This window comes from Mobula birostris, chromosome 9 (genome assembly GCF_030028105.1).
Source record: "Mobula birostris isolate sMobBir1 chromosome 9, sMobBir1.hap1, whole genome shotgun sequence".
NCBI classification, from domain to species: Eukaryota; Metazoa; Chordata; class Chondrichthyes; order Myliobatiformes; family Myliobatidae; genus Mobula; species Mobula birostris.
In genome coordinates, this window is record NC_092378.1 from 48,006,618 (window position 1) to 48,231,632 (window position 225,015).

General features: G+C 42.9%; 2 protein-coding genes across 8 annotated transcripts; one reads left to right on the top strand and one right to left on the bottom strand.

Annotated features, from left to right (window-relative positions):
• Nucleotides 1–12,877: 12,877 nt before the first annotated feature.
• On the top strand, nucleotides 12,878–85,124 carry LOC140202741 (NACHT, LRR and PYD domains-containing protein 3-like). 2 transcript variants are annotated; one of them, XM_072268006.1, is made up of 12 exons: nucleotides 46,312–46,421; nucleotides 51,464–51,557; nucleotides 59,590–59,714; nucleotides 64,543–64,709; nucleotides 66,416–66,587; nucleotides 66,687–66,752; nucleotides 70,950–72,663; nucleotides 74,181–74,267; nucleotides 74,413–74,583; nucleotides 81,259–81,429; nucleotides 82,384–82,551; nucleotides 82,686–85,124. In XM_072268006.1, the coding sequence occupies exons 3-12, from the start codon at nucleotides 59,705–59,707 to the stop codon at nucleotides 82,771–82,773; spliced, it is 2,814 nt and encodes a 937-aa protein (XP_072124107.1). In that variant the 5' UTR covers nucleotides 46,312–46,421; nucleotides 51,464–51,557; nucleotides 59,590–59,704; the 3' UTR covers nucleotides 82,774–85,124. The 2 variants fall into 2 exon arrangements, with proteins under 2 accessions (XP_072124106.1, XP_072124107.1); XM_072268005.1 differs by lacking the exons at nucleotides 46,312–46,421; nucleotides 59,590–59,714 and adding an exon at nucleotides 12,878–12,983.
• svopl (SVOP-like) lies at nucleotides 52,294–207,985 on the bottom strand. 6 transcript variants are annotated; one of them, XR_011887180.1, is made up of 20 exons: nucleotides 207,852–207,985; nucleotides 180,275–180,450; nucleotides 144,485–144,579; nucleotides 141,628–141,726; nucleotides 136,650–136,721; nucleotides 127,763–127,887; nucleotides 126,075–126,138; nucleotides 124,972–125,097; nucleotides 113,630–113,758; nucleotides 110,513–110,586; nucleotides 109,137–109,321; nucleotides 103,458–103,569; nucleotides 99,385–99,466; nucleotides 90,577–90,666; nucleotides 89,901–90,014; nucleotides 88,615–88,729; nucleotides 70,821–70,975; nucleotides 60,942–61,114; nucleotides 54,245–54,378; nucleotides 52,294–52,858 (listed from the first exon to the last, which is right to left on the bottom strand). XR_011887180.1 is itself a non-coding variant. In XM_072268007.1 (16 exons), exons 2-16 carry the CDS (start codon nucleotides 180,369–180,371, stop codon nucleotides 88,700–88,702), a joined length of 1,494 nt encoding a protein of 497 aa, XP_072124108.1. In that variant the 5' UTR covers nucleotides 180,372–180,450; nucleotides 207,852–207,985; the 3' UTR covers nucleotides 85,928–88,699. The 6 variants fall into 6 exon arrangements, 3 of the variants coding, with proteins under 3 accessions (XP_072124108.1, XP_072124110.1, XP_072124109.1); XR_011887179.1 differs by lacking the exon at nucleotides 60,942–61,114; XR_011887181.1 differs by lacking the exons at nucleotides 52,294–52,858; nucleotides 54,245–54,378 and adding an exon at nucleotides 60,298–60,310.
• Nucleotides 207,986–225,015: the final 17,030 nt, after the last annotated feature.

The following is a 225,015-nucleotide window of genomic DNA, read 5'->3' on the forward strand; positions in this document are numbered from 1 at the left end:
AAGTGAGGAAAAATGGGACAAACTCAGGTAAACAACCTGATCAGACGAGGTGGACTGAAGTGTCTGCTCTTGTGTTGTGAAACTCCCTGACACCCAGAGGACAGCTGGAATATGCAATGCAGCGCCTGAGAGTGTGATGGGGGCAGAGACTCTCACAACATCTCAGAAGTATCTAAATGAACAACTTGAATCAGCAAGCCATAGAGAGCTATAGGCTCTGTATTGGTAAATGGGAGCAGTATAAATGTGTAGCATGAACAGTGCGGGGTGAAATGCCTACAGCTGTGCTGTATGACTCTTGACTCTATGATTGCATCGAATGGCACAGCAGGCAGCTTACTGCTGTGCTCTCCTGTGAAAAGAAGTGGCATTGGCAGTATCTGAAGGAGGAATCTAATTCGAGACAAAAAGTAGGCAGGCCTGGGCCAGTAGAAATATCTCAGTGTGCAAGACCAGAGGCAGTGCACACATTGACTTATTCCCTTCTCCCTCTCTCGCCTCCACATTGCTTGCGTCTGTTGCTTAATGTTCCCCTGTAACTTGATTCCGGATGGTACCTCAGCCTCTGACGTACAGGGTCCATTACTCTCAGTCTGTGAGCTTGCTACAGAAGAAAACCGAATGAGATTTAGAGGAAGATGTTGTTTCCTGCTTGCCATTGCTGCCTGCTGTGTCTCCAACAGTGCCCTCAGGTCAACTACAGGGTCATCAGCTGGGGACCACTGTTCATTGATGTTCCGCTCCCTTGGTCCTGGTACATCTTCTCCCGCCCCCGACAGCTTCCAATGGGATTAGTCGGTCTCCTAATTTCTGTCCTTTCTCCTCAGTCTCTGACATAGAGGGTCCACCATTCTCAGTCTGTGAGCTTCCTACAAAATAAAATAGAACAATATTAAGAGTCACCATTGAGCTGTGGGCTCTGCCTAGGGGATATGCTGGATACACTGTCCCTACACATCTGGAGAAGAAGGATGCTTACGTCAGAATGCTGTTCTTGGACTACAGTTCAGCATTCAACACCATAATTCCCTCCAGGCTCGACAAGAAGCTCAGAGACCTCGACCTTCACCCCGTCGTGTGTAGCTGGATCCTGGACTTCTTCCGGTCAGATCACAGGCAGGTGGTAAGAGTGGGCTCCCTCACCTCTGACCCTCAACATGCCCCGGGGGGGGGGGTCACGTGATGACGTGGGATTGAGACGTGTAAATCCAGCTCTCCCGTAAAAAATCAGCAAAGTACCGGTTAAAAACAAAGTTAATAAATACTTTCCGAAAATTATTTATAAACTTTGCAAGACTACTTTACGATTTGCCTTGTAAACCGCATCAGAAGAAGTCTGTTGTTGTGAAGCCGCCGCGAGATGGGAAGAAAAAAAAGGGCCTACTGCAACGATGGAGCCTCGAACTCAGGTTGGATCTCCTTCGGAGGAGATGCATTCTATCTCCGGCATAGAACAGGGAGCAATGGCGGCGGTAGCGGTCTCTCGGAAGAAGATGCCGGAAATGCGCATGCGCAAATCGACACAACTCAAACTTCAAGAACCGACAGCCACTGCAACTGAAAGTGACTCAGAGTCAGAATTGGATTCTGTAGAGAACACAGATGAAGAGGAGGAGGAGGAAGAACTGGAAGAGATTGGAAGTAAAGGAGATGATGGAGACATAAAAGAGGCTTTATTGCAGTTAGCGGCTGAACTAAGAAAAGTAAGAGCAGAGATTAGAGATATGAGGATGTGCTATAATAAAGCTATGAAAAGACAGGATAAAATGGATAAGAAGCTTCAGAAGATGGGAAGAGCAATGGGGTAAATGGATCCCGGAAGTTTTGCAAATGAAAGAGGAGGTTCAGTCAATTGAAATTGAGCGGGCACATAGAGCTCTAAGACCAAAACCACAAGATGACCAATATCCACGATCGATTTTAATAAAATTCTTAAGATCTCAAGACAAGGAAAGGATTCTACAGGCAGCTACCCAAGCTGCCAAGAATAGAAAAGGGCCATTGATGATTCAAAGGAATAAGGTTTTTTTCTACCCTGACATAAGTTATGAACTTTTGAAGAGAAGGAAGAAATTTAATTCAGTGAAAAAAATCCTATGGGATCATGGTTATCAACTTATATTGCGTTATCCTGCAACCTTGAAGATTTTTTTGGCTGGTGGAGAAAAAAGATTTTTTGATGACTACCAGAAAGCGGAGCAGTTTGTGCGAGATTCTCTGAATATTCATCAGATACAAGAACAAATCCAGGGGAGCGAGATAGATTGAAGATGAAGACTGGGTCAAAGAATGAACTTGTTGGATTTTTGGGCGGATGAATATATAAATATATTATTAATTATACGAGGGGGGGAAGAAAGATTAAAATTTGAAGAATATTAGTTGGGAATAGTAATATTAATTTTGTTTATATATATATATATATATAGTTTTTTTTGTTGCGGGGAGCTGGAAGAAGCACTGACCAATTGCTACGCTAATTATGTGTGCAAGCGTGACTTTAGCCACGACCCGCAAAATGGAGGGGGGTAGTGTTGTGTATCTTTTCATTCACAACGTTAGTGGGGGGGTATTTTGTTTTTTCTTTTTTTGTATCTTTTCTATCTTTTTTCTTTTTGCCTGGAGGGTTGGGAGGGAGACACATAGCAACATGGTGAAGTTCAAAGAGATTCCCCAAGGAACTATGAGAGTTGAGAAGATAAGTAATGTTTTAGATTGGAGTAACTTTGTTAAGAATAATGGCTAATTTATTGAATTTTTTGAGTTTTAATGTTAATGGGCTTAATGGACCAGTGAAGAGAAAAAGAATCTTAACACATATTAAGAAAATGAAGATAGATTTGGCCTTTTTACAGGAAACGCATTTAACAGAAACAGAACATCAGAAACTAAAGAGAGATTGGGTGGGTAGTGTTGTTGCGGCTTCATTTAATTCAAAAGCGAGGGGAGTAGCAATTTTGATCAATAAAATGTTACCAATTAGAATACAAAATGTAATAACCGATTCTGCGGGGAGATATGTGATTATACATTGTCAACTTTTCTCTGAATTATGGACATTTATGAATATTTATGCACCAAATGAAAATGATGCAAAATTCATACAAGAAGCTTTTTTGAATTTGGCGGATGCACATGAAAAAATATTAATTGGAGGAGACTTTAATTTTTGCTTAGACCCAATCTTAGATAGATCAACTAAGGCTGTTATAAAATCGAAGGTAGTAAATCTAACTTTATCATTGATGAAAGATTTAAATTTGATTGATATATGGAGAAGAATCAATCCTAAAGAAAGAGACTATTTGTTCTATTCTCATAGACTTAAAACTTACTCAAGGATAGATTTTTTCCTATTATCAATGCATATTCAACACAGAGTGAAAAATATGGAATATAAAGCAAGAATATTGTCAGATCATTCTCCTTTATTAATGACAATAATAATGACTGATAAGGAAGAAGTGGCTTATAGATGGAGATTTAATTCAACATTATTAAAATGTCAAGATTTTTGTGATTTTATGAAAAAGCAGATCCAATTTTTCTTGGATACAAATTTTCATTCAGTGAATGATAAATTTATATTATGGGATGCGATGAAAGCATATTTGAGGGGCCAGATAATAAGTTATATGTCTAAAATTAAGAAAGAATATATGGCAGAATTAGATCAATTGGAAAAAGAGATTACAAAATTAGAAAAGGAATCTCAAAATTATATGTCGGAAGAAAAACGAAGGCAACTTGAATAAGAAGTTACAATATAATACGCTTCAGACATATAGAATGGAAAAAGCAATTATAAGAACTAAGCAAAGGTATTATGAGTTAGGTGAGAGAGCACATAAAATTCTTGCCTGGCAGTTGAAAACAGAATAAGCTTCCAAAACAATAAATGCAATTAGAACAAGCGCAAATAAAATATCTTATAAACCTCTTGAAATAAATGAAACCTTTAAAAGTTTTTATTCTGAATTATATCAATCAGAATCACAAAATGATGTTAATGAGATAGAAAGGTTTTTATCACAAGTAACTCTTCCAAAATTGAATTCGGAAGAACAGAAGGGATTAGATATGCCTTTTACATTAAAAGAAGTTGAAGAAGCTTTAGGATCACTTCAAAGTAATAAATCTCCAGGAGAAGATGGTTTTCCACCTGAATTTTATAAAAAGTTTAAAGATTTATTATTTCCTCTCTTTATGGAGTTAATACGTCAAGCAGAAAAGACACATAAACTCCCAGAATCTTTTTCAACAGCGATTGTAATAGTATTGCCAAAAATAGACAGGGACCCTATGAAACCAACATCATACAGGCCTATTTCTTTATTGAATATGGATTATAAAATAATAGCAAAAATTTTATCGAATAGATTAACTAAATACTTACCAAAATTAATACATATGGATCAAACAGGATTTATTAAAAATAGACAATTGGCAGATAATGTAACTCGGCTACTCAGTATAATTCATTTGGCACAAAAAAGGGACGAGAAGAGTATAGTAGTAGCCTTGGATGCAGAAAAAGCATTTGATAGATTAGAATGGGATTTTTTTATTTAAAGTATTAGTAAAATATGGGTTAGGAACATCTTTTATAAATTGGATTAAAATTTTAAATTCTAACCCTAAGGCTAAAGTAGTGACAAACTCTCAAATTTCAACACCATTCCAGTTAAAAAGGTCAACTAGACAAGGTTGTCCATTATCACCTGCTTTATTTGTACTGGCGATAGAGCCATTAGCAGAATTAATCAGAATTGATCCAGATATTGCGGGTTTTAGAGTCAATCAGGAGGAATATAAAATTAACCTTTTTGCCGATGATGTTTTGATTTATTTAACAAACCCACAACATAAATTATCTTCTAGATTGGATGAATATGGGAAGATATCAGGTTATAAAATAAATTGGGATAAAAGTGAAATTTTACCTCTTACTAAAGGAGACTATAGTCAATGTCGGTTAGCAACCCAATTTAGATGGCCGGTAAATGGTATAAAGTATTTAGGTATAAGACTTGATAATGATGTAAAGAATTTATATAAATTTAATTATTTACCACTATTGAAAAAAATTCAAGAAGATCTTGACAAATGGAAGATAACTACCAATAACATTAGTAGGTAGAGTCAATGTTGTAAAAATGAACATATTTCCTAGATTACAGTATTTGTTTTAAACATTACCAATACAATTGCCACAGAAATTTTTTCAAGAGTTAAATAAATGTGTGAGAAAATTTCTTTGGGAAGGTAAAATGTCAAGAATATCATTGGAAAAATTGACATGTAAATTTGAGTTAGGAGGGTTACAACTTCCAAACTTTAAGAATTATTATAAAGCAAATCAACTTAGATTTATTGCATCTTTTTTCGATGATCGAAAACCAGCATGGATTAAAATAGAATTAGACAAGATAGGAGAAAATAGACCTGAAGATTTTATATATAAATGGGAATCTAAATGGATACGGGAGGGAAAAGAAAGAATCTCCTATATTAATACATTTGATTGATCTATGGAATAAGATAAATGTTGATAATGAAATACAAAAATCTTTATTAGCAAGGAGACCTTTGTTCCAAAACAGACTTATTCCTTTTACAATGGACAACCAACTTTTATATAATTGGTACCAAAAAGGGATTAAATTTATAGGAGATTGTTATGAACGAGGTATATTGATGTCATTTGAACAATTAAAGGATAAATATAAAATATCAAATAATACTTTCTTTTGTTACCTTCAATTAAGTGCTTACTTAAAAGGTAAGCTGGGTCAAACAATGTTTTTGCCAAAACCTAATGAAATTGAAACTTTAATTCAAAAAGGGAAAATTAAAAAATTTATTTCTTGTATGTATAATTTGATTCAAGAACAGACAATTAAACAAGGAATCCATAAGTCAAAACAAAAATGGGAAACAGATCTGAATATTAATATTGATGAAACAAATTGGTCAAGACTCTGTCTTGACAGTATGACAAATACAATAAATGTTCGACAGATTAGTACAATATAATTTTTTTACACCAATTATATATTACACCACAAAAAATAAATAGATTAAATTCAAATCTATCCGATAAATGCTTTTGGTGTAATCAAGAAATTGGTACTTTTTTACATTCTACTTGGTCTTGTTTTAAAATTCAACCCTTTTGGATAAATTTAAGAGTCTTATTGGAACAAATTACTGGAACTCAACTTCCACATAACCCTGTATTATTTCTATTAGGTGATATTGAAGGGATAAAGCCGAAACTTGAATAAATATCAGAAAGAATTTATAAAAATTGCATTGGCAGTAGCTAAGAAGACTATAGCAGTTACTTGGAAATCTGATTCGTGTTTAAGTATGAATCGTTGGAATAATGAAATGGCTAGTTCTGTTCCACTTGAAAAAATTACTTATAATTTAAAAGATAAATATGTAACATTTCTGAATATTTGGCGCCCTTATTTACAAAAGATAGGATGGCATATTTAAGTGCTCCGATAAAGATCTTGGTCCCTTGGGGAAAGTAACTAATAAGTATACCAAATTTATTTTGAACTCCATGGAGCATGTGGAAACCTTCCAACACCCAGGCGGTTCTTCTTTTTTTTTCTTCTTTTTTAGGTAGGACTATATATGGGGGGGGGAGGGTTAAGGGGAGGGGGGAGGGTAGACACTTTCTTTTCATGTATTCATTTTGAAAATTCAATAAAAATTATATTTAAAAAAACAGCTGCCCCTTAGGGCTGTGTACTAAGCCCTCTCCTTTACTCTCTGTATACCCATGACTGTGTTGCCACCCACAGCTCCAATCTACTAATTAAATTTGCTACATTGATTGGCCTAACCTCAAATAATAATGAGGCAGCCTACAGAGAAGAGGTCATCACCCTGACACAGTGGTGTCAAGAAAACAACCTCTCCCTCAATGTCACAAAAACAAGGAAGCTGGTTATGGGTTACAGGAAGAATGGATCTGGGGTTGAGAAGGTGAACAGCTTTAAGTTCTTTGGCATACACATCACCAAAGATCTCACGTGGTCTGTACGTACCGGCTGTGTGGTGAAAAAAGCACAACAGCACCTCTTTCACCTCAGACAGTTGAAGAAGTTTGGTATGGGTCCCCAAGTCGTCAGAACTTTCTATAGGGGCACAATTGAGAGCATCCTGACTGGCTGCATCACTTCCTGGTATGGGAACTGTGCCTCCCTCAATCGCAGGACTCTGCAGAGAGTGGTGCTGACAGCCCAGCGCATCTGTAGATGAGAACTTCCCACTATTCAGGACATCTATAGAGAACGGTGTGTAAAAAGATCCCGAAGGATCATTGGGGACCAGAGTCACCCCAACCACAAAAATGATACTGCAGCACAAAAGCCAGGACCAACAGGCTCCAGGACAGTTTCTTCCACCAGGCCATCAGACTGATTAATTCACGCTGATGTAATTGTATTTCTATGCTTTATTGACGATCCTATTACTATTACTATTTATTATAAATTACACATTGCACATTTAGACGGAGACGTAACGTGAAGATTTTTACTCCTTATGCATGTGAATGATGTAAGAAATAAAGTCAATTCAATACTGGATGAATGCTAAATCACACCCCGAACAAGACAAGAAAACAGACACCTTCAGCAGTGTAGTGCATCTTTTAGAATTTTAATCGGCAAACGAATGTAATTAATTAAACATAAGGAGCCACCCAGGAACTGGTTCCAAAATGAGTGAGTGAGAGAGAGAGTGAGTGAAAGTGAGAGAGAGAGAGAGTGAGTGAGAGTGTGAGAGAGAGAGCCAGAATGAGTGAGAGAGAGAGAGAGAGAGAGAGAGTGGAGGTGGGCTGGGGGAGAAATTACTTCTCTGGATTACTGAGGCAAATGTGGTCATAAATGTCCGAAAGGATTTACTGTTTTCTGAAATATTCGACTGGGAGAAATCATATCAGACCTGGGATTTGAAACAGTTTGTTTCCCAACCGTCTGCTGCCTCTCTGGGTCGCATAATCATACAGCACAGTAGCAGGCTTTTCCCTTCAACGTCCGACTATGCCGACTCAGATTCCCATCGAAGCTAGTCCCAATTGCTCACGTTTGACTCACATCCGTCTAAACCAGGGGTTCCCAACCATTGTTATGCAATGGAGCCATACCATTAACAGAGGAGTCTGAAGAGCCCAGGTTGCGAATCCCTGTTCTAAATATTTCTTATCTATGTATCTGTCCAAGTGCTTTATACGTCCAAATGTCCTTCACCTCCACTCCCTGATCGCCAGTCTGGACAACGCTGGCTTCACAAGTCTGGCGCCAAGCTCTCGCCTCCGCTCACTGCTGGATCTGAGCTTGAGTGAAAATAAACTGGGAGATCCAGGAGCGAAACTAGTGCCAGCAGCTCCGATGAGCGCGGACTATAAAATGCAGAGGCTGGTGTCTAGCCCTGAGCATTAATATGATCTGTAATTGTGTTGCAGATAAACACTGGGGATTTTGCCCGTTTCCTCTCTCTCTGCCTCCTTCTACCATGCTCTCTTAGACTCCAGACTAAAACGTGTGGGTCTCGTAGACTTTTGTAACCGAGGATCTTCCGTGTGCCCTCAATACAAACTGTTCATTGATGGAGCTGGATCCGAAATCAAACTCCTTCACAGGCCAACCTGTCCCCGCTCTCCGTTGCCTCTCTACTGGCCCTCGAGAGCCTGCAATGGATTAGGTGAGAATTTGTGTTAATGTTTAATGCCAAAGAATATCAGTGAATTCATGGAGTTTTATGGTGATACTTGTGCGTTGTTCAAGTATTAAAACGTCGATGCATTATATTGTCAATGTTAGGGGACGTATTTAACGTTAATAAGTTAAAACGTTAGGTTACTGATTATTGAAGTATTAATCTGTTTTCCCCCTTTATTCTTCAATGTGTTTCAGCCTGTGGGATAACTAGTTCAATTTCATCAGGCCCAAAGAGTTCGGGTTGCTGTAGGAAAGTAGAGATAGGTTGAGTGAGGAACTGTGAACATATCAATATATAAATAGATATTAGACGCGACTAAACTGGGGGACCTCTTAGTCTAACACCTTTCGCTATGTCCGCCACAACAGGTGGGATTTCCCGGCGGCCACCTATTTTAATTCCACTTCTTATTCCCATTCCAACATGTCGGCCCTCCTCTACTGCCACGATGAGGCCACTCTCAAATTCCGTCTGGGTAGCCTCCAACCTGACGGCATGAACATCGATTTCGCTATCTTCCGGTAAATTTTCCCCCTCCCCCTTCTTTCGCTCTGTTTCTTCTCCCCTCGTATACCTTCCCCTTTTCCTCACCTGCCCATTACCCCCTTCTGGTGCCTGTCCTTCCCTTTCTCCCGTGGTCCACCCGCCTCTCCTCTCAGATTCCACCTTCTTCGGCCCTTTACCTTTTCCACCTGTCACTCACCCTCCCGCACACACCCACCTTCCCCTTCACCTGATCTTACCTGTCACCTGCCAGCTTGAGCCCCTTCACCTCCCCCACCTTCTTATCCTGGCTTCTGGCCCCTTCCTTTCCAGATGTGTTGAAGGTCCGGAATGGGAATATTTTTGTCAGATTTCCCACGCTGCCTGTTTGCAACATGCGATGAGAATAGTTTTCAGCTGCAGCTGAGCACGAGTCAACTGCCCGTCCACACAATGTTGTTTCTGACTGATATTGTCAGCGGGACTCTCACGAATTGCACAATCAGGAAGAGCCCAGGATGGGGTTCATAGTCTGGATCGACAAGAATCGCACTGGTGCGATTACCCGCAATGAGAATCCTTTTAGCCCTGTTGCCTGGACAGTGCACCTGGAATTTCTACTCCAGTTCATGCAGCAAGTTGTTAAGATTCAAAATTATTTATCACGCGTACAGCAAAACTTGCAGTGAAACGCGTCGTTTGTGTTCACAACCAACACACCCGAGGGCAGCCCGCAAATGTCCCCACGTATCCCGGCGCATAATGATATCAATTTATCAAATACCTCAATGATTAATCTTAGATCTCCTGTGGTGTAATCTGTAACCAGCGGCCACCCGATTTTAAGTGACGATGATAGATGGGACTGATTATTCAGCCTTGTCACACGTTGTAGCATGTTTGTGAACTGTGCGTGATTACAATAAAACTGAGTACAGTTCATTTTTTTCCTACAGATTAAAAAGTTATTCAGTCTTTAAATTACAATGATGACGGCGATACCAACGAATTACTGTCAGCTCTTGACGTCATGTTTGACCTCTGGTGATTTGAGAAGGAAACGGGACCTACTTCACTCAGCCCGACTGAAGTTCCCATACCCAATGTTCAAATTCTATCCCTAAGAGACAGAAGGACCACATGAGTAGTTTCTGTCCATCTCCTCTACTTGACACTCATATTCCGAAACCTTAGGCCACTTGTCAGATTTTCACTTGCTAGAAGATACTGCCCATGTCTTAATCTGTGCACCTAAAGCAACTCCAGAATCCCGGCGTCAGTCTCAGAAATCCACCCTTGTGGGACAAGGGATAGATCCGGGCTCTGTATCAATGAGACAGCTGTATCCCATTCAGCTTCCCCGAGATATTAAGAAACTTACAACACAGCGGCCAGATAATCAGGATCAGCTTTATTACTGAACGTGAACAGGAGGGGTATGAAGGGCTATGGTTGAGAAGCAGGAAGCAGGTAGATGGCACGAGGCAATATAACAGTTCAGCGCCGACTACATAGACCGAATAGCCTGCTTCTGTGCAATACTGTCTCCCATGTCATAGCGGGTTGATTTATGCAACTGCCGGAGAGGATCTTTTGCCTCTTCTGGCTGGTCATGACTTGGGAAGCGAGATCAAGTTTTGGTATGGGGAAGTCGAAATTCGAACAGCTGCCGAGCCATTTAGCTGCCGATGGCGTAGTGGCATTCGGAACGGACTTGGAAGCGAGTGGTCCTGGGCTCGAATCCGGCCGAGCTCCTCCCCATGCTAAATTGTTAGCAATTCGGCTTCGCAAAAAAATAAAGACGAGAAAACAGCTCTCCCGTTAACAACAAAGGAGCCATTTGACAGAGGTTTGGGAGGAGAGATTATATTCAGTCACTCCAGAACAGTATGGACTCAATGGGCTGATCGGCCGCCTTTCTGCGCATTACCTTGCCCAATTTCGGTGGATAATATAATATATTGTTCAAGTGGATAATATATTGTCGCATGGTGGTGGGGAAACTACCAGAATCCGGTCCAAAAGAACTGTGTACAGTATACCTGAGTTTAAAAAGAGACCGATTCCACGGGGAGACACATCAGGGTCTGATCCGAAATGGATGATATCGAGAGGCTATTCATATTCTTAACAGTATTCCATAGAAAACTCCAAATATCCTCTCTCTCTCTCACTCTTTCTCTCTCCCCTCCCTCCCCTCTCTCTCCCCTCCCTCCCCTCTCTCTCCCCCTCTCTCCCTCTACCTCCCCCTCTCTCCCCCTCTACCTCACCCTCTCTCTCCTCCTCCCCTCCTCTCTCCCCCCTCTCTCCAACCCCCTCTCCCCCTCTCCTTTGAAGTATTACATGGCTTCTCTCGGCCATTGGATATGTGTGTTGCAAATAACAATACATTACAAATTTAAATGCCGGAGCAGACTCGATTAGCTGAATTCTGCTCCTGTGTATTACGGTTTTATGGATTTGTTCATGAAAATAATGTCCGAAATTTGGAGCAAATAATGAGGAATGGGTAGGTCCTGGTGCTAGAGCAGGGTTCCCCAACCTTTTTCGTACTGCGGACCGGTTTCATATTGACAATATTCTTGCGGACCGGCCGACCGGGGGTTGGGGGGGTTAGGGTTGCCAACGTACAAGAGTAGCAGTCAAATACGTTGGATTTACTCCTAGAAAGACTACAATGACCATGAAGCCTTGCGCGGGTACCAGTGCGCGTGCGTTTACGTGCTGATTCCTTGAAAATTCTTTTCGCCGATTCTGTTGGCGGCGGCGGTGTTAATCACGACCGGAATATAGGTGCTAAGTGGCTAATACACTCAATTTCGTTTCTAAAAGGGTTTATCTAACGAATTTAATATTAAACACAGCGCATATTTTCCTCGCATGAATATAGTGATAAATCAATTATCAGGGGAGCTTGAAGTGTTGAACGAACTTCCAGTAGAAGTGGTAGAGGCAGGTTCGATATTATCATTTAAAGAAAAATTGGATTGGTATATGGACAGGAAAGGAATAGAGGGTCAGTGGGACTAGGTGAGAGTAGCGTTCAGCATGGACTAGAAGGGCCGAGATGGCCTGTTTCCGTGCTGTAATTGTTATATGATTATATAAGTCACTTATAATAGCATCATAACATTTTAAGTAACGTTTGGATATCAAACACACAGCGCATATTTTTCTTGTATGAACATATAAAATCATTGCAACGCACCAATATCGCTGAATGAGTGGGAGCCCTGGGCTTGTTTTCCTGCAGCAAGACGGTCCTATCAAGAGGTGATGGGAGACAGCGATACTCGAAGGGGGTTCCTTTTGTCCAGTCTATTCCGCAATTTAGATTTCGTTGCATTCATTGCAGAGATATGTTGGAAGCAACGTTTTCAGTGCTTTCGTGGCTATCTCAGGATTTTTAGCCTTGACTTTTATCCAGAGTGCCGGCAGAGATGTTATGTCAAACAAACTTTTCAGCCCGCTGTCATTTGCAAACTGGAGGAGTTGATCTCCTTCCCGCGCTGACATGGATGATGTGCGGGTAATGACTTCGCGTGCGTTCAAGTTCAACAGTGGGCGTGACAGGGAATGAGGAACGGTGTAGCTGACTCACATCGCCAAATCATATCGTTTCCTCGCAACCCGGTAGCGCTTGCCTTGTTGGGGACCGCTGTGCTAGAGCCAAGGAAGCCTCCGAAAGACTGAGGGATATTTTGAAATAGCCCAATGAACAGAAGGTGGTATAGCATATGTTGACATCTACAAAACAGGTAAGAAAAGGGTGTGATCCACCAGGGTGAGTTTAAACTTCAAATATTTCAATCTCCGGATTGCTTCTAGTTCCGCCAGGTAGTGAGTATGGGAATAGAGGATAAATCAGAGGAACGTGTAGCTGAAAGGGTGGCGCAGTTGTGAGTTTAACTTCCTGGGTCATTGGGATCGTTTCAAGGAAAGATCTGATGTGTTAAGGAGGGACAGGTTGTACCCTGATCGGAAGGGGACCAGGGAAGCAATACCTTTGCAGCGCAGATTTATGGTGCTACTGGGAAAGTTTTAAATTGATTTGGCTGATGAGCGGGTCGAGAGTAGATATTCCCAGTGGGTGGTACAAGAGAGGCACATGTCAGTCGGTGTGATAGGCAGAGCAGGCGTTGAAATGTCCGAGAGAAGAATAGAAACCCGAATTGCATCTATTTTAATGTATGGAATATAACCTGTAAGGTAAATTGATTCAAAGCTTTGCTTAAAACACGAGAGCCAAGAGATTCTGCAGGTGCTGGTCATCCAGAGCAACACAAATGCTGGAGGAACTTCTATGGAAATGAATAAACAGTCGACATTTCGGGCCAACCCCCTTCATCAGGGCTGGTGAGAGACCATAGGAATAAAAGAAATAGGAGCGGAATCAGGCCACTTGGCACATCGAGTCTGCGCCACCTTTTCGTCATGGTTGATCCAATCTTCCTCTCAGCACCAATCTCCTGCCTTCTTCCCATGTCCCGTTATGCCTTGACCAATCATGGATCTGCCAACCTCACCCCAAATTTCCCAGGGCGAAAATGGGTAATGCAAGGGGGCATAATATTGGAGGAAAGGACCATGATCTTGTTGCCTTCACTGAGACATAGCTGAGGGGCGGGCAGCTCCGAGTTCCGAAATATAAAATACTCCGAGGAAGCTTCAAATGGGTCCATTAGGAACAATAATGGGTGTCGTTACTTATTCTGTATTACAAATCTCCTGACCATCAACAGGAAATAGCGGTTTCACTTCGATGTTTATCAGAAAAGGTATGATTTAGATTAGTGAATTAACTGGTCATCTTTGAGCAGTCTGCCAAACTGTATATGACTTGAGGGCAAATTAAAGAGAGATAATTATTAAAACAGGGTTATAGTGAAATAAATTTCAATTTCCCAGCACCTTACTAGAAAAGAGCTATATTTTGAAAAGCTTTTGACACAGTTTGAAGAAAAACCACTGACGAAAGCAGAATTACTGGAGTCTGTATTGGAAAATGCAGGTGGTCAGTGGAGTGTGTTGCAGATGGAGAGCATTTTGTTTGGAAGTCCGTAAATTTTGAAAAAAAAGAGATAGGCCAGGAATAAAGGTCTTGAGTTGGGCGGACACCGACTAAATTCAGAAAGGTCTGGAAAATGTAATCTGGTAACAAATGTAATCTAATTGCATATATCTACATTCGTATTGTGCCGGGGGTGGAGTAGATGGTGAATCATGTGAAGGTCAGAAAACTATAAATAGAACATATGAAACATAGAAACATAGAAAATAGGTGCAGGAGTAGGCCATTCGGCCCTTCGAGCCTGCACCGCCATTTATTATGATCATGGCTGATCATCCAACTCAGAACCCCGCCCCAGCCTTCCCTCCAGAGCCCCTGATCCCCGTAGCCACAAGGGCCATATCTAACTCCCTCTTAAATATAGCCAATGAACTGGCCTCAACTGTTTCCTGTGGCAGAGAATTCCACAGATTCACCACTCTCTGTGTGAAGAAGTTTTTCCTAATCTCGGTCCTAAAAGGCTTCTCCTTTACCCTCAAACTGTGACCCCTCGTTCTAGACTTCCCCAACATCGGGAACAATCTTCCTGCATCTAGCCTGTCCAATCCCTTTAGGATTTTATACGTTTCAATCAGATCCCCCCTCAATCTTCTAAATTCCAACGAGTACAAGCCCAGTTCATCCAGTCTTTCTTCATATGAAAGTCCTGCCATCCCAGGAATCAATCTGGTGAACCTTCTTTGTACTCCCTCTATGGCAAGGATGTCTTTCCTCAGATTAGGGGACCAAAACTGCACACAATACTCCAGGTGTGGTCTCACCAAGGCCTTGTACAACTGCAGTAGTACCTTCCTGCTCCTGTACTCGAATCCTCTCGCTATAAATGCCAGCATACCATTCGCCTTTTTCACCGCCTGCTGTACCTGCATGCCCACCTTCAATGACTGGTGTATAATGACACCCAGGTCTCGTTGTACCTCCCCTTTTCCTAATTGGCCACCATTCAGATAATAATGTTTTCCTATTTTTGCCACCAAAGTGGATAACTTCACATTTATCCACATTAAATTGCATCTGCCATGAATTTGCCCACTCACCCAACCTATCCAAGCCACTCTGCACCCTCTTAGCATCCTCCTCACAGCTAACACTGCCACCCAGCTTCATGTCATCCGCAAACCTTGAGATGCTGCATTTAATTCCCTCATCCAAGTCATTAATATATATTGTAAACAACTGGGGTCCCAGCACTGAGCCTTGTGGTACCCCACTAGTCACCGCCTGCCATTCTGAAAAGGTCCCATTTATTCCCACTCTTTGCTTCCTGTCTGCTAACCAATTCTCCATCCACATCAATACCTTACCCCCAATACCGTGTGCTTTAAGTTTGCACACTAATCTCCTGTGTGGGACCTTGTCAAAAGCCTTTTGAAAATCCAAATATACCACATCCACTGGTTCTCCCCTATCCACTCTTCTAGTTACATCCTCAAAAAATTCTATGAGATTCGTCAGACATGATTTTCCTTTCACAAATCCATGCTGACTTTGTCCGATGATTTCACCGCTTTCCAAATGTGCTGTTATCACATCTTTGATAACTGACTCCAGCAGTTTCCCCACCACCGACGTTAGGCTAACCGGTCTATAATTCCCTGGTTTCTCTCTCCCTCCTTTTTTAAAAAGTGGGGTTACATTAGCCACCCTCCAATCCTCAGGAACTAGTCCAGAATCTAACGAGTTTTGAAAAATTATCACTAATGCATCCACTATTTCTTGGGCTACTTCCTTAAGCACTCTAGGATGCAGACCAGCTGGCCCTGGGGATTTATCTGCCTTCAATCCCTTCAATTTACCTAACACCACTTCCCTACTAACAAGTATTTCGCTCAGTTCCTCCATCTCACTGGACCCTCTATCCCCTACTATTTCTGGAAGATTATTTATGTCCTCCTTAGTGAAGACAGAACCAAAGTAATTATTCAATTGGTCTGCCATGTCCTTGCTCCCCATAATCAATTCACCTGTTTCTGTCTGTAGGGGACCTACATTTGTCTTTACCAGTCTTTTCCTTTTTACATATCTATAAAAGCTTTTACAGTCAGTTTTTATGTTCCCTGCCAGTTTTCTCTCATAATCTTTTTTCCGCTTCCTAATTAAGCCCTTTGTCCTCCTCTGCTGAAATCTGAATTTTTCCCAGTCCTCAGGTGAGCCACTTTCTCTGGCTAATTTGTATGCTTCTTCTTTGGAATTGATACTATCCCTAATTTCTCTTGTCAGCCATGGGTGCACTACCTTCCTTGATTTATTCTTTTGCCAAACTGGGATGAACAATTGTTGTAGTTCATCCATGCAACCTTTAAATGCTTGCCATTGCATATCCACCGTCAATCCTTTAAGTGTCATTTGCCAGTCTATCTTAGCTAATTCCCATCTCATACCTTCAAAGTTACCCCCTTTAAGTTCAGAACCTTTGTTTCTGAATTAACTATGTCACTCTCCATCTTAATGAAGAATTCCACCATATTATGGTCACTCTTACCCAAGGGGCCTCTCATGACAAGATTGCTAATTAACCCTTCCTCATTGCTCAAAACTCAGTCCAGAATAGCCTGCTCTCTAGTTGGTTCCTCGACATGTTGGTTCAAAAAACCATCCCGCATACATTCCAAGAAATCCTCTTCCTCAGCACCTTTACCAATTTGGTTCACCCAACCTACATGTAGGTTGAAGTCACCCATTATAACTGCTGTTCCTTTATTGCACACATTTCTAATTTCCTGTTTAATACCATCTCCGACCTCACTACTACTGTTAGGTGGCCTGTACACAACTCCCACCAGCGTCTTCTGCCCCTTAGTGTTACGCAGCTCTACCCATATGGATTCCACATCTTCCCGGCTTATGTCCTTCCTTTCTATTGCATTAATCTCTTCTTTAACCAGCAACGCCACCCCACCTCCCCTTCCTTCATGTCTATCCCTCCTGAATATTGAATATCCCTGAACGTTGAGCTCCCATCCTTGGTCACCCTGGAGCCATGTCTCTGTGACCCAACTATATCATAATCATTAATAACAATCTGCACTTTCAATTCATCCACCTTATTACGAATGCTCCTTGCATTGACACACAAAGCCTTCAGGCGCTCTTTTACAACTCTCTTAGCCCTTATACAATTATGTTGAAAAGTGGCCCTTTTTAATGCTTGCCCTGGATTTGTCGGCCTTCCACTTTTACTCTTCTCCTTAGTACTTTTTGCTTCTACCCTCACTTTACACCCCTCTGTCTCTCTGCACTGGTTCCCATCCCCCTGTTGTGAACTAACCTCCTCACGCCTAGCCTCTTTAATTTGATTCCCACCCCCCAACATAGAACACTACATCACAGTTTAGGCTCTTCGGCCCACGATATTGTACCAACCTTTTAACGGACTCCGAGATCAATCTAATCCTTCCATCCAATATAGCCCTCCATTTCATTCATCACCGTGCCTGTCTAAGATTTTCTTAAATATCGCCAATAAACCTGCTTCTACCACTAATCCTGGCCACGCATCCCCACCCGCTGAGAATCCCCTTATACTTTCCTCCAATCATCTTAAAAATTATGCCCCCTTGATTGGCCATTTTCGCCTGGCTGCCATTCTGTCACTGTCATTCCTATAATGAGACACCCTGAGCTGAACACAGACTCTAAGTGTGGTCTAACCAGGGTTATATAGAACTACAAAATTACCTCCTGGCTCTTGAACTCAATCCCCCGATTAATGAGTGCTAACACACCACACACCTTCTAATCCACTCTGTCAGCTTTGATGAATCTATCTATGGAGGTGATCCACAAGATACTCTGTTCCTTCACATAGCCAAGAGTCTTGCAATTAAGCTTGTACCTTGCTTTCAATTTCAAACTTCCAGAGTGGATCTCTTCACACTTTACTGGATTGACCTCCATCTGTCACTTCTTGATCCAGCTCTGCATCCTATCAATGGCCCGTTGTAGCCTACGACATCCTTTTACACCATCCATATCACCAGCAACTTTTGTGTCATCTGCAACCGTACCAACTCACCCTTCCACTTGCTCATCCAAGTCATTTATATAAATAATAAAGAGCAGGGGTCCCAGAACAGATCCCTGAGGTATACTACTGGCCGCTGACTTCCAGGAGGAATATGCTCCATCTACTACTACCCTCTGCCTTCCGTAGGGAAGCTATTTTTGAATCCCCGTAGACAAATTTCCCTGGATTCCATGCCTCCTGACTTAGTGAATGAGCATACTCTTCTCCCTCAAACAGTATGCAAAGAAGTATACTTTCATCGTGGGGAATGGCCACAAGTGTATTCTGCACTTTCTGCCTATTTCCTTTCCCTCCCCTTACAGGTAGACAGCTCTTGCCTTCCTCAACTTTGGTTCTGACTACCTCCCTGTAGCTCCTATCAATGAACTCCTCATTCCCCTGAGTGATCAGTAAGTCATCCAGCTCCTGTTCCAGTTCCTTAACATGGTCCGTTAGGGGTTACACCCAGATGCACTTCTCACAGATGTACAAATCAGGGAGATTCTACGTTCTTGATCTCAATATCTTGCAAGAAGACCAGAGTACTGCCCTGGGATCCATTAGCGCTACTCTACCTAGAAACTAATGAAGAAAGAGAAATTTGACAGAAACCTCAACCTAGCCTCTGCTTCTCTTACCAAAGCTGCAGGACGTTCATGGTGAATATTTCCAGACACATATTCCGAACGTTAATTCTCGCTGCAGCACAAGAGACTGATTGTCTCTGTACCCTGGCTCGGTACAGTAACCAACACAGTGAAAGACCCGATCCACCTAGTCATACACTCTTCTCCCTTCCCACCCCATGGGGCAGAAAATACAAAAGCCTGAACATCATGCTCAAGGACAGCTTCTATCCTCCAGTGTAAGGCTACAGAAGGATCCCTTAGCACGATACGATAGACTCTTGATCTCACAGTCTATCTCATCATGGACCTTGTTCTTTATTGTCTACCTGTGCTGCATTTTATCTGTAATTGTAACACTTTGTTCTACAACTCATGATCTTAATATTATTTATTTATTTATTATTTTTGTGTTTGCATAGTCTGTCTTCTTTTGCACATTGGTTGCTTGCCAGTCGCTGTTTTGTATAGTGCTTCATTTACATATTGTAATTTTGTTCTACTGTAAATGCCCGCAAGAAAATAAATCTGAAGGGCGTTTTGATAATAAAATTACTCTGAACTCCTTTATTCTGCACTCTGTCGTCGTTTTCCCTTGTTACCTTCAATGCTGTGCTGAAATTATCTATACGGGTGGCATTACAAGTTTCTTTTCGCTGTCTCTGATTATGTGTCCAATTTTCCAATTTATCTACTGTCTATTTTAATTTACCAGGCACTGTAGAGTGATGCAGGACAAAGTTAGGGCGACAGTCACAATCTTCATTCCATGGAATGGAGTTGTAGAGTTAGAGAATATAGGGTTAATGTGAAAGGGGGGACTTATCAGAAGATATGAGGGATACCTTTTTCACTCAGAAGATAGTGAATATCTGGAATGACCTACATGAGGAGGTTGCAAAGGCAGATACAATTACACTTGGGAAGTCCGGATAGTAACGGATCGGAGAACTGTAGCAGGATACAAGCCTAATGTAGGCAGACAGGGGCAGTGCAGTGCAGAGAGCACAGATGAGATGGGCCGTAAAACGCTGTACGGCTCCGTGTTTTCATGATATTCTCCCCATTGTGGCAATGCCGGCTCACAGAGCAATCCCCTTTCGTTGATAAAGGGGTTTCAGGCGGCTGGGTAACGTAAATCCTCGGACATTTAATAGTTTTCCTCCTCAGCTCTGAGGGTGTCCATCTGGTCCAGAACCTGTGCCGGATGTGATCGCAGAGTCATAGCGCTGTGTGGCCCAGGAACAGTTCATCGGCCTACTACGTACTACGGGTCCACCTACAGTAATCTTATTTGGCGGAATTGGAGCCGTGTCTACTTTAAGCTTCTGTCTAAATTCCTTAGGTGTAATGACTGCCTATGATTCTACTACCTCCTGTGGCAGTGGGGTCGAGAAATCTATAGTTCTCTGAATATCGTGCCCTTAGATTCACTTTTAAGCTCCTCCCCCTTTATCCTAATCCTCTGACCTCTGGTTTATTTTGATACAAATATTATGGAAGATTATTTTGACTGTTGGTTTTACTATACCCCTTACAATCTCACACACTTCTATCAAATCACCCCGAAAACCTGTTTTCTAAGGAAACGAGCCCCATGAATTCAATATCTCATTACTCTTGTCCTCTGAGCCAGTAAACAAACGGGTGAATTTACAGAGCAACTGTACTTTCCTGTTGTGTGGCAAGCAAAATTAGACCCGAAGGTTTTTGATGCATTCGATCCAATGCGTTCTTGCCACCTTCTCGCAACCCCTCAGTATCATCCTGCTTCCATAGCCTCTCAGGGGAGATGGATTACAGAAGGAAGGGTCTGGAGGTGGGGGTGGTAGGGACAGCAGAGGAATAGGGCAGTGGTAGAGATGGCATTACGAGGAAATAACGCAATGCTGTTTAGGGCAAGTAGAGAAGGCGAGATGGTGAATGAAGGACGATAGATGACTAGAGAGAAAAGGGTGGGCAGACATGGGAAGGAGGAATGCAGTAGAAACATAAAGTGGAGGAGAAGAGACAGAAGGAGGATAGTAACGATAGCGCAGGAAGGGGTTGGGCAGGAAGGAACGCAAAGCCGACCGACGTGGTGATGCGCGAAGTGCCATAGAAACAGATTGTGTTAAGGCAGAATACCGGGAACATAGTGAAGAGAGTTGCTTTTGGAGGATCATGGGGTGAGTCGGGGAGGCAAAGAAAGAAATGGAAGGGAGTCAACATAGAAGGGCTGGGACGGCAGAACGGGAGGAAGGAAGATTGGAGAGCTTCATTGGCACGAAGAAGCGAGGAGTGAAAGAGTGTCAGGGAGTAACAGAGAAAGTTTGAGATCAGGAGAGACAGGGAATGTTCAGGGAAAATTAAGGGAAGGGGCGAGCCCAGAAGCCGAGCCAGTGCGACGGGAATGTAAGGGGCAAGGGAGCAGATGGGTTGTGGGAAGAGGAAAGGGGAGGTCGGACTGAGGTTAGGGTGCAGAGTTTGGATGGGGTTGCTTTGGTGTCGGGCAATGGAACGGCTGTGAGGGAAGGATATGTAGGAAAAGAAAGCCAGTGAACTGAGAGAGGGTAGAGGGGGACTGAAGGAGAATGGCAGTAAGGTGGCGAGAGTGGAGTGTGGATGCGGAATGGAATGAAGGTCTGAAGTAGCTCTTACCTTCTTTCCCAACGGGCGGCAGATTTCCATCACCTCTTCCATCTCTCTCTCTCCCTCCCTCCCTCCCCCCTCCTATATCTCCTCCGGACGCCACCCTTCCTTCTCTCCCCCCGTCCCCGACCACCGCTTCTTCCTTTCCCTCTCTGGCGTCTCCTCCGGTCTCCTCCATTCTCTCGCTTTCAGTCCTGACTTCTCTCTAGTCGGAGCGCTTCTAATGCGGCACCAGCTCTTCACAGGAGATCGCCATCAATTGAAACATCTCACACATCGCCCTATTGGGGAGGGGTGGGGGGAGACGCCATTCAACAAACTCCATGTTACTGGGAGAGGCTACTTGGCGGGACCAGCTCCCAGATGATTTACTGTGAGAGGGAATGGACGGGTGAGAAAGAGACTCTTGCCAAATAATCATATAACCAACAAATGAATTCACTCTAAATCCAGTTCGTGTCCGTCTGCATGTCGCAGTAGGGTACCAGTTACCTTCTATATAATCTCGCTTCATCACATCAAATCCGCTAGCCCTTGCTGTAGCTTACAGCCTGCAGATCTACCGGGTGTCTTGTGAACTTGTGCAAGCAATAGGCGCAGCGGTTAGTGTGACGCTATTACGGCTCGGGGCATCGTGGTCTCTTACAGAATGTTTGTACGTTTTCCCGCGTGCGCGTGGGTTTTCTCCAGGTGCTCCCGTTTCCTTCCAAAGTCCAAAGACGTAATAATTAACAGATTAATTGGTCGATTCAAAGAAATGATTAGGCTAGGTTTAAATCGGCGGGTTGCTGGGCTGCGTGGCTCAGAGGGCGGGAAGGACCTATTCCGAGCCGTTTCTCTAAATAAATAAGTAAAACTTCCGTAAACACTCAATTAGTTACCAAAGAGTAACCACTCCAGGTCATCTGTATTTCCATATAAAACTTACGCTTCCATTGAATAGATTCCAACCCGTAACTCGTTCCCTGATCGATATTCGATATATAAATTCCGCGAACCCCTCAATTAGATGCGCAAACACGAAGAAATCTGCAGATGCTGGAAATTCAAGCAACACACACAAAATGCTGGTGGAACACAGCAGGCCAGGCAGCATCTATAGGAAGAGGTACAGTCAACGTTTCGGTCCGAGACCTTTCGTCAGGACTAACTGAAAGAAGAGATAGTAAGAGATTTGAAAGTGGGAAGGGGAGGGGGAGATCCGAAATGATAGGAGAAGACAGGAGGGGGAGGGATGGAGCTAAGAGCTGGAAAGTTGATTGGCAAAAGGGATACAAGGCTGGAGAAAGGAGAGAATCATGGGCTGGTAGGCCGAGGGAGAAGGAAAGGGGATGGGACAGTGGCGGCGCCAGAGATTTTTTCTTGCTGGTGCTACAGTGGGGCTGAATTATTCAGTGATGGTGCTGAGGGATGTATTGTATGGTAATATGTATTCGCAAGGCCAGACGTGTGGCGTTCAAAAGTCAGTTTCAAGCATTATGTGCCTAGTGTAAATGCCTCCATTGATTCACATGCAACAGCAATTGATAAGTATAGTATAGAAGTGAACTGTGACAGTGTCAACAGCATCGGAGACAACCCGGGCTACACAGAGCATAAACAAACAAACCAACAGAGCATCCGACCCACAGCGCACAACGTGAATCATGCACCAATCCCGCAATCAGCGTCAAATGCGTGCCTTTCAATGAAAAACACAATGTCCACTGCCATTCGCATTACATAGACAGACAATGCCAAAAGATACACCATTATTAAAGTCAAATAAGGCAAATAACAGATGCAAGGCTTTACCAGGAGTTGAACAAATCGTACTCTGACCATGCAATACCTCAATTATTTCAGCTACTGAGTTTAAAAAAATCAACAGAATCACCGCTTGGAAGTATACGCAAAACCAGTAGGCTTAATAGCAGTAAATGTAATATTTTGGGATTTGCAGGAAACATAAGGACTATGGAGTATCCACCGCAAAATAATAGTTATAATCAGCATTAGTCTTGGATCGATTTTTTTTAAAGAATCAACTGCACTCACCATTGGTGTTTTCGGAGAAGCACAATCCGTCTGTTGTTGTGCTTGGTGGCGAAAGCATCAATGATTTTCTGGATGACAAGTGCTTTGGTCCTCCGGCTGTTTATGGCCAACTGGGGCAAGTTGCTGTTCCGAGCATCGCCACTGCTATTCCTTAGCAATTTTGAGGCGTCTGAGGCAAGAGAAACTCCATTTGCATGAGGCAGATGTCACAGGTAGAGTTAGTGGTATGCAGATTAGTTGGTATAAATCTATAAATGCATCGTGGTAGGGTCTCATTACAGCTGGAAATTCCACTGTGTCATTCACTGTCTGTCCTTGCTAGAGACTCAACCACTGCTCTCATAAACTCACGATTTTCTTGGACAATCTTTGCATGTCCTTTGTCAAGCATATTTCCCAATCTTGACCCGTCTTATTCTCTCAATCTGAATTCAGCCCATGCCTCCGTAGCAAACTTATGAGCTGCACTTACATGGTGGGATTTGAAAGTTGTTGTAGCTTTCCGCCAGTTGCGGTAACCGGTGACGGTGAAGGTAAACTCAGAATGGAACACAGGAAATTCCTGCATGTGAAGCAGAACGTAGTATCTTTTGTGATCGAACATTCCAGTCAGTCAAACAAGCCATGAATAAAACTCCTTTGCTGATTGCCAAACTGTTGCGAGCAGCGAAGGATACCAATGCTGGCCGATGGGGTCCTTCCTCAGGCTGCTGGCTAACATCGCTAACAGTATTCCCACTAGCAGTAAGAGCAGCTTCATCCTCGTTCTCTTCCGAATCCCGCTCCATTTCTTGTTCCTCTACTTCACCCTCACACTCCTTCGATGAACTGCTGTCGTCCTCATCCCCACTTACTTCTTTCTGCATGTCACTTTCAATTAAGACAGGCTCAGACTGAGACACCACTGATTCCTCTGGATCAGGTCGTTTTCTCACAAAAAATTGATCCATTTTTCACGCCGGCCAAAATAATACAGGTGCCAGGCGCACGCTAGTTTGTAAAAGCACAATGTGTGTGTGGGGGGGGGGGGGGCGGGGGGGGGATCCGTTAGTCTCGTGAGACCACGGATATGCGCCTGGATGTATACTATCAATCTCTCGCTTGAGTGACACCACCACCTTAAGTGATCTTAGATCAGCTTAACTAATCTAAGCAATGGACAGCAACGGCAAGACATTAACAAGGAACGAATAAGCAGAAGTGTAGAGTGGATCTGACAGAGTTTATAACTTTATTGCTGCGTGGGTGCTATGGTAATTGGGGGCGCTGTTTCACTAGATCAAGTGGAGAAACAAACTATTCAAAACTATACAGAGAAAGCAAAGCAGCTGCAATTTGTATGTGAAATTTCAGTTAATTTCTTGGTGGTGCTACGGTGGTGCTATTGCAATTTCTGCTGGGGCTATAGCACCAGCTAGCACCACCTTAGCGCCGCCCCTGGGATGGGAGCACCAGAGGAAGATGGAGAGAAGGCAAGGAGTAATTGTGAGAGGGGCAGAGAAAGAAAAAAAAAAGAGAGAGAAATAAATAAATAAATAAATGATGGGGTAAGAAGCAGAGGAGCGGCATTAACAGGTTAGAGAAGTCAATGTTCACGCCATCAGGTTGGAGGCTACCCAGACGGAATATAAGGTGTTGTTCCTCCAACCTGAGTGTGGCTTCATCTTTACAGTAGAGGAGGCCGTGGATAGACATATCAGAATGGGAATAGGACATGGAATTAAAATGTGTGGTCACTGGGAGATCCTGCTTTCTCTGGCGGACAGAGCGTAGGTGTTCAACGAAACGGTCTCCCAGCCTGCGTCCGGTCTCGCCAATACTGTATATAGAAGGCCACATCGGGAGCACCGGACACAGTATATCACCCCAGCCGACTCACAGGTGAAGTGTCGCCTCACCTGGAAGGACTGTCTGGGGCCCTGAATGGTGGTAAGGGAGGAAGTGTAAGGGCATATGTAGCACTTGTTCCGCTTACAAGGATAAGTGCCGAGAGGGAGATCGGTGGGAAGGGATGGGGGGGATGAATGGACAAGGGAGCAACTCCCAGTACTGCAGTATGGAATTCAATTTACAGCGTTAAACTTACAGTATATATTGTCAGTGAGTCAACTGAAGGGAACATCTTACTGCCACAAGTCATTGCCGGGGGAGCGCCGCGCCACCGGAGAGTCAGTGCCCAAGTAATGCCGCACTAGGAAGAGGAGCACATTGTTGTTGGAAGGGTGATAATGAGGGAGCGCTGATGAAGCGTCGCACTGAGAGAACATCATTGCTAGAGGAGTGGCCCCACTAACAGGAAATGAAGTTAGGGGGTGTTGCAAAGCGATAGAGGAGCAGCTTACCTGTACTATTCTTATCGGCAAGATAATTGCGCCCAGTCTAAGCTTGCTGAGCACAGGAAACAGGAGCTTTGCAGGCGTAAGACAAAGAGGCAGAATTAGGCCATTTGGTCCATCTAGTTTGCTCCACAATTTCCGTCAAGGCTGGCTTATTAGCCCTCTCAACCTCATTCTGCTGTTTTCTCCCCGTAAATTTTGACGACCTTACTAATGAAGAAACTATCAAACTCCGCTTTAAATATCCCCAATAACGTGACCACTTCCTACTATTGACGTTCTATTGTCAGTATTACGTCTCACTCGTTCTTCCTTGCACTTTGTCCTCTTATTTCTTCTTTCAATTCTCTTTCTGTTTCCGACCCCTTTCCACTCAGAGCCATCACGGCCGCAACTTCCACACCTCCACACACCATCCCAATCAAGGGGATACGTTCTCGGCACCTAAATGACACTTGGGCCGCGCCGCACCACACCACTTCCACTTCGTTTATAGCTCTCCCCGTTGACCTGACCACTGCATCCTGGTCTCTCCACCCAAACACATTCCCCAGCTCCCTAAAGAGACTTACATGGCCACGAAGCGAGTAGCCATGCTGCCACAGTAACGAACGGGAAGCCAATGGGCATCATCACCATGTTCATGGCGAAAAGGGACATGATGCTCCTAACGTTTTCAATACCATGGACCAAAACCATTAAGCAAGGGGTATATGGACCTCAGACTGGGAACCCCGTAGATGATAATGAATCTCTCATCCAGGAGAATGCAGTCTACTGTGTGATTGGGATGGGTAGGTGAGTGGGTGATATCTGGGGAGAGAGAGGAGAGAATGATTGATAGAGAGACAGAGGGCATGGAATAGAGAGAGGGAAAGAGACTAGATAGGGACACTTCATATTGTCGTCCGCTGACAAGTTTCAGCCCAACCTGAGGCATTTCAAATTATAGTCAGAGACTTCAACCAGGCCTGTTTGAAGAAAACACTGCCCAATTATCACCAGCATATACCCTGTAGCGCCAGAGGTCCCAACACAAAAGACCACTGCTACACTAAGATAAGAAATGCTTACCGTTCCTTGCCCAGACACCATTTTGGTAAATCTGAGCACTTGGCTGCCCTCTTCCTTCCTGCATATAGGCAGAACCTAAAAAGCAAAAGTAAGGCTCCAGAGATTAGGACAACTAAGAGCTGGTGCAGGGGGCAGAGGAATGATTACAAGATTGTTTTGAGTCAGTGGACTGAGCCGTGTTCAAGCTCTCATATGGAGATCTGAATGAGTACACCAGGGTTGTAACAGACTTTATTCAAACAGCTGTAGACGAATGTGTCCCCATTGAATCATTCAGCATCTTCCCCAATCAGAAGCCCTGGATGAACCATGAAATCCGAAGTTTGCTGAGGGCCAGATTGAAAATTTGGCTGAGTGGTGCCATAACAACTACCTCTCACTCAATGTCAGCAAGACCAAGGGACTGATTGTAGAGAGGGGGTTAGCAACTTTAAGTTCCCGGGTGTTACAATTACAGAGGACCTGTGCTGGACCCAGCATGTTGATGCAATTATGAGGAAAGCACAGCAGTGCCTCTACTGAGCCAAAAGGGTGAGGATCACTACACTAGATATGCAAAATCAAAAAGGGTAGCAAATACGGTACTCAAGGTGTTGTATCTCAATGTACGGAGTATAAGAAATAAGGTGGATGATCTTGTTGCACTATTACGGATTGCCATCACTGAATCATGGCTGAAGGTTGGTTGTGGTTGGGAGCTGAATGTCCAAGGTTGCACGTTGTATCAGAGGGATAGGAAGGTAGGCATGGCTCTACTGGTAAAGAATGGCATCAAATCAGTAGAAAGATCTGGCATAGGATCGGAAGATGTTGAATCCTTGTGGTTTGAGTTAAGAAATTGCAAGGGTAAAAGGACCCTGATGACAGTTACATACAGGCCTTCCAATAGTGGCTGGGAGGTGGACCATAGATTAGAATGGGAAAAACGACACAAAGGTTGGTGGTATTGTAGATAGGATTGTTGAAGATTGCAGAGAGACATTGATAGGATGCCGAAGTGGGCTGAGAAGTGGCAGATGGAGTTCAACCCGGAGAAGTGTGAGGTGGTACACTTTGGAAGGACAAACTCCAAGGCAGAGTACAAAATAAATGGCAGGATACTTGGTAGTGTGGAGGAGCAGAGGGATCTGGGGTACATGTCCACAGATCCCTGAAAGTTGCCTCACAGGTGGATAGGGTAGTTAAGAAAGCTTATGGGGTGTTAGCTTTCATAAATCGAGGGATAGAGTTTAAGAGTCGCGATGTAATGACGCAGCTCTATAAAACTCTGGTTAGGCCACACTTGGAGTACTGTGTCCAGTTCTGGTCGCCTCACTATAGGAAGGATGTGGAAGCATTGGAAAGGGTACAGAGGAGATTTACCAGGATGCTGCCTGGTTTAGAAAGTATGCATTATGATCAGAGATTAAGGGAGCTAGGGCTTTACCCTTTGGAGAGAAGGAGGATGAGAGGAGACATGATAGAGGTGTACAAGATAATAAGAGGAATAGATAGAGTGATAGCCAGTGCCTCTTCCCCAGGGCACCACTGCTCAATACAAGAGGAAATGGCTTTAAGGTAAGGGGTGGGAAGTTCAAGGGGGATATTAGAGGAAGGTTTTTTACTCAGAGAGTGGTTGGTGCATGGAATGCACTGCCTGAGTCAGTGGTGGAGGCACATACACTAGTGAAGTTTAAGAGATTACTAGACAGGTATATGGAGGAATTTAAGGCAGGGGGTTATATGGGAGGCAGGGTCTGAGGGTCAGCACAACATTGTGGGCCAAAGGGGCTGTACTGTGCTGTACTATTCTATGTTCTATGTTAAATAGAAAAGGCGTGTCAAAAGGGCAATGTTGTGATAGTCATGGGAGATGTTAACATGCAGGTCGATTGGGAAAATCAGGTTGGTAATGGATCTCAAGAGAGTGAGTTTGTTGAATGCCGAAGAGATGGCTTCTTAGACAGCTTGTCACTGAGCCTACTAGGGGATCAGCTATACTGGATTGGGTGTTATGTAATGAACCGGAGGCGAAAACAGAGCTTAAGGTAAAAGAACCCTTAGGAACCAGTGATCAGAATATGATTGAGTTCAACTTGAAATTTGATAGGGAGAAAGTAAACTCTGACGTAGCAGTATTTCAGTGGAGTAAGGGAAATTACAGCGGTATGAGAGAGGAGCTGGCCAAAGTAAATTGGAAGGAGCTGCCGGCAGGGATGTCAGCAAAGCAGCAATGGCATGTGTTTCTGGGAAAAATGAGGAAGGTTCAGGACATGTGTATTCCAAAAATGAAGAAATACTCAAATGGCAAAATAGCACAACTGTGGCTGACAAGGGAAGTCAAAGCTACTGTAAAAACAAAAGAGAGTGCATACAGCAAAGCAAATTTTCGTGGGAAGACAGAGGATTGGGAAGTTTTTAAAAACCTACAGAGAGCAACTAAAAGAATCATTAGAAGGGAAAAGATGAAATATGAAAGCAAGCTAGCAAATAATATCAAAGTGGATAATAAAAGCTTTTTCAAGTATGTAACAAATAAAAGAGAGATCAGACTGAATATAGGACTGCTAGAAAATGAGGCAGGAGAAAAAATATCTTCCTTCAGTTAGTCCTGACGAAGGGTCTCGGCCTGAAACTTCGACTGTACCTCTTCCTAGAGATGCTGCCTGGCCTGCTGCGTTCACCAGCAACTTTGATGTGTGTTACCACAAAAGCTGACATTTTTGAAAAGCATTTTTTGTTACTTCATCATTCTGAATTTCAATAATTTCTTCTTGTAAAATCTCTTCATTTTCTTCCACCTTGCAAAGAAATGGGTTAATTACCCAGTCCAGAATTTCCAGATTGTTCAAGACCTTGAATCAATTCTGAAAAGCCTTCTTCGGTGTTTGGATCTTGTCCCTGTGTAGTTGTTTCACTGCCTTGGTGACTTTGCACAGATCGCAGCTGCACTTCTTGAGTTCCTGTTGGTTACCAGCAACGTAAGCTCTGTCTCACATGGAGTACTGCTCACATGGAACTGTTGATCCAGGGTTTCCGATTTGGGTAGACCTTGACTGATTTTTGAGGGACAATCTTTGATGCACTTCCGGATGAAGCTTGTGATCCATTCCGTGAACGCAGAGACATCCTCATCATGAAAGACATTCCAGTGATGTCATCAAAGCAGTCCCGTAGCATGGAGACTGTTTGGGCGGACTAACAGTGGACGATTTTAACAATGACCACCTCTTGTTTCAGCTTCTACTTGTACACGAGCAGAAGCAGGATGGAGGAGTGATCAGACTTCCCAAGCGGTGGATGGAGAAGTGTGTTGTAAGCATTGTGGAAGGGAGAGTAGCAGTGGTCGAGTATGCAATCTCCCCATGTGCTCACCTGGATGTGCTGACAAAACTTCGGAGAGACCTGAATCAGCATTGCTTGATTAAAGTCACCGGCGACGATGAAAGCAGCCTCCAGGTATACAGCCCCCAGGGCGCTGATGGTCTCGTACAGTTCCTTGAGAGCCAGGTCAGTCTCCACGAAGCACAAAACATTACATTCCTTTGTTTCCCGCTGATAGGAGATTCTGGCTCTCAGTTCACACCGTTTCTTGTCCAGGGATTGAACGTTGGCAAGGAGTATGCTAGGGATTACACAATGGATAGCAAACAGACTTGGAATTTCTTTTTTTCACAAATGCCACTAAATCAGCATGGCGATCTGTCATATATGGTGCTCCATCTGATGCACAAGAAATCATGTTACCAATCAAAAAACTTCTTTCCTCAAAAATACACATTTGGAGCTTGTTGTAGATTGATTCTCCAATAATATTTGTTTTTAACTTGTTACATAGGTAGCTGAAGTTGTTTTGGACAACTCAGAGGAATCCTTGGGATTGGCAGGTTCACTGTTTGGCTGTATTTCACTGTTTGGTTCCAGGCAGTGCTGTATCGTTGCATGAACTTTTTTCTATAGAACTGTAGAGAAAGTGGAGGGGGCGTATTTGACTTACTGACTGTTAAATTGCATGAACTCGTTCCACATCGCAAGTCAAATGGAATTGTTGGGCGCCTTGGTTGCTAATATATTCACCCCCAATAATGTCTGATTGATTGGTAAGGTCAGATGAGATTGCTAAGTTTCAGACACGTTATGACGATGAGTGCTCACCGCTTGCAAAGCTATGGCTCTTCCTGTGTTCCAATGCATCATCCTTTTCTTTGGAAGTGCCTGCTCTACTAACAATCGGTCAAGTCTCGTGCCTCAAGTTAGGATGCCACTTACCCCTATTTCCCCTAATGCCTCCTTAGGACATGTAACTGCCCCTGTTGGGAATCACTGGGTTAGGATTATATCAGAGGTAGTTGGGCAGTGCAGCTCATAGGGCCTATTCCACTCTGTATGTCTAAATAGGCATCCATTAGTCTCGTGAGACCATGGATTTGCACCTTGGAAGGTTTCTAGGTCGCAGGCCTGGGCAAGGTTGTATGGAAGACCGGCAGTTGCCCATGCTGCAAGTCTCCCCTCTCCACGAAACTGATGTTGTCCAAGTTAAGGGCGCTAGGGCCGATACAGCTTGCACCGGTGTCATGGCAGAGCAATGTGTGGTTAAGTGCCTTGCTCAAAAGGACACAACACGCTGCCTCAGCTGAGGCTCGAACAAACGACCTTCAGATCACTAGACCGACACCTTAACCACTTGGCCACGTGCCAACACATATGTCTAAATAAAATAAAATAGATACCAGAGGTGAATATGGAGTTGAACGAAGAATCTTTACTTGAGAATTGATTTGTAAAGAACACTGGCTAGGGCTTGAGAATCATGACACACAGTGTAGGTAAACTCAAGATTGAGCAGAGACGAACACCAAGCAGGACACTTAAATGGAGAAACCAAACAATGTATGGGGTCACTGTTAACTAAAACAAGACACGGGTGAAAATAACCAACTAATAATCAGGGGCGGAGGAGCATTGGAGCCTGGAGGACTCTGGTGCCCCCGGGTGATCAGGCCAAAGCATGACAGGATCCCCCATGCCCTCTCCCCCCACCCCACTCCCCACGGTTCAGGGCGATCCAGGTGGTGACAATGGAAGTCACTGAACATGACCGGGTCCAGAATGTCACAGGAGGGAACCCACGATCTTTCTTCTGGGCCATAACACTCCCAATCCACCATATACTGGGTTCAGCCACGAACCAGACAGGAGTCCAGAATCCGACAGACGGTATAAGCTGGCTGACTGTCAATGATGTGAGGGGCTGGGGGGCAGTTTGCAAATTGGAGCCAGCACACTGCACAGAAAGGGTTTGGATGGGAGAAATGGAAGGTGGGGCTGTTATGCAGGGCGTGTGGCAAGTGGAAACATTAAATGACTGGGTTCATCTGAAGTAGAAACTTGAATGGTCCACTGTAGCATGATGCTGCTTTAAGAGACTCAACCTGCAGTGGAGGGTCCTTGTTGGAGATTCAGACCCTTTCACCAGGACAGAACGAAGGCTACAGCCACCTTCGATGGTTAGCATGCTGCTCCTGGTGCAGAGAGGCCTTCAGCAGGGCTGTCTGATCTTTCTTCTAGCCTGCCAGCAATGACAGACAAACTGTGCAGCAAACAGGACTCCCGCCTCAAACTCCTGATAAGGAAACAGAGGTATTTTTTAAACAAACAGACGCTCAAAGGGAGACCTACCCATAGAAGAGTGGCTGAGAGTGTTGTGAGCAAGCTCTGCACAGAGCAGGTATACACTCCAAGTTGATAGGTTGCCGGACACAAGGAATGCCAGGGTTTTCACCAGGTCCAGGTTGATCCTTTCCGTCTGCCCACTGGACTGGAGGTGAAATTCCAATGACAGGCTGACCGTAGCTCCAATGAGCCTGCAGAAGGCCACCCACAACTGGAAGGGCTCTGTAAGAAACAATATCCAGGGGAAAACTGTACACTCTAAACACTAGACAGTATAAGGTTGGCCATCTCCTGAACTGAGAGAAGCTTGAGAAGGGCACAAAGTGGCAGGCCTTGGAGAACTGGTCCATCAACACCATAATCAAAGTGTTACCTCACAATGGTGGCAGACCGCTAATGAAGTCCATGAAAATATGGGACCAGGGATGGGAAGAAATGGGCAGTGGATGCAGCAGCCACTGTGAATGTGATCAGGGTTTCTTGTTCTGGGCACAGACATGACAGACATGACGTATGATTTTACACCTCCATAGATGCCTGACCACCAGAAACGCTTTTGATGAACTCCACCAATCGAGTAGTCCCTGGATGTACATGATGTGTGCCTGCACTGTAACACATCTGAAAGGACAGAGTTAGCTATGAAAAGCTGGCCTGGTGGGCTGTTTTGTAACTTCAAGACCTAAAATTAATTGAAAGAAAAACTTGGAAGCAGGGGATAACTTCTGTACGTTTAGTTTTACTTTTGTAAGGTGCATAAATATGAGGTGGTGGCATAATGACATAAGCCACTTGTGTATTTCTTACATATAACCCATAATGAATTATGTAAACAAACAAATAATACCTAATTGAACAATATGTAAGGGAGTTTCATCTCTTATGTTACTGCCTAGGCTAATTAAAATGGTTTCTTTATTATGTTATACTTGGGAATGCTTCTTTGTTATGTTAAACGCTGAGAAAGTCCTTCCCGCTAGCAGTTTGTTTTGTATTATATATTGATAGGAGGACGAATGAACCAATTGCGATAGTTGTTATGCTTTTGGTGTGTCTGAAGATATTGTATGTGCAGGGTTTTGGGGGAGAAGGCAGGAGAGAGAGACAGAGAATGGACCAGGTGCTGTGAGTCCGCTAACGGGGTCGGACCCCGAGCGGGGCATTCGGTGAGAAGGGGAGACAGAGATAGACTCGTGTGGAGCGTCTGGTCGACCATCGTTGTTGGTCCCAGGTGGCCGGTCGAGGTGATCCGACGGGTCGCAGGGTGAAGAAGAAGGGTCCTGAGCTCCAACTGTTTGTGCACGAAGAGATTGAACTTTGATAAGTGTGGTGCCTTTTACTTTCCTTTTATATTTTATTCTCTATTAATTATATAGTTCCAGTAATATATATAAACTGTAAATCATTTAATCGTATCTGGTGTATTGTCTGTTATTTGGGCGGGGTGGGGTACATCACACAGCTTCCACACAAACTAATTACCCAGTTTGGCAGGGCCGAGGGCTGTTTCCCTAGACGACAGCGAGCCGAGCGACCCTGAGGTTGGCCAGGGGGCTACGTTGTGGGGGCTTGTCCGGGATCTGTCCTCCATTTCTTTATCTCCTCGGGAGTGTAGTCAAACTCACCTCCCTGGGCTCTTGGTTTTCTGTTGGCCTTAGTCAGAACACTTCCTTGCTCTTCCCCAACTTGGAAGTCTTCCAATCTTTTCTGAATCGACGTCTTGAGTTTCTGCTGATCCCTTCGAAGGTGGGTCATTGTTTCTTCTCGCTGGATTAATTCATGAGTACATGACCGCAGTGTCAGCTCGGAATTCCGTTGCTCCTTCTCCACGTTGACAAACATGAATTCCAAGTCTGCAATGGTTGTCCCACAAGCGCAGCACTCAGTCTCCGGCTGGCATTTCTGAGCACTCAGTTCAGCAGTACAGATCCCCTCTCTCCCCTGTGTCTCATTCAGATTAACGACCTGGGTTTCCATCCCCAGGTCCACCCCCATCTGTTCCAACACCAGGAAGTTCAACTGGTATGTCGGGTCTTTTTTCTCACATTGCACCAAACTCCTCCGGCCTAAAACTCCTCCACATTTGACACTTCGCTTCGGTCGCCCGGGCTCAGCCACTCGCCTCGCCTCATAGTCCCCCCAGGCGAATCCAAGCTCTAGGTGATCATCCACATATGCCAAAACTCCACACACCTTCACTTCCCCCATGGTCTTCCTCATACCCCGCGGGAAGGATGCAGGGGCTCCGGATATGCCCTTGGGCATCTTTTCGGATCAGAAGAATCCTAGGGAACTAATAACGGCCGTCTCCGGCTCAACAGCCGCACTCCTTGGGATCTGGCAACATCCACTCCTCAGATCCAGCACATTAAACCACGTTGCATAATCCACACACCCACTGCCTACATCTTCCACGGCGCCAGGGTCCAGTTGCCGCGACCTCTCTCTCACTGAGGTCTTCAGCGGCCAACTCCCCCCCCCCCCCCCCCGTGGTAGTTCGGAGCATCTATTAAGAGGGTCTCACCCTCAGCTACTTTCCCCGGGCCATACCACCGCTGGGTTTCACTTAAATTCGGTACCAGCTCAAGGCTGCTACACACGTCCTCAGAAGCAACTGGACACGCTGGGTGCCCAGACAATGCCCCCATGAACTCCATGGTCATTAACCAATCATCGTCTTCTGGATAATTACTGGCACTGGTACCCAAAATCTCCGGTGCCCTTGCGGTTGTCAAGGGTAAATGCTTTAGACACTGGTTGTAAAACGAACTGTACAACAACTTGACCTGTGCCCCGGGGTGAAGGATGGCTTTAGAATTGCTTCCCTCTATCCATAACGTCACCCTGGGACATGGCCCCTCTAAGCCTTCAGGAATAGGGTCTTCTCCTTTCAGAAGTTCATTGGTACATTGCTGGGAACGTGCTTCCCCAGAGACCCCAAGCCGTTCCCCCACTGGGCCTCCACTAAGTTTCCCAACACCTCTCTGATCAGCTGAACAACAGAAGGGGGGGCTGATCCCCTGAAATGATCCCCCTGGCACTGCAAGCAATTTAGCCGCCCTCCTAGCCAGAGAAGACACACTGAAAACTTTCCCCCCTCTTTCAAATAACTGACAGCTGTCACTACGGTGTAAGTGAACCTGACAGCTCTATCACCGTCACCAGCCCGCCTACTTAAACTTCCAACCAATCCCTGTCGCTCTCCCTCAACCGAGCACTGCCACTCATCTAACAACTGAGAGATCCACTCCGCCCACGCCTCGCACGCCTCCGCCCCTCTTGGGGTGGACACTATCCCAAATGCCAGGCGGAGCCTGCCAGAGCTAGAACATTTATTCACACACACTACCTCCAAATCAGACCATTCTTTCCTCTCTCTCCCAACAGCATGGACAGCCCTGAGTTCCACCTTCAACTCGTCAATGCTAGTCTGAACTCGAGCAAAGACCTCACCCGCCACACATACAGCAATAACCAGTAAATAACCCACAGAGACACATATTACTGATTTAAACAGGCACACCATACAGCATACCAGTTGCTCCAATTTCGGATGAAAGCCCACAATATAGCCCCCTGGCCAACCTCAGGGTCGCTGGGCTCACTGTCTTCTACGGAAACAGCCCTCAGCGCTGCCAAACTGGGTAATTAGTTTGTGTGGATGCTGTGCGATGTACCCTACCCCGCCCAAATAACAGACAATACACCAGATACGATTAAATGATTTACAGTTTATAGATATTACTGGAACTATATAATTAATAGAGAATAAAATATAAAAGGAAAATAAAAGGCACCACACTTATCAAAGTTCAATCTCTTCGTGCACAAACAGTTGGAGCTCAGGACCCTTCTTCTTCACCCTGTGACCCGTCGGACCACCTCGACCGGCCGCCTGGGACCAACAACAGTGGTCGACCAGACGCTCCACACGAGTCCGTCTCTGTCTCCGCTCCTCACCGAACGCCCCGCTCGGGGTCCGACTCCGTTAGCAGACTCACAGCACCTGGTCCATTCTCTGTCTCTCTCTCCTGCCTTCTCCCCCAAAACCCCGCGCATACAATATCTTCAGACACACCAAAAGCATAACAACTATCGCAATTGGTTCATTCGTCCTCATATCAATAGATAATACAAAACAAACTGCTAGCGGGAAGGATTTTCTCAGCGTTTAACATAACAAAGAAGCATTCCCAAGTACAGCATAACAAAGAAACCATTTTAATTAGCCTAGGCAGTAACATAAGAGACGAAACCCCCTTACAAATATATTTACCATATTACTCAAATTTTAGTGAAATATTAAGTACACTGCATCTCCCAGGTCTGCCTCCTGCTGTTGTGCTCTCCTGACGATGGTTTCGAACCCCCATTGGACCAGTGGCATCAGCCTGGACCTCAGGGATATGGGTTCTGGGGTGGTGACAAGGCCATTTTGTTCACTCTGGCTGGAGAGGGCATCTGGCTTCTGATTCTTCAAACCTGGGTGGATGATAATAAAATCCAAATGGTTAAATAAGAGAGACCACCAGGCCTGGTGTAAATTTAACCTCTTCACCTCTTGAATATAGGCCAGGTTTTTGTGGTTGGTCCAGACCACAAACAGATGCTTGGCCCCCTCCAGCTAATGTCTTTATTCTTCCACCAACAGCTCTCTTTTCCCTATGTCATAATTCCTTTGTACAGGAGAGAGCCACCAGGAGAAGAAAGCACAGAGATGGAGTCCTTGGTCAGAGAGGTTCAATGCGAGTGAACAGCTCCAACCCCAAAGTTCGAGGCATCCACCTCAATATTGAATGGGAGCTCTAGGTCCGGGAGAACAGGGCTGGGAACCGTAGTGAAGTGATGCTTCCATTCCTGAAAAGCTTCCTCAGCTTCTTGGTTCCAATGAAATGGTCCGGATGTTCCATTAGTCAGAGCAGGAAAGGGTGCTGCAATGGAACCGAGGTTACAGTACATCCTCCGGTAAGAATGAGAGAACCCCAAAAACCTCTGGAACTGCTTGAATGTGGTGGGTTGCGGCCAATCTCTGATGGCCTGGATCTTGCTAGGTTCCATCTGCAGATTCCACTTAGAGAAAGTGAACCCAAGGAAGGAGACTGTGGAGATGTAAGCTCACTCTTCACCAGTTTATTGAATAGTTGGTTCTGGATTAAACATTGAAGGATCCATTGAATGTGTATGTTGGACATATTCATGGTAGGTCTTAGAGAAGATGTACATGTCATCCAGTTATATGAAGACAAAATGATTTAGCATCTCTCAGAGAACATAGCTGGAAGACTGCCAGGACGTTGACTATACTGAATGCCATCGCAAGATATTCGTAGTGGCTAGTGGGGTGTTAAAAGCAATCTTCCATTCGTCACCCTCCCAAATAAGGGCCAGGTTGTATGCATTTTGCATGTCCAGTTCAGTAAAGGTGGTTGCCCTTTGCAGCAAGTTGAAAGCCGTAGTTATCAGTGGCAAGGGGTATTGGTTCTTCACTGTGACCTTATTGATCCATCAATAATCTATAACTGGTCAAAGTCCACCATCCTTTTACAGCACTAAGAAGAAACCCAGACTGGCAGTGGATGTAGAGGGTGAATGAAACTAGACACTAGGGCATCGTGGATCTACTCCACCATGGTTATCCTTTCTGGAGCTAACGGGAAATAGAGTATTCTTTAGGGCATACAGGTTCCAGCCAGCGATTCAATTGTATAGGTTCAGTGAGGTGCGAGTGCTGTGGCCCTTTGCTTACTAAAAACCTTTGGCAGACCTGCTTACTTTTGAGGAACCTGGGACAGTCTGGGAGAGGCAGGAGGCATCCCAGGAGAAGCAGGAGGCATCCCAGGAGAGGCAGGTGGGCTCAGCAGCAAGAACATCTGTGGAGTGCACTGGTGGACCAGTCAATTTGAAGGTTGTGGAGGGTTAACCAGGGGTGTCCTAAGATCAATGGGATTCTCAAGGGAGTGAATAGGGTGAAACTGGACAGTCACAGTATGCTTTTCCGTATGTAAACAGATGAGAGCGGTTAGGTGGGAGATCCTCCCAGGGCCCAAGGTCTTCCATTGAGAACCAAGGCTATCACCAGCTGATTGAGATGGACCAGGGGAACTCGAAGATGTCTTTTTAGCCAAGGTGCATGAAATTGCCTGCTGTGCCAGAATCCACAACGGCTCCAAGGGCATGCTATTTTTCCTCCAGGAGATGGACGCAGACCTCTCAACCCAGGATGTAACAGACCTGAGAGAAATGGAGGAAAAGGTCACAGACCTCCTGTCTCTGGACTGGACTAGTCTGAACAGGCTGAACTCTGAACAGGCAGAACAGAAATGGCCCATCTAACCACAGCAGAAGCAGCACTTTCCCTCATTCTCCATTCCCGCTTAGTTGGAGCCAGTTGGATTCTGTCCAGCTGCATTGGCTCCTCTGGATGAAGTTGGGGGAAGTCGGGGGTTTGCGTGTACAATTGCATGAAGGGTGATGAGGATGGAGGAGCTCAGAGACTTGCAATCCTAGAGGATTCATTATAGTACTCTGAGCAAGAAACCCTCTATACATTTCTGTATAATCATCAAATTGCACGGGCACCAGCAGGTCTGGAGACTCGGGAGTTGGGGTGGCGGCAGAGATTTGCTGCCTCAGCCAAGTGATCTTAGTGAGTGTCTACAAGGTGGTCAAGATCTGATGGAGCACATGCTCATGTCCATTCGTCATATCCCTTCCTGGCTGGCCAGCATTGACTGGAGATGCTCTATTCTGTTGGGTCCATGTAGATTGCCTCATTCTTGCTGTAACAAAGGTCATGGTTTCAGTCCAATGCTTTTCTTTTCTTCAATTAGGTGCCCAAAAATGCTCACAATATTCCAAGTGCAGTCTGACCAATGCCTTATAGACCTTCAACATTATATCCTTGCTTTATATACTAGTCCTCCTGAAATACATGCTGACATACATTTGCTTTACTTACCACCAACTCAACCTGTAGGTTGACCTTCAGAACACAACCCTTTGCACCTCTGATTTCTAAATTTTCTCCCCATTTAGAAAACAGGCTACACGTTTATTCCTTCTACCAAAATGTATGACCTTACACTCCCCTATATTGTTTCCATCTGCCACTTCTTTGTTGATTCTCCTAATCCATCCAGGTCCTTCCGCAGATTCCCTGCTTCCTCAACACTACCTACCCCTCCACCTATCTTTGTTTAGTCTGCAAATTTGGCCACAAAGGCATCAATTTCATCATTCAAATTATTGACATGTAACGTGAAAAGAATCGGTCCCAGCATCAAACCCTGTGGAACAGCACTTGTCACCAGCAGCTAACCAGGAAGGGGACACTTTCCCCCCACTCATTTGGATGATGCCACAGCAGTGTTTAAGAATGGTATTGGAAAACTCAAACATATCAAGGGCAAAATAGTGTCAAATTTAAATGCCACACCCTAGTTTTACAAAGCCTATCTGGTTCCTTATGCAAACACAAGGAATTCTGCAGATGCTGGAAATTCAAGCAACACACATCAAAGTTGCTGGTGAAGTCCTGATGAAGGGCCTCGGCCCGAAACGTCGACTGTACCTCTTCCTAGAGATGCTGCCTGGCCTGCTGCGTTCACCAGCAACTTTGATGTGTGTTGCTGGTTCCTTATACCATCTGTGATAAAGTAGCCAGCGATCTTGATTGCATGCTGGCGGAGCAGACTCGATGGGCCGAATGGCCTACTTCTGCTCCTTTGTCTTGTGAAAAATAATTCTTGCCAATATTGAGTGGGGCCCATGGACCCAGGCGGCAAAGAAGAATAGGCCTGTCAGGATCTGTGGTGATCTTAAGGTCAACATCAGCCCACTGCTGAAAGTAGTTCGATACTCTGTACCCAGGTTATCAGAATCAGAATCAGGATTAATATTACTTGCATATGTCATGAAATTTTTGGTCTTTGTGGCAGCAGTACAATGCAATACATAATAATAGGAAAAATGTGAATTACAATAATTATATGTACATATTAAATAAATAGTGCAAAAATAAAAAAGTAGTGAAGTAGTGTTTCTGGTTTTGATACCAGTTCAGAATTCAATGGTGGAGGGGAAGAAACTGTTGCTGAATCATTGAGTGTGTGCTTTCAGGCTTCTGTACCCCCTTCCTGATGGTAGCAATGAGAACAAGGCACGGCCTGGGTATGGGGGTTCTTAATGATGGACACCACCTTTTTGAGGCATCGATTCTTGAAGATGTCCTGGATACTATGGAGGTTAGTGCTCATGAAGGAGCCAACTAAGGTTTCAACTCTCCGCAGCTTATTTCAATCCTATGCAGTAGCCTGCACTCATACCAGACAGAGATGCAGCCAGTTAGAATGCTCTCCACAGTACATCTGTTGAAATTTGTGAGTGTTTTTTGTGGCAAAGCAACTCTTCTCAAACTCCTAATGAAATATAGCCACTGTCATGCCTTCTTTCTAACTGATAAGTTGGGTCTAGGTTAGATCCTCAGAGATATTGACACCCAGGAATTTGAAATTGCTCACTCTTTCCACTTCTGAATCCTGTTCTCTAACATTTCTGATAGAGGATATCTTTGGAAATCTTTCTGGAGAGAAACATTTCAGTAAGGTGGACTTAGCAGAGGTCTAGCTACAAATGGAAGAAGAGTCCAAAGTGTTTCTCACCATAAACACTCTCAAAGGGATTCATCTCTATAACAGTGCAGACACGAGGAAATCTGCAGATGCTGGAAATTCAAGCAACACACACAAAAAATGCTGGTGGAACACGGCAGGCCAGGCAGCATCTATAGGAAGAGGTACAGTCGACGTTTCGGGCCGGGTCCTGACAAAGGGTCCCGGCCTGAAATGTCGACTGTACCTCTTCCTATTGATGCTGCTTGGCCTGCGGCGTTCCACCAGCATTTTTTGTATCTCTTTAATAGGCTTATTTTTAGACAATAGGCTTATTTTTGGAGTAGCATCTACGTCTACACTCTGGAAGAAAGCTATGGACCAGGTGTTGCTAAACTGTTTGGCTACTCAGTGCTACCTCAATGACATTATTGTTACTGGTAAGGAGAAGGAACGTCTCCAAAATTTCAAGAGAGTGTTATAAAGGTTGGAAGATTATAGATTCAGACCACAATGCAACCAGTGTAAGTTCTTTCAACCAAGCATCACTTACTATGAACTCACCACTGACACACAAGCGTGCTGAGAATATTCGAGCAGTGGCGGATTCCCCAAGGCCAAAGGACATGTCACAGTTGTGGTCCTTTTTAGGATTTGTCAGTCACTATAACAGGTTCCTGCCAAAGTTGGTTACTGTGTTCCACCCCTTGAACTCATTGCTACAGATCAGGAAGAAATGACAATGGACAAAGCAGTGTGAGGTGGCTTTCCAAAAGGTAAAGGAAATGATGACATCAGACACTGTATTCACACATTATCATCCACATTGTCCACTGAAGTTTGCCTGTGACACCTCGCCTTATGGTATAGGTGCAGTCAGGTCAGATGTTATAAGTGATGGAAGTGAACATCTCATAGTCTTCGCATCACATTCCCTTACTGCAGTAGAGAAAATTACACACTGATTGACAGAGAAGCCTTGAGTCTGGTTTGGGGTGTAAAACACTTCACCCGGTATTGTATGGGAGAGAATTTATCCTCATTACTGATCAACTACTGGTGTCAATTTTCAATCCACACAGGGTGTTCTGCTAACAGCAGCAGCATGAATGCAGAGATGGGCTCTGTCGTGTGCTCAGAGAGAGAGATGGGCTCTGTCGTGTGCTCAGAGAGAGAGATGGGCTCTATCGTGTGCTCAGAGAGAGAAATGGGCTCTGTCGTGTGCTCAGAGAGAGAGATGGGCTCTGTCGTGTGCTCAGAGAGAGAGATGGGCTCTGTCGTGTGCTCAGACAGAGAGGGATGGGCTCTGTCGTGTGCTCAGAGAGAGAGATGGGCTCTGTCGTGTGCTCAGAGAGAGAGAGATGGGCTCTGTCGTGTGCTCAGACAGAGAGAGATGGGCTCTGTCGTGTGCTCAGAGAGAGAGATGGGCTCTGTCGTGTGCTCAGAGAGAGAGATGGGCTCTGTTGTGTGCTCAGACAGAGAGAGATGGGCTCTGTTGTGTGCTCAGACAGAGAGAGATGGGCTCTATCGTATGCTCAGAGAAAGGATACAACACACTGTGTCCTCAATTACAAAATCGAGTTGATGAAGATGACTAATCATAAAAATGATGAAGGATTGTCCTAGCTCTCCCAAATGCAAATGAAATTCTCTCTATTACAACAGAGATGATCCAAAGGGAAACCTGAAAAAACCCCTCGGGACTACATGGCCAAGCAAAATGGAATATGCCACAGAAACTCTAGTTTCCCCATTTTTACCAGCACTAGGATGAACTTGACCTTGATGGGAGTTGTCATATGTGGGGATTGGGACTTGTTCGTACCACTTAAGCTGAGAGCTAAAGTACTGGAGGAGCTGCATACTGGTCATCTGGCTATGGTCAAAGTGAAAGCATTGGCTCGAAGTTCTGCCGGGTGATCTGGGATAGGCCAGCAGATCGAGCAGCTTGCCATGCAGTGTTCAGGATGCTAATGCATTCAGAAGATGCCAAAAGCAGTAGCTCTCTATCCTTAGGAGTACCCTACATCACCCTGGCAGAGGATCCATGTGGATTTTGCTGGACTGTTCTCGAGCATATATTTCTTGGTAGTAGTGGATGCAGCTACAAGGTGGCCAGAAGTGTTCCCAATAGCCTCCACTACAGCTTCGCACACTGTCGACACGTAGAGAAGCCCTTTCTCAAGGACTGGTGTTCCAGAACACTTGGACAGTGACATGAACCACAGTTTGTTGCAGAATACTTTCAGATTACATCTGCACTGTACCAACCAGCTGCAAATGGCTTGGCAGAAGCGCTTGTCCAGAGTCTAAAGAACGCACTGCAAGCAATGTCAGTGGAACACACTACACTGACACTGAGACAGAAGTTCCCTGGTTTCCTCCTTGCATGTCGCAATGCAGTACACTCCACAACCTACAAGTCACCAGCTGTGCTGTTCCTGTGTCGGGCCTTGCACTCATGCTTGGGTCTGCTCAAACCCAATCTCAGAAGGAGTATGCAGGACAAACAGCTGAGACGAATTGAGAGCTCCTCAAACAAGGAGACTCGACGTTTCACTCCTGGACAAGCAGTCCTGGTGAGGGACTACAGAGATGATCAAAAGATTAAGGACAGAAATGGACCATTCTCCTACACAGTAAAGATTGCATCTGATGGCATCTGGAGATGACACAACTATCAGCTGAGGAGAGCACAGCCAATTGTTGGAGAAGAAAGATGTCCAGATCTGTCAGAACTGCTTCCTGCAGACCCAGAATCAAGTCCTACAATCACCATGGAGGAGGCCCCAGAATCTGAGGCTGTTTCACAGTCACAGGTCTCACCTGCCAAGCAGTGGCCCACCTTGTCAGGAAAAATGTTATCCCACAGGAATAAGAAATCCTTCATTCTATATTGAGTTGGAGTTTATAAATAAGCAGGGAGGAATGCTGTGTATTTAATATTTCAGTAATATTGTAAACATATTGTTTGATTAAGCATACTTTGTTCATTAAAATAACTTATTTTGGGTTGCATGAATGGCCAGCATGACATAAGTGCACACCACACTAAAAGTAAAAGTGAAGCGCACGTTTATCCTGGTCTCTCCATGTTTTTCTTTCAATTAATTTCTGGAGTTACAAAACCGAACATCTCCGCTAAGTGTTCCCTTCCAATCAACTTCGGCCAGCTCCTCTCTCATATAACCATATAACAATTACAGCACGGAAACAGGCCATCTCGGCGCTTCTTGTCCGTGCTGAACTCTTACCCTATCCTAGTCCCAACGACCTGCACTCATCCCATAACCCTCCATTCCTTTCCTGTCCATATATCTAACCAATTTAACTTTAAATGCCAACATAGAACCTGTCTCAACCACTTCTGCTGGAAGCTCATTCCACACAGCTACCACTCTCTGAGTAAAGAAGTTCCTCCTCATGTTACCCCTAAACTTTTGTCCTCTAACTCTCAACCCATGTACTCTTGTTTGAATCTTCCCCACTCTCAATGGAAAAAGTCTAACGTCAACTCTATCAATCCCCCTCATAATTTTAAACACCTCTATCAAGTCTCCCCTCAACCTTCTACGCTCCAAAGAATAAAGACCTAACTTGTTCAACCTTTCTCTGTAACTTAGGAGATGAAACCCAGGCAACATTTTAGTAAACCTCCTCTGTACTCCCTCAATTTTATTGACATCCTTCCTATAATTCGGTGACCAGAACTGTACACAATACTCCAGATTTGGCCTTACCAATGCCTTACACAAATTCAACATTACATCCCAACTCCTATACTCAATGCTCTGATTAATAATGGCCAGCAAACCAAAAGCTTTCTTCACTACCCTTTCCACATGAGATTCCATCTTCAGGGAACTATGCACCATTATTCCTAGACCCCTCTGTTCTACAGCATTCTGCAATGCCCTACCATTTACCATGTATGTCCTATTTTGATTAGTTCTACCAAAATGTAGCACCTCACATTTTTCAGCATTAAACTCCATCTGCCATCTTTCAGCCCACTCTTCTAACTGTCCTAAACCTCTCTGCAAGTTTTGAAAACCTACCTCATCATCCACATGTCTCGGTAGTTTTCTTTACTCCAAGATTAATTTTGTTGCAGGCATTCACAGTAGAACATTTAAATAAAATTGTAAAAAGGCATCCGTTAGTCTTGCGAGACCATGGATCTGTGCCTGGAAAGTCTTCACTCTCCAGGGCACGGGCCTGGGCAAGGTTGTATGGAAGACCAGCAGCTGCCTATGCTGCAAGTCTCCCCTGTCCACGACACCAATGTTGTTCAAGGGAGGGGCATTAGGACCCATACAGCTTGGCACCAGTATCGTCGCAGAGTAATGTGTACTTAAGTGCCTTGCTCAAGGACACAAATCTACAAAGAGTGACAAAAACAACATGCAAAAGAAGAGAAACTGTGCAAATGCATAAAATAATAAACAGAGGACATGAATTGTAGATTCCTTGAAAGTGAGTCCATAGATTGTGAAATCAGATCTGTGTTGAGGTGAGTGACGTTATCCACACTGGTTCAGGTGCTTTATAGTTGTAGGGTAATAATTTCCTGAACTGGTGGGGTGGGACCTACGGCTCCCGCACCTCCTTCCCTATGGCAGCAGCGAGAGGGGAGCATGGCCAGGGTGGTTGAGGTCCTTGATGACAGATGCTGCTTTCCTGTGGTATCGCTTCTTCTAGGTGTGCTCAGTGGTCGGTGGGCTGTATTCACCGCTTCAAGATTCAAGATTGTTTAATGTAATTTCCAGTATACAGGTGTAAAGGAGAATGAAATAATTGTTACTCTGGATCTCTTTGTAGCTTTTTCCGTTCTATTTCCATACACATATATATTAACAGTTGTAAATTTTAACTAAACCAGAAAATGTAACAGTGTGGACATTATCTTGGAAGTAAAGAATCGCAGGTTCGGATCGGAGTGCCGAGAGATCACGTGACATTAACCGCTGGCTGTAGGTTTGCGCATGCTCACTCGGTTGACAGTCCTTGGTAGTTTCGCTTTTGATTTTAGGTGAAGCGGGGTGTTGATGGGGCTGGGACTGGGACTGGGTTGGGGAGAGGGAGAAGACTCTCAAACCCTAGGGCGAGAAGCGGGAGGAAGGCAAACGGCCTGGAGGCAACAATTTCTTATCGGTGAGCATTTTCCTCCGGTTGGGAGGTGACTCCAGTTAAATTTCGAGACATACACTCCTGTTCCGCCTCCCGCACAGTGCCGGCCGAGGTTGCCCCGGTTAACGAGGCTTTACAACAGGCTGCCTGACTCTGAGCTGCCTCGAATGCCCAGGTGTTTCTGTCCTGGGGACGGAGGGTCGGTGAGGGTGGTGACTGATCGCCAGGATTGGACCCATCCTTTCAATTGTGTTTGCTGGGTGGCTCTGTCTCCACCAGCAGTGTCCAGCAATGGGATCTGAATCATAACGGTAACTGTCCTGGGGCGAGGAAGCGGCCATTCGGCCCACTGCAGAAGAGGAAAGTTAAATAGCGTAACCGTGCTTTCGAGTATCGGTAGTACAGTATGCGCATACTGTACATGTGTGTTTACTTGCTACAGAGGCTTTTCGAGCATTCTAGTTGGAGTGGTTAGCTGATAACCACCAACCCTGCTAATTGGCAAAATCCAACTTGTGATTCCTGATATTTGAACCTGTTATCGGAAATAGGACGTATCCAGTTACTCAATCCGAGCACGGCAAAAATTTGTACATAATTTTATTCCCCCCCCCACCCCCGTTCCAAAGCAAGTAATCCAGGCTCTCTAATAGGTCTGCATAATTAAAATGATTTTTTTCTAGCCTTGCTCTCTGGCATTTTATTAGTCATTAATGCTTCCACGTGTGTATATTGTTTGAACACAGCTATTCATTGACATTGGGCAAGATTTGTGAGTTGCTAGCCCCATCATGTACAGCACATACGGTAAATGGCTGTTTGGAGAGAGAGACACACATCCTAGGATGCGCTGGCACACATCATCAGGGATGTAACCTGGGGTAATCGGGTGTTTCGGGTCTTTCAATGTCAGCCACCCCACCCTCGCCCAGGCAATCCTGGCTTGTGTCCCAGCAGCATTGGTCCTCCGTGACGGTCCAATGGCTCATTTGTTTGCAGCACCTGTAATGCCAAGGAGAGGTTCTGTATCAGTCTCCACTACGGTCGCCGCCAGCCCATTCAACGCACTCACCACTCTGCGTAAAAAACACCCCTGACATCGCCTCTGTACCAACTTGAAAAGCACCTTAAAACTGTGTCTTCTCGGTGTCAACTCGGTGATGACGATGAGAACAAGTCGGGGAACTTTAATTGCTTGCTATGATCGACTTACAGTTTCTAGTCAGACACCAGAGTAACCAAGCCTGCTGGTGATCTGGGCTGAGGCCCTGGATTAGTTTCCAGCTTTGACAAAAGCTATGGGCTTTCTGGGTTGGTGAGTTCAACATTTCGAACCACAAATACAGAAGAAGTGGCACGTTTGCAAGTCTGAAGGTGTGCAACCAGTGCAAGCCTGCTGTCCCTGGCACCCCTATAAAATGTTGTACCTTAACTTTCCCACTTTGATACTTCACAGCCTTGCCAACATTCCATCTGAATTCCTAATTATTTGCTATATTTTTGTTTCAAGCAGAATAATTCTGGGCATCTCTGTACCACAACATTGCTGTCACACTAGTTTATAGATCCTGACTTTTGTTGTTGCTTCCTGAGTGGATAAACTCTCATTTTCCCAGATTGCACTCAGTTTGATGACTTCTTGTGTGCCCTCATGGTCTATCCATTTCCTTCGGCAGGGTCTTTCTGTCCTTGGTTTTCCAACCCACCAATGTTTGCATCATTGGCAATTTTGGTTACAATGCGCACAGTCATCAGACATAAAATGAAGGAAGGGAATTCCAGACACATTATACTCTGTGTATTAGACATTTTGCCACTTAGACAAAGGTACCTCAACTCTCGATTGTATTCAGCCTCTCAAAAGTTATAAACTACTATTGGATCTCCCCTCAGTTGCTGCAGAGAAAACCATCCAAGTTTGTCCAATCTCTCCTTATAGCACATCCCTCTAATCCAGGCAGCATCCTGGTAAATCTCTTCTGTACCCTCTCCAAAACCTCAACATGAGGCGACCAGGCAATGGTCATTAATAGTTCACAAATAGTTGAGAGAATACTGATTACTTTGCACTCCAAAAGTTGAAAATCACCTATTTATCCCAGTGATTGGTGGTCTGCCTGTCTTGGAAGGTGTCAAACTTCTTGAAGAACGCCTAGTGTTCATATGTTCACCACTCATTTTACTACTTTTGTTCTTTCAACAATTTGTTACAGAACAACAATGCTCAAGCTAACTTAATCAATTTAGTTTAATTTAATCAACTTCGTCTGACGAAGGGTCTCGGCCTGAAACATCAACTGTACCTCTTCCTAGAGATGCTGCCTGGCCTGCTGCATTCACCAGCAACTTTGATGTGCGTTGCTTGAATTTCCAGCATCTGCAGAATTCCTCGTGTTTGCGTTAATCAATCTAGTGCTTTGTTTTAAAAGTAGATAGTTTTTTTGTAAAGCTGGATAAAGATGGAAGTTTCATGGATTTCACAACTGAATTTATTATGTGATTTCTGGAGCAGACACATCGTTTCCAGTATTGTCTTATTTTTGCATCTGCATCTCTAGACGCAGCACTGCTGAATGTTCTGTAAAGCTGGAAATAACAGTGAATTTATTGAATGAAATCAGAAGGAGCTTAAAGGAGAACAGTGAAGCTATGAAAATGCAAATCAGCTGAATGTTCTGGTGTTTTCTCAATATGAAGCTCATAGCATGTGTGGTTAAGCTTGTTATTTCCATTTTCAATAGTTCATAGTTAGCAATTTCCTCCACTGCCAGAGCAACTGCCCATTAGCACTGCAAGGAGTATCCTGCATATTATTTCCCTTCCAGCAGAAAATTGGAAAACTTGTAGAACAGGTGTGACAGACTTGTAGCAGAAGGAAAGGGTACTTGGAGAATTTGCAGTGTGTGAGTCATTTTGTGTGTATGTAAATAAAGAACGCAGAACTTTCTAATCATTGGGGACTAGAAGGATGATATCTACAAATTCTGATGGGCATCCTGAAAAGGTCAATGTAGTTTCCAACTGGTTAATATTTTGTGTATCAAAGTAAAACTTTGACAAGGTGCCACACATGAAGCTGCTAAACAAGTCCCTATGATATTACAGGAAAGATATTTGCATAGATAGAAGATTGGCTGACTGGTGGGCGGTAAAAACTAGGAATAAAGAGGGTCTTTTCTGGTTGGCTCTCAGTGACTAGTAAAGTTCCGCAGGGGTTGTTGGTGCGACCATTTTTTTTGCAAGTTATAGGTCAATGATATGGATGTGGGAGTTAATGGCTTTGTGGCCAAGTTTGCAGATGATACAGAGATAGATGGAGGGGCAGATAGTGTTCAGGAAGCAGGGAGTTTGCAGAATGACTTAGACTGGGAGAATGGGAAAAGAAGTGGCAGATAGAAAATAATATAGGGAAATGTATGGTCATGCAATTTGGTAGGGGAATAAAGGCATTGACTATTTTCTAAACGAGGAGTAAATTTAGAAATCAGAGTTGCAAAGGTACTTGGGAGTGCAGCATTCCTTAAAGGTTAGCCTGCAGGTTGAGTTGGTAGTGTTACGTACCCCGTAACTGGGTTGCCAAACCAGCAGAAATGGAACGCTCGTTGGAGACTGGATTACTAGGAACTAATAAAGTTTTATTAAAGAAGTAAGTAATACAGTACACTAATGGTAAGAATATAAATGTAACAGGTTAGCAATGATAATGCACACATATACACAGAACTAGGGTAATAGGAATCAACCAAGCTCTATCACAGTCTAGGGGTAAAATGATCAGTCTTAAGTGAAGCAGAGTTCAGTTCAGTTTAGTGCAGTTTGCAGTAATCGCTGTTGTCGTACTGTTGGGGGGAGAGAGAGAGAGAGATGCAATTTGGTTTCAGGCAGACCTTCTGGATGTCTTCGCAGTTGGTTTCGGGCAGACCCTTTGATGTCTTCTATCCCGCTGTGGTCACCGACTGTGACCTCTCCGTTCCGGATACGATCGTTCTTCCGCGATGAACCCGGTACCCAGGCAAGGGCGGACACACACCCCAGGTTCCCACCGATCGTACCTTTACACCCTGTGAGCCTCTGGTCGGTTCCCGCGAACCGGACCTCCAAACTTTCACCAACTTGTGGGGGCACACTGCTCTTCCCAGGGTCTCGTGCCTTAGCAAATCTGCTCCTTTTATCCCCCTGCTGGGGTATCACCTGTCCATCAAACTTCAAACAGTTCAGGTTCAAACTAACCAATCTGTCAATAGCTGAATTGTGTTTCTTTCCCGTTAATCCCTCTCTTCTCCCTTATTAGCATTTTGAATGTTTCTCCATTGTCTTTCTTATCTATCTCATTAGCATCATCAGTCCGGTACCTCTGCTGGGTGTCACATATGACAGTAGTAAGGAAGTCAAATGTAATATTAGCATTCATTTTGAGAGGACTGGAATATCAAAGCAAAGATGAGGCTTTGAGGCATTAGTCAGACTGCACTTGAAATACAATGAGCAGTTTTGTGCCCCTTATCTAAGAAATGATGTACTAGTTTCGGAGAGGGTATAGAGGATGTTCATGGAATGATTCCAGGAATGAAAGGGTTAACAATCAAGCATATTTGATGGCCCTCTGCCTGTACTCACTGGAGTTTGGAAGAATTATTGGGGGATCTCATTGAAACCTATCGAATATTGAAAGGCCTAGATGGAGTGGATGTAAGAGAATGTTTCCAATAGTGGGGGAGCCTACGAGCAGAGGGCACTGCCCCAATGAACAAAGATGTTCCTTCAGAACAGAGATGAAGAGGGATTTCTTAATCAGAGAGGGTGGTGAATTTGTGGAATTTATTGCCGCAGACGGCTGTGGAGGTCAAATCATTGGGTATTTTTTATGAAGAGCTTGATAGGTTCTTAATTAGTAAGAGCATCAACAATTATGGGGCAGAGATGGATAATAAATCAGCCATGATGGAAGGGCAGTGCAGACTCAGTTAGGTGAATGACCTAATTCTGCTCCTAGGTTTATAGTTTAAATGCCTTCTTACTCATCTCAGTTATTCCTTAAACCTCCTGGTGATTTTTTTTTATTACAGAGCATTGGAATTTGTGAACACCTGTCGTCATCATGGTTAAAGATACCGACAAGGGAGGGCTTGCAGCAAACCTCCACGCCAAAACAACACACAGGTCTGTGCAGCCTTTTGTAAAGTATGAAGGAGCTCATGATTTTTCGATCCACAGATCCTTTTAGGACTCCAAGAATGAGTGAAAACTTGTTGCTTCACGATCATTTATTTAAAGCTTAAACAAAGAAACGAATACAGAGCATATGAAATTAAAGGTAGAAACCTCAGAAAAAGACAAATGCAGGATACTAAAGCCAAAGACAAGGTGATGATTTTTGCAGAGACTGACACTTTTGTACTGAGCTAAGGCCACATTCCTGAGGTAAACAAAGGATTAATGAAAGACACAGACATAGCATGTTTAACACTTAGCCAGTGAAAAATGAAAAGGTGATAAACCGTTATGTAACTGATGATGGGTCTCAGCCCAAAATATCAACTGTTCACTCTTTTCCATAGATGCTGCCTGCCCTGCTGAGCTCCTCCAGCATTTTGTTGCTTCGATTTCCAGCATCTGTAGATTTTCTCATCTTTACATAACTAGTCTATTGTTTTGCCACCAGAAGGTGGAGTCTAACAGAACATATTGTGGAAATGACAAGTTAAAAATACCAGTTAAAATACAATGTTAAAATTTTCAAAGGTTTCAAAGGTACAGGTAATGTCAGAGAAATGTATATCATATACATTCTGAAATACTTTTTCTTTGCAACCGTCCATGAAAACAGAGGAGTGCCCCAAAGAATGAATGACAGATAAATGTTAGAACCCCACAGCTCCCCAGCTCCCCCCTCCCATGTGTAAGCGGCAGCAAAGCAACAATCCCCCCTCCCCCACCAGCAAAAAAGAGCATCGGCACCCACCACTGAGCACTCAAGCGTGCAGCAAAGCAACAGCAAAGACACAGACTTGGAGCACCTCAAAGACAACTCATTCACCTGGTATTCAACATACCACAGGCTCTCTCTCTCCCTAATAGAGGAAAAAGAGGTGTCTCCGTTTCACAGTGGGAGGGGAGACGTAACAAATAACTGGCTGATTTATGATGTTAGAAGTCCATTGTGTTGCTTTTCTGAGCTCTCTGTCCAAAGAACTCAGGTCTCTTGGCACACAGCCAGCAGCCAGCTTGCTGCTTTCGATTTTCCATCTCCCACAACACACTGAATTCCTGCAGAGGCACCAACCTCGAGTTCACCCGCCTTCAGAGCCTCAAGATCCTGAAAATCCGAAGGCGAGCTAATCTCCTAGGTCGCATCCTTGGCATATCGAACAATGGACAGTCGTGAAACCCTGAGAGCGGGTCCCATTCCTGCAAAGAACCGAAGTCTGCGTGTAACTCCGGGTCTGGGTCTTCAAAAGAACCTTGAAAGGGAAAAATAGAGATATTAAAAATAGAAATAGAGCTGTTTCCAAAGATGCAAGCCGTTAGCTGCCATTGTCTCTCCTAACCTCCTCCTCCAAATGTGTTACTGAAACTACAATTTCAGTCTTGCTATAAACTTATTAATTCAACTAATACCCTTTTAAAAGCATAAAACAACCACCAATTCCAACAAGTATAAATGTTCTCCTTATAGTGATCCTGGAGCTGTTGCAAATTCAAAGTTCGGAGTAAATTTATTATCAATGTACATACAAGTCACCAAATATTACCTTGAGATTCATTTTCTAGCAGGCATTCACTGTAGAACAAATAAATATAATATAAATGGAAAAACTACACACAAAGTCTAACAAACAACTAATGTGCAAAAGAAGACACACTGTTCAAATACACGAAAAAAAAAGCGGAACCCTCTCATCGTAGGCTTGTAATGAGTTAGCCATTACTGTAAATCCAACCGAATATTGAAGCTGTCAAGGCTTACAAAGGAAGAGGAAGTGGGATGTGGGCCAAGGAAGGAAAATTAGCAAATACAGTGAAGAACAGTCACGAGTGAAAAAAACAGGAGCCAATAAATAATTTTCATATTTGCATTTGTAAGTGAAAACCAGTGACTGAGGACAGAGGCTTCTTGAGGAACAGAGAGAACCGGGAAGCAGGAGGCAACCAAGCGGTGAAGGAAAGAAAACCAAACACTAATACCCAAAGTAGAACAGTGATAGTGAGCAAAGCAGACACAATAGTAGGCCAGCAACAGTGGTGGGGTGTCCTATGTCATGTGAGTCGACAGTGTTCTCAAGGGAAGTAAGCAGAAACCTGTCATCATTGGGTTTGATGGGCAAAATGTGCTGTAACTCTCCAATCTAAATAAAAACAAATGTGTTCAAAGGCTATTTAAAATTTTAGAAGCAGAGAAGATGTGATCTCGTTGGAGAGTAGCATATGGTGTCACTGATTCAGCCACAGATACGTTCAGTTTTGCAAGCAGAATACCACACTAATGGAAAAAAAACACAGATTTTTCACTGGTTGTCAATTGTTGAAGAGAAGTTGTCCAACACTGACCCTTACTGGACACCCATTTGCCTTGAGGATAAAAATAATGGCGAAAGGGTAAAATATGTTGATTTCAATGAGGCATGTCAAGTAGAGATTTTAAACAGTTGGTGGTATGCCTATAGTTTAATTAGAATATTTGTGTCTGAGTCGCAGATCATACAGTGCAGAATCAGGCCTTTGACCCACAGTGCACATGTCAAACATCAATCTGCACCAATCCTATTTATCAGCAGGTGATCCGTGGCGTAGTGTATGTTTGCAATTTGAATACTCATCTAGATTCTCCAAAAATATTGTGAGATCACCTGATTCACTACTTTGTTAGGCGTTTTGTCTCAGATTACAATGTCTGTCGGAGTGAAAAAAATTTCCTCAAGATCCCCTCTAAACTAGTTGATCTTCACCTTCAATTTATGTCCACTGGTCTTAGATATCTGTGCTGTGGAGACAAAAGGTTCAAAGTAAATTAATTATCAGAATGCATAGATATCACCATATACTACTGAGGCAAACACGAGGAATTCTGCAGATGCTGGAAATTCAAGCAACACTCATCAAAGTTGCTGTTGAACGCAGCAGGTCAGGCAGCATCTCTAGGAAGAGGTAGAGTCGACGTTTCAGGCCGAGACCCTTCGTCAGGACTAATTGAAGAAAGAGCTAGAAGAGCTGCCTGACCTGTGCGTTCACCAGCAACTTTGATATGTGTTGCATATACTACTGAGTTTCACTTTTGTGCAGGTATTCACAGTGGAACAGAGAAATACAATAGAACCAATGAAAAACTAGACAAGACTGACAAACAACCAGAGTGCAAAAGAAGACAATCTGTACTATTTAAAAAAAAGTAATATTGAGAGCATGAGCTGCAGAGTCCTTGAAAATGAAGTCCATAGGTTGTGGAATCAGTTCAGAGTTGAGGTGAGTAATGTTAGCCACACTGGCACAGGATGGTTGAAGGGAATAACTGTTCCTGAACCTGGTGGTGTGAGACCCAAGTCTCCCGTACCTCCTTGCCTATGGTAGCAGCAACGAGAGCGCATGAACTGGATGCTACTCTCTTGTGGCAGCGCTTGTAGATGTGCTGTGTGGCGGGGAGGGCTTTGCTTGTGATAGACTGAGCTGTGTGCACCACTTTTTGCAGGCTTTTCTGTTTTGGGGCATTGGTGTTTCCCTTCCAGGCCACATTGGAACCAGTCAGGTTACTCTCCACTCTGCATCTATAGAGGTTTGTCAAAGTTTTAGATGACATGCTGAATCTGTGCAAATTTCTAAGAATGTGGAGGCACTGCCCTGCCTTCTTTATGTTTTGTTATGAACCCAATCTGTAGCCTTCAAAATTTTATGCAGGTCTCTCATATTTCCCCTTGTCGGTCTCTGCTGCAAGGAAACAGCTAAAAGAGATGCAGTGTCTTCTGAAAGTGAAGGCAATAATCCAGATGTGCCAAATTTCATTTGTATAAACCTTCAGCATAACTTTCCGACTCTTGAACTCAGTGCCTTGACTAATAAAGACAAGCATGCTATGTACTTTCTTTACCATCCAATCAACTTGTGTGACTATTTCCATGGAGTGATGAACTTGGACCCCAAGATCAGTCTGTGCATCAGTACTGCTGAGTATCCTACCATGAACTATATACTTTCACTTTGAATTTAATCTCCCAAAGTGCAACACCTCACACTCGAATGAATTAAATGCCGTCTCCTCTTACTCTGCCCATGACTGCAACTGATCGATTCCTGCTGTGCCCTGTGGCAACATTCTAGACTATCTACTTGGCCACCAGTCTACAACCATACTAACCCACCTATCTGTTTTTTTTTTCATTCGAGTCATACAAAAAGACCATTTCACTGTGGATTCCATGTACGGTGACAAGTAAAAGTTTTGGCACCCCCGGTCAAAATATCTGTTACTGTGAATAGTTAAGTGAGTAGAAGATGAACTGATCTCCAAAAGTCATAAAGTTAGAGTGAAAAAAAGGAAAGGAGCACCATGTAAAAGTTTGGGCACCCCAAGAGATTTGATCTCTCAGATAACTTTTACCAAAGTCTCAGACCTTAATTAGCTTGTGTGACGAGAATACACATAGATTAAGATGTTAGCTGGCCTGTGCTGGCACCAGTGGGATCAGCAGTTGGTCTGCCACCTGTCTTCAGGAGAAAGAGAGATAAGGAAAACAATGGAGCAGCATTTGGAGATGTTAATGAAGGGATGGGAGAGTTTAACGGAAGGAGAGCTGTCAAAATCGGCTCCCCCTTTGAACCCTGAACTGTTTGAAGTGATGGACAGCAGGGGGATAAAAAGGGACAGGTTCGCTAAGGCAAGACACACAACACCCCGAGGTAATGAGACCCTGGAAGCGGTGCGTCTCCCACAAGTCGGTGGGAAGTTTTGGACGGCTGCTCGCGGGATCAAGCCATAGATGCACAGGGTGGAAAGGCACGATCGGCGGGAACCTGGTGTGTGTCCACCCTTGCCTGGGTGCCAGGTTCACCGCAGAGAAATGATCGTATCTGGAAACGGAGGGGTCACGGTCAGTGACCTCAGATGACATCACAAAGGGCTCGCACGAAAGCTGACTGCGAAGAATATCGAAGGTCTGTGTGGAAACCGTTTGAATATTCATTCGTTTTGCTCTCTCTCTCTCCTTCCCCCCACTGTCCATCTCCCACGGCAGCGATTACTGCGAACTGAACTGAACTAAATTGAACTGAACTTTGCGTCACTTTGAAACTGGTCATTTACCCCTAGACAACGATAGAGCTTGATTGATCCTGTTATCTTAATTCTGTGTACATGTGTGTTTATCATTGCTGAACTGTTGCATTCATTATCCTTTTGATTAGAGTACTGTGTTGCTTGTTTCTTTAATAAAACTTTCTTAGTTCTAGTAATCCAGACGCCAACTGAGCGATCCATTTCTGCTGGTTTGGCAACCCAGTTACGGGGTACGTAACACTTGTTAGGGCTATGGCTTGTTCACAGTCATCATTAGGAAAGACCAGGTGATGCAAATTTCTAAGCTTTATAAATACCCTGACTCCTCAAACCTTGTCCCAACAGTCAGTAGCCATGGGCACCTCTAAGCAGCTCCCTAACACTCTGAAAATTAAAATAGATGATACCCACAAAGCAGGAGAAGGCTATAAGAAGATAGCAAAGCGTTTTCAGGTAGCCGTTTCCTCAGTTCGTAATGTAATTAAGAAATGGCAGTTAATAGGAATGGTGGCGGTCAAGTTGAGGTCTGGAAGACCAAGAAAACTTGCTAGAAAAGCAAATATCAAAACCCCCGCTTGACTGCAAAAGAACTTCAGGAAGATTTAGCAGACTCTGGAGTGGTAGTGCACTGTTCTACTGTGCAGCAATACCTGCACAAATATGACCTTCGTGGAAAAGTCATCAGAAGAAAACTTTTCCTGCATCCTCACCACAAAATTCAGTGTCAGAAGTTTGCAAAGGAACATCTAAACAAGTCTGATGCATTTTGGAAACAAGTCCTGTGGACTGATGAAGTTAAAATAGAACTTTTTGGCCATAATGAACAAAGGTATGTTTAGAGAAAAAAGGGTGCAGAATTTCATGAAAAGAACACCTGTTAAGCACAGGGGTGGATCAATCATGCTTTGGGCTTGTGTTGCAGCCAATGGCATGGGGAACATTTCACTGGTAGAGGGAAGAATGAATTCAGTTAAATACCAGCAACTTCTGGAAGCAAACATCACACTGTCTGTAAAAAAGCTGAAGATGAAAAGAGGATGGCTTCTACAACAGGATAATGATCCTAAACACACCTCAAAATCCACAATGGACTACCTCAAGAGGCGCAAGCTGAAGGTTTTGCCATGGCCCTCACAATTCCCCGACCTAAACATCATCAAGAATCTGTGGATAGACCTCAAAGGAGCAGTGCATGCAAGACAGCCCAAGAATCTCACAGAACTAGAAGACTTTTGCAACGAAGAATGGGCGAAAATCTCCCAAACAAGAATTGAAAGACTCTTAGCTGGCTGCAGAAAGTGTTACAAGCTGTGATAGTTGCCAAAGGAGGTGTTACTAAGTACTGACCATGCAGGGTGCCCAAACGTTTGCTTCGGGCCCTTTTCCTTTTTTATTTTGTAACAGTAAAAGATGGAAATAATAAGTAATCTTAAAATATTAAAGAAATGTGTCATCTTTAACTTTTTGCCATTTGGAAATCAGGTCATCTTTTACTCGCTTAGCTATTCACAGAAATTTTGACCAGGGGTGCCCAAACTTTTGCATGCCACTGTATCTTAAACTTTTTTGGCTGAGCCTATTGGGAGAAACCTTTTTGAGTGCCTTACTAAAATCCATGCAGACAATATCCAATGCTCTACTTTCATAGACCAATTTCGTCACCTCCGCAAAATTCATTCAGGTTAGCAAGGCATGGCCTGACCTACCTGAATTTAGTCTTCTAAGTCTCTCCAGCTGGCATGTTGGTTCGCCGTATAGAATAACTGAAGTGACTATCAGGCACAATCATATTAAAGGGCTGGGTAGGGAAAATGGTTGTTTGTTCATTTCCATGGATGCTGCCTGATTACCTGACTTCTGAGTTCCTCCCAGCATATGTGTGTATTTCAAGCAGCTGAAGAATTTCTTGTGTGGCCTATTCCAAATTTATTTACTCTGATAAAGAGTTTACAACATTTGCTCCACAAGTATGTATCTGTGATCAGATAGCAGTATTTATTTTCACAAGAGTTGCTGCAGATGCTGGAAATCCAGCTGGAAACATTGGGACTGGGGGTGTAAGCGGTAGTACAAACTGGCAGTTGATTGATGAAAGCAGGTGAGAGGGAGGGTAGGTGGATGGAAGAGGAGGGGAATGAAGTTAGAATCTTGGAGGTGATAGGTGGAAGAGGTAAAGAGCTGAAGGAGGAATCTGATAGGAGAGGATAGTGGGTTATGGGAGAAAAGGAAAGGGGTGGTAAAAGATGTAGGTGATGGGCAGATAACGAGAAAATGAGTATATTGGGAGCTACAATTGGAAGGTACTTGCCCCTCTTTATCTATTCCTCATTCTAGCTCTCCTCTTACCCTCCTTCCTCTTCTCACCTGCCCACCACCTCTGTCTGGTGCCTAATCCTTCCCTTTCTCCCATGGTCCACTCTCCTGTCCTATCAGATTACTTCAACCTATCACCTGCGAGCTTCTTACTTCTTCCCCCACCCCTTCCCCCTCACCTGTTTTCACCTATCACGCCAGTTTGTAATGCTTCCCTTACCCCTGCCCCACCTCTTATTCTGGCTTCTTCCTCTTCCTTTCCAGTCTAGACGAAGGGCCTCAACCTAAAACTTTGACTGTTTATTCCCTTTCATAGATGCTGCCTGATGTGCCATAACTTGCTGAGTGCCTCCAACATTTTGGTTGCAATAGTCATACTTGTTTACACATAATACCTGCTTCAAAAAAATCTGTGTACATGTATATGTGTTTATGTATTGTGTGTGTGTGTGTATATATATATATATATATATATATATATATATATATATATATATATAAAAAATATATAGTAACTGATGATGGATAAACAATTGCTTTGGTGATATCTTTGGTTATTCGTACTAACAAATGGTGTATCGGCAATCATGTGTTGCACATTTTATTGTTTTCTAGATCTCCCTCCAAAAGTTGTTCCTCTTCCATAGAAAGAGCTATATCTGGCATTTCTTGTCACTAGGGTAATTGGAGGTCCATATAGAGTAAAGACTCTGCAACTCCAGGAGCCAAAATGGCCGGAGGTATGGTCATACATTTGTTTGAAATGTAATTTACGTCCTGACAGAGATTAATGTTAATTAAGCGTCACGGACCCCGTGACGGGGTAAAGAACCAGCAGAGATGGAAAACACTTTGGGGTCTCGTATTGCTATAAGCTACTAATATTTATTAGTAAGTATGCAATACAGTAATATAAATGTAAATAAATCAAACAGGTTAGCAATGATTATATATAAAAGTAAATAATTCAGTAAGTGTGGAAATGTATGTATGAAAACCAAGTTTCTTTAAGTCTAGGGGTAAAAAGATATAGTCTTACGATGTTGAGTAAAATTCAGTTCAGTTCGTGGTATTTAGTTGAGCAGTGATGGAGAGAGAGAGAGAGTGAGTTGAGTCTTCAGGTGAGCTGGATGCCGTCGATCTTCTCGTCGTCCTCCGAAATCCTTTACAAGTCACCGACTGTGACTTTAACCAGGGGGACTGGTCTTCTGTGGTGGAGCTATCACCCAGGCGAGGGTGGATACATAGACAACTCCCCACCAGTCAACCCCTTCTTCACCAATGGAATAACAATTTGGATCGATCCGCCTGATCGATTCTTCAAAACCCACTTTCTCTGCGGGCACAACAATGCTCATTCAGTGTCCAGATCATGTGTCTGAGGTCTGTATCATCTGACCTCTCATTTATTTCTCTGTGCTGAGCATCACCTGTCACTCAAAGAGTCCCTCCTTCCTTTGTCTGTAAAGGAGTGCACAAGCAGGCAACCTGTCCTTGGAAGTAACATCAACAATCTGCCTTTGGTTACCATAGCAACCTTCGAGCTGCTCGATGCTGTCTCCAACTCCAAACTCAGTAAAAATCCAAAGTTACTTCCAATGCCTTAAAGTGACAGTCCAACCATTAATCTTCGTCTCTCTCCCTCTTCAATAGCAACATATGAGTGGTAAATAACTCTGTCTCTCTCTCCTTTCCAAACAAACCATCAATGATAAATGTCTCTCTCCAAACAGGGCCCCTCACATAAGATAATAACACAAGCAGTGGTAGTAAAACAATCAGATAGCATAGAGCAGGGGTGGCCAACCTTTTACATTCCATGCATCAATTTCTTCACTCACGAGTTCAGATGCACCATACAACTCTTGTACCCCCATTCAATTCTTGTAAAAATGTTAATATAGACATATTTAGCATTTTTACATGATATATTGAATTAATATAAAAACAAGATAAACATTACTTACCTTAATGAAACTTTTGAGTCTGTTTTGATTTCGCCAAGCTTTTAATGTTTGGAGTTAAATTAGTTACTGAGAGCAGCAGAGAATGCTTCAAATTTGAATCAGTCAATCATGATGTAGTTTTGTTTTTAATCAATCTCATGGCTGAAAATGCTTGTTCACATCTGTACATCGTTCTGAAACGACAGATATAGCTCTGGGCAAATTTTCTTAGTTCTGGAAACTGTTCACAGGGTAATGATTGCCAGAAATTAATCATGTCAGAAGCATTTGGGACTGAGGGAAGCTCATCAAATTTCATGTTCAATAATGAATTTGTTTTCAAGTCAATAAGTTCCATTTGTACGTTACTAGGCATCTCCATGATTTTTTTGTTAACTAATTGAAAATGGGTTTATAAATGCAAGAATGCAGTCTTCTTTAGCAAAATCACGAAAATGACTTTTAAATGACTCTTGCAATAACCTGATTTTTTCAATATATTTTGTAAAATTGCCATTATCTTCAGCACATTCACTACGCTCTTTTAAGTGCAGAAACTGGCTCAAATCCTCATTTTCTAACTGAGAAGTGAACAGTTTTAACTTCATCTTGAATTCATTGATATCATTTACTAAACTAGAAACAATTTGTTCTTGCCCTGGAGTTTCAAATTTAGATCATTGAGATGGCTGGTAACATCAACTAAAAATGCTAAATCAAATAGCCAATTATTATCACATAAAAGGGCTCTTTCCTCAGGCAGCTCATTTTTCTCTTCCAGAAAATTATGAACAGTATTTTTCAGTTTCCAAAATCTTACAGAACCTGTCCTTTAGAAAGCCAGCACCCCTCGCAATGAAGGACGAGGTCGCCATATTCCAAATCTAACCATTCACAGTATTCTCTGAATTCTCATCTGTTTAATCCTCTTGCTCTAATTTTATTCATGCATTTCACAACCAGTAACATAACATGCTGCAAATTTAAAGTTTTTCCACACAGTAACATTTGATGTATAATCCAGAGATACTTTTGTAGAGGATGACCTAAAAAGTTTTCAAGCAAAGTTGTAGTCCCATCGGCTTTACCTATCATTGATGGCGTTCCGTCAGTACAAACACCGATGAGTTTACTAGAATCTAGTTGTAGATTTACTAGGCATGATTTTACTTTGTCAAATATCTGACTCTCTGACGGTGGTGTCTGAAAAGAGGATGCTGTCCAAGTTGCATGCCATCTTGGACAATGTCTCCCATCCACTACATAATGTCCTGGTTGGGCACAGGAGTATATTCAGCCAGAGACTCATTTCACCGAGATGCAACACAGAGCGTCATAGGAAGTCATTCCTGCCTGTGGCCATCAAACTTTACAACTCCTCCCTTGGAGGGTCAGACACCCTGAGCCAATGGGCTGGTCTTGGACCTATTTCCTGGCATAATTTACATATTACTATTTAATTATTTATGGTTTTATTACTATTTAATTATTTATGGAGCAACTGTAACGAAAACCAATTTCCCCCGGAATCAATAAAATATAACTATGACTATGTCTGATCCTTTTGTTTTTCCATGAAGCGACTCAAGACTATAAGTTCTTCAACGACACTAAAATGATCAATTCCACTTATAAAAGTGCTTAACTCGGCTACATCACATATGTCAGCAGATTTGTCCAAAGCTAAAGAAGAGAAAGTACAAGCATGGACAAGGTCTTTCAGTTGCTCAGATACATCATGACAGAGTTCTTCGATACGTCTTGTAATTGGTTGCTTTGACAGAGCAATTTCATCTACTTTCCTTTTGATATTTTTATCACCAAGACATCTTGCAAATATTTGGAGACAAGGCTTAACAATTTCTTCTCCATCAGAGAAAGGCTTCCGTTTTTTGGCCAACGCTAAAGCAATTTCGTAGGACGCTTCTGTCATTGCCAAACTTTCACAACTTGTTTTAACAAATATATTTTGTCTCCTTTTGATTTCTTCCTTTTTCTTAATCACAAATTCTTTCCATAACTCAGACCCAAGCACTAGCTTCAGTTTTCCTTCTATTTCAGTCTGATGTTGTGTTTTATAGTGTCTATTAAGATTATGTCGTCTATTATGTGAGAAAGTGTTTTCACAAACAATGCACAACGATTTTCCTGACGGACCCGCTATAAATAAGAACCCATTTTCCCACTGTTCATTGAATTCACACTTACTATCACTTTCTGCTTTTCTTTTGCTCATTTTCTTTTCCACCGTGATAGGTAACTGAATGTAAAAACAAGGCTTAATTTTCGAAAAAGTTCAAAACTGCAAATGTTCACAAAGGACAAACAAAGCACAACTCTGTAGCGCACGAGTGTCAGTTGTAAACTGAGTGGCGAAAACCTGCGATGCACCGCTAGTGCAGACGCCTGCGCCTCAGGATCAAACAAGTATCAAACGTGTATTGAACAGTTATGGAACAACTACAGAACAATCTACAGTCCTTCTTTCCTAGTTTGACTCATTGAACACTTTTTTAAAATTGAAAACAGATTAATGTCAAAGAAGATAACATTCGCCAAAAGATGTGCACAAAATAATAAAATCACTAAAAATAATTGCTAAGGTTTAGATTTATTCTCAATAAAACCCATTTCTAGCTCTAAGCTACTTAAATTCCTGTTATAGATTTTTTTTTCTACAAGTTGGTTTTTGGTTAATACTTTTTGCATGAGTAGGCTTACATTTTTGTTATTATCACTGGGGTGCAATGCTTCACTTCTAATCATCCGATGTGTCACTTTTGCCGCATGCGCCATAGGTTGGCCATCCCTGGCATAGAGTGTTAGACAATATAAAGAGGTATCATTGGTAGGAGCCCTAACCTTTGGTTCCCTAGTAATAGAAACTTGGAGTGTCACTGTTCAACCAAGCAAATGTCTGGACTGCAATTCAGGAGGCCAGCTTTAGTGTTGGGTGCAATTATACAAAGAACTATTCAGTACCACCATATTGTGAGATTGCACTGTCATATAAACCTGCAGGGAAAATGTCCTCTTGGGTCCGAGAGACATAAATAGACTGGAAGAGGTGAGCCAACATCGTGTAAGAGCAGGTAATGAGTAATACTAACAGAAGAAATTATCCAGAAGGATACTTTTATGTCTGCCGTTCAAGATTGACAGTCATTACTTTGTGGCAGTAACTGTCCGAGTGAACAGCTGCAGGTACCTGCAGTTACAAAGCTGCAATGATACTGTTCATAACGTTTCAATTTGCTCAGAGAAAATAAGTGAAATATTCGCTGGGACGATTCCTGAGGAAACGTAAAATAAGTGTGTTTGATACTCATTTGTTAGAAGTAAGAGGTGATCTAATTGAAACGTGCATTTCTGTGGGGTAGCCAGTATATCAGGAATATTTGTAAAGCATTGGATATTTCCAAGTGTACATGAAAAGGGGTATCCTTAACAGACACTCCAGATGAAGGACATGAACACTGAGGTACTGTGGAGGGTAAGGGAAGGCAAAAGTGAATTAATATATATTTTACATGAAGCTTTTTTTGCGCGAAGGAAGGGTTGGAATACCCATCAGGATAGACATTAAATGAATATTCTGTTCTAACACCAGTTTTCTTCACAGATCTGATGTTCATAATTACTGAAATCCTGACAACATGGGATGATAACCAACTTATTGAGTTGACAAGCATTTGTGAGGATAGACTAAAGGAGGCAATTGAAGAGGCAGTGCACAAAGTCAGTTTCGTGTTGGCCTATGAGAAATATTTCAGTGAACGTGAACACGAGGTGAGTTTGATAGAGGGTGCTTGTTTAGATTACTGCATTTCTGATTGGATATTTAAAACGAAAGATTATGAAAAGAAATCAAGAAAATGAGGGAGAAGCAAAAGAACAGCATACACTAAAATGTAGAAATCGTTATGCAAGAATGTGAAAATCTCTAGAGGATTTGCCAATTTCTGCTCAATGGCCCAGAAAACTTATCTTTCAATATTAATGTATCAATGTCCTCATCAAATGTGGGCACTAAATTTTCATCTGTGATCTCTTTAAGTACAAGAACAAACAGGGATATCAGGTTTCAGCAGTTTTCTGGAATTCAGATATGGTTGCCAAAATATGTGATATGTTCCCTTCCACTGGAAAGAATGCTGCAGATGCTAGGAATCCCCCTTCCTCTCCAATCCTGATGAAGGGCCTTGGCCCGAGACGTTCACTCATTACTCTTTTCCGTAGACGCTGGCTGGCCTGCTGAGTTCCTCCAGCATTTTGTGTGTTACTCAAACAATATATTTGCAACCTCCCACCAGTGATTAGGTAGACACTGTTGTCTGCAAACATTGTACGCTGCTGGTTCACGGAGGGAAACCACTCAGTTACATTGACTCTAATTTGAGTTTGTTATATTTACATTTCACCCATTTTCTTTTATTCTATTGTTTATCACTTTTGCTGTCTTTATCTTATGGAGTATAATGAGTTATTGACAAATTTGAGTAAATGTAAGTTTAATATAAAGGTCCAATCGTACTTTGTCTTCATCGCCACTATGTTCTGTTGGGCAAATCTCCAGAATTACTTCCCATCACAGACCAAACCCAAGTCTTTATGTGATTTTCTGGGTAAAAAAATATCAAGGCACATCAATCACTCCCTTTAATGCTTTCTGAAATTTGTACCAGAATATCAAGCTCAGCCTTCAGTTCCACTTTACCTTGTGCAGGTGACATCTTGCTGGGGAATAAACTAATAAAATGCAAATTGAGTGCAGTTCTGCTAGCCTCATTGCAGGAAAAATATAGGGGCTTTGTAGAAGGTGCAGAAGAGGATTGTGTGAATGCTGCCCGGGTTGGAATATAAGAACGACAAGAGGCTGGACAGACTTGGGTTGATTTTCTCTGGAGCATCAGAGCTTAAGGGGTGATGTGATAGTAATTTATAAAATGATTAAAGGCATATATGGGGCAGACAGCTTCTTTTTCTAAGGACAGAAATGTCAAAAACTAGAGGACGCACATTTAAGGTGAGAGGCGGAACAGTTAAAGGAGACATACGGGGCAACCTTTTAGCCCGAAAGTGATGGGTGTCTACAAGAGTCTGCTAGTGTGAAAGTAAGTACAATAGTGTGTTCAAGAGGTTTTTAAATACATGTGAGAATATGCAGGGAATGGAAGGATATGGACAATATAAGAGTATAAGACAACTAGTTTAGTTCAACATTATGATCGTCACAGACATGGTAGGCCGAAAAGCTATTCCTGACTTGTACTGTTCAATAAACTTCAAGATTTTCACTGTCTGTAATTCACAAGCATAATGTTTCTAATTTCCACTTCGGGTAACTTGATTTTTTTTGGTCACAATTTACTGACTTGAGAAAGTTGACAAATATTCAGACCCTGCTGGTTATGGATCAGACTGCTTTTCAGTTCTGGCAGCATCTGGGAGATCCCACTGCTAAGCAGTTCCTTGTTTTCTCATTCTCTTTACAGGATGTCGTTAAGATTGCAGAGAGAGAAAATCGGGCAAATGCTTGCAAACTCTTCCTCCGTCTGGTGAGGGGAAAAGATTCCCAAGTCCAAAGATTGATATGGAAATCCTTTGTGAAAATGCACCACATTGTACCAAAACTGGGTGAATTGCTGAAGGAGATACAGGGGCTTGGTACAGTAGAACTGCATGTTAAATTCATTATTTAATCCAAATTTCATATCTTTCATCAGAAAGGAACATGCATCTGATTTTGTGTCATGATTTCAACAGGTTCTGATCCTGTTGAATGCTGGAAGGCCATGCGAGGCTTATTGGACCTACCTTCTCACCTGCGAGGTAAGCTACGATGGGAAAATGTGCATTCCATATTAGAGAACCTTGACACCTGTATGGTGTAGCAGAGAGGGTAAACAAAGGATGGGATGTTGAGATTATCAGGGAAGTTAGGTAACAGAGAATGAAGAAGATTGGATGCCGAGCATGAATGTCCTGCTTTAATATTGCATATTCTTTAAAAGTAAAGTTAAGAAATGCAAACATTCAGCCATGAGACCATTCTTCTGTTTAATAACAAAGCCTGACTTTCTACATCAACTGCACTTATCAATACTTTCCCATATTCCTTGATTCCATGGATCCCCTAATGCCCATTGGTTATATTCTTGAATGTATTGAAATTGCCCATGTATACTAAAGAGATGGAGGTTTCCAAGGTCACATTGCCTTGTCTTACCAAAATCTTGTATGATTTGTGCATTGTTTTAACTCTCCAGCAAGTCTCTCATTCCAAAAGCACAAAAAACCATTGGTTCATTGCACATGCCATTCCTGGAATCAATCTGATATGAAGAACTACGCTCTGTGGTCGCTTTATTGGGTACAGAAGTGGAGTCTGCTGTGGTCTTCTGCTATCATCCAACCATTTCAAGGTTCAACGTGTTGTGCATTCAGGGATGTTCTTCTGCACACCAGTTATAACGTTTGCTTATTTGAGTTACTGTTCTCTTCCTGTTAGCTAAACCAGTCTGGCCATTCTCCTGCCCTCTATCATTAGCAAGGCATTTTCACTCACAATAACAGTTGCTCACTGGATTTTCTTTTTATGTTTTCGCGCCATTCTTTGTAAGCTCTTGAGACTCTTGTGCATGAACACTCCAGGAGTTCGGCAGTTACTGAGATACTCAAATCATAAGACCATAAGACAAAGGAGCAGCAGTTGGCTATTCGGCCCATCGAGTCTGCTCTTCCATTTTATCATGAGCTGACCCATTTTCCCATTTAGTCCCACTCCCCTGCCTTCTCACCATAACCTTTGATGCCCTGGCTACTCAGATACCTATCAGTCTCTGCCTTAAATACACCCAATGACTTGGCCTCCACTGCTGCCCGTGGCAACAAATTCCATAGTTTTACCACCCTCTGGCTAAAAAAATTTCTTCAAATCTCTATTCTGAATGGGCACTCTTCAATCCTTAAGTCATGCCCTCTTGTACTAGACTCCCACATCATGGGAAACAACTTTGCCACATCCACTCTGTCCATGCCTTTCAACATTCAAAATGTTTCTATGAGGTCCCCCCTCAGTCTTCTAAACTCCAAGGAATGCAGTCCAAGAGCGGACAAACGTTCCTCATATGTTAACCCTCTCATTCCCAGAATCATTCTAGTGAATCTTCTCTGTACCCTCTCCAATGTCAGCACATCCTTTCTTAAATAAGGAGACCAAAACTGCCCACAGTACTCCAAGTGAGGTCTTACCAGCACCTTATAGAGCCTCAACATCACATCCCTGCTCCTATACTCTATTCCTCTAGAAATGAATGCCAACATTGCATTCGCCTTCTTCACCACCGACTCAACTGGAAGTTAACCTTAAGGATATCCTGCACGAGGACTCCCAAGTCCCGTTGCATCTCAGAACTTTGAATTCTCTCCCCATTTAAATAATAGTATGCCCATTTATTTCTTCTGCCAAAGTGCATAACCATACACTTTCCAACATTGTATTTCATTTGCCATTTCTTTGCCCATTCTTCCAATCTATCCAAGTCTCTCTGCAGACTCTCTGTTTTCTCAACACTACCGGCCCCTCCACCTATCTTTGTATCATCAGCAAACTTAGCCTCAAAGCCATCTATTCCATAATCGAAATCATTGATGTACAATGTAAAAAGAAGCAGCCCCAACACGGACCCCTGTGGAACACCACTGGTAACCGGCAGCCAACCAGAATAGGATCCCTTTATTCCCACTCTCTGTTTCTTGCCAATCAGCCAACGCTCTATCTACGGATATTAACTTTCCCGTAATTCCATGGGCTCTTATCTTGTTAAGCAGCCTCATGTGTGGCACCTCATCAAAGGCCTTCTGAAAATCCAAATATACAACATCCACTGCATCTCCCTTGTCTAGCCTACTTGTAATTTCCTCAAAAAATTGTAATAGGTTTGTCAGGCAGGATTTTCCTTTAAGGAGTCCATGCTGAGTTCTGCCTATCTTGTCATATGCCTCCAGGTACTCTGTAACCTCATCCTTGACAATCGATTCCAACAACTTCCTAACCACCAATGTCAAGCTAACAGGTCTATAATTATCTTTTTGCTTCCTTGCCCCCTTCTTAAATAGTGGAGTGACATTTGCAATCTTCCAGTCCTCCGGAACCATGCCAGAATCTGTCAACTTTTGAAAGATCATTGCTAATGCCTCCGCAATCTCCACAGCTAATTCCTTCAGAACACAAGGGTGCATTCCATCTGGTCCGGGAGATTTATCTACCCTTAGACTACTCAGCTTCCTGAGTACTTTCTCTGTCGTAATTGTGACTGTGCACACTTCTCTTCCCTGACACCCTTGAGTGTCCAGTATACTGCTGTCTTCCTCAGTGAAGACTGAAGCAAAATACTCGTTCAGTTCCTCCGCTATCTCCTTATCTCACATTACAATTTCTCCAGCATCATTTTCTATCAGTCCTATATCTACTCTCACCTGTCTTTTACTCTTTATATACTTGAAAAAGCTTTTAGTATCTTCTTTGATATTATTTGCTAGCTTCCTTTCATAATTTATCTTTTCCCTCTTAATGACCTTCTTAGTTTCCTTTTGTAAGCTTTTAAAAACTTCCTAATCCTCTGTCTTTCACTAATTTTTGCTTCCTTGTATGCCCTCTCCTTTGCTAGATGAGGGTGTCAAAGGTTATGGGAAGAAGACAGGAGAATGGGGTTGAGAGGAATAATAAACCAGTCATGATGGCTCAGATTTGATGAGCTGGAAGACCAGAATTAGGCCATATATTTTATGGACTCTTGGGAAGTTTGTGTTTGGTGTAACTGGTAAATCCGGTTATATCCAAAGATTTATTCTGGGTTAAATTGCCAAAATGAGCAAGGCTGGCAGATAGACTGGAAGACAATCTAACAGTTGATTCCCAGTTAGCAAAGATATTGATGGAAGAGTAGATGAACTGGTGTGGTAGAGGGTGAAGTATATAGATTGCTCATAGGTTGGTAATCTGATTGACCACTGGATGGGGACTTTGTCTGTATTCTGTGTTGATTATCTGAAGATGCTGAAGTTGACACAGGAAGATGTGAGGATCTAGAGGATGGATTTAGTGTCACAGAAGAGCTATACAGAGAAAATATTTAAAAAAACAAGGTTCTCCCTTTTGGAGGAGTGAGTAACTAGGTGACAAAAAGCCTGGCTATCTAGGCGTGAACATTGAATTAGGTAGATTCGTTTGCAGTATTTAATGATCAGGATGAGCATCTGAAGGGGAAGAATGTGTAGGGCTATTGGAGAGGGTGGGACTTGAAGTTTTTTGTTTCACGTTTTTGACTCAATGGGCCAGATGCTCCCTCTCCATGTGTACCATTCTGTGATTGTACAACACCCAGTTCATCCCAGCTGCAGAAACAATGAAACTTTTGGCAACTTGCAGTCAATCCACTATCAGGTCATGTCGCACCTTGTCTGCTCCCCACACTGTAAGGTAATTCAGATGGAAGACCAGCAATTTTGTAGCAGGCTCCTCTATCAAGGTTTATATCATGCAGATCTCTTCTAGGTCTTGAACATTTTCAGTAAGATTCACACAGTCACTGCATTTAACTCTCTGTGCACATCATTTAAGCAAGGATCTAATTGCAATGAACCACTTTTCCACTTCTATACTGCCCCAATTCCTACATCTACTGTAGGTCTGATTATTGCTCCAAATTAATGGCATATTGGGCATTTGAAAGACGGAGTCTTGATAATACCAATTCTCTATCACAAGGGTCATTCATTCAATTAAAAACAGCTGTCAGAGGGCACATTACCTGAAACATAAAAGCAATTAAATGCCACAGTAAATTTCAACACATTACTCAATTTAGGAAAGTTTTCATGAAAATATCAGCTTACCAGATATAATTTATTTTCAACTTTGATCACAGTTCACACTCATGAAGTTAGTGAGTAGTTGAGCAATGCTGGGTGTTTATATCAGTTAAACTAACTTTGAGCTCTGCTAATCTGTCTTTTCCATGGAAGACGTTCAACAGCTGCACAAGGAGACTCTACGGAAACAAACAGAAAAACTGAGAGTCAGCACCATCCTGATGAGGGAGAAGGCTCAGGTTTTCCAGCTGACCGATCGTTATGCTGAGCTCACAGTGATCTCTACTGTTCGAGATCGGCAACTTGTGGAACATGAACTGCTGGCAAGAGGTCGGGACCACGAGGAATGGAGGGAGAAACATCTCCAGGGAGTGCTGGAAAAAATCCGGACCGATCAGTTGTTTCAGAGCAGCTTTTCCCAGAGTAAATTCAGATCTCGGAGGTCGGCGGCAGTGGCTGGAGTAGCAGGGATTGGCAAAACAACAATGGTGCAAAAAATTGTATATGACTGGGCCACGGGGAAAATATACCAACACTTTCAATTTGTCTTCTGTTTCAAGTTCCGAGATTTAAACAACACAGGCTGCAAAACAAACCTGAAGAATTTGATTCTGGATCAGTACCCTTACTTTGGGAGTACACTAGAAGAGGTCTGGAAGAACCCAGAAGGATTGCTGTTTATATTCGATGGTTTGGATGAATTCAAGTACAGAATTGATTTTGCTGACAGTCAACCTCAACGCAAGTGCCTTGATTCTGAATGCTGGTGTGATGTGTCTGACATTGTGCGCAGTTTAATCCAGCACAAGTTGCTCCCAGGGTGTTCAGTACTAGTGACCACCCGCCCCACTGCGTTACATTTATTGGAAAAGGCAGAAATCAGTGTCAGGGCTGAAATCCTGGGGTTTGTTGGTGAGGAAAGGAAAAAATATTTCAGCATGTTTTTTGAAGATCAGGCAGTGGCATCAACTCTTATTAAGCATTTGGAGGAGAACGACATCCTGTACACCATGAGCTACAACCCTTCTTACTGCTGGATCCTTGGTTTGACACTGGGCCCCTTTTTCAAACAAGAAGACAGGAACCCACAGCAAGTTCCCAAGACAATCACCCAACTATATTCCTATCATATTTACAACATCCTGAAAAATCACAGCCTTGAGATTGAAAGACCCTGTGACATGTTACTGAAGGTTGGCAAGATGGCCTTCGCAGGAGTGACTGAGAAGAAGATCGTGTTTACAGAAGAGGATTTGATCAAGTACGATCTGAAGTCATCCCAGTTGCTGTCCGGGTTCCTGGTGGAACTTTTGGAGAGAGACAATTGTGCCAGGAGCGTGGTGTACACTTTCCCACACCTCACCATCCAAGAGTTTGTAGCTGCACTCGCACAATTCCTGATTCCAGATTGCAAGGATATCCTGAAATTTCTCTCTGAAGCCCACAGTGCAACTGATGGGCGATTTGAAGTGTTTCTCCGTTTTGTTGCTGGTCTGTCCTCTTCATTGTTAACTCAGGGCCTGAAGGAGTTTCTGGATCCAGTTCCTCATAAAAGAATTTGCCGAGTGATTGACTGGGTGGAAGAGGAGATTAAACGTCAGATTAGGAATGGAAACAAAAAGAGCCTCCTGAACGCATTGCATTACCTATTTGAGTCTCAGAATACTGGACTGGCTCGGGATGCACTAGAATCTGTGCAAACACTTTCATTCTGTGGCTTGCGACTGACCCCAATTGATTGCGCGGTCCTGTCCCGTGTCATTGGATTCTGTAACGCAATAAAGCATCTCAATCTGCGGGGCTGCTACATTCAGCATGAAGGACTCCAGCGGCTGGCACCTGGTCTGCACAAATGTCAGGAGTTACGGTAAGTTTATTTTTGTCTCTAAAATATAAAATTGTTTTATATTGTAAAATGATAGAAAAGCCAATTCTAAACAATTGTGATAAATAAATTTTCACCCAGTGTTTCTTCAACCCCTAGAGAGCCTAGAATGATTCTATGTGAAGGAGTATTGGAGTGTTTTTATCAAATATGTAAGTGGAAACCATTAACTAGACTGCTGAGCATCTCAGCCTTTTCCCGAGGAGAAAGGTCAAAGGATGGTGTCCAGCTTGTCAATGTGAATTGGAGAGGAAGCGGAAACATTGAACATTGAATCATTGAATAGAAGAGGGCAGCGTATGGACTGGGCAGCCTTATTGGTTGAGCTAAGCTATTCCTAAATTGGGGGGGGGGCAGTGTCTACACACTCTCTTATACATGTAATAGCACAGCCCTTCACACACTCCAATCCATTTACCACCAGTCAGGGTAAGATGGTTTAGGATTCGGTGCAACTGTTGTAATCTGGGCTGGTAAGAATTGAGAGTTAAGAAGTCTCCAAGCAACTGCTGGGTGTGGTGTTTACCTCTGGAGATGAAACCCTTGTATAACCTGCTGGAAAATCTCAGCAGGTCAAACAGCATCTGTACCTACTGTACCTTTTTTACCCACCTGGCTTGACCTATTTCCTTCTAGCTACCCTGCTTCCCCTCATCCTCACATTTTATCCTGGTGCTTTCCCCCTGAAGAAGGGTCTCAGTGCAAAACATCGACCGTTTATTCATTTCCATAGATGCTGCCTGACCTGCTGAGTTTCTCCAGCATTGTGTGTGTGTAGCATCTGTAGGACTAAAGAATTGTTTGGGTCAGCACCCTGCATTACGTCATTGGCAGCTCCTCTCCTCCTACAGATGCTGCTAAAGCTGCTGAGCTCCTCCTTCAGACTGTTTGTAGCTCCAGATTCCAGCATTTGAAGCACTCATGCTCTCTTCCAAAAATCCATTAACAGTTTACTAGTTAGACCTGAAATGCAGAGGATATTTAATGGGACCAAGCAGAGATGCCTTTACCCAATATTAGAGAGACATTAACAGAATATTCCCACAATTGCACTGATAAAAGTTCCCTTCTCATAAAACCATAGAGAGGATTTTTCAGCAGGAGTAGCAGAGTCTCACAATTTATTTCATGGAAATATAATGCATATTAATATTTTTCAGTGTAAAGAGTATCGTCTAACTGTACAATCGTGTGACTAGAAAATTGCTGTATTCTTAAAAAAACATCTAGCATATTAAAAAGCAGCAGAATTTATATTTTCCTTCAAAGGTAAAGGTTGGTCATTCTTCAGGATGAGAGTGAATAAAAGTTTAAAGGCTTCACACTTAAAGCATTTTGTGAATAATCAGGAGATGGACAACGAGTTTCATGTTCAGTGATGTGAAAATCTGTTTACTAATTTCCTGTTTATGAATCTCCTTAAGTGATTCTTAAAATACTCAAGTGAGTGAAAATATGGCAGTCCCAGGATTTGAATAATTTTATTTGTTTGTCTCTAGGCTGGGAGATAATGAACTGGGAGATTCGGGAATAGAATTGGTATCTGCTGCTCTGAAGAATGCAGAATGTAAAATACAGAAGCTAGAGTAAGTACCAGAATCAGAGATTGTGTTTACAATCAGTCTGATGGTGAACATTAATACGAACAGTAATTCTGTTACTGATAAACACAGGATTTGCCCTGTCTCCTGAATTTCTGCATCCTTCATCCTCAATCCCTCTAAACTCCAGGTTGGACAAGACTGGTCTCACAGCCGCTTGTGCTGCTGGCTTGGCTTCTGCTCTCAATACAACGCGCACACTGACAGAGCTTGACCTGGGTATTAATAAACTGGAAGATTTAGGAGTTCAACTTCTGTCTGCAATTCTGAGTAACCCGGAATGTAACATACGGAAACTGCGGTAAGTCGTAGACTTTTGGAGATTGGGCAGATATTACTCTGTTGCATTCTCCAATACCTGCTGTCACTACATCACCGAAATAATATGTCCTGGCTCTTCTGGAACCTCTCCAGTGCCAGCCTTTCTTAGATATGGGGCCGAAATCTGCTTGAAACACCCCAAATGCAGTCTGACCAATGCGTTACAATGCCTCGGCATTACATCTGAGATTACTTGCAAACTGGCACAGGACACCTTTCAGACTGAATGAAACAGCAGGCCATTCCAAATGGTTATCTGTGATTAAAACCAAGGTACACTTGTGTTCTGCCAATGTTTTATGGCAGGTTAGGACAAAAGCAGAAAACCAGACTGCTGAAGGTTTTGCTGCCTCATACTGAATCAGTGGCTGCACGAGGCCCAGAACTGCACGTTGGTTGTCTGCAGTGTGTAGACAAGTGTTCAACTTTCCCTGGCTTATACCTATCGCTTACATCTGAGTGAAAGGTTTATTCATGTTTCCGGTCATTGCACACTGAGTGTTAGTATTATCAGTGTTTGTGATATGGCAACTCTGCAATAGGTTATGGATTGGTTGAGCGACTGGGCAAACGTTTGATAAATGGACATTAAAATGAGAAAAAAGTGAGGTCATGGACCTCAGTAAGAGCACTCAAAAGGCAGACTCTCGTCTAGGTGGAAAGAGACTGAAAATGAATGATGTTTGGAGGGATCTAGGTAATCTCGTGCACGAATCACAGATAAACAAGTGCATGCAGCAAGTGGTTATCGCGAAGAGTTTGGAGTTTCAGAAACAGGAAGCTTTGCTACTAACAGCACAGGGTGGTGTTGTGGTCACACGTGAAATACTATGTACATTCTTGTTCCCCTTAGCTAAAAAGGAATTTAGTAGCATTGCAGTGGTACAAAAGAGATTTACCAGGCTAATTTTTAGGATCAGTGGATCTTCCTTTTGAGTGGCTGGATCTGCATTGTTCGGAGTTGAAGAGAATAAATCTTAATAGTGAAACGTATACCGGGGAGGGGGGGTGGCAGGGAGCATGGCAGGGCAGATCTGAAGGTGCTTTTACTAGTGGGAGAATCTTGGAATGAGATGACAGACCATTCATTTAGAGTCATAAAGCATACAAACAGGCCGTTCAGCCTAACTGGTTTTTGCTGATCAAGATTCCGACCTAAGCTCATCGCCTTTGCCTTTGCTTGGCCCACATCTCTCTTGAGCATTTCACATACCTAGCTAAGAATCTTTCTAAATTTAGTTAATGTACCTGCCTCATCCACTTCGTCTGGTAGCTCACCACTCTTTTGGTGGAAAAAGTTGCTCCTCAACTGTTATCATAGTCTTAAACAGCATGGAAACAGGCCATTTGGCCCAACATATCCTTGCCAGTGAGCTAGTCCCACCTGCCTTCCAACTCTGTCTTATTCATGTACAGATATAGATGTTTTTTTAAAATACTGCTAATGTTACTCAGATGTCCCTTTTTAAATCTTTCACCCTGATCTTAAATCTATTCCATTTTGTTTTTAGTACTACCTCCCTCAGGAAAAGTCTGTGCCTGCACCGTCTATGCCTCTCATGATCATATATGCATATCTTGTCAGGTCACCCTGAGAATCTCCCGCATTCCAGGGAATAAAGTTCTCGTTTATAGAACCTCTCCTTGTAACTCAGGCCCTTGTTAGATCAGTATTCTCAACTTAGACCTTTGCCCTCCAGTTCTTCATTCGCCCTGGAAACAAAAGACTGATTTTCCCTGTCTGTACACCTCACGGTCTTGTACCTCAGTAAGATCAGCCGTCATTCTCCTACGCTCCAATGAAAATACTACCATTACTATTAACATCAGACAAGAGGTACACGAGCCTTATGTTTAACCGTTTAGAAACAGTTATTAACCAACAGCATCAGGCTCCTGAACTGGCATGGATAATTTCAGTCACAATCAACTGATCCCACAAACTGCACTCACATTCAAAAACTCTTCACTACTCGTGTTCTCGGTGTTCTCTTATTTGCACAGTTTGCCTTTTGCACGTTGGTTGTTTGTCAATCCCTTGTTTACATTTTTTTTCATAGATTCTATTGTATTTCTTTCTTTCTTCTAAATGCCTACAAGAAAATGAATGTTAAGATAGCATATGATATATATTGTACGTACTCTGATAATGAATTTACTTTGAACTTCGAAATACTCACAACCTGCTGGACATCTCTACATAACTCAATCCCTTGTGAATCTCCTCTGCACACTTTCCAGTGTAATTGCATTTTTCTACACCAAGGTGATCAAAACTGAAGACAATATTCCAAATGTGATCTCACCAATGCCTTGTACAACTGCAGCATAACATCCGAGTTCTATACTCAGTGCCCTGACTGCTGAAAACTAGCATGCCAAAGTACTCATCGCCATTAGTGGGACACAAGTTAAAGGGATCTTGCATTTGTATTCTTCTACTCTACAACAGTCCATTCACAGTGAAAGGTGCATTCACTTTCCAAAATGTAAAATGGCACTCTTACTGCAATGAAACTGCATTTCCTATTCCTTGATGTACTTACCCAGCTGATTAAGATCTCTCTTTGAATCCTGACAAGCATCTTCATGGTCAGTGACAGCCCCTATTGTAATGTCATCTGCAAACTTACTGTGCATTGTACTGTACATTCCCATCCAAATCATTGATAAAGCAAATAAATAACAATGAACCTAGATCCGAGTTGTGGAGAACACCACTACTCCTCGGTCTCCGGTCCGAGAAACACACTCCCACCATCATCTTTTGCTTCCTTGCCATCAAGCCAATTCTATATCCATAGCACTAACTCTCCCTGGATCCCAAGCAAGCCAACTTTCTATAGCAGCGTACCATGCATAACTCTCCCTGGATCCCAAGCAAGCCAACTTTCTATAGCAGCGTACCATGCAGAAGCTATCAAAGGTATTATTGAAATCTAGATAGATAATGTCTACCATCCCGCCCTTGTCGGCCCTTCTGATCACTTCTCCAAAAAAAAATCAAATTATTGAGACATGATCTTCTACAAGCAAAGCTGTATTCAATATCCCTAATTAGCCCCTGTGGTCCTAAGTGCTGAGAAACATAGAAAACCTACAGCACAATACAGGCCCTTCAGCTGCGCCGAACATGTCCTTACCTTAGAAATTACCATGGGTTACCCTCTATTTTTCTGAGCTCCATGTATCCGTCCAGGAGTCTCGTAAAAGACCCTATCGTTTCTACCTCCACCACTGTCGCTGGCAGCCCATTCCATGCACTCACCACTCTCTGCGTAAAAAAAAAACAAAACTTACCCCTGACATCTCCTCTGTACCTACTTCCAAGCACCTTAAAACTGTGCCCTCTCGTGCTAACCATTTCAGCCATGGGAAAAAGCCTCTGAGTATCCACACGATCAATGCCTCTCATCATCTTATACACCTCTATCAGGTCACCTCTCATTCTCTGTCACTCCAAGGAAAAAAGGTTGTGTTCACTCAGCCTATTCTCATATGGCATGCTCCCCAATCCAGGCAACGTCCTTGTAAATCTCCTCTGCATCCTTTCTATGGTTTCCACATTCTTCTTGTAGTGAGGTGACCAGAACTGAGCACAGTACTCCAAGTGGGGTCTGACCAGGGTTCTATATAGCTCTAACATTACCTATCGGCTCCTAAACTCAATGCCATTATTGATGAAGGCCAATGCACCATATGCTTTCTTAACCACAGAGTCAGCCTGTACAGCAGCTTCAAGTGCCCTATGGACTCAGACTCCAAGATCCCTCTGATCCTCCACACTGCCAAGAGTCTTACCATTAATACTATACTCTGCCATCATTTTTGACCTACAAAAATGAATCACCTCACACTTATCTGGGTTGAACTCCACCTGCCACTTCTCAGCCCAGTTTTGTGTCCTATCAATGTCCCGCTGTAACCTCTGACAGCCCTCCACACTATCCACAAGACCTTCAACCTTTGTGTCATCAACATATTTACTAACCTATTCCTCCACTCCTTCATCCAGGTCATTTATAAAAATCACAAAGAGTAGGGGTCCCAGAACAGATCCCTGAGGCACACCACTGGTGACCGACTTCCATGCAGAATATGACCCGTCTACAACCATTCTTTGCCTTCTGTGGGCAATCCAGTTCTGGATCCACAAAGCAATTTCCCCTTGGATCCCATGCCTCCTTACTTTCTCAATAAGCCTTGCATGGGGTACCTTATCAAATGCCTTGCTGAAATCCATATACACTACATCTACTGCTCTACTTTCATCAATGTGTTTAGTCACATCCTCAAATAATTCAATCAGGCTCGAAAGGCATGACCTGCCTTTCACAAAGCTGACTATTCCTAATCATATTATGCCTCTGCAAATGTTTATAAATCCTGCCTCTCAGGATCTTCTCCATCAACTTACCAACCACTGAAGTAAGACTCACTGGTCTAAAATTTCCTGGGCTATCTCTACTCCCTTTCTTGAATAATGGAACAACATCTGCAACCCTCCAATCCTCTGACACCTCTCTGCCCCCATTAATGATGCAACAACAATCGCCAGAGGCTCAGCAATCTCTTCCCTCACCTCCCAGAGTAGCCCGGGGTACATCTCATCTGGTCCCAGTGACCTATCCAACTTGATGCTTTCCAAAAGTTCCAGCACATCTGCTTTCTTCATTTCTACATGCTCAAGCTTTTTAGTCCGCTGTAAGTCAAACCTACAATCGCCGAGATCCTTTTCCGTAGTGAATACTGAAGCAAAGTACTCATTAAGTACCTCTGCTATCTCCTCCTGTTCCATACACACTTTTCCACTGTCACACTTGATTAGTCCTATTCTCTCACATCTTATCCTCTTTCTCTTCGCATATTTGTAGAATGCCTTGGGGTTTTCCTTAATTCTGACCACCAAGGCCTTCTCATGGCCCCCTCTGGCTCTCCTAATTTCTTTCTTTGGCTCATTCCTGCTAGCCTTATAATTTTCTAGATTTCTATCATTACCTAGTTTTTTGAACCTTTCATAAGCTCTTCTTTTCTTCTTGACTCGATTTACAGCAGCTTTTGTACACCGTGGTTCCTCTACCCTACCATCCTTTCCGTCTCATTGGAATGTACCTGTGCAGAACTCCACGCAAATATCCCCTGAACATTTGCCACATTTCTTCCATACATTTCCCTGAGAACATCTGTTCCCAATTTATGCTTCCAAGTTGTTGCCCGATAGCCTCATATTTCACATTACTCCAATTAAACGCTTTCCTAACTTGTCTGTTCCTATCCCTCTCCAATGCTATGGTAAAGGAGGTAGCATTGTGATCATTATCTCCAAAATGCTCTCCCACTGAGAGTTCTGACACATGACCAGGTTAATTTCCCAATACCAGATCAAGTAAAGCCTCTCCTCTTGTAGGCTTATCTACATATTGTGTCATGAAACCTTCCTGAACACACCTAACAAACTCCACCCTATCTAAACCCCTCACTCTAGGGACATTCCAATTGATATTTGGGAAATTAAAATCTCCCACCACAACAACCCTGTTATTATTACATCTTTCCAGAATCTGTCTCCCTATCTGCTCCTCGATGTCCTTGTTACTATTGGGTGGTCTATAAAAAACACCCAGAAGAGTTAATAACTCCTTTCTGTTCCTAACTTCCACCCACAGAGACTCCGTAGACAATCCCTCCATGTCTTTCTCCTTTTCTGCAGCTGTGACACTATCTCTGATCAACAGTGCCATGCCCCCGCCTCTTTTGCCTCCCTCCCTGTCCTTTCTGAAACATCTAAAGACTGGCACTCGAAGTAACCATTCCTGTCCCTGTGCCATCCAAGTCTCTGTAATGGCCACAACATCATAACTCCAAGCACTGATCCACACTCTAAGCTCATCCGCTTTGCTCATAATACTCCTTGCGTTAAAATAGACACATCTCAAACAATCGGTCTGAGCGCACCCCTTTTCTATCACCTGTCTGTCCTCCCTCTCGCACTGCTTGTGTATCTTATTCCTCAAAATCCTCTATAGTAACTTACCAACCACAGATGTTAGGCTTAACTATAACTTTCTAGTCTATAGTTCCCACATTTTCCCTTTCAGCTTTTAAATAAAGATATAATATTATGCCATTCTCCAGTCTTCATGCACTTCACCTGTCGTTCATGATGGTACATATATCTCAGCTAGGGAACCTGTAATTTCTTCTCTGGCTCGCACAGTGTTCTTGGATATACCTGATCTGTCCCTGGAGATTTATCTACTTTTCTTACTTCATATGTTTAAAACCAGTTAAGTAGAAATCTTGTCCCATAGAGTAATGAAGCTCTGGAGTCTTCTGTGCACAGCATTGTAGTAGCCAGCTGATGAAAGATAGAAAAAAATTTGAAAGATCAGAGATTAAGGATTATGGACATCGGGCACAGAGAAGTTGAGGCCCAGTATTGGCTAACCATGTTTGTATTGGGTTTGTGGAGCAATCAGGCCTGCTCCAGCTATTCCCTTGTTCTAGCGATGTCGAATGTTATTTAATGCAATGTGTGTGTTTTATATGTGATTTACTGTTTTATCAAAATTATCTAATAAAGTTAAACAATGTTTACTTAAAAAAAAAATTGCTTACTATCACTCACCGGCCTTTTGGTAACTTTGATCCTCAGACTGTGGGATGTCGGTCTCACAGCTACTGGTGCCAGTGATCTCGCCTCTGCTCTATCGACAAACCACTCCCTGACAGAACTGGAACTTGGTGATAATGACCTGGGAGATTCAGGAGTGGATAAAGTATCTGAAGCTCTGAGGAACCCCAACTGTAAGATACAGATATTGAAGTAAGTTCCACACTGTGGGAGAGTCTGTGGTTATAGTCTCTAGTGTCTTGACACTAAACACTGGGGCAGGTCTGCTACTGGGATGCCAAGCCATTTATTGATAATGACCCCTGTATACTTCTCAGAAGTCCTGAAAGTCCGATGGTGAGTCTGGCTTGTGCTGGCAGCTGTAGCTTCTGTGCTACCATTGTATTGTCACAGTGCAGATTCCTCGTAGTCAAATAGAGCAGGATAATTTCCCCGGATTCCCCGGCTCTCGGGCTGGGAGTTGTGGCTGTGGAGTCAGCAGCAGGTTAAATCAGTACAAGTTCAGTAACCCCAGTGAAATCAATGGGCACGAGAAGCTGCTGAGAGAATAGTCATTAGATAAATCTCATCAGCCCATTCAGCTCAGATGTTTGTGTGGATGTGCATTAGCAGTTTGTGGGTGATGTCGAATGTGTCAATGGCAGAGGTTCACAACCAGTTAATTACCGTGACAGCATTAACCTAGGCAGAGCTGCAGCTGCCACATCCCTCTGTCAGTGGAGTTAGCTAAAGATTTGAACCCGTGAAAAACTACACCCAAGCACTCACAAGAAAGTATCAGCGTGAATATGATTCCTGTAGAAGGAAATTAGCTGGCTGGTGGTGTAATGGCATCCACACCGTATTCTGAGTGGTCCAGCTCCTTGCACGCTTTCCATCCATGCTAGGTTGTGGGTTGAGCATTGAGCTAGCAACTCTGCTTCTTTTTAAAATAAAAAGACAAAAATGCTAAAGAAATGGCAAGATTGCTGCCCGATGCACCACAGGGGATGGAAAGAAACAACAGAGAGAAAAAGGCAGGTGATTTTTGAGTCTCAACCTGCTAGCAGCTCTTGTTTATTTTTCTTTTGCTTCAGGTTCTGGTATCTGGTATTACCTTCTATCTCTGAATATGATTCCTGTTAGTTTTCATTTTCTGATCCATAGGCTGTGGAATACTGGTCTCACAGATGATTGTGCAGAGAATCTTGTCTCAGTGCTCAGTAGCATCCAATCACTGAATACTCTAGACGTGGAATCAAACTCCTTCACAGACCAATCTGTCCCTGCTTTCTGCCGCCTCATACGGACCCTCAAGAATCTGGAATGGATTGGGTGAGTAATATTTAATATCAATAGGTCCACTGGATTTTCTGTGATATTTTTGTCTAAGTTGAAACATTAGCTTCAGTCCACTTTATTGACACTAGCAATCTGTTATGTCCTTTTTAATCTTCATTCTGTTTCAGGCTTGGACGAAATAGATTTGGTTCTGACGGAGAGAAGGAGCTGAAGTCACTGCAGCAATCCAGGCACAGATTGATTGTGTCAGTATGAACATCTGAATGTAGAAGCATCACTGCCCTCTGGATGCTAATATTTTTGGCTGATCACGTATCTGCCCTCCTTACAGCAGTATTCTGAGTTTAAACAATGGCAGGCATTAAATCTCTAATTACCATCCTGTACTTTAATGCAATTTTTAAAGTTAGTTCATTCCTGGGAAGATCTGTGGTTTGATATAGCAGAGTGCGACTGAGACAGTGCTTTCATATAGTCTGCTACATCAGAGTGCTGAGCTTTGGGAAGGTGGACATGGTGTCATTGTGTAATCATCAGCTCCGCAGTTCTCGGTAAGGCACGGAACAGAGCATAAAATATAAAAAGCGCCCTCCTTTCTTGTGATGGACGAATATTTTTTCTGACAGGTTTATTACAACTATTATTTACCGTGCCATGTTTAATTCCCACTGAGTGTGCTTAATGACAAGGATGCTGATGAACAGGTTGAAAAAGGAATAAAAGTTGAAACTGCTGGAAAAGTGCAACATGTTGGTAGCATTATTCAGAAACACGAGATTCTGCAGATGCTGGAAATTAGGGCAACACACACAAAATGGTGGGGGATCTCAGCAGGCCAGGCAGCATCTATGAAAATGAACCTTCATCAGGACTCACTAACATTATTTATATGTTTAATGTTGATAGATTGTATATTAATCTGCACTTTACATCTAGCCAGCTTATTTTTAAGAGTTAGAGGCACATTTAGTATCACAATCCTGAATCACTTTAATACTAAGAGAAGTTGTATATATGCACTGCAGAATATATTGTGTTTGAGTGCATGAAGATATCTCAAACTTTCTGTGCAACTTTAATAATAAATTGCTTTGCTGCTACCCTGCAATGTTCTATTCTGCTTTAACTTCAGCTCAGATTTTGCTTCTGCCACCCCAGGTTAATCAAAAACTAAAACTGATTTCACCTTATTCTATCAGAAGTTGATGAATTGAACAAAATTTTGAAAGTGATCTGCTTTTTGGAACGACATCAGATAGTTGCCTGCCATGAGCTACCAACCACAAAGTGGTAATTGCCCTTCTGTTGAAAGTGGTATTACTTTCTAATGAAGATAATTTCAGTTCTCAGGTTGGGTTCTTGTGGTTATTTTATTGCACCAGTCACCTGACTGAGAGTAACAGCTCAATCCGACTTTTTGGCAGACCAGAGAGTTTCATTTCGAGTTTTATTTGTGTATTCAGACAAATAGTTTCTGTGTATATTTCTGGAGTTTCCTGAAAAGAAGAATTCTAGAAGGAATAGACAATGGTTCAACATCCAGTGATGCCAGTAAAGGCAGTGTGCAAAGTGGACAATTTTTGTCATGGAGGTACAAAAGACTGGAGCAACAGATAATCTGCTGAAAGAAATTTGAAGGCCCTGCAGCATTTATGAGAGGAAGAGAATTGATGGTGTCAACAATGCATTTCCTTCTACAGATGCTGTGTGACCTGCTGAGTTCCTCCAGCAGAATGAAATGGCCTATTATGCATGAGAATAATAATTTTAAAGATGATTAAAAACATCTGTAGATACAAATTAAAAAGAAAAGAGTGTCTGTGAACTGGGTTCACCCAACTGAGTGAAGCAGATTCAGGTAGGCAGAGCCAGTGAGTTGACTATTTATGAGAGGCAAAGGAGGCTGCTCAACCCATCAGCTTCATGCTGGCTCCTGGAGAAGCAGTATCTGTGGAAAGAAAGGAATCGTCGAGGTTTTGGATCGAAACTCTGCATCATGATCCTTGATGTGAGGCTTACACCACAGCATCAACATACATAGTATTCCCACTGAAATTAGTGAGCCTTCACTAATAAGCCTTCTTACTTCAGATTTCCAGCATCTGCAGTTTGTGAATTTTCTTATTCAGGTTCCTGACTGACACTTTGGTTTAAATGATCCAATCAGAATTACTTTATTGCCTTTTAGACAGAAACTTTTGATCTTGTCTCTGTGGATCAACAAATTACCCATGCATAAATGGTAAATTCACTTAAGGTTTGCTCATCTAAATCATGAGTTCCCAACCGTTTTTTATACCATGGAATCCTACCATTAACCGAGGGGTCCATGGATAGCAGGTTGGGAACCCCTGTTCTAGAAGTTTACCGTAATAATTTTTCAGGTTTTGAAATAACATTAGGAAGAACAAAAGTTTAATGCTGATATTTGGCAGTTTTTAAAAATTTCCTAAGGAATTGTGCCTTAGCTCCTGTTACCCCTCTCTCTGTGAATATCAAAGGTAATAAATATATTTTCAGGAATGAATGTAGTAATGTGTGATCACTCAAATCGAGTATTGTTTCCAAAGGGGTTATCTACTAGTGGCTCCTCAGATAGCAGTAGAAGATGCATATAACTGGGATGTTAGGGTTGATTCCTTTAATGAAGAATGTTGTGCATGACTTTGTTTAATGTGATATCCAGCGGCATGGAATGCAAGGCAATGGAGGACCCCTTCACTGCTGCAGCCTTCCTCTGCCTTTACTCCGTTGTAATGTGACATCATCTTCCACCATTTCCATCTCTGAGGTCTTGGTTGGAATGCTCTCTTTGTCTGGAACCTCCTCAGGACCTTACCTTCATGGGTGACCCAACCAGGAGCTCAGTACCAGGTGGATAAACTGAACCTTTGGGAATGCAATGATCTGATAGTGAAGCATTTATTGCTTTTCAGTTTATTCCATTGACAAGAACGTGGAGGACATTGATTTAATATAATTGGCTACAGAACCAGAGTGGATTGAGAGGATATTTTACTTTATTTAGATATATAGTGCAGAATAGTCCCTTCTGGCCCTTCGAGCTGCATCACCCAACAACCCCAATTTAACCCTAGTCTAATCACGGGACAATTTACAATGACTAAGTAACCTACCCGACACATCTTTGGACTGTGGGAGGAAACCGGAGCACCCAGAGAAAACCCACAAGTTCCAGGGAAGGACTTAAGAGACTCCTTACTGAGGATGCTGGGATTCCTGCCACTGTCCGTAAGGAGTTTGTACGTTCCTCCCATGTCCGCGTGGGCTTCTTCAGGATGCTCTGGTTTCCTCCCACAGGCCAAACATGGGCCGGTTGATAGGTTAATTGGTCATTGTAAACTGTCCATTGGTTAGACTAGGGTTAAATCAGAGGATTTCTGGGCAGCACAGCTCAAAGTGCTGGAAGGATCTATTCTACACCGTATCTCAATAAATAAAAACTCTGCCCTGAGCTGTGATAGCATTGTGTTAAAAATTACTGCATTTTCAATGCAGTAAATTATTATTATCTGGATTGCACTGTTTAAAGGGTAGTTGAATTCACTAGCTGAAGCTCTGTGAGCCAGCTGGGTCACCTCATTTTAAGAAGGATGTGGATGCCTTGGAGAGGATGCAGAGAAGATTCATTCATGAGAGGATGGGTAGAGTTGGTTTGTTTTTCTCGGAATAGAGGAGGCTGGGGGGGGGGGATCTGCAAACAATGAGGGATATAATTACAGAAGATAATGAGAAACTTCTTCTCATAACAGAAGTGTCAAGTACCAAGGGCTAGGCTTAAGGTTATGAATAGGCGGCTTGTTGGGGGTCTAAAGAAGAGTATTTTTTACCCAGAAGGTAGTTGAAATCTGGAACACTACCTGAGAGCATGATGGAGTTTGAAACTTTCACAACATTCAAGAACTATCTTTAAGTTGCCCTAGCTTAGAAAGTTACAGTGCAGGTACTGCTAAATGCAATTACTATATTAATTTGGCCTCCAGTGATTAATTTGGATATGATAAATGGCTATACTTCTTCTCTGCTGTACATTCCATGGCTCCATGCATCCCAAAATGAATAAATACTGGAGAAAGAAATATTTCAGAAGAACGGGGAAAGAACAAATGGGTGAATTGAACTGGTCACATTGCAATTTCATAGCAGGTTGAAGAAGCTCATGTATTATGCATGTGATTGCAAATTAAAATATTGGAAAATAAATGTAACAAGTAGAAACTTATAAACAAAAAAATACAACTGAAATGTTTGAAGCTATTAAAAAGCACACAATTTACCTCAAACAATTTTTTACAAGCTCAGCGGCAAGTTGGCAAACAAAACCTAGCACAGCTGAGAACTGTTTCTAATACATTTCAATTTCATATCAGGAAAATGGAATGTAACCTTACATTTAAATAGACAATTACATTTAGAATTATTAAAAGTTTATCTTCAGATCACAATAATCAATACCAAAATGCCAACAAAATGGTAAAAATGATTAAATATTTCTAAGTGCAAATAACACAGACTTTTACTTGTAGTTTGTTATTTAAAAACTGCATAAATATATTATCCTATAAACACAGTGAGTTTACTGTCTGTGGGAGAAAGGAATGACTCTGGACCTATAGTCTCTAAAACTCAATAGGGTTGATCTGTTCTTCTATCTGGGCCCACTGCATATTCATTGATAGAAGGTGCTATGCCTATTTTAAAAGATAATTTCTCTATAGGTCCCTCCCACTATGTAGAATGTGGGCCCACATATTCCAATTTTACTTGTAATTCATTTGACTGATTAGAAAATTCAGATACAGGTATGCCCTGCACCAGCAAAATTTAGCAAAGTGTGAGCAGATCTCATTCAGACTTAGAAAGTTCATACCGGTCTTGGCAAAGTGAGAGGTGTTTCCCCTGGCTGTCCAGAATAAGGGGTTACAGATTAAGGGGTAGGCCATTTAGGACTGGAATGCGGAGGAATTCCTTCACATAGTGGTATTGTTTCAGTTGGCTCAGTGAAAAACAAAAAAGAGATTGATAGATACAGGTATCTCTGTATTCTCAGGAGTCAAAAGAATGGGGCTAGTGCAAGGAAATAGAGTTGAGATGGAAGATCAGCTATGATGTTGATGAGGCCTGAGCAGGTGTGTGGGGCTGAGTGGCCTTCTCCCCCTTTCATTTCTTTTATTCTAATGTGGGTACTTGAGCTTTCCTAACAAGAACTGTAGAACTTCTCAGTGACAGATCCAAAGCATTGAATCACTTCAATTGTAATATTGCTTTTTTATAACAAGTGTTCTTGAAAAGATCTTTATGGATGGCATGCAAAACTAAGTTCTTCACTGTATCATCATACACATGATGATAATGAAAAGGTGTCAACGCATTAAATTTAGTGCAACATTGTGATGTGTAAAATCACTATCTGGGTCACGGTTTGAGTTCCATCAGGCATGAGGATAGAGCAATAATGCACCACTTTAGTAATATTGGACCAGTTTTAGTGACAACAATCCCTTATAAGATCTTTATGAATATTTCACCACAAAGAGCTCTTCTTTGTACTATTAGCTCCCCAGGACCAAATACAGCATAGGAAAGATAACCTGTTCTCTAGGTTAAGAGGAATGCAAAATTCAGGAGTAATAGAGATGGTTGTTGGACGCGTTTTACAGTTAAGACCTCAGGTTTATTGGAAGGCAAAAGCAAAGGCACAATAGAGGGAGGAGGGAAATCTTTCCTTGTTTAACTGGGCTTCAGTGTTTCACATGGCATTAATCCATATCTACCACCAATGCTGAGGTATCTGTTCCAAGAATTAGAAATATTGTTTTTGATTTTATTTTTGTTTTTATTTTATCCCATGTTTTGAGGTGCAATGTAATTTCTGACTGCAAATAGTAGAACACATTTTCCCAGATGGCAGCCTTCCTCAGTGATCCTTCTCTGCTAAAGGCCATTTATGATGATGGATATTTGAAGGACTCGAGAAAGGGAGATGAACTTCCAATCAACATTGTGTACGTTGCTCCCAGTGCAATAGTAATGAGAAATGCCACACCATACATACTGTCCAGCAAACGACTTAACCTTTTCTGGCGGAAGTGTTCCGAAAGGGCCAAGGATAAAGGTCATGCTTCTTCAGCTCCAACATACACTAAGTCCAGACCTATATTCATAATCCAGTTGGAGATGGTTTGATCTCCTGAAAAGTAAATTAAAATAGTTTCTAAAGCTGGCACCAACTTAATGGAAGAATGCAAAATCATTGCTTAACACCCTCCTAAGTATATAAACATTTAGAACAGCTTTGGTGAGGGCCTCTCCAAGTGCAGTCAGCATAATTCTCAAAGCTTATAGTCATAGTCATACATTATTGATCCCAGGGGAAATTGGTTTTCGTTAGTTGTACCATAAATAGTAATAGAACCATAAATAGTTAAATAGTAATATGTAAATTATGCCAGTAAATTATGAAATAAGTCCAGGACCAGCCTATTGGCTTAGGGTGTCTGACCCTCCAAGGGAGGAGTTGTAAAGTTTGATGGCCACAGGCAGGAATGACTTCCTATGCCACTCAGTGCTGCATCTCGATGGAATGAGTCTCTGGCTGAATGTACCCCTGTGCCCACCCAGTACATTATGTAGTGGATCGAGACATTGACCAAGATGGCATGCAACTTGGACAGCATCCTCTTTTCAGACTCTTTCAGTGAAAGAGTCCAGTTCCATCCCCACAACATCACTGACCTTACGGATGAGTTTGTTGATCCTGTTGGTGTCTGCTACCCTCAGCCTGCTGCTTATAGAGTCATATTCAAGTCCATGCCTAACAGGTCCATGCACAACCATCCTATCTCCATTCCAGACTTACGTCATTTGCAGTTGAATTCAATTTTGGGCTTTTGTGTCTTTTAGTCATAACTACTTCAATGTTGCCATCTTGCACTCTTGTAAACTTAGCTCACCCAAATCTGCTGCTGGAATCCTAACATTTATCAGTGGTCAGCATGGTGATAGAATCTAAAGGAATTAATAAGGTAAAAGGGAGAGTCAAAAATGAGCTTAATGTCAGATGGGTGTGTTAATGGGTGGTTGATAGACAGTCCAGATTTTGTTCAGTTTGTATGCCGCCTCTGTACTCACCAAACTACCTTTCAATGAAATATCTTTCTTTAATCATTCCAAGCCTTATATTTAAAATTTTCCACTGAAGGTCACCTCCACCTCTGCATATTTCTCTAACCCTGTAGCTCTCATTCATCAGTTAGTCCTCTGTTCTGGTCACTTGGGGATGCCGGGGTTTAGCTGCTTTGTCACCTCTACCTCCATTAATGACCACTCTGGACACATGAAGAAGTTGCTCAGAATCTCACCTGCATTGCTCGACCTTGGGTCTCAATTGGAAGGGTGAAAGCCAATATGGAACAGATAATACACACTGCACTGAAGAGGCACAAGGCTGCTGTGGGCCATGAGGCAAGAAGGACCTGAATGGGCAAAACATTACTTATTAGAGAGAATGCATTCACAAATCAGGCCTGAATGTCAGTAATGAGCAGACATGAAGTATGATGGCATGTCAGGCTGCAGCTACAAAAAAAAAGAAACAGTTAATATTTCAATCCTGAGACGACTTCTTAAAATTACTGCCTATTTCTCATTACTGTAATCATTCAGCTATCTCAAATACCTATAAGAAATTAAGTGCAGTCTCCCCTAGTTAATGAAAGAGTTATGTTCCTAAATACCTTTGTTAAATAGGAGTATCCTTCCATTATTTCCCATTGAAAAAGGACTGCCCGGTGTCTGGTGCTGAAGAGATGATGGTGGAGGAGAAAGAGATGGAAGGCGCTGCACAAAACTTTCTTTTTTTGGTTAGCAGTCATAGTCAATTTAAATATCTAAAATTAACAAACATTCCAAACAAAGTAGAATTCCAATTTGATCTAATCTAAAAATTGGATAATTAGTTGATAGAATGGTCATTTAAGATCCAATGGTTTACCACGGGCCTTCCCATTACCTGAGGCAGAATAAGACACAGCTCACCTGTGCTATAAAGGGTGCGATCATTGCTCCAATGCGAGCCATCGAACTACAGGACCCTAGTCCCAAGGAACGCATGACTGTAGGATAGACCTAGAATGCAGAAAAAAGCAACAACTAGTGTTTTCTTCCTGGAAAAACATATTCATGCACACCATCAAGCTTGAGATGATGGCCATAACCCTAGCATCATGACAAGAAGTCATTGTTCAAGTTGCCATTTGGGAAGGATCACTAGATGGATTAGTTTTAAAGGCAGCATTAATCCAGTTAATTGGGGGAGTGTCAAGTATATGGCAGAATGATGGTTCAGCAGTTAATATTGCTGCCTCACAGACTGAGATTCAATCCTTGTCCTCGTGTGGAGCTTGTACGTTCTGCTAGGTTACCACCAGGTGCTGTGGTTTCCACCCACATCACAAAAACATTCTGGCAGGTTTATTGTCTTATCACGTGTTAGCGTTGGTATGAAGCGAAGGAATCAAAAGAGAATGATGTGAGAATGGGTAAGTTGCATAGATACAAAGTAATAAGGGTTTTCAGGAGTGGTGTTGCTAATCAGGGATAGTATCACAACTACAGAAAGCAAGGAGGTTCTGGAGGGATCATCTACTGAGTCAGTGTGGGTGGAAGTCAGATAATAGGAAAGAAGCAATTACTCTATTGGGAGTATTCCGTAGATCCCTCACTCCCCATAGCAACAGATACACTGAGGAGCAGATTGGGAGCCAGATTTTGGAAAGGTATGAAAATCACAGGGTTGTTATCATGGGTGAGTTCAACTTCCCTGATAAGGGGCCTCCTTAGTGCAAGAGGTTTAGATCGTGCAGAAATTGTTAGGGGGTAACCGGGAAGGACTCCGGACACAATATGAGCAGAGGCCATACTGGATCGAGTATTTAGCAATGAACTTGGTCAGGTGACAGATCTCTTAATGGGTGAGCATTTTGAAGTTAGTGACTACATCTCTGAATCTTACCGTAGCCTTGGATGACAGGAGTAGACAGTATAGAAAAGTATTTAATAGGGGGGGGGGTGGTGAATTATGATGCTATCGGGCATAAACTTGGAAGTGTGAATTGGAAGAGAAGCACTCAGAGAATGCACAATGGAAATGTGGAAGTTGTTTAGGGAGCAGTTACATGGGGTTCTGAATAAGTTTGTTCCACTGAGGCAGGGAAATGATGGTACATTTAAAGTACAGATAGAACATCTAATCTAACCAAGAAGAAGAAAGAAGCATACTTAAGAATTAGGAAGCAAGAATCACACAGGGCTCTGGAGAGATATAACCTAGCCAGGAAGGACTTAAGAAGCTATATTTATTGTGTTTTATTAGTATTGTGTTCTTTAATTTAGTTTGCTTTTTAGATGCTCCATCAGATCTAGAGAAAAAATCATTTCATTCTCCTTTACACTGGTGTTCTGGAAAAGGCATTAAACAATCCTGATTACAAACAAGAGAAAATCTGCAGATGCTGGAAATCCAAGCAACACACATAAAATGCTGGAGGAACTCAGCAGGTCAGGCAGCATCTATGGAAAAAGAGTACAGTCAACATTTTGGGCTGAAATCCTTTGGCAGCACTGGAGAAAAAAGCTGAGGAGAAGATTTGAAAAGTGGGGAGAGGGGAGGGAGAAACACAAGGCAATTGGTGAAACAGAGGGGGAGAGATGAAGCAAAGAGCTAAGAAGTTGATTGGTGAAACAGACAGAAGACCATAGAAGAAAGAAAATAGGGGAGATGAGCATCAGAGGGAGGTGTTGGGTGGGCAAAGAGTTAACATGAGAGAGGGACAAGGGGATGGGAAATTGTAAAGGGGGACATTACTAGAAGTTGGAGAGATCAATGTTTACGCCATCAGGTTGGAGGCTACCCAAACAGAATATAAGGCATTGTTCCTCCAATGTAAGTGTGGTCTTATCCCGGCAGTGGAGGAAGCTATTGATTGGACATATTGGAACGGGAATGGAAAGTGGAATTAAAATGAGTGGCCACTGGGAGATCCTGTTTGTTCTGGCAGACAGAGCGTAGATGCTCGGTGAAACGGTCTCCCAATCTACATCAGGTCTCACCGATACGTGAGAAGCCGAACACAGTATTTGATCCTAACAGACTCACAGGTGAAGTATTGCCTCACCTGGAAGGATTGTTTGGGGCCCTGAATGGTAGTGAGGGAGGAGGTGTAGGGGCAGGTGTGGCACTTGTTCCATTTGCAAGGATAAGTGCCAGGAGGGAGATCAGGGGTGGGGGGGGACGAATGGACAAGGGAGTGGTGTAGGGTGCGATCCCTGCGGAAAGCAGAAAATGCCGGGGGGGGGGGGGGGAGATGTGTTTGGTGGTTGCAGAAGTTTTGGAGCATTATGTTGAATTATGAAACAATCTTGAATCTTGAAGAAGGGAATTAGGAGAGCTAGAAGGGGACATGAGAAGGCCTTGGCAAGTAAGATTAAGGAAACCGCTAAGGCATTCTGCACGTCTGTGAAGAACAAGAGGATGACTAGGGTGAGGGTAGGACTGATCAGGGATAAAACAGGAACCAAATGTTTGGAGTAAGAACAGATAGGGGGGATCTGGTAGCAGGTGGCACAGTAGTGTAATGGTTAGCACAATGCTTTACGGTACCAGTGACCCAGGGTTCAATTACCACTGCTGCCTGTAAGGAGTTTGTATGTTCTCCCCGGGTTTCCTCTGGGTGCTCCAGTTTTAGTAGATTAATTGGCCATTGATTAGGCTAGCATTAAATTGGGGGATTTCTGAGCAGTGCGGTTCGAGGGGCTGGAAGACCTGTTGCACGTTGTATCTCAATAGATCCTTGAAGAATAGTTTGCTTCACCCCTGAGAGGGACATGCTGAGGTTAAGGAGGAACCAGCGTACTGGAAATTTTGTAAAACAGTAGGATAGATAAACCCCTGTGGCCAGATGGGATAAAACCCAGGTTACTTAATAAATACTTTGGTTCTGTATTCACCAGTGAGAGGGGCCTTGATAAATGTGAGATTAGTGTAGAGCTGGCTAATATGCTGGAACATGTTGACGTTAAGAAAGAGAATGCATAGGAGCATTTGAAAGACATCAGGATAGATGTGTCCCAGGGCCAGGTGGATATACCCCAGGTTACCACAGGCAGAGACAGCTGCAACTTTGGTGATGATGTTTGAGTCATCGCTAACAATAGGAATAGCACCTGAAGACTGGCAGGTGGCAAATGTTATTCCTTTGCTCTAGAAAGGTCATACTTCATGAGCCCAATTGAATTCTTCAAGGAAGTGGCAAAACAAGTTGATGAATTCTATCAGTGGATGTGGTGTACATGGATCTAATGTCTTTGACCACATTCCTTCATTAGGCTCATTTAAATAGTCAGGAGGCATGGATCAAGGAAACTTAGCTGTGGGGATTCAGAAACACAAGAAAATCTGCAGATGCTGGAAATCCAAAGCAACACACACAAAACGCTGGAGGAACTCAGCAGGCCAGGCAGCTTCCATGGAAAGAAGCAAACAGTCACGCCTCGGGCCAAGACATCGCCTATTTGCTCTTTTCTGTGGATGTTGCCTGACCTGCTGAGCTCTTCCAGCGTTTTGTGTGTGTTGCATGGATTCAGAATTGGCTTCCCACAGAAGGATGAGGGTGGTAGTAGATGGAGCATATTCTGCCAGGACCCCTGCTCCTTGTGATATTTATAAAGGACCTGGATTTATAAAGGACTTGAGCCAGCTAGGTCTTTTCTCTTTGGAGTGAAAGAAGATGAGAGGTGGTTTGATAGGGCTGTAGAAGAAGATGCAGCCTAGGGTGACATTATCTAGGTGGTTCACGAAACTACTTCTTTCACTTCTTTATGTCTTCTTTATCTTTCAAATGTGGTTCTGCTACTGTTAGAGCTTGCGATCTACATATTGGTGGTGGGTTTCCAGGCCAATTGAGCAATCTGGTGATTTGCTGTCTCTAAGAGTGTTCCATGAGGTTTCGAGTGAAGCATGCAGCCTAGAGGCCAAGAAGCCTAGAGACAGGACGCAAGCCCGTGATTCACTCCACTTCTCACCAATCTTGCTGCTGAAAGCACCGAGGAAGAATGAAACCATCGAGGTGAGCAGGTGTCCAGCACCGTCTACCAGCCTCTCACTTGCTGCTGCCAGACAATCTGCATGTGACTGTTCTGCTCACTTGCTGCTCCTGAAGGAAAGTCCTGCCTTTGAATGAATTCTCTTTTTTTTTCTTTTCTCTCTCTCTCTCTCTCTCTCTCTCTCCCCCCCCCCCCCCCTCTTATTGTTGTTATTTTGGATGATTTTGAATCAGGGCAACCTGCAGACAATGAACACTGAGCTGAACTGAACATGCCTGGAAAATTTGTGTTTTATACTCTGTGTTTTTTGCAGTTGTGTGATTTTTTTTGCGCGTGTAGGGTGGGGTTGGGGGTTGATGTTTTTCTTTGAACGGACTCCATGGTTTTCTTTGTTTCATGACAATCTGTGGGAAAGACGAAACTCAGGGTTGCATACTGCCTACGTGCTTTGATAATAAATGTACTTTGAATCTTTGAAGATGATTAAGAGGCATAGATAAAGTGGACAGCCAGAGTCTATCTCCCTCCAGGGTGGCAATGGTTAATAGGAGAGGGTATAATTTTAAGGTGATTGGAGGAAAGTATAGGGGAGGTGTCAGAGATAAGTTTTTTTTACACGGGGAGTGGTAAGTACATGGAATGCATTGCCAGGGGTGATGGTAGAAGCATTACATTAGAGGCACTTACAAGACTTGTAGATAAGCACGACAAACAGATATATGCAGGGGTATGTGGGAGGAAGGGTTAGATTGATCTTACAGTACATTAAAGGATCGGCAAAACATTGTGAGCCAAAGAGCGAGTATTATGCTACACTGTTCTATGTTCTAAAACCAGTTAGAGTAGTATGTGTAACAGTGGGTGACACAGGCAATGGTCCTTCCAGATTACTATTTCGAGAAGAATTATCCCCAAAGCCTGTAAACTACACCCCTACAGGTAATTCTGCTATAACATCTGTTTCGTTAATGCAAGTTGGTTGCAACATGATTGATGGAAGAGGGAATACCGTTTGTATTATGAACATTGTTGAAGTATATGCTTTGCATGCAGCTGCAGCCTGTTCAGTTATTACAACGTTCTATAACAGAAGCCTTCTTCAGAATGTCACTATCACATTATTGCAGAGCCCCCTGTATGTAACAGGAACATTTTACTGCTGATTGACATTAAACCTGAACCTCATTGATAGATCCAAGTCACTTCTAGGCCTGGCCAGTCAGTGAAGAGTTCCAGTACCAAGAAATATTTTCTGATACCAGCCCATCTGGTAATGACCATAAGATAATAAGATATAAGAGCAGAATTAGGCAATTTGACCCCATCAAGTCTGCTCCACCATTTCATCATGGCTGATCCATTTTACTTCTCAGCCCAATCTCCCAACTTCTCCCGGTATCCTTTCATGCTCTGACTAATCAAGAATCTATCTGTTCCATAAATATATCCTGCGTGAGGCCTCCCTTTGCACCTCGGATTTTAGAATTTTCTCTCCATTTAGAAAATAGTGTATACTTTTATTTCTTCTACCAAAGTACATGACCATACACTTCCTGACACTGTATTTCATCTGCCACTTCTTTGCCCATTCTCCTAATCTATCCATCTCCTAAAGCCTCTCTGCTTCCTCAACACGACCTGCTCCCCCAGCTAGATTTGTATCATCTGCAAACTTGGCCACAAATTCAACAATTCCTTCATCCAAATCATTCACACATAAAGTAAAAAGAATCAGTCCTAACACAGTCCCTTGTGGAACACCTCTAGTCACCAGAAAAGGCTTCCTTTATTCCCACTCTTTGCCTTCTGCCAATCAGCCAATTCTTATCCATCCGAGTAACTTTCCTGTAATACCATGGGCTCCTAACTTGTTCAGCAGCCTCATATGTGGTACCTTGTCACAGGCCTTCTGAAAATCCAAGTACATACCATCCATCAATTCTCCTTTGTCCATCTTGCTTGTTATTTCTTCAAAGAGTTCCAACAGATTCATTGGAAAATATTTTCCTTTAAGGAAACCATGCTGACTTTGATCTATTTTATCATGTGCCTACAAGTAGCCTGAAACTAAATCCTTAACAATCAACTCTAACATCTTCCCAATCACTGAGTCAACCTAACTTGCCAATAGTTTCCTTTCTTCTGCCTCTCTCGCTTTTTGAAGAGTGGAGAGACATTTGCAATTTTCCAGTCCTCCGGAACCATGCCAAAATCAATTGGTTCTTGACAGATTATTACTAATGCCTCCATGATCTCTTCAGCTACCTTCTACAGAACCCTGAGGTGCACACCATCTGCTCCAGGTAATTTATCTACCTTCAGACCTTTCAATTTCTCAAGGACCTTCTCCCTGGTAATGGCAAATTCACTCAATTTCACCACTGGACAGGACTGAATATATGGCATACTGCTAGTGTCTTCCACAGTGAAGACTGATGCAAAATACTTATTCAGTTCATCTGCCATTTCATTGTCCCCCATTACTACCTCTCCATCATCATTTTACAGTGGTCCGATATCTACTCTTGGCTCTCTTTTACTCTTTATATATCTGAAGAAACATTTATATCCTCTTTAGTATTATTGGCTTGCTTTCCTTCATATTTTCCTTCTTTATGACTTTTGTAGTTGCCTTCTGTTGGTTTTTAAAAGCTTCCCAATCCTTTAACTTCCCACTAAGTTTTGCTCTATTATATACTCTCTCTTTATGTTGGCTTTGACTTCTCTTGTCAGCCATGGTTGCATCATCTTTGGGATATATCTATCCTGTGCCTTCCAAATTCCTCCCAGAAATTACAGCCATTGCTGCTCTGTCATCAACCCTGCCAGTGTTCTCTTCCAATCAATTTTGGCCAGCTCCTCTCCCATACCTCTTAATCCCTTTACTCCACATCTAACTTTAGCTTCTTCCTCTCAAGCTACAGGGTGAGTTCTGTCATGTGATGATCACTGCCTCCTAAGGGATTTTTTTTAACCTTAAGCCCTCTAATCAATTCTAGTTCCTTGCACAATACGCAATCCAGAATAGCTGATTGCCATAAGCTGCTCTAAAAGGTCATCTCATAGTCACTCTACAAATTCCCCTCTTGGGATCCAGCACCAACCTGCCTGCATATTGAAATCCCCCATGACTATTGTAACATTGCCCTTTTGACATGCGTTTTCTATCTCCCATTGTAATTTGTAAACCATATCTTTGCTACTGTTTGGAGGTCTGTATATAGCTCACACCAGGGCCTTTTTACCTTTGCAGTTTCATCGCTCGACCCACAATGATTCTACATTTCTGATCCTATGTCACTTCTTTCTAATGATATGATTTCATTTTTTAACCAACCTGCCTGTCCCTTCAATACAACGTACATTTCAGAACGTTAACTCCCAGCTATAATCTTCTTTCAGTAATAGTTCAGTGATTCCCACAAAATCATAAATGTCAATCTGCCACTGTGCTACAAATTCATTTACCTTATTTTGTATACAGTGTGTACTGAAATCTAACACATTCAGTCCTGCATTCATCACCTTATCAATTTTGTACGCCTTTTACATTGCAGCTCATTCCTTTGACTGCAAATTTGCCCTGTTATCAAGCTCTCCTTGCTAGCAGTCTCACTACACACTGCCTCTGTTTGTAAAGCAACTGCTCAATCCTCAGCCCTATCACTCCAGGTTCCATCCGCCTACCAACATAGTTTAAACCTTCCTGGACAGCTCTAGCAAAACGACACGCAGGATATTGGAAGTCACCTGGGTCCAGATGCAGCCCGTTCCTTTTGTACATGTACCTCGTCCAGAAGAGGTCACAATGATCCAGAAATCTGAACCTCTACCCCTTACTCTAGGTCCTCAGCAACACATTCATCTGCCAAATTATCCGATTCTTACCTTCACTGGCGCATGGCACAGGCAGCAATTCCCAAGATTACTACCTGAAGGTCCTGCTTTTCAGCTTTCTGCCTAGCTCCCTAAAATCTCTCTTCAGGACCTCCGCACCTTTCCTACCTATGTTAATGGTGCTAATATGTACCAGGACTTCTGGCTGCGCACCCTCCCCCCTTTAGAATACCGTGGACATGATCCGAGACATCCCTTACCCTGGCCACTGGGAGGCAACATACCATCCGGATGTCTCTATCACACCCACAGAATCTTGTCTCTGTTCCTCTGTCTATGGAATCTCCCATCACCACTGTACTGCTCTACGCCTGACTTCCTTTCTGAGCCACAGAACCAGACTCAGTGACTGAGACCCAGTCACTGTGGCTTCCCCCGGTCGGACATCTCCTTTAACAGTATCCAAAGTGGTATACTTATTACTGCAGGGAATGGCCACAGGGGTAATCTCTACTGGCTTCCCATTTCTCTTCCTTCTCCTGACAGTCACTCAGTTACCTGCCTCCTGCAACCACCTCCTCATTCTCCCATATGTTCAGTGTGGCTGTGTTCAGTATGAATGCTTCCAGTTTGATATGCTACAACCACACACTCAGTTCAACCTGCTCGAAGGCTGCGGCACTCTCAGCTTCCAGTGTAGCCTCTCCAGTGACACATTATCATCAAAATATCCTGGAAAGCTGGAGGGCAAACTCAAAAATTTGAATAAGATAGAATGGTCAATTATTTTGGAGGCCTTTATATTTTTTCTAATAAGTAACGAGAAAGGAGGAGGAGGAAGAGGATATTCTTCCTTCTATTAGATGAAATGATGGTAAGTACAGTGAGTTATTTGGTGCTACCTACCTCTGCAGTGTAGATATAGATGATACTGAAGTTGGCAGACACTAGGGCACGGAGAATGAAGAGCAAAGTGGTCAGTAATCCCCTAAGAGTGAAAAAAAGATCTGCATTAATGACTCCAAAGGCCCTTTCCTCCCTTTTATAGGCTTTTGACTTGATGGCTTCATTGTGACTTAGGAAAGAGAACAGTCAATATTCCCACCATAAGTTCAAAGAGCAGCAATCTGAGGAGCAGCCTTCACTAATGTTGGTTGATGGTTTAATAGAAAAGGTGGAATAGAGGAAATTTGCCTGCTTCACTCCAAAGAGTGCAATGAATCTTTTATATTCAACTGAGAGGGCAGGCAGCCCCCCAGTTTGATAACTTCATGAGATTCTCCACCAAATTTCACATTTCAATTACACACTATCACCTATCACCTCCCTGCCTCCCTTCACCCACCCCTTTATCTTTCCCCTTACTGGTTTTTCACCTGGAACCTACCAGCCTTCTCCTTCCCACCCTCCCCCCACCTTCTTTATAGGGCCTCTGCCCCTTCCCCCTACAGTCCTGACGAAGGGTTCTAGCCCGAAATGTCGACTCATCGTTTCCACAGATGCTGCCGGACCTGCTGAGTTCCTCCAGCGTGTTGTGAGTGTTTCAATTACACACTCATGTCTCAGTACTTTGGATATTCAGGGAATCAAAGGATAGAGGCTACACAGGGCTGTGTTACAAGATCTTAAAGGATGGTGTCAGAGGCATGAGTGGGCCAGCAGTCCTCTCACTTATTCAATCCTCAGGTTCTTTACACAGTCTACAAAATCAGGGAGTTAGCACACTTTGATTAGGTAGATCTTTTAAACACATCATTAATTGAAGGTTTAGAATAGATGGAAATAGGTTGTCGATAAATTCCACCATGAAGGGTCCCAAACCTTGCTGCAAACGGAGGAGGGATGGACATGGGGCTAGCAGCCGCATCTGTAAAAACACAGAGCTACTTCATATCTGGGAGGGGTAGGATACACCAAGGTGGGCTACACCTGGCAGCAACGTGAAAGACTGGCCAAGAACTGAGAACTCTGTTGAGCCACTGTCGGAGATCTACGCTCCAGTAGGGGTATTGGGCCATGTAAGTGTATGGATACTCAAGTGGTGTGATCAAATTCTAGATTGCACAGTGCATGCCTGGCCCTGATTAACGTCACAACTTGGGAAGTGAAGTTCTTTTATATATCATCCCAGACATGACCTAAAGTGGTGTTTGAACCCACCACCTTATCAGTGGGGGCCGGGGGCGGGGGGGGGGGGGGGGAGATGACATGCTGGTTCCCATATGAGCACCTACTTCAAAGTTTCAACAGCAAAACTTGCAAAATTTCAAAATTGAAAACATTTTAAAATTGACAAAGAGTTTACAACACAGTCTATGTCTCTGGATCATGTACTGTTGGAAAACTTTGTCAACCTGATTCCACTTTCCAATTCTGGTCGCTGCTCTTCAAAGACACATCAAAGTAATGTTTAAATGTGATAGCTTTTTACAGTCCACTTTTATCGATCCGCTTCTCAGTCCACCTACCCCAAGTTTGAACTTCATTCCAATTTTATCTTTCTCGATTTCTATTCCCATGCAGGCTAATTACAGAATCACTACTGCAAAAGCACCCTTCCACAGATACGACTTCAGTCTCCAAATCTATCCCACAACTCAAATTGCCACAGATGCTCCAAAAATTTCTCTGAATCCTCTATGGGAGTTCTATGCACTTCAAAGCTTTCACACTGCCTGTATCTGAATTAGCACCCACTATACTGCAGTGGTGCATTTGCACTTGTTAGATATGTGTTTACGGATTTGCTTTTCCCTCACGTTATTTGCAAGTGTATCATACACTCCCAACAATGAGAAAGCTCCTATGTTGTCATTAGTTCAATCCATGTAAATTTGTAATGCTCCTTCAAATAGATCATCTCTTCTCACGGCTGTGATTGTTTAATTAGCCAAGAGTACCACCAACAACCTCTAACCACCAACCAACCCTATCCCAGTTTATCCCTGATAACAGCTAATTGTTTTCCTTATTACCTTTAAAGCAGGTGGTTTGGCATTAAGAAGAGAACTATTAAAATGGAGGGCAGAATCTGATAAGAACATGAATCAGAGGAACACTTTGAGCAGGGAATTTAATGTGCTTCTGGGAATATGTTCTTTCTGTATTCTCTACTGGATTAATTTCTTAATAAAAGCTATTCCTAGAGAGCAGCTATCAAGTCACTTGTTCAACTAACACTTGGTTGTAGTTACTGTCATTTTTACTCAAAAGCGTTCACTAATGCTTGAGAGGTTGAAGAACCTGTTCAGTTCGGTAGTCATTCCGAAACATTGCCACAGATGAACCACCTCATTCTAACAAGTTTGCAAACAAAGGGAGGCCAGCAATCTGCTCACATTATCATCACACAAGGTGCCAGCCTCTGATTATCCTTAAAATCTCTATGATAGCCATAGACAAAGAGTAAAAAAATGAAAACTTCTGAACCTTTGACGCCCTTATTAAACTAGAATCTATGAACCTCCGCTTTAAATATACCCTATGACTTGGCCTCCACAGCTGTCTGTGGCAGTGAAGTCCACAGATACACTACTCTCCTCCTCATCTCTGTTCTAATGGGATATCCGTGTATTCTGAGGCTCTGTCATCCGGTCCTGGACTTGCCCACGAAAGGAAACATCCTGTCCGCATCGACGGTATCTAGACCTTTCAATATTCGAGAGGTTTCAATGAGATGCCCCCTCATTCTGCTAAACTGCAGTGAGTACCGGCACAGAAGCATCAAACACCTCTCATAACTTAACCCTTTCATTCCCAGGATCATTCTCATGAACCTGATCTGGACCTGCTCCAAAGCCAGCACATCCTTTTTTAGATAAGGGGCCCAACACTGCTCACAATATTCCAAATACGGTCTGACTAATGCCTTCTAAAGCCTCAGTATTACATCCTTGCTTTTATGTTCCAGTCCTCTCAAAATGAATGCTACATTGTATTTGCGTTCCTTACCACCAACTCAATCTGCAAGTTAATCTTTAGGGAATCCTGCTCAAGGACTCCCAAGTCCTTTTGCACTTCTGATTTCTGAATTTACTCCGTTTAGAAGATAGTCTACACTTTTACTCCCTCTATCAAAGTGCATGACCATACACTTTGTTACACTATATTTCATTTGCCTCTTATTTGCTGATCCTCCCAATCTGTCCAAGTCGTTCTGTAGACTCCCTGCTTCCTCAACACTATCTGCTCCCACCTATCTTATTTTCCGTAAACTTGGCCAGAAAGCCATCACTTCCGTCATCCAAATCATTTACATATAACAGGAAAAGAAGCAGTCCCAACACCGACCCCTGCTGAATAACACTAGTCACTGGCAGCCAACCAGAAAAGCGCCCCCCCCCCCCTCCTTTATTCCCATTCTTCACTCCTGCCAGTCAGCCAGTCTCTGAGCTGGTTGTACCAAGGATAATAAAGTTACAGACACAGGAATGGAGAGAATTATGGTGAAGAGTGGGCGTGGCAATGTAAGAGAATCTTGATAATTGACAGTGATGGATAGGTAGAAAACACTGAAATGATGAGAGAAAGCATTATGGATGAAGAGCAGCAACAAAGAAGGAAGGAATTGAAGCTAAATAATAGACAGGGAAGAAAGGGATGGCAGATAAAGGACAGGTGTGCTGGAAAGGGAACTGTGGTTAAAGGACTGTTGAAGTAAAGACTAGTATGTAAAGTACAGGTATGCAGATGAAAGGGAATGTGAGTAAGGAACTGTTACAATGAAGATAAAGGATGGGTATGCTGAAGGAAGGATTAAGAGTGAGTACTAGACATGGTCAAATGTATACAGTGGAGATATACAATGGAGAATGTAAGGTGGTGGAAGAGAGGTGTATTGAACTGTAAAATTGATTGTTGGGAGTAAGGTCACAAGAAGATCCATAAAATCTTGTGTCATCTTTGGAAAACTCTTACCCCTCTGTCCCAAGAGATGGTACAGAACATTCTCCATATGCAGCATCCATTATTCACCCTACCTGGTACTGCAGATGTTGAGGAGGAGAAAGAAAATACCAGAAGCTCCCATTGTTAATGCCAAACTGCGTCGTCTTCCCAAGGTTTCAATGATGAAAGGACTAAATGGAATAACTGTGGGAAAAAATAACCGTTCATTCTTTAGAGAGATATAGAAATAATACAATTCAATTCATTTGGGAAATCAGGGTTTCTAATTAATAAGCCTTGGCCTCAATACCTTCTTGTGCAACTGGATCCTGGACTTCCTCACTTACAGAGTCCAGTCAGTTCAGATTGGCAACATCTCCTCCATAATTACCATTAGCATTGTTGCACCACAAGACTGTATGCTTAGTCCCCTGCACTACTTGATTTCTACTTATGACTGCGAGGCCAAGCACAGCTCTAATACCATATTTAATTTTTCTGATGTTGGCCAAATCAAAGGTGTGACGAATCAGCATATAGGAGGGAGATTGAAACTCTGGCTGTGTTGCCACAACAGCAACTTCTCATTCATTGTTAGCAAGACCAAGGAACTGATTATTGACTACAGGAGTACAAAACTAGTGGTCCATGAGCCTGTCCTCATCAGGGGATCAGAGGTGGAGAGGGTCAGCAACTTTAAATTCCTCGGTGTTATCATTTCAGAGCAGCTGTCCTGGGTCTAGCAGGTAAATTACATTATAAAGAAAGCACAGAAGTACCTCTACTAGGTTAGATGTTTGTGAAGATCCGGTATGTCAAGTAAAACCTTGACAAACTCTTATAGATGTGTGGTGGAGAGTATATCAGCTGATTGTATCATGGCCTGCTATGGATACACCAAAATCCTCGAACGGAAAAACCTACAAATAATAATGGATACAGTCCAGACCATCACATGTAAAGCCCTCCCCACCATTGAATACATCTATATGGAGCGCTGTCACATGGAATCAGCATCCATCAGTGGTTCAATAGTTCAATTTAATATTGGAGAATGTGTACACAGTATACAACTTGAAATCCTTACTCTTTGCAGACTCCATGAAAAAGAGAAAACATGACCCAAAGAATGAACGACAGAAGGACGTGAAAACCTCAAAGCCCCCATCCCCACACACACAAGCAGCAGGAAAAGCATCAGTCAAGGACCCCCACCACCCAGGTCATACTCTCTTCCCGCTGCTGCCATCTAGAAGGAAGTACAGGACCATCAGAACCCACACCATCAGGTTCAGGAACAGTTATTACCCCTCAACCATCAGGCTCTTGAACCAAAGAGGATAACTTCACTCAACTTCACCGACCCCAACACTTAACTTTTCCCATAACCTACAAACTCACTTTCAAGGGCTCTTCATCTCATGTTCTCAATATTTATTACTGATTTATTTTTTCTCTCTCTTTTGTATTTGGACAGTTTGTTTTTTAACACATTGGTTATTTGTCCTGTCTTTCATTGATTCTATTGTGTTCCTTGGATTTACTGTGAATGCCTGCAAAAAATGAATCTCAGGGTTGTATATGGTGACATATATGTACTTTGACAATAAATTTACTTCGAACTTTGAGATTGTGAGAGGGGTTAATATCAGCTAGCTAATAGAATGATGGTACAGATGAATGAGTGGCTGAGGAAGTCGTACAGGTAGCAAGGTTTCAGATTTCTGAATCTTTGGGATGTCTTCTGGGGAATGTATGATCTGTACAGAAAGGATGGGTTAGACCTGAACCTGAGCAGAGCCATTATCCTTGCGGGCAAGTTTGCTAGAGCTGTTGTGGAGGGTTTAAACTAATTTGGCAGGGGGATGGGAACAGGAGCAATAGCGCTGAGGATGGGATAGTCGGTATACAATTTGATGCAGTGTGTAGTGAGACTGTGCAGAGGACAAGCAAATGATAGGGTGGAATGGCACGCAGTAGGCTGGGAAGGCAAAGTCATTGAGTATATTTAAAGCGGAAGTTTAAAATGGAGATTCTTGGTTTGTCAGGGCGTCAAAGGTTATGGGGAGAAGGCAAGAGAATGGGGTTGAGAGAGATAATAAACCAGCCATGTTGGAATGGTGGAGCAGACTCGATGGGCTGAGTGGCCTAATTCTGTTCCTATGGTCTAATATGGCTTCTACAGTTATGTTAAGACTAAACAGAGAGCAAAAGACAAAATTGGTCCTCTAGAAGATCAGAATGATAATCTATATGTGGAGCCAAGAAAGATGGGGGGGTGGGGGAGAAGAGATCTTAAATGGACTTTTTGCATCTGCATTTACACAGGAGATGGACACAGAGTCTATAAAAGTGAAGCAAAGCAGCAGCGAGGACATAGACCCTATACAGATTACGCAGGAGGAGGTGTTTGCTGTCTTGAGGTAAATTAGGGTGAGAAAATCCCCAGGGTCTGAGGTTCCAGAAAATGGCACCAGCGAACAATGCAACCAATTGTGACATCCTTCAGACAGTTCACAAAACTACTTCTTTCACTTCTTTCACATCTTCTCTTTCTTTCAAATATGGCTCTGCTACTGTTGGACCTGTGATCTACATTTTGGTGGTGTGCTTTCGGGCCAATTGAGCAACCTGGCACTTTACTGCCTCCGAGGGTATTTGGTGAGGTTTCAAGCGAATCATGTGGCCTCAAGGCCAAGAAGCCTGGAGACAGGGCATAAGTCCATGATCGACTTAATTTCTCACCAATCTCGCCGTTAAAGCGTCAAGGAAGATTGAAATTATCAAGGCGAGCGGGTGTTCAGCGTTGTCTACCAGCGCTCCTGAACAAAGGTCCTGAGTTTGAATGGTCCCTCTCTCCATTTCACTCGCTGCTGCCGGAGGATGGTGCTAGTCTCATGGGTCTTCAGTAAGGTTTAATTAATGTCATTTGTAGATTGGGCTCCATAGTTCATGTTACGATGTGTCTCTGGTTTCCAGTCACTCCTTTTTGCTGCTATTTTGGGCGATTTTGATTGGGGCAGACTGCACCTAATGAATGAATCAGCAGTAGATTGATTGAACTGGACGTTTTCGGTGACATTGTGAGTTGGTGTTTTATATTCTGACTACTTCGCTCTTTTTTTGCTGTTTGTATGATTTAGTTTTTTTTGTGTGCAGGTGGGGGGTTTGATTGATGGTTTTCTTTGAACAGGTTCCATGGTTTTCTTTGTTTCCTGGCTGTGTGTGGGAAGACAAATTTCAGGGTTGTATACTGGATACATCCCTTAATAATAAGTGTACTTTGCATCTTGAAGCTTTGAAATGTTCCCTTGGACTCTGTGGGAGGCAAGTGCAGAAATTGCAGTGGCCCTAGCAGAGATATTTAGACCATAAGCTATAGGAGCAGAATTTGGCCATTCGGCCCATCGAGTCTGCTCTTCTACTTCATCATGGATGATCCATTTATCTTCTCAGTCCCAAGTCTCCTGCTTTCCCCCTGTATCCTTTCATACTCTGACTAATTAAGAATCTATCAACCTCTGCTTTAAATATACATAAAGACTTAGCCTCCACAGCTGCCTGTGGCAAAGAATTGCACAGACTCAGCACTCTCTGGCTAAAGAAACTCCTCCTCATCACCGGTCTTAAAAGGACACCCCTCTACTCTGCCTCTCGTCTTAGACTCTCCTACCATAGGAAACTTCCTCTCCACATCCACTCAATCAAGGCCTTTCACCATTCAATAGGTTTCAATGAGGTCACCTCTCAATCTTCTGAATTCCAGAGCATACAGGCCCAGAGCCATCAACGCTCTTCATATGAGAAGCTATTTATTCCTGGAATCATTTTCATGAACCTCCTTTGAACACTCCCCAGTTTCAGCACATCCTTTCTAAGATAAGGGGCTCAAAACTGCTCACAATACTCCAGATGAGGCTTCACCAGTCCTTTATAAAATTCTCAACAGTACATCCTTGCTTTTATATTCCAGCCCCCTTAAAATAAATACAAACATTGCATTTGCCTTCCTCACCACAGCCTCAAACTGCAAATTAACCTTTAGAGAATCCTGCTCAAGGACTCCTAAATCCCTTTGCCCGTCAGATTTTTGTATTTTCTCTCCACTTAGAAAATAGTCAACCCCTTCATTTCTTCCACCAATGTACATGGCCATAAACTTCCCTACGACGTAATCCACCTGCCACTTCTTCTCCCATTCCCCTCATCTGTCCAAGTTCTTCTGTGGCCTCTCTATTTACTAAAAACTACCTGCCCCTCCACCTATCTTTGTATCATCTGCAAACTTGGCTCAAAGCCATCAATTCCATCATCAAAATCATTGACATACAGTGTAAAAAGAAGCGATTTCAACACAGACTCCTGTGGAGCACCACTAGTCACCAGCAGCCAACAAGAAAAGGTTCCCTTTATTCCCACTCTTTGCCTCCTGGCAATCAGCCACTGCTTTGTCCATGCTAGAATCTTTCCTGTAATACCATGGGCTTGTACCTTATTAAGCAGCCTCATGTGTGGCACCTTGTCTTCAGAAGGCCTTCTGAAAATCCAAGTACACAACATCAACCGATTCTCCTTTGTCTAACCTGCTTGTTACTTCTTCAAAGAATTCCAACAGATTTATCAGACAAGATTTTCCCTTGAGGAAACCATACTGAGTAGGGCCTATTTTATCATGTGCCTCCAAGTACTCTAAAACCACATCCAATTGACTCCAACATCTTCCCAACCACTGAGTTCAGACTAACTGGCCTATAATTTCCTTTCTTCTGCCCCTCCACTTCTTGGAGAGTGGGGTGACATTTGCAATTTCCAGTCCTCTACAACCATTCCAAAATCTAGTGATTCTTGAAAGATCATTACGAATGCCTCCTCAATCTCTTCAGACACCTCTTTCAGAACTCTGGGGTGTACAACATCTGGTCTAGGTGACTGATCAACCTTCAGACCTTTCAGTTTCCCAAGAACATTCCTCTAATAATGGTAACTTCACATACTTCATGCATGGCTTTGTGCATGGCAGGTCATGTCTAACCAATCTTATAGTTTTTCAAGGAATTTACCAGGACGGTTGATGAAGACAAGGCAGTGGATGTGTCTGCATTTACTTGAACAAGGCATTTGATAAGGTCCTGCATGGGAGGTTGGTCAAAAAGGTACAGTTGCTTGGTATTCAAGATGAGGTATTAAATTGGATTAGACATTGGCCTTGCGGAAGGCACTATAGAATAGTAGTAGATGGTTGCCTCTCTGACTGGAGGCCTGTGACGTGGTATGCTGCAGGGATCAGTGCTGTGTCCACTATCGTTTGTCATCCATATCAATGATCTATTTGATCTAATGATCTAACGTGGCTATTTCGATCAGCAAATTTGCGAATGACACCAAAAGCATACGCAAAAGCAGAATAACATTCCTTGCTAAGAAAAAAGCAGATGTTTCCTGGAATTTTAATTTTAGTTGCAGAAGTCATGAGAAGTTAATGGTGTAACTGTTGCAATGAATTTCTAGTTGTGCATTAGTACCTTGGAATTTGACATCCATTTATTGTTGGATTTTAACTCCATGGATTTCTGGATAATTATTTTAACTGTCTAAAACTGTCTTATATATTGGAAATCTCAGGTGTATCAGCCACTCCATTCGCTTTGAACATAAACGTTACTTAACAAAAAGTTCAAAACTATGTAGCCAACATCTTGAAAACTGACAATTACATGTAACAGTAGAATAATATTTTAACTTTTAAATGACATTTTTGTTCGTATTCTTACACATGAATTCTCCTAAAGTGCTGATAACCATGGTCTGGTAATCTGCAGCTTCGAACATTTTACAATGGCAAGTTTCCAGTGAATTATAGACATTTGATCCTTCAGGAACACCACAGACAGGATTGTTTTCCAAGAGTTCTGAGCTGGTTAAGACGAGCCCATAATAAGCGAATGCTGTTCCCAACCTAGACGGAAACACGTAGGCAAATTATATCAAACACTGTCTTCAGCTCAAGTTATTTTATTAAATAAATTTCACCACTTTTCTTTCAGAAAAAAACTTTTTAAATAGTAGCAAATCGGCACAGTCCTGACACATTTGAGTCAAGTCAAGCAGGCTGACAGTGTTTCAATAGTCCCACTGTATTATTGATAAACCATTTTAAGTCTTCATCAAACTGAGAGGTCAAGATCCCTACGCCATAACCTGAAGTGCACCTCTCCCAAAATGTAACTACACGTCGCAGCCACGCAGACCCCAACAACTGTGATTGGTCCGCTTGGTAGCATCACATTTCCTCCTACGCTGCAATAGCTTCCCATTGAGTGACTGAAGGGCAGGGAAGGAACTCTGGCTGCAATGCCTTCCATAAAGTTTTACAGACCTCCGAAATTATGGAGGACACATTTCGCTTTTATGAAAACAGATGCTCACTTTAAACTAGTTTACCCCGAGGAAGACTACCATGACCATGAAGCCTTGTGCGGGCAGGTGTGTGCGCATGCGCAACGTGCCCGAATTGCAGAGCGACACAGACACACCAACGCACAAGTATAAATGCTCACAACGCACGTGGGCCACTTGCGTAGGTTACAGCGTCGAGTTGACGCACAAGTATAAATCAGCCTTTACAGTGATCAAATAATCTATCGCAGTTCAATGAGCTAATTCTCATTTCACAGGCTCAGGTGGGAACGGGAGGGTTATTATTTTATATATTTACAGGCCTTCCAGCCCATTGAGCCCATACTGCCCAATTATGCCTTGTAACCAATGAACCTACCACCCATTCTTTGGAATGTGGGAGGAAACTAGAGCAGTGAGAGGAGACTCACACATCACAGAATGAACATATAAACCCCTTACAGACAGCAGCGGGCACTGAACCCGCGTTATGCATTATGCTGCCTGCTGTGTTACCATGCCATCCCTGCAGAAGCTACAGACTACCTGAACATGGTTATTGGTGTTTGTGGAGCCGCCACACAAAAATACTCATGCATTTCAAAAGAGGGGTAAATAAAAGGACAATAGCAAAAACAACTAGAGAAATAAATAATTAGAAAACATGTCAGGAAAGGGACAAAATACTGCAATTTGTAGGTTATGTTATAATTACTTTTAACTTTAATATCAGCAGGTATCCAATATTTACCATATGAACCAGCATTGCAGTGTTGTGCGTCTATATTCAGAATCTACCAAGTCAAAGATACTTCCCTTCCTTACCTGTCAACAAAAAGAAATCCAAGATAGTCACTGGGAAAACTTATTGTTTCTAGCATTAAGGCACAATAACATCTGATCATGTTTAGTAACTTCGACCTGTACCAAAGTTTGCATTCCCAGCTTTAGTGTAGGCTAAGAGGTGACTCCAGGTTTTGGGCACTCTCTGCTTTGGGACATAATGTAGCAGGAACACCTCACTTTCCCTCTTTAAAAATCTTTGGAATACGCTTCGTCTCCAATAAACCTTCATTCAGGCTCTCCAAACTCTTTCATCTTGACTTTAACCCACTACTTCCTTTAACCCACTACTAGTTGCTGCTATTTCAATGGTTGCAATTAACCAGTGATGCACTGCTCTGGAAACCATTCATAGCCTCTAGTTACATCAAAGTAACTCACAGAGATTACAGCAGTTTCAAGTAGCAACAAGATAATGACTAGAGAATGGTCAGAGTGAGAACTCTGCTGCATAAACAACCTGGATGAAAACTTAAATGGGTGGGTTTGTAATGTTGCAAACTATACAACTATTGGCGGTATTGTGAATGGTGTAGGAAACAGCAAAGGATACAGCAGGATATAGATCAGTTGCAGATTTTGTCTAAGTTGCAGAAAGGTGGAAAGTAATGTCCAGGCAAAGATAGTTTACAAATAGCGTGCAGTAAACCCGGGGTAGAAATGTCTTTGCAGAACATAGCTTCCCTTTGCACAGCAGGGGACTGGAACCATTTGGCATACAGAGACAAATCAGGATGCAAACAAAGGACACTGGGGTGACGGTTACTATTGGTCAGTTACTTCACTAATTCTGAAGTAGCATTGGATCTTAATGTGCAGATTCTATTGGCTATCAGTACCTGCATTACTGTAGTATAATAGGTGAATGATCATGCAAATAAGGAATTTTAACAAACATAAGGTTACCGATTGGTCAATATCTGTAACCAACTAGTCGATTTCTGTATACGAATGGTATTTCTTTGTTCAGACTTCAGAACAGTGTGGTGACATGGACAATGCCGTTCTTCTCGTGCACAAGTAAATAATTGTGCTTGAGGAACAAGAGCCAGGTTTCAGTCACCAGTTAATCAGCAATAATAATATTGGCGCAGAGATATCGGGGGGAATTTAACATGGCTAAACGTGATGTGTTGCAATATGGGAGATCAAATATAAAGAGACAGTATATACACTGTTAATGGCAAGACCGTTAATAGTGTTGATAAGCAGAGGGATCTTGAGATCCAAGTTTACAGCTCCCTTAAAGTGACTACATAAGTTGCTAAGGTGGTAAAGATGGCATATGGAATGCTTGCATCTATTAGTTGAGGAACTGAGTTTAAGAGTCCAGAAATTATGTGCAGCTTTTAAAACCTCTATCAAGGCTGCATCTTGGAGTATTGCATTTAGTTCTGGTTGCCTTATTGCAGGAAGGTTATGGGGGCTTTGGAGAGGAGTCAGAAGAGGGTCACCAGGATTCTGCCTGGCTTAGAGGGCATGTGCTACAAGGAGAGGTTGGACAAACTTGGTTTATTTTCTCTGGAGTTGTCGAGGCAGATCTGATAGAGGTTTATAATATTGTGAGAAGATAGAGTAGACAGCCAATATCTCTTTCCCAGGGTTAAAATGTCTAATACCAGAGGACATGCATTTAAGGTGAGAGGGCTAAATTCAAAGGAGATGCATGAGGCAAGTTCTTGCAGAGAGTAATGGATGCCTGGAATGTAATACCTGGGGCAGTGATAAAGGCAAACATGATAGAGATGTTCAAGAGGCTCTCAGATAGATACATGAATGGGCAGGGATTGGAAGGATATGGACTTGGTGTAGGCAGAAGGGATTAGTTTAGTGGGCATTTGATTATTAATTTCATTAGTTTAGCACAACCTTGTTTGCTGAAGGGCTTGTTCCTATGCTGTCTTCTTTTATTTCTATGCTCTATGTTTTATTCAAGTCAAGTAGGCTTTAGTGATTTGTGCACAAGTATGGTGATATAATGAAACACTTGCTTGCAACATTGCAAGCACTTTTCAATGAAGATATCTACAGGAAAAGATATCAGGAAGGTTGGAAGAGTACTGAGAAAATTTACAAGGATATTAGATTAGATTAGATATTTGCCGGGACTTGAGGACCCGAGTTATAGAGAAAAGTTGAATAGGTTAGGTCTTTTTCCCTGGAGAATGGGGGGAGATTTGTTAGAGGTACACAAAATTATGTGGAATATTGATAAGGAAAATGCAAACAGGTTTTTTCCCCACTGAGGTTGGGTGAGACCAGAACTAGAGGTCATAGATTATGGGTGAAAGGTGCAATATTTAAAGGGAACCTGGGGGGGAACTTCTTTGCTCAGAGAGTGATGTGAGAGTAGAACGAGCTGCTAGCAGAAGTGGTGGATGCGGGTTCGACTGCAATACTTGAGAGAAGTTTGGAGAGGTACATGGGCAGGAGAGGAATGGGAGGGGCTAGACAAAATAACAGTTCAGCACACACTAGAAGGTCCAAAGGATCCATTTCTGTGCTGTAGAGCCCTTTAACTCTGTGATTCTCTGATCTAATGGTGATGGAAATACCAAGGGAGACTAACCTACTGACTCAGTTTAAGCTCTCCAACAGAATATTTCAAAATTACTCCTGCTGCCCATCTACATCTTTTCACTGAAGGAATATATTAATGCATGCTCCATTTGACACTTAATGATACCCCATTGAATTTATTGAATGCAGGACCAGTTTTATTGGAGAAAGCCTCTTATTACCTTGCATAACCATACTAGTCCAACACTGCTATCTTTGGCTCTTTGAGAATCTCGTAGTGAATCGGTTTTATTCTCTGTTTCCTTCTTGATCTCTTTCTCTCACGTCAACTAGTTGTTTAGATTTCCAGAACAATATGAAATTTTGCATCTTTCCTTCTAGGGGTTGGAAATTCACTAATCTTACATACATTCTAAAAAGTATTAAGCAAAGATCTTATCAGTAATGTGTTCTCAGGACACTGAGAATTTACCCCCAACAAAGGCAAGACCATTTTTGAACTTACCATTTGTGTTTCTATCAAAGAACCCTGAGGAAGGCAGGAGCGGTTCATCTTTGCAATGTAATTCAGAGTCTGCCTGGCGCTCTGAGCGTTTCCTACAGAAACGTTATACCGTGCTGACTCTGGGATGCACTGAAAAAGAGGCAAAAGTAGAACATGATCAACTGGTTATTGGGAAGGAAATGTAGGGTGGACTGGATAAATATTTGGTTGATTCACAACATGGAGTGTCTCTGACCAAGGGTGACACTTACTGCTGATCTGTAACTATTATTGAACCTGATAGCTTGCAAAGTTGTTTATATTGCTTTGGGACTGAAGTCACATACAGTAAAGAAAATGTGGTTCTACGTTCTTTGGAGTTTAGAAAAATAAAACATTTAAGGTCCTTGGGGCACATGACAAGGTAAATATCGAGATGTTTCCACTCATGGGTGGGTCTCAAACAAGTTGACATACAGTGGTTACAGGACTGGGGTAATTTCGGACCAAGGGTTTAATCGGAACCTCTCACAGAGTGATTAGTCGCTGGTATTTTCTATCCCAAAAGATTTTGGAGGCTGGATCATTGGGGATTTTAAAGAGAAAGGGGATAAATCTCCAAAGATAACAGATCAGTCAAGACCATATTGAATGGTAATGCACATTAAGGGGCCAAATGGCCTGCTCTAGCTCCTACTTTATTATGTCATTTCCCCTGATGACGATAGTGAATCAGTTGGGTTTTAATGATGGTACATTAACTTCCATAGTGGTATTGCTGATAACATTGGGGGTCAGGCAGCATCTACAGAAATCATCAGTCGACATTTCATGACAAAACCTTTCATCAGGTCTGATCATTTCCCATTGCCTGACCTGTTGAGCTCCTCCAGCATTTTGTGTGTGTTGCTCAAGATTCCCATCATCTGCAGAAATCTTGAGACTCCTAATGTGTAGTTGAATGGTATAATCGGTGGGGTGGTGGGAAGAGACTGCAGATGCTGGAGGAACTTAACAGGTCGAGCAAGTCTGTTGTGCAGGGGTAGGGGGAACCGAATTATCAACACTTCAGTTCCTGATGTAGGGTTTTAATCTGACCCACTAAGTTCCTCCAGCAGTTTATGTACTGCTCTAGGATTAATGTAAATGAGTGGTTACCGATTGGCATAGACTTGACGGGTTGAAGGGTCTGTGCCCAGTCTGTATCTCTTTATGACTTCATAATTGAGTTTAATCACCTCAGAGCCTGACTGGGATTTAAATACATCACAAACCTCTGGAATGTATAATTACTCAGCTGATATGCCCCTGAAACTGTTCTGAGAGACTGGATTAATAAACAAGTGTGGTTGAAATGCAAACCTGGTCAAATAACTTCCCATGATTAACAAAAATATGCAACAGATATTTTTAAGAACACTTAAAGTGCAGTGAGTGCAGGAATAACCTGAAGGAAGGTTTGATCTCTGCCTATAATGAAGAGGCAGATGCAATGTGCTTATCTGGAGCTCACAGACAGACTCATGGTTATGGACGTTGTGGTATAATTTGGTCTGAACAAATAAAGGGCTGAGCCTTAATGTTCTGAAACACTAGGAGCAGTGTGGGTGGGGGGAGACTGACTGCACAAGCAAAGCTTGAAAGATTAAACGGTGCACAGTTCAGTGGGTTTTGAAATCATTAACATATTATTTATTCACACCAACAGCTAAGTGCCTTAGATGATGATATCTATGGCTCAAATTCAACTCTATTAACAAAAGCAAAAATAATGTTTGAGGGGCTTTGTGGTTGGATGTGGAGCAAAGTAAATGGAGAACAGACCAATCAAGGATGTGTCTAGGTTCAGCGATGCCTTATGCGTTGTCATGGAGGGCCTCAGCAACTTCACCTTCCCTACTGGCAGGAGGAATCAATCATGGAGTCAAGAACAGATGTCTGGGGACAGCAGGATCAGTCTCCCGGATTCCATGGAATAAAATTATCACTGGTCAGGAAACATTGAATACCTTGACACATTTGCCCACATCCTAATTTGTGAATTATTAAATTCTCCTCAATCTTCCCTCTTTAACCCTACATTTGCATCACTGCTCATAAATCAGACCACTGGTACCCTCACCTCTCTCTTCTCCCCACCCTCAAGGCCTGCCCATATCTTCACCCCAATTCTGCACCTTCTTTCTTTTGTTCCACAGTCCACCACCATCTCTATCAGATCTCTTCTTCTTCAGCACTCTACCTTTTCTACCTACCACCTTCCAGATTCTTGCTTTATCCACCGCCCACCTTACCCCTCAGCTAGTCTAACCTACCATCTGCCTGCTTGTACTCTTTTCCCTCTCCCATCTTATTCTGGCTTCTGCCCCCTTCTTTTCCAAATGTCTCTTGCATCTACTTACTTCACTCTTTACCATCTTTACTATCATAATTGGCCAGACAACTCTAGTTATCCCATTAACAAGCCTGGTCTGTTATATTTCTTTAACATCTCATGTCCCTTGTTTTGGTTCTCGCCAGCCGTCACCCTGAGAGTCGGTTTCATGGTGCAGGAGCAGGGAATGCAGTTCACAAACACACGACAAAGACATCTTGGAAACTGCCCGTGAAAAATATTTCTGCGTTTCCAAACTAATTCTGCCGTCATGGTATGAAAGAGGTTCTCATCGAAGAATGCTCCAAGGTGAACAGGAGAAATGGGGACACTTAAAGTCACACAGGCACAGTTGGTGGTGCCCTACACCTGTAGGAAACAAGGCAGAGATGCACACCCATTCATTCTGACTGGCAAAGCTGGTATGAGAGTCAGCCCTAGCAAACATGCCTTCTGCAGTTGAAAGGGGACCTGATGAAGAATCATTACCCTGCAACATTCACTCTGTTTCTCTTTCTACAGAAGCTGCCCGAACTGCTGAGCATCCTTACTCTTCATTCCTGTAAGTGTGTGCTGGTGACTGAAAAATACCACAGCATTTCTGGCACTGCCCTAGAGTGACCCCAGATTAAAGTTAAGAGCAGTAGTCACTTTGTCAACCATAAGAAAATGTCTTGTACTACGTGTCTGCAAATGTCAATCACACACCCGATTAACAATCAGATTCTACTTTGTGTGCAGGGTACCTTTACAAGCCAGTTTGTGTAAAATAGTGTGGTGCATAATTGTACCCAACACTGACATTCGAGACTGACTGCGTTCAATAAAGCACCCACCCTCAGGGGTGTGTGCTTAGCCCACTGCTCTACTCTCTATATACACATGACTGCTTGGCTAGGCATAGCTCAAATACCATCTATAAATTTGCTGATGATACAACCATTGTTGGTAGAATCTCAGGTGGAGATGAGAGGGCGTACAGGAGTGAGATATGCCAACTAGTGGAGTGGAGTCGCAGCAACAACCTGGCACTCAATGTCAGTAAGACGAAAGAGCTGATTGTGGACTTCAGGAAGGTCAAGACGAAGGAACACATTCCAATCCTCATAAAGGGATCAGAAGTGGAGAGAGTGAGCAGTTTCAAGTTCCTGGGTGTCAAGACCTCTGAGGATCTAACCTGATCCCATCAAATCGATGCAGTTATAAAGAAGGCAAGACAGCGACTATACTTCTTTAGGAGTTTGAAGAGATTTGGTATGTCAACAAATACACTCAAAAACTTGTATAGATGTACCCTGGGAGAGCATTCTGACAGGCTGCATCACCATATTGGGGGGGGGCTACTGCATAGGACCAAAAGAAGCTGCAGAGGGTTGTAAATTTAGTCAGCTCCATCTTGGGTACTAGCCTACAGAGTACCCACGACATCTTCAAGGAGTGCTGACTCAGAAAGGCAGCGTCCGTTATTAAGGACCTCCAGCACCCAGCGCATGCCCTTTTTTCACTGTTACCATCAGGTAGGAGATACAGAAGCCTGAAGGTACACACTCAGCGATTCAGGAACAGCTTCTTCCACTCTGCCATCCGATTCCTAAATGGACTTTGAACCCATGAACACTACCTCACTTTTTTAATATATATTATTCCTGTTTTTTGCACGATTTTAAATCTATTCAATATAGATACAGGTGTCCCCCGCTTTTCAAACGTTCGCTTTACGAAACCTCACTGTTACGAAAGACCTACATTAGTACCCTGTTTTCACTAACAGAAGGTGTTTTCACCATTACGAAGAAAGGCAGCGCGCGAAAAAAATCAGCGCGTGATAAAAGGCAGCGCGTGCCCTGAGCAGCTGCTCTCCCCCGGACTCAGAACTGCAATCTCGCCTGCATTGCTTAAACACGAGCCTGTGAGCAGCCGTTAGCAAGATGACTTCTAAGGTATCGGAAAAGCCTAAAAGAGCTGGAAGGGTGTTACACTTAGCGTAAAACTAGACATAATTAAGCATTTCGATCATGGTGAATGAAGTAAAGACAAAGTGAGTTTGGCTTGCGGAAGCTGACGAAGATGATTTTAAAGAGGTTTTGGCATCCCATGACCAGGAACTGATAGATAAAGAGCTGATGCAATTAATTGGAAGAGGAAAGGATAACAATCGAAATCAAATGAGTAATAATAAAATGCGACTTTAATTTTGAAAGGGTACGTCATTTTAGGGGATATTTGCAAGGTGGTTTGAGTGCTTACAAACGTTTGTACAAAGAACTGTACGATAGAAAAATGTGCGAGGCGCAGCAGTCAGGCAAGCCTTCCACATCAGCCACAGCAGATGACGAACCTCGACCTTCGACATCGAGGCAGGCAGTCATAGGAGAAGATGACCTGCCTGCTCTAATGGAAACAGACGACGGTGAGATGACACCCCAGTGTCCCACCACCCCAACACCCAGGTCGCGGACAGATACCGATTCGCGGAGAATGCAGCAGTAGCCAGGAGACACACAGCACACCTTTAAGAAAAAAGCGAAATAAACATGCTAATTAATTAGGTGCCGTCTGACACATATTTGTCGGCCCAGATCAGAGGCGATACAATCCGGCAATCGGCACTGATCTGGGCCGACAATTACGTGCCGGGCGGCACCTAATTAATTAGCATGTTTGTTTTGGCTTTTTTCTTAAAGATGTGCTGTGTGCCTCCTGGCTACCACTGCATACTTCGTGGATCAGTATCGGTTCGCTGCCCGGAGGGTGGGGACCACTGCACCACCCAAACTCCGACGACTCAGTCTAACACACCACCATCAGTGTGCTGGGCGCTGTCCCAATTCCGGTAAGTGATACTACACCGTAATACATTATTTCTACTTTATATAGGCTGTGTATTTTTACGTGTTATTTGGTATGATTTGGCAGTTTCATAGCATAAAGGTCACTGGAGAGCGCTTGCGCCGTGTTTTTGCCGACAGCGCTTGCGTCAGATTTTCGCTACGGAGAACAGTTCAAGCAATGATTGTGGAAAAGTATTTCTACTTTATATAGGCTGTGTATTTATCATATCATTCCTGCTTTTACTATATGTTACTGTTATTTTAGGTTTTATGCGTTATTTGGCATGATTTGGTAGGTTATTTTTGGGTATGCGCACACTCACAAAATTTTCCCATATAAATAAATGGTAATTGCTTCTTCGCTTTACAACATTCCGGCTTACGAACCGTTTCATAGGAACGCTCTACCTTCGGATGGCGGGGGAAACCTGTATACTATAATTGATTTACTTATTTATTTATTTTTTTCCTCTTTTCCTTCTATATTTTGTATTGCATTGAACTGCTGCTGCTAAGTTAACAAATTTCATGACACATGCCGGTGATAATAAACCTGATTCTGATTCATTGAGCGTTCACCCGAAGATAGCTGTACGTTCACTGTGTGTAAAATCACCTTGACGCTTGAAGAATAGACATTGATACTATGACAACATTCTGTTAGATATATCTGAAATATGTACCTCATGCACTTCCTCTTTAAAAAAAAACACATGGGCATGCATTGCAAATCCCCAGCACAATCAACAGACTGCATTGGTGGTCACTGACGCAAAACTATGCATTTCACCATAGATTTCAATGTGACAAACAAAACTAAATGTTAATCTTCAGGCAGAGCAAGAGGGAAAAAACTTTAGTTATGAGAGAGGTGAACTGCTGGGTCTCTGAGAGAGACAGATGGGTACAGTTACCTATAATATTTATTGATCCAGTGATCATGTGATCACAGACTGAGCCATGAACCTGAAGGACTGCAGACATCCCACCTCTCACGGGAGTTCCCGGAGTCTCCTGCAAATCGATAGCGGCTCCCTGATGTCCACAAATTATAGATAATAACCCGGAAATTGATTTTTTAGAGAGGGAGAGGGAAAGGGAAAAGAAAGAAAGAAAGAAAGAAAATGAATGAATCCTGCTTTACAGTCGACCTCTCTCTTTCTTCCATAGTCCATCAGTTCAGTTACTGCCATCTGTAATGACACTGAAATCATCCGGACAACAGTCGGTGATGAAGTACAAAAGCCTGGCGAAGAAATTCCCAAGGCTGGCGGTGACAACCTGACTACGCAATGGAGTCTTAAAGGGAATTAGAGCGAGGTTTAAATTGGAGCGAAATTCCAAAATTGTCCGCTAAGACATCTTTAAAAATGCACTCGCAGCAAGCAAATTCTTCAGGGTTTTTTTTTCCTGAAACACTTACACTTACAGGTACGTCAAAGCCTGTGATGTGCTGTGTTTAAGTGCAGCCGTTTTCAGAAGAAAAAATGGTTTTAGTAAATACCCAGCCCCCACCAAGTTCTCGTCATTAGGACAGCGAACTGTTTACCTGTGCTGCGCACTTTATATGCATTTTGAATTACACTTTATTAAATAATATGGTAATATATTGCTCTTTGTGGTGTGCATGATATAGGTATTGTGGCTACACCGTGGTCCGGGCAGAGGTTGTTTCATTTGTGGACAATCAGCCAGATGAAAATAAACTTGAACTTGAAGATACAGAACTTCTAAATCACTCATTTAAGATCCCCCATTTCGATGTAAAAAAGTAAGTTCTGATCCCGACTATTGCAGGCAATGTGTGTGTGAGACTACGGATGTATATGCGATCGGACGTTGTCCGAATGGACGTGAAGCGGTGCACACCTGTAATAAGGATACACCTTATGCTTTTATTTCTTTTAGGGACATATTAGGGAGGCTAAGCGCAGGGAAGGCTGCTCAAGTATTTCACAGTTCTTTTCAGCAGAAAACCGAAGTCTGACAGAGAAGGTCACTAGAGCTGAGGTGTACTTTACATCTTTCATCATTGAGCATAACCTGCCATTCCAGGTGTGTAAGCACACAGGCAAGCTATTCAGGAAAATGTTTCCTGATTCAGAAATTGCAAAAAACTATGCCTGCTTATCAACTAAGACAGCAGCAGCTGTGAACATGGCACATTAAGACAGAATTCAGAAGTCAGCTATTTCACAAAACACTTGTGAATCTGATGTCTTGCAAAATTAACAAATTCACTGACACAGACTGCTATGAGGTTGAGACTTCCGGTTGAGATCTCCCTGAAATGAGTTTTTGCAGGGTGGGATGTCTGAGATATAGAGTGACAGACAAAATGCAGGGAGATCTCATCAAGTCAGGCAGCATCTGTGGAGAGAATTGAACAGTTGATAGAGAACACTTCATCTGTACTGATTGCTTTGTTTCTAACTTATGAGGAAGCCTCAAACCTTCCATTGTTTTACATTCATAAATATATATCACAGATCACTTCAAAATTCTTCACAAGTTACTATATATACAAATAATGCAGAGTCAAGTATCTTAGTGAAGCAGTTGGCAGAGCAGCTAATAAAGCTACTGCTTCACAGTTCCAGTAACCCTGGAGCAGTGTTGACCTCAGGTGCTGTCCATGTGGAGTTTGCACGTCATCCCAGAAACGGTGTGGGATTCCCCCGTGGATCAAGTTTCCTTCCACAGGTTAGTAGGTTAATTGGCGCTTTCTAAGAAAACCAAGGTAGCATACCTGAACAAAAGCCAGACTCACCTAAGTTAAGACCAAATGTTTTGAGAGGCTGGTTATAGACTACACCTGCAGCATGCTACCACCCACACTAGACCCCTACAACTCGCCTACCTACGGAACTGGTCTACCCACCATAGCCACAGGATTACACCCCATCCTCTCTCCCTACAATAAGGCTGATTTATACTTCTGCATAGGCTCAACGCCGTAGCCTACACAAGTGGCCTACACCGTTGTGAGCATTTATACTTGTGCGTCGATGTGTCTGCGTCGCTCTGCAATTCACCGCCAAAACGCTAGTTGGCGGTGGGGCTTCTATGCCACTGTGTTGAGTTTCTTCGTGTTGAGTTTCTGTGTGTACTTCAAGCAATGGTGACTGAAACTGAGCACATCATGTTGGATTAGGAGCTAATAAATGTTGAACAAGAGTTACTTGTATTGAAATTACTGCAGCGCAGAACAGAGAGAAGACGTCGGAGGAGGTGATGTGTACGAGCATTGAATGGATTGAGGGGGAGGGTGAATTTTCTGTGCTTGTCCGGCCACTGAGAGACATGGACGAGGAAACGCATTTCAAATATTTTCGGATGTCGGCAAGTAGATTTGATGATTTGATGAGAAGAAGCAACCAGAAATGCATAGGAGGAAATGCGATGCTACCAAGCGGACCAATCACAGTTGTCGCGGTCTGCGACGACGCGTAGTTACTTCTTTGGGGAGGTGCATGTCAGGCTACGGCGGAGGGTACACGGCTACGCCGTACCTATGGCGTAGGTTCAACACAGAAGTATAAATTGGCCTTTTGAATGCTGTTCCTGGACTACAGTTCAGCATTCAACACCATAATTCCCTACAGACTTGACAGGAAGTTCAGAGACCTCGGCCGGCATCCCATCTTGTGCATCTGGATCCTAGACTTCCTGCCGGATCGCTGACAGGTGGTAAGGATGGGCTCCCTCACCTCTGCCCCTCTGACTCTCAACACAGGTGCCTCCCAGGGTTGTGTCCTGAGTCCCCCATCTACTCCTTTACACCCATGACTGTGCTGCCACACGCAGCTCCAATCTGCTGATCAAATTCGTAGATGACATGACTTTGATCGGCTTTATTTCTAGTGGTAATGAGACAGCTTAGAGAGGAGAGGTTGACACACTGACACAGTAGTACCAGGATAATAACCTCTCCTTCAATGTCCAAAAAAAACAAAAAAACTGATTGTGGATTACAGGAGGAACAGAGACAGGCTCACCACAATCAACATCAATGGGTCTGCAGTTGAGAGGGCGAGTAGTTTCAAGTTCCTTGGTATACACCCTACCAATGACCTCACCTGGATCGTACATACCAGCTTTGTGACAAAAGACAACAGCATCTGTTCCACCTCAGGCGACTGAAAAAGTTCAGCATGGACTCCCAAATCCTCAAGACCTTCTACAGGGGCACCATTGAGAACATGCTGACTGGCTGTATCACCGCCTGCTATGGGAACTGCACCAACTTTGATCGCAAGGCACTGCAGAGAGTGGTACAGACAATCCAGCATATCTGTGGTTGCAAACCTTCCTCCACTGAGGATACTTACAGCAGGAGGAGCAGAAAGAAGGCCTGGAAGATCATCGGAGACACCAGTCATCCCAGTCATAAACTGTTTCAGCTGCTTCCATCTAGCAAGCGCGACTGCAGCATTAAAGCCAGGACCAACAGGCTACAGGGCAGCTTCTTTCTACAAACCATTAGTCTTTTAAATTCACATGTCTGTACATTGCAACAGAGTCATAATGCAAAAACTTTTACTCCCTCAAGTTGTGGGATGGATGTAAGATTTAAATAAATTCTAATTTCTGTCCCTGCAAGCTAACATTTTTAATTGGATGTAAAAGAGACACCCAAGTTCCTTAGGATGGCAAAACTTAGAACTTGTTGCTTGCATACAAGCTGATCAAATTTCAGTAGAGATCAGAGTCATGTGCAACCCCATATACCTGTAATTGCCATCCCAAAACTCCTACTACTGCTGGTGGGTTTGATTCCGTTCAGCCAGATGAAATGCATGCAGACTCACACGAGATCAGAGGTTTCTGGCAACATTGTGCTTGAATCAAGTGTACTGGTGATGCCAGGGCAGTGGAGAATTGTATAGGAAGGCAAAGAAATGGTGACTCAGGATGAGGGGAGGTGCACACCAAGAGAAGCATCTTATGGGAGCAGAGGAAATAATACCTTTGGCAAGGAAAAGAAAAGAGAGCTGATGAAAGAATGAACCTGCACTAATAAATCACACACACAAACCAAGAATTTTCTAAAATTTGTCACAGTCAGTAAAGTCGGGTTGTTGCAGATGGAATGTAGGAAACCGAACAGCCAATGTACAAGCCATGAAGTAGCCCAAACAGAAATTTATTCAGTGACTGTATTATCTGCAGGAATAATGTGACCATCTCTCCCAGCTCTCTTCCAAGTTATTCCACTCTATCTTTCACATGAACCTGGGGCGGCACATTAATTCAGAAGATGAATATTTCCCCTTGATGGAGGCACTGGGGATGAAGTGCATGTATTTCGTGTTTAGGTGTTTGGACTGTTGCACAGACTCACAACCTTCTGATTCAGAGGACAACAAGCCAAGGCCGGCATCTGTCAACAGGACAACGAGAGCTTAGAAAGAAGTGCCGGTACCCGTGAGAAACGGGTGGAGAAGGAGACCCGTCAGCAGGAACCTTGGCATCTGACGCTGAGAGAAGTACCAGACAGAAATGGGAATAAGGGAACGTAGAGAAGAATTGAAGTGGAAGGAGCTTTGTTTGTAAGATTCAAATGTTTTATAAAATTTTCATCAGTTAGCACTATACAAGGACTCCTTTAGAAACACTATTGCCTGTTGCTGCACAGTCCCACTGATCCAGGTTCGATTCCAATCTGGGTGCAAAGTTTCCACATGCTCCCTGACTATGTGGATTTCCCTTGGGTGTTCTGATTACCTCCCATATCGCAAAGGCATCTTGATAACTTAATTAGCCTCTGTAATTCTTCCCTTCTGAAGGTAAGTGGCAGGACAGAGTCAGCAGCCAAATAATGGGCACACAAGAGAGAATAGGATACAGGAAAAATGGCCTGATAAGAATATTCAGAGCAGACACAACGGGTCAAATAAGCAAACAACAGGAATTCTGCAGATGCTGGAAATTCAAGCAACACACATAAAAGTTGCTGGTGAACGCAGATAAGCCCATTTTGTGTCACAAGAAAACATGAAACAGGATATACATGTTCATGTTTTAGGTCTATGTTGTTCTTTGTGTAACACAAAAGGGCAAATATATGATCTGTTATCATTTTAGCCCATACAAATCCAAGACTTGTTGGGTGCTGTAACTGTGGATCAGAGAGAGGAAGGACTTCTTGGCCTCACCTTAAACACCACCAGCAGAATGATACTCGGTACGGTAGAAATGCGTACAAGCCATCGCCAACCCAGTGTAGGAATAATTAGGTAGGCCAAAAGGATCTCTATTGTGGATCCAGTGAGCCAGAAGATCTGTGAGAAAAGAAAGAGGTAAAAACTATAAAGAAGTGGAAAAGATCATGAACGTTAAGAGTGAAAATCAGGTCTATCAAATCTGGAGAGGGTAAAGATGGGTTAAGATCTTGATTGGAGATCATTCACCAGAATTATCAAGAGGCCATTTACAATGTGGCAAATACAATATTAGCATTCATTTTGAGAGGACTAGAATATAAAAACAAGGATATAATGCTGAAGCTTTATAAAACTTTGATCAGACGACTTGGAGTATAATGAGAAAACTATCTAAGAAAGTAGGTACTGGCATTGAAGAGGGTCTGGGGGAGGTTTACGAGAATGATCACGGGGATGACCAGGTTAACATATGAGCAGCGTTCGATGGCTCTGGGTCTGTACTCACTGGAGTTTAGAAGAATGAGGGGGGATCTCATTGAAACTTAACAAATATTGAAATGCCTATATGTGGAGAGGATGTTTCCTATATTGGGGGAGTCTAGAACTAGAGGACACAGCATCAGAATAGATGGACATTCCTTTGGAACAAAGTTCAGGAGGAATATTTTTAGCCAAAGGGTAGTGAATCTGTGGAATTCATTGCCACAGGCAGCTGTGTTGGCCAAGTCATTGAGTATGTTTAAAGTGGAGGTCAATAAGTTCTTGATTAATAAGGGTGTCAAAGGTTACTGGGAGAAGACAGGAGAATGGGGTTGAGAGGAATAATAAATCAGCCATAATTGAATGGTGGAGCAGACTCAATGGCCTGAATAGTTCAATTTTCCTTGTATACTTTATGTTTTTATGGATTACCTGTCCATCATACATCCCAGTCATCCAAACTACCCTCATGTTTTTGTTTTAAATCAGGTTTTCCATCGACAACAGGAGAAACATTAGTTTAACTGAGATAAAAGCTTAAAAATATCACTCCCAAACAAGTCATCACTGGTTCACGTTCTGAAGTTTCAGAACATACATGGTTGGGTTCTTACCTGCCCCAGAGGCAAAATACGCCCTCGATATTTGGAGGGAATGAATTCAGTCATCAGAATAAACCTGTGCAAAGCAAAGCTGGAGTTAGCATGTTACACTGACAAGGAAGCAGCAGTAAGTAACATAACCCCTGTATCTGCGCTATGACCAATAGAAAATGTCTGTTGAATCCTTAGGGTAAAACAGCAAATGGAAATGACCTTTATAACTACTTCAATTTCAGAAATGCAATGCCTTCATTGATGCATCATGCATTTGGGAAGTCTCCCGCTTAATAAAAGCAGTCTATTGACTCCGATACGATAATAATTGGCACAAAATATGTCAGTACCATTACACTGATATCACCTACATTAATTTTACCTAATTAATGTAGGTGATATCAGTGTAAATGTAAGACTGATAATACATCTGTAACACAAAGGGGCACAACTGGGAGAGCAAAATCAACCTGGGTTTAACCCTGACCTCTGGGTTCCACTGACTGTGTGGGGTTTGCTCTGGTTTCCTCCCGCACCGTAAACACGTACGGATTGGTAGGTGAACGAGCCACTGTAAATAGCCCGTAGTGTTTAGGTTAGTGGTAGAATCTTAGAGGGATTGATGGAAATGTGGGGAGGGTAAATTGGGTGGGGTATAAATGTATACTTGGGCACAGACTCAGTGAGCCAAATGGATCTGTATTCGCGCATTATTAATCAGTGATGATGTGCTATTCTCTCCATGAAAGACAGGCACTCTGGCTTCTGGTATAACTACCCCGTCTCTATTTTTCTTCAAGAACATGGCCTATCGACTCCTGGAAAACAGTAGTTGGCATCCTTCCAAGGAAAGCTGCCGGTATATTGAAATATTCAAAACTGGCGTCGACAGGTAAATCTGTCAAGGGCTACAGATCAATAGTAGGTGAGATACTGATCAGCAGTGAACTGAGTGAATGGGGAAATCAGCCCAGAAAGCTGCCTGCTCTGTATCAGTTCCCATGTTCGTGTGTGGATGAACACAGGTTCCATAATTATCTTGTGATCTTGCAAATATATAAAATAACCTCAGCAAAGATCAGTCTAACAGCTCTGAAAGAAAAGTGTGTGCTCTGGGTCTTTTACCTCGTTAACACAGAGATGCAGTACTAATTACACTGTGCTTACACCAGTACCAAAAGAGTAAAGCCATCCAGGGACCATCAGCTTGATATCGCCACCACATCTCTTTTGGGACGGCTTTTCCCTGAACTGCGTCTGACTGACAACTCTCTCTCTCCATTGACTGTGACCAGGCCTCCAGCCAGACTGCAAATCCAATCATAACCTCATCCACCCCCTCCACCCCAGTAGAGAGACCCCTCCACCAGTTTACTACTGACCTAACGGCTGGTCCAGGGTTCAACCTCTCCAGTTATGAAGCAATGAATCATACTGACTCCCCAACTACTCAGTCTAATGCCAGATTTCACCTTGAAAACCCCCCAATCCTGCCCAAGACCTCTCTCCCACATGACCTACTCTCTGCACACTATGGCAGAGAAGGTCCACACAATGTTGAATCCATGGCACATCCTGCTATGCCTAGTACAGAGGAAACTTTAGATGGAAGCCGAAGATTAGTCATATTCTGCAACCAATTCTGTAAGTACTAGACCTAATCTAACTGTTCAAGGAAAGGGAAATGTAAACAAGATGCTCCCTACCCTTGGGAGTGGCCAGACACCCCACATCCTACCATGGAACGCAGGAACACAAACCAACCATAGGTGTGAGCGAACGACGTTAACCCTGAGTAATAGGAACTCCAGACGGTGGATATGAGAAGAATCTGGAATAGAAAGAAATGTGTAAAGAGGGCCTCAGAAATTACAGACAAACAAAACCTCCAACATTACCAAGTCTAACTTGTACAGAAAAGGTTAATATCATTGAATCTTTTACCTGGGGCAGAGGTAAGGGCCAATGAAACAATCTGACTGTCTGCAGCTGGCAATGATCTATCGGAGGTACAACTTTAACAGGAAATTTCTTGGTTGTTATCAAAAATATTTGCAGAAAGGTAAGCAGATAAATATGAAAATAACTTTTATTCAGATCATACAAATCCCATTTCCAGAAAAGTTGGGATATTTTCCAAAATGCAATAAAAACAAAAATCTGTGATATGTAAATTCACGTGAACCTTTATTTAACTGACAAAAGTACAAAGAAAAGATTTTCAATAGTTTTACTGACCAACTTAATTGTATTTTGTAAACATACACAAATTTAGAATTTGATGGCTGCAACACACTCAACAAAAGTTGGGACAGAGGCATGTTTACCATTGTGTTACATCACCTTCCTTTTAATAACACTTTTTAATAGTTTTGAAACTGAGGATACTAATCGTAGTAGATTTGCAATTGGAAATTTTGTCCATTCTTGCTTGATATAAGACTTCAGCTGCTCAACAGTCCGTGGTCGCTGTTGTCTGATTCTCCTCTTCATGATGCGCCATACATTTTCAATAGGAGATAGATCTGGACTGGCAGCAGGCCAGTCAAGCACACGCACTCTGTGTCTACAAAGCCACGCTGTTGTAGCCCGTGCAGAATGTGGTCTGGCATTGTCCTGCTGAAATAAGCATGGACGTCCCAGGAAGAGACGTCGCCTTGATGGCAACATATGTCTCTCTAAAATCCTAATATACGCCTCAGAGTCAATGGTACCTTCACATACATGCAACTCACCCATGCCGTGGGCACTGATGCACCCCCATACAATCACAGATGCTGGCTTTTGCACCTTTCGCTGATAACAATCTGGATGGTCGTTTTCATCTTTGGCACGAAGAACTTGATGCCCGTTTTTTCCGAAAACTAGCTGAAATGTGGACTCATCTAACCACAGCACACAGTTCCACAGTCTTTCGGTCCATCTGAGATGAGCTCGGGCCCAGAGAACTCGCCGGCGTTTCTCCATAGAGTTGATATATGGCTTCCTCCTTGCGTAATACAGTTTCAAGTTGCATTTCTGGATGCAGCAACAGACTGTGTTGAGTGACAATGATTTTCCGAAGTACTCCTGAGCTATAATTGTCACAGTAGCATAACGGTTTCTTAGGCAGTGCCGTCTGAGGGCTTGAAGATCACGTGCATTCAACAGTGGTTTCTGACCTTGCCCTTTACACACTGAGATGTCTCTGAATTCTCTGAATCTTTTCACAATATTATGTACAGTAGATGTTGAAAGACCTAAATTCTCTGCAATCTTGCATTGAGAAATGTTCCTTTTGAACTGATACTTGAATATTCTGTGCACTTTTCAATCTTATTTTAACTCTGTCCCAACTTTTGTTGAGTGTGTTACAGCCATCAAATTCTAAGTTTGTGCATGTTTACAAAATACAATTAAGTTGGTCAGTAAAACTATTGAAAATCTTTTCTTTGTACTTTTGTCAGTTAAATAAAGGTTCACGTGAATTAACATATCACAGATTTTTGTTTTTATTGCATTTTGGAAAATATCCCAACTTTTCTGGAAATGGGGTTTGTATTTATGCTAAATAACTTGTAAAATTCAGAAGTTGGAAACCAGTATGAATGCAGTTACGGATAGGCTTGTTGCTTTCTGAAAAGGATTTTAGTGACAGTAATTGTTTATATTTTGTGTTCAGTTTTACTCAGACTCATTTACTTTTTCCCCCACAAGATGTGTAACCAGGAGACCATTGAATATAATTTTTTATTGTTAAAGTGCACTTATGTATTGACCCTGATAATGCTAAAATAGCTGCCTTTGCCTTTAAGAGAAAACAATGACATTATTATGCAGGTATGGAGTAGAAAGAAGAGTTACAAGGTTCTGGAAAGAACATCAAGTGCTTGTTGTATGGTGAGGAAAGGTGAATAATATTTGATAATATCCATGTAAATTTGTTCATACTTGTTTGTAGGTTTAGAATATCAATCATTTGACATCTTTTACATCTGGATGCTTTAGATTTTCGCAAGTAAATTGATCAGCACTGGAGTAGCATGGTTGTGCGAATTTCCGTATTGGCCTAGTAGGTTAGTCTTTTTAGTAATTCAACTACGAGGCAATATATTGTAGTTTATTTTTGTCTTTCTTTATTGTTTCATGACCAAATGTGAACGTAATCAAGTAAGGTGAATGTGTTAATCTCTGCTCACTCAGCGTGAGCGAGGAGAACTTGTTTCAGGGTCTATTCTATATGTGTTTGGAAGTTAAGCGCATGTGCGCCAAAGTGAGTATACCTCTTAAGATGAGATGTATTTATTCACATTTTTGATGTTGTGTATAAGGTAGCAGGTTAGTGGGATTCTAATGTTGTTTGTATTGTTTTTAGAATTGCCACTACTGTATTAGTTATTGAATTGACTTTATTTCTTACATCTTTCACATACGTACATGAGTAAAAATCTTTACATTACATCTCCGTCTAAATATGCAATGTGCAATCATAGTAGTTTATAATAATTTATAATAAATAGAACAGTCAATGTAACATAGAATACACTCAAATCAGCATGAGTTAATCAGTCTGATGGCCTGGTGGAAGGAGCTGTCCTGGAGCCTGTTGGTCCTGGCTTTTATGCTGCAGTACCATTTTCCGGATGGTAGCAGCTGGAATAGATTGTGGTTGGGGTGACTCGGGTCCAGAATGATCCTTGTTTGTATACAAATCACAAACAAGAGAAAATCTGCAGGTGCTGGAAATCCAAGCAACACACCAAAAATGCTGGAGGAATTCAGCAGGCCAGGCAGCATCTAGGAAAAGAGTACAGTTGACATTTCAGGCCTAAACCCTTCTGTAGGCCTGGAAAAAAAAATGGAGGATTAAAGAGAGAGCCACCTGGTGATCGGTGAAACCTGGAGGGGAGCGATGAAGTAAAGAGCTGGGAAGCTGATTGGTGAAAGAGACAGGAGGCCATGGAAGAAAGAAAAAGGGGGGAGGGGCACCAAAGGGAGGCGATGGGTGGGCAAGGAGATCAGGTGAGAGAGGAAAAAGGGGATGGGAAATGGAGAAGGAAGGGGAGGGGGTTTGGGGGGCATTGCCAAAAGTTTGAGAAATCGATATTCATGCTGTCAGGTTGGAGGCTACCCAAACGGAATATAAAGTGTTGTTCCTCCAACCTCAGCGTAGCCTCACCACAATGGAGGCGGCCATGGATGGACATATTGGAAAGGGAAGTGAAATTAAATTGGGTGGCTACTGGGAGATCCCACTGTTTCTGACTGACAGAGCGAAGATGCTCAGTGAAGCAGTCTCCCAATCTATGTTGGGTATGACCGATGTACAGGAGGCCACAATGGAGCATCGAACACACTAAGTGACCCCAACAGACTCACAGGTGAAGTGTTGCCTCACCTGGAAGGACTGTTTAGGGCCCTGAATAGTAGTGAGGGAAGAGGTGTAGGGGCAGGTGTAGCAATGTTCCACACACACGTCTGCTCTTACCCCGTCCTCCCACCACCCTGTCAGGGATAGAGTTCCTCTCGTCCTCACCTACCACCCCACCAGCTTCCGTGTCCAGCAACTAATTCTCTGAAACTTCCGCCATCTCCAACAGGATCCCACACTGAGCACATCTTTCCCTCCCCACGCCAACTTTCTGCAGGGATCACTCCCTATGCAACTCCCTTGTCCATTCGTCCCTCCCCACTGATATCCCTCCCAGCACTTATCCTTGCAAGTGGAACAAGTGCTACACCTGCCCCTACACCTCCTCCCTCACTACCATTCAGGACCCTAAACAGTCCTTCCAGGTGAGGCAACACTTCACCTGTGCGTCTGTTGGGGTCACTTACTGTGTTCAGTGCTCCAATGTGGCCTCCTATATATCAGTCATACCCGACATAGATTGGGAGAGCACTTGCCGAGCACCTACGCTCCGTCTGCCAGAACAAGTGGGATCTCGCAGTGGCCACCCATTTTAATTCCACTTCCGATTCCCATTCTAATATGTCCATCCGTGGACTCCTTTATTGTCGTGATGAGGCCACACTCAGGTTGAAGGAACAACACTTTATATTCTGTCCGGGTAGCCTCCAACCTGATAGCATGAACATCGATTTCTCAAATTCCCAGTAATGCCTCCCAACAACCCCCCTCCTTCTCCATTTTCCATCCTCTTTTCCTTCTCTTACCTTATCTCCTTGCCCACCAATCAGCTCCCTCTGATGCACCTCCCCCTTTTTTCTTTCTTCCATGGCCTTCTGTCTCTTTCACTACCCAACTTCCTAAGCTCCTTACTTCATCCCTCCCCCTCCAGGTTTCACCTACCGTCTGGTGTTTCTCTCTCCCCACCCCCACCTTTTAAATCTACTCCTTGGCTTTTTTTCTCCAGTCCTGCTGAAGGATTTCAGCCCGAAATGTGACTGTACTTTTTTCCATAGATGCTGCTTGGCCTGCTGAGTTCCTCCAGCATTGTGTGTGTGTTGCTTGGTTTTGTATATTTTGTTTTATTTATTTTCACAGTGCATACGTAACAAGGTGTTTACCGAAATTAAGGTGAGATTATAACAGCAGGAACTCTGTTTTCTAATACATTTTGTTGTTTTTATTTTAATACACTCTTTGTGCATTAAAACATCTAAAACAGATAAAGGAGTTAAAGACCCGAGAAAGTATCCTGCAAGTGTAGTTTTCCCTCAGGCTACAAAAGATGTATAGTTGAAAAAATTTGAATCCATATTCTTTGGATCAGTCCATAACATAACAACTTCACTGAAGTAAAAATAATTTAATAATGTATAATTAGCTAAAGTTCCCCTAAAGTTCAATGAATCATTCACACCTTCAGTGGTTATATTGAAACTTAGTTCATTGTAATAATATTACTCAAGATTCAAAAGGTAAGATTACTTATTATCATTTTTCAATACAGCAGGATAAAGGAGAATAAAATGATTCTTACTCTGGATCTGATGCAGCATAAAAAGCACAATAAGCATAATTAACATAATAAACAAAAAAATCACAATAAATATAAATATAAAAGCAATCCTGTAAAACACAAATGATGAAAGTAACAATAAGTGTTATTAGCTTCATAAAAAAAGCTTTAGTAACTATAAAAGTGGGTCAGGGGAACTTAGCTTGTCACTATTAAATTTAACACCAGTTTAACCACCTCATTCTTCTGTTCATCTCCCAAAACTATAGTCTTCAAGGTAAACCAGACAAAAAAAAATATAGATACTATTGAGCACGGACTCTTTTTAAAATGCAAACACTTTTTCCCTTAAATCCCTGCAGTCAACTACGGCAAATGTGCAAGAATTTAAAGCTGTATGGACCATTCAATGGAGCATTCTGATTGGTTGCATCACTGCCTGGTATGGAGCTTCCAATATATAGGACTGAAAGAGGCTACATTCAGCCATTCCATCATGGGCACATTATGGAGGTGCTTCAAGAAAGTGGCACCCATCACTACGGAGCCTCACTGTCTACGACACACTCTCTTCTCATTTCTACCATCAGGGAAGAGGTACGGCAGCCTGAAGACCTACACTCAATGATTCAGAAACAGCTTAATGCCCTCGACCATCAGATGTCTGAATGACCCATGAATGGTTGAACCCTACCTTATTATTCCTTTTGTTTACTACTATTTATTTATGTTTATTATTTATAGTAATTTTAGGTCTTTGACAAAACAACACATTTCACATCATGTAAATCAATGATAGTGAATCTGACTCTGATGACTAATGTATCTCAACTTACCCATTCAAGCCCCGCTCTCTGTGTCCTAAAATGTATCAGCCTTAAATAAACTACATAACTGGCCAAAGGCATCCTTTGGTTGGAGCAATTCCAAAGACACTCAAACCTGTGAAGAAAGGAACTTCCCCACCAGATCTTAAATGGCCAGCCCCATTATTCTAAGACAATGAAAAACCAGTTCAAGAGAAATAACAGTAGAGGGCTTGAAAGGGAAAACATTAGGTATGACAATTAATGAAGAGGAAGTACTGGCACTTTTAAGGAATATAAAAGTGGATAAGTCTCTGGGTCCGGACAAAATATTTCCTTGGACCTTGAGGGAAGTTAGTGTAGAAATAGCAAGGGCTCTGACAGAAATATTTCAAATGTCATTAGAAACGGGAATGATGCCAGAGGATTGGCGTATTGCTTATGTGGTTCCATTGTTTAAATAGGTTCTAAGAGTAAACCTGGCAATTATCGGCCTGTGAGTTTGATGTCATTGGTGGGCAAATTGATGGAAAGTATTCTTAGAGATGGTATATATAATTATCTGGATAGAAAGGGTCTGATTAGGAATATTCAACATGGATTTGTGCGTGGAAGGTCATGCTTGACATATCTTATTGAATTTTTTGATGAGTTTACTAAGAAAGTAGACGAGGGTAAAACGGTGGACGTTGTCTATACGGACTTCAGTAAGGCCTTTGACAAGGTTCCACATGGAAGGTTGGTTAGGAAGGTTCAATCATTAGGCATTAATATGGAAGTAGTAAAATAGACTCAGCAGTGGCTAGATGGGAGACGCCAGAGAGTAGTGGTGGATAACTGTGTGTCAGATTGGAGGACGGTGTGTAGCGGTGTGCCTCAGGGATCTGTACTGGGTCCAATATTGTTTGTAATATATATTAACGATCTGGATGATGGAGTGGTAAATTGGATTAGTAAGTATGCAGATGATACTAAGATAGGTGGTGATGAGGTAGGTTTTCAAAACTTGCAGAGAGATTTAGGACAGTTAGAAGAGTGGGCTGAAAGATGGCAGATGGAGTTTAATGCTGAAAAATGTGAGGTGCTACATTTTGGTAGAACTAATCAAAATAGGACATACATGGTAAATGGTAGGGCATTAAAGAACGCTGCAGAACAGAGAGATTTAGGAATAATGGTGCATAGTTCCCTGAAGATGGAATCTCATGTGGATAGGGTGGTGAAGAAAGCTTTTGGTTTGCTGGCCTTTATTAATCAGAGCATTGAGTATAGGAGTTGGGATGTAATGCTGAATTTGTATAAGGCATTGGTAAGGCCAAATCTGGAGTATTGTGTACAGTTCTGGTCACTGAATTATAAGAAAGATGTCAATAAAATTGAGAGAGTATAGAGGAGGTCTATGTTGCCTGGGTTTCATATCCTAAGTTACAGAGGAAGGTTGAACAAGTTAGGTCTTTATTCTTTGGAGCATAGAAGGTTGAGGGGGGACTTGATAGAGGTGTTTAAAATTATGAGGGGGATTGATAGAGTTGACGTGGTTAGACTTTTTCCATTGAGAGTGGGGAAGATTCAAACCAGAGTACATGGGTTGAGAGTTAGAGGACAAAAGTTTAGGGGTAACATGAGGGGGAACTTCTTTACTCAGAGAGTGGTAGCTGTGTGGAATGAGCTTCCAGCCGAAGTGGTTGAGGCAGGTTCTATGTTGGCATTTAAAGTTAAATTCGATAGATATATGGACAGGAAAGGAATGGAGGGTTATGAGCTGAGCACAGGTCGGTGGGACTAGGATAGGGTAAGAGTTCAGCACGGACTAGAAGGGCCGAGATGGACTGTTTCCGTGCTGTAATTGTTATATGGTTATATTAAGAATATTGTGTTTCAATCAAATTGTCCATTTTCCAAAGTTTCAGATAATAGTCCCATAATGCTCAGTTATTTTATTCTCCATGCAACATCCGTCTTACAACAACAGATCCAACAGGAAAAGAGTGTGGAGTATAAAGTCAAGGAAATTTTGTTGAAATTGCTCTGGGTGGTTTTAAGAACCCATGTGGTTTAAATTCCTTACTTAAGGAAAGAGAGAAAACCAAGCATAACGGATTTGTATTCTCCAAAGCTTCGGACAATGAGGTGATCTAAGTGGAGCATAAAATTCTTAAAATCTTTCTTGTCTTGGAGGTATATGGACTCATAAGATATTCAAAGGGACCACCCAAGTGAAAATTTGTTACACCCTCTCTAAAACACTATCTTTCCTTTGGTGATGAAACTAAACTGAATGGTGGGCTAGACCTTGTTGACCTTGTACTCATCCCCTTCGTAATAACCTCTAACGCATCATCAGTCTACCTAAGTAGTTGCTGTACAAAGCTGGGCCACAACTATTTAGGACTGGGAGGATAATAGGCAACTTCCTTTTCCTGCCCTTTTACCTCCTCAGCCTGCATTTCTCAAAAATCAAATATGTTCAGCACACCCACATTGAGCAGCTAATTATCATCCCCAATCCCAAGAAAAATACGAAATTTCGATCCCAATACTGTATTCGCACAAACAGGGGCATAAAATCAAAGTATATTTGCATAGAATATTCAGAAAAAAATGAAAATACTAGTAACATGTTGTAGGTCAGGCAGAATTATTGGTAAAAGAGAAAGATAACACTTCAGGTCAATAACCTCCATTCTGATGAAAGATTACCAATCTGAAACACTCATTTCATTTGTCTCTCCACAAATGCTGCCTGACTTGCTGAGATTTATTTCCAGTATTTTCTATTTCGGATTTTCTCCATCTGATATTTTTATTGCTTATGAATAACTTTGAGTTCACCCAAGAGTATAAGATAGACTTCTGGCATTCAAAGAAATAACGTAACTCACCTTCCAACGCCCATATCTATCAGCAAAGAAACCCCAAAATCCACTAAATGCCATGAAGCCAAGGAACACCATCTAGAATAATTTTTTAAAGGCACATATTAGTTTCCCATCACATCAACTTTGCTTAATCATGCCAAATTAATGATTCTTCTCTAAAGATAAGGTTATAGCAATATTTTATTTCTTCATGTCTCAAGCATGTAAAAGGTTCTGCAATGTTGTTTCATAGCTGAAGAAAGTGCAGATGCTTTATCCTTGATCTTCCCAAGTTCTCAGAGTCCAGGACTGGAAAGCTAACATATTAAAAGATGGGCAAGTACAACCATAAAATTATACACTTGTGAGTCTATCATTTGCTGTCAGGAGGTTATTGGAACCAATAACCAAGATCACAGTAACAGAGTATCTTAAGACCAAACAGAGTCAAGATAGAAAGGTGCTTTCAAAGCAGATGTATTTTACGGTGAACAAGAAAAGGTCCATGAACTTCCAAGAAGAACTCTGCAAGGTTGCATATAAGAGACAACAAGTGAAAATGAAAATTCCTGGAATTGAAGGGAAGTTATAGACGTAGCTGGGAGATTGGTGAGGTGATTAAAGGATGAAGAAGAGGGAAATGGAAGGAAGTGGTAAGTGAAAACCTGCTAAGATCTGTACAAGGGCTTCAGTTCTTCATTACTTGTGTAAATGAATTAGTTAATTCTGTAGAGAATATTATAATTCTGAATGAACACAAAGTTTAGTGAGATAGATAGATTCTTTATTGATCCCAAAGGAAATTGTAACTTCACAGTAGCATTACAAGTGCACAGATATAAATATTAGAAGAGAAGCAGAAAGAATAAAAAATAAGTTACCACAAACAGTCTAACAGGAGGGAGTCATCACTTTCCCAGCTACAAATCGACTCATTATAGAGCCTCCTGGCTAAGGGTAAGAATGACCACTTTGGAGCAGCACAGTTGTCTATTACTGAAAGTGCTCTTCTGTTCAGCCAAGGTGGCATGCGGAAGGTGAGAAACATTGTACAAAGTTGCCAGGATTTTCTCAAGGGTCCTTTGTTCTACAACAGCCTCCCTTGTGTCCAGTTTGACTCCTATAACAGAGCCAGCTTTTCTAATCAGTTTATTGAACCTGTTGGCATTACCCATGTTGATGCCATTGCCCCAGCACACCACCACATAGAAGATTGTAATGGCAACAACGGACTGGTAGAACATGTGAAGGAGAGGCCTGCATACTCCAAAGGACATCAGTCTCCTCAGGAAGTAGAGGTGACTCTGGCCCTTCTTGTACACAGCCTGTGTATTGGTGCTCCACTCAAGTCTGTCATACAGGTGCACCCCCAGGTACTTGTAGGACCTCACATCTACGTCCTCAACATCTGTAGTAGCAGGGAGCAGTGCAGGCTCAGATAATGTAGATCAGCTCAAAAAATACAAAGAGATTATGATAAATCGACTGCAAATCTAGAACAAGTATAGAATCACTTATTTTAAACTGAAAGGAAGAGAGGCAAGAGTGTTTCTTTTAAAACTGGAAAAAGGTAAAGAAGAATGGAGGCTTGTGCACACAGCTTATTAAAATGCAGTGATCAGGATAAATAAAAGCCACAGTTTACAGCTGGAACATTATTATTTATTACAGTTGTACGTAGGCCTGGTGTGAGCTCTGGGAATGAGTTCTGGGCACTGCACCAAGGTAAAGAAGCAGTGTCCCCAGTGGAGATGCAGTACGCTTCTACCAGTGTGACAGCAGGGTCCCAAGACCTCAGTTTGATGGCATAATCCGCGTCTGTTCACTGTGACAAGCAGAGTTAACGGCTGACTTGATGGAACTTTTTAGAACTTGTACAGAGAAAAAGCATTATGCTGGTCAAGGATTCTATGAAACACCACACAAAATCAGAACCAGCATATTCTGGGAGTTACTTGCATATTACAATACAGAAGTGGCCATTCAGTCCACCATGTTGATGCTGACCCATCCCATTCCCCTCTTGATTTTTGCCTATAGTTCTAATCTATTTCTTTCACATACACTCTATGAATCTTTTACCATTTTACCTATATAATGGGGTAGTTTACCATTAACCCACAGAATATCCTTTGGAATGCGGGAAGAATCCAGAGCACTGATTAGAAACCCATATTGTCACAGGGAGAATATGCAAACTCCACATAGCCAGGACTGGAGGTCAGGTTCAAGCTCTAACTGCCCCACCATTGACCCAAGGCTTTGCAAGCATTTTACACAGTGGACAAAAGAAGTGTGAAAACTTCTCCCAAAATAAGAAGTGAAGATTGGATCATTTAAATATGAAGCCATCCCTAGGCCAGGCAATAAAGTGATTTGGAACCAAGGAAGGCAAATCTTCTCATGAACTCAGCCCAGCAAGGATTCAGTGATCGTTAGATAATATTCATTGAGGCTGGGTGAATTAGAAAGGGGATTCATTTATTATTTCATCTTGCAAACTCTTCAAACAGATCGAATTATTACACAGTGCATTTAGAAAGAACAGGGTAAGCAGTAAAAATGCAGAGTAAGGTGTAACAGCTACAGAGAAAAGTCAAGAGCCCAACTTATCATACTAGTAGACTCAGAATTCTCCTACAATTTCTATCATTTGTCTTGCTGACCAAATGGGAGGGTTATTCCTGGCCAACAGTTTGGTTCAGTGCATGTCTGTGCTTTGACCTCAGAATCACAGGGTTTATGTGCCAACATAGAATGATGAGCTGATAACGCATAACAGCACTTCATTGTGTGAAGGATATTCACATTCCAGGGCCCAACAGGCTTATTGCTAACCTCAGCTTTCTGGCATAACAGCATCACTTTTCCAAAGGGCCAGAGTTGGTTTTTGACAAAGTTAAACTTCAAACCAAGATCCCTTGCTCAGCTTCTTGTTGCCAACAAGTAAACAGTGAGGATTTGTAGGCCCATGTTTACTCAGTGAAAGACAATGGGGTTATGTTAATTGGCCTGCATCAAACCAGACAACACTGGCTAAGCCTTTCCTATTGTGACTGAGTTCACAGAAGCTTGCAGATCAGATGGATATTATCACTTAGCACATGAAACATGGTCACAGGTATAGTTGATCAATTAGCAGTTGGAATATTTATGTACTCAGAGAGTCATCCCTCACAGTATTAATTTTGGATATCTGGGATCACTATCCCCAGAAGCTTTTAGACCATCTGTGTGAGTTACTTTGTCCCAGCAAGATTATCTGAAAAACAGCACATGCAGATAATGTCAACTAGTAGCAAAACAGTATAAATGTCAGAAAGCTTTGGGGATGTTAGGAATAACAAGAAGAATAACAGAAATACTGGGTGACAGGAAAAAAGACTAGAATTTGTTCCACAACCTTCAATTTCTGCAACTGTTGATTCATTTATCTGAAACTCATTGGTATGTTCTCTTAGTTTGTAAGAATTGTACTTGTGTTTGAAAATTCTTTGTAGTTTATAAATCTTGTGTAATTCAGAAATCTCTTATAAATTTAAAATCCTCTGTGTGCTAAATGTGTGTTAAGAACTATTTCTCTAAAATTAAAAACACGTTTCATTAAAAATAAAACAAACTGGGTTTGAACTATTGTGCTTAAGCTGGTAGAATCTCATTCTTGGTAGGGGAGGGAGAGCCACCACTCAAATAGTGGATATTGGGAGCTAGACCGCACCCCAGAGGTTAGACAGGGAAGTACGTTAATATTTGAAAAATAGTTTGATGCAGTATACCCTACTTATAGTGAGGGCATGTATAGATACCTATATCGGATAGGGTTATAACCTTCTTTTGAGTTTAGGTCTTTGCTGGCAGTGTACCAGTACTTTCACAAATGCAGCAAAAGGTTGCCACTGCACAGTTGGGAGTTGCCATTTTACAATGGGCCTGGAATAGTAGTAAGTGCCCTCTCTTCACTGCCTTTGTGAATAACAATCGTTCGGCCACAAGAGAGAAGTTGGCCAGCGCTAAAGTTTGAAGGACACCAACAGCTGAGTGTACTGACCTTCAGTCAAAAATCAAATCTGCAGACAGAATACAACCAGAAGTCAATACATCAACGCTAGACAAATTTCCACCCAAGTATCAGGGTGTTTACTTCATTGGTGTTACTGGGATCTTGCCGAATGTGAATTAGCTGCAGTGGTGCTTACATTGTAAAGCACTTTCAAGCACCCTGAGGTTGTGGAGAAGTACAAAGTCTCGTTTGAAGTTTAAGGTAGAATTTAATAGGGAAAGCCCAGCTAGAAAGAGCAAGGTGAATGGCTGACAATGCAAAGCAGAAGTGAATTGTTAAATGGTGGCTGGGAACTCCATAGAACACACATCGAACAGTATAGCACAGAAACAAGCCTATCAGCCCACTACATCTGTGCCAACCATAATGCCACTCCAAACTGATCCCACCTTAGTTCAATCCTTCTGTTCCCTTCTTGCTCATGTGTCTTTCTAAATGCCTTTTAAATGCTGGTATCACTTGCTTCTCCTACCTCCCCTGGCACCTACTACTCTCTTGTAGAAATCTTGCCTTGCACATGCCTTTAAACCTTACCCCACCCCACCCCCCAGCAGTTTAAAGTTGCACCCTTTAGCTGTTCACATTTCCACCCTGGGAAATGGACTACGGTCATCTACCCTATCTACTGACAGAAGTGTACAAAATATAAAGTTGATCATTTTGTTCACTCCTATCGTCACCCCTCAGCTCCAACACTCCAGAGTAAGCATCCCTACTTCTACACCCACTCCGCTCTAATCCAGGCATCTGCTTTGAAATTCTGAAGACAATAAGGAGGGTAGAAGCTTCCGGTCATCAGTTCCACTGTAAAGATGAATCTTGGATTGGTTTTGGTTCCTGATTAGTTGCTGTGAGATTGTCATAGGGTGAAGCTGCTCTTGACTACCAGGGGACACAGCACCATGGAACTACAATGATCTCAATGAAGTGGGATAAACTTACGGTGGTAACCATGGCAACCTGCCATTCTTCAAGGAGCCACTCACAACGGATGACTGGAGAAATGACGGCCAGCAGCATGATCTCCATGGCCTCAGCTACCTGAAGAAACAAATCAGAGAAATTCCAGGCCACATTCTGAGTTATCAGAGGCTTTTCTATTCAGTTTATTAGGCAAGCCATGTAAAAAAAATACTCCTGTCTAGCAGGCCTAGAGATGAAGATTGGGCATTCGTTCCAGATTGTTGGAGATATTCAGTGCAGGCTTTGGCCTGATATCTGGTAGAATATTCCCAATGGATACTGACTACAGGCTTGGGGAAATATCACCATCTCACATAAGAAAGGTTGGGATGAGGTGCCAATTCACATTAACCTAATGATCGAAGAGAGAGGTTCCACCTCGGAATATTGGTTGTCATACAGCTAGAGTCCCTGTATCCAGGTGGTGTGAAAATTCCTCTTTACCAAGTTTCATGAGACTCTTCAATCTTGTCCAGGAGAAGAAGAAACCACTTTAGACTGAAAAATCTCATATCTAATATTGGCTTAGGAAATGCGTCATGGAGCAGAGAAACCAATATTTACAATCACAACACACACACAAGGACCAAATATCTTCTGATTCTCCAGCTGGCCATCACTGCCTTCAGTTTTAATTGATGCCCTCAAATCTATTGTTGATTTAGGAGTTCAAGGCTTCCTCTGGGATTTTGAGTTCGTTATCTATGCTGGGAATCAGTGGTTGGGGTAAAGTGTTGCAACTGCGGAGGTGTTCTCAGAAACTAGAACATACCTGAGGGCGTGGATGAAGGTAATTTAGATTTCTCACAGTAAGGTTCACTAATATCACCAATTTAACCCCTTGTATGGATTATCAGCTTTGTCACTGATACAGTACATTTCAGCTTGCTTTCACCAATGCATGAGGCAGGATTGAACTGCAGACAGCACAGTGAGAGAGCTGCTGTCTCACAGTTCAGTAACTCAGGCTACGTCCACACTATGCCGGATAATTTTGAAAACAAAGCTTTTTCTCTTCGTTTTGACCCTCTGTCCACACTAAAACAGCGTTTTCATCCCCGAAAACAGAGATTTTCAGAAACAGTCTCCAGAGTGAATAAATCTGGAAACGCCTAATATCCATTGCAGTCTGTACAGGGTAACCCCAGCTTTTTAAAACCGCTGTCATGACGTGCCGGAACAGATGGCGGCAGCGCGGCATTTCATTGTTTTCTTATTATTATTACTACTTTATTGTCGCCAAACAATTGATACTAGAGCGTACAATCATCAAAGCGATATTTGATTCTGCGCTTTACAGAACCTAACAATTTCAGAACAGATGGCAACGAGACTGAAGCCAGAAGAGTTAGAAATGTACTCACCAAGTACTTTGACCCATAGCTTACTGAATAAATAGTATACTCAGTTTGTCCTGTTTTCTGTCCTTGCTTGGTATGAAGGTGGTTCACCTATTTATGCAAGTACTTCTCTGACAATAGATGTGTAACAGCCTAATTTAACATTGTATGGAAATACAAGATAACACTGATGCAGACATGTTTTATATATTTAACAAGGTGCTCTATTAATGCAACAGGAGTTAGTTTTTCAATGTTCGTCATCAGCCGGGTCATACTGTCCGTGAACTCCCTGTCGGTTACCTCCATACACGCCAGTATTTGTTTTTTTTTAGTTTTAAGTCCTTCTGCACGAGAGCCAAGAGCAATTCTTTTTAAGTTTTTCTACTCTGTAACTGGACAAACGCGCACTAAGTATACCGTCTCCTCTTCGCTTGTTTTCTGCGTGTCCTGCGCGCGCCCAGTAGAGGAGGTTCACCCAAATATCCGTGTTAGTGTGGACAGAGATATTTTGAAAAACGCTTAGTGTCTACGCCTGTCGTTTTTACTCGAAACCGGCATTTTCAAAATTATCCGGCATAGTGTGGACGTAGTCTCGGGTTCAATACTCACACAGCCACTGCCCCCACCCCCACAAACAAGAGAAAACCTGCAGATGCTGAAAATCCAAGCAACACACACACAAAATGCTGGAGGAACTCAGTAGGCCAGGCAGCATCTATAGAAAAGAGTAGACAGCCGACGTTTCAGGCAGAGACCCTTCATCAGGAGCTCCCACCCACCGTGGCAGCTGAGGAGAGTTTGGCAATTCTCCCTGTAACCACATGGGGATTCCCCCAGGTACACTGTTATCCTCCTACGTCCCAATGAAGTGCCAGTCGATATGCTAATTAGTCACTGCAAATTTCGGCACCTGTAAGCTGAGTGGTTGAACCTGAGGTATTGAGGGAATGTAAGGAGAACTGAGAAGGATTAGTGCTGATGGGTGTGGATAGATGGGTTGAAAGTCCTGTATTGCTGCAAGTGCTGGGATAGGACCTGGACTGGTTAGAAGAGGCCTGTGTGGATGGTAAACCCCTGACTCCTTTCATCAATGACTTCTAGGACTTCGATTCAGTTTCCTAAACAAATTTGAGAACTGGACCACGCTGATACTTGAGATGTGGTTTATCAATAGGCAAAGATAACTGGGAAAATAGTAAATCTTATTAGCATCAATTTGGTTTTAAGGAAGGGTGGTGAAAGATACCTTCTTACAAGCCTTCCACTCCCATTGGTGAATATAAAATTCAGCAGTTTCATCTTTAAGATTCTCGAACTTTCTCATTTTAGGTGAAATAAAGCTGTTCTATAGCTTCGATTAACGGAATGAATGAGCACATTTCTGCAGACAAATGTGAAGTTGTACGTTCCATCGGAGTTCTTTGGAGTGGTTGGGACAGTCAGTATTCTGGCTATTCCCACTGTACAGCTCAACCATTCCACCAAATACTCACACTTGTGCTGCCCATGATACAAAGCAGCAAAACATGGAACCGACCAAATCCAATAGTTTCCACGGCTTCCTCCACTGTGTACATTTTTCTCCGATCTGCAAAACAAAGTGGCCTCGCTCAGTGAATCAGGAATGGGACAGAATTCTATCGAGGGGTCTTTGGCCATGAGATGGTGCTGTTAGCGTGCTCCAGTGGCAGTGCGTTAGCTCAGTAACCTCTCAAACCGGCCACTGCTGTGAGACCTGGACAATGCAAGCCAGCCTGGCTCGCCACATTCGAACAATTGATAAATTGTTAAAACCTTTGGATTAAGTTCCTGAGCAAATAATTCTGCCCATCCTGAAATTTAAGCTCTTAATGTCATTCAGATTCATGTACATGTATTTAAATATACAATGAAACATCGAATGAAATGTGTTGTTTACGTTAACAACTAACACAACCCAAGGTGTGCTGGGAGCAGCTTGAAAGTGTCACCACACATTCTGGCGCCAACACAGCACAATCACAATTATCAGCAGAACAACACAAGCAGAACAAAATAACAACTGCAAAACGGGCTGCTCTCCCCACCCCCTCTCCCTCATGTGTGCACGCACGCACACCCACCTACCCCCCAGGACAGGCCACCAAGTAACTAAAGCAAAAGAATCAATCGACCTTCAAGCCAGATCAAACAGTTATGCTAGTCACAAATTGCACAGGGTTATCTCCTTATTCATTAATCTTCAATGGCACTTCAGACACTCACTACGACCAGCAAGAGAGGACAGTATTCATGTGGAATCTTTAACAAATCAGTCCAGGGGAGGGTTCCACACAGAGCCAGTGGCAGGGAAGTGAAGAGGGAACGGAGAGACTTGAGAAGGAGTGTGACAGTCAGTAAGGTTTTTGGCTGTTGGGGAAGGAGTAGAACTGATCAGGATACAAAGTGTAAAATGACACAGGCCAAGGAAAAAGGATGTAGGCAATATTGTGTGTTGTGTGTGTGTGTGTTTGTGAGTGGGTTTGTGGTGTGTGTGTGTGCGCGCGCGCGTTTGTGAGTGCGTATGTGTGTTTGTGGTTTGTGGTGTTTGTGTGTGCACGTTTGTGAGTGCGTGTGCGCGTTTGTGAGTGCATGTGCATGCTTGTGGTGTGTGTGCGCACGCTTGTGGTGTGTGTGTGTGCATTTGTGAGTGTGTAAGTGCGTTTGTGAGTGTGTATGTGTGCTTGGGTGTGCGTTTGTGACTGTGTATGTGCGTTTGTGAGTGCATGTGTGCATTTGTGAGTGTGTGTGAGTCTTTGAGTGTGTGTGAGTGTTTGTGGTGTGTGGTGTGTGTGTGTGTGTGTGTGTGTGTGTGTGTGTGTGTGTGTGTGTGTGTGTGTGTGTTTGTGAGTGGGTTTGTGAGTGCGCATGTGCACGTTTTTGGGTGCACGTGTGCGTTTGAGAGTGTGTGTCTGTGTGTTTGTGGTGTGTGTGTGTGATGTGTATGTGTGTGTGTGTTTGTGACTGTGTTTGTGAGTGTCTGTGTGTTTTGTATGAGTGTGTGTGTGTGTATGTGTGTGTCTGTTTTGTATGAGTGTGTGTGTGTGTTTGTATGAGTGGGTATGTGTGCATGTGCGTTTGTGAGTGCATGTGTGCGTTTGTGAGTGCATGTGTGCTTGTGGTGTGTATGTGCATTTGTGAGTGTGTGTGAGTCTTTGAGTGTGCGGTGTGTGTGTGTATGTGTGTTTGTGAGTGTGTGTATGTGGGTTTGTGAGTGCGTATGTGCACTTGTAAGCGCGCGTGCACGTTTTTGGGTGCGCATGTGCATTTGAGAGTGAGTGAGTGTGTGTGTGTGTGTGTGTGTGTGTGTGTGTGTGTGTGTGTGTGTGTGTGTGTGTGATGTGTATGTGTGTGTTTGTGAGTGTCTGTGTGTTTTGTATGAGTGTGTGTGTGTGTATGAGTGGGTATGTGTGTATGTGTGCGGGTATGTGTGTATGTGTGCGTGCACGTGTTTGTGGTGCATATGTGTGTGTGTGTGTTTGTGGTGTGTATGTGAGTTTGTGGTGTGTATGTGAGAGAGTTTGTATTGTGTGTAATTGTGTGTGTGTGTGTGTGTGTGTGTGTGTGTGTGTGTGTGTGTGTGTGTGTGTGTGTGTGTGTGTGGAGTAAGAGGAAGCAAGTGGCAAGGGTGGGAGGTCGAGGCACTTCAGACACACTACACTCAGCAAAATAAAACTGTAGTTGTGTTGAATCTTTAACAATGCACTTCAGAGTGAGTTCAAAGATTCAAATATACAAATTGCATTTATTAGCAAGGAACGTATGCAGCAAACAACCCTGAGATTCATCTTTCTACAGACAGCCACAAAACAAAGAAAAGCATGGAACCCACTCAAAGAAAACCATCAACACTCCCAACTTACAAAAAAAAAGTGCAAACGGCAGAAAAAACAAGTGAAAAACTCAAAATATAAAATACCAACCCACAAAGTCATCACCGAAAGAGTCCAATCACAATCCAGAGAAAATCTGCAGATGCTGAAAATCCAAGCACCACACACAAAATGCTGGAGGAGCTCAGCAGGCCAGGAGCATCTATGGAAAAAAGTACAATCGACATTTTGGGTGGTCCTGCTGAAAGGTCTTAGCTCGAAACATCGACTGTACCTTTTTCCATAGATGCTGCCTGACCTGCTGAGTTCCTCCAGCATTGTGTGTTGACTGAGAGTGTCCAGGCATATTCAGTTCAGTTCAATCTAGCACTGTGTCATTAGTCATCTGCAGACCACCCCGATCAAAATCACCCAAAATAGTGACAAAGAAAGGAGCGACCAGAAAGCAGAAACACATCATAATGTGTACTACAGAGTCCACTCCACAAACCGCGTCTATTAATCTTGCCCAGGACCCAGGACTCCACCACTGTTGTAACTGTGAACTAAGTCACTGGAGGGACACTGAAGCTGGTGGATATAGAAGCCTCTATTCAGCAAAACAAGCAGGCATCACATTTGAGACTCTCTTGGAAGATTATTACATCACATTTTATAAATAAAGAACAAAGGCAAAAACAGGACAATTTCTATAGTTACAATGCATTCATGGTGCTTCCTTTGAGTTCAAATACCTAGGTCTTCACACCAACACACCCAAAATGAGTGTTAATCACCTCCATCTCAGCAGCTGAATTCATGCATTTGCAGACATCTCAGGTGAATGGATGCTTCCTGATTTGCAATCAACCCAATTCTGCAGCTCCAGGAAGACCTTTGTTCTGGTCTGCATTTTAAACTCAATTTAAAAGCCATGTTCAGGTCTGAAGCTGAAATTAACATTTGCTATATATCATAACTCCAGGATATGCCCTAACAGTCCCTCCTCTTGGCCCTCCTGGACAAAAATAATTTTGATCCAGGAAAGGCGAAACCTTAATGGAAATCTAATCAGGTAGGACAGCAAAAATGCCCTGTACTTCTGATCCCTTTTCCTAATTACTTATCTTATCTCTATGTGCATCTACATCTAAGCCATAGCACCTAATGGCCTACAAGTCTGTAAGCAGAGGTTTTTCTAGAGATTCGACCAACAATTTTTAAAGTGCAGCTTTGTCATTCGTATACCTGTTCCCTCTTCCCTGTTGTCTGATTGCAGTTTAATCAAGCTCTTTACCTTCACACCCTTATTCTCTGATAGTTTAAACTCAGCAGTGGCCATCTGTGGTTACGAGCAGGGTAAATGTATCACGCAGACAGGCAACAGTTCACACTCCATGCCTTGAGAAAAGATTGCCAGAATCTTGACAACTAGTCTGTCAAACCTTCTCATCAATGTACAGGAGGGGTTGGGGTGGACTGTGTTTGAATGACTGCAAGGGCCTCACCCTGGTGCCACCCCCTTTCAGACTGTCCATTCAATCACCGGCCCCACCACTGAAAGGGCCCAGCTCATTTGTATTCACTGCCCATTCAGGCTGGGGAAAACTGTCTTCAGACACTGTGTTTAATTTCTTCTCTTTCTCAGTTCGCTACGCCATCGAAGTTGTGGAACCTAATGCCCCTGCTGTAACTTGGATCGCTTCCCATCTATTTTCCCCAATACTTTTTCTGTTCAGCAACCAGCCTTCGTTACAGAGTTCAGTCATTGCATACTTTAACATGTTCTGCTGTCACACTCTCTGTGCGTTCTGCCTAATTGTTTTCTGTGGGTCTGCTTCCATCGGGTGTGGTAAGGTCTGGCACAGCCGGCCAGTGTTCATCGCTTGGGTTCTCTGCAGCGACACTGTTACTGGGGACACTTGAGACCCCACTCTGTTTGTGGGGGTGACAAGAAGGTGTGCCATACAGTTTAATTTGACTGCAGGCTGCCTCGCCGGGACTGTACACCAACACAGGCACCATTCATCCCACATGGATAGAACCTGTTGTCCTATCCACCTGGGAATGAAACCTGTCTTTTTAGCCAGCTCCCTTACCATGACTTGGTCACCTGGCTGTGGGAGCACTATCTTCTCTCCCTCTGGCTTTCTTTGATCTGCAATATGTTGCTGCTGCTTTGCTCAATCCCTCAATGTGTTACCCTGGTTACTGTGGTCCTTCACATCTCCGTGTAATCTTATTAACCTGGAATTTGTAGTTTCTTCCTGTACAACCTGTAATTTCTGTTGCTTCTTGTTCCTCCATTGCCCTGCTCTCACTGATGTCTGCCCAGTCGTTCCCTTTCTGCTCCTTACTATCCCCTTTCTGGTGAGCCTTTACTTCAATCACTGCTACCTCCTCAGGCAGCTACATTACATTCAACAGCTCCTCTCTGTGCTCGGCCCCTCTCTGTGGGACCTCCTGACATGATTCCCACACATCACCCTGTCACCCCTCCCTGCTAGGGGCTATTGTCTCTCTGTGGGCCATGTTAGCTGCTTTGCGAGTGACACACATTTGCTGTCCCTGTCTTGTCCATGTTATTTCTCCTTTTCCTGAGTCTATGATCACACCTGCCTGACTCAGCGTGTCTATCCCCAGGATAGTACCTTCATTGTTTGGGCACACCCAAAAATCTACAGGAAGCTGCATTCCTTCAATCTCAGGCACCAGGGTCTGATTTCTCACCACCCTCATTGTTTCACCTCCTGCACTGGTAATGTAAATCGCCTCTCCAATCATGGACAAGGGTAGATCTATTATCAAGACTGATGACCCCTATAACATTTAGTCCAGTAACATTTCACACTGCCAGCCCCCTAATACTGTCAACCTCGTGTGTACATCTGTGGGTGACTACCACTGGCAACAGAGGCTGCTGTCAGCCGTTTGTCTGATCTCACCAGCTCTACAATCTAATCAGCAGTAAAATCCGAAAGGGAGGGCACTGCTGTGGATTCTGCCTGTTTTCCTCTCTTTTCAGGACACCACCTCCAACCATGGCCAAGAATGTGCCGAGAATGTGCTGCTATAAGAAATCATCTTCTTTACCCTCCACAACTATTCCAGCAACTCCTTGCTTGGTGCCCTGATTGCTGGGGCACAAAGCAAGTCCTCTGTGTTATCATAGCAGCTACATCCACTGCAGCTGCTTTACAACTTCTCTTCCCCCATCTCTGGTCTATCTCACTTGCTCATGATACTATTGCAGGGTAGGTCGATCCCACATCTATCCCCAAATCTAAAACTTCCTGGTGGGCTGAGCTCAGGCCTTCCTTCAGCACTTTCAGGAAGACTAGGTCATCCTTCCCTGGGTTATCCAACTCTGAATACTCCTCATACGCTTGATATCTCTAATCCCTAGCTAGCTCATCAGCTCTCTGAACCACTGACATTATCATTCCCCTGTTTCCCTCACCTCCCCCCAGTTGCTGCCTCACTTCCCCCTTAAAGAACCAATATCCCTCTTCATTGCTGCCCAAGTACCACCCTGCACCCACTGATTCCTCTGGCACTTAGCTTTTACCACCCCATGTATACCTTTGCAGTGCCTCTGATGAACTTCAATAATTTCCTCGAGCTGCCGCTAGAATTCTGCATTCTCACAGGTGACTTTAAGAAAGAGCAACTCTGACAAAATGCTCTGCTTCTCCCAGGGGTGAAGGGCCAATGGATGTCGCAATCAGATCAAAGGCTGGCTTAGGTTGTCAGGGTTCTCGACCTAATGTTGGCTGACCACAACCAGTGCCATCCCAACTGATATATCTGGGTATAAGCTCTCCCTCAGATATCTCCACACTAATTCCCACATTATGCAAAATATAAATGACAAATAAGAATTAAACAGTATATATTTAAAACCACAGAGGACACACTCTGCAATCTGCCACTTATGTGCATCTGAACTCATAATGCCTGTTGTATTCCCTCACATTCAAAAAATGTTACATCAAGGTTTCAGACTTATTCTTAAAACACACAAACACACTCGCAAACGAGTCTGCAACTGTACAGTTTCCCTGGACAAGTACACACATCCCACTGGTGTCCCCAGTGGTCAGTAACCACCCTTCACAACTGGTGACTGTTTCATCAAATTACACAAAAATGTCTAGTCTCTTACATAAACATATATGCACACACACATACCACACTACTTTTATAGCAACCGGTTCAGCTCTACACTGTGGGAAGAAGATGTTGAAGATGAGGACAAGAGGGAAGATGATTCAAGTAATAAAAGGATCGAGGCAGATCTTCTGAGACACCTAGCATAGAATTGACAAGTCAGAGAAAGACAAGTCATCTTTGCTGTTCAGAACGGTTGCAACAGAAAGGAAATACAATCATTGCTGAGTTTGATGAGCAGTACTCATTAACCATCTGAGCTTATAAAACAAGGGTCAGTTTTAACAATGAACAACAAAATCTTTTAGTCACAACTCCAATCATGTAGTCCAAGTACAGTTCCATTTATTACCTATCTTTTTAATTGTGTTGTAAATATTAGCTGGTAAACTACTCATTTGTTGTACTTGTTCAGGGCAGGTGAACTCTATTGAGGTTCTACAAGGACCGTCTCAATTAGCTAATGGCCAGTGCATGAACATCAGGCAAAGAAGAGGGGAAATGGGTTGATTTTGGTTCAAGACCCTTCTTCTGGACTGAGCAGCCATGGCCTCACCCTTTCCTGTCACCTTTTCCAAGCTAAGCTATCTGCACCTCTCTCTCAGCTCCTTTCCAGAAACTCTGGAATACCTTTGTCCTGGCTTCCTACATTCCTCAATGGCCTCTTTAAAAGCCAGCTCTCTGATGAAGCTCCCTGTCACCTGCTTTAATACCTCCTGTCATGCGTCAGTGAGAATTTTATTTGAAGTCTTGTAACTTAGATGACATAAAAAGATAAAACTACAACATCAATAGAAGTTATTGCTGTTGTTAGATTGTGGCAGATCTTATTTCCCCCTTTGTCCCAGAACTGTTAGTAATCTGAAGGTATATTATTTCTCTGATCCAATATCAGAGTTCTCAAGGGAGCATGCACCAAATAACTTTAGCAGAAGATTATTTCATTCTATATCATCACCTTCTTTACAAAGACTTTCTCACTACACACTGCAATTCTGCCTACCTTCTCTCAGAAATCTCTAGGAATTTCTGGAACCCATTTTTTTCATACCTTGATATGTAACTTTTGAAAACCAGAATTTACTATTCCCATAATTTTCCATTATTCGTTGTACATGGGCCCATCAAGTCCATGCTGGTTGATAGATCAGTCCCACCACCCATTAATATTTTCTATGAGTTATTCTGCCCCCAGATTCATCTACTTATTGATATATTAGGGGCAATTTACAGCAAGTACTAGTCCACCGACCCACATGCCTTGGGATGCGGAGGAAACGGGAGCATCTGGGGGAAACCCTACAGAGTCAGAGAGAGAAAGTGCAAACTACACACCGGATTGTACCTGGGTTACTGGAGCAGTGAGGCAGCAGCACTACCACATGTGAGTGTGATCAAACATCTCAGATTGTTCCCACTCAGTGAATCATCGACATCGCCAATATCCTCCAGGCAAAAGCTAGTATGGCAGATCCCCATAAAACCGCACTGTGGTACAACAAGGACAAATGCTTTCTCATAGCTCCAGTAATCTGAGCTTGATCCTGACCTCCAGCACCACCCATATGGAGTTTGAACATTATCTGTCTGACCTCATAGGATTTCTCTAAGTGCTCTAAGTTTCTCCCACTCCCAAAGACAATTGACTTTAAAGGTTAATTGGCTCCTGTAAAGTGGGGTTGGGAAACAGGAGGATCGAAGGAGAATTGATGGGCAAGTGGTTATCAGGGAGAAAACTGAGGGTAGGGATCTAAGAGTCAATATAGACATGATGACCAACATTGTCTTGTTCCAAATTCCAATGTAAAATATGTGAAATTGCAGCAGAACGTAAGAAGGAAATTACCCTAAAATTTCAAAAGGGTGTTTTAATTTAAAGCAAGTCACCAAATTATTAATTGCCCATTTTATTCTATATATATTTATACTAAAGGTAACTGGTACACATGCAGAGATAGATGGGAGGATAACCATGAGAATGTCCATCTGACTTCTTCACTAATAACTATTACATACATAACCTTACTGACATTTTAATTCCTCTACATAACTTTTGTTATGTTTAGTAACTCCAAAGCATAAAATCATTTTTAAAAAACAGAACATGGATAACTCATGTATGTTTAGTTTTTCTGTCAGCATTTATGGTGATGTGATGACATATGCCATTCATGTACTTTTACATATAACCCTTAAGGAATTATGTAAGCAAAGAATGATTAATCAAACAATATATTTATAACAATACTTAAATGATTGAAATATTAAATACGCAACACTCCTCCCTGCTTAGCTATAAACTTCAACTCAATGTAGAATGTATCTTAACCATGTACACTGTATACTGTATAATACATCTACTATATAGACATCCACAGCACAGTAAATTATAATTTCTCCTATGCAGGCCTAAAGATTTAATCGCTGTGGAGGATTTCTTACTCTTATGGATGACATCTTTCCTGACAAGTGGTGTCACTCTGCATAGCAGGTGAGACTTATGACTTAAAACAATCTCAGGTTCTGGGGCCACCTCGATGGTGGTTGTAGGAGTTGACTCTAGGACTGCAGGAAGTGGTTCTGACAGCTCTGGACACCTTTCTCCAAGGGTCTCCATCATCGTTCCTATGAATAGTTGTTGTCCTGAATTCAAACTTGTACCTGAGTCCAAGAGGCATCACTGCATCCATGCTCCTGCTGTTAGTGGAATACCGTTCTGAGAATTGAACATGGACACCAGTGGTTGATGGCCAGTAATGAAGGTAAACTCTCTCCCATACAAGTACAGGTAGAAAAACTTTATGCCCCAAACCAGACTCAAGGCCTCTCTGTCAATCTGTGCATAATTTTTCACAAGGGGATATGATGACATTCACTTCCATCACACATAACGTGTGATATGACTACACCTAAAGCATAAAGTGAGGTATCACAGGTTCGCTCCACTGGATGATGTGGATCATAATGTGTGATCACAGTATCTGACATTGCTATTTCCTTTACCTTTTTGAAAGCCACCTCACACAGCTTTGCCTGTTGCCATTTCTTCCCGTACCGTAGCAATGAGTTCTGGGGGTGGAGCACAGTAGCCAGGTTTGGCAGGAACTTGTTACAGTAATTGATAAATTCTATAAAGGGCTGCAACTCTGACATTTCCTTTTGGCCTTGAGGAATCTACCATTGCTTGAATTTTCTCACCACACTTGTGTAATTCTTATGTGTCAATGGTGTGACCACAGTAAGTGTTGCAGGCTTAAAAAAGTCACACCTGTTGTGTCATGCTTGGAGCCCATAGCCTTCTAGTCTTTCTAACACTGCCTTGATGTTTTGTTTTGTCATCCTTACTGATAACAATGATGTCATCCAGGTAACACTGAGTGCCTGCGCAGCTTTGCAGCACCTGCTCCATAGCTTTTGACAGAGTGCAGGTGCAGATACTACTCAAAAAGGAGCCTATTATAGTGATAAAGCCCCTTGTGATGCTCATGATGAGAAACACTTGGGAACCTTCTTCCATCTCCATCTGCACGTAGGCCTCATGTAAATCCACTTGCTGAAGCGTTTCCCTCCAGAAATTTGCAACAATATCCCCTATTCTGGGCAGAGAGTATTGATCTAATTTTACCACATACAAGCCCATGTGGCTTGGTGGTTGTTGTACTTCACTGTAACAAATGTCATTCCCACAGGAGTTATCTTTTCTCCAATGTAAGTTCTTTGTTGGATATCTGCAGGCTACAGTTCAGTACCTTTGAAATGCTGTTCATTGTGGAATGACTGTAATAGCCGAGCCAGTGCCCAACTCCATTTTAATTAATTTGCCATTCACTTCTGGTGTAAGCCATATCGCTTGTCTGTTGTTTGTTTTCACATTGTAACTTTCAAGGCTATCCGGTGCTCTTTTTGAAAATGCAACTTGACTTTTTATCTTTTTCTCTTCCCTGTACAGTCCATTTATTTCTGTCTGCCTGACATGCTCTTTGTATGTGGCGTACTTTGTTGCATTTTCTGCAAGTTTCACCTTTAAATCTGTGCTGGTCTGGTGCAAGTAATGAGCCCCTGTCACAACAATAACAAAATTTGTTCAGCCAGGCAGGTTTCTGTTTAGATGTTGCAATTTTGTTCATGCTCTCGTACTTTCTGGACTGCAAATTATTTGCATTCCTGTCAACCTTTTCCATTGATACAGTGATTTCCAACTGTTCTTTTAAATGTGAGTTGTGCTTCGGTTAGGAGCTATTTTTAATGCTTTCTTGTAAGACCCTACAAACTAAACAACCTTTCAGTGCATCAATAAGCCTATCACTGAAATGACAATGTTCAGGCAACTTCTTCAATTCAGCCACATTTGCTGAAATGGACACCCCTTCTTTATAAAACCTAGAAGTGTTGTTCAGTCAACAATGGTTTTGGTTCTAAATGTTGCTGCACTACTTTCATGCTATCAGCAAAGATCATTTTGCCTGGTTTGGTTGGAGCAGTTAAACTTCTAAGCATCTGTATACACTTCCATATAATGCACTCAGCAAAACTGGCACTTGCTCTCATTGGCTATTCCATTTGCTTCAATATAGTGCTCAGTTTGTTCCATATACAGCAGCCAGTTATCAGTTGTGCAATCAAATGTGTCTATCTTTCCGAAGTAGTTAGCCATTTCTGCTTATTAAAAATTTATTATCACCCACTACTCACTTTCATTTTCTGCCTTTTTTTCCCAATTTGACTGTCTCCTTTTTTGAAGAAGGATGTGTTGTGCTTTTTTTTTTTTTTAAACTTATATATCTCCCTGCATTTTTTTCAACTCAAGTGCCTCGCTGTGCTTCAACAGGTAGGTAGTAGTATCTCCTCAAACTCCTAATGAAATATAGCAAGTGTCTTGCCTTCTTTATAACTGCGTCGATATGTTGCATCAAGGTTAGGTCCTCAGAGATATTGACACCCAGGAACATGAAATTGCTCCACTTCTGCTTCTTCTATGAGGATTGTTTTGTGTTCCCTCATCTTAGCCTTTCTAAAGTCCACAATCAATTTTGTAGTCTTGCTGATGTCGAGTGCAATGTTGCTGCTGCAACATCTCTCACTTAACCGGTATATCTCGCTCCTATATGCCCTTCCATCACCATCTGAAATTCTGCCAACACTAGTTGTATCACCAGCAAATTTATAGATGGTATTAAAACTGTGCCTAGGCACACAGTCATGGTGTAGAGAGAGTAGAGCATTGGGCTATGGACACACCCCTGTGGTGCACCAATGTTGATTGTCAGTGAGGTGGAGATGTTATTTCCAATCTGCACAAGTTGTGGTCTTCCGGTTAGGAAGTTGAGTATTCAGTTGCAGAGGGAGGTACAGAGGCCCAGGTTCTGTAGCTTTCCACTCAGGACTGTAGGAATGACAGTGTTAAATGCTGAACTATAGTAAACAAACAGCATCGTGACATAGGTAATGGCATTGTCCGGGTAATCCAAGAACATGTGGAGAGCCATTGAGATCACATCAGCTGTAGACATATTGTGGCAATAGGCAAATTGCAGTGGGTCCAGGTCCTTCCTGAGAAAGGTGTTGATTCTAGCCATAACCAACCTCTCAAGGCATTTCATCATCGTAGATGTGAGAACTAAAGGACGATAGTCATTACGGCAGCTCACGCTGCTCTTCATGGGGACTGGTATAATTGTTGCCTGTTTGAAGTAGGTGGGAACTTCCCACTAGAGCAATGAGAGACTGAAGATGTCTTTGAATACCACCACTGGTTTTCAGAGCCTTACCAGGTTTTCCCATCGGGCCCTGCCACCTTGCAAGGGTTCACCCTCTCGAAAGAGCCTGACATTGACCTCTGAAACAGAGATCACAGGGTCACTGGATGCTGCAGGGATCTTCATAGCTGTGGTATTATTCTCCCTTTCAAAGTGAGCATAACAGGTGTTGAGCTCGTCTGGTGGTGAGGTCTCATTGCCATTCATGATGTTGGGTTTTGCTTTGTAGGAAGTAATGGTCTGCAGAATCTGTCAGAGTTGACGTGCATCCGATGTCACCTCCAACTTCTCTTGGGACTGTTTCCTGGCTCTTGAAATAGCCCTCCATGAGTCATACCAGGTTTTCTTGTACAGACCTAGGGTACTCAGACTTAAATGCCACAGATCTAGCCCTCAGCAGACTATAAACCTCCTGGTTTATCTACAGCTTTTGGTTTGGGAATGTACAATAACAAATTTCCTCAAACACCTAATGAAATATAGCTGCTGGCACGAATTCTTCATAAATGCATCAATATGTTGGGCCCAGGGTAGATCTCCAGATATGTTGACAGCCAGTAACCTGAAAATGCTCACTGCTGACTCCTCGATGAGGGCTGGTGTGTATTCCCTCACCTTCCCCTTCCTGGGGAAATTTGTTCACATATCCTTTAAATTAATTTGTAGGATATTGTGCAGATGGCATGGGTGGCACCTTCCTTGAGATGCCCGCTATGATCCCAGTCTTAGGGACATAAAGGAGGACAGGGATCACTGCAGTATGTTCATGGGCTTTGTGCCAAGTCTGATGTCTCCAACATCAGTTGAACTTCAACCTTTTCCTCAATTGAATGCAAACTTTGCTGATGCATTGAAGGTGGTGGTGAATCCATCTTCAGCACCTGCAATCACTGAGAGGTGCTGCCCATTGTATGGAGAGTGGTCCTTGTTTTCCAGATTCTTCATTTGAACTTGCATTGTAGGAGGGTGGGGTGTTGCAGTTGGATCAGGTTGCTACAGGACTTTGGTCTTGTGGATGTTGCAGAAAAGCCCATTCTCTCATAGTGAAAGTATCTACAGTTGTTAGAGCTCAGCCTCTAAGTGTCCACAAACGCAGGGGCCATTTGTATTCTACAGCTCAACCTTGAAGATCCAGGTGAACTTGGCTTAGATCGTGTCACTACAAGTTTAAAACTTTCCAAAGATTCTCTCCATTTGCCTCAGAGGTTTGTTGAAAACAAGGTTGAACATTGCATAGGAAATATTGAGAAAAATGTTGGTGTAACAATGCAGTCTTCTTCGACATTGATTCTCACTGAGATTGGCTGGAGACTGTTGGTTACCATCATTGCCTGCATGCTGTTCTGAAAAAAGCATAAGACAGACACAAATTTCTGATTGGAGCCAGATTTAAGGATAGTGGTACACAATCCCTCCCAACTGATATTACCAAACACTTTGGTGACATCAAACAAGGCCATGTACAGTGGCTGTAGGTGACCCTTGCATTTTACTTGGAATTAATACATGTTGAAGACCATGTCCATTTAGATGAATCCCACTCTTTGGTTACTTGAGGAAGATAGTTAATGAGGACTCTGACAATGCATTTCCCATTAGTCAGCAGCACGGGGACAACTTCTTTGGGGTTTCTTTCTTTGAAAATGTTCTCAATCACATCTCTGAGTTCCACTTGAATATCCTCATCTTCCCAAATGTGTACCACTATATTGCTTTCAAAGAAGAAATATTGTTTGCATTCTCTGAGCAAGCACAGTAGCTATAATTTCAGTGGATGCACAGTACTGATGCTATTGACTTTACCCAAAAAAACAATGACTGATCAAACAACAAAGCACAGCAGATCATGGAAACCTGAAAAAACACACACAGTAAATGCTAGAAATATTCAGCAAGTAAGGCAGCATCTGTGGAGAGAGGACCTTTCATCAGAACTCATCCATTATTCAATGAATAACATGGCCTCCAGTAGTTCAGTGCACCTTCTTAATGTAGCTGAGAGAGCACCTGAGAGTGGGTGCCTGGACATAAACGCATAGATGGGCATAGACAGAGGGGCAAGATACCAAATGAGCTACAGTAACAACAGCAATCTGTGTGTGAGAGAGCTATCACCAATGATAAATCTGAGCTGACGTGGGTCCTTTAAATACAAGAGCCCTTCTATATCCAATGCAAAGTCAGGATGGTTACTCCAGCTGCTTCACCGAAGATGAACTTACAAATCCACACCCTTAATTATGTTTTATAACAGGAGCAACAACAATGATTTAGTGAGGCACTTTTCAACAAGAACAGGGAAGCGCCATGTCATTGCAGATGATATGGACAAAGCGGGTGTCCAGATTCATGCAGGATGGTACCTGAATCAGCCGTAACCAGATATTATCGCACTGTTGCTGATCTTGCCGGCAAACGGAACCCTCTGAGCAAAAATGGCAATTACCGACGTGCCATTGTGTCTGGGTCATGATTATTGACAGACCATTGTGCCTCGGTCATGGATTATCAGCAGATTTATTGGTTAAAATATGGGATTTTCCAGAACCAAATGAACATCAGCATTGTCACGGTTTGATTGTGTTCAGTACAGTGAAGTCACTGGCCTGATATGGACTGAGTTTTGTAGGATTACAACTTATAGCCATTTGTGTTATCATGGTCTGGGGTACGTGGAGATTGGGGTGGGGCTGAGGGTATGGGAGGTCATTATCCAGTTGCACAGAGGTGGAGGCATGAGGAAGGATGATCTGCGTGCAACAGATATGAAGCAGGATTTGACTTCTCACTGGGATTGTATTCTGCCAGGTTGCCTTCTCCCCACACTCATTCCTCGATCTCAGGGACCCTGCGCACCTGAGTTCTTAAATATACCCCACATAAGTTCAATTCTCCACTCTCCCTAATCTAACCATTTCCCTTCCCACCCTTCTTATCCCCTATCTCTTAATCCATAATAACAGAGTGAATCCAGCCACTATTGCAGAGGAAGACTCTTCCGGTACATGACCATCTGGGACACTGGAAGTATAAGGCTACCCTACATGCTGTCCCACTTTGCTGAAATACACTGAACGACAACCCCACTCAGAACCAGTAAAACCATTTAAAAAACACCCTAACTATCAATACCAACCGGTTGATTCATCAGTCAATGTTGATGGACACCCACAGACTCCAGTCACCCTCACTCACATATCACAAAAGCCCTCCTCATGCACCAAAGCGAATCACCGTGTATGAACCATGTTGTTGTCTCTGTAAACACGCAAAGAACACCAGTTCGGTCAGTTGCCTTCACCATCTCAGTTTAAAGGAATCCTGTAGTAAAAGGCTACCCTTCATCTGATCTTGCATACCCAATTCTTTCAACTCCCCAGTCCCCTCCACCTGCTGTTCCCTAATCCTTGCCCCACCCCAATCATTCAGCCCCTTCCCCTATCTAATCATTCAATCCCCCCCTTCCCTAATCACCAGCATTTTGGAATCCCTTTCCTTCACTAATCTGCCAAACCCTTCCCTCCTATCTCCCAGTCTCTTCCCACATCCTCCGACAGACACAGCATTAACTCTGAGTGTGTTTTCACTCTTGTGACCCAGTTCATTGCATGGTTTCATTTCCCACAAAGAAGAAACCCACCCCCCACTTATTATCGCATGATCTGTGCAGCACTATGTATGATGCATGTTTATGAAAATTCTTTTATTCTTTTGATACAGTGGCATTAAAATGCAACAACCTGCACTTCTATCCATTACTATTGGTAAAACAGTCGCAAATGACAGGTCAAACAGAACCTGTTGAGCATATGTTTAACCGCTGTCTGAATTCATTGTGGGTATGTGCAGCTCCTTTTCCCATTGGTTAGCTGCATAGTGTCCAGTTTCAAACATCCTTGGTATATAGAAAGCACGTGTGGGAGGCTGTCTCTCTCTCTCTCTTTGTTTAAGGCAAGTGGTGCACATAGCCATTGGGAAGGTATGCTCTTTGCACACTTTTAAACTTTTGAATGTATGTTTGATGAATATTCAGCTTTGTAGTGTCTATAACTTGGGAAACTTGAATGTTTGGTCAAATTTTTATTGTTTGTAAATAAATGATTAATATACTTATTAGAAGTCAGTGTTTTTTTTTGTCACTTGCTTGACGCACGAACCTGATTCAACTTCACAAGGTGAACAGGTTAATAGGTTACATGGCTACTAAAATAAATCACCTCTACTGTGTAGTTGAGGTGTACATTCCAGGGCAAAGTTTTTGGCATTACTGGGAGAAGGAAATGGGTGTAGACTCAGTGTGCCGAATGACCTGCTTCAAAGCCAAAGTCAAAAGTCAAAGTAATATTTATAATCAAAATATGTATTGGTTACCGTATATTTTGCAGTATACACAGTGGATTCCATTTTATGTTTTAATTGGGCTATCAGTTTAATCCAAGCAACTGTTTATTTAGGAAACAGCCGGGAGTGAAAATGAAATGATTTCACTATTTCAACAAGTTAGAAACTACGAAGAAGGTATCGACAATCATCTTGAATATTACAATGAAACTGAAGATTTGGAGAATTCAATCCTTTAATGCATTGTATGAATTCAGTCCATTATCTGTACCAGGTGTCTGGACTGATTTTGTTAATTAAAGTCAATCAAAAGATCATGGCAGCATACCCTTGATGAATATCTCTATTGATAACTATTAGGAAGTAATACAGTTTTATAGCATGGTAGTAGTCTTGGTAGTGATCACATTTGTTCTGTATTTCATTTAAATACATAATTTATTACACAGTTAAAGAGTAGTTGGTCTTTTTTTTTAAATACCTTTTTAACTATTTCCGTGAAACTTTGGCTAATTGGGGCAGCTACCTAACTTAATTGAGTCAAAAAATACTGGTCCCGACGTGTCTCAATTAACCAGAATTCACTGTATATATTTTTTGTTGTAATTTAGAATTTTTATGTATTACACTACTGTATACTGTTGCCGTAAAATAAAAGATTTCATGACTTATGCCAATGATTTTAAATCCAATTCTGATTCTAACTCTGATCTACATGATGCACTGAGGCAACAGTCAGCACCCCTTGTACCTGTCTCTCTCATTCCATCACTGTTCAGAACAAGCAGGAGTGTGGGAGCAGCACTGCCTCCAATACCCCTCAGAGTCACATGCTAAGCCTTCTTGGAAATTTTCATCCTGAGATTCCCAGCCCAACAGTAAATTCTCAGCTCACTGGCTTCGAAGTTCAAAAGTTCAAAAATCCAAAGTTCAGAGTAAATTTATTATTAAAGTACATGTATGTCACCATATACAACCCTGAGATTGATTTTACTTGTGGCCATACTCAATAAATCCAATAAGATTAATGAAAGACCACACCAACATGGTGGACAGCCAACATGCAAAAGACAACATACTGTGTAAATACAAAAAGAAAGAAATAACAATAATAAGAATTCAACAGTAAATATATAACAAAGGCAATAAACACTTTCGCTATACCTATATTGACATATTCTTATGGTATAATATCTTGGTCTGAAACTGATCTGGAAAATTTACAAAGAAAAATAAGAACTGAAATGACAAGTTCAGAAAACAATATGTACACTCAATCGCGCTTAGATTAAAACTACCTAGGTCAGAAGGAGGAGGAAGAATGACAGACATTAAAAATTTACACAACAGTCAGATAAAACTTCCTAAGGATATATTTTCATCAATGAAAACAGGATTCAGCACTCCACACAAGCATATGCAATTCTGGTAAGAAGTATACACCACTGAACTTAAATGAAAGCACAACACAGAAAAATGAAGAAATTATTATTATTGGAGAAAAACTTAACCAATGGAAGGATACATTCTCTATGTAAGACACCCCCACAGCAGACTTGATAGCAACAAGCAAGCATTGAACGCCTGGCTTAGTGTTGGAGACCTCCTCACAGAAACAGAAGGGTTCCTTATACATTAACATTAACACAAGAAACTTATCAACAATACATAATAAAAGAACAACAAATTCAAGACAATAGAGGCAGAAAATGCCAAGAAAAACCAGAATGAATCCAACACATTACAGGATCCTGCAGCAGTTTAACTCAATCTGATCACTTACATAAGCACAATTAAGTGGCAAACATCACTCACCAAAATCTTGCTTTAAGATACAAACTCATTAAAGACACCATAACTTACAATAAATACAAGCCATTCCAAACTCACATAACATACAGAAATCAATAAAGTGAAAAACACCAGAAATATACTGAATTAAAAGAGGAAATTAAAAGACTATGGAACATGAGCAGGGTACCCATTGTCCCAATAATAATATCTACAACTCGCATCATCCCAAACGCACTACACAATAGCATTAAACAATTAGGGCTACATGGCAATATCTATGTAAATCTTCAGAAAGCCACAATACTAAACATCACTAGAATAGTTTGGAAGTTCCTAGCAATTGAGCAATGAGTGTGCTTGGCTATAACCATACTTCAGGTTTTACCAGCTTGAATTGAGAAAAAATAGTAATAATAAATAAGCAATAAATATCGAGAACGAGATGAAGAGTCCTTGAAAGCGAGTCCAGAGTTTGAGGGAACAGTTCAGTGATGGGGTGAGTGAAGTTGAGTGAAGTTATGGAGTCATAGAGTCATAGCAAAGTACAACACAGAAACTGGCTCTTTGGCCCATCTAGTCCATACCAAAATCATTTAAGCTATCTACTCCAACAGACCTGCACCAGGACCATAGCCAACCATACCCCTACAATCCATGTACCTATCCAAACTTAGCTTAAATGTTGAAATTGAGCTTGCACGCACCAATTCTGCTGGTAGCTCATTCCACACTCTCACAACACTCTGAGTGAAGGAGATCCTTTCATGTTTCCCCTTAAATTTTTCACCTTTCACCCTTAACCCATGACCTCTGGCTATAGTCCCACCCAACCTCAGTGGAAAAAGCCTGCTTGCGTTTACCTTACCTATAACCCTCATAATTTTGTATACTTAATTCAAATCTCACCTCAATCTTCTACATTCTAAGGACTTAAAGTCCTAACCTATTCAATCTTTCCAAGTTCTCCAGACCCTGCAACATCCTTATAAATTTTCTCTGTCCTCTTTCAATTTTATTTATATCTTTCCTGTAAATAGGTGACCGAAACAGCACACGATACTCCAAATTAGGCCTCAGCAACATTGTATACAACTTCAACATAACATTCCATCTTCAATACTCAATGCATTGATTTATGAAGGCCTATGTGCTGTCTTTACAACCCTATCTACCTGTGACATCACTTTCAATGAATTATGGACCTGTATTCCCAGACCCCTTTGTTCTACCACACTTCTCAGTGCCCTGCATTCACTGTGAGACTTACCAAAGTGCAACACCACACACTTGTCTGCATTAAACTCCATCTGCCATTTTTCAGCCCATTTTTCAAGCTGATCCAAATACTTCTGCAAGCCATGATGTCCTTCCTCGCTGTTCACTACACCCCCAGTCTTGCTGTCATTCACAAGCTTGCTGATCCAGTTAACCACATTATCATCCAGATCATTGATATGGATGACAAACAATAATGGACCCAGCACCGATCCCCGCAGCACTCCACTAGTCACAGACTTCCAGTTAGAGACGCAACCATTTACTACCACTCCCTGGCTTTTCCCACAAAACTGAAGTCTAATCCAATTTACTACCTCACATTGAATGCCAAATGACTGAATCTTCTTGACCAACTTCCCATGCGGGACCTTGTCAAGTGCTTTGCTAAAGTCCATGTAGTTATACCCTCTGATTCAGGAGCTTGATGGTTGAGAGGTAAAAACTGTTCCTGAACCTGGTGGCGAGAGTCCTGAAGCCCCTAGACCTTCCTCCTGGTGGCAGTAGTGAGAAGAAAGTACAACCAGTGTGGTGGGAGTCCCTGATGATGGATGCTGCTTTCCGACGATAACGCTCTGTGTAGACGTGCTCAAGGGTATTGACAGCATTATCTGTGATGGACTGGGCTGTAATCACTACATCTTGTACTATTTTCTATTCAAGTATATTGACTGTGGCCAGTCATTATACTCTCTACCACACACCTATAGAAGTTTGTCAAAATTTTAGATGTCATGCCAGCAACACAGAGTGGCAGCTCAACAAACATTGTCAGAATCAAACTAGGGAAGAACTCTAAACATGAGCCTTGTCAACTGCAGCTGTGTGCTGTGAATGAATTTCTTTGGGGACACAAAACTTCAGATCATGGACAAAAAAAACTGAGTAGGGGCAATAATTACCCAAGAATGCAATGAACAGGAGCAACAGACAAACAGCAAAAGTGCAAAGTAAACTTGATTATCAAAGTACATGTATTCATGATATGCAACCCTGAGATTCATTTTCCTGTGGGCATACTCAGCAAATCCATAGAATTACTACAGGATCAATGAAAGATCAGCTAGAGTGCAGAAGACAACAAACTGTGCAAATGCAAATATAAATAAATAGCAATAAATAACCAGAACATGAAATAACAAGATAAAGAGTCCTTAAAATGAGATGATTGGTTGTAGGAACATCTCATAGGATGAGCAAGTGTGTGTCGATATCCCCTTTGTTCAGGAGCCTGATGGCTTAGGGGTAGTAACTATTCTTGGTGCTAGTCCTGAGGCTCTTGGACCTTCTACCTGAAGGCAACTGTGAGAAGAAAACATGGCCTCGGTGGTGAAGATCTCTGATGATGAATGTTGCTTTCCATAAGACCATAAGATATAGGAGCAGAATTAGGCTATTTGGCCCATCGCATCTGCTCAGCCATTTCAACATGGCTGATCCAATTTTCCTCTCAGCCCCAATCTCTTGCCTTCTCCCCGTATCCCTTCATGCCCTAACCAATCAAGAACCTATCAACCTCTGCCTTAAATATACATAAAGACTTGGCCTCCACAGCTAACTGTGGCAAAGAATTTCACAGATTCGCCACTCTCTAACTAAAGAAATTCTTCCTCAACTCCATTCTAAAAAGATGCCCCTCGATTCTGAGTTGGTGTCCTCTGGTTTTAGACTCTCCCACCATAGGGAACATCCTCTCCACATCCAATCTATCAAATCCTTTCTCTATTCAATAGGTTTCAATTAGGTCACCCCTCATCCTTTTGAATTCTAGTGAATACAGGCCAAGAGCCATCAAATGCTCTTCATATGACAAGCCTTTCAATCCTGGAATCATTTTTGTGAACCTTCTTTGAACCCTCTCCAGTTTGGCCACATCCTTTCTAAGGGGCCTAGAACTACTCATGATACTCCAAGTGAGATACAACAGTGCTTTATAAAATCTCAACATTATATCCTTGCTTTTATATTGTAGTCCTCTTGGAATTTATGCGAACATTACATTTGCCTACCTCACCACAACCTCAACCTGAAAATTAACCTTTCGGAATCCTGACAAGGACTCCCAAGTACCTTTGCCCTAAGGTTTTTGTATTTTCTCTTTATTTAGAAAATAATCAATGCTTTAGTTTCTCCTACCAAAGTGCATGGCTGTGCACTTCTCACACGGTATTCCATCTGCCATTTCTTTTCCCATTCTCCTAATCTGTTAAATTCTTCTACAGCTTATCTACTTCCTCAAAACTACCTGCCTCTCCACCCATCTTCATATTGTCTGCAAACTTTGCAACAAAACCATCAATTCCATCATCCAAATCATTGACATATAATGTAAAAAGAATCAGTTCCAACACAGACCCTTGTGGAACATCACTAGTCATTAGCAGCTTGGAAGAAAAGGTTCCCTTTATTCCCACTCTTTGCCTCCTGCCAATCAGCCACTGCTTTATCTATGCTAGAATCTTTCCTGCAATACCAATGGCTCATAGCTTGTTAAGCAACCTCATGTGTGGCACCTTATATAAGCCCTCTGAAAATCCAAGAATACAACATCAACCGATTCTCCTTTGTCTATCCTGGTTGTTATTGCTTCAAAGAATTCCAACAGATTTGTCAGGCAAGATTTTCCCTTGAGGAAACCATGCTGACTACAGCCTATTTTATCATGTGCCACGAAGTACTTTGACGCCTCATCCTTGAAAATTGACTCCAACATCTTCCTAACCATTGAGGTCAGACTAACTCGCCTATAGTATCCTTTTTTCTGATTCTCTCTCTTCTTGAAGAGTGGAGTGAGATTTGCAATTTTCCAGTCTTACGGAACTATTCCAGATTCTAGTGATTCTTGAAAGATCATTACCAATGCCTCCACAATCTCTTCAGCCATCTCTTTCAGAACCCTGGGGTGTATGCAATCTGGTCCAGGTGACTTATCTACCTTCAGACTGTTCAGTTGCCAAAGAACCTTCTTTCTAGTTATGGTAGCTTCACACACTTCATGCCACATGACACCTGAAACTTCTACCATACTGCTAGTGTCTTCCACACTGAAGAATGATGCAAAATACTTATTCAGTTTGTCTGCTATTTCATTGTCCCCCATTACTACCTCTCCAGCATCATTTTTAGCGGTCTGATATCCATCCTCACCTCTCTTTTACACTTTCTGTATCTGAAGAAACTTTTGTATCCTCTTTAATACTATTGGCTAGCTTACTTTTGTATACCATCTTTTCCTTCTTAATGACTCTTAGTTGCCTTCTGTTGGTTTTAAAGGCTTCCCTCTAACTTACACAAATTTTTGCTCTACTATATGGCCTCTCTTGGATTTTATGTTGGCTTTGATTCTCTTGTTAGCCATGGTTGTGTCATCTTTCCTTTAGAAGACTTCTTCCTCTTTGGGATGTATATATCCTGTGCCTTCTGAATTGCTTCCAGAAATTCCAGCCACTGCTGCTTTGCCATCATTCTTGCCAGTGTTTTTTTTCCCCAATCAATTCTGGCCAACACCTCTCTCATGCCTCTGTAATTCCCATTAATCAACTGTAATACAGGTACATCTGACTTTAGCTTCTTCTTCTCAAATTTCAGGGTGAATTCAATCATATTATGAACACTTGTGCCTAAAGACTCTTTTACCTTTAGCTCTCTAATCAATTCTGGTTGATTGCTTAGCACCTAATCCAGAATAGCCAATCCTCTGGTAGGTTCAACCATGAGCTGCTTTAAAAAGCCATCTCTAGATTTTCCCAATCTACCTGCATATTGAAGTCCCTCATGACGATTGTAACATTGCCCTTTTAGCATGCATTTTCTATCTCCTGTTGTAATTTGTAAGCCACGTCCTTACTAATGTTTGGGGCCTGCGTATAACTCCCATAAGAGTCTTCTTTCCTTGCACTTTTTAACTCTATCCACAATGATTCAATATCTTCTGACCCCATGTCACCTCTTTCTAATGATTTAATTTCATTTTTTTTTAGCAACAGAGCTACGCCACCCCTTCTGCCTTCCTGCCTGTCCTTTCGATACAATGTGTATCCTTGAATGTTAAGCTCCCAGCTGTAATCTTCTTTCAGCCGCAATTCAGTGATGATGACAACATCATACATGCCAATCTGTAACTGTGCTACAAGTTCATCTTATTCTGTATACTGTGCGCAGTCAAAGATAACACCTTCAGTCCTATATTCACCCTTTTGATTTTGTCCACCTTTTACATTGCACCTCATCTTGTTCACTGCAATTTTGCCCTGTCATCAGTCTCTCCTTGCTAGGAGACTCACTACACCTTGCCTCTGTTTGTAAACCAACTACCTCATCTTCAGCACTATCATTCAAGTTCCCATCCCCCTGCCAAATTAGATTAAACCCACCCGAACAACTCTAGCCAACCTGTCTGTAAGGATATTGGACCCTCTCAGGTTCAAGTGTAGCCTGTCCCTTTTGTACAAGTCATGTCTTCCCCAGAAGAGATTCCAATGATCCATAAATCTGAACCTCTGCCCCCTGCACCTGTTCCTCAGCCAAGCATTCACCTGCCAAATCATTCTATTCTTACCCTCACCAGCATGTTGCACAGACATCAATCCTGCAATTACTGCCCTGGAGGTCCTGTTTCTTAGCTTTCTCCCCAACTCCCCAATCTGTAGCTCTTCAGGACCTCCTCACAATGTCTACCGACATCATTGGTGCCATGATAGAACATAGAAATCTACAGCACATTACAGGCCCTTTGGCCCACAATGACTTGAGCTTCTTCTTCTCTAATTTCAGGGTGAATCCAATCATATAATGATCACTCTTCCCCTAAGAGTTCTTTTACCTTAAGCTCTCCAATTCTGGTTCATTGCACAACTCCCATCAGGGTCTTTTTTACCCTTAGCTCTATCCACAATGATTGGACACCTGACCCTATGTCACGTCTTTCAAATTATTTGACTTCAGTTTTACTTACCAACAGAGGAATGTAACTGCCTTCCTGCATACCCTTTGGATATGACGTGTATCCTTCGACATTAAGCTCCTAGCTATCATCTTCCAGCCAAGATTTCCTATACAGCCTTTCATGTAGATGCGCTCAATGCTCAATACGTAATGTTCTGGGTGAATCCACTACCTTTTGCATGATTTTCAGTTCAAAGACTTTGGTGTTTCCACAGCAGGCCATGAAGGAGCCAGTCAATACACTCTCTGGTACACATCTGTAGATGTTTGTCAAAGTTTTTTAGATGTCATGCCAAATCTCCGCTGACTACTGTTACGTACCCCGTAACTGGGTTGCCAAACCAGCAGAAATGGATCACTCAGTTGGAGTCTGGATTACTAGAACTAAGAAAGTTTTATTAAGGAAACAAGCAACACAGTACTCTAATCAAAAGGATAATGAATGCAACAGTTCAGCAATGATAAACATACATGTACACAGAATTAAGATAACAGGATCAATCAAGCTCTATTGTTGTCTAGGGGTAAATGACCAGTTTCAAAATGACGCAAAGTTCAGTTCAATTTAGTTCAGTTCAGTTCGCAGTAATCGCTGCCGTGGCGATGGACAGTGGGGGGAAGGAGAGAGAGAGCAAAACGAATGAATATTCAAAACGACTTCCACACAGACCTTTGCAGTCAGCTTTCGGGCGAGTCCTTTGTGATGTCATCTGAGGTCACCGACCGTGACCCCTCCGTTTCCAGATACGATTGTTTCTTTGCGGTGAACCCAGCACCCAGGCAAGGGTGGACACACACCAGGTTCCCGCCGATCGTGCCTTTCCACCCTGAGCGTCTATGGCTTGATCCCGCAATCAGCCGTCCAAAAGCTTCCCACCGACTTGAGAGGTGCACCGCTTCCAGGGTCTCGTTACCTCGGGTGTCGTGTGTGTGTCCTGCCTTAGCGAACCTGTCTCTTTTTATCCCCCTGCTGTCCATCACTTCAAACAGTTCAGGGTTCAAAGGGGAAGCCGATCTTGACAGCTCTCCTTCCCCTTCATTACACATCTCCAAATGCTGCTCCATTGTTTCCCTTATCTCTCTCTCCTGAAGACAGGTGGCAGACCAACTGCTGATTCCACTGGTGCCAGCCCAGGCCAGCTACATCTTAATCTATGTGTATTCTTGTCACACTACTAAGAAAGTGAAGGTGCTGCCTTCCGTTCTTTGCAATTGCATTCCCGTGCTGGGTCCAGGACAGGCCCCCTGTAGTAACACCCAGGAACTTAAAGTTGCTAACTCTCTCCATCCCTGATCCTCCAATGAGGACTGGCTCATGGACCTCAAAGAAAAAGAGAATCCTTTGCAAACCAAACTGAATATTGAACGGATTGCACATGGAAAGAGAGAATCCCTTGTTGTAACATATTTGCAAAACAAACCAGACATTCAACGGATTGCATGTGGAAAGAGAGAATCATTTGTTGTACAGCACTTACAAAACAAACCAAACACTGAAAGGTTTGCATGTGGAAGGAGAATCTTTTGTTGTACCGCATTTCCAAAGCAGACACTGAAAGTTTTGCATGTAGAAGGGCTGGAATTTAAGTCACACCCTATCTGTGAATGCCAAGTCTGAATTCATATCTGCTATCGAGTTGCAGTCTGAATTCAGGACAGGTATTGTGCGTGGGGTGGGGGGCGGGTGAGGTGAGGGGGGTTGGAAGCCTGTCTGCCTTTTTCTTGGCGTAAACCCGAGCAACAGCGGTAAGGAAGTATTGGACAGTCCAGCCAAGCAGAGCAATAAGATAAGCCAGTATCTGTTTAGAGTTACTGAGAGCGGTCTTGTTTGCCTCTGATCAATTGCTGCATATATTCCTTTGCACTGTGTGCTCTCCACTCTGCCTTGAAAACTGTCCACCTGCACTGCACACTCCCTTGTAACTCCGACACTGTCACCTCTATTATGACTCGCTCCATGTAATTTTGTGCTTTGATCCCCCTGGATGGCAAAAGGTTTTCGTCCATCTCGGTATATCTGATAGTAATATACCAATATCAGATACCCTTTTATTTGAAATCGAGTTCGGTAAACGGTTTCATTTCCCACAGCCAAGGAAATGCCATTAAAAAACCCACGACTGTATTTGGAGGGTCTGCTTATTAGATCACTACTTAGTGAGAGGTGGGAGGAACCAGATCAATTAAAGAGACCCTTTGATTTTGCACCGCTCTCGGAACAAAACCCAACCTTAGAGGGTCTGCTATTCAAAGAGAAACGACAGATGCACTATTGGCCACAAAATCTACGTTTTTTTCCCCCCAAGGTTTCCAACGCCTTGCATGAGTCGGTTACCATACTGAATTGTAGAGTTTAGTTGCTCCTCAGCCTAGTTGCGCTGTTTATTGTGCGATTTGATTGTTTTTGTTCCTCGTTCCACTGACGCCAGAGTTTCTCTGACAAAAACAAGCTCGTCGCCTGTCCCTGGACTAACTGCTTTAGTTCCAGCACAACTCACGACCAGCCACACTTTGCTACCTCCTGCTTGCTTGCGCATATTAACTCATCCGCACGGTAACCACTGCGTGAACACAATTTTTGCAGCTGTATACGATACCTCGGATCTTATAATTGTCGAATTCCTTATACTCCTGCATCGACACGTCCATGATTCCACACAGAGCCACTTGGAAAGCCAGCTGAGAATAAACACTTCAGTAAACGGATGATTGGCTGGCGGCTTGCGATCCTACTGACGGAGTATGACAGGCGGTGAAGGGATTTAAACAGAGAAAGCCACATTTCCTTGGTCTTTGTAAAGGAACTGATGGGATTCGTGAAAGTGTAAAGATAGCTGGGCACAAGGCTCCGGAATTTGCTCGACGTGAGGTACAAAGCTGGAATTCCACGTCATCCTTAACTTGGAGTTCCGGCTCCAAGTGCGCTCTCCTGTTATACTGAATGAGTGTGGAGACAAACGTGGGCTGGCAGAGGTGGCAAGTTCGATGGGAGATGTGGTGTGAAAGGCGGTTGAGCTCCACTGGGTAAAGCCTATTTGAGTGCGAGCGTTTGTTAGGATAAAGTTCGCGTGAAGAGTGGGGTAACGAGAAGCAAACAACAGAAAGTCGGCAGATGACTTTAAACTAGAACGGTTGGGGGGTGGGAATCAAATTAAAGAGGCTAGGCGTGAGGAGGTTAGTTCACTACAGGGGGATGGGAACCAGTGCAGAGAGGCAGAGGGGTGTAAAGTGAGGGTAGAAACAAAAAGTACTATGGAGAAAAGCAAAAGTGGCAGGCCGACAAATCCAGGGCAAGCATTAAAAAGGGCCACTTTTCAGCATAATTGTATAAGGGCTAAGAGAGTTGTAAAAGAGCGCCTGAAGGCTTTGTGTGTCAATGCAAGGAGCATTCGTAATAAGGTGGATGAATTGAAAGTGCAGATTGTTATTAATGATTATGATATAGTTGGGATCACAGAGACATGGCTCCAGGGTGACCAGGGTTGGGAGCTCAACGTTCAGGGATATTCAATATTCAGGAGGGATAGACATGAAGGAAGGGGAGGTGGGGTGGCGTTGCTGGTCAAAGAAGAGATTAACACAATAGAAAGGAAGGACATAAGCCGGGAAGATGTGGAATCGATATGGGTAGAGCTGCGTAACACTAAGAGGCAGAAGACACTGGTGGGAGTTGTGTACAGGCCACCTAACAGTAGTAGTGAGGTCGGAGATGGTATTAAACAGGAAATTAGAAATGTGTGCAATAAAGGAACAGCAGTTATAATGGGTGACTTCAATCTACATGTAGATTGGGTGAACCAAATTGGTAAAGGTGCTGAGGAAGAGGATTTCTTGGAATGTATGCGGGATGGTTTTTTGAACCAACATGTCGAGGAACCGACTAGAGAGCAGGCTATTCTGGACTGGGTTTTGAGCAATGAGGAAGGGTCAATTAGCAATCTTGTCGTGAGAGGCCCCTTGGGTAAGAGTGACCATAATATGGTGGAATTCTTCATTAAGATGGAAAGTGACATAGTTAATTCAGAAACAAAGGTTCTGAACTTAAAGGGGGTAACTTTGAAGGTATGAGACGTGAATTAGCTAAGATAGACTGGCAAATGACACTTAAAGGATTGACGGTGGATATGCAATGGCAAGCATTTAAAGATTGCATGGATGAACTGCAACAAATGTTCATCCCAGTTTGGCAAAAGAATAAATCAAGGAAGGTAGTGCACCCGTGGCTGACAAGAGAAATTAGGGATAGTATCAATTCCAAAGAAGAAACATACAAATTAGCCAGAGAAAGTGGCTCACCTGAGGACTGGGAGAAATTCAGAGTTCAGCAGAGGAGGACAAAGGGCTTAATTAGGAAGGGGAAAAAAGATTATGAGAGAAAACTGGCAGGCAACATAAAAATGGACTGTAAAAGCTTTTATAGATATGTAAAAAGGAAAAGACTGGTAAAGACAAATGTAGGTCCCCTGCAGACAGAAACAGGTGAATTGATTATGGGGAGCAAGGACATGGCAGACCAATTGAATAATTACTTTGGTTCTGTCTTCATAAATAATCTTCCAGAAATAGTAGGGGACAGAGGGTCCAGTGAGATGGAGGAACTGAGCGAAATACATGTTAGTAGGGAAGTGGTGTTAGGTAAATTGAAGGGATTGAAGGCAGATAAATCCCCAGGGCCAGATGGTCTGCATCCCAGGGTGCTTAAGGAAGTAGCCCAAGAAATAGTGGATGCATTAGTGATAATTTTTCAAAACTCGTTAGATTCTGGACTAGTTCCTGAGGATTGGAGGGTGGCTAATGTAACTCCACTTTTTAAAAAAGGAGGGAGAGAGAAACCAGGGAATTATAGACCGGTTAGCCTAACGTCGGTGGTGGGGAAACTGCTGGAGTCAGTTATCAAGGATGTGATAACAGCACATTTGGAAAGCGGTGAAATGATCGGACAAAGTCAGCATGGATTTGTGAAAGGAAAATCATGTCTGACGAATCTCATAGAATTTTTTGAGGATGTAACTAGAAGAGTGGATAGGGGAGAACCAGTGGACGTGGTATATTTGGATTTTCAGAAGGCTTTTGACAAGGTCCCACACAGGAGATTAGTGTGCAAGCTTAAAGCACACAGTATTGGGGGTAAGGTATTGGTGTGGGTGGAGAGTTGGTTAGCAGACAGGAAGCAAAGAGTGGGAATAAACGGGACCTTTTCAGAATGGCAGGCGGTGACTAGTGGGGTACCGCAAGGCTCAGTGCTGGGACCCCAGTTGTTTACAATATATATTAATGACTTGGATGAGGGAATTAAATGCAGCATCTCCAAGTTTGCGGATGACACGAAGCTGGGTGGCAGTGTTAGCTGTGAGGAGGATGCTAAGAGGATGCAGGGTGACTTGGATAGGTTGGGTGAGTGGGCAAATTCATGGCAGATGCAATTTAATGTGGATAAATGTGAAGTTATCCACTTTGGTGGCAAAAATAGGAAAACAGATTATTATCTGAATGGTGGCCAATTAGGAAAAGGGGAGGTGCAACGAGACTTGGGTGTCATTATACACCGGTCATTGAAAGTGGGCATGCAGGCACAGCAGGCGGTGAAAAAGGCGAATGGTATGCTGGCAATTATAGCGAGAGGATTCGAGTACAGGAGCAGGGAGGTACTACTGCAGTTGTACAAGGCCTTGGTGAGACCACACCTGGAGTATTGTGTGCAGTTTTGGTCCCCTAATCTGAGGAAAGACATCCTTGCCATAGAGGGAGTACAGAGAAGGTTCACCAGATTGATTCCTGGGATGGCAGGACTTTCATATGAAGAAAGACTGGATGAACTGGGCTTGTACTCATTGGAATTTAGAAGATTGAGGGGGGATCTGATTGAAACGTATAAGATCCTAAAGGGATTGGACAGGCTAGATGCAGGAAGATTGTTCCCGATGTTGGGGAAGTCCAGAACGAGGGGTCACAGTTTGAGGATAGAGGGGATGCCTTTTAGGACCGAGATTAGGAAAAACTTCTTCACACAGAGAGTGGTGAATCTGTGGAATTCTCTGCCACAGGAAACAGTTGAGGCTAGTTCATTGGCTATATTTAAGAGGGAGTTAGATATAGCCCTTGTGGCTACAGGGGTCAGGGGGTATGGAGGGAAGGCTGGGGCGGTTTTCTGAGTTGGATGATCAGCCATGATCATAATAAATGGCGGTGCAGGCTCGAAGGGCCGAATGGCCTACTCCTGCACCTATTTTCTATGTTTCTATGTTTCTATGCTGGAAATCCGGCCCAAAACGTCGACGGTACCTTTTTTTTCCCCCCCATAGATGCTGCCCCACCAAACTGAGTTCCTCCGGCATTTTGTGTGTGTTGCTAGCATAACGAGAAGGATGGGGTGTATGCCAGGTTAAAGAGATTGCGTGTGAAATGGAGAATTTGTGTTGGTTGAAATATTGTGCATTGAACTAATTGGTATTCAAAGGTCAGGGGTTTGTGAAGGTTGAGGGGAAGTGGGTTTTTTTGAGAACTACTGGGAAGTCTGTATCAACCACAGTCCCCGTTCTTTCCCCTTCTGTATTCCATTGATTGGAGCTGGTGCAGTAACCACTCAGCACCAGTTATTGTCATTGTAATCCTGTTCAATAAAGTACTTTGCAAGCCTGTTCCTTTATCCTGCCTCAGTTAATTTCCACATTAACCTTACCCATCACAAACCGATCTGACATAATTTGATATTTTTGGCATTTTTTAGACAATAACATTTTTTATCCAAACAGGGGAAGGAGGACATGCATGGTTTGATATTGTATTGGTTTATTATTGTCACATGGACTGGGATAGCTGATTGTTTGCATACTATCAAGTGAGATTATACCATACCCAAGACTGTTAGAGTGTATTATGGAGTTAGGTTATGTTAATATTAGGTTATTATATTAATATTTATTTCAGTAATCAATCTTTAGACATGAATGAGGATTTTAGATTAAATTTAAAATGTAGCCATGGACAATAGTTTCCTGGAGCTGTGGACATCAGTTAATTGAAAACCAGACAGTGCAGATTAACATTCATTTTGGGTGTCTGGAGTGTGGGTGTGAAGATGGAGGTGTGAATATTATATGCAATTCAAAGGAAGCATTGTAAATACATTGTAACTATAGAATCGTCCTGCCCCTCCCTTTGATCTTTAGCATATAAAATATCATGTAATATTGGGTCAAACAAGCCTTTTCCATTGTGAGTGTCTCACTTTGTTGAATAAAATACTTCTGTATCCATTGGCTTCAATGTCTCTCTGGTGACTTTGTTCACGTTACAATGCTAAGTACACTGAAGTAGTAAACAGAAAGACAACCTTCAGAATATAGTGTTGTAGCCACAGACAATGTGCAGTGATATACAAGGGCCCTAATAAGTTAGGTTGGGTGATGAAGAGTTCATCGTTTGCGTATGAGAGGATCACTCAAGAATCTTATAAGAACATGGTAGAAGCTGCGCTTGAGTCTGGTGAGTTGTGCTCGCAAGCTTTGCTATCTTCTGCCTAATGGGAGAGGGCAGAAGAGAGAATGACTGGTGTGAGAGGAGCCAGTGATTTGTGTTTGCTGCTTTCCCAGGGCAATGGGATGTATAGTCATTGGAGGGGAGGTTGGTTTGCATAATGGATGATGCCATGCAATCTATACACCAAATGGCTGACCATGAATGAGATATAAAACTAAACGGTGACATCAATACTGTTATCATTGACAGTTACAAGTTGGTGAGGTGCTGAATGTTATTTCTTACACACAAGTGTAAGAACAAAATAATTGTTACTCCATATAACAAAAAAGACAAAAGATAAAGAACACAATAATAATCAAAAAACACACAATAAATATAAATACATAAGATAGCGTATATACATGGATTGAGTGTATGTCTATACAGTGATGCTAGGATGTACACAAGGTAACTGATGGGAAAGAATAAAGTAAGAGGTGGAGTTAGTGGGTGGAGGTGTTGATCAGCCTTGCTGCTTGGGGAAAGTAACTGTTTTTGAGTCTGGTGGTCCTGGTGTGGATGCTGTGTAGGCTCCACTCTGATGGGAGTGGAACAGAAGTCCATGAGCAGGTTGTGTGGGATCCTTCATGATGTTACTGGCCCTTTTCCCGCACCTTTCTGCATATATGTCCCTGATGGCAGGTAGGCTGGTGTCAGTGATGCTTTGGGCAGCTTTGGCTACCCGTCATAGAGGCTTCCTGTCCATTGCAGTGTAGCTTCCGTAGCAAGCAGTGATGCTGCTTCTAAGGATGCTCTCTACAGAGCATTGTAGAGTGACATGACTATGGATGTGCAAAGTCCAGCTCTCTTCAGCCTCCTCAGAAAGTAGAGGCATTGGTGAGCTTTCCTGACTGTATAGAATGTGTTCTAGTTCCATGAAAGTCTGTGCATGATGTGAACTCCCAGAAGTTGAAACTGCTTGCAGTTTCCATTGCTGTGCTACCCATGTGAGAGGTGTAAGTTCTCCTGAAGTTGATAATCATTTACTTGTTGACATTAAGGAACAGGTTATTTGCCTGGCACCAGACCTCGAGCTCTTCTACCTCCTCCCTGTAATGAGAGAGCCACATATTCCTACAAAACAGCTGCCTGTGATTACCCAGCTGCTGAGGGTGGGGTAACCCAAGTAAAACAAGGCCACTGGAAGCACCAGACATTTTGGGGACATTACCATCTCAAAATTCTCTCCAATTTACCACCTGTACTGGAAACAAATCACATTCCTTCATTGTTTCTTGGCTCTCTATTCCACTGGCAGGATTTGCTACCCTACCTCTGCCATCCAAGGCAAATAGTGATGGGCATTAAGTATTGCCCCGACCAGCAAAATACGCATTCCATAAGTGAATTATAAAAAAGGACATTCAGCAATGTTGCAAACACGAGGAAATCTGCAGATGCTGGAAATTCAAGCAACACACATAAAAGTTGCTGGTGAACGCAGCAGGCCAGGCAGCATCTCTAGGAAGAGGTACAGTCGACGTTTCAGGCGGAGACCCTTCATCAGGACTAACTGAAAGAAGAGCTAGTAAGAGATTTGAAAGTGGGAGGGGGAGGGGGAGATCCAAAATGATAGGAGAAGACAGGAGGGGGAGGAATAGAGCCAAGAGCTGGACAGTTGATTGGCAAAAGGGGTATGAGAGGATCATGGGACAGGAGGCTTAGGGAGAAAGAAAAGGGGGAGGGGGGAAAATCCCAGAGGATGGGCAAGGGGTACAGTGAGAGGGACAGAGGGAGAAAAAGGAGAGAGAAAAAGAATGTGTGTATATAAATAAATAACGGATGGGGTACAAGGGGGAGGTGGGGCATTAGGCGAAGTTTGAGAAGTCAATGTTCATGCCATCAGGTTGGAAGCTACCCAGACGGAATATAAGGTGTTGTTTCTCCTTACACTTCCTCCCTTATCACCATTCAGGGCCCCAGACAGTCCTTCCAGGTGAGGTGACACTTCACCTGTGAGTCGGCTAGGGTGATATACTGCATCCGGTGCTCCCGATGTGGCCTTCTATATATTGGCGAGACCCAACGCGGACTGGGAGATCATTTCGCTGAACACCTACGCTCTGTCCGCCAGAGAAAGCAGGATCCCCCAGTGGCCACACATTTTAATTCCACATCCCATTCCCATTCTGATATGTCTATCCATGGCCTCCTCTACTGTAAAGCTGAAGCCACACTCAGGTTGGAGGAACAACACCTTATATTCCATCTGGGTAGCCTCCAACCTGATGGCATGAACATCGACTTCTCTAACTTCCGCTAATGCCCCACCTCCCCCTCGTACCCCATCTGTTATTTATTTATATACACACATTCTTTTTATCTCTCTCTCCTTTTTCTCCCTCTGTCCCTCTCACTATACCCCTTGCCCATCCTCTGGGTTTCCCCCCCCTCCCCCTTTTCTTTCTCCCTGGGCCTCCTGTCCCATGACCTCTCGTATCCCTTTTGTCTATCAACTGTCCAGCTCTTGGCTCCATTCCTCCCGCTCCTGTCTTCTTCTATCATTTTGGATCCCTCCTCCCCCTCCCACTTTCAAATCTCTTACTAGCTCTTCTTTCAGTTAGTCCTGACGAAGGGTCTCGGCCCGAAACGTCGACTTTACCTCTTTCTAGACATGCTGCCTGGCCTGCTGCATTCCCCAGCAACTTTGATGTGTGTTGAACAATGTTGGATATCTTTAGGGAGTCTGTGGTAAAATAAGACCATAAAACCATACATAATACTAGTTATAGAGTCAGGGAGTTATAAAGAGATACATAACGGACACAGGGCCTTCACCCTATTGAGTTTATGCTGTCCATCAACCACCCATTTACACTGATCCTTTATTCCTCCCTTTTAATGAAGATTCTCCCCATTTTTTCCATCAACTCTCCTCAAATTCTACCACTCAACTACACACTAGGGACAATTTACAGTGACTGATTAATGCCCCCACCCTGTAAGGAGACAAACCAGAGCAGCACCGGAAAACCCACATGGTCGCCAGGGAAACCTGATGTCAGGATAGAACCAAATCTCTGGATACGTGTCAGCCGTTCTAACTACACCACCCTACTACCCAGCAGCAAAAAAATGTGGCTCATTAATATTAAGCCAATGATAAAAAAGACTGCTTCTCGTCATTCCAGGGCATTCACAGACATAAGGTCTGCAGATGCTGGAAATACAAAGCAACACATATAAAATGCTGGAGGAACTCAGTGCCGGTCCGGGTGAGTCTGGGTGAGCCCAGGTGAGTCCGTGCTGGTCCTGTCCGGGTGAATCGGTGCGGGTCCGGGTGAATCCGAGCCAGTCCGGTCCAGTCCGCGCCAGTTCGGTCCGGTCCGGTCCGGTCGGGGTGAGTCGGCGCCGGTCTTTGTAAAGCTACTTGTGTAGAACTGGGCTGATATGTGCAAGGTGCAGAGCTGGGTGAGTGTTTGGGTTCTGCATTGAACGTGTAGGCGCTGATGCAGGATAACTGTGCAGGTCTGGGTGGAGTGGGTGCCTCTGCAAAAGCAGGGTGTGAACGCGTGGGTGCTGGGCAAAGCAGGTGGGTGCTCTATGGCTCAGTTAGTGCACACGTAGGTGAATTGAAGCACTGAAGGAGAGAGTTCCAGTGGTCTCAATCAAACTACATCACACTGGAAATCTCATGTGAAAGGGCTTGTACCTTTCTGAGGCTTCTTGCCATGGCCTTCTCGAAATGAAATCGTGCAGTACTCCTCCAGATGAATATAATTGACCAGGGCTTCTTTCCGGGAGGTCATGTTGCGTCCTGGATACAGAATCGCTGCTTCTTCTTAAATGATAACAGCTCAGCATTACACCTTCCAACATCAGATTGGCCTAAATGAAGACAGAGGATGAGATGACTATAACTGTTTACATACTATATAAGGTTATTGTATCAAGTATTACAGCAAATATAAAATATTATAATAAGTTATTGTGCTCCTTGAAATTCCTGGAATTGCCGCACAGACACAAGAGATTCTACAGATGCTGATATTCCAGAGTAACACAAAATGTAGGAGGATCTCTGCAGATCAGGCAAGATCTGTGGGAAGGAATCAATGTTTCTCAGGCTGGGATCCCTGGAGAGGAAGTGGGAGAGAAACGGGGAGGGGAAGAGGAAGAGAAAGGAACGTTGACTCTTTAATCCTTTCCAGAGATGCTGCCTGATCTGCCAAGCTCCTCCAGCGTTTTGTGTTTGTTACAGAAGTGTAAACACTGATACAGCACAAGCCAAGAAACCCCAAACACAACAGTGGACTACATTTCAGTGGTAAATTGTTGATTGTAAAAGACTTTAGAACTACTGGAATGATGTGTGGGCTGTAAATATCAATGCAGGCCTTCTTTATTTGCTTGTTAATCGTGATGAAATTCAACCCCGCCTATGAACATGGCACATCACTACAACCCATGTAGTTACAGACATAGACCCTGTGCTCCTAGGTAGCCAGAGAGCTACAGCATAGTCGTAGCATTCTTAGGTAACTATAGAACACTTCGATACTCCCTCTAGACTGCACATATATTTATATTAATATAAACACTGACCTCCTCTTGAAACGCACACAACACACCTTGCATTAACCCTAACACATTCCCTAAGTTATGACAAATACCGAAATCCCACCCTGCAACCAGCTGCATGCTCCTCTGAACCCTTGTAGATGTCAGTACAGGTCCGCCCAGCTTACCAATGCCAACTCTGATGCAGCCTGTATATATGAGCGAATGTTTGGGAGACTGATGGGATGAACTGAGCTGCAGGCATTGCCTGTCAAGTGGAAAACTCTGTTTGTGGCCTCACTTCTGTTTAACAAACTGTTCAGGTAACAAACAGTTCACAGGAACAGAACCCCGCGGTAGTTCTCGGGAGCACCTGTCCACTCATGGGACTCCCCTCCACCATAAGATTTCGTATCAGACGATGGACCCATGAACACTACCTCACTATTCCTGATGAAGGGTCTCAGTTCAAAACATCGACTGTTTATTCTTCTCCATAGATGCTGCCCGACCTGCAGAGTTCCTCTAAAATTTTGCTTGTGTAACACTACCTCATTATTTTTTGCTCTTGTTTTTCCCTACTTAATTTTTAAAATATATTTCTTGTTATAATTTGTAGTATATTTTATGTATTGCACTGTACTGCTGCTCTAGAACAACAAATTTCATGACATACTGTATATCTGTGATAATAAACCTGATTCTGACACCCATAGATACTGAAACACTCCTGGGAGATTCTACAAACTCACCCTCCCTGAAATTCCTGTAAATACAACACATTCCCAGATATCCATGTTCGGGTTAATGCCCTCCTGAAAGTTAAGTAGAGACAACTTCACAGGGACTCCTTTAAACAAACTTTAAATGTCAGCAAATATTGACACTCTCAGAAATCCCCTCTAAGCATTGACGCTATTTCAGGGATCACCTGCAAGCATATTCAAAGACATTTTCAACTACTGCTGTACCCACTCACTCAACATACATCACCCTCAGAACTCCTGAAAATGTTGACACAATCCCAACGATGCACTGTATTAATGAGGGACCCAAAGTTCGAAGTAAATTTATTACTAAAGTACGTGTCTGTCACTATGTACTACCCTGGGATTTATTTCTTTGCATGCATTCACAGCAGAACAAAGAAATACAATAGAATCAATGAAAAGCTGCACAAAAAGACTGACAAGCAACCAATGACCAAAAGAAGTTAATATATTGCAAGTGTAATATACTAACACATCCAGCAATTTTTATTAGTACAAACGCCCTCTTGTAAACTGTGACACTGTGCCAGGACATTGAGGTACTACTGATACAAATCCTGACACACTTCAAGTCAGAGAAATCTTCTGGTGGGTCCTCTTGAAACTATTGACACGATTGGGACTTAAGGGTTATGGGGAAAGGGCAGGTAGGTGGAGATGAGTCCATGGTCAGATCAACCATGATCTGATTGAATGGCGGAGCAGGGTCGACAGCCAGATGGCCGACTCCTGGTCCTATTTCTTACAGCCTTATGTTCCCCAGAGAGATCACTCCACAATATCCAACCCCACCTCCAACTCCCACCACCAGCCACCTGTGGATTCCATGACACTCGCAATCTATTGTACATGTCAATACATTCTCAGAATCCTCCTGGAAGTAGAAATGAAATCCTCAAATGATTTTTACAACAAGGAGAGGTCAAGTACATTTCTTCAGAAGGAAGAGAGGTGAGTTCTTTGAAGGGTATAAAATTTCTACCAGCTTGACGGGAGGAATGGCGAAGCAGAATGAATAGACTAATTACGCTCCTATGTCTTATAATCTTGACAGGGTGGATGCAAGAATGATGTTTCCTCTGGCTGGTGTGTAATAAGGGTTGCCCACTCAGAAGAGAGCTGAGAAAAGATTTCTTCACTCAAAGGATAATGAACCTTTGGGATTCTCTATCCAGGAAAGGGGGTGAAGGTTCAAGACAGAAATAATTTTTTTTGTTATGAAGGGAATCAGGGGACATGGGGTTAGTGCAGGAAGGAGGTACCGAGGTAAAAGGTCAGTCCTGACCAAGGGACCGAATAGCCTATGCCTGTTTCTTAATATTCACAGCACCATCCATGATAAATACATACACACGTCATAAAGTTTGACAGCATGGTAACAAGCCCTTTGGCTGAGTTCATACATACTTTAACGTAATTAATAAAGCTCCTGAGAAGACTAAGTCACACTCCAGCACATTCTCAAAATTTCAACATATTCCCAGGAAAAAGAAATCCATTTCTTTGGACTAGAGTTGGAGGAAATCTGTATTAATTTTAAGCACCTAGTGAAAACAGTGCTGGTGTCGATCAAAACAGAAATATTGAACATAAACAAAAGCAGTTAATCCTGGAATCTACCCATCAAGCCCTCTTTTATCCCTAAGCTACTCCACAATAATATCAAAGTGAGCTCAGCACCAGGGCAGGAGCCCAGGCTTTTGAGTTCAGAGATGCTGGGGGAGAAATTAAAAGTACCTGAAAAAGCAAACTCGAACTGCAAGGGCAGATTAGCCTGCAGGAGCTGGGTACGGTGCACGAGACATTGAATGTGTCTTCATTCCTACACCCAGCCTGAGGCACCAGTGTTGATAATCGCAGCTGGGTACCTGCTTCACGTGATGCAGCAATCCCTGTGCCTCTTGAAGGGAAGCTGATTACATCCTAGGGCTGCTGGATATTGTTTCGGAGCTTTGAGATGTTTGCCGTAAATCAGGCTAGAATAGGGCAGGGAAAAGGGGTGCAAGGAACCCCGACATTTTCACATGACTCAGGTTATTTCAGTGGACGGGGCACAGAGGTCCTTCACTCTCAGTGGTGAAGGGGTGCAGTCGGCTCTATCACTCAACACCACGTTGGCCACTGTAACTTGAGGAAGGTCAGATGAGAGTGGATGCCACCGCCCTGCCAACTCCAGCCACACCAGTGAACCCTGACCTCTGATGTCACATGTGTGAAGTTCATTCTTTCTTTTGACTACAATTGCTTCCCTTACGTGACCTGGGTTCCCTTCACAACCCAATGAAGGCATGGTTGGTAGGTTAGTTGTCACTGTAAATACAGCACAGAAGCAGGTTCTTCAGCCGAACTCGTCCATGCTGAACAAGTTGCCCATCTAAGCTGTGTTTGGCCTATAAACTTCTCAACCCTTCCTAACAATTTACATGTCCAAATGTATTTTAATTGTTGTTATTATACCTACCTCAGGCACTTCCCCTGGTAGCTTGTTCCATGTAAGTACCACACTTCACATGAAGAAGTTGCCCCTCATGACCCTTTTAATTCTCTCTCCTCTCACATTGCCCCTAGTGTGTAAATGACTGGGAGAGCTGATGGAATTATGAGGAGAATGAAAAGGGTAGTTGAACAATCAACATCAGAGAATGTATTAAGGAAATGGAGCTGCAGCTCGACGACCTTCGACTATACGGAAGAATGAGGAGGTGACAGACAGGAGCTACAGAAACGTATTTACCCCTAGCATGCAGGAGAAGACACATAACTGAGAAACTGTCAGGAGGAGGAGGGGAAATGCACAGCCAGTGCAGAGTACACCTGTGGTGGTTCCCCTCAATAACAGTATATAACTTTAGATACTATTGAGGGGACAACATACCGGTGGGAGCCACAGCAACCAGGTCTCTGGCTGAGTCTGGTGCTGTGGCTCAGAGGAGCAGAGAGTTGAAGAGAACTAGTGTCGATAGGAGATTCCATAGTCAGGGAAACAGAGATGAGATTCTGTGGGCGCGATAGAGACTTCCAGATGGCACGTTGCCACTCAGGTGCCAGGGTCAGGGATGTCTCAGATTGGGTCCATGGCATTCTCAATGGCAAGGGTGAGCAGTCAGAAGTATTGGTATATGTTGGTAGCAATGACATAAGTAGACAAGGTGAGGAGGTCCTGAAGAGAGATTTTAGGGAGCTGGGTAGAGAGCTGAAAAGCTGAAGACGTCCTGCCTCATCCCTGTGCCGAAGATGCCGTGCCCCAGCGGCCTCAATGACTACAGACCGGTGCCATTAACCTCTCACATCATGAAGGCCCTGGAGAGACTTGTTCTGGAGCTGCTCTGGCCTATGGTCAGGCCACACTTAGATCCCCTCCAGTTCGCCTACCAGCCCCGACTAGGAGTTGAGGATGCCATCGTCTACCTGCTGAACCATGTCTACGCCCACCCAGACAAGCCAGCAAGCACTGTGAGGGTCATGTTTTTTTGACTTCTCCAGTGTGTTCAACACCATCTGCCCTGCTCTGCTGGGGGAGAAGCTGACAGCGATGCAGGTGGATGCTTTCCTGGTGTCATGGATTCTTGATTACCTGACTGGCAGACCACAGTACGTGTTCTTTCAACACTGTGTGTCTGACAGAGTGATCAGCAGCACTGGGGCTCCACAGGGGACTGTCTTGTCTCCCTTTCTCTTCACCATTTACACCTCGGACTTCAATTACTGCACAGTCTTGTCATCTTCAGAAGTTTTCGGATGACTCTGCCATAGTTGGATGCATCAGCAAGGGAGATGAGGCTGAGTACAGGGCTACGGTAGGAAACTTTGTCACATGATGTGAGCAAAATTATCTGCAGCTTAATGTGAAAAAGACTAAGGAGCTGGTGGTAGACCTGAGGAGAGCTAAGGTACTGGTGACCCCTGTTTCCATCCAGGGGGTCAGTGTGGACATGGTGGAGGATTACAAATACCTGGGGATACGAAATGACAATAAACTGGACTGGTCAAAGAACACTGAGGCTGTCTACAAGGAGGGGCAGAGCCGTCTCTATTTCCTGAGGAGACTGAGGTCCTTTAACATCTGCCGGACGATGCTGAGGATGTTCTACGAGTCTGTGGTGGCCAGTGCTATCATGTTTGCTGTTGTGTGCTGGGGCAGCAGGCTGAGGGTAGCAGACACCAACGGAATCAACAAACTCATTCGTAAGGCCAGTCATGTTGTGGGGATGGAACTGGACTCTCTGACGGTGGTGTCTGAAAAGAGGATGCTGTCCAAGTTGCATGCCATCTTGGACAATGTCTCCCATCCACTACATAATGTACCGGGGTGGACACAGGAGTACATTCAGCCAGAGACTCATTCCACCGAGATACAGCACAGAGCGTCATAGGAAGTCATTCCTGCCTGTGGCCATCAAACTTTAAAACTCCTCCCTTGGAGGGTCAGACACCCTGAGCCAATAGGTGGGTCCTGGGCTTATTTCCTGGAATAACTTACATATTATTATTTAACTATTTATGGTTTTATTACTATTTATTATTTATGGTGCAACTGTAACGAAAACCAATTTCCCCCAGGATCAATAAAGTATGACTATGACCATGACTAAAAATAGGACCTCCAGGGTAGTAATCTCTGGGTTGCTGCCTGTGCCGTGTGCCAGTGAGGGTAAGAGTAGGATGACTTGGCCCGTGAACGTGTGGCTGAGGAACTGATGCAGGAGGCAGAGGTTCACATTTATGGATCATTGGGATCTCCTCTGGGGAAGGTATGACCTGTATAAAAGGGATGGGTTACACCTGAACCCGAGGGGGTCCATTATCCTTGTGGACAGGTTGGCTAGAGTTGCTCTGGAGGGTTTAAATAATTTAGCAAGGGTATGGGAACCAGAGTGATAGAGCTGAGGATGAGAGAGTGGGTTTACAAACAGAGGCAATGTGTAGTGAGACACCTAACAAGGAGAGGCTGATGACAGGGCAAAATTGCAGTCAACAGGATGAGTTGCAATGTAAAAGGTGGACAAAAATCGATAAGGATGAATACACAACTGAAGGTGTTATATTTCAATGTTTGCAGTATATGGAATAAGGTAAATGAATTTGCAGCACAGTTATAGATTGGAATGTATGATGTTGTAGGCAACACTGAATCATTGGAGAAAGAAGATTATAGCTGGGAGCATATTGTCCAAGGATACACATTGATTAGAAAGGACAGGCTGGAAGGCAGAGGGGGGTGCATTGCTCTGCTGCTAAAAAATGAAATCAAATCATTAGAGCGAAGGTGTTGAATCGTGGTTACAGAGCTATGCAACTGCAAGGATAACAGGACCCCGAGTTGTTTGCAGATCCAAAATAGTAGTAAGCACATGGTCTACAAATTACAACAGGAGATTTAAAAAAATGCATGGCAGAAGGGCAAAGTTACAATAAACATGGGGGATTTCAATATGCAGCTAGATTGGGAAAATCAGGTTGGCACTGGATTCCAAGAGGAGGAATTTCTAGAATGCTTACAAGATGGCTTTTTAGAGCAGCTCATGGTTGAGCCCCCACTAGGGGATCTGAAAATCTGGTTTGGGTGTTGTGCAATGAACCAGAATTAATTACAGAGCTTAAGGTAAAAGAATCCTTAGGAGATTTCATTATTGATTTCATTATGATTGAATTCACCCTGAAATTTCAGGAGAAGCTAAGGTCAGATGTATCAGTATTACAGTGGATTAGAAAGAATTAGAGGCATGAGAGAGGAGTTGGCCAGAATTGATTGGAAAAGAACACTGGCAGGTATAACAGAAGAACAGCAATGGCTAGAATTCCTGGAAGTAATTCAGAAAGCACAGGATATATAAAGAGGAAGAAGTATTCTCAAGGCAAACTGACATAACTGTGGCTAACAAAAGATATCAAAGCCAACATAGAAGCTAAAGAGAGAGTATATAATAGAGCAAAAATTAGTGGGAAGTTTTGGCATTGGGAAGCTTTTAAAAACCAATAGAAGGTAACTAAAAAGATCATTAAGAAGGTAAAGATGGAACATAGAAACCATAGAAAAAACTACAGCACAGAAACAGGCCTTTTGGCCCTTCTTGGCTGTGCCGAACCATTTTCTGCCTAGTCCCACTGACCTGCACACATAGAAACCATAGAAAAACTACAGCACAGAAACAGCCCTTTTGACATGAAAGTAAGCTAGTCGATAATATTAAAGAGGATACCAAAAGTTTCTTCAGGTCATAAAGTGCAAAACAGAGGTGGGAGTGGATATCAGTTTGCTGGAAAATGATACTGGACAGGTAGTAATGGGGGGGGACAATGAAATGGTGGATGAACTGAATAGTACTCCGTATCAGTTTCACAGTGGAAGACACTAGCAGGATGGTGGAAGTTCCAAGTGCCAAGGGTCATGAAGTGTGTGAAGTTACCAATAATAGCGAGAAGGTTCTTGGGAAACTGCAAGGTCTGAAGGTCACCTGAAAGAGATGGTTGAGAAGATTGTGGAGGCGTTAGTAACGATCAGTAGATTCTGGAATAGTTCTGGAAGACTGAAAAATTGCATATGTCACTCCAAGAACAGAGAGCAGCAGAAGAAAGGAAATTATAGCCCAGTTAGTTTGACCTCAGTGGTTGGGAAGATGTTGGAGCCGACTGCTAAGAATGTGGTTTCAAAGAACATGGAGGCACATGATAAAATACCCCATAGTCAGCATGGTTTCCCCAAGGGAAATTCTTTCCTGACAGATCTGTTGAAATTCTTTGAAGAAATAACAGGCAGGATAGACAGAGTCAGTAGATGTTGTGTACTTGGATTTTCAGAAGGCCTTTGACAAGGCGCCACACTTGAGGCTGCTTAACAAGCTACAAGCCGATGGTATTACAGGAAAGATCCTAGCATGGATAAAGCAGTGGCTGATTGGCAGGAGGCAAAGAGTGGGAATAAAGGGAACCTTTTCTGGTTGGTGACTAGTGGTGTTCCACAGGGGTCTGTGTTGGGACGACTTCTTTTTACATTGTATGTCAATGATTTGAATGATAGGAAAAATGATAGAATTGATAGCTTTGTGCCCAAGTTTGTAGACGATGTGAAGATGGGTGGAAGGGCAGGTAGCTTTGAGGAAGTGGAGAGGCTAAAGACATACAGATTAGGAGAATTGGCAAAGAAGTGGCAAATGGAACATAGTGTCAGGAAGTGAGTGGTCATGCACTTTCGTAGAAGAAATGAAAGGACTGACAATTTTCTAAATGGAGAAAAGATACAAAAAACTGAGGCGCAAAGGGACTTGGCAGTCCTTGTGCAGGATTCCCTAAAGGTAATTTGCTGATTAAGTCTGTGGTGAGGAAGGCAAACATAATGTTAGCATTCATTTCAAGAGGACCAGGATATAAAAGCAAGGATGTAATGTTGAAACCTTGTAATGCACTATTGAGACCTCACTTGGAGTATTGTGAGAAGTTTTGGGCCCTTTGTCTTAGAAAGGATGTGCTGAAACTGGAGGAGGTCCAAAGGAGGTTCACAAAAATGATTCCAGGATTAAGAGGCTTGTCATGAGGAGCACTTAATAGCCCTGGGCTTCTACTCACTGGAATTCAGAAGGTTGAGGGGTGACCTCATTGAACGCTATTAAATGTTGAAGGACCTCGATAGAGTGGATGTGGAGAGGATGTTGCTTATGGTAGGAGAGGCGAAGACCAAGGGACACAGCCTCAGAATAGATGGGTGTCCTTTAAGAATTGACATGGGGAGGAATTTCTTTAGCCAGAGAGTGGTAAATTGGTAAATCTGGGGAATTAGTTGCTATAGGCCGCTGTGGAGGCCAAGTCTTTATGTACATTTAAGGCAAAGGATGATAAATTCTTGATTGGTCTGGGCATGAAGGGATATGGGTGGGGGGGGGGGGGGAGGCAGGAGATTGGGGCTGAGGAAAAATGGATCAGCCATGATGAAATGGCGGCGCAGAGTCGACAGGCCGAATGGCCTAAATGTGCTCCTATATCTTATGGTCTCATGGTAGGGTGAGATTAGTGTAAATAGGAATTTGATAGGTTTTTTGAGGAAGTAATTAAAATTCCATCTGCCCCTGAACATGCTGGAGCAATTCTACACTGCCATCATAGAGAGCATCCTCACATCAACCTTTGGTGCAGCACCCTCTCACAAAATATGAAAACTACAGCGAACCATCAGATCAGCAGAAAAGGTCATTGGCTGCAGTCTACTATCAGTGCAGGATTTGTGTGTGTCCAGGACAAATAAGCAGTCAAAAAAAAACTTTGCAGGTTATATCCCTCCCCCCACCCCTGCAACCTGCCTTATCCAAAAGTTCCCTTCTAGAAAGCACTCTGGTGCTACTAAATATCAAAACCTTCACCCCTTCTTAAATGTTTCTTCCCCCCCCCCCCTCATGGGTAGATTATCTGATCAATCTTTCTAGCTAACCCCACCTCACACCCCTCTATCTATTAACCCCCCCCCCCCATCATGGCACTGCACAGTGAACAGTTTAAGCCACTGTTTACATTGAAAATACATGCTGCTATTTATGCACATTTATTCCATATTTGTACTTTAACCTCTAGCTTTATTTTGTTATATAATTATTTATTCTTTATAATTGTTGAATATTACATACACAAAATGTTGGAGGATCTCAACAGTTCAGGCAGCATCCATGAAGATGAAAGAACAGTCGATGCTTCAAGCCGAGACCCTTCTTTTGGACTGGAAAGGAAGGGGGAAGATGGCGGAATGGAAAGGTAGGGGGAGGGGAAGGAGGATAGCTTGCAGTTGATAGGTAAAGTCAGGTAGATGGGAAAGCTAAAGGGCTAGAGATGAAGGAATCTGATAGGAGAGGAAAGGAGATGGGGCACCAGGGGGAGGTGATAGGCAGGTGAGAAGGAATGAGCAGCCAGAGTGGGGAATAGAAGATGAGGGGAGTGGGAGCGAATTTTTTTTAAACTGGAGGGGGGAATAGAAAAATCAATATTCATATCAGGTTGGAGGCAATTCAGATGGAATATAAGGTGATGCTCCTCCACCCTGAGGGAGGCCTCATTGTGGCACAGGAGGAGGCCATGGACCGACATGTCAGAAAGGGATTGGGAATCGGAATTAAAACGTTTGACCACCGGGAAGTTCAGCTTTTGGCAGATGGAATGAAAGTGCTTGACGAAGCGATCCCCCAATTTATGACAGGTCTCATGCACGTAAAGGAAGCCCCATGTCAAACTGGATACAATAGGCAACCCCAGCAGATTCACAAGTGAAGTGTTGCCTCGCCTGGAAGGACTGTTTAGCACCCTGAATGGAGGTGAGGGAGGAGGTGAAGGAGGAGGTGAATTGGCTGGTTTAGCACTTTGGCCACTCGCAGGGATCAATGCCAGGAGGGAGGGATGGATGGACAGACAAGGGAATCATGGAGGGAACAATCCCTGTGGAAAGCAGGGGTGGAGGGGGGGGGGAGAGGTAAAGATAGGTTTAGTGGTAGGATCCCTTTGGAGATGGCGGAAGCTGCAGAGGCTGATGGAATGGTAGCTAAGGACAAGTAGAACTCTATCAGTGTTAAGGCCACAGGATTATGGGGTGTGCACGGATGTACGAGAAATGGAGGAGACGTGGGTGAGGGCAGCATCAACGGTGGAGGAAGGGAAACCCTGTTCTTTGAAGGAGGAGGACATCTCTGATGCCATGGAAATCAAAAATTCACCCTGAGAACAGATGCTTTAGAGATGAAGGAAATGAGAAAAGGGAATAGCATTTTGACAGGAGACAGAGTGAGAAGAGGAATTGTCAAGATAGCCATGAGAATTGGTAGGTTTATAAAAGATTTCAGTTGACAGTTTGTTTTCAGAGTCGGAGACAGAGACATCAAGAAAGGAGAGGGGGTGTTAGAAAGGAAGCAAGTGAACTTAAAGGCAGGTTGGAAGCTGGAGGCAAAGTTGATGAAATTGGCAAGCTCAGCATGGGTGCGTGAAGCAACACCAATGCAGATATCAATGTGGCGGAGAAAGAGTTGGGGAGTATTACCAGGGAAGGCTTGGAACAAGGACTGTTTTATGTAGCCAATGAAAATAAAGAGGTTAGGGGCAGGGAATTGAAAGTTAGTGAGGAGATCAAGACCAAGAGAACTGTCACAGATGTAGGTGGGAAGGGAATGAACCAAGGGGATAAAATGGAGTCAAGGTATGAGAACGCTAGTTCTGTGGGGCTGGAGCAGGCAGAGACAATGGGCCTATCAAGAGTCAGTTTTGTGGATCGTGGGTAGAAGGTAGAAGCGAGCGGTGTGGGGTAAGAGAACTATGAGTTTGGTGGCAGTGGATGGGAGTCCGCTAGAGTTGATGAGGTCAGTGATGGTGTCAGAGACAGTTTTCTGATGGTCTAGAATGGGGTCCTCTTCAAGGGGTAGGTAAGAGGAGGCGTCTGAGAATTGCCACTCAGCTTCAGTTAGATAGAGGTCAGTCCACCACACTACAACAGCACCCCATTTGTCTGTGGGTTTCATGGTAATGTTGGGATTGGTGTGGAGAGAGTGGAAGGCAGTGTCTTCAGAGGGAGGTGAGGAATACTGTATTTGAGCTGGTTGATGTCTCGTCAGCAATTAGAAATGAAAAGATCCAAGGCAGTTAGAGAACCAGTGCAGGGTGTCTAAGAGGAGGAAAAGGGTTGGAGATGGGAAAAGGGATCGTCGGTGCAGGCTGGGGAATTCTTGCTGAAGAAGTGGGCTCAGAGATGGATGTGATTGAAGAAGAGTTCAGTGCGTGGCGGGCACGGAACTCACTGAGGTGCGGGCAAGGTAAGGCCCTTTCTGAGGGCAGAAATTTCCTCCTCAGTAGGAGAAGGTCGGCGGGAATGATAGAGACGTGACAGGGATTAGAGCTATGGTTGAAGGGGCGGGGGAGGAGAGTGGGAGGTGTGGAGGGTTAAGGTGTTCAGGAGAGGTGGGGAGGGAGGAAAATGGAGACTCCGAGGACCCAAGAGGTGATGGTGTTGTTTTTTGTTGCATGTCATACATGGACCAACAGAGAGCTTTCCAGAACCATAGCAAACTCCTAATGCATGTAAATATATCTGGCAAATAGAGTTGATCCTTGAATCGTCGAGAGTCAGAGCTGAACGGTCTGCTTCTACGTTGTATGCTTCTACAACTCTAATGCAACTCAAGCAGCTGCTTTAAGTACCATTTGTTTGGTGATCAATATTAATCACAGAGCTTTATATATTATAGGACGAAGCAGATTGCAAGTACTTGGCCAGGCACCACAGGCAATCTGTTTATCTGCTTATCAATACTTCCTACCAGAAGATTGAGAGGGCTTAAATGACATGTAGTACAACTTTTTTTGAAGTGTTGCATCATTTGTGTTTTCTCTACAAGAACTAATAAACTACAGGTCATACATACAAAGTGCCAAAACAAGCCTGTATGGTTTTCCAATCTTTAAGTGTTCCCATAGCAACCTCCATGAATAGCTACAATCACAATAGTCATTAATATAATTGTGTGTCATGGGAGAAAGCACGATTCACACCCTCCAACCCATGTAATTTTATCTTTTGAACCTCAACCTGACGGTGTGAAGGTAAAAGACTTCTCTGATTTCCCATTTCAAGTTTGTTGTAAATAATTAACAGTGAGAACAACACTTCTGAGGAGGAAAAGATTTAACAATTTAAAGACAAAAGCATCATTGAGGTATTAATGAAGCAATTCTGCACATTATAGAACCGTTGCATTCCTTCCTTTCAAATCTAGCTGATTATAATATCCAGCTTGAAATAGTTCAAAGTTCAAAGTAAGTTCATCATCAAAATACATACATAGGTCACCATGTACCACCCAGAGATTCATTTCCTTGTAGGCAATTACAATAGAACAAAGAAATACAATAGAATCAATGAAAAACTGCACACAAAGACTGACAAGCAACCAATGTATAAAAGAACACAAACTACAAATAAAAAAAGCGAACAAAGAAATACTGAGAACATGAGTTGTAGAGTCCTTGAAAGTGAGTCCGTAAGTTGTGTTCAGTGACCAGTTCATTTCTAAGATGAAAGAAGTTACCCACGCTGGTTCAGGAGCAATCTGCTATTATGTAGAATTATTCAGTCTCTGGTTTTGAGAGGAGTTATGCATTGTGACCAGAGGAAAAATACCTTCATTTTCAGGGTGTGCTTAAATCCAAATTTATTACCCAAGCCTCATTGCCATTGAGACAGTGGTAGTAAACAGTCATCTTGAATTAGCTTATTCCCTGTGGTGAAGATATTCCAACAGAACTGTCAGCAGATCATTCCCAACAATAACAGTTCTGTGCTTTTAAAAATTTCTTTGGCAACTGGACATCATTAACAAAGCCAGCATTTACTGTCTTTCCCTAACTACCCATGAGAAGGAGTTTAACTACCTTCTTGAAACAATGCCATACTTCTGGTGAAGGCGACCAGAAAGTGCTGCTGGGGAAGCAGTTCTAGGATGAAGACTCCATGACAATGAAGGACTAGCAAGAGATTTCCAAGTCCGGATAGTGTGAGCCTTGGCAGGATGAGGGGGAGGGGGGTGGAAATTGAATGGGTTGCATTCTCATGCACCTCCTGGATTGTCCTTCTTGATGGTAAATGTTAGGGCGTATTCTGAATTTAGGATATATAGCACATATTAATTTCTTCAGATTTGAATGTCGATTGTAGATTGAATTTCTAATGCAGCTCTGAACAATAGTCTGCCTGGAGCTGCAGTTTGGGGTTCATTACAAACCAGGAAACAACCATTCACTTGATGCCTGCATATGGGGAGGGAGGGGGAGGGGGAAGAGGGAGGGGGCTAACATTCATTTTGGGTGAATGGAGTGTGGGTGTGAAGAAGGATGTGTTTGGAAAGTATAAGCAATTCAAAGGAAGCATTGTAGACGCATTATAACTAGACACACACATCAAAGTTGCTGGTGAACGCAGCAGGCCAGGCAGCATCTCTAGGAAGAGGTACAGTTGATGTTTCGGGCTGAGACCCTTCGTCAGGACTAACTGAAAGAAGAGATAGTAAGAGATTTGAGGGGGGGGGAAGGGGGAGATCCAAAATGATAGAAGATGACAGGAGGGGGAGGGATGGAGCCATGAGCTGGACAGTTGATTGGCAAAAGGGATATGAGAGGATCATGGGAAAGGAGGCCTAGGGAGAAAGAAAAGGACGAGGGGGAAAAAAAACCCAGAGGATGGGCAAGGTGTATAGTGAGAGGTTCACAGGGAGAAAAAGGAGAGAGAGAAAAAGAATGTGTGTATATAAATAAATAACGGATGGGATATGAGGGGGAGGTGGAGCATTAGTGGAAGTTTGAGAAGTCAATGTTCATGCCATCAGGTTGGAGGCTACCCAGACGGAATATAAGGTGTTGTTCCTTCAACCTGAGTGTGGCTTCATTTTTACATTAGAGGAGGCCGTGGATAGACATATCAGAATGGGAATGGGAGGTGGAATTAAAATATGTGGCCACTGGGAGATCCTGCTTTCCTCTGGCGGACAGAGCGCAGGTGTTCAGCAAAGCGGTCTCCCAGTCTGCATCAGGTCTCACCAATATATAGAAGGCCACATCAGGAGCACCGGACACAGTATATCACCCCAGCCGACTCACAGGTGAAGTGTCGCCTATGTGGCCTTCTATATGTAGCCCCCCCTGGCCACCCTCAGGGTTGCTCGGCTCACTGTCGTCTAGGGAAACAGCCTCGGCCCCGCCAAATTGGGTAATAGTTTGTTTGGATGCTGTGTGAGGTACCCCATCCCGCCCAAATAACAGACGCAATTAAATGATTTACAGTTTATAGATATTACTGGAACTATATAATTAAGAGAGAATAAAATAAAAGAATAAAAGGCGCCACACTTATCAAAGTTCAATCTCTTCGTGCACAATACAGCTGGAGCTCAAGGACCTTCTTCTTCACCCAGCGACCCCTCGAACCATCACGACCAGCCGCCTGGGACCAACAACGGTGGTCGACCAGACGCTCCACACGAGTCCATCTCCGTCTCCTTGCTGAACGCCCTCCTCAGGGTTCAACCCCGTTAGCGGACATCACAGCACCTCGTCCATCCTCTGTCTCGCTCTCCCGCCTTCTGCCCCAAAACCCCATGCATACAGTATCTTCAAATACACCTAAACCATAACTATCCCAATTGGTTAATAGCACCCTCTTATCACCCTCTAAACCAAAACAAGCTGCTTGCGCAAACTTTCTCAGCGTTTAACACAACAAAGCTGCATTCCCCACATTAACACAACAAAGACGCCGTTTTAATTAGCCTCCGCAGTAACATAAAAGTTGAAACCTCCTTACATATATATTGGACAGCTTCTTCCACCAGGCTACCAGACTGGTTAATTTATGCTGACACGACTGTATTTCTATGTTATGCTGACTATCCTGTTGTACATACTATTCATTATAAATTACTATAAATTGCACATTGCATATTTAGACAGATGTGATGTAATGATTTTTACTCATATATATGAAGGATGTAAGTCATAAAGTCAATTCAATGGCTCTTTTCACCTTACATAACCTACTTCTGTTTAAATTCGTCAGTCTTGATAAAAAGTCATCACATCTCTGCTGATAACTTCAAAGGATTTTTCTTACCTATCCAATTTCCCCAACTTTCTCAAGAGAGTTAAAGAATAGGGTAACAGACCCTTCTGCCTCAATTTCACCCACGTGACCAAATAACCTACTGACTTTCAAATGTAGGAGGGAACCCATGCACTCACAGGGAGAATGTACATACTTTGTACAGACAGTGGCGGGCGAACTTGTGCACTCCAGCCCCTCAGCCTCACACTTCACTGTCAACAGGAAAGCAGTGGGCATTGATTGATCAGGGCCAAATATTAGCCTCAGTTCTTAACTTACATTGACCCAAGTTCAAACTAAGGATACTAGTTTCAAGTATTCTAACATACTTAATTTGTTGTTTTGCACACAGGAATGTGTTTGATATTATCATCTCCAAGTAGTTAAACAGGTTTCATTAATCTCCCAGTTTAGTTCCTTTAAAATATGTAAACACATCTGTAGTTGTGATTTTTCAATTAACAAGAATGTATAAAGTGATTGGACAGGTATCAATACTTCTTTTCTTTTGTTTAGACTTATTTTCCCCTCATGCTCTGCTGTGCTTTCCTTCAGAACAATCTTTCCCTTGTAGCATCGTCTTTCCCTTCAATGAATGTGCTCTATTTAGAACCCTGAACAGGCTTGCTGTGATTCAATAGACAAAGGCAGAATAAATTGCTTATTTTTACATATCTGGCTGCATTGTTTTTAGATAGAAGAACACAGAACACTATAGCACAGTACAGGCACTTCAGCCCATGATGTCGTGATGGTCTCTTAACCTCCTCTAAGATCAATCTATCCCTTCCGTCCTACATAATACTCCAATTTTCTATTATACACATGCCTTAAATGTCAAAGTTCAAAGTTAAATTGTCAGAGTACATATTTGTCACTACATACAACCTGAGATTCTTTTTCCTGCAGGCACATTTACCAAATGTATAGGATAGTAACAAAGTCGGATCAATGAAAGAGCAAAAGCATGGAAGACAAACTGTTGAAATGCAACTACAAATAAATAGCAATAAATAACGAGGGCATGAATTAACAAGATAGAGTCCTTAATGTGAGATAATTGGTTGTGGAAACATCTCAATATGTGAGTGTAATTATCCTCCTTTTTCCAAGAGCTTAATGGTTGCGGGGTAGTAACTGTTCTTGAACCTAGTGGTCCTAATGTAAGCCTCTACCATCTCCCCTGGCAGGGCATTCCATGTACCCGCACTCTCTATGTAAAGAATTTTTGACATCTCCCCAATAATTTCCTCCAATCATAAAATTATGCCTCCTTTTGTTAGTTATTTCTGCCCTGGGAAAGAAAGTCTCTGGCTAGCTATGTCTCTATGGCTCTTATCACCTTGTAGCTCTCAAGTCACCTGTCATCCTCCTTTGCTCCAAAGGAAAGGATATTCTCTGCTCTATCTCTCCATTTACTGTTTTATTGCTTCAGGCTGTGAGATTGTGCTTGGGATTCACCAGTTCATATTTACCCATTCACAGAGAATTTATTTGGCCATGTAACAAAAAAAAAAAATCACAGATGAAGTCAGAATTTTGCAAATTCAGCATCGCTCTAATTCAATAAAAACACATACAAATAGGAACAAATATAAATACTCAGCCCTGAGTACAGTAACTATACTCAGATACTGGTTACAGGCCACTGGAACATTGAACACGAGTGTTTCCTCTTGCAATAGAACCCTCTATTGGAAGGGCATATATACAGAAAGGTACCAGAAAAGGGACAGTAACATCATGAAGGATCCCACATACACTGTTCGTGGACTGTTTGTCCCTCTCCCAGCAGGGACAAGGCTGTGCAGCGTCCATGCCAGGCCTCCCAGACTCAAAAAACAGTTACTTTCCCCAAGCAGTAAGACTGATCAACACCTCCACCCATTAACCCATCCCCCACCACTACTTAGTCACTTCCTGTCAGTGTCACCTTGTGTACAGACACTCCTGTGCCTAATGTCACTTTATGCACAAAATTAACGTATGGTATACAAGCTATCTTAGGTATTTATATTTATTATGTTTTTCTTTATTATTGTGTTCTTATCTTTTTTTGGTGCTGCATTGGATCTGGATTAACAATTATTTCATTCTCCTTTACACTTGTGTAGTGGAAATGGCATCAAAAATCAAACAATGTATTCTATATCATACTTCATGCAGTATTCACATGTAATATGTTCGCATGATGAGATCACAGATTCATGGAATTATACAGTATGGAAACTGGCTCTTCTGCCAACAAGATTCCCATTTAGCCCTGTCCTATTTACATGCATTTGGCCTACATCCTTCTAATCCTTTCCTATCTATCTAACTAATGTTTTACATGTTGTAATTCTACCCATTTCTACCTCCTTCTCCGGCAGATCATTCCATACACGCAAACCCTCTGTGTGAAAAAACTTGCTCCTCAGATTCCCTTTCAATCTTTTCCCTTCCACTGGAGTCGTCCTCTAGTTTTAAACTCAGTTATCCTTACAAAAAGACTGTCCAAACGATACATTTCATTCTTGTACAAACTTTCGTATAGTCACTTCTCAGACTCATCCGCTATTAGAAAAGCAATCCCAGCTCATCCAATCTCTCCTTACAACTCAAGACCTCCAGTCCGGGGCAACATTCCCGTGAATCTTGACTCCACCCACTCTAGTTTAATCACATTCTTCCTGCAGCCTGGAGACCAGAATTACACACCATGCTCCTGGTTTTAGAAAGTGTGTGGAAGCTTGAGAGGGGGTGCAGAGGAGATTTACCAAGACATTGCCTGGACTAGAGAGCATGTTATAGGACAGTAGATTGAGTAAGCTCGGGTTTTTCTCTTCAGATCGATGGAGGTTGAGAGGTGACGTGATAAGGTGTACAAGATGATAAGAGGCATAGGTCCAGCAGATAACCAGAGATTTTCTCCCCAGGCAGAAATGACAAATGTGAAAAGGCAAAATTTACCTTCAGGGTGTAAAATGTCCAGAAAACCAATAGACCATAACACATAGCAGCACAATTAGACCATTCAGCTCATTGAGTCTGCTGTGCTATTTCATCACAGTGGATTTATTATTCCTCTCAACCCCATTCTTCTATATTTTCCCTGGAACGTTTGATGCCCTTCCTCCTCATCTCTGTTCGAAAGGGACGTTGTATTCTGAGGTTGTACCCTCTGTTTCTAGACTTCTAATGTGAAGTATAATATAGAATATATTGTTGATTTTTGCAGCCATTTCCACTACACAAGTGTAAAGGAGAATGAAATAACATGACTAGTCACCAGCAGCCAACCAAAAAATATCACATTTCCACTCTTTGCCTCATGCCAGTCAGTCAATCTACCATCCATGCCAGTATCTTTTCTGTAATACTATGATATTATTTTGTTAAGCAGCCTCATGTGCGGAACTTTCTCAAAGACCTTTGGAATCCAAGTAAATAACATTCATTGGCTTTCCTTTATCTATCCTGCCTGTTATTTCCTCAATGAATTCCAACAGGTTTGTCAAGTAAGATTTTCCCTATGCTGACTTTAGCCTATTTTATCATGTGTTTCTAACTATCTCAATACCTCATCCTTAATAATGGACTCCAAATCTTACCAGCTATTGATGTCAGGGTAATTGGCCTATAATTTCCAGTTTTTTGCCACCCATCCTTCTTAAAGAGTGGAGTATTATTTGTAATTTTTCAGTCCTCCAGAACCATTTCAGAATCTAGCGATTCTTGAAAGATCACTTCTAATGCCTCCATAATCTCTTCAGCTACCTCTTTCAGAACCCTGGGATGTAGTCCATCTGGTTCAGGTGACTTATCTACCTTCTGACCTTTCCACTCGCCAAGTACCTTCTCCCTAATAATAGTAACTACCACACTCACATCTGCCCCTGACACTTTCGTGCTTCTGGCATATTGCTGGTGTCTTTCACAGTGAAAATTGACATAAAATGCTTATTAAGTTCCCCCACCATTGCTTCCCCCCCCCCACAAAAAACTACCTCTCCAGCATCATTGATAAGTTCTTTACACAGTGGTGGCTGTGTAGAATGCCCTGCCAGGGATTGTGGTAGAAACAGATAGAAACCATAGAAAACTACAGCACAGAAACAGGCCTTTTGGCCCTTCTTGGCTGTGACGAACCATTTTCTGCCTAGTCCCACTGACCTGCACACGGACCATATCCCTCCATACACCTCCCATCCATGTATCTGTCCAATTTATTCTTAAATGTTAAAAAAGAACCTGCATTTACCACCTCATCTGGCAGCTCATTCCATACTCCCACCACTCTGTGTGAAGAAGCCCCCCCTAATGTTCCCTTTAAACTTTTCCCCCCTCACCCTTAACTCACGTCCTCTGTTTTTTTCTCCCCTTGCCTCAGTGGAAAAAGCCCGCTTGCATTCACTCTATCTATACCCATCATAATTTTATATACTATCAAATCTCCCCTCATTCTTCTACGCTCCAGGGAATAAAGTCCTAACCTATTCAACCTTTCTCTGTAACTGAGTTTCTCAAGTCCCGGCAACATCCTTGTAAACCTTCTCTGCACTCTTTCAACCTTATTTATATCCTTCCTGTAATTTGCTGACCAAAACTGAACACAATACTCCAGATTCGGCCTCAGCAATGCCTTATATAGCCTCATCATAACATTCCAGCTCTTATACTCAATATTTCGATTAATAAATGCCAATATACCAAAAGCTCTCTTTACGACCCTATCTACCTGTGATGCCACTTTTAGGGAATTTTGTATCTGTATTCCCAGATCCCTCTGTTCGACTGCACTCCTCAGTGCCTTACCATTAACCCTGTACGTTCTACCTTGGTTTGTCCTTCCAACGTGCAATACCTCACACTTGTCTGTATTAAACTCCATCTGCCATTTTTCAGCCCATTTTTCCAGCTGGTCCAAGTCCCTCTGCAGGCTCTGAAAACCTTCCTCACTGTCTACTACACCTCCAATCTTTGTATCATCAGCAAATTTGCTGATCCAATTTACCACATTATCATCCAGATCATTGATATAGATGACAAATAACAATGGACCCAGCATTGATCCCTGTGGCACACCACTAGTCACAGGCCTCCACTCGGAGAAGCAGTTCTCTACTACCACTCTTTGGCTTCTTCCATTGAGCCAATGTCTAATCCAATTTACCACCTCTCCATGTATACCTAGCGACTGAATTTTCCTAACTAACCTCCCATGCGGGACCTTGTCAAAGGCCTTACTGAAGTCCATGTAGACAATATCCACTGCCTTCCCTTCATCCACTTTCCTGGTAACTCCTCGAAAAACTCCAATAGATTGGTCAAACATGACCTACCACGCACAAAGCCATGTTGACTCTCCCTAATAAGTCCCTGTCTATCCAAATGCTTGTAGATTCTGTCTCTTAGTACTCCCTCCAATAACTTACCTACTACCAACGTTAAGCTTACCAGCCTATAATTTCCCGGATTACTTTTCGATCCTTTTTTAAACAACAGAACAACATGAGCCACTCTCCAATCCTCCGGCACCTCACCCGTAGAGAGTGACATTTTAAATACTTCTGCCAGGGCCCCTGCAACTTCAACACTAGTCTCCTTCAAGGTCCGAGGGAACACCCTGTCAGGTCCCGGGGATTTATCCACTTTAATTTTCCTCAAAACAGCAAGCACCTCCTCCCTTTCAATCTGTACAGTTTCCATGATCTCACTACTTGATTCCCTTAATTCCATAGACTTCATGCCAGTTTCCTTAGTAAATACAGACGGAAAACACCTATTTAAGATCTCCCCCATTTCCTTTGGTTCTGCACATAGCCGACCACTCTGATCTTCAAGAGGACCAATTTTATCCCTTACAATCCTTTTGCTCTTAATATACCTGTAAAAGCTCTTTGGATTATCCTTCACTTTGACTGCCAAGGCAACCTCATGTCTTCTTTTAGCCCTCCTGATTACTTTCTTAAGTATTTTCTTGCACTTCTTATACTCAAGCACCTGATTTACTCCCTGTTTCCTATACATTTCATACAACTCCCTCTTCTTCTTTATCAGAGTTGCAATATCCCTTGAGAACCAAGGTTCCTTATTCCTATTCACTTTGCCTTTAATCCTGACAGGAACATACAAACTCTGCACTCTCAAAATTTCTCCTTTGAAGGCTTCCCACCTACCGATCACATCTTTGCCACGCTTTTTAGATCCTTCTTATTTCTTCAAATTTGGCCTTCTTCCAGTTCAGAACCTCAACCCTAGGACCAGATCTATCCTTGTCCATGATCAAATTGAAACTAATGGTGTTATGATCACTGGAACCAAAGTGCTCCCCTGCACAGACTTCCATCACTTGTCCTAACTCGTTTCCTAACAGCAGATCCAATATTGCATCCCCTTTAGTTGGTCCCTCTATATATTGATTTAGAAAACTTTCCTGAACACATTTTACAAACTCTAAACCATCTAGACCCCTAACAGTATGGGAGTCCCAATCAATATATGGAAAATTAAAATCCCTTACCACCACAACTTTATGTTTCCTGCAGTTGCCTGCTACCTCTTTGCAGATTTGCTCTTCCAAGTCTCGTTGACTATGGGGTGGTCTGTAATACAATCCCACTAATGTGGCCATACCTTTCCTGTTTCTCAGCTCCACCCATAAGGACTCAGTAGACAAGCCCTTTAATCTGTCCTGCCTGAGCACTATTTTCCCTAACAAGCAATGCTACTCCCCCACCTTTCATTCCTCTGCCTCGATCACATCTGAAACACTGGAACCCTGGAATATTAAGCTGCCAGTCCTGCCCTCCCGTAGCCAAGTTTCACTAATTGCTATAACGTCATAATTCCACGTGTCAATCCATGCCCTCAACTCATCCGCCTTCCCCGCAATACTCCTAGCATTGAAATATATACACCTCAGAAGATTTTTACCACCACTCACAACCTTTCTATTTGCGGATTTGCTTGAACTTTTATCATTTATTTTCATAGATACATTTGGGATATTTAAGAAACTCTTAGATTGGCATATGAATGATAGGAAAATGGAGGGTTATGTAGGAGGGAAGGGTTAGATTAACATTAGAGTAGATTAAAGAGTAGACACAATATTGGGGCTGAAGGGCTGGTACTGTGATTTAATGTTCTATGTTTTAACTGCATGATGTTTTCATATTATAAAGGCTGGCTTGATGGACAAGCTGGTATTTCCACTTAATTTCTCCATACTAAGAACAGTCTATAAATATTGAAGAACAAACCAGAGTACTTTACTGCATCATGCTCATGGGCTCATTCCCAGCACAGTGGCTGCCAATGCATTCCACTCATTGAGAGAGAAGTGTTGTCTCAATGGAGGCTTTCTAACAAACTGAATCGTCTTGGACATTTTCCAATCAGGAAAGGAGGACAGATTTTCAATATATCTTATTATGTTTCACAGAACATCACAACTGCACCTCCAAAATAATCAGTGAACTTAACTGAACAGGCACCCTTTATTGTGTACAGGTTGATCCCCAATAGCAAATAACATTTGAATCATTTTTTGAATAACACCAGTGAAATACAGCAAAACACAAGTCAAGCAGCATCTATGGAAATGAATAAACAGTTGGCATTTCGGGCCAAGACCCTTCTTCAGGGCTGGAAAGGCAGGGAGAAGACGCCAGAATAAAATGGTGGGGGGACGGGAAGGATGATAGCAAGAAGGATATAGGTAAAGCCAGGTGGGTAGGAAAGGCAACTGGCTGAAGAGGAAGCAACCTGATAGGAGAGGAGAGTGGACCATAGGGGAAAGGGAAGAAGGAGGGGACTCAGGGGGAGATGATAGGCAGGTGAGAAGAGGTAAGAGGCCAGAGTGGGGAATAGAAGAAGAGGGAAGGGGGAAGGATTTTTTTTTACTGGATGGAGGAGGAGGAGGTAAATGGGCAGGTGTAGCACTTTGGCTGCTTGCAGGGATAAGCGCCAGGAGGGAGATTAGTGGGGTGGGACAAATGGACAAGGGAATCATGGAGGGAGTGATCTCTGAGGAAAGTGGAGAGATGAGAGAAGGTAAGGATACATTTGGTGGTATGATCAATTTGGCAATGGCGGAAGCTGCAGAGGAAGATGCATTGGATGCAAAGGCTCATGGAGTGGCAGGCAAAGACAAAAGGAATGTTGTTAAGGCAGCAGAAAGATGGGGTGAGTGCAGATGTTGGGGAAATGAAGGAGATGCAGGTGAGAACAGCATCAACAGTGGAGGAAAGGAAACCTCATTCTTTAAAGGAAGAGGACCTCTCTGATGTCCTGGAAAGAAAAGCCTCATCCTGGGAACGGATGCAGTGGAGACGAAGGAACTGGGAACAGCATTTTTACAGGCAACAGGATGGTAAGTGGTTTAGTCAAGATAACTTTAGGAATCAGTAGCTTTATAAAAGGTGTCGGTCGACAGGTTTTCTCCAGAGATAAAGACACAGCAATTGAGAAAGGGGAGGGACGTGTCAGAAATGGACCAGGTGAATTTAAGGACAAGGTGGAAGTTGAAGGCAAGGTTGATGAAATTGATGAGATCAGCATGCGTGCATGAAGCAGCACCAATGCAGTCATCTACGAAGTGGAGGAAAAGTTGTGGAGCATTACCAGCGAAGGCTTGGAACATGGACTGTTCTATGTAGCAAACTGAAAGGTAAGCCTCAGGTCTAGAGAAAGTGGGAAAAGCCAAAGGAAAAATTGTTAAGGGTGAGATCCAGTTCTGCCGGATGGAGGAGGGTGGTGCTGGAGGTGAAGCGGTTGGTTCTTTTATTGAAAAAGAAAGCTGAATTAGTCTTTTGTAAGCTTTATCTATTCCTCACCCTTGCAGACAAATTTTAGTCAGTCTTTGCAGCTGATGTTCCCTTCAGTTTAAAAGCAAAATCTTGGGGAATTTGAGGAGAATGTTGGGAGAATGAAAACCCTGGGACTAATCTGGGTGGAATGGTTCAATGGGGATCTCCCAAGGATAGTCACAGGCAGAGCTAAAAGCAATATGGTATACTCCCAGCCCTAGTAATGCTGTAATCCAGGATTGTTTGCAAGCTAACCACAGAACAAGTGTGCAGAAGACATCATAAATTGTTTTTGTAATTAATATGTCGACTTGAGGTTTGGCAGTCCTACCACACCGATTTATGAATGATGGTGAATAATTCAATATTTAATGAAAGCAGGGCTATCAAAGAACCTTCTGTATCCTTGGTGATGAGTACGCCCGGCAGGTGAGAGGGAAAGACAAGTCTGAAGCAACTGCAGCCATGGTCAACCAGAGGTGCCATTTGGGTGATACATCTCAGCTTCTTGCCAAGGTTTTCGTATCACAGAAACCAGTGCCCAGCCAGCCCAGTCTCGTCTTTGTGATACCAGGAAGTGGTTCAGAGCAATGGAGACGGAAGCAGTTATGAGGCCAGAACATATCGCAGCTATAGTAATGAAGATCTACACTTCAGAATTAGCTGTGGCTCTATCCAAGCTGTTCCAGTACGGTTGCAACTTTGGCATCTGTCCGACAGTATGAAAAATTGTCCTGTTATGTCCCATTCACCAAATTGGTATTGGTTGGTTATTACCACGTACAATCTGATAAAGTGAGAAACTTCTGTTTTGTGTGCTGTCCATACAGATCATGCAATACACTGAGCTAGCATAATGGAACACAGAATGCAGAATATACTGTAATGCCCATAAAATGTTGGAGAAATCCAGCCGAGACCCTTTTAGCCCAAGATATTAACCGTTCTTTTAAATAGTCATTGTTTTATAGTTGAGTGGGTATAATCATGACTTGCACCTTGCATAAACAAGAAATAGATCATTCAGTCAGAATAAAATTGAATGATCTATTCTTTATCTAGGCAAGGTTCAAGCCATAGATGTTACCTGACCTGCTGTGTTCCTCCAACATTTTGTGTGTGACACTCAAGATTTCCAGCATCTGCAGAATCTCACATCACAGAATATAGCCGTGGAGATAGGCAAATAAAGTGCAAGGGGTATGATGAGGTAGACTGCGAGATCAAGAGTTTTAGCCTATGAGAGGTCTTTTCTAGAGACTGATAATAGTGGGATAGAAGCTGACCTTCTGCCTGGTGGTCTGTGCTTTCAGGCTTTTGTACACTTTATTCTGCATTCTGTCATTGCCTGATGTAACAGCTGAGTTTGCAAAAACAAGACAATCTGCAGATACTGAAAATCCAAAGCAACACACACAAAATGCTGGAGGAACTCAGCAGATGGGGCAGTATCTATGGAAAAGAATAAACAGTCCTGATCTGAGGCCCTTCTTCAGCACTGAGGGAGGGGGCTAGACGCCTGAATTAAACGGTGGGGAGGGGAAAGAGGCTAGCCAGAAGGTGATAGGTGAAGTCAGGTGGGTGGAAAAGGTCAAGGGCTGGAGAAGAAAGAATTAGATGGTTGGGAAAGAGTGGACGAGGAGAAAGGGAAGGTGGAGGGGACGGGGGTGGGGCGTGGTGGGAAGTAATGGGCAGGTGAGAAATAGTAAAATGTCAGAGTGGGGGAGGGGTTATTTTTATTCACCAAAGGGAAATCGATAGTTATGCCATCAGGTTGGAGGGTACCCACACCGAATATCAGTTGTTGCTTCTCCATCCCGAGAGTGGTCTCATCCGGGCACAAGAGAAACGGGAATGGGAATCGGAATTAAAATATTTGGCCGCCAACAAAGTCCCGCTGGTAGCGGATGTGCTCGACGAAAAATGCCCCCCCTCCAATTTACGGCGGGTCTCACCAACGCAAGGGAGGTCGCATCGGGAGCACTGGACACAAAAGATGACCCCAGCAATTTCGCAGGTGGATAAGTTTGCATATCACCACAACACCCCGCAAGGTCGGTGGACACTAGAAGAAGTCGGCAGCGAAATGATATTTAATCTGGAAATCGGTGTTCCAAAGTGAAGGGAGTTATCACAGCATGGAGAGTGCGACTTTAAAGTAAGCCCCAGCACAAGCTCACAGTACCTTCTCCCACAAATGGCAAGTACAACTGTGTTAATCTGGTTCCTGTAGCGCCTTTCTCAATAAGTTTATCCTGACTGTTTTTCTTCCCCATAATGTTACCATTGAATGCAAAGCTCCAGCTGCTTCATATTTTTAGAGAGGAGGTAGGAAGAAATGTACGTTTAAAATATAATAAATATTTTGCCCTCTTACGAATACTGCCCTTCGGGTTCTTTACTCACGTGTAGTTAGCGAGGGCGTTTGTTAATATTTTTCTTTAGATTTACTTTCTTCAGTCTCGCAATAATAAAAACAAACACAGTCTGTATTTCAATTGACCCTGTTTTAAAACACCGTGTCATTTACTCTCTGAAAGCATTTCATAAACCTACCTTCCAGTCACTCCAACAAAGGGGAACACTCTGTTTTGCTCCATTATAAAAGATAAAGAGAAACTGACTGGTAAGTGAGTTCCAATTCTTTAGTTACAGAGTCATTGTACAGAAAATATCCTTTTCTCCGGTAAATAGGTTACACCCGTCAAGCAACTTAAATACCCGCCTCTAATTTCTTAAAGGGGTTGGCACACCACAACTAACGTCACTGAATCAATGATCTGCAGAATAGGGAAGGCTCACATGTTGAAAATGGTATCGATGTTAACGTATTTTGGCATCCATCCTCTTTAATGTGGTGGGAATTAAGTGGTAGAGTGTGTGGAAAATACCAGAACTCAATCAGTGTGAAAGTAAGAACCGCCCCTAACACTTGGTTATAAGTAATTGATCTACATTCATTTATTTTGATTAAATATTCAATATTTGCTATTGAGTTCATCCAATTTGTTTCAGGCTGAGATCATTCACCAGGACTCAGTTGTACCTTTCTAAGACCATTGCTGGAATAGCGTATAATTAAAAGCCCTCCAACCTCCAGATTTGAATATCCAGACCAAAAGACATAGGAGCAGAATTTGGCCATTTGGCCCATCAAGTCTGCTCCAGCATTCAATTGTGGCCGATCCTTTTCTTCCCCCCTCCTCAGCCCCACTCTCCAGCCTTCTACCCGTAACCTTTGATGCCATGGCCAATCAAGAACCTATCAATCTCCACCTTAAGTACACCCAATGACCTGACCTCCATAGCCACCTGTGGTAGCAAACTCCACAAATTCACCACCTGCTGGCTAAAGAAATCCCTCCGCATCTCTGTTTTAAATAGTCGCCCCTCTATCCTAAGGCCATGCCATCTTTTCCTGGACTCCCTGACCCTGGAAAACATCCTTTCCATATTTACTCTACCTAGGCCTTTCAACATTTGAAAGGTTTAAGAACATAGGAAATAGGAGCAGGATTAGGCCATCTGGCCAGTCGAGCCTGCTCCGCCATTCAATAAGATCATGACTGACCTGACCATGGACTCATCTCCAGCTACCTGCCTTTTCCCCATAACCCTTAATTCCCCTGCTGTGCAAATCTATCCAACCTTGTCTTAAATATATTTACTGAGGTAGCCTCCACTGCTTCATTGGGTAGAGAATTCCACAGACCACCACTCTTTGGGAAAAGCAGTTCCTCCTTATCGCCATCCTAAATTTATGCCCCTGAATCCTGAGGCTGTGTCCCCGAGTTCTAGGCTCACCTACCAGTGGAAACAATTTTCTTGCCTCTATCTTATCTATTCCTTTCATAATTTGATATGGTTCTAAAAGATCTCCTCACATACTTCTGAATTCCAGTGAATACAGTTCCAGGCAACTCAATCTCTCCTCATAGTCTAAACCCTTCACCCCTGGAATCAACCTGGTGAACCTCCTCTGCAGTGCCTCCAAGGCCAGTGTATCCTTCCTCAATTACGGAGACCAGAAATGCACACAGTACTCCAGGTGCAGCCTCACTCGTACCCTGTACAGTTGCAGCATAACCTCCCTGCTCTTAAATTCAATCACTACAGCAATGAAGGTCAACATTCCATTTCATAGTCATACTTTATTGATCCCGGGGGAAACTGGTTTTCGTTACAGTTGCACCATAAATAATAAATAGTAATAAAACCATAAATAGTTAAATAGTAATATGTAAATTATGCCAGGAAATAAGTCCAGGACCAGCCTATTGGCTCAGGGTGTCTGACCCTCCAAGGGAGGAGTTGTAAAGTTTGATGGCCACAGGCAAGAATGACTTCCTATGACGCTCTGTGTTGCATCTTGATATCCTGCTGCGCCTGCAAACCAACTTTTTGTGATTCATGCACAAACACTCCTAACTCCTTCTGCACAGCAGCCTGCTGCAATCTTTTACCCTTTAAATAATAACCTGACCTTCCATTTTTCCTTCTAAACTGGATGACCTCACATTTACCAACATTGTACTCCATCTGCCAGAACCTTTCCCACTCACTTAACGTATCTATATTCCTCGGCAGACTCTCTGTGTCTCCTGCACATTTTTCTTTTCCATTCAATTTAGTGTCATCAACAAATTTAGATACGCTACACTCGGTCCCCTCTTGCAGATCATTAATGTATATCATGAACAGAGATCCCCCTCATCCTTCTAAGTTCCAGCAAGTATAGGTCCGGAGCCATCAAACGTTCCTCATATGATAACCCTTGCATTCCTGGAATCTTCCTTGTGAACCTCCTCTGAACCCCCTCTAATACCAGCTTATCTTTTTCGAGATGATGAGCACAAAACTGTTCAGAATACTCAAGGTGAGGCCTCACTAGTGCCTTATAAAGCCTCAGCATCACATTCCTGTTCTTGTATTCTAGACCTCTTGAAATGAATGCTAACATTACATTTGCCTTCCTCACCACTGACTCAACCTGCAAGTTAACATTTAGGGTGTTCTGCACAAGGACTCCCAAATCCCTTTGCACATCAGAGTTTATGATTTTCTTCCCATTTAGGAAATAGTCTGCACATTTATTTCTTCTACCAAAGTGCATGACCATGCATTTTTCAACATTCTATTTCATTTGCAAATTTCTTGCTTATTCTCCTAAATTGGCTCAATCCTTCTGCAGTCTTCCTGATTCCTCAACGCTACCTACCCGCCACCAATCTTTGTGTTACCTGCAAACGTGGCAACACAGCCATCTATTTCATCATCTAAATCATTGATGAACAACCTTCAAAACCAACGGTCCCAACACCGACCCCCGCGCGACACCAGTAGACACTGGCAGCCAACCAGAAAAGGATCCTTCTATACCCACTCAGTGCCCCCTACCAATCAGTCAATGCTCTAACCATACTAATAGCTTTACTGTAATACCATGTACTCTTAACTTGGTAAGTAGCCTCATGTGTGGCATGTTGTCAAAGGCCTTCTGAAAATCCAAATATACAACATCCATTGCATCCCCTTTATCTATCTTACTTGTAATCTCCTTAAAGAATCCCAACAGGTTCGTCAGACAAGATTTTTCCTTAAGGAAACCGTACTGACTTTGTCCTATCTTGTCCTGTGTCACCAAGTACTCTATAAGTCATCCTTAACAATTCAGCATTTTCCCAACCACTGCAGTCAGGCTAACTGGTCTATAATTTCCTTTCTGCTGCTTCCTCCTTTCTTAAAGAGTGGAGTGGCATTTGCAATTTTCCAGTCCTCCGGCACCATGCCAGAGTCCAATGATTCTTGAAAGATCATGACTAATGTGTCAATAATCTCTACCACTACCTCTTTCAGAACCCTATGGTGCAGATCATCTGGCCCAGGTGACTTATGTACCTTTTGGTCTTTCAGCTTTTTGAGCACTTTCTCCCTTCTAATCGTAACTGCACTTACTTTTCTTCCCTCACACCCTTAATACCTGGCACACTGTTAGTGTCTTACACAGTGAAGACTGATAGTAAAGACAGTGAATACTCATTTACTTCATCTACCATCTTCTCGCCCCTGTTATTATTTCCTCGGCCTCATTTTCTAGTGGTTCTTTATCCACTCTCACCTCTCTTTTGTTTTTCGTATACTTGTAAAAGGTTTTTCTATCCAGCTTGATATTGTTAGCTAGCCAGCTTTCATATTTCATCTTTTCTTTCATAATGATTCTTTTAGTTGCTTTCTGTAGATTTTTAATGGCTTCCCAATCCTCTATCTTCCCGCTAATTTTTGCTTTGTTGTATGCCCACTCTTTTGCTTTGACTTTCCTTGTCTGCCATGGTTATACTATATTGCCATTTGAGTATTTCTTTGTTTTTGGAATACATCTAACCTGCATCTTCCTCATTTTTCCTAGAAACTCAAGCCATTGCTGCTCTGCTGTCATCCCTGCCGACATCTCCTTCCAATTTACTTCGGCCAACTTCTCTCTCATATTACTGTAACTTCTTTTACTCCGCTGAAATACTGTTACATCAGACCTTACGTTCTCCCTTTCAAATTTCAAGTTGAACTCAATCAATCACTGTCTCTTAGGGGTTCCTTTACCTTAAGCTCTTAATGGTCTTCAATTTGTTACATAACACCCAATCCAGTTTAGCTGATCCCCTAGTAGCTCAATGACAAACTGCTGTAAAGAGCCATCTCATAGACCTTCTACAAATTCATTCTCCTGAGATCCATTACCACCTGCTTTTCCCAATCTACTTGCATTTTAAAATCTCCCATGACTAGCATAACATAGAAACCCTACAGCACAATACAGGCACTTCGGCCCACAAAGCTGTGCCAAACATGTCCTTACCTGAGAAATTACCTAGGGTTACACATAGCCCTCTATTTTTCTCAGCTCCATATACCTATCCAGGAGTCTCTTAAAACACCCTATCGTATCCGCTTCCACCACCGTCGCCAGCAACAAATTCCACGCGCTCACCTCTCTCTGCGCAAAAAACTTACCCCTGATATCTCCCCTGTACCTACTTCCAAGCACCTTAAATCTGTGCTCTCTCATGCAAGCCATTTCAGCCCTGGGAAAAAGCCTGCGACTATCCACATGATCAATGCCTCTCATTATCTTGAACACACCTACAGGTCACCTCTCATCCCCCGACGCGCCAAGGAAAAAAGGTCGAGTTCACTCAACCTATTCTCATAAGACATGCTCCCTAATCCAGGCAACATCCCCGAAAATCTCCTCTGCATCATTTCTATGGTTTCCGCATCCTTCCTATAGTGAGGTGACCAGAACTGAGCACAGTAAGTGGGGTCTGACCAGGGTCTTATATAGCTGCAACATTACCTCTCAGCTCCTAAACTCAATCCCACAATTGATGAAGACATATGCTTTCTAAACCACAGAGTCAACCTGTGCAGCAGCCTCGAGTGTCCTATGGACTCAGACCCCAAGAGCCCTCTGATTCTCCATACTGCTAAGAGTCTGACCATTAACACTATCTTCTGTCATCATATTTGACCTACCAAAATGAACAACCTCACACTTATCTGGGTTGAACTCCATCTGCCACTTCTCAGCCCAGTTTTGCATCCTATCAATGTCCTGCTGTAACCTCTGACAGCCCTCCGCACTATCCACAACACCTTCAACCTTTGTGTCATCAACATATTTACTACCCCATCCGTCCCCTTCTTCATCCAGGTCATTTATAAAAATCATGAAGAGTAGGTGTCCCAGAACAGATCCCTGAGGCACATCACTGGTGACTGACCTCCATGCAGAATATGAGCCGTCTACAACCAATCTTTGCCTTCTGTGGGCAAGCCAGTTCTGGATCCACAAACAATTTCCCCTTTGATCCCATGCCTCCTTACTTTCTCAATAAGCCTTGCAGGGGGTACCTTGTCAAATGCCTTGCTGAAATCCATATACACTACATCTACTGCTCTTCATTCATCAATGTGTTTAGTCACATCCTCAAAAAATTCAATCAGGGTCGTAAGGCATGACCTGCCATTCACAAGGCCATGCTGACTATTCCTAATCATATTATGACTCTCCAAATGTTCATAAATCCTGCCTCTCAGGATCTTCTCCATCAACTTACCAACCACTGAAGTAAGGCTCACTGGCCTATAGTTTCCTGGGCTATCTTTACTCCCGTTCTTGAATAATGGAACAACATCTGCAACCCTCCAATCCTCCGGAACCTCTCCCATCCCCATTCATGATGCAAAGATCATTGCCAGAGACTCAGCAATCTCCTTTGCCTCCCACAGTTGCCTGGGGTACATCTCGTCCAGTCCTGGTGACTTGTCCAACTTGTTGCTTTCCAAAAGCTCCAGCACATCCTCTTTCTTAATATCCACATGCTCAAGCTTTTCAGTCTGCTGTAAGTCATCCCTACAATCACCAAGATCCTTTTCCGTAGTGAATACTGATGCAAAGTATTCATTAAGTACCTCTGCTATCTCCTCCGGTTCCATACACACTTTTCCACTGTCACACGTGATTGGTCCTATTCTCTCACATCTTGTCCTCTTGCTCTTTACATACTTGTAGAATGCCTTGGGGTTTTTCCATAATCCTGTCCGCCAAGGCCTTCTCATGGCCCCTTCTGGCTCTCCTAATTTCTTTCTGGAGCTCCTTCCTGCTAGCCTTATAATCTTCTATCTCTCTATCATTACCAAGCTTTTTGAACGTTTTATAAGCTTTTCTTTTCTTCTTGATGAGATTTACAACAACCTTTGTACACCACAGTTCCTGTACCCTACCATCCTTTTCTTGTCTCATTGGAACATACCTGTGCAGAGCTCCGCACAAATCTGCTCTGAACACTTGCCACATTTCTTCCATACATTACTCTGAGAACATCTGTTTCCAATTTATGCTTCCAAGTTCCTGCCCGATAGCCTCATATTTCCCCTTAGTCCAATTAAACGCTTTCCTAACTTGTCTGTTCCTATCCCTCTCCAATGCTATGGTAAAGGGGATAGAGTTGTGATCACTATCTCCAAAATACTCTCCCACTGAGAAATCTGACATAACATTGCCCTTTTGGCACACCTTTTCTATTTCTCATTGTAATCTATTGTCCAATCCCAGCTACAGTTTGGAGGCCTGTATAAAACTCCGTTTACCCTTGCAGTTTCTCAACTTTGTGTTGGGCACGTGGCCAAGTGGTTAAGACGTTCGTCTACTTACCTCAAGGTCGCTAGTTCGAGCCACAGCTGTGGCAGCGTGTTTGTGCCCTTGAGCAAGGCACTTAATCACACATTGCTCTAGTCTGTGCGAGGAGTGGTGCCCCACACAGACTTCCAACCTGCGCCTTGTAAGGCATGAAAATGCCCGACGCAGGCCTCTCATGGTCTGAGTTGACATTCCCTCCCTCCTTCCCCTCCGCTTCTCAACTCAACCCACAAGGAATCAACATCTTCCAATCCTATGTCACATCTTTCTAATAACTTGTTGCCATTCTTTACCAGCACAGCCACACCCCCTCTCCCTACCTTCCTATCCCTCCAATGTCCCATACATTTAAATTCAAATCATTGGACAAAAATAAAAAATTCTTTTTCTTCAATTGTTAGATAGAATCAAAAGCTGTTTCAGCAAAAAAGCCATTTTAAGATTCAAAATTTACTTCACACGTGCATTTCAACATACTGTGAAATGCATCATCTATGTTAACAGACAATGCAACCAAAAATGTGTTGGGGGCCGCCTGTCAGTGTGGCTTGACATTCCAGCACCAACAGAGCATGCCCACAATGTGCAACAGAACAACACAGAACACAACAGGCAACAAATAAACAGCAGCAAAAACAAACCCCGTTTCTCCTTCCTACCCAAACACATACACAGTCTTTTAACCCTAGGATAGGCCTCCTGCAGGCATCAGCTTCAACCTCCCCAACAGACTTGCAGACATTAGCAGACTCAGCTCCGGCGAATGAGACTCGACTTTGGCCCATGTTGATTGTGACAGCTCTTTGAAAAGCTACCCATTAATCATATTACCTCACACATTGCAAATATTTCCTTTTTAAAGTTGATATTTAATTTACTTTTAATTGCTTTTGGGTCTATTCACACAAGTTGTGAAAAGGAGTGGGTTGATTTCTGTTGTAATGTGAACATTATTAAAAGTAAGTTAATACTAAGTAGGATAATGGGGGGTTTTACTTCTGTTCTTTTTACTTTTGGTGGGCTTTGTACATAGAGTTTTCCGCAGACATCAGGACCATATGCGCCTGCGTCATGATACTGGCCCAGAGGCAGACAGTTCCATGGAGTTTCCATTTGTGAGTCAGACTACCGTGGAAGCATGTCCACCAGTGACTTTGCCAGAGGGCGAGACGCTGGCAGAGGAGTCGGGGCCCCCTGAGGGGGATGGACATTCTCACGCAGACACACAGACCCCTCTCATGCCCCCAGAACCAGATCCACCCAAAACACTCTCACCAGCGGTGCCTGCTGGGTCACCGGGGGTTGTGCGCAGATCGCAGCGCACTTGTAAATCTCCTGGCAGACTGAATCTTTGACGGGACAGTTCTTTTTGTTGTTGTTAGATTGAATGTTGAATCTGTCACATTTTCCAGATGCTTTGTATTGATAAACTGTTGCTGAGATAGGAGTATAACTTTTCAGGGGTACGCAAGTTAATATAACCACTGTTTTTATTTCCTAGTTTTTTACATTTGGGGATGTTGGATTTTAAAGGGGGAGGAGTGTTGTAATGTGAGCATTATTAAAAGTAAGTTAATACTAATTAGGATAATGGGGTGTTCTACTTCCGTTCTTTTTACTTCCGGTGGGCTTTGCATATAGTGTGCCTGCCATGCCGTACGGGTTGTAAAAGCCTCTGTATATACATAACGGTTTTGAAGTTCGAGATAAAGTTGTTTCTTTGGCATGAAGTTGTTGAGTGTGCCTTTTTCAAAGTAGAAGTTACTACAATTTCATATATCGCATTTTTGAATGTTTACCAAGAACTTGGGAAATTGAATTCCATGACTTTCTCCACTAAGTGTTCTTTGTCAGTAATCTACATTCCCAGATTTATACTATCCATTTTTATCTTTTAGCTTCACTCAAAGATCTGGATAACTTGCTGAGCAATATTCCTCACTTTCCAGGAAGCCAGATGTAGTTAAGATTATGCAAAGCTACTGATGTTTGATTAATTCTAGTATTTTACATACTGTAGCTTGGGTTGGGGAGCACTGGGAAAGAGGCCAATACATTTTACTAATTATTTGGGAGGGCTAAGCTTAGGGAATACTGGTGGTGAACTGACCTTTGGATTTAGTGGTACTGTAGGGAGGGATGAGAGGGTGCAGGGGATAGGTAGAAGAAATGTCCAGTTTCATCAAATGATCCTGATCTGGGTAAGAGTTGATCCTTAGTTAGAGCTTTATTGTCATTGTTGAGGACAAAGAGATTGCAGAGTTGCTCCATTCGGTACAAAATAGCATTCTGGCCATTCAATTGTTGATTAGTGATGTTCTAGAATTGGAATTATTATTCATATAGTCTTGTAACATAGAAAGAGGCTCTTTGGGCCATCTTGCCTACGTCGGCTCCCAGAATAATTAATTCTATTTCCCTCTGGTTCATTTTTTCTCATGTGCCGATCATTTCCATCCTGATTCTCCCACCACCCTCCTAAATCAGGGACAATTTACAGTGACCAGTTAATCTGATAATCAGCACATTTTTGGAATGAAGGAGGAAACCCATGTGGTCATGGGGAGTACATTCAAACTCTGCCTGAGGTCAGTATCAGACTGTGAGGCACTGTCTAATATCTGTAACCAACTTTTTTTTGCACAACAGGGAGGATTTCCCTGTGGCGAATTATTTTAATTCCACCTCCCATTCCCATTCCAACATATCAGTCCATGACTCCTCTATTGCCATGATGAGGCCACTCTCTGGTTGAAGGAGCAACACCTTATATTTCATTTGGGTAGCCTCAACCTGATGGAATAAACATTGATTTCTCTAACTTGTAGTAATTTCTTCCTCCCATTTTCCTCTTCCCCAATCTGGCTCCCCTCCCATCCCCTCTCCTCTCCCCACCTGCCCATCACCACCTTCTGGTGCCCCTCCTCCTTCCTTTTCTCCCATGGTCCACTCTCCTCTTCTATCAGATTCCTTCTTCTTCAGCACGTTACTTTTTCTGCCTACCACCTTCCCAGCTTCTCACTTCATTCCTCCTCCCCACCCACTTACCTTCCCCCTCGCCTGGTTTCACCTTCCAGCTTGTACCCCTTCCTCTCCATCCCAACTTATTCTAGTTTCTTCCCCTTTACTTTCTAGTCCTAATGAAGGATCTCAGGCCAAAATGTAACTTCTTCATAGATGCGACCTGACCTGACCAGTTCCTCCAGCATTTTGTGCTTGTGGCGCTTTTGCGCTGGTTGTGATACCAACAACTGGAGAGTTTTCCCACATGAACTACACAAGAGAATGCAGTGGCTGGAATCTGGAGCTACAGCAGTGTGCTGGAGCAATTCCAGATACATAGTTCCCCAACAGATGCTGCTCAACCTATTGAGTCCCTCCAGGATATTGTTGCCGACTCCAAATGTTGATCACGGCTACTTGACATCACACACAGTCAAATGTTACCTTGTTGCCAGGGGCAACCATTCTCACCCCACTTCTAGAATGCATTGGACCAACCAGGGCAGTGATGAGGTTTAGAGATGGGTGGTCCTGGCTCAAACTGAAGAGATTATTGGTGAGTGAAAGTCGCTTGACAACACAAGAAGAATCAAGACCGCCCTGCCTTTGGCCTTTTCCCCATTATTCTCATTTATTTTTCCTTTTGCCTACTTACCGGCTCTATTTTGAACCCCATAACTGGCCTGACAGTCCATTCTAGATCCCAACAATTTGTTGTATGTTCCTGGATCTCAACCCAAGAAGCCAACCATGCCTTTCCCTCCACAGGCTCTGCCTGACACGCTGAGTTCCTCTGTCAGTTTGTATTCTTTGCTCCATATTCCAGCACCTTCAGTTTCTTGTGTCTGCAGCTCGCTGTGGAGATGTGTTTCTCCTCATGCCAGCTTTTCTTTGGATGCCTGGTGGTTGATGGTGCACAGTAGGCTGAAGAGCCAGTTTTTGTGCAGTATGACTACTTGACTCTGACCCCAGATCTCGTCTACCCACAGAAGTTACATTATCCTTCATCTTTTGGTGAATCCCTTCTGCACCATCTCCAACACTTTCATTATCTTTCCTGAACAGCAATGCTGAGAAGTGGCGTGATATTCCAGATGGGGTCTCACGATTGGCCGTTATCCAATAGGTCAAGAACGCGGCCTAGAAGAATAGCTCGCCTTCAGAGTTTCAGGATTTTGTGGTTCTGAAGGTGGGCGGACTCGAAGTCAGTGTCTTTGCAGGAAATCGGTATGTCATTGGAGATGGGAGATCTCTGGCTCTGTGCCCAGGGACCCGAGTTCTTCGGGCACAGAGTTCGGAAAAGGCGACACAACGGACTTTTAACATCTTGAATCAGCAAGTTGCTTGTTATGTCTCCCCTCTCACTGTGAAATGGAGACTCTTTTTCTCCTATTAGGGAGAGAGAGAGCCTGTGGTATGTTGAATCATGGATGAATGAATAGTCTTCAGGTTACTGCGAGTCTGTGTCTTTATTGATGCTTTGCTGCACTCTTGAGTGCTCGGGGGGGGGGGGTGCCAATGCTTTTTTTTGCTGGGGGGGGGATCATTGCTTTGCTGCTGCTTACACGTGGGAGGGGGGAGCCAGGGAGGGGCTTTGGGGTTCTAACATTTAACTGTCATTCATTCTTTGGGGCACTCCTCTATTTTCATGAATGGTTGCAAAGAAAAAGTATTTCAGGATGTATATACTTTATACTTTATTGTCGCCAAACAATTGATACTAGAACGTACAATCATCAGAGCGATATTTGATTCTGCGCTTCCCGCTCCCTGGATTACAAATCGATAGTAATTATTAAAAATTTAAGTTATAAATCATAAAAAGAAAAATATAAAATTGTAAAGTAAGGTAGTGCAAAAAAACCGAGAGGCAGGTCTGGATATTTGGAGGGTACGGCCCAGATCCGGGTCAGGATCTGTTCAGCAGTCTTATCACAGTTGGAAAGAAGCTGTTCCCAAATCTGGCCGTATGAGTCTTCAAGCTCCTGAGCCTTCTCCCGGAGGGAGGAGGGACGAAAAGTGTGTTGGCTGGGTGGGTCGTGTCCTTGATTATCCTGGCAGCACTGCTCTGATGGCATGTGGTGTAAAGTGAGTCCAAGGACGAAAGACTGGTTTGTGTGATGTGCTGCGCCGTGTTCACGATCTTCTGCAGCTTCTTCCGATCTTGGTCAGGACAACTTCCATACCAGGTTGTGATGCACCCTAGAAGAATGCTTTCTACGGTGCATCTATAAAAATTAGTGAGGGTTTTAGGGGACAGGCCAAATTTCTTTAGTTTTCTCAGGAAGTAAAGGCACTGGTGGGCCTTCTTGGCAGTGGACTCTGCTTAGTTGGACCAAGTCAGGTCATTTGTGATATTGACCCCGAGGAACTTAAAGCTTTTGACCTGTTCCACTTGCGCACCACCGATGTAAATGGGTAAATATATTGTATACATTTCTCTGACATTAAATGTACCTTCGAAACCTTTGAATGGCCAGACTGGTTCAAGCTGACAGGAAGGTGACATAACTCAAATAATCACACTTTACAACAGTGGTGTGCAGAAGAGCATCTCTGCATAACAACATATAACCAGTTGAGCATAGTCATAGTCATACTTCATTGATCCCGAGGGAAATTGGTTTTCGTTACAGTTGCACCATAAGTAATAAATAGTAATGGAACCATAAATAGTTAAATAGTAATATGTAAATTATGCCAGTAAATCATGAAATAAGTCCAGGACCAGCCTATCGGATCAGGGTGTCTGACCCTCCAAGGGAGGAGTTGTAAAGTTTGACGGCCACAGACAGGAATGACTTCCTATGACGCTCTGTGCTGCATCTTGGAGGAACGAGTCTCTGGCTGAATGTACTCCTGTGCCCACCCAGTACATTACGTAGTGGATGGGAGACATTGACCAAGATGGCATGCAACTTGGACAGCATCCTCTTTTCAGACACCACCATGAGAGAGTCCAGTTCCATCCCCACAACATGACTGGCCTTATGAATGAGTTTGTTGATTCTGTTGGTGTCTGCTACCCTCAGCCTGCTGCCCCAGCACACAACAGCAAACATGATCGCACTGGCCACCACAGACTCGTAGAACATCTTCAGCATCGTCCAGCAGATGTTAAAGGACCTCAGTCTCCTCAGGAAATAGAGACGGCTCTAACCCTTCTTGTAGACAGCCTCAGTGTTCTTAGACCAGTCCAGTTTATTGTCAATTCGTATCCCCAGGTATTTGTAATCCTCCACCATGTCCACACTGACCCCCTGGATGGAAACGGGTCAATGGTGCCTTAGCTCTCCTCAGGTTTACCACCAGCTCCTTAGTCTTTTTCACATTAAGCTGTAGATAATTCTGCTCACACCATGTGATAAAGTTTCCTACCGTAGCCCTGTACTCAACCTCATCTCCCTTGCTGATGCATCCAACTATGGCAGAGCCATCCGAAAACTTCTGAAGATGACGAGACTCTGTGCAGTAGTTGAAGTCCCAGGTGTAAATGGTGAAGAGAAAGGGAGACAAGACAGTCCCCTGTGGAGCCCCAGTGTTGCTGATCACTCTGTCGGACACACAGTTTTGCAAGCACACGTACTATGGTCTGCCAGTCAGGTAATCAAGAATCCATGATACCAGGGAAGCATCCACCTGCATAGCTGTCAGCTTCTCCCCCAGCAGAGCAGGGTGGATGGTGTTGAATGCACTGGAGAAGTCAAATAACATGACCCTCACAGTGCTCGCTGGCTTGTCCAGGTGGGCATAGACACGGTTCAGCAGGTAGACGATGGCATCCTCAACTCCTAGTCAGGGCTGATAGGCAAACTGGAGGGGATCTAAGTGTGGCCTGAACATAGGCTGGAGCAGCTCCAGAACAAGTCTCTCCAGGGTCTTCATGATGTGGGAGGTCAATGCCACCGGTCTGTAGTCATTGAGACCGCTGGGGCGCAGCGTCTTCGTCACAGGGACGAGGCAGGACGTCTTCCACAGTACAGGAACCCTCCGGAGCCTCAGGCTCAGGTTGAATACATGGCGAAGTACTCCACATAGCTGAGGGGCACAGGCTTTGAGCACCCTGGTACTGACACCATCTGGACCTGTAGCCTTGCTTGAGTTGAGACGTTTCAGCTGTCTTCTCACCTGTTCAGCCGTGAAGCCCACTGTGGTGGTTTCGTGTGGGGAAGGGGTATAGTCATGAGAGCAGGGTGGGGGACTGTGAGGAGGGGTAGGAGGGGAGAGTGGAATGTGTGTTAGTTGGGTGCCGACATCAGATGGCTCATGTGGGGGATGGGCAGGGGTCACAATGTCAAATCTGTTAAAGAACAGGTTAAGTTCGTTGGCCCTGTCCACACTGCCTTCAGCTCCTCTGTTGCTAGTTTGCCGAAACCCAGTGATGGTCCTCATCCCCCTCCAGACCTCTCTCATGTTGTTCTGCTGGAGTTTCCAACCTTGAAGTGAATGGGCTATAACAGCAAAAGACCATGAACACTCAGTGGCCACATTATTAGGTACAGGAGGTACATAACAAAATGACCACTGAGTGTATTTCCTTCTTTTATCTTCGGCATTTCTCGAGCACTTTTCAAAATGTTTTTTGAAGCACTGTAGCCACGGCTCCTCATTATTTTCTGTCGTCTCTGTTGTTTTGATCTTTCCAAGCTTATCCCTTCTATCCAACCTGCTACTGCACCTTCTACCCATCTCCTGATTGTACAACTATCAGTCTTGGAGTAAAAGTAGTATAAGTAGTATAAGATATTGGACCTAACAATGTAAAAGATGAAGGGTCTCAGCTTGAAACATCAATTGCTTATTCCCCTCCACAGATGCTGCCTGGGTTGCTGAGTTCCTCGGTATTTTGTATGTGTTGCTCTGGATTTCCAGCATCTGCAGAATCTCGTGTTTACAGTTGTCCTGAATGTTTTCTGGGCAACTCTCTCTTGAAACCATTCTACATCACTTCCTTTTTCTTAAAATAAAGTACTCTTTTTGCTCTCCTTTTTAGGAAATATATTGGCATTGGAAGTAGGCCAGAAGAGATTGAACAAGCTAATTCCTGGGATGAGAAGACTGTCCTATAATGTGTGGCTCAAGAAATATTAGATTACATCCTTTGGAGTTTAAACCAATGACTGGTGATTTAATTGAGGTATATGAGACTCAAGTGGTTAAGGCATTTGACTAGCAACCTGAGGGTCGTGAGGTCGAGCCCCAGCCGAGGGAACATGTTGTGTCCTTCAGCAAGGCACTTAATCACACATTGCTCTGCGACGACACTAGCGCCAAGCTCTATGGGTCCTAATGCCCTTCCCTTGGACAACATTGGTGTCGTGGAGAGGGGAGACTTGCAGCATGGGCAACTGCTGGTCTTCCATACAACCATGCCCAGGCCTGCATCCTGGAGAGTGAAGACTTTCTAGGCACAGGTCCATGGTCTCGCAAGACTAACGGATGCCTTTACTTGTGAGACTCTTACCAGGACTTGGCAGATTTGTCCATTCGTGAGAGGATTGTTTGTATCCACGCATTATTTGATAATAAGTTCACTTTGAATTTTGATCTCAAATGATAGCTGCAATATTACCAAGCTGAACTTGTTCTCTCAGACAATGATGAATCTCTGTAAATGGATTATTCTGATGGTGTGGGTGGGGGTTAGGTTCAAAGAGGAAGCCAACCAAGCTGAAGATCATTTCCATAGGCATTCACATACAGGGTACAAATGACACAAAAATGAAGGATGAATTAAGGATGGCTTTTTCCAGTGGCAGCATGGTAATTATAAGCATGACAAACAGATACTGACATCACAGAATGACACTAGTGTGAGAGGACAGGAGAAGAAGCTGTTACTGAACTTTCAGGTGTTGATCTTTAGTCTCCTGTTTCTCCTGCCTGATGGCAACATGGAGATGTGAAAAGATGAAAGATTCAGACCTGGGGACTGTGGGCATCTAGCAGAGAAGAAATGAGGCCTGGGGCAGGTGTGTCAGGCTTAAGAGGTCAAATTGCAGTTTTCTGGTCCTGATTTCTGAATTTTCTATTGTTTGCAGAAAACTATATCCTGCAGCTATCAGTTGACAGTGTGAACAAATAGCCAAGGGATATGTTTACACAGATCTTTAACAGCAGATTACAAAGAAGTTAAAACAATGTCTGTGGCTACGTCCACACTACGCCGGATAACTTTGAAAACGCCGGTTTCAAGTAAAAACGACAGGCGTCCACACTAAGCGTTTTCCAAAATATCTCTGCCCACATTAGAACGGATATTTGGCTGAATCTCCTCCTACTGGGCACGTGCAAGACACACAGAAAACAAGCGAAGAGGAAACAGTATACTTGGTGCGCGTTTGTCCAGTTACAGAGTAGAAAAACTTAAAAGGAATTGCTCTTGGCTCTCGCGCAGGAGGACTTAAAACTAAAAAAAACAAATACTGGAGCGTATGGAGGCAACCGACAGGGAGTTCACGGACAGTATGACTCAGCTGACGACGAACATTGAAAAACTAACTCTGTTGCATTAATAAAGCACCTTGTTAAATGTATAAAACGTCTGCATCAGCGTTATTTTGTATTTCCATACAATGTTACATTAGGCTGTTACACATCTATTGTCAGAGAAGTACTTGCATAAATAGGTGAACCACCTTCATACAAGCAAGGACAGAAAACAGGGCAAAGTGAGTATACTTATTTATTTTGTAAGCTATGGGTCAAAGTATTTGGTGAGTACATTTCTAACTCTTCTGGCTTCAGTCTCGTTGCCGTCTGTTCTGAAATTGTTAGGTGGTGGTGTTCAAGAAAACAACGAACATCTGTTCCAGCACGTCATGACAGCGTTTTTAAACAGTCAAAAAAGCTCACTTTACAATTTAACTCTCACGCCGTTCGCACCGACTGCGCGTTATAACAGCTTGTGCAGTACCGAGCAGAGGCAGAAAAAGCATTGTGGTTGTGGTGTTGTCATGACAGCGTTTTTAAATCTCTCCAGTTACCCCGTACACACTACGCCGGAATTTAGGCGTTTTCAGATTTATTCACTCTGGAGACCGTTTCTGAAAATCTCCGTTTTCGGGGGATGAAAACGCCGTTTCAGTGTGGACAGAAGGTCAAGATGAAGAGAAAAAGCTCCGTTTTCAAAATTATCCAGTGTAGTGTGGACGTACCCTATATGTCAATGAATAAAATACTTTGTAACTGGGGAGTTCGGGAGTAACAAGGCAAGGATTTCCATAATACAATGGTACAGTCTGAGGAAGTACAGGGCATTTGTATTCATGTCCTGGCCATCGGTGAATACAGCATCACATATAGATAATGCAACTGAAAAGTTTGTTCTTAACAACTACAGCCAGACTCAGGGAGTCAGGGAGGCTATGACATAACGATGTGTAGGTCACATCTAGGGCACTTGTGCAGAAGTGGTCACCACTATAGAAAGGATGTGATTGCCTGGGATGGAACCTTTCAACCATTGGGGTAGACTGAATACGTTGGGTTTGTTTTCCCTGAAGGAGAAGGCAAAGAGGA

What these genes read in the sequence shown, in the direction of transcription:
- LOC140202741 (XM_072268005.1), top strand. Translation starts at nt 12,963, where the DNA reads ATGTTGACATCTACAAAACAG. An exon ending in CACGCCAAAACAACACACAG is followed by an intron (nt 51,558 to 64,542) that starts GTCTGTGCAGCC and finishes TTTTCTTCACAG; the next exon opens with ATCTGATGTTCATAATTACT. An exon ending in AAGAATCTGGAATGGATTGG is followed by an intron (nt 82,552 to 82,685) that starts GTGAGTAATATT and finishes ATTCTGTTTCAG; the next exon opens with GCTTGGACGAAATAGATTTG.
- svopl (XM_072268007.1), bottom strand. Translation starts at nt 180,371, where the DNA reads ATGACCTCCCGGAAAGAAGCCCTGGTCAATTATATTCATCTGGAGGAG. An exon ending in ATAGATATGGGCGTTGGAAG is followed by an intron (nt 127,888 to 136,649) that starts GTGAGTTACGTT and finishes TTTCTATTCCAG; the next exon opens with ATTCTTCTCATATCCACCGT. An exon ending in CACTTTAGGAGAATTCATGT is followed by an intron (nt 103,570 to 109,136) that starts GTAAGAATACGA and finishes TTTTTCCCACAG; the next exon opens with TTATTCCATTTAGTCCTTTC.